The 255,660-nt window shown below is 44.2% G+C and overlaps 5 protein-coding genes and 1 long non-coding RNA gene across 15 annotated transcripts; 3 read left to right on the top strand and 3 right to left on the bottom strand.

Annotated features, from left to right (window-relative positions):
- Positions 1-2,404: 2,404 nt before the first annotated feature.
- LOC124120960 (probable bifunctional dTTP/UTP pyrophosphatase/methyltransferase protein) lies at positions 2,405-16,670 on the bottom strand. 3 transcript variants are annotated; one of them, XM_048384689.1, is made up of 7 exons: positions 16,528-16,670; positions 15,575-15,712; positions 13,468-13,571; positions 12,757-12,821; positions 7,452-7,581; positions 3,835-3,953; positions 2,405-3,464 (listed from the first exon to the last, which is right to left on the bottom strand). In XM_048384689.1, the coding sequence occupies exons 1-7, from the start codon at positions 16,654-16,656 to the stop codon at positions 3,433-3,435; spliced, it is 717 nt and encodes a 238-aa protein (XP_048240646.1). In that variant the 5' UTR covers positions 16,657-16,670; the 3' UTR covers positions 2,405-3,432. The 3 variants fall into 3 exon arrangements, with proteins under 3 accessions (XP_048240646.1, XP_048240645.1, XP_046339846.1); XM_048384688.1 differs by having other exon boundaries at positions 2,405-3,760; XM_046483890.2 differs by having other exon boundaries at positions 2,405-3,953.
- Positions 16,671-16,722: 52 nt separating this feature from the next.
- On the top strand, positions 16,723-47,214 carry LOC124120959 (protein ABHD18-like). The gene is made up of 12 exons (XM_046483889.2): positions 16,723-16,940; positions 18,120-18,280; positions 19,428-19,512; positions 22,228-22,328; positions 25,362-25,443; positions 26,566-26,650; positions 28,292-28,319; positions 29,719-29,857; positions 32,862-32,951; positions 42,508-42,612; positions 44,642-45,249; positions 46,006-47,214. Exons 2-12 carry the CDS (start codon positions 18,195-18,197, stop codon positions 46,055-46,057), a joined length of 1,461 nt encoding a protein of 486 aa, XP_046339845.2. The 5' UTR covers positions 16,723-16,940; positions 18,120-18,194; the 3' UTR covers positions 46,058-47,214.
- A 2,899-nt stretch (positions 47,215-50,113) lies between these two features.
- Positions 50,114-51,873, top strand: LOC124120956. Its single transcript, XR_006858939.2, has 2 exons — positions 50,114-51,441; positions 51,728-51,873. It is a non-coding gene; the product is annotated as an uncharacterized LOC124120956 (long non-coding RNA).
- Positions 51,874-64,188: 12,315 nt separating this feature from the next.
- Positions 64,189-113,701, top strand: LOC124120953 (la-related protein 1-like). Of its 3 annotated transcripts, none has more exons than XM_046483875.2 (20): positions 64,189-65,101; positions 87,452-87,513; positions 88,242-88,283; positions 89,374-89,566; positions 90,291-90,452; positions 91,505-91,654; positions 92,224-92,350; positions 92,901-93,045; positions 94,077-94,242; positions 94,857-95,044; positions 95,682-95,797; positions 96,214-96,421; positions 97,294-97,429; positions 98,254-98,435; positions 98,792-98,916; positions 102,898-103,040; positions 103,759-103,903; positions 105,070-105,179; positions 105,713-105,837; positions 107,314-113,701. In XM_046483875.2, the coding sequence occupies exons 1-20, from the start codon at positions 64,780-64,782 to the stop codon at positions 107,491-107,493; spliced, it is 3,027 nt and encodes a 1,008-aa protein (XP_046339831.1). In that variant the 5' UTR covers positions 64,189-64,779; the 3' UTR covers positions 107,494-113,701. The 3 variants fall into 3 exon arrangements, with proteins under 3 accessions (XP_046339831.1, XP_046339832.1, XP_046339833.1); XM_046483876.2 differs by having other exon boundaries at positions 92,260-92,350; XM_046483877.2 differs by lacking the exon at positions 64,189-65,101 and adding an exon at positions 79,349-80,459.
- Positions 113,702-117,810: 4,109 nt separating this feature from the next.
- Positions 117,811-185,577, bottom strand: LOC124120964 (cyclin-dependent kinase-like 5). 6 transcript variants are annotated; one of them, XM_046483899.2, is made up of 19 exons: positions 185,559-185,577; positions 171,207-171,300; positions 170,889-170,923; positions 162,779-162,824; positions 153,657-153,793; positions 148,925-149,045; positions 142,931-142,990; positions 141,659-141,749; positions 139,952-140,141; positions 139,261-139,341; positions 138,127-138,290; positions 136,611-137,418; positions 129,160-129,282; positions 128,871-128,970; positions 127,541-127,579; positions 125,899-126,034; positions 123,821-123,914; positions 121,956-122,201; positions 117,811-120,713 (listed from the first exon to the last, which is right to left on the bottom strand). In XM_046483899.2, the coding sequence occupies exons 2-19, from the start codon at positions 171,268-171,270 to the stop codon at positions 120,426-120,428; spliced, it is 2,823 nt and encodes a 940-aa protein (XP_046339855.1). In that variant the 5' UTR covers positions 171,271-171,300; positions 185,559-185,577; the 3' UTR covers positions 117,811-120,425. The 6 variants fall into 6 exon arrangements, with proteins under 6 accessions (XP_046339855.1, XP_046339854.1, XP_046339857.1 ...); XM_046483898.2 differs by lacking the exon at positions 185,559-185,577 and adding an exon at positions 184,467-184,536; XM_046483901.2 differs by lacking the exon at positions 185,559-185,577 and adding an exon at positions 184,142-184,530 and having other exon boundaries at positions 136,644-137,418.
- An 11,332-nt stretch (positions 185,578-196,909) lies between these two features.
- On the bottom strand, positions 196,910-198,538 carry LOC125371577. Its single transcript, XM_048384756.1, has 2 exons — positions 198,345-198,538; positions 196,910-197,850 (listed from the first exon to the last, which is right to left on the bottom strand). The coding sequence occupies exons 1-2, from the start codon at positions 198,500-198,502 to the stop codon at positions 197,175-197,177; spliced, it is 834 nt and encodes a 277-aa protein (XP_048240713.1). The 5' UTR covers positions 198,503-198,538; the 3' UTR covers positions 196,910-197,174.
- Between the last annotated feature and the right edge of the window lie 57,122 nt (positions 198,539-255,660).

Raw genomic sequence — 255,660 nt, forward strand, 5'->3', positions numbered from 1 at the left:
TCGCTCATGGTCAATCCACCCAACAGCTTGTCAGTGAGGTGGCCCAGTAGGTAGTGTGGTCAACAGAATGGACACTCAGGCTGAGTCACATCGCTCATGGTCAATCCACCCAACAGCTTGTCAGTGAGGTGGCCCAGCAGGTAGTGTGGTCAACAGAATGGACACTCAGGCTGAGTCACATCGCTCATGGTCAATCCACCCAACAGCTTGTCAGTGAGGTGGCCCAGTAGGTAGTGTGGTCAACAGAATGGACACTCAGGTTGAGTCACATCGCTCATGGTCAATCCACCCAACAGCTTGTCAGTGAGGTGGCCCAGTAGGTAGTGTGGTCAACAGAATGGACACTCAGGCTGAGTCACATCGCTCATGGTCAATCCACCCAACAGCTTGTCAGTGAGGTGGCCCAGCAGGTAGTGTGGTCAACAGAATGGACACTCAGGCTGAGTCACATCGCTCATGGTCAATCCACCCAACAGCTTGTCAGTGAGGTGGCCCAGTAGGTAGTGTGGTCAACAGAATGGACACTCAGGCTGAGTCACATCGCTCATGGTCAATCCACCCAAAACCTTGGCAGTGAGATGGCCCAGTAGGTAGTGTGGTCAACAGAATGGACACTCAGGCAGAGTCACATCGCTCATGGTCAATCCACCCAACAGCTTGGCAGAGAGATGGCCCAGTAGGTAGTGTGGTCAACAGAATGGACACTCAGGTTGAGTCACATCGCTCATGGTCAATCCACCCAAAACCTTGTCAGAGAGGTGGCCCAGTAGTCAGTGTGGTCAACAGAATGGACACTCAGGCTGAGTCACATCGCTCATGGTCAATCCACCCAACAGCTTGTCAGAGAGGTGGCCCAGTAGTCAGTGTGGTCAACAGAATGGACACTCAGGCTGAGTCACATCGCTCATGGTCAATCCACCCAAAACCTTGGCAGTGAGATGGCCCAGTAGGTAGTGTGGTCAACAGAATGGACACTCAGGCAGAGTCACATCGCTCATGGTCAATCCACCCAACAGCTTGTCAGTGAGGTGGCCCAGTAGGTAGTGTGGTCAACAGAATGGACACTCAGGCTGAGTCACATCGCTCATGGTCAATCCACCCAACAGCTTGTCAGAGAGGTGGCCCAGTAGGTAGTGTGGTCAACAGAATGGACACTCAGGCAGAGTCACATCGCTCATGGTCAATCCACCCAACAGCTTGTCAGTGAGGTGGCCCAGTAGGTAGTGTGGTCAACAGAATGGACACTCAGGCAGAGTCACATCGCTCATGGTCAATCCACCCAACAGCTTGTCAGTGAGGTGGCCCAGTAGGTAGTGTGGTCAACAGAATGGACACTCAGGCTGAGTCACATCGCTCATGGTCAATCCACCCAAAACCTTGGCAGTGAGATGGCCCAGTAGGTAGTGTGGTCAACAGAATGGACACTCAGGCAGAGTCACATCGCTCATGGTCAATCCACCCAACAGCTTGTCAGTGAGGTGGCCCAGTAGGTAGTGTGGTCAACAGAATGGACACTCAGGCAGAGTCACATCGCTCATGGTCAATCCACCCAACAGCTTGTCAGTGAGGTGGCCCAGTAGGTAGTGTGGTCAACAGAATGGACACTCAGGCAGAGTCACATCGCTCATGGTCAATCCACCCAACAGCTTGTCAGAGAGGTGGCCCAGTAGTCAGTGTGGTCAACAGAATGGACACTCAGGCTGAGTCAAATCGCTCATGGTCAATCCACCCAACAGCTTGTCAGAGAGGTGGCCCAGTAGGTAGTGTGGTCAACAGAATGGACACTCAGGCTGAGTCACATCGCTCATGGTCAATCCATCATTTCCAGCATCAGACATCCCAGATATACTTACATCTATACACACAATGAACATACAAACAACCTGTGCAGGAAAACACTTTATTTACTGGTACAGTAAGTGATATACCAACATTTAATAAGTAAAGACATGTGTACAGTGTGTAAAATCATACAATCCACTTGAATCTTGCACGCTTGTAAACAGAGCAAAGCACCTCCTCTAAAACTATGTATGGTTCTGACTGATTCAGAGACAAGTGTGTGTGTGTGTGACTCAGAGACAAATGTGTGTGTGTGTGTGTGACTGATTCAGAGATAAGTGTGTGTGTGTGTGTGACTCAGAGACAAATATGTGTGTGTGTGACAAATGTGTGTGTGTGTGTGACTGACTCAGAGACAAATATGTGTGTGTGTGACTCAGAGACAAATATGTGTGTGTGACTCAGAGACAAATGTGGGTGTGTGTGACTCAGAGACAAATATGTGTGTGTGTGACTCAGAGACAAATATGTGTGTGTGTGACTCAGAGACAAGTGTGTGTGTGTGTGTGTGTGTGTGTGTGTGTGTGTGAGTGAGTGAGTGTGTGTGTGTGTGTGTGTGTGTGTGTGTGTGTGTGTGTGTGTGTGTGTGTGTGTGTGTGTGTGTGTGTGTGTGTGTGTGTGTGTGTGTGTGTGTGTGACTGACTCAGAGTAAAATGTGTGTGTGCCTTGGTGTGTGTGCATGTATGCGTTACAAGCAAACCTCGAATGTTTGTTCATTATAAAATGGCACATCCCTATACAATGATACATAGTTTCCACATTCACAAACTGTCTCAGCTTGACTCTCTGATCACATTTGGTAGTAATTTTTTATAAATGATCATTTATCCAAACTTGTGCTTAAAACTTCTTCATTTGGGGGTAATGCATATTCCTCCCATAATGTCCTGGATAAACACTTGTGTCAGTTCAAGATCTGTCACGTCAGTGTCACTTCACCCCTAGTAGTGTACATGAAATGATTGTTAACGCCCATAATCCTCCACAGTCATGTCTGTGAGTGTTGAGACTGGTAGAGACTTGCGAGAGTCCAAGAGAAGCTGTGGTGGGGGAAGCCCATAATCCTCCACTGTCATGTCTGTGAGTGTTGAGACTGGTAGAGACTTGCGAGAGTCCGGGAGAAGCTGTGGAGGGGGAAGCCCAGTGTCATGTCTGTGAGTGTTGAGACTGGTAGAGACTTGCGAGAGTCCGGGAGAAGCTGTGGAGGGGGAAGCCCAGTGTAATGTCTGTGAGTGTTGAGACTGGTAGAGACTTGCGAGAGTCCGGGAGAAGCTGTGGAGGGGGAAGCCCAGTGTCATGTCTGTGAGTGTTGAGACTGGTAGAGACTTGCGAGAGTCCGGGAGAAGCTGTGGAGGGGGAAGTTCAGTGTCATGTCTGTGAGTGTTGAGACTGATAGAGACTTGCGAGAGTCCGGGAGAAGCTGTGGAGGGGGAAGCCCAGTGTCATGTCTGTGAGTGTTGAGACTGGTAGAGACTTGTGAGAGTCCGGGAAAAGCTGTGGAGGGGGAAGCCCAGTGTCATGTCTGTGAGTGTTGAGACTGGTAGAGACTTGTGAGAGTCCGGGAGAAGCTGTGGAGGGGGAAGCCCAGTGTCATGTCTGTGAGTGTTGAGACTGGTAGAGACTTGCGAGAGTCCGGGAGAAGCTGTGGAGGGGGAAGCCCAGTGTCATGTCTGTGAGTGTTGAGACTGATAGAGACTTGCGAGAGTCCGGGAGAAGCTGTGGAGGGGGAAGCCCAGTGTCATGTCTGTGAGTGTTGAGACTGGTAGAGACTTGTGAGAGTCCGGGAAAAGCTGTGGAGGGGGAAGCCCAGTGTCATGTCTGTGAGTGTTGAGACTGGTAGAGACTTGTGAGAGTCCGGGAGAAGCTGTGGAGGGGGAAGCCCAGTGTCATGTCTGTGAGTGTTGAGACTGGTAGAGACTTGTGAGAGTCCGGGAGAAGCTGTGGAGGGGGAAGCCCAGTGTCATGTCTGTGAGTGTTGAGACTGGTAGAGACTTGCGAGAGTCCGGGAGAAGCTGTGGAGGGGGAAGCCCATGACATTGAAGTAGTCTCCCCTGATGCCCTTCACCAATGTTCCTCCAATAGCCTGGATCCCATACCCTCCGGCCTTGTCCCTGAAAATACATATTCCATAGAGGACTGAACAAGGTGTGGTGAGGCCCCTGTCAACCATATTTTAGTGTCATGGCATGTCAGCATAACATGGGTTAAAATGGCAGGTCAAGACAGACTTCCACGATCACAGTTTGATGCCGACAGACCAGGGATAAGAGCTAATCTGGGATTCAAACCCATGATTAGCAGATCCTGGCACTACCAAGGGATGCAACTCAGCAGATGGAACCGCAGCACCATATAAAACCAGGCCTATACTGCCAGATATTTAATCAAATAACATTACAGCCTGGTGTAGTTTATTACATGCAGGCCCTGTACAGAAGATGAGTCATATGTATTAATGGAAAGTCTTGCATGTCTGAGTTAACTCGTCTACTTTCGGATAAATTTAGAATTTTATTTCATCCTGCAGGGGGGCGGTCGGGTAGCCAAGTGGTTAAAGCGTTCGCTCGTCACGCCGGAGACCCGGATTGGATTCCCGACATGGGTACAATGTGTGAAGCCCATTTCTGGTGTCCCCCGCCGTGATATTGCTGGAATATTGCTAAAAGCGGCGTAAAACCTACTCACTCACTCACTCATCCTGCTGGACCTCTGGATAATTCCAACAATAATATTTGAAAAAGCATCATAAGTTATGATTCACATCAACAATGATTGAGACACTATTCCTCACTTATATCTTTATCTTACAGACAAAGAGAGAGATAAAGAGAGAGAGACTGTAAGAAAACATCACAAACGTCAAATTCTGCAAAGCGAAGCAACTAGTACGACGACTAGTAGTACAACCAGAAGTCAAAACACGCTTTTGATACATATTGTGACAGTTTAAAAACAGCATTAAAAACTAAATATGCGGACTTTTGGAAATTATTGAGAGGAAAAACCCTTTGTTTTGATAACATAAAACCATCTGACTTTGTAAATCATTTAAAGATTGTGTTTAACAATAACTTCCCTTGTCTGACACTACTATTGAAGATAATATTGATATAAATAGTGAACTTGATATAGACATAACTCACAGTGAAATAGTTGATGCTATAAACGATATGAAATAAAGTAAATACCCTGGTTATAATGGAATACCGATAGAATTTTTTTTAAATGCCCCTCCCAATGTATTGAAATGTTTCTTTCACTATTTAATCTCATTTTAAATACTGGTGTTTATCCTAAAGCCTGGTTACTAGGTGTAATTATACCTCTATACAAAAAAGGCAGTAGCAACAACTCTTCTGATTATAGACCCATCTCTTTACTTGAGTGTTCAGGGAAAATATTTGCTAAGATAATGTGTAAACATTTAAACGATTGGGCAATCAAGTTAGTTTTTAAGTACTTGAGCAGGCTGGGTTTAGAAAAGGATTTAGAACATCTGATAATGTGTAAGTTATCAATGCTTTGATTGAAAAATACCTATTGTTACATAAAAGTAGATTCTATTGTGCGTTCAAAGATCTTAAGTCAGCGTTCGATTCAGTGTGTAGGACAGGTTTATTTTACAAACTTTGAATAGGTAATGTCAATGCTAAAATATTTAGAATACTTAAAAATATGTATGGAAATGTTAAATCTTCTATATTTGTCAATGGTGGCTACACAGACTTTTCCCCTTGCCAGCCAGGTGTACGACAGGGATGTGAGTTATCTCCCTTTCTGTTTTCATTCTTTGTAAATGATATTGTTGATTTTCTTATTTCAAATGGGCAACGTGATATCCAATTAGGAATGATTTAACTTTTTATTCTAATCTTTGCAGATGATATGGTCTTTGTGGGTTTCAAGAATTGAGGACGTCAAATCATTCTTCAACTTCATCATTTATTCTAATTCTTAGTTTCATATTCTAACAGTTTCTTGTTCTAGTTGAAGGGTGCCGTTGCCACGAAATACTAAGGTAGCGCTGTCGGCTTGATTGACTGCAAAATAATGCAGAAACGTCTATGAATATACTAATATTTAGACGCAAATATGAAAATAAACGGCCACTTTAATAATGTCTTACTTCTCGGTTACTGAAGTTTTGTATTTAATTGCATAATTACCGTTTTATAACCTCCACGGTCCTCCGCTCACAGCACAGTCTCTTGCACATAGCGATACCAACAACAACATAAAAGTTACTTCCCTTTACAACTTAAATGAAGACCGCTTAAATATAAAATTAATCCAAACAATTGATCAGAATCCAACAGTCTTATTCAACAGTACAGTCGTGGGGTTGCAAAGACATCTCGAAAAATGAAGATTTATTGTCATAAATGGAAATTGTCTATTAATATAAGAAAAAGTAAAGTTATTGTCTTTAGACGTAGTGGGCGTCTTCGAAGATATGAAAAGTTTCGGTTTGGCACTGACATTACAGAAATTGTTCCTACTTATAAATATTTAGGTGTTCAGCAACACTTCGCAATAACTAGCGCAGATAGCTCTGTGCTTCAGGTCAATAGTTAACTATCAGTGCTAATTACTGTAAAGTGTTGGCTTCCCTTGTTAAGTTTCCACTATGCTCTCTGCCTCATAGCATCCATTCACCTGATGAAGGAGTAAGCATATACTCCAAAACGTTGTGTTCCTAAAGAAGTTGACATCCATAATCCTCTTCCTTATTTGTTTATGTTGGATAACCAACAATTTGATGAAGAACTACACAGGCATGACGCTTGCCGACAGGACAAAGTCGGCCCTGCCCACTACTGTTATTGATCTATTGACCCTGAAGATTACTGCAATAAATAGGGGCATCAATTTACTTGAAAACTACATTTACCAATTTATTGGTTGAACTAAGGGCTGAAAGAACTGTAACAAATCAGGTGAGGTGTAATGTGGTTTAACGTTGCGTCCAAGATTATTGCACTAAAATAGCGATGTGCATGCACATGTGTGTGGTTGCTTGTACTAGTCCGGACTAATGCTGATTTATAGTGCAAGCCCGCTGAGACACTATGCCGCAGTTTAACATGAATATACCACTCAGACACAGTATACTGACTCCGAGCGAGCCGACCAGTCCTTGTTTTACACCCTTAATGCCAAGCGCCAGACAGAGTAATAACAAGTACCATCTTTTAACATCTTTTGGTATGACACGGCCGGGGATCGAACCCCGGACCTTCTGCTCTCTGGGCAGACGCTCTACCACTAGACCACAGAGGAGTTGTCAACAAATCAAGTTCCACAATAGTAAAGTAATAGTAATAGTTAAGTATTAATATGGCTGACACAGTGTTTAAAATACCAACCTGCCCAACAGTCTGAGATAGGTTATTATGCTGTCGGACTGTAAGTTTTGAAAAGTTGCACACCTAATGGTCAGGAGCTACCAGGTTGACAATCCACCAGTTTATGGTTATTTTCTGAGAACTACCACTAAACAGAACTATTCTTATGTTTACCCTTTTGTTACTTTTGTTGGTTACTCTAGAAAATTCTGGCTTAGCAACATTCTGTTTGTTGTGGTAACACTGGCTGACATGTCAACTCACATTGGTTCTCCGGTGTCGATGTACATCTTGACAACCTCCTCGGTCAGGTCGGTCATCATCACATCGGTGGCTTCATGGAATAGGTTCAGTCGGAACTTGCCATCCTCCGTTACTTCGCCACTTGTAATTACTGGAACAAAACAAACAACTTTCTCGAGCTCTTCATCTGAAGAGGGCTGTACTTAACATCACATCAGCATCAGCTTGACAAATGAACTATCAATGGTCTAAAGAGATTTGTTTGTTTGTTTGTTGCTTAATGCAGCACTCATCAATATTCCAGGTATATGACGGCAATCTGTAAATAAAAGAGTCTGAACCAGACAATCCAGTGATTGACTTCATGAGCATCGATCTACGCAATTGGGATGCATCAACCAAGTCAGCGAGCCTGACCACCCAATCCCGTTAGTCGCCTCTTACAAAAAACATACTCACCATTTACGGCAAACATGGGCTGCTGAAGACCTATTCTTACCCGGATCATCACAGGTTGGTCTAAAAAGAATTTGGATTATGCATCCATGGCAAAAGCACATGCTAGTCCCAGGTCAAATGTTTCGGGGGTCAAGGAATGTGGAATTAAAAAAGCTGCAAACAATGGCTGAATTATGAGTGAGTGAGTGAGTTTGGTTTTACGCCGGGTCTTCGGCGTGACGAGCGAACGCTTTAACCACTAGGCTACCTGACCGCCCCGGCTGAATTATGAAACATTCACAGACTGAATATTCTAAATTCCTTAAGGACAGAGAATAGATTAATTTATTGCAGCCTCACGTTGAAGAACTTTGAACCTTGATTATCACCTTTCATGAGGCAAACATTATGCCGAGTCACCACTGCGCTGGAGAGTGCCTGACGATGTTGGAATATCTAAGGCTAGCTGCAGAACATTATGCCGAGTCACCACTGCGCTGGAGAGTGCCTGACGATGTTGGAATATCTAAGGCTAGCTGCAGAACATTATGCCGAGTCACCACTGCGCTGGAGAGTGCCTGACGATGTTGGAATATCTAAGGCTAGCTGCAGAACATTATGCCAAGTCACCACTGCGCTGGAGAGTGCCTGACAATGTTGGAATATCTAAGGCTAGCTGCAGAACATTATGCCGAGTCACCACTGCGCTGGAGAGTGCCTGACGATGTTGGAATATCTAAGGCTAGCTGCAGAACATTATGCCGAGTCACCACTGCGCTGGAGAGTGCCTGACGATGTTGGAATATCTAAGGCTAGCTGCAGAACATTATGCCGAGTCACCACTGCGCTGGAGAGTGCCTGACGATGTTGGAATATCTAAGGCTAGCTGCAGAACATTATGCCGAGTCACCACTGCGCTGGAGAGTGCCTGACGATGTTGGAATATCTAAGGCTAGCTGCAGAACATTATGCCGAGTCACCACTGCGCTGGAGAGTGCCTGACAATGTTGGAATATCTAAGGCTAGCTGCAGAACATTATGCCGAGTCACCACTGCGCTGGAGAGTGCCTGACGATGTTGGAATATCTGAGGCTAGCTGCAGAACATTATGCCGAGTCACCACTGCGCTGGAGAGTGCCTGACGATGTTGGAATATCTAAGGCTAGCTGCAGAACATTATGCCGAGTCACCACTGCGCTGGAGAGTGCCTGACGATGTTGGAATATCTAAGGCTAGCTGCAGAACATTATGCCGAGTCACCACTGCGCTGGAGAGTGCCTGACGATGTTGGAATATCTAAGGCTAGCTGCAGAACATTATGCCGAGTCACCACTGCGCTGGAGAGTGCCTGACGATGTTGGAATATCTAAGGCTAGCTGCAGAACATTATGCCAAGTCACCACTGCGCTGGAGAGTGCCTGACAATGTTGGAATATCTAAGGCTAGCTGCAGAACATTATGCCGAGTCACCACTGCGCTGGAGAGTGCCTGACGATGTTGGAATATCTAAGGCTAGCTGCAGAACATTATGCCGAGTCACCACTGCGCTGGAGAGTGCCTGACGATGTTGGAATATCTAAGGCTAGCTGCAGAACATTATGCCGAGTCACCACTGCGCTGGAGAGTGCCTGACGATGTTGGAATATCTAAGGCTAGCTGCAGAACATTATGCCGAGTCACCACTGCGCTGGAGAGTGCCTGACGATGTTGGAATATCTAAGGCTAGCTGCAGAACATTATGCCGAGTCACCACTGCGCTGGAGAGTGCCTGACAATGTTGGAATATCTAAGGCTAGCTGCAGAACATTATGCCGAGTCACCACTGCGCTGGAGAGTGCCTGACGATGTTGGAATATCTGAGGCTAGCTGCAGAACATTATGCCGAGTCACCACTGCGCTGGAGAGTGCCTGACGATGTTGGAATATCTAAGGCTAGCTGCAGAACATTATGCCGAGTCACCACTGCGCTGGAGAGTGCCTGACAATGTTGGAATATCTAAGGCTAGCTGCAGAACATTATGCCGAGTCACCACTGCGCTGGAGAGTGCCTGACGATGTTGGAATATCTAAGGCTAGCTGCAGAACATTATGCTGAGTCACCACTGCGCTGGAGAGTGCCTGACGATGTTGGAATATCTAAGGCTAGCTGCAGAACATTTGGACAAGGGGATGCAACTCTGCACAACTAATTGTGTCCCTTCTCTGCTTCAGGTCAATGGGAGACCTGTCCCCTCATTGATACAACACTGATAGAAACACAGCCTGGTAAACTACAGACAACGTAGGTCAAAAAATTAATGATGCTGGTGGCCTAAAAGTTCTCAGCCTAATTACAAAGAATGTATACTGTACAATTCCCAGTGTGCATGCATCAAGTGTAATACTTGCCATGCTTACAGGCTGCACTTGATCCAGCTACAAAACCAGGCATCAAGGTCTTCAGCAACCCATGCTTGCTGTAAGAGGTGACTATGCTTGCTGGAAGAGGTGACTATATGCTTGCTGTAAGAGGTGACTATACTTGCTGGAAGAGGTTACTATGCTTGCTGGAAGAGGTGACTATATGCTTGCTGTAAGAGGTGACTATGCTTGCTGGAAGAGGTGACTATATGCTTGCTGTAAGAGGTGACTATGCTTGCTGGAAGAGGTTACTATGCTTGCTGGAAGAGGTGACTATGCTTGCTGGAAGAGGTGACTATGCTTGCTGTAAGAGGTGACTATGCTTATCGTAAGAGGTGACTATGCTTGCTGGAAGAGGTGACTATGCTTGCTGTAAGAGGTGACTATGCTTTCTGTAAGAGGTGACTATGCTTGCTGTAAGAGGTGACTATGCTTGTCGTAAGAGGTGACTATGCTTGCTGTAAGAGGTGACTATGCTTGCTGTAAGAGGTGACTATGCTTGCTGTAAGAGGTGACTATGCTTGCTGGAAGAGGTGACTATGCTTGCTGTAAGCGGTGACTATGCTTGCTGGAAGAGGTGACTATGCTTGTCGTAAGAGGTGACCAACGGGATCAGGTGGTCAGGCTTGCTGACTTGATTGATGCATGTCCCAATACCATAGATCGATGTTAATTAGGGCTGGGACGAGTCTAAATTTACTACCCGACCCCCGATTACCCGACCCTACCCGGGTACCCACTGTAGGTCTCAAGAGTTGGGAACACGTCTAATTGGGAATAGTTTAACCTTAGCCCTGGCAAAAACTGTTAAGATACATGTATGAAACCAGAGACCATATAATTGATATATGGTCTCTTATGAAACGATCACATCATGCGTACAATGAAATTGACTGAAGCTTTATCTTTACTCAAACATATACAAGTCAAAAGGAATGAGTGCATCGTCAGAAAAAAAGAGAACATTAGCGACTTGTAGTGAAACCACTGAACCATAGTGAGTTTTTGTCATTAAGCAATATATCACGTGACTAACCATGGGTCCAGGTAGTACTGTGGGTACCCGGGTTCTACTCAGGACCCACCCGACCCGAGTACCCGGGTTACCCGTCCCAGCCCTAATGTTAATGATATCAATCACTAGATGTCTGGTCTAGAATTGATTATTTACAGACCACCGTCATCTAGCTGGAATATTGCTGAGTGCAGCATTAAACAAACAAAACAAACCATGCCGACATAATGTCAATGATACTCCTGATAAGATACTGTTAAGAGGTTGGGAGAAAAACTCATGTGGGAAAGCAAGAACCGCAAAGATAATCCAAGATCGGGAAACCCTGCAACTGCCCACAACAAATCCTACTGGTGGAGTGCCTCCTGTAAGGTCAGATCATCAATGACCAATATTATGTTAAACTGCTGAGGCAACTGTGTGAGAATATCAAGGCTAAACATCGTGAAAGACCCACTAGGACAATGTACCTGTGAACAAGTCTGTTATCTCCAATGGCTGCAATGCATGAGTGAGGCTTTGAACTCAGTGAGCATTCTCTGTATGAACCATATTTGGCACCATCATATCTCTGCCTCTTCCCCAACTTGAAGTGAGGTGAAATTGGGTTTAACGTCACGTCCAAGATTATTGCACTTATATAGCGACGTGCATGTACGTGTGTGTGTTTGTTTGGCTGCTTGTACTAGTCCAGACTGATGCTGATTTATAATGCTAGTTCACTGAGATACCATGCCGCAGTTTAACAGGTTAACAAGTACCATCTTTTAACGTTTTTTGGTATGACGCGGCCAGGGATCGAACCCCCGAACTTCCGCTCTCCGTGCGGACGCTCTACCACTAGACCACGGAGGCAGTCTCCCAAACTTGAAGAAAGACCTGTGTGAAATGTGTTATGCAAATGATGACATCATTTCTGCTGTGGACTTTTTACACCCCGAGGACGAATCCTTCTACTCCAGTGGGATCCATGTACTCCAGCATAGATTGGCAGCCATGTGTGGGCCTTGGAGGGGATTATGGTAAATACCAATTTGCAACCAACTCCATCACTGCAGTCCATCATTGTTAGGCTGGAACTGTTCTGCCAACCCTGGTAAACTTAGTCCTACCTCTCCCTGAGTACACAGCAGTACTGATAAGCAGTGTTCGAAATACCTGCCTGCCCGACCATCCGAGACGGGTTGATTTCAACTCGGGCTGCCAGATTTTCAAATCCCCCTGCCCGACGGTCGGGTTATATTTCATATTTGAAAATATTCAAAATATTTCCCGATGATAAGCATTAATTCACATGTAAAGATGAATGATAAAATGTAACCAAAAAGAAACCCCATTAGCTTATCCTAAGAAACATATGATTATAGTGGGCAGGCAGGTTTTGGTCAGGGCTGGCAAGTATTTCAGCTAGCCAGTCCTGTGGTCTGGCTGAAATTTTTGGGAGTTTCATACCCTGTGATAAGTCCACTTTACCTGAAGACTGTAAAGGTGAAACGAGAGCAATTCCAGTGTAGACCGTGTGACTTCGCCCACTGAACCTGACACAAGGAATAACAACACAGACTTTTGTATGGTCAAACACTTTGCAAAGCAATACAAAAACAAGTTATCGAACAGAAAGTTACATTAGGCTTAAAAGAATAAAAGAATTGTTTCTCCGACAATGACTTTTGAAAATAAAATGCGGGCTGGGTGTGTGTTTTTAGGTGGCTTGTACAAACTAGTATGTAAGCAAATAACAAAAAAAGAAGTAATGTACCATCAACCTGAGAAAGAGCCTCCCTACATAAACAAGCATACTAACTCCTATTGCCGCCATGACCATAACACGAGATGTGCAGTAAAGCAGTGAGCATGTAAAGTGAAGTAACTGTGTGCTATATTGGAGTGCATTTTTTTTTTTCAGCATTAGGATTTTTTTCATTTTTTTTTTTAAATGGAAATAAAAATGAAACGTGCGGCAGACTTTATGATGATGCTGGCGGTGCCCGAGAACCAAGACTACTATTTTTTTTAGCCTTAATTGGATTTTTGGATTTATTAATTGGAAGGCTGTAATTGGAAGGCCGCTAAAAAATTACATTTAAGATGCAAACTGATTTTTTTCAATCTGTTTTGCATTTCATTTTCGTTGCTTGTCATCCCAGTCAGACAGATTAAGAAAGTTCACTCTCAACACACTACCCAGTTAACATGTTGATGGCATCATCTCGACTTTTCGGCTTTTCATAGATTGTGTTGTCCATGGCAACAACGGTGTCAGCCCCAATCACCAGGTCTGGAACAATCTGTAGAAAGACACCACAGAAATTAATAACAAACTTTAACGACTATTTGTATTATAAGGCAAACACATCAGGGGTCATGTGGACAAAATGGCTGCAGAGTAGACAGTGTATGGACAGGTGACCACTTCAGGTTGGTTGGTTTGTTGTTTAACGCCGCACTCAGCAATATTCCAGCCATATTACGGCGGTCTGTAAATAATCGAGTCTGGACCAGACAATCCAGTACTATCATGAGCATCGATCCACGCAATTGGGATCGATGACATGCATCAACCAAGTCAGCGTGTCTGACCACCAGATTCCGTTAGTCGCCTCTTACGACCAGCATAGTCGCCTTTTTCGGCAAGCATGGGTTGCTGAAGACCTATTCTATCCCCGATCTTAACAGGTCGCTCTTACAGTGTATTAATACTTCACACACTATGTCTATACATATCTTTCTTTTGGCAGTGGGTGGCGCTATGATCAATTCGTTCAAGACACATGTTATATTTGGGAAAACACTTTCTGAGTAAATTACAGATTCCAATACTTTTGGGGGGTTAAGTCCCATCCGGAATTCGAACACCAGACATCCACAGTAAGGCACCTAATCGCCAGTACACAAGGTCAGCAATCTAACCCACACTGAGGCTTCCACAAAATGAAAGTCCGACAACTGGAAGTCTATACACATGGAAATTAGTTAAGCAACACCCGTATATTCTCAGATTGAGCAACTTTATGGACCTGGTGCATGAAATGTGTAAAAGATTTCCATAGCAAATAAATTATTTAGTGAAAAGAAAGGGTTGAGGAGGAACATAGCCAAGATTACCATGAAATAATTTGGTTTTTTTTGGAGAATTTGGAAAATCACTTAATTTCATCCAAAACATTACGAATGTCACTTTTGTTGCACAGACTTAACTGTCAGTACCATGCACACTTCTGGTTCACGGAATTGAAGACTAATGTCCTGCAAGTCGAAATATTGACTTTCAATCAGTATCTTGTGTAACCTCCCTGAACCCGAACAACTGCTTCAAGACGCCTCCTCATTGGTTGGATCAATCTCTGGATTTGATTCTGAGGAATTCTGTTCCATTTTAGGCCGTCGTGTTCGACAAAGAGACCCACCTGTCCATACACTCAATGAATTGACTGCTGCTTTGCATGAGAAATGGGACAGAATTTCTCAGAGTCAAATCCAGAGATTGATCCAAAGAATGAGGAGGCATCTTGAAGCAGTTGTTCGGGTTAACTAGTTCATTAAAGTTGCCCGGTCTGAGAATATACGGGTGTTGCTTAACTAATTTCCATGTGTATAGATCACATACATTGTGTACCCCTCTGATAAGTGTAAATTGGCACAGCTTCCATGGCCGGGAGCATGGTTTAATGCCACTTTTTAGCAATATTCCAGCAATATCATGGTGGAGGAAACTGGAAATGGACTTCACACATTGTACCCATGTCGGGAAGAGTGAGCAAGCAGTCAAAACCATCAGGTGCTGAGATCATATCTTGCTAGTGACCAGGGCCTCGTTCCTCAAAGCGATCTTAGCGCTACAGTGATCGTAAGTCTATGTTAAAGCTTTGGACTTACGATCACCTTAGCGCTACGATTGCTTTGAGGAATCGGGCCCAGGTTGTAAGAATGATAAATGGAATGCAAACAGGTCAACTGGTCAGGGAACAAATAAAACCGCATGTGAACAGATACTAGTTCCTGGATACCTGTGGTAAATAATGATAATAACCAGACCAACAATAATAACTTTGTACCCATGTGGGATTCATACCTGGGCTTTCAGCTTGATGTGCGAACACTTTAACCAACAAGCTACCCCACCACCTCACATGTATTTGAAGGGATATGTTGAAGGGATTTAAAGATCCTAACTATACATATGTTTAAAAACGTGTGAAATTTCAACAAGATCGTAAGTTGTTCACCAATACCGTTATGATGTACTGCTGTACTTTTTTGTCATATTCAACTGCTTATTCTAAATCTTCACCTGATCACCAGCCAACTTGTTTGCAACCTCCAATGCTTTAAGTCTTGCATTCTCTTTGACATAATCACTTGGGTGTGGAAATAAACTTTTATCCAGATTCTCTTCGAACGTTGAGGGTACAGCTTCAAATTGTAACCCCTGAAAAAGAAATGTAGAAGTTCTATTTATGCAATAGAAATTGTAAAATTCATAGAATATAGATTTCTGCCCCAAGAATATACACCTTAATCAGCCAGTATAGGATATTATTATCTGAGGACCTTTAGAATACAGCAGCACAACTCATGAGGACGATCTCTGCCATAGGTCAGTTGTCACTAAGACAAGCAATCAGTTTCTATGAAAATTTGTCACTGAGAGGAGCTAATACACACTTGATGACCTCAGCAACTCTACTGAAAGGCTGACGTCACAAGGCATTGTTTCACCTGTGTTTTGCAACAAATTTTCACAAATTATGTCATAGGGTATTGTGACATGTTTGTAAACTATATATTGTGGTGCTGATTCTCTCTGAGGTTTGCCATTATCACTATTATCAGCAGCAGGGAGACGTATCAGTCATCTACCATATACAGCTCCATACCAAAGATCTACCATATCAATCATAATAGATTATGATTATAAAGTATTGTTAATAACTATAATGAAGATAAATAGCATAAAACATAGCCACTTTAGAAATCAGTATTAGGCTAGTAAAACTAGCCCCAAAATTACTGTTTACAGCTGCCTATGTTTCGAACGTATATGCTTGTTTGGAAAATAGTTCATTTATGTCAATCATTGTGCTGTTTTCTCCAAATTAGCTTGGCTATGACTTTGTTGTTGTTAAATAGATAGACCGATACAAACAAACTGGAAATAATAGATTCCTCTGAAATCGTGACCAAAAGGACAAATATCTTTCGTCGCTCATGAAAGTACGCTTCATTGACATGACTATATGTTACAATATTCTGTAAGATTTGCATCCTCCGAGGGGATCCTGATGCGAGAATAATTCTTTGAACGTTCAAAACGTGCATAATCGGTTGTAACATCGTGACGCTGCCACTTCTAGCAGCCGACAGGGAGCACATGCAACTTCCGTTAATTTCAGTTCTCGTTTGGTATCATGTGATGTTCACTTCCGGTTAATGATTTTCTAAGTTGTATACCTTGTAGAGTGTTAATGTTACAAGAGTTGATATTTGTACTTCAAATCTGTTTAATATTTCATGTATTCGAGATTGTTAGGGGTCGTTGCATTGACCCAGAACAGTCCACATGAAGTGCCAACTGACGTGAAAAAACGAGACGTCTGCTCTTCTTTACAAAATGGCGGTTGGTCAAGTTCGTTGTAACTTGTGACCTATCACTTGCGGTAACTGTACTGATAAAAATATGGGCATTGTCCCAGCTCATAATGCACATGCACTTACAAAGAACATATATGGTTCAATTCCTATATTTATGAAATGTTTTCCGATGACTTGGATTTTAATGTGTTGTCAGCTGGCTATCACGTCTGACAGACGAACTGTTACAGTGACACATATATCGGTCATGACCTCCCTTACTTAGTATTTCGAAACAGCTTCGTTTATGTTGGTATTTTTTATAATTTTTTTATGTAACACCTGCATTTTGTGAAAGAATTGTTGGCGAAGAATGAACTTTCCCGCCCCCTTTTTTTCATTTTACACTTATTCTCAATTATTGTCCACGATATCCAGGCAGTCAGCCACAAATTAAAAATGAAATTATGTACATTGACGTTTAGAACATTAACATGTAATCCTTATCGTGTGTTGATATACTGGAATATATTTACCCACCTGATCAATGATAACACAAATATGTTACATGTTGTGTTGACTTTTCAACGTAAGCCAAGACATTTGCTAACTCTGTAACTTGTGAGGCAACAATGCAGTTTACCGGGCACAGTCCAAGCTCTACCATCCACTCAATTACCGTGCTATAGTGCCACCGCCGTCTAGCTATACCGTTACCGTGCCTCACACTCCGGTGACTCTTGCTTCACAATCCAACACCCATTTTAGGTCTTAGGGAAACTTACATGTCTTTACCATCCAACACCCGTTTTTGGTCTTAGGGAAACTTACACGTCTTTACCATCCAACACCCTTTTTGGTCCTTAGGGTCAGCTTGCTTTGGACAAGGGTTAGCCATAAATTCTTACCTTTTCAAGTGTAAATCCGGTTAATCCGATTGGTCGGTCATGTTGACATAAACAATGGCGGGTGTGGTTTCAAGAAAAGGTGAATGGGAGAGCGGACCGTGACATCACACGCATGCACAATTCATTGTTTACTGAATTACGCATGCTTGTTAATGGGGTGCTAATGACTCGTTAAACAAGCACTGATTACATGTGTTAGCGCTCTTGGTCCAGTGGTAGAGCATCAGCTTTTTTAATTCATGCATTCATTAGCCAAGCGCGTTCGAGCCCCCCCAGCACTAAGTGGATCTGAAAAAGTGGGCCCAGTAAAGTGCACTACTCCTACTTGTGAAGTATAAGAAAGAATCTGTCTTTCAGGTTTAATTCATCACTTCTGGTGTCAGTCTGAGTAATCGCCTTCACTGACATCAAGAAGAGAAAACAGGAACAATCATGAGCAAGTTTGACTATATGTATCGACGTCTCCTCCTCACCAAGTTCTTCACAAAAGGTTGGGGGAAACCGGAAAATCTCAAAAGGTTTGTTGAAATCAATGTCAGACAATGTACTAAGCCCCTCTTGCCTGTCCAAGGCTCAAGGGTCCCATCGGCCATTTGAGGTTGATTGGCAAGTAATTGGCAATCAATGAGGACGATAAATATTCTATTACTAAACATGCAACAAAATCAGCTTCCTTTGGACCCTGGGTCCAAATTGGCCCAAGCAACCTCTGCTAGCTGTAAGAAGTGACCAAATGGATCAGGTGGTCAGACTCGTACCCCGACGATGTGGATCATTGCTCCCAATATCGATCACTGGATTGTCTTGTCCAGTTTCAATTATTTACAGGCCACTGTGGTATTGCTGGAATAAAGCTGGATGCGACATCGATTGAAGGACAAACGAACCTTTCTCTGGTTTTTGGCATATTTGTGCTGTGATAAGTTAAATTCATGAATAACTGCAGGATTGAATTTCAGTGATGATTTGGTCAGTTTGTCAGATGATTTGTGAGTTTTCATGTTCATGTTTAAGTATGTTTTGGTCAATTGAATTTTTTCAGTGTAACCATACTCTACCATGTTTACAAATAGCAAAGGTAGGAAATTGATGACAGCAGGGTCAACATGATTGGCCATATCAAACCAGTCATGGACAAGTGTTTAAAGTGAAATAGACCCGTAAAGATCCGGGGTAGAATAGATACTCAGTAACCCATGCATGCCTTACAAGGCGACCATGCTTGTCGTAAGAGGCGACTAATGGGATTGGGTGGTCTGGCTCGCTGACTTGGTTGATGCATGTCATCGATCCCAATTGCGATGCTCATGATGTCAATCACTGGATTGTCTGGTCCAGACTCAATTATTTACAGACCGTCGTCATATAGCTAGGATATTGCTGAGTGCGGCGTAAAACAACAAACAAACAAACTAATGTGAAATTACTAAAATGTTGAAGAAAACAATGTCTATCCCTGCTGTCCTTGCTTACAGCTATTTGATATGAAATATGTAAGCAATCAATGGCTAATGAAGTATTGTTGAATATGTTATATTAATATAAACAGTGATAAACATAAATTCCGACATATCAAGTATTTAGTTACGTTAATAAAGTCTGTTCCTTTGACAACAAGAAATGTTCATCTTAAATGTTAGTAAATTGTTTGAATTTATTTTTCAGATTGTTTGAGTTCAGAAAAATCATATCAAATCGGGAAACATGCAAGCACCTTGTGCCAAACGACTACCCAGTTCATATTACTAAGGTTGGTATTGCTGAATTCCAACAGTCTCAGTATTAATGGTAGGGTTCTGTGATTGTAAGGATCTGATCCACAATTGCAGAGGATGTTAATACTTCCTTGCAGAATTAGTTATCCCTTGTGTGCAGAATTACAAGTGGTGGCTGGAAAGTTCTGAGTCTTTAATACTATGATGACTACAAAGGATGTAAGTACACCCTCAACAGTTTGCATGTATTAAGTAGAATACTTTCCATGCTTGCAAACCAAAAACACAACCAGGCAGCAACGTACAGGTCTAGGACTTTCTCTATTGATGAAAATGGGCAAAATTGGCTACCATACAGTCATCAAGTATCCCAACCCATGAAGATCAGGGTTAGAATAGGTCTTCAGCAACCAGTGCTCGTCCTAAGAGGCAACTAACACAATCAGGTGGTCAGACTTGCAGACTTGGTTGTTGCATGTCATCATATCCCAATTGCGTGGATCAATGCTCATGATATCAATGACTCGATTATTTACGGAGTGCTGTCATATAAGTGGAATAGGTGTTAAACAACAAACAAACAACTTCAAGTATCTCCACCTGAAAGGGCTATCTCCCAACAGCCCTCCATGCAAACAGGGTGTCAACTTGAGGGGATGATTCTCCTTCCTTTGCCACTATTTAAGAGGTGTGAAGTGAAGTTCAAGAATGGAAGAGAGAGCCTCAAAGATGATCCAAGATTAGGGAAACCCCTAAAGATAATGCTGATAAATTCATGATATAATCATGCATGATTGACAACTCAACAAAGATCACGTAGCCAATACAGTTGGCATCACTCACAAGAGAGTTGAGACCATTCTAGGAATGAACTGGGTATGACAATGCTTTCAGCTTGGTGGGGTCCAAAGCTTCTTATTCCTGATCAGAAATGTTCATCTTGAGAGAATTTGAAGCAGACCGAGGTGATTTGGTTTTGGTTCCTTCAGTTGACAGGTGATGGCTTCAGTTGACAGGTGATGGCTTCGGTTTTCTGGGTGATGTTCCACCAGGGCTAGGCATCTGTGCACAAGTTTGTTGTTGTCATGGCTTCAAGGCCTGACTGTTGAACCGCTCCCCAAAGTTTGAAAAACCCTGTCTGGAAATTCAATGGAAAGCACTATGATGACAGGATTGCTGCTGTGGAGAAAGTTTTGCACCATAGGAAGCCTTCTGCACCAGTGGGATCCAGACATGCCGGCATCGTTGGCAGAAGTGGTGTGCCTCGGAGGGGATTATGTTGAAAATAGCAGCAACTTACTCCATCAACACAGTCCATCATAGTTAGGCTCAAAACTTTTCAGCAACCTCTCATACAGTAAGATTTTGGCAGAAAATAGAAAGAGTGTTCGCATTGGCCCTCGAGATATTCAGAACACTACTGGCTGACACAACTAAATTACTTTTTAAGAAATAAAGTTCACTGGACCCTGATTTGTTGTGTAATAAAGTATAGTTTGCCCTGAACTGTTATCGTTACTGCATGAGGATGCTTGCGGTTGAGGTATCTGTATCTTGGCTTCAGCACAGCGATTAACTGCAAGATTGGTGATGAGGTGTTAGCCAGTGATCATTACTCACTCATCTTCCCAAGGCAAGGGAGTTAACTGACTATTAAACCCTTTCCACCCTTGCCAAACTAGGCTGGAATTGTGGCATTATGTTTTGGCTGAAAGATATTATACAAATCTTTTCATAATAACCACTGGTGGCGCAACGATCGAGCCCAGAAGTATCCAGCCTAGTTTGGTACAGGGTGGAAACTGGACTTTGACCCAAGCTTCAGATGTGCAAAAAGAAGGGTGCTTAAAAGATGGAAACTGGCAATAGGCCAGTCACTGCTGTATTACGTGGCCAAAATGTTTTTATTAATTCACAGTCAATTTTGTAAATTCTGCATCCAAATTTTGATAATTCTGCACACAATTCTGCAAGCATTTAAGCTTAGCTTTCATAAATTTAGTTGTTTTGCATCTGTTTGACTTGTGGCAGTCATATTTATGATATACTTATCCATGGCCAGAATAGCTTATTGAAGTGAATCTAGAGGTCACTTGTGTAAACATACAGACATGCACTTTCGGTAAGCAATAATATGAAAGTCAGCTTCACTTCAAAATGAAATTAAGATCTGTTTACAAAAGGCCTCTTCTAACTCCATTCAATGACTTATCTCTTTGCCTGTTGAAAACCAGCTTTGGACTCACATGATAAAATCTTCAGTGTCTTTCTCAAATTCTGAGGCAGATAAATGCAAAATTCTGCAAGAGTTCTATACAAGATGTGATTTTCTGCAAAGTAGGTATATTTCTGCATAGAGTGGGCATTTCTGCAAAATATTCTGCAATCACAGAATACCTTGGGGATTGACACATAATGTTACTTCCCCTCTTTAAATGTCCTTACAATAAAAGTGTAGCGCAGACTATTTTTCATAATTGTAAATGGGAATTTAATAATTGTTTTAAAGGCAGGTTGATATTGGTTCAAGCAGGCTAATGGGGAGATACAAAATTTCAAAATGACAAAAAAAAGAAGGATTATTGAATAAATTTGATAACTGTCAAGCAAGTCAGTTTGTGATGAATCAATGATAAGGATTTTTCCATTTAGAGCAGCATGTCCCAACGCTAGTTACATGAACCATAGCCATGTTGTTTTGTCAGTGAACTGCCTTTGAGTAGTGAGAAGGTGTGGCTGTATGTTGGCAGGACGAGGTGCAGAACGACTGCCGCGTGATGGAGGGCTACTTCCAGTCTCCCTTCACCAAGTTCCTGCCAGGGATCATGCCGGTGGAATCGGAGAAAGCCAAGTAGGTACAGTGTACAGGTGGAGCTTATGTTGGCTGGTTCATTTTTTTATGATTGATATGTCATCGATCCTTGTTGAAGTTTACAGTTAGACCATACTCACAAGATGAATGGGGGAGGTTGGGTAGCCTAGTGTTTAAAGCGTTCTCTCATCACGCTGAAGACCCGGGTTCGATTCCCGACATGGGCATAGTGTGTGAAGCCCATTTCTGGTGTCCCCTTCCGTGATATTGCTGCAATATTGCTAAAAATGGCGTAAAACCATACTCACTCACTTACAAGATGAATGATAGACAAATATTTTATTATCCCCCACCATTAAGTGGAAGGGGGATATATGAATGGGTGCTGTCCGTCTGTCCTTCTATCCATCCCTCACGTTTCATTTCCGGGAGTACACAAAAACCATGAGAGATATTTTAACCAAACGTGGCACATAGATAGGTCTCGTGGTGAACTGGTGCCTTTTGATAGTTTTTGGATTTTTTAAAAATGTTCATTTTCAAGTTTCCATGACTTAAAATGAAAATGGCAGTAGTGCTCGTTTCTTGAGCAGATCTTGAACACCGTACACTATTTCTTGCCTGGCACACCACCAGACATGTCATAGTGGTGGGGGATATGAGTATTTCATGCTTGTTTTTTTAGATTAACATTGATTTGTCATCAACTCTTTTTGAAGTTGACAGTAAGACTCACAAGATGAAATGATGCAGGAATGTTTAATTGTTGGTAAGGGAGGTGTTCCTTCTTAAGCCTATCATCTCAATGTTGCAAAGAGATTTGATCCTAACAAGCATTGTGCATCCCAAAGTCTGGTATGGCTGTGTTTCTGTGTCTATTTCAATTACAAAATACCCCCTCAACACACTCCCTGAAGGTGAAGAATCTTCATGTGAATCACCTAACATTGATGTATAAACACATGTAAACATTTGTGTCACGCGCCTACGAGGCAATAGTTTTCGGACGCCTCTCTCAATCCATATTCTAGGTAAAAAATGTTACATAAAGAGTTATCCTTCCATTGTTTTCACACTTCCTGAAAAAGGACTTATCTTCAAGACTTGTACAGGCTTCTGTTGATTAAAGGTCTAAGTACACACACAGCGTTAGAAATTGGCACTAGTCCTGTAGTCCTTGCCAAACAGCCCAATAGTAAAGGTATCATAAGGACTAGTAGAAATATGCCATTTTTAAGGGTTTTGCTATATGCTATCATTATAAGGACTAGTGGACTAAAACTGTTAGTTTCTATCCCTGACACATCTCTTCAAATTCATTATAGTAAATATCCTACATAGCCACGACCATGAGACATACAATACATTGACATTTAACTCATCAAAGAACTGCGTGAGTATTATACAGTGTCAACAGTTTGAACATATGCAGATGTAACAGCAGCGTCACGTGTATGGGGAATGACGATGGATGAATACTTGTTGGGGGCTAATCGGATTTATTCCGTCTGTTAGGGATGGGGATATGGAGATCCCACCACACTATGTCTATGGAGGATAATTCCCCCAAACATACTATAATAAGGTTGAATTAGTAATATACAATTAGAACAATCTATAATTAAACAAACATATTACATTTACTGTTTACCATGAGCATGAATTTAAGTACGTATTTAAGTACAACCATCAGTATATTATTACAACTACAAATACCATCTTTATGATACAATACACATCAAAGTATAACAATATATACATACAACTATTAGCACATAAATACATGTACCAACCTCGTCTCAGGGACGCAGGCTCATCACGTCAATGCCAACAGTATGGCTTTATATGTGCCTCTATGCCTAACTAATAATAAAATGACACAATTAAGTAACATGTATTTAAAATGCGCACAGTCTCTCTCACACTCACACTCACAGTAATAATAATAATAATATATATATATATATGCACTACACCAGTGCATATGTTTCATAGAACTATGTACATAATAATCAACTAACTCATGCAAGACTTAGTGTACTAAAATACTGTACAATATATTATCGACATTTATGGCTGTAAGCTATAAATTATTGCTAGCGATAAATGTCTTGTAGCAGATACAGCTACAAGCTATAAACTATATAAATTACTGAAAGCACCTTATAACAATATGGTCGCTAAACTAAGTACATTATATCCTAATTGGTTATTCTAGCAATCATTTAAGATCACAATACACACTTATGTATCATGACTTTGAAGAATAAGTAATATATTTACAACATTGTGTATCATGAAAATGATAAAAGTGTATTTAACAAGATTAAAACAAGATTTATGTTCACTGATGATATTTGAGCTTGTCATCAGTGGATTGTGTGGCACAGCATTGATGTTTACTGATGACATTTGAGCTTGTCATCAGTGGATTGTGTGGCACAGCATTGATGTTTACTGATGACATTTGAGCTTGTCATCAGTGGATTGTGTGTCACAGCATTGATGTTTACTGATGACATTTGAGCTTGTCATCAGTGGATTGTGTGTCACAGCATTGATGTTTACTGATGACATTTGAGCTTGTCATCAGTGGATTGTGTGGCACAGCATTGATGTTTACTGATGACATTTGAGCTTGTCATCAGTGGATTGTGTGGCACAGCATTGATGTTTACTGATGACATTTGAGCTTGTCATCAGTGGATTGTGTCACAGCATTGATGTTTACTGATGATATTTGAGCTTGTCATCAGTGGATTGTGTGGCACAGCATTGATGTTTACTGATGATATTTGAGCTTGTCATCAGTGGATTGTGTGTCACAGCATTAATGTTTACTGATGACATTTGAGCTTGTCATCAGTGGATTGTGTGGCACAGCATTGATGTTTACTGATGATATTTGAGCATGTCATCAGTGGATTGCTTCAGTCAATGGACAACTGCGATGTTTGGATAATTCAATTCATCTTTCAACCCGAACTTGACAGCTAAGGAAGTTAAAGTATATTACACAGTATGTTACATGAGACTTGGAAAGATGTTGCTTCTATTATTTTTCATTTACAGTTTTCAGATTATTTTGCCAAAGAATTGGAAACATGGCAAGTTAAAACCTGTCTGTCTTCATCTGGCTGGCACCGGAGACCATGTGAGTTTAACCTACAACAATTGGGACAGTATTAATTTGCAAGTGTGTAACAATGTTGCTATGTGTTTGAGGTAATGTAGTACCATACTCTCTCAGGTATCGTGTTGCAATCTCCAGTAGAAGAAGCTCCATGTTTGTCGTAAGAGGCGAGTCAGTGGATCAGGTGGTCTGGCTCAGTGACTTGGTTGATTACATGAAATCGTGTCCATATTGGGTGGATCAAAGGTCATGTCAATTACTGGATTGTCTGGTTCAGTTCTATTGTTTACAGACCACTGTTATACGCATGGTGTATTGTAACATTAATTTTTAAATAGACGAGCTGTGGATCCATTAATTACAATCTAGCCTTGTAATTGATGCAGGATGAGTGACTTCATGGGGATGAAAAGGTACATTTGGAAGAATAAACGTCAAGGTGCAGTTTTGTCCCAATAAAGTACATGCACAAGTCCTATGTGTCTTACTCTTAGAGCACAGCCAAGTACTCACAAACCATGTATAATACAAACATGCAGTACATCCTCAGAACAGGACTGTATGTGAGCCAAAGGACAAACATTTGTTCGTACAGGACTGTGCTCTCAAGCTGGAGACCCGTGAAGATTCCGGGGTAGAATAGGTCTTCAGCAACCCATGCTTGCTGTAAAAGGCGACTATGCTTGTCGTAAAAGGCGACTAACGGGATCAGTTGGTCAGGCTCGCTGACTTGGTTGATGCATGTCATCGATCCCAATTGCGTGGATCGATGCACATGATATTAATCACTGGACTCGATTATTTACAGACTGCCGTCATATAGCTGGAATTTTGCTGAGTGCGGCGTAAAACAACAAACCAACCAGCTTTCAAGCTGGAATATTGTTGACTGCAGCGTAAAACAACACTGGTGTTTCCACTCATGACAAAGTAATAAGCACAACCCCCTTTCTTTCTTAAATCTGGGTGCTAATGGACATTGAATCTCCAGCAAGTAGCCATGAAGTTACACGGGTTGATTGTCAGACAGGTGTCGTAGTTTGATTGCCACACTGATAGAGATGTCCATTACTGTTCTCTGACCACCTTATTGCTGGTCACCTCTGGATGTCAGCTTCCACTTCTCACTGTTCATGTCCACAGTTCTTCTGGCGGAGGAGAACCTTGATGGCGCGGCCGCTCCTGAAGGAAGCCGGCATCGCATCCATACTGCTGGAAAACCCATACTGTATCCTTGTCTGTGTTGCCAGGCAACAGATATTGCCTGATGTTCTGGAGGAAGATATCACTCATGCCCCGTGGGGATTCAGTGTTAGAATAGATCTCCAGCAAACAATTCCTGCATTTATTTTGTTTGAAGCAAATGAAAGTGATATGAGAGGTGGAATCTGATTGGTCAGTAGTGGGGAAATAGAAGGGACATAACCCGTAAGAATCACTGGTGGCGCTACGAACGAGCCAAGAAATTTCAGCATAGTTCAGCATGAGTGGAAACTGAACTTTTATAGTCAGTTAACTCCCTTGCCTCCGGAAGATGGTACTTCTACAGAAATATATTTACTTTTGCTTTTTCCCTTTTCCTGCTCATCTGGGTGATAATGTGACGTCAGCATAAGTGGTATCCCTCATTATGCAGTGTATCATATTTCCATTCCATGATTTCGTACTGAAAATGGTGAAATTAATGCATCACCAATTTCATGCAAGTGTCGACCCCTGGCCTAAAATATATCATGGAATTAATGGAAGTAGCTCTACGTTTGAATTTAGAAACTAACAAGAAAACGATAACATTAAGACTGTAGACTTATGGGGTGATAGCTGTTCGATTAAATAATGTCATCACAAACTTAACTTCAACTGTTTGACGTGATCTAACTTCCATGAAATTTGTCAAAAGCAGGAAATTCCAAATGAGATGGATCAGGTCACTGTGTTAGTGTTTAGACGTGTAAGAGCATTTCTGTGAACGTATATGAGCAGTGTTGTGTGATTTGCTGTACTGGACATTTTCACTGTGTGGGTTTGTAGTGATTGGCTTATAATTTTACGAAGATTTGACAGGTTGCTAAGCACAATGACTTAGTCATACACGGTTAAGACTGTCGTCACAGCTTGATGAACTGGTGTATACAAACTAACCACACTCCACTCTCACTTGATGAGAAGCACTAAATCTTCCACTCGATTCCATCGTTTATTGTGAGCTGTGTTATGTATGTCATTGTTTCTACCCATGTGAACCTGCAGGACAATAAACTCCAATATAGGAAGATAGAACTGTGTCACTCTATTAACATGATTTATGTGAGTGTTGATAAAAGTGGCAAAACTACAAGGCTTTCTGAGGAGTTTTTCGACTTTTATCAACAAGTGTTGATATATTTGATATCAAAAGACATGAGGGTGAGATTTTATTTATCATCCAACATATTTCTTCCAAATTTTTCAGTTTGTAGACAGTAATAAGCAGTGTCTTAAGTGTAAAAAGTACTGCTAACAGTTCATTTAAAATAGTCTTCTGATTTGATTAAATATGTCAATGGCTTGCCCATACAAGGTGGAGAGTTTGAGTGACGATAGATCTATGGTGCACTCACCTTCAGAATCGGCATGTTGAACCATGGTTGTTGATCTCAAGCTCATGAGCCAGAGAACTTTTGTGATAAGAGAAACTTTCGAAACGAGGCAGTGGTGGCGAGAAGGTCCAAGGTGTTCATCATCAACGGAAGGGAGATTTGATACCCTAGTGGTTGGTTACCATCTATAACTATAAGCATTGTCCATATTCACTCCTGACTTATCTCCCTTGAATTGTAGGGTTGTCGTATGGTGAATGTTGCCATGTGTTTTCCTTATGAAGCATCAGATGGGGAGAGGAAACCAAAGTACCAGTTGTAAGTACCCAGTTGGAACACTATGCATGTACTTGATCACAAATAGAGACAGGGTCTCACAGCTAGGTACTTGATCACAAATAGAGACAGGGTCTCACAGGTAATTGATCACAAATAAAGACAGGGTCTCACAGGTACTTGATCACAAATAGAGACAGGGTCTCACAGGTACTTGATCACAAATAGAGACAGGGTCTCACAGGTACTTGATCACAAATAGAGACAGGGTCTCATAGGTACTTGATCACAAATAGAGACAGGGTCTCACAGGTACTTGATCACAAATAGAGACAGGGTCTCACAGGTACTTGATCACAAATAGAGATAGGGTCTCATAGGTACTTGATCACAAATATAGACAGGGTCTCACATGTACTTGATCACAAATAGAGACAGGGTCTCATAGGTACTTGATCACAAATAGAGACAGGGTCTCACAGGTACTTGATCACAAATAGAGACAGGGTCTCACAGATACTTGATCACAAATAGAGACAGGGTCTCACAGATACTTGATCACAAATAGAGACAGGGTCTCACAGGTACTTGATCACAAATAAAGACAGGGTCTCACAGGTACTTGATCACAAATAGAGACAGGGTCTCATAGGTACTTGATCACAAATAAAGACAGGGTCTCACAGGTACTTGATCACAAATAGAGACAGGGTCTCATAGGTACTTGATCACAAATAGAGACAGGGTCTCACATGCACTTGATCACAAATAAAGACAGGGTCTCATAGGTACTTGAGATGTTTCAAATGTGTACCAATTAAGGACAACACTAGCAATCAGTCAAGTGTTATTACAGAGTGACTTTATTCTTGTCACAATATGCTGTATGTGATTTCCAAATTTTACACGCTAATCCTGCACAAGCCAAATGGTGCATCTCGAGTCATGGATTGATGACGTCATATGTGATGCGTTCATGAGCATCGGTTCACACAAGTATATATATATATATATATATATATATATATATATATATATATATATATATATATATACCAGTATGTTCGTTGGCACATCAAACCAATATAATATCTCTTGAATATGAGTATATATATATGATTGTGATCTGTATTAGAACTGAAATCAGACTTATTCATCACCTAAGACATTTACCTGACTTTTTGCTTTGGATCAAGTATCAATTGTGTCCCCCATCCGCAGGCCATTGTTTGAATCTCAGAATGACACTGATGATACTGATCATGCTGATGATGATCCATGCTCAGTCCACGCCATTCCCAGTCTTACTCTGGTCTTTTCTCCAAGAGTAATCTGTCACACTGTTCCCATGTTTATATGACTGATATATCACTGATGTTGTTTACATATCATGTGTGCCTCTTAGCGGGATCAGAATTGAAGGCAGTTTGATTTGTTTCAGACGATCGAGCCTCCATAACGTGAGTGACTTGTTTGTGATGGGAGCTGCCCTGATACTGGAGTCCCAGGTGCTCTTGCACTGGTGTGAAAATCAGGGCTGGGGGCCCCTCGGGATCACCGGCATCTCCATGGGGGGACATGTAAGTACTGACCAAGACTCACACAGGCTGGGATGGGGCAGGCCAGGCTTGGAGATGCCTCAACATCTCCTGGGGAAGGTGGATGTATGTAAATCTCCATGGGAAGGTGGTTGTATGTAAATATCCAGGGGAAGAGGGATGTATGTAAATCTCCAGGGGAAGGTGGATGTATGTAAATCTGCAGGTGAAGGTGATGTATGTATGTAAATCTCCAGGGGAAGGTGGATGTATGTAAATCTGCAGGGGAAGGTGGATGTATGTAAATCTCCAGGGGAAGATGGATGTATGTAAATCTCCAGGGGAAGGGGGATGTATGTAAATCTCCAGGGGAAGGTGGATGTATGTAAATCTGCAGGGGAAGGGAAGGTGGATGTATGTAAATCTCGAGGGGAAGGTAGATGTATGTATGTAAATCTGCAGGGGAAGGTGGATGTATGTAAATCTCCAGGGGAAGGTGGATGTATGTAAATCTCCAGGGGAAGATGGATGTATGTAAATCTCCAGGGGAAGGTGATGTATGTAAATCTCCAGAGGATCTATGAAAATCTGCAGGGGAAGGTGGATGTATGTAAATCTGCAGGGGAAGGGGGATGTATGTAAATCTCCAGGGGAAGGTGGATGTATGTAAATCTGCAGGGGAAGGGAAGGTGGATGTATGTAAATCTCCAGGGAAAGGTAGATGTATGTATGTAAATCTGCAGGGGAAGGTGGATGTATGTAAATCTGCAGGGGAAGGTGGATGTATGTAAATCTCCAGGGGAAGATGGATGTATGTAAATCTCCAGGGGAAGGTGATGTATGTAAATCTCCAGAGGATCTATGAAAATCTGCAGGGGAAGGTGGATGTATGTAAATCTGCAGGGGAAGGTGGATGTATGTAAATCTGCAGAGGAAGGTGGATGTATGTAAATCTCAAGGGGAAGGTGGAATTATGTAAATCTGCAGGGAAAGGTGGATGTATGTAAATCTCCATGGGAAGATGGATGTATGTAAATCTCCATGGGAAGATGGATGTATGTAAATTCCAAGGGGAAGGTGGATGTATTTATATCTCAAGGGGAATGTGGATGTATGTAAATCTCCAGGGGAAGGTGGATGTATGTAAATCTCGAGGGGAAGGTGGATGAATTTATATCTCCAGGGGAAGGTGATGTATGTAAATCTCCAGGGGAAGGTGGATGTATGTAAATCTCCAGGGGAAGGTGGATGTATTTATATCTCCAGGGGAAGGTGGATGTATTTATATCTCCAGGGGAAGGTGGATGTATGTTAATCACCAGGGGCAGGTGGATGTATGTAAATCTGCAGGGGAAGGTGGATGTATGTAAATCTCCAGGGGAAGATGGATGTATGTAAATCTGCAGGGGAAGGTGGATGTATTTATATCTCCAGGGGAAGGTGGATGAATTTATATCTCCAGGGGAAGGTGATGTATGTAAATCTCCAGGGGAAGATGGATGTATGTAAATCTGCAGGGGAAGGTGGATGTATGTAAATCTCCAGGGGAAGGTGGATGTATTTATATCTCCAGGGGAAGGTGGATGTATTTATATCTCCAGGGGAAGGTGGATGTATGTAAATCTCCAGGGGAAGGTGATATATTTAAATCTCCAGGGGAAGGTGGTTGTATGTAAATCTCCAGGGGAAGGTGGATGTATGCAAATCTCCAGGGGAAGGTGATATATGTAAATCTCCAGGGGATCTATGAAAATCTGCAGAGGAAGGTGGATATGTGTAAATCTCCAGGGGAAGGGAAGGTGGATGTATGTAAATCACCAGGGGCAGGTGGATGTATGTAAATCTGCAGAGGAAGGTGGATGTATGTAAATCTCCAGGGGAAGGTGGAATTATGTAAATCTCCAGGGGAAGGTGATGTATGTAAATCTCAAGGGGGAAGGTGGATGTATGTAAATCTGCAGAGGAAGGTGGATGTATGTAAATCTCCAGGGGAAGGTGGATGTATGTAAATCTCAAGGGGGAAGGTGGATGTATGTAAATCTCAAGGGGGAAGGTAGATGTATGTATGTAAATCTCAAGGGGGAAGGTGGATGTATGTAAATCTGCAGAGGAAGGTGGGTGTATGTAAATCTGCAGAGGAAGGTGGAATTATGTAAATCTGCAGGGAAAGGTGGATGTATGTAAATCTCCAGGGGAAGATGGATGTATGTAAATCTCCATGGGAAGGTGGATGTATGTAAATTTCAAGGGGAAGGTGTATGTATTTATATCTCAAGGGGAATTTGGATGTATGTTAATCTCCAGGGGAAGGTGGATGTATGTAAATCTCAAGGGGAAGGTGGATGTATTTATATCTCCAGGGGAAGGTGGATGTATTTATATCTCCAGGGGAAGGTGATGTATGTAAATCTCCAGGGGAAGGTGGATGTATGTAAATCTCCAGGGGAAGGTGATATATTTAAATCTCCAGGGGAAGGTGGTTGTATGTAAATCTCCAGGGGAAGGTGGATGTATGTAAATTCATGGGAAGGTGGATGTATGTTAATCTCCATGGGAAGGTGGATGTATTTATATCTCCAGGGGCAGGTGGATGTATTTAGATATAGAGAATCTCACCCGAGTGTCTTTTGATATCAAATATATCAACACTTGTTGATAAAAGTGGGAAAACTACAAGGCTGATGAGTATTTCCACTTTTATCAATGAGTGTTGTTATATTTTATATTAAAAGACGCGAGGATGAGATTTTATTTATCATCTGACATCATTCTTCTTCCAACTTTTTCAGTTTGTAGAAAGTAAATATGCAATATGTTCAGTGTAAAAAGTACTGCTAACAGCTTCTGTAGCAGAGCCATTAGTGATGTAATTTGATTGTGATGTCATGTTAACCAATGACATCACAATGGTCTGCAAAGCATTGTGATGCAATTTCATTGCAGCGATATCTACAATGTAGATATCGCTTTATCTCATCCAAGCGATATCTCCTGTGGGAGCCAGTTTTGGATGATAAATGTAGACACCCTGTTGATGCTCTCCTAGATGGCCTCCCTGGCAGCCTCCAACTGGTGCAAGCCGCTGACGCTGGTACCATGCCTTTCCTGGAGTACTGCTTCCGTGGTCTTCACACAGGTGAGTTACACTGCTTCCGTGGTCTTCACACAGGTGAGTTACACTGCTTCTGTGGTCTTCACACAGGTGAGTTACACTGCTTCTGTGGTCTTCACACAGGTGAGTTACACTGCTTCTGTGGTCTTCACACAGGTGAGTTACACTGCTTCCGTGGTCTTCACACAGGTGATTCTCTTTCTGATTAAATCCTCCTTGGGGCACTTATTGCATTTTCCTTGCTCAAGAAAATCTATATGACATAGTTGTAACCATTTTCCTTAATAAAAAATGTTACCACACAAAAAACTTCGTTTTTGTATGATATACGACCACCCTTACGGGGCCTCACCCCCAACGGCGCCTCACGCCAGGGGGAGCAACTCTCACCCAAATCACTTTCCTTATGTCATCTGTAAGAGACAGACGTGTTGATTTTTCACACAAGACAAAAATAAGAGAAATCTATCGTTCGACAAGAACCATGGCTGACCAAACTGTATGTATGGTACATTTCTTTCTTTGCAAAGGCGTAATACCTCGCATTGTGAAGTTATAGAGTTGTAATAATACGCCACGTGCACGGTACCTTTGAATTCAAATGGCCGTAATGGCGTCCATATTGTAGTTCCACGGGCTGATACATGTAACACCAAGGCCATTAAGAAACGGCTTGGGGTTTTGTTATATCATACAGCATTGGTCTACAATTTTTTCCTTTACAAAACCCAAGGTGGTGTGTTAATTCATAAACTACACTTACCTTTTTTACGGGTTTTTACACCTTAGCGCGTAACACGCCCCTTTGGTGTTATAATTATACTACACATTGGCTATTAGTATCGCGTTACAAATCGCATTCTACATTACGCCTTTGCTTCTAGTTTCACAATTTATGCACGTTTCTTTCCGATCTTTATATCGCACTGATACACGTTGATACCCTTCCCGCCCACCTCAGAAATTACGGTCTTGTTTACAAGACCTTCAAACTGTGTACGGGTTGTTCTAAGACAGGCACGAACGCTGCCGAATATGTCTGGCGGAGGACATTGCCTTTACCCCCCGGGGCCCCCAAAAGAGACAAGTTGACTTGTTCCACTTTAAAGAGGTCTATTAAAGGCGGGGGTAGATATCAGATCTACTAAGACATCCCCCTCTCCCCATCTAAAAAGGGTAAAAAAGCTGCCGAGATTGTCTCCCCCGCTCCCTCTCCGGGGGCCGGGGGAGAAGGCTCGAGGGTCCCCGTAGTAAGCACTGCACCCTCTCCTGCACTGTCTTTGGCAGACTTTTCTGCGTTACTTAAGTCGCAGATGGCGTCGATGATGGAGGAGGTAAAGTCTCAGCTCCGAGAGGAGATGCGGACCGAGCCTTCCCCGTTGTCGGCGCCGGACGCGGCTTCGAGACCTTGTGATATGCCCGGCGTCGGCCGAGGCAGGCAACTTGGTCTCGGGGACGATCTCAGACCGAGCTCGAGGTCACTCCCCAGCGGAGGGGTGGCGGGCGCCGGCCCGTGCACTACCGACGCACAATTTTTCCCTAGCGGAGCCAGACGCCTCTTCCGAGGCCGAGGCTTTCACTAGTGGATTCGTAGCCCGGAGCCAGGGGGGTTCCCTTGGTCTCGGGGACGATCCGAGACCGAGCTTCGGCTCCGGCTCGAGGTCGCTCCCCAGCGTAGTGGTGGCGGGCACCGGCCAGTGCACTACAGACGCACAATTTTCCCTAGCGGAGCCAGACGCCTCTTCCGAGGCCGAGGCGTCCACTAGTGGATACCTAGCCCGGAGCCAGGTTGGTTCCCTTTGTCTCGGGGACGATCCGAGACCGAGCTTCGGCTCCGGCTCGAGGTCGCTCCCCAGCGTAGTGGTGGCGGGCACCGGCCCGTGCACTACCGACGCACAATTTTCCCTAGCGGAGCCAGACGCCTCTTCCGAGGCCGAGGCGTCCACTAGTGGATACCTAGCCCGGAGCCAGGTTGGTTCCCCTTGTCTCGGGGACGATCCGAGACCGAGCTTCGGCTCCGGCTCGAGGTCGCTCCCCAGCGTAGTGGTGGCGGGCACCGGCCCGTGCACTACCGACGCACAATTTACCCTAGCGGAGCCAGACGCCTCTTCCGAGGCCAAGGCTTTCACTAGTGGATACCTAGCCCAGTGCCAGGTGGGTTCCCTTGAACCTCCGGCACCTCGGCACCGGGACTCGGCCTCGGGCCGGGTGCAGAGACACGTGCGGGACAGGATTGTCCATGTACTGCCTCAGGTTGCTGCGCCCATGCCAGAGTCGGAGACACCCAACTTGACTAAGGTCAAGCAGGGCCGGCGGTTGCCCCCCCTTTCCCGTGTGCGGTGCGGAGTTGAAGGCTGCTTACATATGCTTCGAGGAGCAATATCATAATGCATGCCAACAGCTCCGTGTGTCCGTACACTCCGCGTATCTGTCGGCTGTACAGAGGGAGTTACCGGGAGAGGGGCCGGCCGACTCTTCGGAGTTGGCCGCGCAACTAACATTATCTTGCGCGGGACGCTATTCGTAGCTGTGCATCGCAGATGATGTGCGCTGTTATGTGCATGCGCAGGCGGTGGATGTCGGTATCTAAATACTCGACTTACACACGCCAAGACCTACTTGCTTTGCCGTATAAGAGGGTGCCACCCTCTTCCCTGGGGCTCAGCAGGCGGTCCGAGAGGCTGCTCAATTGTATACTTCCATCAAAGACTCATAAGGCCTTGTTGGAGGTACCAAGCGTTAAAACCGCGTAAGTGGGCCTCTCCAATTGTCCCCTCCTACGCTAACGCACGGGTCAGACGTCCACACCTGCTTGGAAGCCGCCGCTTCCTTCAGGTATAAGGGCGCCGTGAGGAGCAAGAGAGGCACGGGCCGGGGCAAGGCAGCTGGTCGAGGCCAACAGCTTTTTCGCGGGGCTGGGAACGATGGGTTCCCATTAGCGCCCGAAGAGCCCCGGGTGAACCCATAGTCGCAAGTTATCGGGAAAACTCATCCGCTCCTCCACTTTTCCGGGATAAAGCACACACCGGTGCCTGCTACCCGAGAGAAGGCGGAATTCCTCCGTGCCGAGGTCGACGCACTTCTTATGAAAGCTGCGATCGAACCGGGTCCCGAGGGACAGGAAAGCGAGGGCTTCTACTCGACTTGTTTCCTAGTCACCAAACAGTGATCTCAACTGTCGAGACAGGAGAAAGGCGTATTTTAAGTCTATTGACGTTAGCCAATCTCCACATACCAATACATCCAGAGTTCAAGAAATACCTGAGGTTTTCTTTCGACGGGAGGTGTTATCAGTTCAGGGTTCTACCATTCGGGATCTCCACGGCCCCGAGGGTGTTCACCAAGCTGATGTTGATTCCCGCCCAAGTGGCCAGGTCAAAAGGTCGGTTCTGCCATCCGTACCTCGACGACTGGGTTACTAAGAGCTCTATTGCAATCCCTGAGTCAGATAGCTACACAACAAGTGATAGATATTCTGATCACTCTAGGGTGGATGGTCAATCTCAAGAAGTCAGATCTGAGCCCCACTCAGAATCTAGTCTTCCTAGTGGCTAATTTCAACACGGTGAGAGGACGTGTATCTCTGTCACAAGATATCAAGTCCCTTAAGCGCAAGTCACACTGCTCGTACATGGCTCCAGTTACTGGACAACATGGCGGCGACAGTGGATTTGGTCTGGCGGGCGCGCTTGAGAATGAGTCCCATTCAACAAGCACTCCGTCGACTTTGGGCGAACTCGGAAGATCTCGAGACTGTGCTCGAGACTCCGTAGTGGCTCATTACACACCTCCAGTGGTGGACCGAGGTCGGGAATCACTCCCGTTCCGTCTCTCACAGTTCAAACAGACGCGTCACTCTCCGGCTGGGGAGGCGTTCTGAATGATCACACTGCCTCGGGACTATGGTCCCAGCAGGAGATCAAACTGCATATCAATGTGCTAGAACTGAGAGCGGTCAGGTTGGTGTTCCAACGCTTCCCGGATCTGCTTCGTGGCCAAGTGGTTCGTCTAGAGATGGACAACCAAACGGCGATGACTTACATCCGGAAGCAGGGGGGAACGGCGTCTCCGTCGCTTCGACGAAAGACGTGGCAGTTCCTACTATAGTGCGACTCTCACGATATCAGGGTGCTACCTGTTTATCTCCCGGGGGTGGACAACGTCCGTGCGGACGCTCTGTCTTGCCGGATCCTCGCTCCTCACAAGTGGAGGCTCGACCCGGGGATATTCGGGATTTTCTCCCTGTTATACAGGTCGTTACAGGTGGATCTGTTTGCGTCTGGGTTAAATAACCAGACACCAACGTTCTGCTCCCGAGTCCACGACCCGAGGTCGGTGGCACCGGACGCCTTTCAGCTAGATTGGACGGACAGTTCTGTGGGCATTCTCCCCAGTACCTCTGATTTCCAAGGTCCTGTCTCAGCTAGGCACTCAGCCTGCGCGACTAATTGTGCTCCTGGCACCTCTTTAGTCGGCGCAGAGTGGGTTTCCAGTAATACTCAGGTTTCTGGCTCAGCCTCCTGTTATATTACCTTTACGACCGGACCTCCTATCCCAGAACGGGGCCCTCCACCCGAATCTCAGGATTCAATGGGTGGCTTGGCCACTGTCAGGAATCGCCTCCAGAAGAGCGGTATTCCTGCACGAGTTGCAGACACAATACTGGCTTCGCGGAGGGATTCGACAAACGTTCAGTACGATAGATAGGCCTGCTATGCGCCCAGGTGTGTCGATAGAGGGATTGCAGATCTTTTTTCTGCAGATCTCGTATCCGTGCTTGAGTTTCTCCAGTCGCGACTAGATGACGGCCTGGCCGCATCAACAGTCCGAGGGTACTCTACAGCTATCGCAGCTTTTCACGTCCCTGTCGACGGGGCACTTCTGGGTGCACACCCATTAGTGCAGCGCTTTTTAGCAGGTGTGGACAGGATCCGACCGCCAGTCCGGCGGATCAGTCCCCCTTGGGACTTGTCAATCATTCTAGATTGGCTGTCCGGTCCTTCCTTTCGGGATCTGTCGTCTCTCTCTCTTCAGCTGTTGAGCTGGGAGACGGCGTTCCTTGTGGTGGTAACGTCCGGCAGACGGGTAGGCGACATTCGTGTTATGTCAGCCGATCCCAAAATAACTGTCTTCCATGGGGTCGATAAATATCACCGGGACAGTCAGTTTTCGTCTACCGGACTATTACCGTCCTAGGGTCGCACACGATTCCACGTGAACGGCTCCTATTGAGCTACCCGCTCTTTCACAGCCTTCCTCGTCGGGGACCACTGCAAGACATGCTCATGTCTTGGATGTCCGCACGACTCTCAAGGCCTATATCAGCAGAAATATGGGTGTCCGTAAGGATAACCAACTATTTTGCTGTTACTGCGGTAGGAAGGTTGGCTCACCTGCGAGTAAACAATCTATCTCGAGGTGGATAGTTTCAAACATTTGTACAGCGTATACGCATACAGGCAGGGACCCCCCTACCAGGTTGAAGGCTCATTAGGTTAGAGCAGTGGCTGCGTCAAAAGCGTACGCCGCGGCTCTGCCCATTGAGCAGATCTGCTCCGCGGCTATTTGGAGCCAGCCGAGCACGATTCATCAAACCTTACCAACTCGACAAACACTCAAGCGAGCGTACTCGGTTTGGTCAGTCAGTTCTCCGAACTGGGCAAAGTTCTAATCTCTAGCTGATTGAGCATTCGAGATTTTAGACAGTCTTCCGGTTATACTGCTCAGTAATGGTCCGGATTTTATCTTCTGCGGTGGATAAATATCAGTCCTTACTACTCGATAATACTCGTATTTTGCGCACGCACTCCTTCGATCCTCGGGGACCCTCTGGCCTAGCTCAGCGCTGGTTATGGTCTCTCGTGATCTACGCCCTTATATCACTTGTTCAAAAAAGTGTGGGGGGGTGGGAGGTGTTTCGAGTTCTCAACTTATGACAAGCCGCAAAAACAGGCTTTATCATAATATATGGTCGACCACGCCCTGTCTCTAGCCCCCGCCTTTCGACGGTGGTGCCTCACGATAAGGTTGGTTCCATTTATTGAACTCAATATTTTATTCTGTTGAATAATCAAATACGATGTATTTATTTACGCCTGTTGCTGACGGATGCCACTTCCTAGATTATCTTTGGGAGTCTGTCTTGATGCAATAAGTGCCCCAAGGAGGATTTAATCAGAAAGAGAATTTTACAAACCTGTAGAGGTTATGAATTCTCTGATGAAATCCTCCTTGGGGCACGGCCACCCACCTCCCCACATTCCGTCAGCATTTGACATATGGAAAGTGATTTGGGTGAGAGTTGCTCCCCCTGGCGTGAGGCGCCGTTGGGGGTGAGGCCCCGTAAGGGTGGTCGTATATCATACAAAAACGAAGTTTTTTGTGTGGTAACATTTTTTATTAAGGAAAATGGTTACAACTATGTCATATAGATTTTCTTGAGCAAGGAAAATGCAATAAGTGCCCCAAGGAGGATTTCATCAGAGAATTCATAACCTCTACAGGTTTGTAAAAGTTACACTGCTTCTGTGGTCTTCACACAGGGGAGTTACACTGCTTGCGTGAAGATCTGGGGTAGAATAGGTCTTCAGCAACCCATGCTTGCCGTAAAAGGCGACTATGCTTGTCGTAAAAGGCGACTAACGGGATCGGGTGGTCAGGCTCTCTGACTTGGTTGATGCATGTCATCGTTTCCAATTGTGTGGATCGATGCTCATGTTGTCAATCACTGGATTGTCTGGTCAAGACTCGATTATTTACAAACCGCCGTCATATAGCAGGAATATTGCTGAGTGTGGCGTTAAACACCGGTTTATCTGTTCTTGCCCTAATGGCACAAGTCTGTCTGTCTGTCCTGATGTAGCTGTCTCAGCGTCACATGCCGTTCACTATGTTCACTATGTTCACTATGTCACTCAGCTTAATGACAGCTGATGTCCGTGTGTAACATGAAAGCACTTCACAGAACAGAGAACTCTGAATGCTTGCTGGTGATAATGTGCCAGTCACCGATCAGCTGATAGCTGTGTGCAGATGTTGTCTTGGAGATCAGCGAGCGGAGCAGGAGTTCTCGCCACAACACCTGTTACTACTAGTTCCATGATAGGCGTTGTCACGGTCCACTGACCTCTCCTGTTGCTGGGATGCCGAGGATTTAGTTAATCTATGTATGGACTCAGCAATTTAATGCAATTGATATAATTAGAAAAAAAAAAGAAAAAAAATTATTTATGTGTTTTTTCTTTTAATAAAATAAAAAGTTATTTTTATTTTTATTTCCACTCTTTTTTTCTCTCAAAAAAAATATAATTTCTACAATAAGCAACTGTTCACATTTTATATAATATTTGATTAAATTAATTGCATGTTGTCTGTAGCCACTGCTAAAACCTAACTGAGAGAACAAAGCCTTCTCTAATAGAAGTACATATGTCACTGTAATAATACAAATTAGAAAGGCCTTCGAAGTATTGCTCAATTCTTGACTGACTGAATATTCCCTGTCATACTCCTGCTATACACACGGTATACTCGTGCTGTACACTGCTATACTCATGTTGTACCAAAGTTCATGTCTGTTATTGTTAATGACAGTATGATAGATATTATTTTCCTGGGATTCAGAGGCCATCTGTTGAAATCTATTCAGATCCACATGTAGAACTTGTGTAGGGATGTTGTGATATGTTGGTTCAGTGCAATACATATTTAATCAAGTAGTATATCACAGTACAGGCTGCACGTATTCAGTTACAGCTGGGTTTGACAGCTGGTAATAGGATTAACACAGTGAGTAAAGGTGTAATTTCTACTGGTGATGGTGTTTACAACATGTTTGCTTGTTTAGTATTGTGTCCTCTTTAGAGAGTTAACATGGTTTTTTGTGTGTTTGAGCTTGACAATTATTATTTCAACAGGTTGGCTATATTGTGTTAAAACTCCTCTCAGGTCCAAGACATGCCAGTATGCATTATGAATATTGTAATAAGTTCCTGATTCCTATGAAACATATTGAAGGCATTTTCAGTTCATGGGTGAGCAGTGTTTTGCAATTAATCTTATCACATTAACTTAAGAAGAAAGACAAGTTCTATGGATGAACAACTTCTTTATTACAATTAGTGCGACGTTTCGTTTTCGCACTAATTGTAATAAAGAAGTTGTTCATCCATAGAACCTGTCTTTCTTCATCACACCAACTACTAAATGCCACTGAAAGAAGTCACATTAACTAGTTGTGTTAAAAATAAGAATATAAATGGTAATGCTTAGCTATGTACGTACCACTCTGACAGTGATGAGATTGTCAGCGATAGATTGTTGCAGACTGTTTAATGAGAGTCAGACTGTAGCAATATCAATATTGATAAGCTGCATATGACTATTAATAATATTAAACTAGGAAAACAAATACCCTACCAGTTTGCACATTTTTTTGCCTTGATGAAGATTCTAATGATACCGTGACTGGTTAATCGAGTAATAGAGACAGGCCTACCGTACGTCAAATACGAGATCTGCTTCTATCTTTGTGACCACCTCCGTCCAGTGGAAGAGCATCCGCTCCGTGGTCCAGTGGAAGAGCATCCGCTCCGTGGTCCAGTAGTGGAGCGTCCGCTCCGTGGTCCAGTAGTGGAGCATCCGCTCCGTGGTCCAGTGGTGGAGCGTCCGCTCTGTGGTCCAGTAGTGGAGCATCCGCTCCGTGGTCCAGTGGTGGAGCGTCCGCTCTGTGGTCCAGTGTTGGAGCATCTGCTCCATGGTCCCGTGGTGGAGCGTCCACTCCGTGGTCCAGTGGCGGAGCGTCCACTCCGATGTCCAGTGGTAGAGCGTCCACTCCGTGGTCCAGTGGTAGAGCGTCCACCCAGAGAGCCCTGGGTTCAATCCCTGGCCACATCATACCAAAATATGTTAAAAGATGGTACTTGTTGTTACCCTGTCTGACGCTCTGCATTCAGGGGAGAAAACAAGGACTGGTCTGCTCTGAATCAGAATCCTGTGTCTGAGTGGGGTATTCATATTAAACTGCAGCATGGTATCTCTATAGGCTAGCACTATAAATCAGCATCAGTCCAACTAGTACAAGCAGCCACAGACACTCGTGCATGCACGCCGCTATATAAGTGCAATAATCTTTGACGCAACGTTAAACCCCATTCCACCTCACTTTCACTTCAAGCTTGGTCTGTTGGCCCTACAACAGTGCTGGTGGGTTTCACCAAGGTGTTCAGCATCTGTGTTATGTGTCCCCGTGGGCGTGTCTCCCTGAGTACACTGACACGCTGTGATGTACTGGGACACGACTGAACACAATGTGCAGCCAAGAGTCACTCACTACTTAACCTTCCATGTTATCAGGAATTGAATCATTGCAAATAATAACAGAAAGTCATGAAATTACTCGTCCTTCTTAAATGCTTTTGTGTTTCCTGTTCAGAGATGGCCCTCTGTGTGAGAAGGGTAGTACAGGAGTAGGTTTTGCAGGGCGTGATGACAATCTAGCCTCTTTGATTTTAGTGACTTAAGTGCGTTCGTTCGTGCGTGCTTGCATGTGCAGTTTTTTTTACTGTGATGTGTGTTGCAGGGCGTCATGAGCGCAGCTATTCCCTGGCAGGTGCTGGAGTCTCAGTATTTCGAGGACCATGTGTACGAACAGGAGATCAAGAAGCTGATCCACTCACCGGAGGAGGTATATACAAAATCACTACAGGAAAGGGTCCAGTATGTTTACAAACTGTATCCTACCCTTCCACAACCCAGGCATACATGTATTGCCAGTACTTCACTGCATTGTCGACACCCTTGTCCCCCCCTCAGCAACAAATACATCAGCAGACAGTCAACCACAGGTTAGAGATCTTGTCTTGGCACAATGACTGTTGAAAGTGTATGCTGAAGTACGGTAAACTCCAGTTATACCGAACTCAAAGGGACAACAGTGTTCACATGTACCGGTAATTACCAGTTTTTTACCGGTAAATATAGGTTTGGACCAGTAATTCATGTGACTGCCAGTCCCTGTGGACTGGCAAATAAAGTACCTTATAAATCTTTGATGTTGAACAAAACATTGGGGATATTCATATAAGCATATATTTCAAATGAATCTTTCCCCTGGTCTATATTTAGTGCAAGGAAATAACATTTTGCTTTGCATGAGGTGAAATATTCATTTGTAGTGAAATATTTTAAAAAAGGAGAAAATTGTGACTGAACTTTGTGTGAATGACGTGTAGATCTCTCTAAATTACTTCAGAGATGACGTCATTGCATTGAACATGATGTTGAAAGAATTAAAACCAGTTAATTTTCATACATTTGTTTATTTGTTGAAAGTCTGGACTGACAAAAATTAGGGAGGACTGGTAGTTTTTTGAGTTGCCAGACCCCAAGGACTGGTAGTTTTAAAAGCCGGCAGGAACACTGGGACGTCTTATTTTAGTTTGTTTGAACCATACTTTGTTATCAGCAGTTATACAGCATCTATACAGCAAATGGACAGGACCCCCCAAAATGTTTGTTATATCCATCAGTGCGTTATAAATGTAGTTTACTGACGGTGTGCGGTATTACGGGTTCACCGGTATATTGTGGTGCAAATCTTCAGTAATACGAACTGCGATACACTTGTAAATATAGCAATATATTGGGGCAAATATAAATAAGTATATTTATGTGTTCCTAATCGATATGGAGATGGAAAATAGTATCTTTCTGATACAACTTGCCTGACAATCTTTATATTAATTAGCGTGTACACATCACTACTTTCAAGCTCCTCACAGCGATAGCCCATTGGCAGAGCTCTCTATACCGAGATTATGACGAAGGTGCTACGTGCTAGGAAGGAGCTTGCATTACCATGTGACCATATTATCTCCCTTGATTGTGAATAGGTCTTCAGCAACCCATGCTTGCTGTAAAAGGTGACTATGCTTGTCGTAAAAGGCGACTAACCGGATCGGGTGGTCAGGCTCGCTGACTTGGTTGATACATGTCATCGATCCCAATTGCGTGGATCGATGCTCATGATATTAATCACTGGATTGTCTGGTCCAGACTCGATTATTTACAGACCGCCGTCATATAACTGGAATATTGCTGAGTGCAACGTTAAACAACAAACCAACCAAACCAATCCCTTGATCGTTGCTGGGATACAAAATGGCAGATGATTTCGACACCGTCCCAAATAAGCGAGCCAAGGCTGATGTAAATGTAAATTCGCAATATATTGCAATACGTATCGCAATACAGGTTAAAGTATGACAATATATTGCAATACAATATTGCGGTATGTACAAAATCAGGTCTGCACCAGACAATCCATTCCTTGACATAAGTTGACATTGTCAGTCACAGTGATCTGTCAATTGCAAGATCTGTCAGTAACAATGACCTCTGTCAATGTCCTGGGTAGAATAGGTCTTCAGCAACCCATGCTTGCCCTGAAAGGTGACTAACCAGGATCAGATGGTCAGACACGTTGACTTGGTTGATGCATGTCATCGTATCCCAATTGCTTGGATTGATGCTCATGATCTCAATCACTAGATTGTCTGGTCCAGACTCGATTATTTACAGATCGCCATCATATAGCTGGAATATTGCTGTGTACGGCATTAAACAACAAAAAATGAAACAATAATGTCAGTCATAATAATCTCTGTCACTAATGTCACTCACAATGACGTCTGTCAGTCTGTCTCTGTCCACAGGCGCTGCGTGGAGCTTATGGTATGGGGAAGAAGTTTGTGTCTGCCTTCTCATCCCGGCACCCTGACCCAGACGTCAACATGGACAAGAAACCCGGCAACATACGGTCCCCTAGTCCCGGAACTCCCAGTCCCGGAACTCCCAGTCCCGGAACTCCCAGTCCCGGAACTCCCAGTGTTGACATTGGAGCAAGGGGCTTTAGCTCAGCGGTCAGTCTACCACCTGACAGCGCCACGGTCAAGACCAATCAAGCTGCTGGACAGAAAGTTGCTAACTGGAGAACAGAGCCTTTGACATTACAACATGCTAGTGCCAAATCAAAACTATTTCGTGTGCCTTTTAATGGCAAGTCGGAGGCGGTTAGCTACCCTAAGACCTTGAAGAAGGAGGCCCTACAGTTTATGGTAGGAGTGATGGATGAGTGCACGCATCTAGGGAACTTCTCTGTACCCATTGACCCCGAACTTATCATCATCGTCGCAGCCATGCAAGATGCATATATCCCCCGAGACGATGTTCTGAGACTGGACCAGCTATGGCCCGGCTCGGAGGTGCGGTATCTGGACAGAGGTCATGTCACTGCCTTCCTCCTCAATCAGTTTGTCTTCAGGTAGGCACTGTGTTTAGGTTGCAGGGGTTAAACTTGCCTAATATTTTCAAATGGACAACTTAATTTATCACAAATTCATGACAGTTCTTTTTGTTTGTAGCAATTGAATTTGTGATCCTTTTCAGAACATTGATTAGAAAACAAAATGTTACCATGGTTACTCTGTTTAATGATTACATAAGGAATATGATAGAAGCACAGACCTACCAGTAAAATTTAGGGCCAAAAGGTTCTGCAGCTCACCTGAATTTTTAGAACTGTCTAAATAGTGATCAGGTTGTCATAGCATAATGGCCATTGAGTATGAAAATTAATAAGTTGGGTGTTCATCAGGAAATACTGTACACCTTTCAGCTGAAGGGAGATGCAGAGTTGCCTCCCCTTAATGTGCCAGAACCCTATGATAATATTTCTATATTTGTCAGCACCATACCTATGCTCATGTATTTCATGAGAGTGATAAACATCTAAGACCAGCATCACTTTGGGCATTTCCCCCTCATCAGTTTGAAAAGCCATGATATAATTGAAATAATGTTCAAAGCGACATAAAATACAAAAGTCACCCACTCTCAGCTGTGACATCCCCATCCTGACGCTATGAAACCCTTGTTTGTCTGTACTGTAAGACTTGATTACACCACAGCCTGCTACAGGAAGGCAGTAATATCACTTTCTGAAATGCAGACTGCATTCGCTGTTAGTCATTGAATGAGGTAACTTGTTCTGTCATGTCTTTTCTTCTTCTTTTTTCAGGAAAGCAATAATTGATGGATTTAACCGCCAGATAGCCAAATACTACAGTTAACGACGTGTGTGTCTAGCTGACAGTCACCGGACACATGTGTGAGAGTGTATGTGTGTTGATTGTCTACCTCGCAGGATAGTTCCGACAGCTGGGTTTTACTGAACATTTTATGACTTTATTGGTCACAGTCACATAGTAATCAGGAAAACATATACATTGTACATAGAAGCGGGACATTTCATGTCCCTGACATCGTCAGACCTGTGAATTAGGGGTCAATCTAAATATAATCAGATCCCTACTCTGATATAGTACCTCTTCCTGCCTAAAGGTTTGACAAACTTTCATAAGAGTTTGCATCAAGTGAAATTTCTCATCTGCCAATCAGCATCCAGATTGCTAAATTTTCCAAGTGAGCAAGACATTTGGTGCAGCATATCATTTTTCTGTATGTTGTAAATAAACATACAAATATGAGTTCCAAATGGAAAGTAATGAATGTTTTAGAGGCCGTACAGTACAGTATGTGTTGTGGGTATTTTATACACATGGTCAAATCAAGGGAATTAGACTGTCTCACAGTCTCTGAACCATATTATTTCCCTTCCACGGAGCGGTTTCTGTCGTTCAAAAGTCCTAAATGAAGCAAGGCTAGATTTTCCTCAAGTTCTGAAACTTCCATTTCATTGGGCTCCTTTTCAATGTAAATTGAGTTATCTGTCCCTTTTAAAGTCCTATATTTCCAGAGACGAAGCGGTAGTCTAAGAGGGAATATGTGTGTTCTGTATTGATTTTCTTTTGATAGATCCAAAAAATGTATCAAGGTGGTAAGGAAATTTAGCTGAATGGTTTTAGAAAGCTGACATTCAATTAGCTGAAAAACAACACATCCTTCATATTGACAGGCAGTATCGGTAGGTTCATCTGTACAGAAGTAGAAACTAACATTTTTTGTCCACTTGTTCTTATAATAATAAAATTATGGTCCTTAACTATTGGGCAGTTTGGCAAGGACTACTGGACTAGTGCCAGTTTCTAACACTGACTGCAGTGAGGGTATGTCAGCTCTGCACACAGAGGTATCATAGCAGAGTAGAAGGTCTGATAGTTTATGTACCAGTGTATCAGTGGTCAAAATGTGTACTAAACTTGTTCTAAAACATCTTGAAACACAAAATGGCAGTATCAAGTATGTTTTCTGATAGTCTAGGGCAAGGTTGTATTCTGAATTTTCAGCAAAAATACTGAATCTGGTTTATATTGGTCGGTCATGCAACACTGGACACAATAACTTGAAATATCAATACAAATATGTCTGTAAGGTATTGAACCTTGTAAATAATTCGTCTAGGACCAAACTAAACATGGTTGATGCATTGATTGTTCAAGACATTGTAGCTGTACAGTGAACTTCAGTATGTCTCTCAGCTACTTGGTGAAGCCATTGCCACTATAAGCTTCTTTTGTTCAAGTAAAGCTTACAGCTGTCCAAATACATGTTGAGAGTAAATCCCACGTGTAGAGTTTTTGGCACAGACTGCATCTTTACTGAACGACTATAGATATGGTTAAAACAACACTTTTTATATGGTTTTGGTTTAAATATGAGACTGAAGGGAGACAGAAGCCTCTATCTTGAAATAATAATTGATCAAATTCTTAAAATATAGTCTCTGGCCACTGCAAACACCAAGTAGAGAGATCAAAACCTTCTCTGCTTGAAGTAAATTGGTTGACATTTGATCATTAATGATAAACATTTAACTTGTTTTTCTCCCTTGAAACTGACCGACCAAATGCCAAACAAATATTTATACTCATGTTTATGTCAACCTCACAAAGCTAAAATGCTTGCCACAAAAACTTCATGAATTACAAAACAAATGTGGCCTGATTCACAAAATGGTCTTAGCGCTACGACTGTTGTATGTCTCTGTTAAAGTACTGGCGTTACTATGGTTGTAGCTCTACAATCACTTTGTTTGGGGCCCCTGTGCTGTGTGTGTGTTATTTTCAGGGGAGCATGTTTTCAAATGCTAGAGCAACTGACACAGCTCTTGGATAAAGTTCATGTCACATAATGCTAGTCATAATACTGTGTGTGCTTTGTGGGATGGGGCCTTAGTGGCTTGTGTTGATCATGACATCTTTACAGTATTGAACCTGTGTACTTAGTACAATACTGACAAGTATTATCATTGCTGTCTTCTATGTTTATCACATTTATTCTCCTTCAATGGCTGCTTCCTTTGCCAGGACAGCTCAGCGTGATGCATGCTGGGAAGACAAGTTTTGAATCACATGCCGGACCAAACGTATTTTCAGGTGCACATTTTATGATTGTCATTACATTTTCATGAAATCCCAACATGCACAACACGGCATATTTAGCACTGTCTGAATATATTCTTTGTGAAATGTACAGTCGAACCTTGTGAAATATACAGTCAAACCCGGTTGTCTCGAAGTCACCTTCCGCTCCCTTCAAATATCTTCTATATTTAGCATCATTAATACTCTGTTCTGTCCAACTAGATGTGTCAAATTCCCAGTCGTTTCGGACTCAATAGGGAGTCTAATGTATCCAAATGAACCAAAAAAGTTCCCTGATGACTCAAACAGATCAAAATAAAATCATAATGCCCCCTCACCCACACTCGCCAAGCATTCAGCTAACTTCACACATGACTAACTGATCTCGGTACAATTGCCGCAACTACATCAAAGGCAGGATGCTTTCTAAATAACTGAGGACAACATCCAATGGAGCCCAATTAATAAGCACACCTTACATCAACGGGGCAAGCTGATTACTGTGCACACATCAGCACCAAGATACTGAAGTGTTCTTGCATGGGTACCGGTATGTGGTGAGAAAATCGAGAATTGAGTCAAACAAATTAATATTATGTTCATGATTCTATAATTTGGTTGTCCGAACCTCAGATAACTCAAACATTTTTCCAGGTCAACACAAGGTTTGACTGTTGTTGCAGACTTTGTAACTTACTGTCCACCCTTCAATCTGCAATACACTCCATGAGGATGATAACGTTATTCTGAGTGTTATAAGTAGTCTCAGCCCTAAATATGCCACCCCCTACAGCCAGAACCTGTTGGTCATTAGTTCAAGTCAGAAAAACGATTATGACCCTTGATCTGACAATCCCCTATCAGTTGCTGCTCTTTTAGAGCTGCTCACTCCTGATCAGGGTATAACGAATATGTGCTTTTGACAATCAGAGGTTTTTTTGTGCCTTTGTACTTATTAACTTTGCCAAACTTTATCTGCCAATAAGAGAATCAAAGGCATGAATTGCAGTTTTTGTCTTGCATGGAATATTCAGTTTATCATATGGAATTTTAGCGGCATTTGTATATACACGACGGTTGTAGTGCTACATGGTAACTTATTTGTCTGGTCAGTATTGTTTGATGTACATGGCCTGCATGGACCATGTAGTGTGTTAGGAGATGAGCCAGTCCTTGTCTGTGATAATCAGTCTTTTGAAGGTTGTTTTTTAGAGTGTTTGCATGTGTGAACATATACCCATCATGGCTGACACAGAACTGCATACCTCAGCAGTTTTACTGTGTTGGCTTCTGATCATGTTATGTCATTGTGATCTCAGGACAACAAACAGCTGGCACTGTTCGTCATAACATGTTGTAGTCCGAATATCACTTTGTCAGGTTGAAAAGGAAAAATGATTGTTTCTCAGAAAATTTGAAAGAAAATGGGCTAATTATCAGGTGCCTTCTCCACAAAGTGATCTTGGTGCTGAGACATGGACATTTAACATGGACTTACTACAGTCGCACTACAGTCGCTTGTGGAATGAGGTCCAGTTTAGAGAGTCATGTACATGATCCAGCAATGTTTTAATGCCAGGAATAGTGGCACAGAACTACAGTATTCAACGTAATAAGCGCCCAGGGCGCTTTCAAATATTTGAAATGGGGGCTCTTATTTGAATATTTTTTTGGTGAAAAAAAAACAGAGTTGAAAGATTGGAAACTTTGTGGTTTATGCTAACAGCCTGAAATGTTTATACACGACAGATATATCTTTCCAGAATTTAATTGTCCATAATTAGGGGTGCATATAACACATGAGTGCATATTATACACAAATAAATAAGTCTTGTGTACATTGATCAACCGGGAGGGGTGCTAATTGGGATTGTTCACTAGCCAATATATTAGCAAATATCTCTGTGGGCGCTTATTAGAGCAGGGCACTTATTGGATCAAATAAGGTATTTGTTTTCTCCTTTCACCTTTTGGTAGACACAGATAAAAAATCACAGATCTCACAGTTGACCCCTCAGAATATAAATGCGTTGAACAGTCCAGTATTTCATAGGCGTGCTGTTTGAAAATGAATCGGCAGCTCGACGTGTACGCCAGTGATGTTAGTGTCACTGTGTGATGCAACAACCTCGTTCATTTACAGTCTACATGCGCTGTCACATCAACTGACAATATCAGGGCGTGGCGTATTGTCAAATTTGCAACTTCTGCGCTGGTCATTAACTTGTGTGTCAACCAGTAGCTGCATTACCAGTCCGTAACACTCTCCAGACCACATTGTTTTAATAACATTAACATCAGTTAGTTGGGCTATTAAGTAGCTGCAGTACCACTCCGTGACACTTTCAAGACCACATTGTTTTAATAACATTAACATCAGTTAGTTGGGCCATTAAGTTGATAATGTTTGTCGTGAGACAAGTTTTTGCTGCAACAGCTGATATGGCTTCATAATGGATGATTAATCACTCTTAATGACTTTTATGGCTTAGATATGACAGCATGGTAACCTGCTTATGTATTGAGTTTGTTGAAAGCAGGGCACGATAAATCATTGCTATTATTTATGCTAAGACCTACCGTAAAGAGATGGTATACCACAGGTATCAGTAGAGTAAACCACAGGTATTCGTGGAGTAAACCACAGGTATTCATGGAGTACACCCCAGGTATTCGTGGTGTAGTCCGCAGGTATTCGTGGAGTACACCACAGGTACTCGTGGAGTAAACCACAGGTATTTGTGGAGTAAACTACAGGTATTCGTGGAGTAAACTACAGGTATTTGTGGAGTAAACTACAGGTATTCGTGGAGTACACCACAGGTACTCGTGGAGTAAACCACAGGTATTCGTGGAGTAAACTACAGGTATTCGTGGAGTAAACCACAGGTATTTGTGGAGTAAACTACAGGTATTCATGATGTAAACCGCAGGTATTCGTGGAGTAAACCACAGGTATTTGTGGAGTTAACTACAGGTATCAGTGGTGTAGACCGCAGGTATTCGTGGAGTAAACTACAGGTATTCATGATGTAAACCACAGGTATTCGTGGAGTAAACCGCAGGTATTCGTGGAGTAAACCACAGGTATTTGTGGAGTTAACTACAGGTATCAGTGGTGTAGACCGCAGGTATTCGTGGAGTAAACCACAGGTATTCGTGGAGTAAACCACAGGTATTTGTGGAGTAAACCACAGGTATTCGTGGAGTAAACCACAGGTATTCGTGGAGTAAACCACAGGTATTCGTGGAGTAAACCACAGGTATTCGTGGAGTACACCCCAGGTATTCGTGGAGTAAACCACAGGTATTCGTGGAGTAAACCACAGGTATCAGTGGTGTAAACCACAGGTATTCGTGGAGTAAACCACAGGTATTTGTGGAGTTAACTACAGGTATCAGTGGTGTAGACCGCAGGTATTAGTGGTGTACGCTGGCCACCCAGTATGTGTGTGCCTGACGCTGGTTGACTGACTGCAGCGCTGTGTGATGTGTGTCAGTAGTGTGTCATCAGTTTGTCGTGTGGAAGGATTTGTGTGCCAGAATAAACATTTTTAGCAAGATCCATCTGTTTGTTGTTTTTGTGCCATTATGTGCCTGAATTATTCAAGTTGAATGTGCTGTATGTGCTTGCTGTGCATGTTGTCTTGTCAAGTCATGTCCAAGTATTTTAAATTTTTTTATGATTGTCAAGGGGTTCTCCCTTGAGAACTACAGTACATGAGAACTGCAGCTTAAGCTGGCACTAGTTATGGTCCACTACAAGGGGCTGTTGACTGTGTGGGAATGGACTGACTCGTTATCTGCTACATAACATATCAAAGAACTACAACAAATTAGACTATCCTTGGCATTCATCAAAATATATTTTCATGAACTAAGATAGTTATTTGACATTGATATGAATATTAAATATATATAGATCTATTTTCAATTACTTTCATTACATTATTGGACTGGCAGCTAGCTCGTAAGGTCAAATGAGTTTGGCACATTGCAATCGTATCTTCTGGGCTTTACCCTGATTTGCCAAAGTGGGGGTCCAGGCAATATGAGGATCCCTTAAAGTAATGAAATGGTGTCATGTATTGGACACGCTTTTGTGCTTGACGTGAAAGTCCAGTATCCTGGTACTGCATGGTGTTCTCCTGTTGTTGTAGGAGCCCTTTCTTTACCTTCCTTACAGTAGGTTCTATTGCCACCACAGTACCAGAGGCATCCACTCACATTCTTACCTCTCCTGAACCTAGAGTGTGTGTTTGTTAAACTTGTAGTATTATGATGTCATACAACTAAGGAAACTAATCATGAAAGTTCTGCAACACTAGTCCCTTTATCACCAATACTAGTCCCTTTATCACTCATACCAGTCACTTATCACCAATACTAGTCCCTTTATCACTCATACCAGTCACTTATCACCAATACTAGTCCAGTTATCACTCATACCAGTCACTTATCACCAATACTAGTCCCTTTATCACTCATACCAGTCACTTATCACCAATACTAGTCCCTTTATCACCAATACTAGTCCACTTATCACCAATACTAGTCCCTTTATCACCAATACTAGTCCCTTTATCACTCATACCAGTCACTTATCACCAATACTAGTCCACTTATCACCAATACTAGTCCCTTTATCACCAATACTAGTCCCTTTATCATCAATACTAGTCCACTTATCACCAATACTAGTCCACTTATCACCAATACTAGTCCCTTTATCACTCATACCAGTCACTTATCACCAATACTAGTCCACTTATCACCAATACTCGTCCATTTATCACCCTTACTAGTCCCTTTATCACTCATACCAGTCACTTATCACCAATACTAGTCCCTTTATCACTCGTACCAGTCACTTATCACCAATACTAGTCCCTTTATCACTCGTACCAGTCACTTATCACCAATACTAGTCCACTTATAACCAATTCTAGTCCCTTTATAACCTATAGTAGTCCCTTTATCACCAATACTATTCCACTTATCACACATACTAGTCCCTTTATCACTCACACTAGTCCCTTTATCACTCACACTAGTCCCTTTATCACCAACACTAGTCCCTTTACACTCATACCAGTCCACTTATCACTCATACTAGTCCCTTTATCACCTATACTAGTCCACTTATCACCAATACTAGTCCCTTTATCACCAATACTAGTCCATCAATCCCAATTGCATGGATCGATGTTCATGATGTAAATCACTGGATTGTCTGGTCCAGACTCGATTATTTACAGACCGCCGTCATATAGCTGGAATATTGCTGAGTGAGGCGTAAAACAACAAACCAACCAACCAATACTAGTCCCTTTATTACTCATACTAGTCCCTTTATCACCTATACTAGTCCACTTATCACCAATACTAGTCCCTTTATCACTCATACTAGTCCCTTTATCACCTATACTAGTCCACTTATCACCAATACTAGTCCACTTATCACCAATACTAGTCCCTTTATCACTCATACCAGTCACTTATCACCAATACTAGTCCCTTTATCACTCGTACCAGTCACTTATCACCAATACTAGTCCCTTTATCACTCATACCAATCACTTATCACCAATACTAGTCCACTTATCACCAATACTAGTCCACTTATCACCAATACTAGTCCCTTTATCACTCATACCAGTCACTTATCACCAATACTAGTCCCTTTATCACTCATACCAGTCACTTATCACCAATACTAGTCCCTTTATCACTCATACCAGTCACTTATCACCAATACTAGTCCACTTATAACCAATTCTAGTCCCTTTATAACCTATAGTAGTCCCTTTATCACCAATACTATTCCACTTATCACACATACTAGTCCCTTTATCACTCACACTAGTCCCTTTATCACTCACACTAGTCCCTTTATCACTCATACCAGTCCACTTATCACTCATACTAGTCCCTTTATCACCTATACTAGTCCACTTATCACCAATACTAGTCCCTTTATCACCAATACTAGTCCATCAATCCCAATTGCATGGATCGATGTTCATGATGTAAATCACTGGATTGTCTGGTCCAGACTCGATTATTTACAGACCGCCGTCATATAGCTGGAATATTGCTGAGTGAGGCGTAAAACAACAAACCAACCAACCAATACTAGTCCCTTTATCACTCATACTAGTCCCTTTATCACCTATACTAGTCCACTTATCACCAATACTAGTCCCTTTATCACTCATACCAGTCCACTTATCACCCATACTAGTCCATTTATCACCCCTACTAGTCCCTTTATCACTCATACTAGTCCCTTTATCACCTATACTAGTCCACTTATCACCAATACTAGTCCCTTTATCACTCACACTAGTCCCTTTATCACCAATACTATTCCACTTATCACCCATACTAGTCCCTTTATCACCAATACTAGTCCCTTTATCACTCACACTAGTCCCTTTATCACCAATACTATTCCACTTATCACCCATACTAGTCCCTTTATCACTCACACTAGTCCCTTTATCACTCACACTAGTCCCTTTATCACCAATACTAGTCCCTTTATTACTCCTTCCAGTCCACTTATCACCCATACTAGTCCATTTATCACCCTTACTAGTCCCTTTATCACTCATACTAGTCCCTTTATCACCTATACTAGTCCACTTATCACCAATACTAGTCCCTTTATCACCTATACTAGTCCACTTATCACCATACTATTCCCTTTATCACCATACTATTCCCTTTATCACCTATACTAGTCCCTTTATCACTCATACTAGTCCCTTTGTCACCTATACTAGTCCACTAATCACCATACTATTCCCTTTATCACCATACTATTCCCTTTATCACCCTTACTGGTCCCTGTATCACAATACTTGTCCATTTATAACCAATACTAGTCCCTTAATCACTCATGTTAGTCCCTTTATCACTCATACAAGTTCCTTTATCACCCGACCGCCTCCGTAGCCTAGTGGTAGAGCGTCCGCCCAGAGCGGAAGGTCCGGGCTTCGATCCCTGGCCGCGTCATACCAAAAGACGTTAAAAGATGGTACTTGTTGTTACCCTGTCTGGCGCTCGGCATTAAGGGGCTAAAACAAGGACTGGTCGGCACGTCACTATATAAGTGCTATAATCTTGGACGCGACGTTAAACCCCATTTCACATCACCTCCTTTATCACCCATACAAGTCCCTTAATCACTCTTACCAGACGTCTGCAGCAACCCATGCTTGCCGTAAAAGGCGACTATGCTTGTAAGAGGCGACTAACTTGATCGGGTGGTCAAGCTCGCTGACTTGGTTGATGCATGTTATCGATACAAATTGGTGGATAGATGCTCATGATATTAATCACTGGATTATTTACAGACCGCCGTCATATAGTTGGAATATTGCTGAGTGCGGCATTTAACAACAAACCAACCAACCAACCATACTAGCTCCTTTGTTACCAATACTAGTGCCTTTATCACCCACACTCGTCCCTTTATGGCTCATACTAGTCTTTTTATGGCTCATACTAGTCCCTTTATCACTCATACTGGTCCCTTTATCACAATTACTAGTCCCGTAGCAGACCATCCAATATCCATCATGACACATAGCATACCATCCAGTATTCAGCATGACACGTAGCAGACCATCCAGTATCCAGCATGACACGTAGCAGACCATCCAGTATTAAGCATGACACATAGCAGACCATCCAGTATCAAGCATGACACATAGCAGACCATCCAATATCCAGCATGACACGTAGCAGACTATCCAGTATTAAGCATGACACATAGCAGACTATCCAGTATCAAGCATGACATGTTGCAGACTATCCAGTATCAAGCATGACACGTAGCAGACCATCAAGTATCAAGCATGACACGTAGCAGGGTATCCAGTATCAAGCATGACACGTAGCAGACTATCCAGTATCAAGCATGTCACGTAGCAGACCATTCAGTATCAAGCATGACACGTAGCAGACCATCCAGTATCAAGCATGACACGTAGCAGACTATCCAGTATCAAGCATGACACATAGCAGACTATCCAGTTTCAAGCATGACACGTAGCAGACTATCCAGTATCAAGCATGACACGTAGCAGACCATTCAGTTTCAAGCATGACACGTAGCAGACCATTCAGTATCAAGCATGACACGTAGCAGACTATCCAGTATCAAGCATGACACGTAGCAGACCATCCAGTATCAAGCATGACACGTAGCAGACTATCCAGTATCAAGCATGACACGTAGCAGACCATTCAGTTTCAAGCATGACACGTAGCAGACCATTCAGTATCAAGCATGACTAGTAGCAGACCATTCAGTATCAAGCATGACACGTAGCAGACCATTCAGTATCAAGCATGACACGTAGCAGACCATTCAGTATCAAGCATGACACGTAGCAGACTATCCAGTATCAAGCATGACACGTAGCAGACTATCCAGTATCAAGCATGACACGTAGCAGACTATCCAGTATCAAGCATGACACGTAGCAGACCATGCAGTACCAAGCATGACATGACATGACTCCTTTATGTCCAACGTGTAGAATTTCCATTATGATTTTGTCTTTGTAATACAATAGAGAACTTCTGTGTCCTCGAGAATCGATGATGGTATTGAACAGACTTGTCTCGTTGAAGAAGAAATGAGTAAACTACGCTTTAAGATGGTTTGAAGCAATGTATCTGCCGTGAGCGAGAATAGTGTGCTCTGGAAAACGTACCGATCGATCTCGGCTGCTAAACGAAAGCAATTACCACTGGGTAACAAATCAGAAAGCAGCTTTGGGAATATCATAGTTAATAAGTGAGGTGAAATGGGTTTAACGTCGCGTCCAAGATTATTGCACTTATATAGCGACGTGCATGTACGTGTGTTTGTGTGTGTTTGGCTGTCGTACTAGTCCGGACTGATGCCGATTTATAGTGCTAGCTCACTGAGATACCATGCCGCAGTTTAACATGAATGCCCTACTCAGACACAGTATACTGACTCCGAGCCGACCAGTCCTTGTTTTAGCCCCTTAATGCCGAGCGCCAGACAGGGTAACATCAAGTACCATCTTTTAACGTCTTTTGGTATGACGCGGCCGGGGATCGAACCCCGGACCTTCCGCTCTCTTGTATTATATGTCCATACACTGGATAACCGAGGATCCGTAAGGCATACAAGTATGAGTTACGGAGGTCGTACATTACTACGGAGGCCCTACCGCTGGAGAGCACAAGTCAAACTGACATATTTCAACATGTTGCGGAAAGAATTTCATCACATTACACCGGAGAGATGCTTGTGTTTACACATTTGAATTTTCGATTCCATCCCCTTTCTGCGTGCATGCTTTATATTCACATATATTTCCATACATGCATATATGTATCTCTACATCTATACATCTACAATCGGTGCGACTTATCTGACACACAGCTGTGGTATACGTCGCTATCACATCCATGCACGGGAGAGCGTTATGTAAGTCTGGACTGCCAATACATGACAGCCGGCAAATGTCATCGAATACCCCGAGGCATGTTTCAATGATAAAAGTGTTACATGTGTTGACTATTTGTTTACAAGCAGATGTTTTGCCGCATTATCATTATGGGGTGGTGAGGTGAAATGGGGTTTAAAGTCGCGTTCAAGATTGTTACACTTATATAGCGACGTACATGCACGTGTGTGTGCGTGTACGTGTGTACGTGCGTGCGTGCGTGCGTGCGTGCGTGCGGACTAATGCCGATTTACAGAATAAGCTCACTGAAATACCATACCGCAGTTTTAACTTGAATACCCTACTCAGACACAGTATACTGACTCCGAGGCGACCAGTCCTTGTTTTAGCTCCTCAATGCCGAGCGCCAGACAGGGTAACAACAAATACCATCGAATCGAACCGCTTGTCCACGGAGGCGGTCTGACGTCATGATGAAAGTCTGTATATATATATCAGGTACCAGCCCTAATTACAAGTGCTGCATGATCCTGCACAATATGCATACTTTGAGTTGACTTGCAGCGTTTTGTCGATCAGAAGTATACTTATTTCACTGTACGTTTGTAATCAACGCAAACAGTATCATAAAAAAGATGTGTTTTTTTTTAATCTGTATGAACAAAGATGGATGATGAAAAAAAGTGAGTTTTGTTTAACGACACTTAGTTCGGTCCTAGACTTCATGTATGCTTGCAGCATGGTGCAAGAGATGGAGGTCATAGGTCAATGCAGCTATATGGCGGCGGTTGGTAAATAATCATGTCTGACCAGACAATCCAGTGACTGACATTATCAACATCGATCGACGAAATGGGATAAGACAAGACGCAAATCAACCACTCATGCAGTCAGGCCCATCTTCCCGAGGCAAGGGCGGTAACTGACGATAAGAGTTAACTCCCTTGCCCCGTGAAGATGAGCCAGACCACCCAATGAGTTTAGTCACCCATTACGACCACCAAAGGTTGCTGGGTCCTATTCTTACCCAAAATCTCAAGGGTGGAATCAGGTGAGGCATGACCAATATTATAGACCATGTTTTGATGTGAAGCATTAAAATGAATTTTATTGACAATAAAAAATAATCAAATAAAGAGAACACTTCCATTGATATGTTTATTTTCTTTATATAGTGTTCCAGTTTTTATCAGAGGTACCAAACAGGTGTTTAAAAGCCAGTAGCAGTTCGATGTGGCGAGTTGCGTCCCCTAACCGGGCCAGGATCCTATGCTTGTAGGTGTGTGAACAGGTTGTATACATATTAACTCAATACGTTTATTCGGTATTCACCTGATCTGTCTTCGGGTACTAGAATAAAACGTATGTAACACTAGTGGTATTTAGACACAGATGGTCTACCAATAAAGATACGGGGTTAGAATTGGTCTTCAGCAACCCATGCTTGTCTTAAGAGGCGACTATGATTGTCGTAAGAGGCGACTATCGGGGTCGATGCTCATGATGTCAATCACTGTATTGTCTGGACCGTACTCGATTATTTACAGACCGCCGTCATACAGCTGGAATATTGGGCGGCGTTAAACACCAAACACAAACACAGATGTAACAAGCGCTTAGAGCATTTTACGACGGCTTCAACACATCATCGCTCACAACGTGAGTTTTATAGAACCTTCATTTAGAAGGCTCACTTACTTGGTTGGTGCATGTCATCGTATCCCAATTGGGTCGATGCTTATGGTGTCTGGTACAGACTGCCGTCACAATAGGTGGAATATTGCTAAGTGCGGCGTTAAAAAACCCCAAAAAACCAACTTCATTTAGGATATATAATACCCCTTTACAGAGACCATATACCGGTATCGGTATATGGTCTCTGCCCTTTAAGATACATTGATACAGGATTAGAAAAAACTCTAAGCTTCAGTAATTGTACGTGTATGTCGGCGTGGTGAATTGAACCGGGGTCAGCTGTGTGAATAGCGCTTACCGGCAACAAGTATGGATGATTGCAATAAAGGTATGCACCTGTTCCTCACACAGCTGACGGCTGTGCTGACAGGCTCTCTCGCCGACATGGCAATGTGATGACACGGCACATTTGACGTCAGAGCGGGGGAAGTCCCGGTTTCCATAATGAACTTAACAAATACAAAATATCCGAGATATATATGTCGTCCTTCTCCCTGGTGTGTTCTGAATGTATATCGCCCCTCTCCGCGTGATGTTTTGGAACATTGTTTCAAATTTCATTTTATTGTTACATTGTGTTTGTTTCCTTGTGTTACTCGCCTTTTAAGGCAAGCATGGGTTGCCGAAGACCTATTCTACCCCGGATCTTCACGGGTCTTATGAACATGATTAACGACGTGTAATAAATTTTTTTAGAGATAGCTATGCTTGCATGGAGAGTTTTCAAATAACGAGAAGGCTGGAAATGGGATCGCTCTCAATGCTGTAAAGCGCATAATGCATGGCAAACTAACTGGTGATGGGTATAGTCCTGAAAATGACTGGATTGTCTTGATTTCCTCAGTTGTAAATGTCTTTGGTATCAGAAATTGCCTACGTGTTGACCTAAATACGATATACGTAATATAGGTATATGTATATCTATATTTAGGGTACATGGGATTGAGTACAAATTGGATCAAGATTAATCTCGCATATACAAGTATGATGATGATGATGATGGTGGTGGTGGTGGTGGTGGTGGTGGTGTTGATGATGATGGTAGTGGTGGTGATGATGATGATGGTGGTGGTGTTGATGATGATGGTGGTGATGATGATGATGATGATGATTTATGATAATAATGATGGTAACGATTACGATTATGATGATTGTCAGTTTTGCATCCACATGACATGCGCTTGACCTCAATGTTTATGGTTCTGTCATGCACATGAGCCAGGTTCAATATTGTGTACTTTACCTTTTCTCTTCCAAACACAGGGGATGCACAACAGGATGGATATGGCGACATATGGCTAAGTGATATTTCACCTTGAAAGAAATATTTTTTAACATGTTTTAACAATATATCACGGCGGGAGACAAATGAAAATGGCGTCACATATTACACCGAATGGGCCTTCGACATGACGAGCGGGCGCTTTAAACACTACATGCTATACGTAACCCTCCGCCCCCATAAGGTTTACAAGGTCGAGTATAATACGTATGCACTATAGCGACAGATAATCAATTATTTCCTCGTAGCATGTTAGTGTTTTATTAAAGCAGCACGTTATTGTTATGTCAGCATGCACGTGGAAAACGCGATATATTTGGATGGTTTCTGGTGGTACTTTTGGACTAACAGGGTGAAACTGAAAGAGATTGCTGCGGCGATGTTAGGATAAAGGACAAACGGATGGCCCGGTAATTAGTTAGTTTGTTTGTTGTTTAACGCCCCACTCAGCAATATTCCTGCTATGTGACGGCGGTCTGTAAATAATCGTGTCTGGACCAGACAATCCAGTGATTGATGTCATGAGCATCGATTCGATCCACGCAATTGGGATACGATGACAGGCATCAGCGAGTCTGGCCAAGTAGTAGTAGTAGTAGTAGTAGTAGTAGTAGTAAATGCTTTCTTAGATATATCCGTATGTGTTGTATATATCCGTGTGTGCTAGACAATATATGTTATATTACTCAAACATATATTCACTTATACAACAAAGCGTGATCACATATATACGCCATGAAAGAGTAGTCTAACAATGTGATGTAAGGACACATAGCCCCATGACGTGCACGTGGACCCGGCACTAACAGCTGCTGTGTTCAGACTATCGTCAATCTCACACTACACAATACGGACGTTTTTTACATTTCAGAATGACGACATGAATGTACATAATCAAGGGCCCAGAAGGAAATATTTTATAAAATATTAATGTTGCATACATTATTTATTTCCGCGTTAAATAATTACCATACTTTCAATATAGTTTTAAATACATTCCATCACTATTATGGATGATGGCGAGTACGTGCATAATTTGTGAAATGAACTTGAACTTCAGTCGCGTTTTTTTTACAAATATCACTTTATATATGAATTTCCGTTCTTTTGTCTTTTTCGGAGAGACATAATAAAAAAACCCAAAGACCATAGTACGCCCGTAATGCATCAACACTTGTCAGTGTTAGTTGGAAACAATCAGTCACCAACCCAATCTTAATTGTGATGAAAAATTCAACCATCAGCCCCATACGAGGAACAAACGAAGTAATTTACCTTCTACACGCAATGTAAGCCCAATGTAGCTGAATATCTGCCTATCATGTATCTATGAACATTGTCTAGACCTCGTAGAACAACACACCATACTAGACTTGATCACGAGAACCGCGAGCTGGTGAACATTGCCGTTCAGCCAGTGCGATGCATCATTGTGCAAGGCCCGGGGGCGTTGTACGGACCCACCGAGCTGTTCTGTTAATCGGTGATCATACAGCAATTATTCTTTTACGCTTAGAATAACCAATCGGCATTTAGGTCGATACCCTGGTATAATTTGAGAAGTATATATCATGAAGTATTACACAGACGGATATTGCTTTTTAATCAAATGTTTTATGGGTATATATGATCTGTGTTGGTAAATATTATCAGAAAATTCAGCCAACTGTGAGAAACTTGAATTTTGTTGATGGGGCAAAGGCTTATATTCAGAATAGTGTTCGCCCTGATGGAAAGTTACCAGCCTGGAGCTCGCTGGTTAGTCTATTTTCAACACTGTATTCATTACAAATTGTATGTTCGTGAGATTTTCTGAATATTTGTGAAGGTTGCTATCTTGTATATATGCCGAGATACTGCTGACTCTGATTACTCACGTGATATGTCCGTACGAACTTTCTTAACAAATAATTAATGACTGGTAAAGCTCGATAGTAATACATTTTAAAATGTAATACATTTCTTTAAGTAGGACAAATCAAATAAAGGGAGATAACCCTGCTTAGGCGATTTTGTTTGGGGCTATCGAGAACCTGTGAAATATCAGCTTTAACTCTCTTTTTTCTTGTTGCAGACGATTTTAATTTTATTCTATTTATGTTTTGGTACAGGAGTGAAATTATTTTCAAATCTGAGTTTGAAAATAAAAACAGTACTTTCAGGATAATCCTCAATTTATATTAATAAAATAATGTTCAACTTCATGTGGTGTACAATTTAAGAATAGCATCCCCATTACTTTATATAATCTTCATCACCATCAGCAGCAGCAGCAGCAGCAGCATTATCACTACTGATACAATTGGCGCCAATGTAAATTATCAAACAAATATATTTTAAAATTATTAAAGACAGAGGTGGGTTTAGAATATACCAATTAGCCATTACTCTGACCTTTATTTAGAAATATGTGAAAACAGACACATGGAAGGACGTGCAATGAATAAAAAGACGCTGTCCTGTCGTGGTCGCCATGCCCTGTACGTCTCACAAACCAGAAACTATACGTGACATCAGCCTCCTTGGCGGGACACCCTGCCATAGAGAGTTGGGTCAATCGGACGTACACTACTACTACTACTACTACTACTACCGACCGCCGTCATACAGATGGAATATTGTTGAGAGCGGTGTTAAACAACAAACAAACAAAAACTACTACTACTACTACTACTACTACTACTACTACTACTACTACAACGACGACGACTACTTCTATTACTACTACTACTAAGTAGAGTACACCTAAGCATACTACTACTACCACTACTAAGACGACTACTGCTATTACTACTACTACCACTACTATGACGACTACTACTACTGCTGCTATTATTATTATTACTACTACTACTACTACTACTATGCTAATACCTGACGATGATTATGATGACTATTTTTTTGATAAAACTGATGATAGTGGCAGTGCACATGATAACAATATAACTGTTGCTGATAATGTTTTTAAAAAATCTAAATGGAACGGAACTATGCGTCTGCTCAAATGACATTAACATGTAAAGTCCTACTTTTCATATTTTGTTCAACAAATCAACCGACTGCAAGCTATACGCACATTAAGAGACGATGTTGTTCTAAAATAAACACTTCATGTGAAAAAAATCCAGTACATTAGAGATAAAATAATGTAAATAATAAAAACACATTGCATTGCCTCATAACCTGAAATATCTTCCTTTTAAATGCTAATTTGTTTGACCTTATTGCATTTTTTCACATTTGCTTTAGTTTATCATCAACATGTTTAAGTTACTATATATTCTCTGTATCGAGACATGTTAAGTTATCTTGACCTCAGCTTAACTGTACATTGGTGGACGGTGATCTTAAAACCCGTTCGATCTCTTAAACAACACTGTGTCTTGAGAAGATTGTTGAGGTCAGGCACAATAATTCCGTGTTGTCGCGCATGCGCAGTCCTTTCTTGTGCTTATGGCGACATGTGCTCATGGAGGAATTTAGTGTTTCTCTGGCCATGTTAGCCTTGCAGGTTGCACTTTCGAATAGTGCTCAGTAACAATTCGTCGGTTGGGAAATAGTACGTGAACAGACTCACCTAAGGATTTTGAAAACGAAGAGAAATTAAACACTGGAGAGGCGAAATTAAGCCAACGTGTCCCGTCCATACGCTGTTTTTGAAAACAACCCGAAACGTAAGAGAACATTTTTCCGAGGAGTTTGGTGTGTGAAGACAAGCCATTTTATATTGTATTACAGACATTTTGTTATTTGTTGATATTTTATTTCGAAAGGCTATTGTCGTTTTGCCAAGTTGAGTAATAGCTAGGTTGTTTTCTAGAGACTGGCTGTTGTGTTTTGGTGTTGTGAAACTTGAATTTTTCGTCTCAAAATTGAGAATTGTTATCATAAACTGCTAATTGTTGATATTTCCACTTGGTTATACATGAGCCCGACAGTTGTGTCGGTTGTCAGTGACAGCTGAGATTAAGCAAGACTCGAGACCGAGTCTACACTCCTTCCTAACTTGGAAATCAACATCTGGTGGAACAAACATGGCGACGGCCGTGAGCTCGGCTCCGACAAATCAAACAGATTGTTCCACACAGAACAATTCTGGGGCCTCAAAGACGAACATTTCCACCTCGGATGAAACTTCAAAGGAGTCCCCACGTGCTGCAAATGCAGATTCAAACACATTGAGCGAAAATAACGCCTCGGGAGACGCTTCTAGTGTATCGCCAAGTGCACCCAAAGACTCGAAATCTAACACGAAAAAGGGTGACAACAAGAATTATGTGGAAGCCCCACCCCCGAAAACGAATCCGTGGACTAAAGGAAAGGCTAAACCACCGCATGTACCGACACATAAACCAGGTGAGTTCTACTTTGTATGTAAATTAGGGATCAAGTAGTCATTCGCTAATATTTCTGTGGCACAGTGAAGATGTGTCGTGGTCAGTTCTGTGGATTCGTTTTCAATGATTGTAGGGTATTATACTGAATGCTTCTTTTTTCCACTTGACATATCCACACTTTTACTACATTATGTTTTGAAATTGTTAATGTAGGTACTGTCGTATGGAAGGTGATCTTTGGTTGAGGGTTCGTCAGGTATTTGTTATCAGCTGGTGGCTTTGACCTACCTGCTGATAATGCAACTGGGCCACGTGGAGTGATTGTCACATGGGAAAACATATTGACACATTCTCCTTTTACACATTTGGGGTGGGAAAAGACGACTTAACGCAGTTGTTTGAATATTTTAATCTTGTTGACAATGCATTGGATGTATTTTGTAAACACTCAGAATTGATAATGATTGTAAAAATATTTTCAATGTGAACCCCCCAAGTAAATTCCCAATATTTTACTGAATCTTGACAACTTTTTGACAGTATTGTGTGAAAGTGCTGTGTGTTTGCCATGACATGTTGGAGTCAAAGCTATCGATATATGCATGCTTTTACATACAGGTTTTATTCTTAAGCCACTTGTGACCATATGGCCAATAGTTATCCGAGTCTATTACAAATGAAGTGTGACTGGTTTGTGGCTTCAAACACATGATTTAAGCCGAGGTGTCTTCACATTCTGTTCCTGTCAAATATGAACAGGTATTGCACTTGTGTAGTTTTGCCCATCAACACTCAACATATGGTCTTGCATGTGTTTTGTTTTCATGTGGTAAGAATCACTTTGAGAAAATGCAATTCAGTGTACTGGGTTTAATTCTGCATTGAACAACTTTTCAGTTTCTAACAGCATGTCAGTTTGTCATTGGAGGAATGCTGAACGTGTTGCCAGACATTTTACACTTTGTCGAAACTCTTTGGCATGGACTTGAGACACGCCGGGATAATAATCTAAGGGAGACAACTCTATTTCTTCTTTTATTATACTTGTACCTAATGAAGTCTCGTCTACACCATATGAACCAGTGATTAATATTATATGTAATGTCTTGCATAGTTGGGTTGGTTTGTTGTTTAACGCCGCACTCAGCAATATTCCAGCTATATGACGGCGGTCTGTAAATAATCGAGTCTGGGCCAGACAATCCAGTGATTGACATCATGAGCATCGATCCACGTAATTGGTGCATAGTTGGGAGTATCATGGCAATCCATCAAGTCACTGAGAAAGACCAATAGTTGTGGAACGATACATCGATACAGTATTGTATCCCGATACAAGGCCCATGATACAATGCATCAACTTACAACCCCTGTATTGCGATACATACAATATTTGACAGTACAAGGTATGAATCCTATTTAATCAGGTATAGTAGTGTGTATTGTATCGCGACTCCACCATATTGATGCACCTTCACTGACCAAGTGATCAATGTAATCGCCTCGTCACCTCACTCATCACTCACACTCGCTCTCAATATCTCTCTTGATGGACACAAATAACATCATTCTGGAAAGTAATAACTGAACTTACCTGGTTAGCAGAATGTGCACCAAAACCTACATCATACTTATTCTGATAAATATTGATCCAGATTTATATGTAATTAATGTGGTGTACATGTCACTTTGAGAAAACAAATGATAGTTTTCAAGAAAACTATTCATGCACTCACCTGACCTACCCTAATTTGTATTGTCAGAATTACCACTGGCTTTTGAAACTGCCAATCCAGGTGGATCTAAAAAATTCCTGTCCCCTCTAATATTTGCCAGTCCCCTCTAATATTTGCCAGTCCCAACTTTCATCCTAAATAAATGTATGAAAATTACCTGGTTTTAATTATTGCAGCATCATGTTCAATGCAGTGATGTCATCTTTGAAGTAACTTAGATCCACACATCATTTACACAAAGTACCATTTATTTTCTTTCGCTTTATGACTATTTCGAGACGAAGTCACTACAAATATATACTGAACCTCGAAGCAAAGCTTAATGTTATTTCTTTGAACTTAATAGACACAGAAACCCCTATGGTAGTGGACAAGCTGACTTAGTTTGAAAAATGTACTTGTATAAATATAGCCGATGTTTTGTTCAACAAACATTTACGAGGTACTTTATTTGCCGGTCCATATGGTCTGGCAGTCACATGAATTACCGGTGGATTGGAACTGGTTAAACCTAGTTAAAGGCCACCTTTTCTTAGTGTATTGCTGGCCACATATCGTGAAACTTGTATGTATTCAAAATTAAGGGGGTTCTCGAGTAACAAATTTTATATTTGGGATAAGACTTTCCCAGTAAAGTACAGATTCTCATACTTTTTGGGGTTGAGTCCCATCCGGGCACCTAATTGCCAGCACACAAAGTCAGCAATCTAACCCACTCGGCCACAGAGGCTTCCACTAAATGAAAGTATGACAACTGGTAGTCTAGATCACGTACTTTGTGTCACTGTTGATTAGGTACCTCACTCTTGCAGTGTGGGTTCGAATCGCAGATGGGACTCAACCCCAAAAGTATGAGAATCTGTACTTTACTGAGAAAGTGTTATCCCAAATATAACATTTGTTACATTTGACCGCTTTCTAAATGGCATTGTGTGTTCATAGGGGTACTTGAGGTTTGCCCCAAGTGTATTTGAATCAGGAAACCCCCTAACCTTCAACCACTTGGGGTTGTGACACGATCCTCCAAACTTTAATGTTTAATTTATAGGGTTTCCGTATTGTAGGATCTCTCTGGTGTTATTTGTTTTATCAAAGGGGCACTGGTGACCCAGCAACCCAAGGTGTTGTTATTTGCTGTATAGTTGCCTCCCTTGGCACTGAAAGGATCAAGCTCCTCACAGCAATATCCCGTTCACGGAGCTCTCTATACTGTCGCTGCCACCAGTCAAAACTCCCCACTGTGATAGGTGACCACAACCATGCTTGGAGTTATAAACTTGCGACTGATGGACCGTTACGTTTACAAACAAGCGATGACTGCCGTGACGCCTAATACACTTATGCTTACTAAATTATTTTCTGTGTTTGTCAATTTGAATTTCTATTTCATTTCAACTATCGTGTAATTGGTATAGTAAGAATGTAGGGGGGAATTTGGGTGATTTTCCGTTCGTCTGCAATCTCGAACCAATTTGATCAAACAAACAAAAAGTTAAATTCATCTGGGAAATATGGTCAGTCGTAAACATTCACAATGATGGCATAAACAAAAGTATAGACGTTGCTAAATTTTGGGTTAGAGGGCAAATTTCAAGATTCTTGTAATGGCCGCGCCCACACTGGTGGCAGCGATGTTACCGAGAGTGGAACGAAGGTGTCACCCGCTGCGAAGGATCTTGTGAATGGATCCTTTGATCAATCATGTAGCTGAAGCTCAGATATGGTCTCATCATGATCCCAGGTCTGTGAGCACATGTTTCATGGATGTGGTAAATGTTTACGACTTGCGCAATTCTTGGATTTCCCAAACCAACTCGGTTCAACTAAGTGATTTTCAAAATTTCCTTATGAATGTAAATTTGTTTAACATCGGCCACAGCGATAGAAACTAACAGTTTTAGCCCACTAGTTCTTATGATAGCATACAGCAAAACCCTTATAAAGGGCAAATTTCTACTCATCCTTTAGATACCTTAACATTTTGGTAGTGTGGCAAGGACTATAGGACTTGCATGTTTCTAACACTGAGTCAGTAGACAGTGTTATTGAACAGTTAAAGTGTAGTTGCAATAGTTTTGGACTGCATGTTAATTAGGGCTTGCAAAGGATGTAGATCATAGACATGGATAATCGCTAACTAAATATCGATCAGTTATCAATAATTATCGGAGAAGTAACCATGGTAATTTTAAGAAAAACAACTGTTTTTATTACATATCAGATATGGACACAAATCCATGTTACCCGTGAAGATTTCAGGGTAGAATAGGTCTTCAGCTATCCACACTTGCCGTAAAAAGGAACTATGCTTGTCGTAAAAGGCGACTAACGGGATCGAGTGGTCAGGCTCGCTGACTTGGTTGATACATGTCATCGATCCCAATTGCGTGGATTGATGCTCATGATGTCAATCACTGGATTGTCTGGTCCAGACTCGATTATTTTACAGACCTCCGTCATATAGCTGGAATATTGCTGAGTGCGGTGTTAAACAACAAACAAATCCATGTATAAATGTATCACTGCTCACCAGTGGTGTGGAATCTGTTGTTTTCATTTGGGACTTATTGCATATATTTTTTAAGTTACTACTCCGATATTTATCGATAAATTATCAATATTTGGTTAGTGATTATCCATCTCTATATAGATAGCCAGCCCTAGAAACAATGGCCTTTTCATGCTTGTCATGCTCATGGCCCATAGTAATAAGGTTGCCAACTTGAGATGACGGCTTCCACATGAAGTATTGATGTTGCCTATGATTTTACACTTGTATGTGTATGGAAATGTTTGGATATCTGATATATTTTTTCAGTTATGGTGTCTTTAGTTGCTATATTCGGTTAGCAGAAAAATGTTAGGCGGGGCATAAGCGAACCTGGTTTCTTTAAAAATTAAATGTCTTTCCACATCACAAGAAATGATATTAAAACAGAAAACAGTGTCGAATAATGAATTTCTGTACCTGAACATTCATGTGAAAATGTGAGGTGGGTGTTGGCAAATCCAAAATGGCTGTTACTGAGGGTATGTGCGGTCTCATATTAGGTCAGTAACAACTATCTTGGATTTTTACTGACGGTATACAGGCTCATATCAGGTTAGTAGTTCTGCTTTCTGATTGGTCAATCTCACTTTGAGGCATAGTAATGGGGCATATGTGCGTATTGTCTTGTACAGACATACTAGAACAGTGGTAACACTGTCAAGAATATACAGGTGCTGCAATAAGAAACAACAGAAGTGGAATATGCTGATGCAACAAGTATTGACATCAGGGTCTATATGTAAACACTATAAAATGTATTTATAACACTGAGAGTATGTTGTACAACTGACTGCAGTTACACAAACTAAATAATGTTGATGGCTCCATGTTTTGTCTGGTCTTGTTTGTACACTGACGAAACATACCCCAGCTGAAGCGAGCCCTGATCGGACATGACTGCAGCTTCTTGTGACATTTTCTCTCCGTTGGGCGATATCATTAGAGAGCACAGCTGATGCTCTACAAAGAATACATATTGATTGGCCTACTGCTATTGATTTTTTTTATTGAGCTCACTATGTGTGATATGACATCTAGAGGATGTGCTGAGCCCAGTATTTCATGTACACTGTAATGTACTGGTGTTCTTATTGGGTAATTATGGAGAGATGTTGTATCATGGTACAACCAGTACCACACGTTGGTTTGTATGAGGCAAGAGGTCTTATTTCACCTTACATTAAAATACCAGTCTGTTTGGGTAAGGAGTGGGCAATTGTTTCATGTTGCCTGCTCAGAAATCGGCCCTAACTCACCTTAGGTAACTTGTTTATCTTGCATATGTATCGTTGAGCTGAAATGAACTGATGTTTATCCGAATTTATTGGGTGAGGGGAAGTAACTTTGTTCGTTTACGTTGATAGATGTCAAAATGGTTGAATCAAAGCGTTTTACTTGGTGAAACTTGGGACATATATTAAAGGCCTGTGTGGATGTTGGTTAGATAAATTAGGCATTAGGCGAGGGGTACCAAGGCTCACACACAGGGTACTGCACACCATATACCCCGAGGGATTGGTTGACACACACCATATACCCTGAGGGATTGGTTGACACACACCATATACCCTGAGGGATTGGTTGACACACACCATATACCCTGAGGGATTGGTTGACACACACCATATACCCCGAGGGATTGGTGGACAACTTGAAACATACAAGATGCAAGGGGTCAGGTTTTCCTGGTTGAAAATGTTGTACTGTGAGTATAAAATACAACCTGCAAGCCCAGGGATGCTAAAGAATATAGCTGTTTGAATCATCAACATAATTCTATTGAAACATGCAAGTTGGATTGAATGATGTTTCTATTCTGATATGAAATACAGTAAACATCTGAGAGCCCTTGTCAGATTTTCTTCACACAATAACTGTTATAACTAAATTTTTGATTCAAACAAGGAAATCACCTATGATTTTACTAATCAGAAGTCTTCACGAAATATTTCTTGATGGTACAGTTTGTTTTGTTTGTTTGTTGTTTAATGCAGCACTCAACAATATTCCAGCTATATGAGCAATTGGGATACTGTAACATGCATCAACCAAGTCGGCAAGCCTGACCACCCGATCCCGTTAGTCACCTTATGACGAGTATTGTGGTCACGCTTGGACCCCATTGCCATGCCTGGGACAGGTCAGAATGTAGGAGGTGTCTATGGGTCGTGTTGGCCGACCTGGATTGGTTGATGACATATCTTCCGACCCGTGAAGATCCTGGTGAGAATAGGTCTTCAACAACCCATGCTTGCTGTAAAAGATGACTAATGGGATCGGGTGACCAGGCCTGCTGACTTAGTTGATGCATATCATCATATCCCATTTGCGTGGATCAATGCTCATGATGTCAATCTCTGGATTGTCTGGTCCAGACTTATTTACAGACTGCTGTCATATAGCTGGAATATTGCTGTGTGCAGCGTTAAACAACAAACAACAAAAATGCATCATGTATCATCCAGAGGCAGGGCAGTTAACAGACTGAAAGTTAGTGTAAAAGTCCAGTTCCAAACTTGCTGAACTTTGCTGGATTATGTGGATCCATGATAGTGCCACCAGTGGCTGTGACGCTGAAAATAAGCACTTCTAGCCCATTGGGCTATCCAGAAATATATCCTGGTAGCGCAGAGCGTTTGACGGTAGCCCTCCCAATGCACGCGCTGCATGGCCTTCTGAGGGAAATTTAAAAGCATCTAGACTGTGATTGGTGCATTTTTAGAGCATAAATTAAAAATTGTTTTTCAAACATATTTCTTGATGTATTGTATTGATAATGAATTGTCAAGTAATATGCTGTGTTAGAATTTTATTTCAGCAGTTTGAAATCATATACCATTAGTAGTATGGGGAATGACATATTTTATTTCATCAATACAAACTACATTGAGAATGATGATGAATCATAAATATATACAATGGTTCCAAATTATGAGTGCCATCAAGCTGACAGCACACCTAAAACAGTCATAGCACAAGGAAATACCTTAAGCCTGTGTGCTAAGAGGGAACACTTAATCCTTAATTATAATCATTTCTGACATCTAATTGATACAGATACGTATCACAATGAGTAAATTTATATTAATATTGGTGGAAAAGTCACTCTCCTACACCTTAATGAACTGGTTAAAGTGATCCTGTATTTCAGTCATGTTATACTCAGAGACTTGAGGGGCGGTCGGGTAGCCCAGTGGTTCAAATGTTTGCTCGTCACGCCGAAGACCAGGGTTCGATTCCCGACATTGGTACAATGTGTGAAGCCCATTTCTGGTGTCCCCTGCCGTGATATTGCTGGAATATTGCTAAAAGCGGCGTAAAACCATACTCACTCACAGAGACTTGATAAATTTAGTGTCCAGGGCAGGTGACATTGAAGATGGACAGGCATCACTTTTGGGTCACCTGCCCGACTGTCTTGTGGGGTTTTAAAATTATTTCAAACGCTGTGATTGTTTGTTTTTATAGCTTTAGTCAATTGAGTGTGTCAGTCGTAACATACAAACTTGTACCTGATAGGTTCAGCATGTTCCAACTATTCGTCAGTAGTGTTGGGCACTTTGATTTGTTTGTTTGTTGTTTTACGCTGTACTCTGCAATATTCAAGCTATATGACAGCAGTCTGTAAATAATCAAGTCTGGAACAGACAATCCAGTGATTGATATCATGAGCATCGATTCATGCAATTGGGATGCGATGACATGCATTAACCAAGTCAGCAAGTCTGACCACCCAATCCCGTTAGTCGCCTCTTATGACAAGCATGTCACCTTTTACGGCAAGCATGGGTTGCTGAAGACCTGTTCTACCAAGGATCTTCATGGGTCTGGGCACTTTGGTAATGGCATGGGTGATAATGGTATGGTTGCAGTCGAGGTGAAACATTTGTAAGTGTTGAAAGCAGATACAGCTCGGACTTGCTGAACAAATGCTGGTATGTAATATTAAGTCCAATGATTTATCACGATTAGATTCTGTTTCAATGGGATGAATGTAAGACTTTAATAGTATTTTTTTCAACAAGCCTGGAGGGAAGCATGTTTCAGTGTCTTTAAATCCATTGCTTTTACGCCTTACCTAACAGTCATCAATATGAGCATGATGAGATCGTCATGAAGATGATTACCTTAATTTGAACTGAAACCTGCTGTTGTGCTGTGGCATGTTATTGACAGTGTTATGTGAGGAGGTTGAGTGCTAATGTAGATTTGTTGCTGCAGGTGTCATATTTTTGTCCGTGGTGAGTCACTGTCAGTCGATCCTGTTTCCAGAAACGTAATGCCTGTTCGAAGATGAAACAACTTATCTCCTGGTTTGGTGATAGTGACACAGAGGAACAAATATCATTTGGTGATTTACGTTATGTGAAAAACATTCTAAAGGATGTGTCTGATCAGACTGTTTTATCAAATGTGGAGAATTCTTCTTTGTCATTTGGAGAAGTTGACAATGTGATGTGTTGAAACCTTTAGCCTTTAGGAGCTTTTAGACAGGTTACGAGTCACTGATCTTCTGCCTGAGGCAGTTCACCTTATAGTGAAAATATTTTGACTGTTTTAGGGCAGAACTTTGAGTGTCAGAACATGTCGTGGGGTCTATAGGTCCTGGGTTAGAATAGGTCCTGGGTTAGAATAGGTCCCCATTGGCTTGTCAAATAAGACATGTTTGTTTGTTTCATGTTGTTTATAACGCCGCACTCAGCAATATTCCAGCTATATGATGGCAGTAGTTAAATAATCGAGTCTGGACAAGACAATCCAGTGTTTGACATCAGCATTGATCCAAGCAATTTGGATACGATGACATGCATCAAACAAGTTAACGAGGCTGACCACCCGATCTCGTTAGTCGCCTCTTATGACAAGCATGGGTTGCTGAGGACCTATTCTAACCCGGATCTTCACGGGTCCAAATGTGACATGTACAGTGTGTGACATGAGTGGTGAAGGCAGTGATTTAGTTGACCATACATTGTACCCTGATCACATGGATGGGCCTCTTTTTTTCAGTAGGGAGATTTGTAAGAAAGTCATGAGTGCATCACTTATCGATAGTGCATGACATGGAACTGTAAGAGGCGACTAACAGGATCAGGTAGTTGATGCATGTCATCGATCCCAATTGTGTGGACCGATGCACATGATGTCAATCACTGGATTGTCTGATCAAGACTTGATTATTTATAGACCGTCATCATATAGCTGGAATATTGCTGAGTGCGGTGTTAAACAACAAACAAACAAACACGTTTATACCAAATCTTACAAGCAACAGTCATGATAAAAGGACCATGCAGTTTCGTGTGTACCGTTTTAAGCAGGCAATGTTCACGATAAGCTCGACATTGATCCATTCCCAGAAATCATGTTGTATTTATTGTATTTATTAGCATGATTTGAGGCAAGTCAGCCTGATCAGTTTGACTTTATATTGTGTGTATTTCTTCAAATGAAGATTCCGGGTGGACCTTTATAGGATTTGCTGTTGTGAAATTTTAAGAATGATGTTTGATAATTTGATCTTGAGCTGTTTAAGTTCATAGAGAACTGATGATATTCATTAAAGACACAGCAGCTAATAAGTCTCTTTTGGATCTCGTTCAAATCCAAAATTCTACTGACCCGTGAAGATTCCGGGTTAGAATAGGTCTTCAGCAACCCATGCTTGCCGTAAAAGGCGACTAACGGGATCGGGTGGTCAGGCTCGCTGACTTGGTTGATGCATGTCATTGATCTCAATTGCGTGGATCGATGCTCATGATATTAATCACTGGATTGTCTGGTCCAGACTCGATTATTTACAGACCGCTGGAATATTGCTGAGGGCGGTGTTAAACAACAAACTAAACCAAACCAAAAAAATCAAAATTCTACTACCATTCACTATCTCTGTGCATAAAGATCTGAGGACATAGGACAAGGAGGTATGCTAATTTTGGTTGAATCTGGAAATCATCCTGAATATGATTGTTAGTATTTGTAAATACACATGATAATTCTTGTTATGTTCACCGATAATAGGAAATGCCTCCCGCTGACTGCTCTGTTTCCATGCTACATACATAGTGGCAACACATGGGATGCTACAGTGGCCTTGAACCAAACACTGTAAACATGAGATACATTGCCGTATCTAGATATGTATCTTTGTGCTGCAATGTTTTATGTATCGACACAACAATATCTGTTTGAAGACAACATGTTTCCTGTCTAGGTGAAAGCACATCACCTTAGCGATGCAGTCCATTATTAAAAACATGCCCAAAGCAATCTGTCAGGGTCAAAGACACCTTGCTGATGAATGGGTGTTTCAAATTTCACAGTGAGTGAGTGAGTTAAAATTTAATGTCACATCAGCATTATTTCAGCCATATAGCGACTCAAGCTTCACAGGAGTAGACCTTATGACTTATAGTCAGTGTGCTTGTGTGTTTCACCAAAGGGGTAAACGTTGGAAGACCTGCATCACTTCGGGCTTTCCTCCCACTTCAAGCTGACATACTGGGATATAACTGATATACTGTTCGTAGCATTAATCGTTCAAGGGCAAGTAAAGTCAACATTGCAACTTTGCAGATTTTCATACTTTTGGGCATACTTCATCACAAATGCTTAAATCACAAATAAAAAAAATGTGAAAAAGATCACTCTAGATTGTCAACCAAACGAAAAATATCCTACAATTAGGGGATTCCCTTTGACTTGATCCACCAAGGACAACTGATATATGCAACAAAATCAAAATTATTTCTTTCACTTTAGACGGCCTCCATGCTCTAGTGGCAGAACGTGTGCCCAGAGAGCGGAAGGTCGGCGTTCGAATCCCAGCTACGTTATACCAAAAAATGTTAAAAGTGGTACTTGTTGTTACCCTGTCTGGCAGGATGCATTTAGGGGCTAATAGAAGGACTGGTTGACTTGGAGTCAGTATTCTGTGTCTGAGTGGGATATTCATGTTAAACCACAACATGGTATCTCAATGGACTAGCACTAAAAAAATTGGCATCAGTCTGGATTTGTACAAGCAGCCACACACAAACACATGCATTACATCGCTATATAATGCAATAATCTTGGACCCAACGTTAAACCCATTTCACCTCACCTTTGTCACTTTACTTTACATTTAACCCCAGCTCACTCACTTAGTAAGACCTGTGAAGATCCGGTGTAGAATAGATCTTCAGCAACTTTGCTTGTTGTAAGAGGCAACTAACGGGATCGGGTGGTCAGGCTCGCTGACTTGGTTGATGCATGTCATCGTATCCAAATTGTGTAGATTGATGCTCATGATGTCAATCACCGAATCGTCTGGTCCAGACTTGATTATTTACAGACAGTGTTCATATAGTTGGAATATTGCTGAGTGCTGTGTTAAGCAACAAACAAACAAACAAATCACTTAGTCAGTCAGCAGTGCAGTGTGAACTGAGAAAACTAATCAGTTGAGGAAACTACTGCTCCTTCCCAATGCTGTATTCGACGTAATAAGCGCCCAGGGCGCTCTCAAAATTAGAAATAGGGGGCTCTTATTAGAATATTATTTTGGTGAAAAAGACAGAGTTGAAAGATAAATTTCGTGGTTTATGCTGACAGCCTGAAGTGTTTATGTACGACAGATATATTTTTCCAGAATTCAATTGCCCATAATTAAGGGTGCATATAAAACATGAGTGCGTATTAAACGCGAATAAATAAGTCTTGTATACATTGATCAATCGGAAGGGGTGCTCATTGGGGTTGTTCACCAGCCAATATATAAGCAAATGGCGCCCTGGGCGCTTATTAGAGCGGGGCGCTTATTACGTCGAATACGGTACTTGCTTTTCTCTTGACTGACACTTATCATGCTTATGTTTGTGTCTTATCAAAATCATTTTGTGTGTTTGCTCAAAGCCTAACACAATGTCAAAGTGCTATTGAAATCCTGCACTGGTGATCCCTTTCAATGATTGATTGTGTCTGCACATTGTCGATTAATGGAAGTAAAGTATGACCATGTAATACTTCAAATGTTCTACCATCCATCATGCTTTTTGAGATTATGTACGTAATTGAGTTGTCAAGTAGTTGAAGCAGTACTCTGTATGAGGTCTGAATCATGAAATTCACATGCTTCATTTGAAATCCTTGAAGCGTAATAATTTGTATGGCCATTTATATTGTCAACCATGTAACATAGGGCTGACTAAAAAGGTTGATAATCGGATTTATTGGCGATGAGAAGAAATATTAGCGATTAGTGATATGAAAATTGTGTCATTGATATCGTAAGTAAACTATTGATATAAAGTTTTGATTTACCGAATCACTTGTATTTGTCCACTGCTGAGGTCAGAAAGCAACTTGCTTTGTGAAATGTCCACAAAGTAATCCCTGCATGAGTGTCACCACTCACCAGTGATGTGAAATATGTTGTTTTCTCTCTCAGCTTTTTGCATATTTGCTCAAAGTAACTGCCCAAATATTGATTGATAATTGATCGATATATATCCAGCCCTAATGATACCTGCTTGATCAGCCACGTAACCGTGGAACCTAAAGCAATTGCTAAGACAAATGAAGCATATAGGCGACTGTACAGCATATTCTGTTTTTTGCAATGGTGTCAGTATCAACCCAATTTATTGGAAAACCTCGAGACAAATACCAACCAAAAAATCCCGTTTTGTTGCAATCACATGTATGTGGTCAATAGCGCTTTGTTACTAACTGACACTGTAAGTGGCGGTAGGATGGTCTTGTAGGTAAAGCATTTGTATGTCTTGTCGAAGATCCTGGTTTAATTCCCTACATGGGTACAATGTGTGAAGCCTTTTTCTGGTGTCCTCTGCCGTGATATTGCTGGAATATTGCTACAAACAGCATACTCACTCATCAACTGTGAAATTTATCCAGTCAATGGTCATCAAAGTCAACTCATCTCCATCAAGTTACCTGTTTCTATAGCACAAGTACCATTATCATGAATAAGAAGACAGAAAGATATTTGAGTATTAGAAACTTAAGCTTAAGAATAAATTGAATTATCTTGTATATGATAATTGGAGTGCCTCAACAAAGACAAGAAATGTCAAGTTGTAATTTCTAGAATAAGTTCTAGCATGGACAATAATAGTTGAAGATTGATCATTTTGAAGTTGCAGCTCCTGACCAGTGATGTGTGATGAAAGACTAACATTAGAAGCTAAGAGTTTTTCAAAGGAGTTGTTGTCCTTGCTCGACTGTTTTCTCTTGTAAAGAAGCTGCCAGGATAGCATGGTGACAGTGATGTTTCTAGTCATGTTTCTAGAACATCAAGTGATGTTTCTAGTCATGTTTCTAGAACATCAAGTGATGTTTCTAGTCATGTTCATAATTTCTTCAGCTTTTGAAACGACATGCTGTATATTATAGCCTAGTCACATAATGGAAAATACTATTTGGATATTTTGGAATACAAATCCGTGTCCTAGAAAATTAGCTGATCAGAAACCCTAGTTACGAATTCCTCCTATGTTGAAATGCAGCAGCCTAATCAGGCATGTTAGTGTTCTGTTTTTGGCTTTGTTTATGGTGATTGGTATCGTGACTGTTGTGATACCTATCTTATTATGACGGAGTGTGTCAGTGTAGCCATGTATCAGCTTCAGGAGACTAGCTTTTTTGGCAGGGGTGGAGAAAAGCCTGCGTTTATGACTTGCTTGTCACTTTAGCTTGAGGGGCAGGTTGACACACTTGTGTAGGATCATATCTAGCTGTGACCAGTTTCTCCACGTCTGCCCTGAACGAACATATGGTTGCAACAGTTGGATACCTACACCTGTGTTGACATTTGCTCAAGCAAACATTGGATTCACTGGATAGAGTACTAGAGTAGAGGGCAGAGTTAAGATTTCAGTTTCTTGTGAGTTTTGAACCTATCACTGAGAGCGACAGACAGACAGACAGACAGACAGACAGACAGGCAGACAGACAGGCAGGAAAACTTGCAATATTGTATATTGTGCAGCAGCTGTCATGTTTTGTGAAATTTGTGCCATGTCAATTGGACACTGCTTTTCAAGCAATTGTCATGGATAAACCATTTGTCAGTCTGGAGGTCGCCATTATCACTGAAGGCCTACGTACAAGTTTCTGCTTAGTGTCATGATTCAGGGATTAACAGAATTGTTTCATGTGTCGTCGTATTGGCTTGAGCAGTCACATCTGCCCCAACAGTTCATTGAGTGTGTTGTGTGTGGTGGTTGATACAACCGTGGCCACATCAGCAGTCAGTGGAGTGTGTCGGCTGCTGCACCAGCTCTGCCGAGATAGAAGGAAGTGGAATGTTTTGTCTGCAATAAGTTTGGAGTGGCGTCTACAATAGAATTTCTATTCAATTAACTCACTGTGGACAGCGGTCTGCTATTGCAGTTCGATACCATTAGCAAGTAGTGGAGGATCATCTGCTAATACAGTTCTATAGAATCAGCCCTCAGTGGAGTGTCGTCTGCTAATACAGTTCTATAGAATCAGCTCTCAGTGGAGTGTCGTCTGCTATTACAGTTGTATACAATTAATAAGAAGTGCAGTGTTGTCTTTAAAAACTGTTTCAAAAAACATCACTGATACAAGCTGTATCATCAATAGCTTGCTTTTGGCATATACCACTATATACTGTTTGCAGCCTATCCTCTTGGAACTCAGTAGTTTCTTGCAGTGAGTCGACCTGACACTTTCTGCTCAGCTGCTTGAAGTGAATGTCCTGAATATTATCTAATACTATTCCCTATTTGCAGTTAATATAAAAGTTGTCTTATCTGTTTCATCCACAATTCCATTGGGACTATTTCGATTTGGTAATGAGTGCGTCTGCTGTAATGTTCTCCACACACTGATGGCTTGATACAGACCCAAATATAGACAAAAATACATCTCGGCTTGTGCTCTTCATTGTTTTGTGAAAACCACATAGTATCTAAACCAGTAGGAGCTGGATTCAGGTGAAGTGGACTTACCTGAGAATCTCAGGTGATGCATTTTCTCCAAACTGAGGATTTGATACTGCTGTGACAGGACGTGAGGAAAGAATCGCCTTGTTGACAATATGGAGGTTAATTCTGCGAAAGGTAAACACAGATAAATGTACTTTGATTGTGGAACCACAGTAAGACTACAGGTTTCAGTGTTCTTTGTAATTTGTATGATTGAGCGAATGTTGCTTAAAGCTATAGTCTTTGAATAATCAAGTCTGGATCAGACAAAGCAGTCGGATTGACCACCCAAACCAGTTTAGTTGCTTCAGTGTTTAACACAGACCGAACTTGGTCAGTAGTCCACAAGACCAGCAGATCTTTAGATGTATCTACTGGTGTAGTTGGATCTCTTGTCTGTACTCCAAATCCAGAACAGAAAGCGTTCATGGTAATCAGTGTTTCTTCAGGCAAATTCTGGGGCGCAGTATATGATTATTTTTTTTAACCCCATGCAGACTTTTATTCCAATTTTTAAGTCAGAGAAAAATGTTCCAAGAAATTAGAATTATGTCCCTTGAATGTGCACCTACAACATTTGCCGACAAGGCTCTGGGTCAGTATATGGTCGAACCTTATCATGCTTATATTGCTTGTATTGGGGCATTATTACCTTAGGTATGTACCTGCCATCCAGCTCGCCAAAAACTTCAGCCATGCCCATGTATTGAGGGTGAATTCTGTGGATAGGACTCCCAGTGAAACTGAACCTGTGGGGACTGGACCCTATCAGCATATAGGCTAAAACAAATAACAGTCAATAATTCTCAGGCACCGCCCGGATCATCCATAAAGATTGCCGAACATTTCGTTTCTATTTCAATTTTTTTTTTAAAACGTATAACAAAAATTACATGGCATCTTTATCAGATGTGGCATATTGCAGCAACAACATCTTAAGTCATATGTTTTCCTCAATAACTTGTCTGTGAACACTGCCATTAGCATGTCTCTTCATGGTACTCGGGGGGGGCACGGATGGCCCACTCGTCTAAGGCGCTGTGATTCGCTGTGCAGAGTTGCGTCCCTTGGGTACGCCAGAAACCTATGATCGTGGGTTCGAATCCCGGTTCCCCCCAATTATGTTTCTAAGTTTGTCAGCACTTTACCTGTGCTCGTCTGTTTCACTGAAGTGGTAAACGTCTGTGACCTGCATCACTTCGGGCTTTGCTCCCACATTAAGCTGACACTCTGTGATATAACTGTAGTACTGTTAAAAGCGGCGTTAAACCCAACTCGCTCACTTACTCACTCATCATTGCTCAATTGGCTGTCAAATCGGTGCTGAGGTAATTCATAGATTGCTGTAGACTGTAACTGTAGTCTAGACAAGTATTGAGTCAATACAAAGTTTTGTGAAAAACTTCACATAAAATTGTGTCATTCATCTGCTTTTGAACGTCAGTTAGGTATCATGTTACCAGACGATGTTGTCCAATGGAAAAACTGTATATTGTGGTAACTTCACACCTAAAACTTACAGTAAAAAGCCAAAGGTTTGTCTCCTAGCTTTCATTTGAGACTTCCATTTGTGAGAGGAATGGCTCTGTACCAGCATAGTTACGGCCCTGCAGAACACTTCCTCCTGGGGAATGGCTCTGCACCAGCATCGTTACAGCCCTGCAGAACACTTCCTCCTGGGGAATGGCTCTGCACCAGCATTGTTACAGCCCTGCAGAACACTTCCTCCTGGGGAATGGCTCTGCACCAGCATCGTTACAGCCCTGCAGAACACTTCCTCCTGGGGAATGGCTCTGCACCAGCATCGTTACAGCCCTGCAGAACACTTCCTCCTGGGGAATGGCTCTGCACCAGCATCATTACAGCCCTGCAGAACACTTCCTCCTGGGGAATGGCTCTGCACCAGCATTGTTACGGCCCTGCAGAACACTTCCTCCTGGGGAATGGCTCTGCACCAGCATAGTTACAGTCCTGCAGAACACTTCCCCCAGAGGAACGGCGCTGTACCAGCATCGTTACAGCCCTGGAGAACACCTCCTCCTAGGAACAGAGACAAACTGTAGAAGCAGCATTAGAAATTGGCACTAGTCTTGTAGTCCTTGCCAAACTGCCCATTAGTTGAAGTATCATAAGGACTAGTAGAAATTTGCCCTTTAAGGGTTTTGCTATGTTAGCATTATGAGGACTAGTGGACTTCAAGTGTTTGTTTCTGCTAAAACATCATTGATGTGGTAGAAGCATTGTTGCTGCTGAGGCTATTAGCTTCCTCTTTGTATACATGATGCATGCAGGATAGGTAGTTGAATTGTGGGTTAATGGTTCACTGGTGTGTGTTCTGCCATTGAGTCAGCAGAGCACGGTGACACAGGTGGGGTCTGTTTGTGTGGGATGCTGACTGGACTGACCTACTTCTTCCAGAAGGTACCCCATCTGTCATCATGTTTCTTTTCTGGACCGTGGCTCCCGATGAATCTGATGGGTATTGATCTGTGCATGGGAGAAGATAGGTTATGTTCAATACTCAGTCACGTGACGATTGTATGTCAAGGGTCACGTGATCTGGCTATAATTACCCATGATAACTTTAGTAATATTGTTTTTGGGTGATATCTTCACCATATTTGATGTTTGTTTGATGTTCTAGCTATATTATGGCGATCTGTAAATAGTCTGGACCAGACAATCCAGTGATAGACATCATGTGCATCGATCTATTGGGATGCGATGACATGCATCAACCATCCAACAAGCATGGGTTTGTTGAAGATCAGTTTAAACCCAAAATCTTCACAGGGGATGTTTGGAATGAAGTTCACGAAGTAGACACAATTTATGGATAACAACTTCTTTATTTACTGTAAAGACAATGTTTCGGTATGGATCCATGTACTGTTGTCTAGGAAGCAAGTTTCGTCTTGGACTTTCTTTGGCATGAAGGATACAGTGTTCAGCATTAGTCATCAGTCAAGGGGACCTTGCCATGACACTTATGTTAAACATAAAAGATTTAGTGGTCCCTAGAATAGGTTCAGATACCAAGGCAGCCAACCTTAGTGATTGATGTTAATTTAAATAGTGACGATGCACACATGGCCAAGGTTCAGTAGTCTTTAGGTCCGTGTCATTAAGGTCAAAGGTGAACAGCGACAAATACTGATGGATTTCAGTGTTCAAGGTTAAGCATCCTTGAGTTTCTTTGATGTAATATTTCAGATAAAGCTTACTGAAAAATCTTTTTGTTTATTTCAAGGACCACTTGCAGCGATAGAAACTAACAGTTTTAGTGCATTAGTCCTTATAATGATAACATGTAGCAAAACCCTTAAAAATGGCAAATTTCTTCTAGTCCTTATGATACCTTAACTATTGGGCAGTTTGGCAAGGACTATAGGATACGTGTCAATTTCTAACGCTAGCTTGACTTTCATTCCTTAATTTTATATTTGTGGATAGATTGTGTGAATCAGCCATTAACATTGGGTCAAAAACAGCTGTCAAAGGTAGCGGAAGGTTTTATGGCTAGTGACTTCATTTTGTGACTTTATACACACGTCCAAGAGCTTAGACCCTAGTCAAGTAACATATACACACGTCCAAGACCAAAGTCAAGTAACATATACACTCGTCCAAGACCCTAGTCAAGTAACATATACACTCGTCCAAGACCCTAGTCAAGTAACATATACACTCGTCCAAGAACAAAGTCAAGTAACATATACACTCGTCCAAGACCCTAGTCAAGTAACATATACACTCGTTCAAGACCCAAGTCAATTAACATATACACTCGTCCAAGACCCTAGTCAAGTAACATATACACTAGTCCAAGACCCAAGTCAAGTAACCTCATTCATTCACCAACCACTCTAGATCTGGTGGCAGGAGGACTGTGCATGCCTGCGTCATAACTCGCAATAAATCTGCCATTGTCGGTTTCTTCACCTCTGAAACATTTGCTTTCAAAATGTGTCAAAAATTTGGATAAGCCAGTCCCAGAATAAAGTATGTGTTTCTGTGCATTTAACGTTTAGGAAGATTTCTGAATCTGAATATGAGTGGCACACATTATGCAAGATCTGCAACTATTAATCCTGTTCAGTAACGCAGAGTATTCCCTGCTGTGCATCATAAACATGGCAGCTGTATTGACAATTAAACAAAAGTTGCAATCTGTCCAGGCAGCTGCTGAAGCCTATCAACTGAAGCATGCACACATAGACTAGAACAAGTAGAACTGGATAAAATGGAGGTATTGATCTACACCAACCACCAGTAACCATGGCAAACATAGGTGTGATTTACGTGGTTGCACTTCTTACAAGTAATATATATTTTGGTTCATATCTATAATATTTTGATTATTATTATCATTGTTAACTGCGGCATAAAACAACAGTCAAAAGCAATTAACATGATTAATACAAATGTTCCGTTGGACTAGAGTCAGAGTTTTGTGTCGAGGGAAATAATTCCTGGTATGTATAAGTATAGCTAATATGAATAATTTGAAGTAGAAAGACTGGAAATTATTGTAGGTCTTTAAGCATGGTGGTAGCCTGGTGGTAGCCTATCTTACAGACCCCAGGGCATACTTCGTAAAACATTGGCCCTCATTCTAATTACTCCTCATCCCCATCTCAACTGGACCAGCCTATTCTCCACCCACTCTCACCTGAAATTAGGGGTGATTGATACTGTAGGGTTCCCTTGTAGAGTTATGTTTGTTTAGCCCCTTTCTACAATATTTCGAGGACTTAACTGTCTACCAAGGTAGGTAAATCCAATTTTCTGTTACCATGGTGACAGTGAACTTGGTCACATGGTCACTGGCCTCCTTCATGTGACTAGGTCTTTGAAAATTGTTCTAGCCACAGGCAAGCAGGTCAGCATTAATTTCTTTTTATGATGGTTTAACTTCTTTTGTTGTAAAAGACTAATTTCAAGACTTGAAATACTTCTTGTAATTTGAAGGTATATTACAATCGATTCAAAAGAAATTACTTAACACCTGCTTGAATTTATTAGCCTACTCTTATGTCATCAAGCAATACAAAGAGAAAATTAGGACACTGTTGTGTATATGTTTTCAGTGCTGTCATAAAATCTGTTCTGCCCCATCTGTTCTAAGGTTAACTACTATTGATGTATTCACCATTGATTGTGGGTAATGACTGTAAACGATAGCAGTCCACTGCCCTGAGGGCTTGCTGCATTAATGTTGTGAGAGAACAAGGGAGTTGTGGTTGCTGTAAGGGCAGCCCTGCTTCAGGTCATTGTGGACACATTGTGCTCATGGTTTACAATTTGTTGGCAGCATCCTACGGTTCTTTAATGATGCTGTGAAACCCGTAAAGATCCGGGGTAGAATAGGTCTTCAGCAAACCATGCTTGCAGTAAAAGGCAACTATGCTTGTCATAAGAGGCGATTAATAGGATCCGGTGGTCAGGCTCGCTGATTTTGTTGATGCATACCATCAAACCCAATTGCGAAGGTTGATGCATATGATGTAAATCACTGGATTGTCTGGTCCAGGCTTGATTATTTACAGACCGCTGTGATATAGCTGGAATTATTGCTGAGTGCTGCGTTAAACAACAAACAAACAAACTTAATGATTCTTGTCAAGTCATTAATTATCGATAGTAGGTCACTGAGGCAGCATGGATTCAAGTTAAGAACATTTACATGGCCAGAGGGATCTAATTTTTGTGTTCACTCGGGGATGAATCCACAACCGATTGAAACTGAGATTTTGACAAAGTATCTCAACGTGATAAGGGCTATGTTTAGTAGGAATGTTGAGCATGTGATGGTTGATCTCAAAAGAGCTTTCTTAAAATGGAGCCAGTGCTTGCTGTTTACTGACGTGTGTAGTTGACTACAATTGCAATTACTTGCTCTTTTTTCACGAGAGTTGTGCCAAATGTTAATGTCGTTTGTATCAGAGGTGTGATTTTCTGCTTGTATTCATTAGATAAATATAGTTGTGTGTGTTTATACTGAGTGGTGGGGGTTACTTTGACCTGACCTGGTGACATGCTTGTTAGTTTTCTTATAGAGATTGTGAATTTCGTAACTTTGTCAAATAACCAACCAACCTAAGAATTTAAATGTAATATGAAGAACAATATTAACAGATGTTTGTACACAATTTATCATGAACCATAAATGACTGTAGATCATGGACCAGAACCAATATTCTGTAGAAAGGGCTCAGCCTATGTAAAAGTTACTTTCATGAAATTATTTTATTCAGTAATAAATACAATGTATCGCTTCATGTAATCAAACAGGAGATAACAAACTTAGTCAATGAAAATGTGGTGGTGTAGCCTAGTGGTTACAGCGTCCTTTTGTCACGCCGAAGACCCGGGGTTCGATCCCCACATGGGTACAATGTGTAAAGCCCATTTCTGGTGATTTTCTTGGGGTACAAACTGTTTTATTACAGTGTAGATCTTGATTATCTATCAAATCGTCCTGACTGGGGGCTGCCATTTTGTTTGAGAGATCTGAATGATCAATAGATTGGACATAGAAAGGACAACTTGTAATAGCCATGGTGGCACTACAATTGAGCCTGGGAATTCCAGTCTAGTTTGGCAAGGGTGGAAACTGGACTTTTATAGTCAGTTTATTCCCTTGCCTGGGGAGGATGTGAGGAGAGTGTTACAGTGTGTGACCTGGGTATTTGTGTCTCTGTGTGCTCCAAAAACATGGATCGACATTCATGCTGTCAGCCACTGGTTTGTGTGGCTCTGACTTGATAATGGCCCACTTTTGATCTAGATGGAATTGAGCTGACTGGTGTGTGAATAGTCTGAAATATCTCTCGTGAATAATAGACCTGTTATCTGGTTACACATATATCCTTTATCAAGCATGTATACAATTTGTCATGACCTTGTTTTTTTTAGTCAGCAATCTAAATATCAAATTGCATATAAAAAACATGATCAGATCAGCACTGCATGGATGTGATTGTGGCTGTTTGCAGGTGATTTGACATTTTATGACGCTGGGACAGATGGTGTGACATTGTTCGTGTAGCTGTTGACATGGTTGATCAGTATGAAATATTGTCAAAATATTGATTATTGTTTAAATCTTATATTTTTGTTTGCAGAAATCAGTTCAGCAGAATCTAAAGGGTCGCTAAAGTCCGCCCCTGTCAAAACTGAGGCCAAGGTTTGTGAAGAAATGACATCGTGCCGCACTAATGATCTTGGCGATGTTGCCATTTATTTGATAGTATAGGTCATGCTTTCAGTAATAGGCAGCTGTGCTTGCCATAAAAGGCGACTGTGCTTGCCGTAAAGGGCAACTGTGCTTGCCGTAAAAGGCGACTGTGCTTGCCGTAAAAGGCGACTATACTTGTTTGATACATGTCATCGATCCCAATTGCTGGGTCGATGCTCATGATGTCTATCACCGGATTGTCTGGTCCAGACTCCATTATTTACAGACCGCTGTCATATAGCTGGAATATTGCTCAGTGCGGCGTTCAACAACAAACAAACAAACAAATACTGGTATAGGTTGTAGTTGACAAGGATATGGTTCTGGTCCTTTGTAGTCACAGTTGCATGGTGTCCATCATTGCAAATAGCTGGGCAGTGGAGCAGAGCTAGGAGTTTGTTAATTTGGTTCAGTACTTGATAGGCCATTGTGTTGGCCATTTAATAAAGAACTACTGCTGGTATACATGGTTTGTCACATATCAATAAATAAAGCTGCCTATTGATGGCCTATCTGCTGACAAACTAGTTATACTATTAACATATATATTTTCAAAGAGCAATATTTTTGTGTCTTGCAGTATATGTTGAAATGTAAACAACGATTATGAAAAACTGTTAATTGATGAAATGTATGGTGACATGCTGTGTGCCAAAGTAATCAAGGTTTTTTTCCAGGATCCCACTCTCGGTGATGACAACTGGCCGGCACTCTCTGAGGTGAGTTGCTCTCGTGTCCCCGTCAAGATTCGGGGTAGCATAGATCCTCAGCAACCCATGCTTGCCGTAAGAGGCGACTATGCTTGCCGTAAGAGGCGACTATGCTTGCCGTAAGAGGCGACTATGCTTGCCGTAAGAGGCGACTAACGGGATCGGGTGGTCAGGCTCATTGAGTTGGTTGATGCAGGTCATTTTATCACAAGTAAGTGGGTCAATGACTGGATTGTCTGTTCCAGACTTGATAATTGCAGACCGCCGTCATATAGCTGGAATATTGCTGACTGCGGGACCAGACAGAAAACACTCAGTAGGGGAGGGTGTATGACAATGGCCGCCGAGTGTGGTCAGTGGGCTTGACCACCTGGGTGGACCGTCTGCCAGCTGTGACCTGTCTCAGTACCCCGATGGCGCAGATGTCTGATCCACCTGAGGTGTGGGGTCAGTACAGGCTGCTGCATTGGGTTCATATTGCTGTCTGTGGTATAAGCCGCACTCATGTTGTTGCTTCAGCTGTGTACTTGGAATGTGGAGATCCGGGGTAGAATAGGTCATTAGCAACCCATGCTTGCCGTAAAAGGCGACTATGCTTGTCATAAGAGGAGACTAACAGGATCGGGTGGTCAGGCTCGCTGATTTGGTTGATGCATGTCATCGTATTCCAACTGCGTACATCGATGCTCATGATGTCATTCACTGGATTGTCTGGTCCAGACTTAATTATAAACAAACGGCTGTCATATAGCTGGAATATTGCTGAGTGCTGCGTTAAACAAACAAACTTGGAATGTCACAGTTAACCAGTGTACTTGCATCTGAACATGTGATACTATGTACTGTTTATTAATTTAAATTTAGGAAATTACATATGATTTTGAGTAAAAACACATTCTAGTGTAATTGGCTCATCACGCCGAAGACCCGGGTTCGATTCCCACATGGGTACAATGTCTGAAGCCCATTCTGATGTCTCCCCAGCCATGATATTGCTGGAATATTGCTAAAAGGGGTGTAAAACCACACTCACTGACTCACTCACTCGCTTGGTACAAGCTTGTAATGCATGTTCTGACATCATGTGTTCCTCTCACAGCAAACCCAGAATTCAAAGAAGCCTTCCAAACCATCTGGTCCCACTGCCCCTCCCACACCTCCAGCCTCCCAGAATCACAACAGTCAATCCCAGAGTGACTCAGGGGGAGACGACTCTGCCAAAGAAAATAAGGAGAACTCCATAGCTTCTGACGAATCTCAGCGGACGCCGAAAGGCAAGAAAGCAATCAAAGGTATGTTGGTTTGATGTCATGGAAAATCCTCATATAGAGCACAGGAGAGTCGCAGCATGTGACTTAACCGTAGCAGTCCTTGCCAAACTGCCCAATAGTTAAGGTATCATAAGGACTAGTAGAAATTTGCCCTTTTTAAGGGTTTTGCTGTATGTTATCATTATAAGGTCAGTGGACTAAAACTGTCAGTTTCTACCACTGTGTCCTTAGTGAAAATTGAATGTGAGACAGTCGTTTAGCGGCAATTATTGATAAGATCTTTGGGGAAATTTGTATGACTTAACAAATGTTGATATTTTGGATAGAATGTAACAATGAGCAATATTTTGGATGAAGTTTGTTTTTGAATAGTAGCTGCTAATTATTACATATTTTTTAGGACCAAAACATGGCATCATGGACATTTGTGAACTATGCAACCTGCAAATCCAGGAAGACACATGTAGAGCTTCAGTTGTTTAGAATCTGTGTAGTGTTGGACAGAAATTATTCACCTTTTACCAAAGTCTGGCCTTATGCATTAAATCTTTAAATACGTTTAAAGTATTATCGGTTTATTAAATGAAAAGGTTATGAAATTAAGTTTAAGTGTCAAAGATTTTTAAGTTTTAAAATAGGACATGTATACTCACAACTTTCTAAAGCAGACTTTCATTCTTCTTTTTCAACATGTTAAGATAGGGTTTTCGAATATAGAAATGAGTTTTGTTATCTAAATCTGTAGGTTCCAAACAAAAGTGGGTTCCCCTCGAGATTGACCCACCCAAGTCCAGCCGGCGGTCAGGCAGAAGTCGGAGTCAGGGGAGACGACCCAACTCCCCAGCATCCCGGCGAGACCCCCGGAGACCTTCAGACAGACTCGGCAAGTCGGACAAGCGAGCTGATGGTGAGCTAGGCAGGAGACGACTTTATTTGTTGTGCACAGGCTGGCAATGTCTTTACTGAAGGAGAAACTTGCTAGCCTGATAAATGAGGATATAAGTCTGATACTTGTCAACGAGGCAGATGCACTTGCCTAGAAAAGTTTCACTTGGTATTGTAGGTTTCAGAGTTTATAATATAAGGAGTAACAGTCTGCGACTTAGGCCACTACTCCGAAGCCAGTGTCTTGTCAAATTCTGTTTGGTTTGGTATGATCAGCTCATAAATTCCATGTGATGACACTTAAATGTACTGAAAATTATAAGCTTAGAGCCAAGTTGGGCTGGTGGAAGTTTTTGAGTAATATTTGCTGGAAAGATGTCTAGGAGAGTATTAACAGTGTTAGTAAGAAGTACAGGGGGGGAACGGTTGCTTGTCAGGTACTTGTTTCTAGTCCCTTGTTTTCACTGTATTCCCTGTCCGTACTTTTCTGAAGGTGAACATTATGAATGCTTTATAGGCAATGCTTGTGCACAGCTTATCATTGATTTGACACCGCAAACAACAAAACAAAACATACGTCACAATTGGCAATATAAATGTGGATCTCGGTAATGAGGTAGTGTTCCTTATGCCAGTCAGAGCGGCCCTGGTGTTTGCCGTCATGTTAGCCATGGGCCCTGGTGTTTGCCGTCATGTTAGCCATGGGCCCTGGTGTTTGCCGTCATGTTAGCCATGGGCCCTGGTATTTGCCGTCATGTTAGCCATGGGCCCTGGTATTTGCCGTCATGTTAGCCATGGGCCCTGGTGTTTGCCGTCATGTTAGCCATGGGCCCTGGTGTTTGCCGTCATGTTAGCCATGGGCCCTGGTGTTTGCCGTCATGTTAGCCATGGGCCCCCATTGAACAATGCTAGAGTGAACACTGTAGTCTTGTGAATTCTAATAGAAGAAAGCCAAAGGCTACAAGTGATTAGATGTTGTCCTGTTTGTCTTTGGGGAGGGTGTCGCTAATACAGCAGCCTGAATGACAGCTTCTGTCACTGATTCCATTTTGACTTGTTCTGTTTCCTCTGCAGAGTCCAAGAACTGGCGGGAAGACATCACCAACGCTGCAGCAGAGGGACGAGGCCCCTTCGCAAGTTACTCTCGTGGAGGACGGAGGGGGCGTGGCCGAGGAGGTGCTGGGGGCAGAGGACGCGGGCGTGGTAGAGGCTCATCTAGCGATGGTGATTCTTTTTGGATTTAGTAATGTCTTGTTTATTTTTGATAGCGAGTGTGTGATTACATTTTCCTGTTTTATCAAATCCGTATTTGATGTTTTTGTGTCGTCTGGAGGAACATGTGTCATAATACAACTGGGGACTATTGCTTGTGAGTCAACCACCTGTTCACCTTTCCCAGGATTATTTATGGGCTTCCAGCATGTATGCTTTCTGGATTCATCAAAGGAATATTGCTATAGTTATTCTGTCATGGCATTGCAGATTAACTATAGTCATAGGAAAAATTTAGGTATTCTGTATCTTTTTTCAAGTAGTGTATGGACCTATATTCTGTATTTGTATTTTGCAATTCTCAAGGTGAAATATACAGACACATCAAAGTAAAAATATGCTGAGCCCTCTCAAGCTAAGGAAAACTCCTTCCCTCTCGAATACAATAGAATGTGTATTGGCTATTACATGGAATATGTTTTTAGCAAAGGGAGATAACTCGGTTGTCTTACAAATTGCAGACAACTAGAAACATCACTTTTCAACTGTAAACTTGCAACATGTGTGTGTTTCTGTTGCAGATCCTGATTTCCAGTACGATGATTCATATTTTGCAGACGGAAACTTCACTCCCTACGCTGGGACGGTGTACTTTGGTGCCCCCATGGTGGATGATGCTGTGCTGAAAGACTATGTGAAGAAACAGATGTAAGGGAGAATCACTGGTTGTTTATGTATTGTGAGACCCTGCTGGTTTGGGATGATTATAGCGAGGGTTACAATTTGGCCTTATGAGTTAGTTTCTTCATCAGGAATTCAGTTGCCAGAGCCATACACATTTGAAAAAGTTAAATATGTTAATATACTATGGGAATTGTGAACCCTTAATACTGATATCAAACTGTTCATGTGAGTTGTAACCCCAAAGCCACATAATCTATAATCTGAAACGTTTTTCCAGGAACATGTCTAGATTACTAAGATTTCAGTGTCCTCTTTTAATCATCATAGCTCGCAACGTATTTGCACAATAAGACTGGACATGTGATTATAATGATGTGTTTTGCTTGAGTTGTGTCCCTGTGTAAGTACAGACTCCTTGCCTCTTGCAGTGAGTACTACTTTAGTGATGTGTGTTGCTTGAGTTGTGTCCCTGTGTAAGTCCTGACTCCTTGCCTCTTGCAGTGAGTACTACTTTAGTGATGTGTGTTGCTTGAGTTGTGTCCCTGTGTAAGTCCTGACTCCTTGCCTCTTGCAGTGAGTACTACTTTAGTGAGGAGAACCTGCAGCGCGACTTCTTCCTGCGGCGCCGGATGGACAAGGGCGGCTGGATCCCCATCAGCCTCATTGCCAGCTTCCACAGGGTGCAGAACCTCACACAGGACGTCAACCTCATCATCCAGGTACACAGCCACTCCAGCAGCAGCAGCAGCAGCCTTGTGGCAATTGGGCAGAATAAACCCTGCATCTTCTGGTTGTCCACTGTCAAAACCTAGTTCTACCCTTTGCCATTTCAAGCCTTCTTTTTTTGCTCTTGTGTCTTGTGTTCTACACAAGATGTCTCTTGCGATCGCCAATCAAATTGATGTTCTTATTTTGAATGCAGCTAAAAATAGAACTGCATCTCAGTCACTGCGATATGCGATGTGTTCTGTCGTTTGAGTTAAAAAGAACAGTACTTGGGCGAGTTGATTAAAACTTTGAACCACTTCCGAAAGAAATTGTCTTAGCTTAATTATTTTTGTAATAATTTCAGCTCAAATTCAACGGGGTGATGGCTGTGGCCATAGCAACGACCGCATGTTTGGAAAACAGATGTTGATTTTGTAAAACTGTCTATGAACTCTGTGTGCGATAATCCACTCATATTATAGCGCAGAAAAGGCTTGAAATGGCAAGGGAGGAAACTAGACTTTGATATAGGCTAGTGGACACACCTGCCTTGGGAAGATGAAATCAATGGTCCCATGTTAGTTTCAAGAGCTGACTTAATGAGGATTGAATGGACAGTATGGCCTGATTGCGCAGCGCAGGCTGCCATGATAAGCAGTACCAATGCTGACTATGGTTTTAGACCAGTGAAGATCCGGGGTAGAATAGGTGTACAGCAACCCATGCTTGCCGTAACAGGCGACTATGCTCGTCATAAGAGGTGATCAGGTGGTCAGACTCGCTGAGTTGGTTGATGCATGTCATTGTATCCAAATTGCATGGATCGATGCTCATGATGTCAATCACTGGATTGTCTGGTCCAGACTCAATTATTTACAGACCACCAGCATATGGCCGGAGTGTGGCATTAAACAAAGACAAAAAAGACTGGTTCACTCACATTGTTATCATTTAGTATGAAAATGTAGGTGCAACTAAACTTTGGCTTGGTCCGAATATTTACAGAATTTTGACCTATCTATGTGAATTTTCTTTTCCCCAGTCATTGAAAGACAGTGACACAGTGGAACTTTCGGAAGACTTACTCAGGATACGAGGCTTGAACGACCCTGAGAAATGGCCGATTGAAGGGCCAGCTCTAATCACGACTTCCAACCTACATGCTGATGTGCCAGAGTTCGTCCCCGGGCAACCCTTCAAACTACCTGGTTGGTTCCTACAGCTGATTGTCTGCTTCAAATTCTGTTGCTACTCCGACTAACAGACCTACAGGTTTCAACTTACTGTAGGATTACATCTCGCAGAGAATTAAACAAGTCTTTTCTTGTTTCTCTGTGTTATCTTTTGATTCAGAGTAAAAAAGCTAATCAAACATTGAAAAAAAAAAAGAAATCTGGAGAAACATATTCTTCTGGTAGCAGATTCAATAGATACATCTGTCTAAACATATCTCTCATTAGAATATGCATGTCATTAACCTGGGGATATCCAACCTTGTTCATTTCTGAAGACAGCAACCCATGCTTGCCATAAAAGGCAATTATGCTTGACGGGATGGGGTGGTCGGGCTTGCTGGCTTGGTTGATGCATGTCATTGTATTCCAGTTGAGTGGATCGATGCTCACGATGTCAGTCACTGGATTTTCCGGTTAAGACTCGATTATTTACAGACCGCCGTCATGTAGCTGGAATATTGCTGAGTGTGGCGTTAAACAAACAAACATTACTGAAGATAAAGGGTTGTGATTTCACTCAAATATGGGTATGTTCTTTTAATGCATTGTTAAAGAATACATCTTGATATGGAAAGTGACTGTTTCAGATACCGTCACCTACCCTCCTTCAAGCTCCCATAATGAGGAGGAGGAGTCTCTGGAGGACCTGATGAAGGATTGGAAGGACAGTCTGAAGTCAACGTCGGCCTCACACCTGTCCTCCTCTGCCCCTGAGCTGCAGGGGGAGTGGCGAGAAGTTCGGCGGAGGGAACGCAGAGAGAAACAGAAACTCAAGGTAGGATCCACCCATGCCTGTCATGTATATCACTCTTGCTTGAAGGGGCGGTCGGGTAGCCAAGTGGTTAAAGCGTTCGCTCATCACGCTGAAGACCCGTGTTCAATTCCCCACATGGTTACAATGTGTGAAGCCCATTTCTGGTGTCCCCCGCTGTGATATTGCTGAAATATTGCTAAAAGCGGCACAAAACCATACTCACTCACTCACTCACTCACTCTTGCTTGAAAGTGTAAACCTTGTGGTTTATTGTTTATGCTGTCAACCACTAGTTGGGCCCAAGGCCCTGTTCCATGAAGTGATCGTAGTGTTACGACTTTTGTAACTCTGTCAAAGTATGGGCGTTACGACTGTGTTGGCCCTATGTTGTGGAGCGAGACCCAGATGGGCATATTTACAGGCCACCAGCATCCGGGACTTCTTTCATTTAGTCCCTAATCACAGTCTCACTTGTCATTCTCATATGATATTGCTGGCATTCTGGACCACATTTTTCTTGCTCAGGGTTTAGACATTGCTTAAGACTAATCACTCAGCTTACATCGCTCCCTCCCTCCCTCGCTTGCTCACTCACTCACTCACTCACTCACTCACTCACTCACTCACTCACTCACTCACTGTCTGTATTGGGTTTCAGGAGGAACAGTCCCGGCTTGCAGAGGCGAAGGCCCCGGAACAGGAGGAACTAGACTTCATGTTTGACGAGGAGATGGAACAGCTTGAAGTGGGCAGGAAGAACAACTTCACTGACTGGTTGGTACTTCAGACTTGACCTCCCATAGATCAGCAGGGGGTGCATGGAAGTTTGTATTGTATTTCATCCCTGACACAAAAACAGGCAATTATTTTTCGATGAAAAAGATGTCAACGAAGACAGGCAGCAGTAGATCACTTTCAAACGAAGGTGTACCAGTCGTGGATGTTGATTTTGTGAAACGTTCTCTGATTTGACCATCGATATCTGCCATAGTCCAATCATATGTAGCACAGAAAAGTTGGCTTGATGTGGCAAGGGTAGAAACAAGACTTTGATAAAAAGGCTAGTGGACGCTCTTGCCTCGGGAAGATGAGCTATTTGTTGAATAACTAAGTTGGGGGATGAGTAAGAAGAGTTTCCAAACATGAAGCGTGTGAAGTCTTTGAATTTACGGAAGTCTTGTTCTTTTCAGGTCTGACGACTCAGATGATGAATTGGCTGATAGTGATATCAACAAAATTCTTATCGTAACTCAGACTCCCCCAGCCTACCGGAAACATCCGGGGGGTGATCGGACGGGGGATCACATTCCTCGTGCCAAGATGTCTTCAGAACTGATTAAGGTGATCAATGACGGCTTGTATTACTACGAGCAGGATTTGTGGGAAGAGAGTGATCAGGTAGGTGTTGTTGTTCAGCTGAGAAGTTACTGGTGTTTTGTTGATTGATTGATGAATGCAGACGAATACAGCATATTGATGATCTAACTTGGAAGGGACGCAACCCATCCCAACTGTCTCAACTCACTGTGGATGTTGATCTGGGGTAGAATAGGTCTTCAGCAACCCATGCTTGCCTTTACAGGCAACTATGCTTGTTGTAAGAGGCGACAATGAAGATCGGGTGGTCAGGCTCGCTGACTTGGTTGATGCATGTCATCGTATCCCAACTGCATAGATCGATGCTCATGTCAATCACTGGATTGTCTGGTCCAGACACAGCTATTTACAGACCACGTAATATAGCTGGAATATTGCTGAGTGCGGCGTTAAACTCAACTGACTGAGCATGCTTACATATGATGGGATCTGCACACTGTGGGTTCGAATACCTGATTCACACAGATTCTCAGTACACTGGTAACTATGGATGGAAACTAGTATTTGCGAACTTAGCAATATGACTCAAATATAGTTAGGACCCCATGGGGACGTGGGTTACAGTGGTCCTAAGGGCATCTTGCTTGTAAGAGGCGACTAAACTGCATCTTTTGACTGGGTTGATTGGGTGTCATCGTACCTGAAGATGTGGGATGTTGATCATTTTGTTAACCAAGTGTTTGTGTGGCCAAACTGGTGGCTGTTCGCTCGTCACGCCGAAGGCCCGGGTTCGATTCCCTTCATGGGTACAATGTGTGAAGCCCATTTCTGGTGTCCCCCTCCAGGATATTGCTGGAATAACAAAGCAAATAATGAACTTAAATTATTTGCATGTTTAAGAAATACATTGATAGTTTATCATGTTTTAACTGTGTACTGTTTCTTGTGCCTAGTTTGATGCAATTGATCTGCGAGACTTCAAGACGGTGAACCTGATCAGCAAGGAAGAGTTTGACAACCTGACACCAACGTCAACATTTCCGCTACAAGAGGTCCCTCCCCCGCCCCCTCCGCCGGTCATGTCTACAGGTAGGCTGTGAGGGAACAACAACCTCATTCTCCCCACGTGATTAAACAACACAATGTCCCCAGGACCAGTACTTGTTGTCAAACCCAGTCATCCTACCCCATCTGAGTGTATCGTTGCTCATGCTGTCAATCACCGGGATAGACATTAACCAAGAAAGTCTGCTAGCCCGAATGGTGATATCTTGCAACATCCTCAAAGATGTATAAAATAATACTTTCCCTCAGGATAACTGTAACATTAATGAAACTGGTCTGGTCTGGGCTGGCTGGCTGGCTGGCTGTGCTATTTTCTATTGCTGATCCACTTGTCCACGATTATGTACATGTCATGGTATGTAGCTGGAATATTGCTATATGCAATATGGCAGACTACTTTACAACACTAAGGCCCTGATCCTGACTGCCTCCCTGTACCCTGGTTGGAATAGGTTCCCAGCGTTCTCTTGCTTGTTGTTAGAGGCGACTAAATTGGATCTGGTGGTCTAGCTGTGTTACTTGGTTGACTCTGATGACGTATCATGTGTCATTGACCTAGATGACGTGGCACAGGTCATTGACCTTGACATCGCATGTGTCATTGACCTTGACTTTGCATGTGTCATTGACCTTGATAATGTGGCGCAGGTCATTTGACCTTTATGACATTGCTCCTAATGTCAGTGACTTTTTTTGGCCCACATTCAGGGAGGAACAGGCTGCTGTGATACAGCAGTGATACAGCAGTGATACAGAAGTGATACAGAAGTGATACAGAAGTGATATCGCCGACTGTGGCATGAAGCAAAAACCAACAACCATATAAATATTCACTTACTGTTTCCCAGAACCAAAGAAAGTGCCGTCCCCCCAGACCGTGCAGCAGGACATGGCCCGGTCACTTCCAGCCTATGTCCCCGACACGCCGGGCAGACAGGCCCCTCGGACACCACACGCACGGAAAGATTCCAGCAAGGCTCCACGGTTCTACCCTGTGGTGAAAGATTCTTCAAGACCCCCAGACCCACAGGTAAAACATTGTACCAGTGAAACATGCTGGGTGTTTATGGAGGGCAGACAGACACCAAGTTTGTCATATTGTTGTGAGAGGAGATTTCGTTTGGGATCTGGTCGAACTTCAGTTGCACTACGGAGTGAGATTACATAAGAAATAGAAAACCAGCTATAGCCTTGATTTAATGTGAAACATTTTCAACCATTGGGTTCACCTTATTTAACATGGTGCTACATATTTCAAATTCCAAGCAGAGTATGGAAACGATATTGTTCCACTGACTTTCCATTGGGGTGTCGGGAAGTCATTGACTTGCTGTTGTGTGGCTTGGTTTAGCATGTCACTAGTCATTGTGCTGTATGTTGGTTCAGACTCCAAGGAAGAAGAAGACGAGGCACAGCAGCAACCCGCCAGTGGAGGGCCACGTGGGGTGGGTGATGGACTCCAAGGAGCACAAGGCACGCTCCAGAAACAACTCCACTTCCATGAGCATGAGGTGAGTCCTTCACGGTGGTCACAACAAGCTCAGTCACTGTTTAACAGGGAAAGGTGAAGGTGAGGAGGGCGAAGTCCTGTTAGTCCCGAAAGCTTGCGACCCGTGAAGATCCGGTGTAAAATAGGTCTTCAGCAACCCATACTTGCCGTAACAGGCAACTATGCTTGTCGTAAGAGGGATCGGGTGGAAGGCTTGCTGACTTGGCTGATGCATGTCATCGTATCCCAAATGCGCAAATCGATGCTCATGATATCAGCCACTGGATTGTCTGAGTGCGGCGTTAAACATCAAAGTTTAATGGGGATTCTTGAAGGTGAGGAGAGCGAAGTCCCGTTAGTCCCAAAAGCCAGCGCTCCTCACTTAGACTATTCTGAGTTAGGAATGAATGGATATTATCTGTCCTCTATCCTAAAGTATCCAATGTATGAGATCTTCGTTCTGTTTTGATAAATACCCTGGACCCATTTTCCGCCACATTTTTTGTATGGGAAGTGACATCAGCATCAGGGTAAGTTGAAGGCGTGGTCACTGAAGCCAGACTTAAGAGGGCGCTATAGTTGTGGATGGGTCGGTCCCTGGTGTGTATCACTGTACATGGAGATGGTCCCTGGTGTGAATCACTGTACATGGAGATGGTCCCTGGTGTGAATCACTGTACATGGAGATGGTCCCTGGTGTGTATCACTGTACAGGGAGATGGTCCCTGGTGTGTATCACTGTACAGGGAGATGGTCCCTGGTGTGTATCACTGTACATGGAGATGGTCCCTGGTGTGTATCACTGTACATGGAGATGGTCCCTGGTGTGTATCACTGTACAGGGAGATGGTCCCTGGTGTGTATCACTGTACATGGAGATGGTCCCTGGTGTGTATCACTGTACATGGAGATGGTCCCTGGTGTGTATCACTGTACAGGGAGATGGTCCCTGGTGTGTATCACTGTACAGGGAGATGCAAGACTTAAGAGGGCGCTATAGTTGTGGCTGGGTCGGTCCCTGGTGTGTATCACTGTACAGGGAGATGATCCCTGGTGTGTATCACTGTACATGGAGATGGTCCCTGGTGTGTATCACTGTACAGGGAGATGGTCCCTGGTGTGTATCATTGTACATGGAGATGCAAGACTTAAGAGGGCGCTATAGTTGTGGCTGGGTCGGTCCCTGGTGTGTATCACTGTACAGGGAGATGGTCCCTGGTGTGTATCACTGTACATGGAGATGGTCCCTGGTGTGTATCACTGTACAGGGAGATGGTCCCTGGTGTGTATCACTGTACATGGAGATGGTCCCTGGTGTGTATCACTGTACAGGGAGATGGTCCCTGGTGTGTATCACTGTACAGGGAGATGGTCCCTGGTGTGTATCACTGTACATGGAGATGGTCCCTGGTGTGTATCACTGTACAGGGAGATGGTCCCTGGTGTGTATCACTGTACATGGAGATGGTCCCTGGTGTGTATCACTGTACATGGAGATGGTCCCTGGTGTGTATCACTGTACAGGGAGATGCAAGACTTAAGAGGGCGCTATAGTTGTGGCTGGGTCGGTCCCTGGTGTGTATCACTGTACAGGGAGATGGTCCCTGGTGTGTATCACTGTACATGGAGATGGTCCCTGGTGTGTATCACTGTACATGGAGATGGTCCCTGGTGTGTATCATTGTACATGGAGATGCAAGACTTAAGAGGGCGCTATAGTTGTGGCTGGGTCGGTCCCTGGTGTGTATCACTGTACAGGGAGATGGTCCCTGGTGTGTATCACTGTACATGGAGATGGTCCCTGGTGTGTATCACTGTACTTGGAGATGGTCCCTGGTGTGTATCACTGTACAGGGAGATGGTCCCTGGTGTGTATCACTGTACTTGGAGATGGTCCCTGGTGTGTATCACTGTACATGGAGATGGTCCCTGGTGTGTATCACTGTACATGGAGATGGTCCCTGGTGTGTATCACTGTACATGGAGATGGTCCCTGGTGTGTATCACTGTACTTGGAGATGGTCCCTGGTGTGTATCACTGTACATGGAGATGGTCCCTGGTGTGTATCACTGTACATGGAGATGCAACACACTAGGAGTCTAGGATGTACAGACTCACCATTTATTCATCTGTGTAGTTTGTGCAGACAATTAAAATAATTGGAGGTAATTTTAGCTTAGGTTTGACAATATTGTAAAATGAATTTTCTTCCTGGGTATCATATAATATGTATACATTTTACATGTGTTTTTTTATCCCCCGCCGCGCGAAAGCGCGAAGCGGGGGATATAGTATTCACGACCGTCCGTACGTACGTACGTACGTCCCACCTGTTTGTTGCCGCGATATCTCAAGAACTAAATACTGGATTGTCTTCATATTTGGAACTATGGTGTATATACAGACTCCGCAGACACCAGTCGGTTTTGGTGACCTTGATCCCATTTTCAAGGTCACAGCAGACAAATCTGCTTTTAGAGTTGGAAAACGGTGTTGCCGCGATATCTCAAGAACTAAACACTGGATTGTCTTCATATTTGGAACTATGGTGTATATACAGACACCGCAGACACCAGTCGGTTTTGGTGACCTTGACCCCATTGTCAAGGTCACAGCAGGCAAATCTGCTTTTGGAGTTAGAAAACGGTGTTGCCGCGATATCGCAAGAACTAATCGCTGGATTGTCTTCATATTTGGAACTATAGTGTATATACAGACACCGCATACACCTGTCAGATTTGGTGACCTTGACCCCATTTTCAAGGTCACAGCAGGCAAATCTGTTTTTGGAGTTGGAAAACGTTGTTGCCACAATATCTCAAGAACTAATCGCTGGATTGTCTTCATATTTGGTACTATGGCGTACAGGCGGGGGATATTTCGTCACTCTGTGACAAATACTTGTTCAACCTAAGACATCCTTGTAAGAAGTAGTCATCTTTTACATTTTTCCCCAACGGTTTACAACTGGCAACTTCAGAGAATTTAGCCCCACAAAGCGATCATGATTGTGGTAAGACACTTATGTGGGTTGTTCGCTGTGAGACACTTATGTGGGTTGTTTGCTGTGAGACACTTATGTGGGTTGTTCGCTGTGAGACACTTATGTGGGTTGTTCGCTGTGAGACACTTATGTTGGTTGTTTGCTGTGAGACACTTATGTGGGTTGATCACTGTGAGACACTTATGTGGATTGATCACTGTGAGACACTTATGTGGGTTGATCACTGTGAGACACTTATGTGGGTTGATCACTGTGAGACATGTGGATTGATCACTGTGAGACACTTATGTGGGTTGTTTGCTGTGAGACATGTGGGTTGTTCGCTGTGAGACATGTGGGTTGATCACTGTGAGACACTTATGTGGGTTGTTTGCTGTGAGACATGTGGGTTGTTCGCTGTGAGACATGTGGGTTGATCACTATGAGACACTTATGTGGGTTGTTTGCTTTAAGACACTTATGTGAGTTGAACACTGTAAGACACTTATGTGAGTTGAACACTGTAAGACACTTATGTGAGTTGAACACTGTAAGACACTTATGTGGGTTGTTTGCTGTAAGACACTTATGTGGGTTGTTTGCTGTAAGACACTTATGTGGGTTGTTTGCTTTAAGACACTTATGTGAGTTGAACACTGTAAGACACTTATGTGAGTTGAACACTGTAAGACACTTATGTGAGTTGAACACTGTAAGACACTTATGTGGGTTGTTTGCTGTAAGACACTTATGTGGGTTGTTTGCTGTAAGACACTTATGTGGGTTGTTTGCTGTAAGACACTTATGTGAGTTGAACACTGTAAGACATTTATGTGAGTTGAACACTGTAAGACACTTATGTGGGTTGTTTGCTGTAAGACACTTATGTGAGTTGAACACTGTAAGACACTTATGTGAGTTGAACACTGTAAGACACTTATGTGAGTTGAACACTGTAAGACACTGCTGTGGGTTGTTGAGAAAGTGCAGTGTGTGTGAGTGTAATGTGATTGTTGCAGCCCGTCGGACAGCCAGTTGTCTGTCAGCTACGGCAGCACTCCCCTCACATTCCCTCAGTTCGAGCATCCGTCGCACCAGCTGCTGAAGGAGAACGGCTTCGTCTGGACAGTCTACCACAAGTACCACGCCAAATGTCTCAAAGGTGAGCAAGGTTTGGGAACTTGGTAACTGACGTTATAATATTAATGCTGTTGATTCATTGGTCTTTGTATAAACCTTATAGAGGAGGGGAATCAGGTGATTTTATCTATGGTAGCGTAATTAGCTGTGCAGTGTTGCCTGGGTCGATGTGCCAGGATCCAGTGATAGTAAGTTCATCACATGCATTTTGATTATGATCCTCGATGAGTTCATATTTCGTGAAACATCCCTGCATGAAGATCTGAGAACACCTCTGTATAATAGGTTGTCAGCCACCCATGGTTGTCATAAGAGGCGGGATCGGGTGGTCAGGCTCACTGACTTGGTTGATGCATGTCATCGTATCCCCTTTGCGTGGACGATGCTGAAGTGAAACACTTTGTTGTGATGTGAGCACACGTTGACCATCATGGGGATTCAGGGTTAGAATTGATCCCCAACACAACTGCTTGTCATGCAAGGCGACGAGATGGGCTGGGTGGTCTGGTTGTGTGTCACCCCACCCTGATTGAGTGGGACATTCCTCATATCAATCACTGGTTTGTCTGGTCCAGACTCAATTGTTTTCAGTATCCCATCATAATCTGGATTATTGTGGAGTGGCCATAAACAACGACCTTTGAAGCCAGTTTCAATGAAGGAACCCTCTTCTACATTACATTATTTGAACTAAGGAAAATGAACTGGACCTGATTCGTGTATGTTGTTGTTGTCCTCAGAACGGAAGAGGCTTGGCATTGGGCAGTCTCAGGAGATGAACACACTGTTCAGGTTTTGGTCCTTCTTCTTGCGTCAGCATTACAACAAAAAAATGTACCAGGAGTTTCGCAACCTTGCTGTTGAGGATTCCAAGGATGGATACAGGTAACAATACAGGCAGAGTGGTTGCAAGACTTCAGACAAATCACTTCAAAACGTTTAAACTAGATAGAATTATTTTTGTTCTGTATTTACGTCTCCTAGAAGAGGTTGATGATGTTCCACGCCATGGTATTCCTGCAAAATCCTGGGATGAGCATGTAGAAAAAGAATAACATTTGATGAAGTATCAGAATATCACTGTGCCAACCAACTGATTTGAGACATCCAATCAAGTTAAGATATTAAGTACCTACTGTTACGAGTGGATCCATTATGCAGTCTCCATACACAACAAGGAGAGATCACACAAATACAAAAATTAATTCTCGCAGTGTAATCAAACATCACATTATGCACAAAAATCAAGAGCAAGTATCTGAGATCACAATTATAAAGTCTTACTTCATGCTGAAATATTCACTCACCCCAACAAATCCACTGAATTTTGCACATGATCCATTGTACTCCATTGTTTTACAAAGTTCACATATTGCCGACATTGCACATCACTTCACACACAACAAATCCCCGACCTGGGAACTGACCACTTTGTCTTGATCGAGCTTGAAGAGAAATAGCCAAGCTACAATTACATAACATCAGCCTTTACTTGGCTGTGAGCTTACATACAGACAATGGAAAGGTGTGTACTTGGTCAATGTCAATCACTGGCAGTCTCTAAACAAGTTACATGATATAAAATTTTTTATTAATAAACATTTCATGAAAACTAAATATATTTGATATTATTTTCTTCATATATATATGAGGGTTCTCATAACACTAGTGACTCAACAGTGCCTCATGTCCGAGTTCTAGCGCAGCTCCCCGAAGGGATGATGTAAAACTGCCTGGGGTCCATGCAGGTAGTACAGGTACTGTAAGTCCCCATGGACCCTGGCATGGTGATATACCTTCAGCTGCTGGCAGTCTATAGCCCTTTTTTTATGATGTATTGTTACATTACATGAGTAATATATTTTTATGGTTGTATGCTAATTTTTTATATTAATCTGTGATTTTCTAGTTATTTTACGGTGCATCAATTTAATCTAAATATATGTATTCTTAACTTAGAACTTCTCGTCACGATATGGCTGAAATATTGCCGATGTGAGGTTAAATATTAACTCACTCACTCTAGCTCATTATCTGTGTTCCTTCTTCAGGTATGGCTTGGAGTGTCTGTTCCGCTACTACAGCTACGGACTGGAACGCCGCTTCCGGTTGGATGTGTTCAAGGACTTCATGGAGGATACAACCAGAGACTGCGAAAGTGGTGAGTACATCTACATCTACATCTACATCTACTTCTCCTTGGGCCTTTTCTTGGGAAGGATTTAACTGAAAAACTCACATTCAAAACTTTGACCTGTGATGGTCCGGGGTAGAATAGGTCTTCAGCAGCCCATGCTTGCTGTAACAGATGACTATGCTTGTCGTAAGAGGCGACTAACAGGATTGGGTGGTTTGGCTCGCTGATTTGGTTGATGCATGTCATCGTATACCTATTGCCTAGATCGATGCTCATGTCAATCACTTGATTGTCCAGTTCAGACTTGATTATTTACAGACCGCTGTTGTGTAGCTGAAATATTGCTGAGCGAGGCATTAAACAACAAACAAACAAACAAAAATTCAAAATTTCTTTAAACTTGCTTGCTGATGATTTACTTCATAAGCCATTCAGCTCACTTTGGTGAGCTGGTGAAGAACAGTGCCTTGGTGCTACGTTTGAGTTGGTTTTAAGAAGATGCCAATAATTATTATTTTAGGAAGACATCAATTGAATGTTGGTTTGCCGCCTTTCAGGTCAGCTGTACGGACTTGAGAAGTTCTGGGCATTTCTTAAGTATTCTCGGAGGTCAGTGGAAGTTCACCCGATGCTGAAAGAGAAGCTTGCCAAATTCAAGCGACTAGAGGACTTCCGAGTTGATGTGAGTATAAATTTTATTGCAGACCTACTGTAATTCTTGAAATAAGTGCTGGCATGAAATTAATGCGAAAAGGGATTCTCTCTTTTTTATTTTTGACACATTTGAGTACATTGTCGTGTCAGGTTCACTGCACAGGGGTAGATTACAGTGCTGGTCATTTTGTTGTCACAAGTTGATCAAGCAGTTACAACAGTCACAAACTGCATATTACAGCTTCAATTGTCCTTGGTATCTTGGTCATATAATCATAGAATTACAAGCAAAACAATGCTAACCTCCGTTTGCTGATTAGTTTCTATAGTACAGAGGCAGGACTACTGGCATTAATTTCAGGACATATTTTAGTCCAGGAGATACTCGCATTAATTTGGTGATGCATTAATTTCACTGACTGACTTTTGTAACTGCATGATATTATGATTCTATTGTTCGGTATTGTCCCACCTGGGTTGTCCAGTTGTCACAATTCGCTGTGCAGAGTTGCGTCCCTAGGGTCGTGGGTTCGAGTCCGGATTCACCCTAACTGTTTCTAGGTTTGTCATCACTGTACCAATAGTTTCAACGAAGTGGTAAACGTCTCAGACCTGCATCACTTTGGGCTTTCCTCCCACATCAAGCTGTCATGCTTTCATATAACTGATAAACCCAACCCCACTCCACTCCACTCTCTCTCTCTCTCTCTCTCTCTCACTCACTCACAAATGTTCGCGTCACGATATGGCTGAAATATTGCCGATGTGACGTAAAGCTTTAACTCACTAACTCACTCAATCACTCACTCGCTTGCTCGCTCGTCCTGACAGTTGTTAGGATTCCTGCTCAGAACAGTTCCCTTCAACCTAGGCTGGTCATAGGATGCAGTTTGATTGATCTTGTGGTCAGATTCAATGACTTAGTTGATGACCTGTCCTCGTACCCTGATAGCGTGTGTCATTGCTCATTATATCAATCTAGGCTCTCTGACTTGCTTGATGCATGTCATCGATCCCAATTGTGTGGATCAATGCTCATGATATTAATCAATTATTTACAGACCGCCATCATATAGCTGGAATATTGCTGAGTGCGGCGTTAAACAGCAAACCATCCAACCAACATTATATCAATCACTGGATTGTCTGGTCAAGACTTGATTATTAACAGAACACGGAGAGCTGGAATATTGCTGCGTGTGGCAATAAAAAAAACAACCCCTATGCTTTACTGTTGACCAAAATCAGGACCAGATCTGCTAGGTGTGTCACACCCTGACATGGCCCCTTGATGCTATCAAACACTTCGTTTGGTGGTCTAGACTGGATAATTTACAGCCCGCCATGACAAAGCTTAATGTTTGCTGACTATGGCGCAAAACATTTATTCACTTGGTCTACAGTGCAAGGAAACAAATTCAAATTTACCTTTTGTCACAAAACAACAAATTGAAGATTTGCAACTTAATACCATAGCTCCACCATAAAATCTATCCTTTGTTAGTTTGAGGATCAGTCCAGTGGACCAACACCTTCAAAGCAGACATCCCAAGACAGCCAATCGAAAATAGTTGCTCAGAAGTCGGGTCAAGCCAGCCAATCAAAATCCACAACAGAGAAAACTGACAAGCCTGCATCCGGATCAGAAGGTGCTGCTGCCGCTGCCGCCGCTGCCTCCAAATGATGCACTGTACATAGACTGATGGGACGAGGGGGGCATGTATATAGAAGAGGATGCTGTGTGACATCATTCAACCAATATCTGCACTGGGCAAGCTGGAATGCATTCTCTGTACCAAATGTAACTTTAAATATCAGTTTATGTGCAAGAGACAATTTAATGGCAACTTTCATTTTCATATTTACCAGTATTGACAAGATATTGATATCATGAAAAAAAGTGATTGTCAGGTCTAAAACTAAATGGTTTTAAAGTTTCCATAAATTTGTTTATTGCTAGATGAAATTATTTGTAACAATATGAAATCTGATTTTAACTTCAGTACAAGAGTTCTAAATCAAGTAGACGTCTAATATTTGCAGAAATGGTTTTAGGCTGGTTCAGTTCATTTAAAAGCACAGGGTGTCCTCTTGTATGGATTACATTTTGCCAAGTTTCTTGGTTCCTTTTAATATCTGATGAACATCAAGGTTATCTTGGGGGTGGTGGCCCGATGAAATTATTATGGAAGGGAGATAACTCTTGAATACTTGTGGATTTGAATGTAGCCATAATTATAGTTGTGCAGTGTAAGTTGCTTATACTGCTGTGATATGGTTTCTGTGCTGAGTTTCAATATGTAAAATATTGATGGTGGACAGCATGGTGTCTTCCGTCGTCTGCCACTTGTGAATATTTATAATAGTCCTCTGTATTGTCAAGTGAAGGGAGATAATCATGAGGTATATTCAACGGAAAAAAATGTTGCATATTCAATTCCACTTTTGTTTTATGATTTTGATGTTTGTAACAGTTATTACATTGACGGCCGAGAATTTATTTTAGCACGCTGATGTACTCTTGTTTTAGAGTAGATATAGGATTATTTTCATTTTCATTTCATTTAGTTGAACAAGACATATATACATTTATCACCCTAGTGAAGTGCTTTGATTTTCATGTGAAAATGGTACAAAGGAATACTTAATCTTATCAAACAAATATTTTCTTTGACTGCAGCTATGCTTGACCAATCATTTTGTCATAGCCAACAAGGCCTCTGTGTTTCATATAGATGGTAAGGAATCTAGTTTTGATTTGTATATTCTCAGTAAAATATTTCCGAAGATGTAATTCATAAAGGATAAACTTGAAGTAATACTATTTTCAAGGTATCAACAAAGTTTTATTTTCAGTGCTTAGGGAAAGAGAGACAAAATTCCATAAAGACATGGACAAGTTGCAATATCTTTTCAAAGTTGTTTCCGAACTCTAGTGAAGTGTTTCAAGTTGTATTATTTATGGACAAAGTGATCCTTTTGCTGAACTGAAGGTGATGTGGATATTTGAATGACTGTACGTGTGTCTCAGCTGGAGTGGTGGTGCATTGCTTTCTTCATGTTTTCAGTGTTTTATTTTCAGGGAAAGTCTGCCTCTGTTTCCATAACGCCGTTGCTATCATTCATTCGTTCAACCAGTCTGTGTTGCTATGTGTTGTTGATGTCTGTGAAACAAGTTAGGATCTAGTTCAGTGATCTCTACCAGTTACATATTTCATGTTGTAGGTCAATTTCACATTCTGATATTTTCAATGGCTGTGGGATTGTTGGGATGTGGACTGATGGACAGATGGACAGAAGTAAGGGAGAATCTATCATTGCAGATAATTCGTGACACAATGTGGTCATTATCTGGTGTGTCATGATAAGTGTTGAATGAAAGACGTCACGTCTAGACTACCTCCCTTGAGGTTCCATGTTATGGGGGCATTGGTGGCCCACTCATCTAAGCCACCCAATCCGTGGCAGAGTTGCAACCCTTGGCCACTCCAGAAACTTTTGATTGTGGGTTCGAATCCCAGTTCGTTATGTTTCTAGTTTTCTAAACACCATGCTCATGCTTGTTGGTTTCACCAAAGTGGTAAACGTCTGAGACCTGCATCAGTTCGGACTTTGCTCCCACATTAAGCTGATGCGCTGTGATTGAATGGGAATACTGCTAAGAGGGGTGTTAAACCCAACTCACTTACTCCTTCATGTGTCTGTCCATCAGTATCTAAGGAATTCCACGTCTTACATGTATGGAAGTTAACTTTCTACCTTAACACCTTGTTGACTCCGAACTGTTTGTTTACAGTGCTGTTCTGTTGAGAACCTAGATTTGGCTTGACCCACAGACCAGTAGATCACAAGAAATACACTCAACTCCAAAGTGATTATTTTCGTCATGTCTGTTTGTGTTTGTCATTGTATTTAGGGTATTTAACATGTGTCAATATTTTTTTCATGAGATTTGACTGAGGTAGAGTCACGGGACCACAACACAATCAGGACTTGAAATGGCCTCGCATTTATGTGATACACTTTCGTGAACATGGTCATTTTAAATAGAACACAAAGTTGTAATAGTAAACTCAACTTAATGAATGTTAGTTTGAAAATCATTATTTGTGCCTGTCATGATACCAAGTGTTGCTTGTTTGAAGACAAGAACTTATGCAAGAACTTACTCTGACACTGTGTAGAGTGTACTGATGGCAACATGCCGCACACTTCTGTAGAGAAACTCTCAAAGGACTGACAATTAACTGCTGACTGAAATCTGGACAAACCATCAAAAGTAATCCTGTTCTTTGTTTGCTGATAGTGTTGCTTCTTTTATAGTGTTTGAGTATTGGTGACCCTGTCTGATTTATTAGTGCTTACTCTCTTGTTGTACATAAACTGTTTCATATTTGAAACCTATATTGCACCATATTGATCTGTGTGACCTTATACATATAGCTGTAGTACTGTACAGAACCCAGCATCTGTGTGAATGTCTGATAACCTTATATACCAGTGAGTCTGGCAGTGTCTGTATTACCATATTTATCTTATCTTCATCTTCCGTAACCTGGTGATGGTGTACAGTTCATACAGTTTTTCATAGTCAAGTCATGGGCTATCAAGAGCATGTTCTGTCAGCCTCTTGGGTTATCAAGAGCATGTTCTGTCAGCCTCTTGGGTTATCAAGAGCATGTTCTGTCAGCCTCTTGGGTTATCAAGAGCATGTTCTGTCAGCCTCTTGGGCTATCAAGAGCATGTTCTCTCAGCCTCTTGGGTTATCAAGAGCATGTTCTGTCAGCCTCTTGGATTATCAAGAGCATGTTCTGTCAGCCTCTTGGGTTATCAAGAGCATGTTCTGTCAACAGCTTGGGTTATCAAGAGCATTGTTAATCTTTGGAAATTATCATGTGAAAATGTTCCGTTAATTACTTGGGTTATCACATGCATGCCACCTGCATAACTGGCCTCTTATTTTTGCTCTTGATACAGATTCCCCCCCTGCTGAAAGTAGTTTTATGTAAACAGACCATAATTGAACAATGTGCCAAATTGGAGTTGTTAGGATTAGGAGACGCTAACCTGAAGACTTGCTAGAGCAGCTCACTAGTTTGTGTCAGCCCAGCATCTCAGTCAAAGCGTTGTGCTGTACCAAGGTTTTCCTGTCTACACAACTGTGATCGCCGTTGTCCTCCATGTCTTCTGTTGGGCTGTTTCTCTCACTATGCACGTCTGTATGCAATTACTTGACTAGGTTCTCTCGCTGTCCTGTGGTCCAATCTGTTAATGTCGTCATGATACGGTGTCAGGGGACCCTATCTGCTGAACACAAGTAGGAGCACCTCCATAATCCCCTGGCAGAGTCGCTACTGGCTAATGTTGTTGATCTCACTAATGAGCGAACCAGCCCTTCCAAACTCTGAACCACCCGAGCTCTCTGAGTTTTAATTATCGGACTTTGAAGTTTAAATGAGATATTTGTAGAACTGTAGAGTTGAATGAGTCCCGGTCATGGTTTCTGAAATTGTTTGTACTCTGAAAGTGATAGGTTGAAAATAGTAATAAGTATTTCATTTTTTGATGAAATGTCAGAGCTTTAATATTCTGTCTCAAAGTTCACAGTGGCTGGGCGGGGATGTATGGAACAGCACCCACTTGAATAGACTTCCCAACACTAACATTACACCAGGAGGAATTGTCAAAACCACTCTGTAGAATATTTTATTGTTTTTTGGTAGTAATCATTAGTTTGTTAAATTGATAAGTCTTGTGTTCAAGAGAATGTTAGAATGAGTTGTGGCTTGTTAACTATGTGAAAGATGAATGCTCTGTGTAAGTTTAGGATTTTGTTTTTGGAATATGAAATTTGGGTCATACATATTCCGGTTGTCTCGTTAGCAGTTTATGCAAGCTCCCAGACTGCCAGGAAATGATCTTATGTTTTTGGGAGATCAAACTTTCCGAATGAACAGTCAGTTATGCAATAGATGAGGATGTGTGATAGTACTTTAGTGGGATATAAGCTACCGTTGTGAGAACGAAGGGAGAGGTGTAGCCAAAACCTTTTGTTTCTCGCAACGGTTTCTTTTCATCCCAATAAAGTACTGTGACAAGTCCTCTTTCTTAGAGCAGAGCCAAATACTCGAGTTCCATGGATAAGATGGCTGTTCAAATGTCTCTTTCCACTTCCACTCCTGGACCTTGAACCCACAGCTGAGGCATCTCGAAGCACATGCAGCTTGAGCAGCATTCAGCCGAGGAGGCGTCTTGAAGCACGTGCAGCTTGAGCAGCATTCAGCCGAGGCGTCTTGAAGCACGTGCAGCATTCAGCCGAGGAGGCGTCTTGAAGCACGTGCAGCATTCAGCCGAGGAGGCGTCTCGAAGCACGTGCAGCATTCAGCCGAGGAGGCGTCTTGAAGCGCGTGCAGCTTGAGCAGCATTCAGCCGAGGCGTCTCGAAGCACGTGCAGCTTGAGCAGCATTCAGCCGAGGCGTCTCGAAGCACGTACAGCTTGAGCAGCATTGACATGTAAAGTCGGAGTACATTATTGGGGTACAATTGTGACATGACCCAAATGACGAAAGCCCATTGGATCAGAGCTTTACTTGTGCTCTAAGGATTGTTAACGAGATGACAACAAAGGTGTGCCCACACCTTGTTTTCTATCTTGGTCTGGCTGATTTACCAAAGATTGATGAAACTATTGCAATCCGAGTCAGCTGTTGTTAAGTTTGTTAAGTTTATTGAAATTGTAACACTGTTCCTTGCGATCTCTTATAACAAACATCAGGTTAATAATATGGCATTATTGAGCTCTTCGTCACAGAAGCTACTGTTGAATTGTCACAAGTGATGAATATGTTTCATATTTCTGTCAAGTCAAAAATATTCCATGCCATGGAATAAGATTTATTTTGTTTATGGCTCATTTTTGTAAAAACTGTACCTAGAAGTAAATTTGGTAGGATCTCTTCCTAAATAATGGAATAGAAATGATACCATTTGTGTTCTGTTACTGTTAAGTGCCCATTAGCATGAAATTGTGAAGTTTGTGATGCATACAATATGATTTAGAACTAGCACTTTGTGTGTGGTGACAGTGCCTTTATTCAAAGTTTGATTTATGTTAGACTACCAAATAATGTCTCATTCAGTCACTTTCTGGCAATATTAGTTTGTATAGAAAAAGACAACCCTTTTTATGTACATACATTACATTCATCTTAAGGAGAGGCTCTTGTACATACCGCTATCTGGGAGATTGGATTGGTTTTTGTTCATTTGAAATAACCATGTATATTTCTAAAATAATCACAATTATTTATTTTACATCAAATGGTACATTATTTTGATCCCATTTAGGTTTTAGTATAGAAAATGTCATTGAAAATTTTATTTGTTTTTGACCAGCAATAATTTAATGAAAATTATTACATTTCTTAATGACATTCTGAAGTAAAATAAATGATAAACTGTATATATATATATATATATATAAAAGTGTCGTATTCCCAGCTGATTTATTTTATAAAGTGACGGTTTCCGTTTCATGATTTTTCACATGATGTTAAAGTACAGAAGAATGAAATTGAAAAAAAATGTGTACCGGGTACTCCATTTAATCTGTATTATGTGCTCAAGTGATTTGATATATTTATATCTGTAAATGATTCTAGTAATTTGTTTTTCATTATTTCTGGGCGAAAGGGAGAGCTTGGTGCTATTATTCCTGCAAGATAAAGTTCAATTCAAGTCCTTTTTTCCATACAGTGTTGCTTCATCATGGAAATGTTCCTATTCTTTTATTCAGTGTGACAAAACCTTTAACTTTATATTAGACAGAATGATGTAGTTGGTACTAGCTGCACAAAGGACAAAAAAAAGAAGAAAAAAATATCAAAAACATTTTCTATTGTTTGTTGTCTTTGGAGTCAGCAGTGACAGCCCACAACATGGCCAAAAGCAGGTCATCATACCCTCCTTCAGTTTTTTCCCAGGCTGCCATGATATAGCTGGAACATGCTGAGACGGTGTATCCCTACTTTTTGAAGCGGTGCGATACTGGCACATTCAGCATTGACAGGTCCTTGTCAAACCTAATATCAGTATTTCAGTCACACCCCGGCCGCGTCATACCAAAAGACGTTAAAAGATGGTACTTGTTGTTACCCTGTCTGGCGCTCGGCAATAAGGGGCTAAAGCAAGGACAGGTCGGCTCGGAGTCAGTTTACTGCGTCTGAGGGGTATTCATGTTAAACTGCGGCATGGTATCTCACCTCACCTCACCTATTTCAGTCACATCACAGCGGGTCATCCTGGTGCAAGTGATCACAATCAGGACAAACCTGGAGTTCAAACTCGGGCAGCTAAGGGACACAACTCTGTACAGCTTCATGTTACATTTTGGCAGTGAAGCGTGGATAGCCGCACTCGCTGTTCGGCTCATATGGGTCTAGGCAGTGTTACATTGCTATCTTTTGGAATTAAATTGATTAACAATATTCCCAAGGTAAATTTAGATTACGGTCAAGGAAAAAAGATTACAATAAGGTATGCACTCCCACGTGATCTTGTGTCCCATGGGTTCCGGGAAAAGCATTGTCAAGTACTGTTGGAAATGCTAGAAAAATGATTTTCTGGCTATATTTAGATAATATGCGTCATAGGTTATAAAATAGCATATATCAAAATAACCCAAATCGACCTAATCTAGCCTATCCTAGCTGACACTGTGATTAGCTTTAAAATGTACTTTTACAGGTAAAAAGATGATAAACTTAGAAAATATTTGTGTGTTGTCATGCATATGGAACACCTGTACATTCTCATAGGTGCAAATGTCACCTGTGTTGGGGGTGGTCTCAAAATATTGCCGTAATTGTACTTTGAGATATGAGTTGATAGAATCGAGAAGTATTTGATGTTCTGCGTCAGATTGTGGTGACTCAGCTGATGATGTATACGAGCCTGTACTATCGCCCAAAGGTATAATAACTGGTGGAACAAGGCTGATAGCTAGCAAAGACTGGGTTGATCCTCCCTCTGACGTGTGATTTGAATGTTGTGTTATGTCTTGACACGAACCCTGTACAGCTGGCCAAGATCGGCTCAATTGGGTTCAGCTCACAATGTCTGATTGCCGTTCGTATAAGACAATGTGACGGTGTTGTGGCGCAAGGACATGTCTTGTACTTTTCTGGTTTCTTATTCAGAATTGTCTCCATGAGTTGAACTTTAGATTGTCTGATGTGGACATAGCAAGGTGTCGGATATTCCTGCATGGTCGCCTTCAGACTACTCAGGGTTGGCCTGACAGTATCAGGTCCCGGGACGTTAAAACTGGCGTTATCCATGATCCTGTAGGTTGGGCTGTAGCTGATGTTCCAACCAGTCTATGAACACATCACCATTCATTTCTTTATGATAATCACCAGTGTTTGGGTTAGCCTCGAAAACTTTCACATCCATCAATTAGCCCAAGATCACGGTTTCGGCGTGCAAAAGAATGACACGATTACCTTTACCTGATGGTACCATGGGTACTTTTCGTCCATCTGACGGTAGCCACATGTAGTCCGTGGAATGATTCTTGTTCTCCCAGGTTTCATCAAGGTAAATTACCCGGAAGCCCAGACTGCAATAGTTATGAATGGTTCAGGGATAATGTGACCTCAGACAGGATGGAAATTTTCCCCTAAAAACTGCTCGGTTATCGCCACGTGCAGTGTATCGAAATCCCATCTCGCAGAGAGCAATATTTAATGCAGTCCTAATCTATAATTTCCTCCTAAACTTTACAAGTCGTGGGATACTTCTGCTCATAAAGCTTGTATACACTATACACCTAATCACTGTTTCAAAGCTGTGTGAGGTCCTTTCACGTCCCGGTTTTGAGACCACCCCTATACGTTCTGTTTCATTTATCATACTTGTTGCTATGAACTGAAAACCCCATAGCATGGGCAGTTTGGTAATACACCCTATCTAAACTAATATATGGTCTCCATCTATCACTAAAGTGCAAAGAACTTGTATACATTTCCGAGTACAGACTTCATGTGTAATGTAACATGCATCATGGGAGCAGTGCTGATTAAAACGAATGCAGCGTCGTGTTATTTTAGAAGACTCGCATCTAGAATGTTCTCCAAACGATTTTTTTGTGTGTGGATTAGATGTTTTATGAAGACTACATTATTATCATTATAACAGAGTCACGTGCTCATAATTCTAGAGTCCGTTTTAGACTTCCATCACTGGACTTAAAATATATCTGTACTTACTGTTTTGGATCGGATTTTGTTCCTGTAAATTTGTCAATAAGACTCCTAGTGACTGAAATACTTCAAACCACATGATGAGTAGTTACTCGATATTTCAATAGCAATAGCCTGACAAAATCTATCCTTTTATAACGGTCAAGACATTTTTCTAGCATTTCCGACAGTTCTTTAAGAACACCAAACGTTCAAGTTGGCAGTCGTTCATCTCTACAATGAATAGGTTTACCCCTTGAAGTCATTTGGCCAAGAACAAAGATGATGAATGGCACAAATGTTATCATAGTGACGAATAGTCAGAAAGCTAACAGGTTGGTTAAACAGTTTAAAAATGTCCATCTGACAGCATAAGTTTTCCTATCTTCATTGATGGAAGTTGAGAGACGTCAAGACCTTGCGTCATCATTAAGGATTATTCTCCCAGCCTTATACATAACAGTCTAACGTTAGACAGTGGAATGGCTAGGGCACTTATCCCCATACACTTGACCTGTGGTCATGAATTTCTTGGGATGTACTTTTCTCTCAAGTCGAAGATGGATACTTTTCCAATTTGTTTCCATCACGTTCACCTTCAACTGGCTGTTATTAATATACAAATGGCCTCAACAGACTAGCAATGAACTACTCAAACAATGTACTACATTGACTAGATCACTTTGTCTTGGCCATAGTTGAAAGTTAGTCAAGCTTAGAACTTTTTGACCAGGCCTCGGACCTGTGAAGATTCCGGGGAAGTCTTCAGCAACCCATGCTTGCCGTAAAAGGCGACTAACGGGATCGGGTTGTCAGACTCGCTGACTTGGTTGATGAATGTCATCGATCCCAATTGCGTGGATCGATGCTCATGATATTAATCACTGGATTGTCTGGTCCAGACTCGATTATTTACGGACCGCCGTCATATAGCTGGAATATTGCCGAGTGTGGCGTTAAACAACAACAACAAAAAAAACAGGCCTCGTAATACCCCCATCCATCTCTGTATCACAGTTACACCAAATTTTAAAAATTTGTCATATGAGACTTTAAATGCATACACAAGTGTTGACAAGGAAGCATCCCCTCTGTGTGACCAATGCAGTGATACTACGCCAGAAACAGTTCCTCACCTGTTGGAATGTCCTCATTATGACAACATAATCTGAAGTATTGTGCAATACTGGGCCCCAACATGCCTTGTTGCAATCCAAAGGGCAGTATGTGACTAATATTAAAAATATCGTCAGGTGTAAATAAACAATAAAACCAAACGTGTATCGATTTTATATTGTTTTAACATTTCTTTTTCTGCATCATCTTTTTTCTAAACAAACTTGTGTTTGCTCGATGTTCTGATCCAAATCATTAAGAAGAGGATCCTGTCATTTCATCAGAGTAATGTACAGTGTCATACATTTTAAGGTAAATTAATACCTTTGGTGCAGTAAATCTACTTGTATTTATGGTTGTAAAACATCATTTGATGTGTTGGGGCAAATAGACCTTATTTCTGGTCGAAGTCACCCTGAAGCTATACCACCACCACCACCACCACGACATTACAGTTTAGGATCACAGGACGACCTTCCACAATGGTTTCATTTCTCATTCCAAAGTGTGGACAGATCGGATTGTGTGCTTCCAGTTACAAACTTTGCTTTGTACGATTGGGTAGGAATATAACCGACAGTGCAAAATATTGACAAACGTCAACCGTGATTTCTGATACTTGGAACAATAAAAACAGACAGATGTATAATAAAAGTATTTTATATGCCAAATGTTGGCTTTTAGGAAAGCAAACAATACAACTGAAAATTGAAAGTGAAATGAATGGACGGAGAGATGGGAATGATGGCTGGAGGCGACGGTGTGAAGAACACAATTCTGGTGTTGACCTGATGGCGTGAACATGACTGGTGGGGGCATGCTGGGGGCATGCGGGGGACGACTTCAGTTACTGGAGACAATTTATCTATTCTCCAACAAGATTTACTTCTGTTAAATTATTTCTTGATAAAATATTGGATATATTTTGGTTATTTCAAATCAGTTTTATTTGAAATGTTAATTGTATGTAAATGAAGATGTCCATTGATGATTGATAAAGACGCTCGTTCTCTGTTTAAGAAAAGCAATTTTCCAAGTTCCCTGTTTTACAAACTGAGCAAGATAAATTATGATAAAAAAAACAGCTTGAATTTTTCCAGATTCAACATTAAGTATCAGTCACAAAAATATGTATATTTCAAAGGAGTTTGATTTCTACAGAAGGTGGGCAGTACTTTATGATGAATGAGTTTTTGAGTTCCAACATCAAGATCCATGGACTTGATCAGTTTGATAGGAACCTACATCAGAATACAAATACAACACAAGTGGACAAAGGACTTAACTTGATGCACAAACTACCTGCTATGAAACTAGGTACTATTGAATAAATTATTGGAGGTAGATACCGTTAAATGTGAACAGAACTAAATACTGAACTAATGGACAGTGAATGATGTGGCTAATGCGGCATTGTGAGTAGGTTTCACGTAATGCTGGACCCCCGACTACCAGGAGAGGAAGGTGACAGGACGGACAATGTGATGGCAATGGACGGAAGAAATGTGCAGTGATTGTCACATTGTTAAACAGTTGTCGTACAAGCCAACACTTGGAAACACACAGAGGACTCTGTCCAAATAGTATTTACAACACTTCTCAACCAGGGATTTATCCTGAAAGGTCATTGGCTCTTTTCAACCCAGGAGAGCCACTAATACAAGCACACAGCATTCCATGATGTATGAAGATTAGTTTCACTTTCAATTCTAAGAATACTGGAACGATATTTGACTCGTGAAGGTTCAACAGCAGATGTTCCCCAGTATTTGGGAGGGTATATTTGCTTTCTGAAATATTCGGCAAGTCTGGTAGATGAATTAAGCTGGACAAAACAGGTGACTGCTTGAGTATTTAAAGGAAAAAAAGTCACAAAATTGAATCAATTTGAAATTCATGTGAATTGGTCTTTAAAGTTTACACAAGAAGATGTGTTGTTCAGTAACCTCCATACAGCTACGAGAGTGATGAAGCAAATACTGTCGCGCCTGTTAAGAATGCAGATTTCAAAACTGATTATACTACTAACATTTCTCATTTTTTTCGGATTTATATTGCATTGGTGAATTTTGAAAATTCTGCGGAATCTTTGTGACCACTCTTTATGTAGCTAAACCCAGTGAATAATCTGTTATGGGGTATGAAACCTGTGAATATACATTTGATACCAGTACAGAAACGTGTTTAATACTTTAGCAATGTGTATAAACATGTATAATGTTACAACCTTTAGGATAGATGTGACACTGATTCATAGTACAAAAGAACCAGTTAACTTAAAAAACCTGACAAATTCTGTGAAAATATAGACAACAATCAGTTTGAACAACAAATGTTAAGAGACGGTTAGTTCTGTTGATTAGTAACAAAAACAAAACAGTTCTTAAAAATGTGTTCTTTTACATTAAGTAAAATATATAGCTGATGAAATATACAATATTGTGGTTTTCTGTTGTACATTTCATATCACATACAGCAATTCATATGCAAGGACAGTTTGAGTTTACATTGCTTTGTTGAAATAATGAAATGAACTGCATTAACTTAAGATTTCAAAGAATCCCATAAATTCTTCATATTGAACTGATCACATCATCAGAAGATATAAATAAGCTTCATGGTATAATTATGTCTTTCAAAATATTTAACAGCATTTATTGAAACGCACCTTAGGCCATAAACAATTATTAGATTTTCATCCCCGCCCACCACACTAAATATTCCTCTCAAGAACTTCCAGAAGACAATTTGGAAATGTGTGTTCCTTTCTGTTTGACTGAAGATCCTATTGACTCTATTGTACACAAATGTCGTGAATGGTTTAATAAAAGATATTCCTCCCAACCAACATTTTTAAAAAGTTTAGATGAAATCTAATAATTAATATATTGTGGCCTTACGTGTACTTAAAAAACCCAACATACACTGCGACAAATTTACAGTGCAGAGCATCATTTAACACTGCATAATGCCTTAACTCATAAATGAATCCGTAACAGTAAAATAATATCAAATATCATAACCATAATATGAAACTCTTTTAATTCATAACCGCAATTAATAAATCTTTCAGGCCTGTTTGAGATTTGTCTCCCAGTGTGAAACAAACTTGATTCAAATTATCTGAGGCATGGAGTGATGTGTCTGGATGTCAGGTTTACAAAAACTAACACTCCCTACATAGTGATGGCAGCCACTCTGTCTTGTCCGGAGTCCCTGTAGAACAGCAGCTTGACACAACCAGCAGGCCCCGTACTTCTCACATGTATGGGTCCTGGTAACCCCGATAGTCCGACATTTTGATTGATTTGCCGCCTTTGACAGGTCGGAGGTCACTGTTGCGGGGGGAGGCGACCCCGCCCTCTGGTGGTTCGTCTGCCATGACGGAGGATGGCCGTGACTTCGGCCCCGTCCTCAGCTCCGTCCCGGATAATGATGTGAGGGTCCTTGAGTCTTGCTCAGTCTTTGGGTAAGTTTTACTTGGGGGTGAGTTTTCTGGGGAGTTGCCACGATGTAATGATTTTTGTATGGGCTGTAGACGCACACCCTGGTCAAAGAAGATGGTATAGAGTGAGAGCTATGTCACAATGAGGGAGCTATGGATTATGGTTTTACGCCGCTTTTAGCAATATTCCAGGCAGGGGACACCAGAAATGGGCTTCACACATTGTACCAATGTGGGGAATCGAACCTGGGCCTTCGGCGCGACGAGCATACACTTTAACCACTAGGCTAGCCCAGGGCCCCCTGACATTTTGTAGCAAGTGGGAGACCAAGAATAGCTTTACAAATGTACTCCTGTGGTCCTTAAAGTGGCAAGGGAACAGGAGTGAATGTTGTGAATATATTGGCCAGGTCAGCAATGTTCCAGCTTTGTCATGGCAGCCTGTACATTCCTGGGTCTGGGCCAGGCAAACCAGTTACTGATGGTGTTCACTGGTGTCGCCTCACACACCCTGTCTACTGGTGTCCCCTCTACACACCCTGTCTACTGGTGTCCCCTCTACACACCCTGTCTACTGGTGTCCCCTCTACACACCCTGTCTACTGGTGTCACCTCACACACCCTGTCTACTTGTGTCACCTCTACACACCCTGTCTACTGGTGTCACCTCACACACCCTGTCTACTTGTGTCACCTCTACACACCCTGTCTACTGGTGTCACCTCACACACCCTGTCTACTTGTGTCACCTCTACACACCCTGTCTACTGGTGTCACCTCTACAATCTACACACCCTGTCTACTTGTGTCACCTCTACACACCCTGTCTACTGGTGTCACCTCTACAATCTACACACCCTGTCTACTGGCGTCACCACTACACACCCTGTCTACTGGTGTCCCCTCTACACACCCTGTCTACTGGTGTCCCCTCTACACACCCTGTCTACTGGTGTCCCCTCTACACACCCTGTCTACTGGTGTCCCCTCTACACACCCTGTCTACTGGTGTCACCTCTACACACCCTGTCTACTGGTGTCACCTCTACACACCCTGTCTACTGGTGTCACCTCACACACCCTGTCTACTTGTGTCACCTCTACACACCGTCAACTGGTGTCACCTCTACATTCCTTGTCTACTGGTGTCACCTCTACAATCTACACACCCTGTCTACTGGTGCCACCTCTACACACCCTGTCTACTGGTGTCACCTCTACAATCTACACACCCTGTCTACTGGTGCCACCTCAAACACCCTGTCCACTGGTGCCCTGTCTACTGGTGTCACCTCTACAATCTACACACCCTATCTACTGGTGTCACCTCTACAATCTACACACCCTGTCAACTGGTGTCTGGGTGACCTTCCTCAACTGGACGCCCTGCTTGTAGTGCTGCTTTCTGTCCCGGCCCCCTACATCCCGGTATGCACCATCCTTCTGAGAGGGTGGGTCTCTGGGCGTGTACGCCTCACATGCCACTTCCCCGTCTTCCTTCCAGTCCACCTCAGCCCGTGACATACGAGAAGCATTCCTCGTGGGCACCGACGGAGAGAGACGCCCATCTTCCAGGTCAGGATTGATATTCTATGGAAAGAAGGAGTAAGTGAGAGGAGGGAAACCTCCAAGAGCTGAGGTGAAATGGAGTTTAATGGTGCAATAATTGCACTGATATAGCATCAAGCATGTGTGCGCATTTGTGTTAGTCTGGTTGGTTGGTTGCTTTGTTGTTTAACGCCGCACTCAGCAATATTCCAGCTATATGACAGCGGTCTGTAAATAATCGAGTCTGGACCAGATGCAATTGGGATCAATGACATGCATCAACCAAGTCAGTGAGCCTGACCACCTGATCCCGTTAGTCGCCTTTTACGACAAGCAGAGTCACCTTTTACGGCAAGCATGGGTTGCTGAAGACCTATTCTACCCCGGAATCTTCACGGGTCTGTGCTAGTCTTGACTAATGTCGATTTTATAGTGCTCACCCACTGAGATACCATGTTTAACACGAATACCCCACCCAGACACGGTTTACTGACTCCGAGCTGACCTGTTTTAGCCCCGTAATGCTGAGCGCCAGGCAGGGTAACAACAAGTACCATCTTTTAACGTCTTTTGGTTTGACATGGCCAGGGATCGAATACCAGACCTTCCGCTCTCCGGGCTGACCACCAGACCACGGGGGCGGTCGATTGTGTGAGTCAACAACATTTCACTTAAATCATCCCAGCCGTGTCCAGAATTGATTCTGTACGAGACAACTAGGGATTGATAGCATGGTCAGCAATGATCGACACTGGACCAGGCAATTTAGTGATTGATATCATGAGCAATGTCCCATGCTATCAGGACATGATGACACACAATCAGCCAAGTCACCAAGCTTGATCACCTGCCCTGGTACAACAAGCATGGGGTGCTGGGGACCTATTCTCACCCGGAAGTGAAAACCTGAAAGTATTTCTTGTTTGGTAGGCATTACTTAGAAGTTGGCGGATGACAAGATAGACACAATTTTACTGAATGATTCAGTCTTGCTTGACAACGGTATAAGGATCTATACCGAAACGTCGCTTTTTACAGTATTAAAGAAGTTGTTATCCATAAAATTGTGTCTACCTGAAAGTATTTGTTTTCTCTCACAACTAGTGTCAACACCTGTGTAAATAAAACTATACACAAAACATACCAATATGAATATACAATCTAAAAAAAAGAGAAATATTTGACTCCAATACCATATCTCTCTGCATTACTATCTAAGAATACCTACATAGAAGATGGTGCAATCAAGCTTGCTCAAAGGTTTCAGCTTCCCTTTGTATAACCACCTCAAAAGAAACCTACACAGAACACAAATATTCCTTCAAGGACATCAGTATTCCCTTTTTGGTGTAGATTTGACAGCACTCAGAAACTACAGGATACATGACATATCCACAGCACTACAATGGTGCCAAGACGTTCTACTTTCCAAACTTGTCATTATAGCTTATCGTCGAGAAACAGAAATCAGGTAAACTGGTTGAACGCTTCGCTCACTCATGCCAAAAATTTAGAATTCTCCTACAGAGGAGTCTTCAGATCATCATTCAGAGGTGTCTCATGGGAGTAAAAGATCTGATTTGAATAAGATTGTTGACTATATCCAAGTAACAAGTTAATCACATGGTTCTGTGACATCACTAATACACTGAACCAGCTACCTGCAAGAACTTCTGCTTCTTCTTTTTCCTGGCGAGACTCAGCATGGAAGCTCCATTATATCTCTCACTGGCGCCAGGCGTCTCTACCCCGCGCCTGAAATAGCAAGCAGTACTATGCACCACACCTAGACGCTGCCACAGTACAACTATACATCTCATGCTCATTTCTATGTTTTCAATATTTTAACAAAAATAATATAATCTGGACAAGACAATATTAAGAGCAACATCATGTTGATGCAAATCAACCAAGTCATCGAGTCAGACCACACGATCCAATATAGACCACACAATCAACAGTCTCATCAAGCATGAAATACTCATTTCCGCCGCCAACATGACATGTCCGCTTGTGAGTTGTTGCTAAAGAATCTCGAAAAACAAATATTTCAAAATTCCCAAACCATCAAACGGTACCAAATTACCATTAGACCTATATATGTGCCAAGTTTGGTGAAGAAATTTGTACAGTTTTCAAGATCTGCTTCAGAAAGGAGCTCTACCGTCAAATTCATTGCCATGGAAACTCGAAATTTAAAAAATAAATAAATCCCAAACCTATCAAAAGTCACCAGTTCACCACAAGACCTATCTATGTGCCACGTTTGGTTAAGATACTGTAAATCTGGAAATTAATGCGTCTACAAATTAATACGACTGCTGACCTGTAGCCAAAAATGCAACTCAAAGTCAATGCGACAAAACCCCCCAATCCCATCCCAAGTGGAATAATACACATCCTTACCTTAATCCAACCTTACCTTAATCCAACCTTACCTTAATCCAACCTTACCTTAATCCAATCAAACAGCAAATAGCACAGCTTATTAGCACTGAGTAAAGCTTTACCTACTAACAAAAACTGTTTTCGTAAAAACAACACACAGTTTATATGTTTATTCTGTTGACTGGCATTAATGCGAACAAAGACCATTCTCCTTTTTTCATTTAATTCATGCTCGCGTTAATTTCAAGATTTACAGTAACTCTGATGTTTCTTTAGTTCTGCTCCGGAAACAAAACGTGACGGTTGGACAGACGGCATCCATTCCTATATCCCCCCTTCCACTTCAAGCCTAGGTTACTAGAGACCAACTCTATCCTGGTATCTCCACTATGGTATTGAACAAAACTTGTATAAAGCAGAATTTCTGCAAATGTTACAATACAACAAAGTGACAAGGTCCTAGGTTGCACGGTTACCAGTCAATGACAAGAACAGTCTGCGATTTCAGCCACTAGTCCGATGCCAGAGTCTAGTAAAATTCTGTTTGGTCTAGTGAAATCAGCTAATAAATGCAATATGATGACACTAAAATTGTGGGCCCAGAGTTTGGGCTAGTAGACTTGGAAGTTTTTGCCACAAACTGCAAGAATAGATATACAATTACCGTTTCACATAGGTAATATCAAGTAGCAACACCCTGTAAGGTTAGAGTGAGTGAGTATTGTTTTAAGCTGCTTTTAGCAATATTACCCATGTGGGGAATCGAACCCGGGTCTTTGGCATGACAAGCGAACACTTTAACCACTAGGCTACCCCACTGCCCCCATTAAAGTTAAAACTTTGACATCCTACTTTGCATTTTAAATATTTATCATTGTGCATACAGACTGAAATAATTAAAGCACTATGAATCCCGCCTTGGAGGGAAACAACTCTCTCAGCAGGAGAACAAATCCCTTATACCCCGCTTTGAAGCAAAAAGTCGCAGGATTTGTCCGAGTCACGTGACACAAAAGTTAACCTCAGCTCAATCATATTTTAACATGTTGGTAAGCCTTCGGCTTGTGGTATAAAAACTATGCAGGATGCATGAAACCACATCTACCCTTCGTGATACTGCTACTACTTTCCGTGTACCAAGTGAGGACTGACGTGGTATTTCTACACACTCAGATCAGAGTACAGCATTTTTCAACACATGTCTATCAAAACCAACAAAAACCCAACTACAATCTTGTGCCAATAAATCAATATCCAGACTGAGTTGTACAACACACGCTGAATACAGACGACAAACGACAGCAAATATCTCTTTAATTTCTACTGTTGCCCTATGAATGACCTCACCCACCAGGGGGCGTAGTGGTTGTGCGATGGGGACTCCGACCTCAGGTGATATGGCTGGTGACCCGAATACTTTGCATATGACCTTGTCTGGAGACTTAGATGGCGATTGTCACGATTCATGTCTCTAGAGTAGCTGAAATCTGGAAGGAAATGTATCTGTTTAGCGAAAGTTAAAACTCATGGAAGAAATTAAATTTTCATATTATCTGAAGTAAATAGATTGCCTAGAAAGTAAAATTTTAAATCATATCAAAATAAGGCCTTGGATGGGAATTCGTTGCGATCAGTTAATTTATTTATTGATCTAACTAAATTGATATTCAAATGAAAGATTTGTTCTGTAATTTCTTATACTGTCAAATGAAGTCTTGAAAACGGAAAAGAAATCACTGATCAAAAAGAACAACAAACTGGTTAAAATGTAATATTTTGTTTCAGATTTGAGTTGTTGGTCTGCTCTAATCACATCAATCAATGGTTAATGAGCTGTGCGGTTTTCAACATCTGTGCTCTAAAACTCTCAACTAGTTGTTATTCTGTTCATACAAGCTGGTTAGAAACTGAACAGTTTCCCAAAAAAAGCACAATGTACAACAAAGTCATAAAACTATCACTGTAAAAGCAGAACTTGAAGCTCGAGACCGACTCTATTTTCCTTTGAGCAGAGAATATAAAGCAAGTCAGGAGAGAGATTTGGCACTTAAACCAAGCTACACTCTGTCTCCCCACTACCAGCAGAAAGCGAGAGTTATCTATCCTGATGACATTCAAATAGAAGGTCATAATGCTTCTTCAGTCACCATTCTTACGTTTTCCTCAATAGAAACATGACATTATTCCACAAATTTAAAAAACGGGTCTTGAAATGATCAATGCAGTTTGGCATTTTACTGTCAAAAAAAGAAGTTTAAATAAAAAAGGGCAATGTTGCCTACTGTCTCTATATTTCAAATTTCATAATGTTTATAATAAACACATTATGGCCGACTAAGATATTTCATTTGAAACTTTGAGTAACAACTCAAAAATATGAATGTAACTTTAACATAAAAGCCATAATAAACATGATAAACATGATAAACAGGTAACATGTAAATCTCATCCATACAAATGTAATTTTTTGGTGCCCTGTTCGAACAGAAACTGTGCAATGCAAAAAAACAGGGCAATAGCAGCAACGAGACAAAACCATAGCCAGGTGCATCATGGGAAATAAAGTACATAAATATATGTCAATATATGTCAATATATGTCAATATATCACATATAAGAATGCAATGAAAGATACACACATTAATAAAAAATAAGTTGCTCCCAATTGAAAGTAATTAGTGAAATTTGAGACTTTTTGTAAGGAGCAAGAAGTTAAAAAACACCAAAAAACACTTTCTCGCCATAATTTACATATTATACATTTTTTTACTTTGTACATATATGTAACTTAATTTCATCATTCTGTTCAAATTCACTTTTGGGACTTCCAAAACTTTTATTTAACCATTGACATAAAATTGAGACAATGAAAATGTTACAGTTGAAATGTGTGTCGTGTCAGAGTTTATCCCATGATGCACCGGCCATGTTTCCTGATGACAGAGATGGTCCCCTGACGGACCCACAGGATGCTGCTGGAACGTCTACATTACCTGGTGATGTGCTTGCTTCATGTATGTCATAGCCTGAATCTGACAAAACACACACTTGGTTCTCAACATGATCTACACCAAACCCTCACACAGGCCAAGCTACACACTTGTCATGGATGGGAATATTTTCCCCCATATACCCCATGATTTACCGACTGGTGCGTCTCTAATTTTGCAGTCATCACAAAAAATACTGTTGTTTCTTTCAGACCTTTTGCTGACACATGAACTGAACATTGATCGTATTGATTTGTAGCTATCAACCCTGGCAACATTGTTTTTTGCTGAAAACATTTTGTGATTCCTGTCTGCCTTATTCTGGTCATACTTGGTGCCAACATTTCACCGACGCTCATCGAGCTACACAAACATATTGCTAAGCAACCCTTATTTTGACAGCCATATACTCGGAACCACAGCATGATGAACTTATCAAATTCATGAATTCAGTCTCTTTGATTACTTAGTGATACAAGGGGGAAAATATAGTATGTAGAACGTGACATAGTATCAACTGAATTATTTAGAATTGACATCAATATTGTTCACATTTAGGAAGTAAAACATAAACCGCGTGTGCAGATTGTGTAAATCAGTGACTTTGTTCGTAATATTCCAACACAAGCTCCTCTCTCCCCCCCCCATCCCCCCATTCTTTTATCTATCAATCCAGGATGGGTAGTCTGTTAGGGGGCGTGGCCTAATTTCTTTTTGGTTTATGGACAAATACCGTATTGGACTTAATAAGCGCCCCGCTCTAATAAGCGCCCACAGCGATATTTGCTTATATTTTTACAAGTGAACAATCCCAATCAGCACCCCTTCCGATTGATCAATGTACACAAGACTTATCTATTCGCGTATAATACGCACTTGTGTGTTATATGCACCCTTAATAATGGGCAATTAAATTCTGGAATAATATATCTGTCGTATACACACATTTCAGGCTGTCAGCATAAACCACGAAATTTATCTTTCAACTCTGTTTTTTTCCACCCAAATAATATTCTAATAAGAGCCCCCTATTTCTAATTTTGAGAGCGCATTGGGCGCTTATTACGTCGAGTACGGTAAACACAAAAAAGATTGCTTGGTTAGCCAATCTAATGCCACCACTTCACTTACAGAATTTATTTATTAAGCCATAAAATGTCATCACCGAGTAAGCTCGTATCATGTGTGAATCCTAACTAAACTGAACTGAAAATGTGAATCATGGTTTTACACAGGAGCTGAAAGTGAATGTGTCCCTGGTCATGCATATAGTAGGAGGCAGGATGCTGATGGAGCCGGAGGACGCCTGTGATGGAGTGACGGGGCAACTCACCATAATACTGGTTCCGTGTCCGGCGGGGGGCGCCGCCATAGTTGTGAGAGTCCTTGAACTTGGGATTGGTGGCGGCCGCAGGGTCCATCCCTGGTTGCAGCTGTGGGTACAGATGGTACAATGACAAACAGTGAGTGAGTGGCAAATTTAAACTGATATTGTCAATTCATAAAATCATGAAATAAGTACTAAGATCAAGGAACAGTCTTAGCACTAAGATCAAGGAACATGTCACTGTTACATCAACATGATCAGGTAAAGGGAATGCGTTCCACTGTCTGTGACCTACCTTGGCATATGACAGCTTCTCCGCCAAGTTGTGAATGGGGACTCCCCCATCCCTCATCTTCTTCTTGCCAAGTGTATCGTTTTTTATTCTTTGTAGCTCATCTTGCATGGCCTGGTCCAGGAACTAAACATTGACACGCAGAACAGAGTGAGTGAGTGAGTGAGTGAGTGGTTTCATGCCAGTTAGCAATAGTAGAGGAATACAAAATCTGGTTTAGAATAATACAATTTTATGTATTTTAATTACACTATTAGAAAAAAGTCAGAACTCTGGATTCATCTGGCATGACACAGAAGGAGCATGTAAGCTAGCCAAAACTCAGACATACACCAGATTAATCAGTGATCAACATCAACACCAGTCAGTGTTTGCGAAGATAGTCTTAGCGTCTTAGCAGGAATATAAAGATGACACAAACTGTCCCCTTGTTACCTGGGCCACAAACTAACGGTACTCTCCACACTTGGAAACGTGGCCACCAGGTCCTGACTAAGTGTCTGTGCCAGGGTATATAAATAGTACAATATACACGATATACAAGGGTAAATCTTATAGATATTGTTCTGTAAAGGCACTAAAGGGAGGGTTCAACAAGTAGGAAGTTAATCCTCTCTTGGACGGCATAACACTCATGTTAGACTGATAACTGCTTCTTTTTTAACTGAGATGTCCACTAGAGTGAGTGAGTATGGTTTTACGCCCCTTTTAGCAATATTCCAGCAATATACGGCAGGGGACACCAGAAATGGGCTTCACACATTGTACCCATGTCGGGAATCGAACCCAGGTCTTTCGGCGTGACAAGCGAACGCTTTAACCACTAGGCTACCCGACCACCTTGATGTCCACTAGAGAATCTGCTGTGTTATAAAAGCTATGAAAATGGAGAAAAACCAAGAAACTAGCTGTGATTAAGGACATCTCTATCATCAAAGAAAAGTCTGCCTGGGGGTAACTGCCCTCCATAGTCATCAGTTACGAAATGGTTTTTGAATTTAAGCGTGGCAGAAGTAGCACAGAAGATGGCCCTAGGTCTCGTCCTGAAGATGCTACGTCTGAAACTCAAGCGGACGCTGTCCACTGCATGACCCTGCAGACCACTGTTTTACAACACAGCGTGCTGTCCTCCGGGATAGCAAGCAGCATGTAAGGATTATTACCATCCTAAGCGTGCAGCAGCCTGACCTCTGACAGATTGTGGCTTTGATTTTGTTTGTCTGTTTGTAAGTCATATAACGCCGCACTCAGCAATATTCCAGCTATATGACCATAGTCTGTAAATAATTGGGATACAATGACATGCATCAAAAAGGTCAGTGAGCCTGACAAGCATAGCTGCCTCTTACAACAAGCATAGTTGCCTCTTACAACAAGCATAGCTGCCGCTTACAACAAGCATAGTCGCCTCTTACAATAAGCATAGTCGCCTCTTACAACAAGCATAGCTGCCTCTTACAACAAGCATAGTCGCCTCTTACAACAAGCATAGCTGCCTCTTACAGCAAGCATAGTCGCCTCTTACAACAAGCATAGTTGTCTCTTATGGCGAGCATGGGTTGCTGAAGACCTATTTTACCCCCAATCTTCAGGGGTATGGTGGGTTAGAAATACTTTCCCATGCCATTACTCTCCTGACCTAGAACCTTCTGACTATCTCTTCTCTAAACAAAAATCACACCTGCATGCTAGAGTTTTAACCAGTCATGATGAGGTGTTTGCCACTGTCAAGGCCTTTGGGTGACCAAGATGAAGACCTGGGTGCCATTGTACAAAACAATGTTAACGCTACGACTGTCGTAAGTGTATGTTAAGGTATGGGAGTTACGTTCACCTTAGAGCAAATATCTCTTTGTACAACGGCACCCAGAATATCATTGAGAATCACTTGACAAAGTGGATTGATTATATTAAAATCCAAGTGGTGAATAATTTTGATTCTTGAGGCCACAGATTTTTCGATTTACCCTTGTAAACAGATACTACACACATGATCAATACACTATCACTTTGTTCAAAATACCTGTGGTCATGTCAAAATTGGCAGCTATCAAATACAACTTGTGTGTTATAATGAACTCTACAATCAGGTCAGATGTTATGATAGGAAAAGAAATCTTTCACAAAAAATGCTGTGCCAACATTATGAAAATCTGTACTGGTTTTCTGCAATGTTAATCTGAAATCACCAATTAGCTTAGAGAAATAACAGCATTTGTAGAAACTTATGAATCACACAATCATTTTTAGTGACAAATTGTTGTGAGTGCTTTCAAAGCTCAAAACATGCAGTGCTTGTTAGTAGTGATGGGTATTGGCCTTTCATATTACAATTTATTGCAATAATGTTTCATATATTGTCACAAATATCACAATATATTGCATGCATTCTTTCATCTATAATTTCTTATGTACCTAATAAAACTAACCTAACTTGCAATAGACCATATATTGGATTTCCCCACCCATTTTGACAACTTGGAAGTCGTCCACCACGCTGCTATTGTCACAATCTATGGGTAACAGTAAATTTGGTCTTTCCCCCATATTCTCAAAATCTTCATGACGATTATCTGTACCTTTTCTCCTTATACTGATTATCATATCTTTCCCACTTTCGGAAGAGAACGTTCTGCAATTGCGTTTATCTACTTTGTCGATGGCTACATCTATGGGGAACAACTCACAAGACACTTCCCTCTCAAAATAATGTTGTCCTATTTATGTCATCAAGTTGAGAGCGCATGTTCAAATCTCCAGAAATGACATCATGATAACACAATGACACAACGGCTCTTCCTTCTTCATTGTTCTTTGTGATTAATAAACATGGCTATCTTATATAAGAGCCGAAACTACTTTCTTTAACAGACTGACTGGGGCTGGCAGGATTGTGCCTCTCAGTGGCAAGATCTCGGTAATAGTAATACCAGGCTCTACCCCAGCTCATGCCACACTTGAGATATTGTGTAATGAATGAGGTATCACTGTGAGGAGCAAGGGTGCACATAAATAGAGAATCTCAAATGTCTTTTGATATCAAATATATCAACGAGTGTATATTTGATATCAAAAGACACGAGGGTGAGATTCTATTTATCATCCAACATCATTCTTCAAACTTTTTCAGTTTGTAGACAGTAATAAACAGTGTCTTAAGTGTAAAAAGTACTGCTAACAGCTTCAGTAGCAGAGCCATTAGCAATGTCATTTGATTGTGACGTCATGGTTACCAATGACATCATAATGGTCTGCAAAGAATTGTGATGCAATTTCATTGCAGCGATATCTACAGTGTAGATATTGCTTGATCTAACCCAAGCCATGTCTCCTGTGGGAGCCAGTTTTGGATGATAAGAAGACATGTCATCATGGAATTTGCTCACGTGAGGCACTGTCTTCATCAGCTGATGAACGTCAACAAATACAACTTCAATCCTTAAATGCAAATATCCCATAAAACACTTAACTGCAAATCATGACTTGAATACTTCACCAAATTAATGTATGTGCCAACCCCTTTGCCAAAAATGTCATGAAATTTATGCATTTAGGTCAACCGGAAATTTATCATCAACAAATGACAACACCAAGTTCAGTTCAGTAACAGGGTTAATTCTTCTCACAAAGTTAGGTGAGTTTATTGGGAGCATGATTTATGTCATTGTGGGAAGTTTGAGCAGTGAATCTAAGTGACAATCAACTCCAGTATGTCCACATATCGCTAGCAACGGACCCTCACATTTGCAATCAAGCATGATCTAAAACAGGATACGGCAAGACACCGTGGAGACATGCACATATCTAAATCTACAACTACAACAACAACTACTACTACAACTACTGCAACTAAACTACATCTACCCCATCACCAGTGTAACAAGCAGCATACTCCAGCTAACCTCCAACTACCCCCATCACCAGTGTAACAAGTAGCCTACTCCATCACCAGTGTAACAAGCAGCATACTCCAGCTAACCTCCAACTACCCCCATCATCAGTGTAACAAGCAGCCTACTCTAGCTAACCTCCAACTACCCCAATCACCAGTGTAACAAGCAGCCTACTCCAGCTAACCCCAATCACCAGTGTAACAAGCAGCCTACTCCATCACCAGTGTACCAAGCAGCCTACTCCAGCTAACCCCATCACCAGTGTAACAAGCAGCCTACTCCAGCTAACCTCCAACTACCCCAATCACCAGTGTAACAAGCAGCCTACTCTAGCTAACCTCCATCACCAGTGTAACAAGCAGCCTACTCCATCACCAGTGTACCAAGCAGCCTACTCCATCACCAGTGTAACAAGCAGCCTACTCCATCACCAGTGTACCAAGCAGCCTACTCCATCACCAGTGTAACAAGCAGCCTACTCCATCACCAGTGTACCAAGCAGCCTACTCCAGCTAACCTCCAACTACCCCAATCACCAGTGTAACAAGCAGCCTACTCCATCACCAGTGTAACAAGCAGCCTACTCCAGCTAACCTCCAACTACCCCAATCACCAGTGTAACAAGCAGCCTACTCTAGTTAACCTCCAACTACCCCCATCACCAGTGTAACAAGCAGCCTACCCCATCACCAGTGTAACAAGCAGCCTACTCCATCACCAGTGTAACAAGCTGCCTACTCCAGCTAACCTCCAACTACCCCAATCACCAGTGTAACAAGCAGCCTACTCCAGCTAACCTCCAACTACCCCAATCACCAGTGTAACAAGCAGCCTACTCCATCACCAGTGTAACAAGCTGCCTACTCCAGCTAACCTCCAACTACCCCAATCACCAGTGTAACAAGCAGCCTACTCCAGCTAACCTCCAACTACCCCAATCACCAGTGTAACAAGCAGCCTACCCCATCACCAGTGTAACAAGCAGCCTACTCCAGCTAACCTCCAACTACCCCCATCACCAGTGTAACAAGCAGCCTACCCCATCACCAGTGTAACAAGCAGCCTACTCTAGTTAACCTCCAACTACCCCAATCACCAGTGTAACAAGCAGCCTACCCCATCACCAGTGTAACAAGCAGCCTACTCCAGCTAACCTCCAACTACCCCAATCACCAGTGTAACAAGCAGCCTACTCCATCACCAGTGTAACAAGCTGCCTACTCCAGCTAACCTCCAACTACCCCAATCACCAGTGTAACAAGCAGCCTACTCCAGCTAACCTCCAACTACCCCAATCACCAGTGTAACAAGCAGCCTACTCCATCACCAGTGTAACAAGCTGCCTACTCCAGCTAACCTCCAACTACCCCAATCACCAGTGTAACAAGCAGCCTACTCCAGCTAACCTCCAACTACCCCAATCACCAGTGTAACAAGCAGCCTACCCCATCACCAGTGTAACAAGCAGCCTACTCCAGCTAACCTCCAACTACCCCCATCACCAATGTAACAAGCAGCCTACTCCAGCTAACCTCCAACTACCCCAATCACCAGTGTAACAAGCAGCCTACTCCAGCTAATCTCCAACTACCCTCATCACCAGTGTAACAAGCAGCCTACTCTAGCTAACCTCCAACTACCCCCATCACCAGTGTAACAAGCAGCCTACTCCAGCTAACCTCCATCTACCCCATCACCAGTGTAACAAGCTGCCTACTCCAGCTAATCTCCAACTACCCCCATCACCAGTGTAACAAGCAGCCTACTCCAGCTAACCTCCAACTACCCCAATCACCAGTGTAACAAGCAGCCTACTCCATCACCAGTGTAACAAGCAGCCTACTCTAGTTAACCTCTAACTACCCCCATCACCAGTGTAACAAGTAGCATACTCTAGTTAACCTCCAACTACCCCCATCACCAGTGTAACAAGTAGCCTACTCTAGTTAACCTCCAACTACCCCCATCACCAGTGTAACAAGCAGCCTACTCTAGTTAACCTCCAACTACCCCCATCACCAGTGTAACAAGTAGCCTACTCCATCACCAGTGTAACAAGCAGCCTACTCTAGTTAACCTCTAACTACCCCCATCACCAGTGTAACAAGTAGCCTACTCCATCACCAGTGTAACAAGCAGCCTACTCTAGTTAACCTCTAACTACCCCCATCACCAGTGTAACAAGTAGCCTACTCCATCACCAGTGTAACAAGCAGCCTACTCTAGTTAACCTGTAACTACCCCCATCACCAGTGTAACAAGTAGCCTACTCTAGTTAACCTCCAACTACCCCCATCACCAGTGTAACAAGTAGCCTACTCTAGTTAACCTCCAACTACCCCCATCACCAGTGTAACAAGCAGCCTACCCTAGTTAACCTCCAACTACCCCCATCACCAGTGTAACAAGTAGCCTACTCCATCACCAGTGTAACAAGCAGCCTACTCTAGTTAACCTCTAACTACCCCCATCACCAGTGTAACAAGTAGCCTACTCCATCACCAGTGTAACAAGCAGCCTACTCTAGTTAACCTCCAACTACCCCCATCACCAGTGTAACAAGCAGCCTACTCTAGTTAACCTCCAACTACCCCCATCACCAGTGTAACAAGTAGCCTACTCTAGTTAACCTCCAACTACCCCCATCACCAGTGTAACAAGCAGCCTACTCTAGTTAACCTCCAACTACCCCCATCACCAGTGTAACAAGTAGCCTACTCCATCACAAGTGTAACAAGCAGCCTACTCTAGTTAACCTCTAACTACCCCCATCACCAGTGTAACAAGTAGCCTACTCTAGTTAACCTCCAACTACCCCCATCACCAGTGTAACAAGTAGCCTACTCCATCACCAGTGTAACAAGCAGCCTACTCTAGTTAACCTCTAACTACCCCCATCACCAGTGTAACAAGTAGCCTACTCTAGTTAACCTCCAACTACCCCCATCACCAGTGTAACAAGTAGCCTACTCTAGTTAACCTCCAACTACCCCCATCACCAGTGTAACAAGCAGCCTACTCTAGTTAACCTCCAACTACCCCCATCACCAGTGTAACAAGTAGCCTACTCTAGTTAACCTCCAACTACCCCCATCACCAGTGTAACAAGTAGCCTACTCTAGTTAACCTCCAACTACCCCCATCACCAGTGTAACAAGCAGCCTACTCTAGTTAACCTCCAACTACCCCCATCACCAGTGTAACAAGTAGCCTACTCCATCACCAGTGTAACAAGCAGCCTACTCTAGTTAACCTCTAACTACCCCCATCACCAGTGTAACAAGTAGCCTACTCCATCACCAGTGTAACAAGCAGCCTACTCTAGTTAACCTCTAACTACCCCCATCACCAGTGTAACAAGTAGCCTACTCCATCACCAGTGTAACAAGCAGCCTACTCTAGTTAACCTCTAACTACCCCCATCACCAGTGTAACAAGTAGCCTACTCCATCACCAGTGTAACAAGCAGCCTACTCTAGTTAACCTCTAACTACCCCCATCACCAGTGTAACAAGTAGCCTACTCCATCACCAGTGTAACAAGCAACCTGCTGTGATGTACCTGAGTGCTGCTTCGTGATGTGCGTCTTCTCACCTTCTTCCTGTCCATCCTCGGACTGGCAGCATTGTTGCTGCCCTTCCCCCCACCTCCTACACCTCCACCCGTGGGGTAGGCCCCCACACCACCTCCACCGGTGGGATGCCCCTGCCCCGGGGCCTGAAGACTGATGGTGAAGGTATTGCTCTTTCCCCGGGGCGAGGACTCAAACTCCTCTTCTTCCCCACCCCCCGGAGGTTCATGTTGATGCACGTCCATCACACTATCTCTCTTTTTCATGTACCGAGAGTCACTCACTGTCCAGTCCATCTTGTCATCATTCGACGACTGCATAGCACTTGAGTCTGGATGTCCTTGAGTTCGATTTTTAGAAGAGTTTGCATTCGACTCCAAAATATTTCCATTACGAAAATCTTGAAATGTACTTTGATGGCGATTGTCAAACGTGGACTTCTTAGATTCGGGATATTTGTTTCCCTGCCTGGGATCAGCATCCATAATGGTAATCTCTGTTCTGCTTACTGCTCGATTTTGGGGTCTGGCACTGCCCCCCTCCCCAAAGTCTTCCTCATCCTCGTCCTCCCCGTGTTGCTGTCCTTTGACCTGACGTAGCACCACACTGGTTTTGTTGGCCGAGTTGGCAGTGGACTGGTTTCGCACCTGCTTCAGGAACTTCATGTCTCCAGTGGAGGAAGAGGTTCCCTGGATCACATAGCTCTTCTCCTCATCTGTGTCCATCTTCTCCGCTTCAAACACCTGGTTCTCCTGCCCTGCCCCTGTGCCAGGCCGGTCAGTATTCTTCATGTTCTCACTGTACAGACAGATCAGGTCATTGAACAGCAACAATAATTTGATGTAGTTATGCCACAACATGTCTTTGTTTAGAATGCAGAGATTTAGGCCACTTAAATGAATCTAAGTTCTATTGATGTATATGTGTGTATGTGCGTCTTGGTTAAAGCCGAAAATATATGTCACCTCATTAATTTATTATTTATTTGTTGCTTAACGCCGCACTCAGCAATATTCCAGCTATATGACGGCGGACTGTAAATAATCGAGTCTGGAGCAGACAATCAAGTGATTGACATCATGAGCATCAACGTATGCAACTGGGATACGACAACATGCACCAACCATGTCAGCGAGTCTGACCACCTGATTCATTTGATTGCCTCTTGACCTGTTGACCCCAAAATCCCAACAGGGCTCTAAATCTTACTAGCAGTGTTGTGTGACATTAGTGTTTATTCATGCATTATCGTGTCAACCTGTAAGTGAATGACCCTGGACGAGGGGATGACAGCGTGATCGGCACTACTGGGGTACAACTGTACCATCAACCTTCATGAAGCAGAAAACAATGTCAAAGTATTACACAAATCCATCCATTCAATCAATCAGCCAAACACGACACTGTCCTCTCAAACCTGCACTGTGTTTATACAACGCTTTATAGAACCGCACCACATAATTTTCAACTACCCAGAGAACATATAGTATGATACATTAGTTTTACCTAGTGATGTCATCAGTGATGTCAGTTTTCTGCTTCTTGTTTGAGGTATAGTTTTTTATGGAGACGCGGTTGTTGCGATGCAGCAGCTGTTCTGTGACGAATGCATCATGATTGAGGCACTCCTCGATGGGACATCGGTCCAGTGGGTCGAGTTGCAGTGTTCGCTGGAACACGCAAGGAACATTCATGGAAACACAGAATTTTGTGGAATGCTGATCATGAAGAAAATCAACTTTGTGAATCATGCTACATTCAGTAAAGTTTCAGCCATTTGTAAACTTGGTCATTGGTACCAATATGTAAATCAGGCTACACTATTGGAATTTAGGAAAGAATGAAAGGCTAACATATCACACACAGCGGCAGTCTGACAATCTTGCCTCCATCAGACTTGGCCATCTTCCCAAGGCAAGAGAGTTAACAGTTTCCACCCTTGCCGAACTAGGCTGGTATTATGGAGTTACATTTTGGCTATGCATAGTCCAATCAAAAGCGCACACCGAAATCCAAATCCGGTTCGTAAACTGTCGATTGCAGGATTTGCAAAGCATGTGCACCGTCAGCTTGTTGTCGGCAGATATTTTCCAAATCTTTTCATGTTTTTAATCAAGGGGCTCACGTGATCTGATGCATTTCGCGATGTAAGACGCGTTTTATCACAATATAGATCTTGATTATCGATCAGATCGTCCTGACTGGGCGGCACCATTTCGTGTGAAGCAAACAAGTGATACGAGAAGTGGAATCTGATTGGTCCATAGGAGAGGCTTAGAAGGGACAGAACTGGTCATAGCCACTGGTGGCGCTACGATCAAGCCCAGTAATTCCAGCCTAGTTCGGCAAGGGTGGAAACTGGACTTTTAAAGTCAGTTACCTCTCCTGCCTCGGGAAGATGGCTTTGGCAATCATCTTGTCAGTCATACAGACCCTGATACAAACATATCTAATACAGCCCATGCAAGTCTATACTATACTGCAAGTCTAGATTACTTCAGTCTGAAAATGAAAGAGTCTCTGGGCTCCTTTTTATTTTATTTTTATTAAGATAATTTAAGAACTGTTTTTGTCTCTGTAAGATATTTTCATTTCAGAGACTAGATGTTAGTCTAGCAATCATGCTGTGCCGTTACTTACTTGCATGAAGTCTATGAGGACACTATTCAAGATTCCCAGATACCGTTTGGTTATCGTTTGAGGACTTGCCACTGCTGGGAACTACAAACACAAAAAACACTTTTTTGAATACAGACAACAACTTCTGTAATGAAGACACACAACACACATTAGTTTCAGTAACACAAGTTTGTTAATTCGACACTTCAATCAATTCACAGTCTGTACACTTGACCCAAGTTAGTCCCTGTGACATCTGAGGACATCCCATCACGGCCCAGGTCAGAATGACCTTTCATAAGACCAATCACACCGTCGTTTACCAGATCAGGAAAGTGACAGTTGGAATGTGTTTTCTAATCAAGCAAACTCGAAAAGGTTAACATGGGGTATTCCGAATGACAGCCTGTATGACAGATTCATAAAAATCATCGTCCATATCTTGCTTCATTGGGATAAACATTTGAAAGGAAGAGACGTTCCATTGCACGTGTGAAGTACTGCCATACAATCTCGACCTTATCATAGACATTCCAGAATGTCCTGTTTTTTTCAGTTTACATTTAAGTCAACATTATAAATCTCAGTTATTCAATTCATATAATAAGAAAAGCTTGGGGCTTCATCTGTCATAGAAGCTTATGCTGCCCAAGAGATCCTCCTGTGAATGTAAAAATGTCTTCTCACATCTTAGAGACATTCCTGTTCCTACCTTGAGCCCTGAGAATCGGGGGTTCTTGTAGAACATGTTCATCTGGTCTGGGGGCAGTGGCCCTATGACCTTCTGTATGACAAACAGCTGGTCAATCTCACTCTCCCCGGGGAACAGCGGCTGACCGTCACTCAGCTCGCCCAGGATACAGCCGATGGCCCAGATGTCCACCGCCTTGCCGTACGCAGCACTGAAATGTACATAGATGTCTTACATAGAGCATAGATGTCCTGCAAAGAGCATAGAGGTCTTACAGAGAGCATAGATGTCCTACATAAAGAATAGGTCTGCATGGAACATAGATGTCCTGCATAGACCACAGGTGTCAAGCACAGAGCATAGAATTCTAACATAGATAATATATGTCCTGAAATGAGCAGTTGTCCTGCATAGAGCATAGATGTCCTGCAATGAGCATAGATGTCTTACATAGAGCACCTCTGTCTACATAAAGAATAGATCTGCATAGAGCATAGATGTCCTGCAATGAGCATAGATGTCCTGCAATGAGCATAGATGTCTTACATAGAGCACCTCTGTCTACATAAAGAATAGATCTGCATAGAGCATAGATGTCCTGCAATGAGCATAGATGTCCTGCAATGAGCATAGATGTCTTACATAGAGCACCTCTGTCTACATAAAGAATAGATCTGCATAGAGCATAGATGTCCTGCAATGAGCATAGATGTCCTGCAATGAGCATACATGCCCTGCATAGAGAATAGAATTTCTACATAGAGCATATATGTCCTGAAATGAGCATAGATGTCCTGCATGGAGCATAGATGTCCTGCATGAAGCAGATAGTTGAGCTTAGATGTCCTACATAGACCACATATATCCTGCTTAAAAAATAGCTCTGCATGGAACATAAATGTGCTACATGAAGCAGAGATGATCTGCACAGAGCATAGATGTCCTGTAATGAGCATAAATGTCTTGCTTTGAGCACAGAGTACAAATAGACTTCTGCTTACTTGAAGTTAAACGACATTAGAACTTGGCAATTTGAGTCAGACAAACAGCGTTATGAGCAATGCCATACTTGTCATGATCAAACAAGTCACACATTGTAAACACCCTATCACTATATTTAGGGGTTGGGCAGTTACAAATGGAAAATAATAAAGGCTATGCGATATTTGTTGTTAATATTTAATACACTACATCATATGTGAGCTGTATGGCATCTACATCTCAACTATTGAGGAATATTTGTGTTCGGTGTGGGTTTTCCATTGTCAACATGGTTAGGATCAAAATTTCCCAACTGTGGCACTGAAGAAATGAATCACTTTAGAAACCTGACATCTCACTGGCTGAAAAACCAACTCAACTCCTCTAGATTGGGCAGTCATAATTTACACATGGTAACAAATGTTATACTTGCTGATTTTGTGTGCTGACGATTAGGTGCCTCACTCTGGCAGTGTGGCTTCGAATGCCAGATGGGACTCAACCAAAAAGTACTAGAATCTCTACTATACTGAGAAAGTGTTATCCCAAATATAACATTTGTTATATTTGACCACTTTCTAAATGACATTTTGGGTTCTTAATGAGTATGGTTACTGATCTTATACTGTAGATTCATGACCATACAGAAATGATAGACAGATGTGAACAAATAGCAGTTCATTTGCAAGAGAGAGGGTGAGTTAGACTCATTTGATACAAGACATTCTAAATAGATGATTAGCTTACCCCAGCAGCAGTTCCGGAGACCGGTACCACCGTGTAGCCACGTAGTCTGTGTACAAGCCGCTGGTGCCGCCAGAGATAGTCCGGGCAAAGCCTGCAACAGAGACGCTCATCCTGCCACAAGTCACATCAGGGACATGGCCGACTACAGCTCCTTCTCCACATCACAAACAGCTGCTCTTTTCATGGTAATTTCATAATTAGACAACAAACTTAATATCTAAAACATCAAGTTCAGTGGTTCCACTACTGCATGAATAAGGCCGATTAGAGGCAACTTTACAGATCATTTTCTTTCTAAAATAAGCAATTCCTTGACCCAAACTGATTTTAAAGAAAAGTAAGTATTGACATTTGCTGAAAGTTTAATCTTTTGGATGAATGGCTTGCTGAGTAGACCTTTCCTCAAGGAAACTTTAGTCCAAACAATGTAACCCAATGTTTTGGGGGGTCATAAAACAAATTTTATTGTAATTCTTTTGATAAATTTGACATTGATTTTTCAAAGGATTCACAACTTCAACTTCAAAATTGTTCTTTTTAACTACATCTCATTTCCTCTCAATCTGACTTGTAATAATGTTTTCTGGTGTCACTCAATAAACACATGTCAGTAGAGATGATATCTGGTTCTCTTCACATGCAATCTCAGTAAAATCAGATTTTAGTCCTTGTCGCTATCGCTAAACTAAGATCTGAAGACATCCCATTATGGGTCACGTCAGAACGACCTTTCATCAGACCAATCAAAGCGTCGCTTACCAGATCATGAAAAGGACAGTCGGAATGTGTTTTCTAATCATGCAACCTCGAAAACATTAACACAGGGTATTCTGAATGACAGTTACGGCCCATATGACTAATTCCGTCAAAATTATCATCTATCTCTCGTTTTGAAACATTTGAACGGAGGCGTTGCACAGTACGTGGGAAGCATTGCCATACAATCGCAACGATATATAACACATTCCGGAATGTTCGTTTGTTCAGTTTTCAAAATTTTAATCGAGTACTGTTTCAACATATTTTTCAAGCGTGGTCTGAAATGGAAGTCGCCGGGTTGAAACGAGTGAGGTAAAGCTCGAGAAAGCTGCTTTCTAATTGGCTGATGTCGACTTCTTGTTAGTCGTTTCAGTGGGAGGTCAAGGTTCACGAAAGGTCGTTCTGACGTGACCCGTAGTGGGATGTCCTCAGATCTTTGTTTAGCGGCAGCGAGAACTTAGATCTGATGTTAGTGAGATTGCTCCACACGTCTCCTGACTGAGTCCTACTTACCGAAGTCACACAACTTGAGGACATCATTCTTTCCTATCAAGAGATTTTCAGGTTTGATATCTGCAAAGAAATGAGTGAGTAATGTCCGGCGTTGCTTTGGAAGATATCACAGCAACATCACATCAAGAACAACATTCCAAACACAATCCTAATGGAGACTTGAAGTCAGATGTTTGTCATACAAACCAACACCCAACCACCCCACCATATTCAACAAAGACATGAGACTATTGAGAGTTATCAGGGGTCGATTTAGCTATATAAAACATGCACCAGTGCAACCTATTATTAAAAATTGAAGCCTAATATTTATGTCAACATGCACAAAGTGAATGTAAAACAATTCAAAATTTGTACCTGCCTAACCCTTACTTGTCAACACACCATCAATCTTTGAACTCATAAATACTTCTAGGTTATTCTTTACCATATTCTTTACCATATTACTGTTCACTGTGGTTTGGCAATTTGTAATGCTTTTGTGGGCTCGACATCATCAAACTAGGGGTACTTCAAGACTGTGTGCACATGTTTCTGTGACACTGGCAGCAGACCAGCCTATGTTTCAACTTTCATAAATTTATGGGACCAGGTGCAACATGCACCTGATGAAGGATAGATCAAGTTCCTTAAATCGAGCTCTGGTCATAAATACCATGTTCCTGACATCAATGACTGATTAGATGTTACCAAATTACAAAAATGCTATTAATCACTCTGTGATGTCTATTGAATGAATATATAATATATTGTTCGAAGCCCTTTAACCATGCTAACTAGACTTGAGTCAAACAATACCAAATATTTATGGAAGAACTTATGCCAATCATCTAACCTACTGACAACATGAAAGCTACACATCCAGAAAATACAAATCCAACAGAATTTCTAGTAATTCTTCTTACATTATTGTAACTAAATGTTTGAATGCACATCTCACTTGAACATGTCTACTAGCCCCTGGCAACAATGACAGAATTTCCTTGTGGCCACAGCATAGTTAGAGAGCTCTTGGAAACATAGATGTTGGATAAAAGTCTGAGTCCTTTAGCTTGGGGAAACTTGAATGAGTGAGTGAGTATGGTTTTACACCACTTTTAGCAATATTCCAGCAATATCACAGCGGGGGACACCAGAAATGGGCTTCACACATTGTACCCATGTCGGGAATCGAACCCCGGTCTTCGGCGTGACGAGCAAATGCTTTAACCACTAGGCTACCCGACCGCCCCCTGAGGCAACTAGAAGGGGGGTAACCATGGTAACAGGTATACAAAACAAACCATTATCCATAATAACGTAACTGGTTCATAGAGTGCAATTACTTTTTCCACACTGTTTTACTTCAAACCAAGGTATACTTTCTTCAACACAGGAAGGAATTTTACAAGGTAAATATACAATTTGTGCCTTGTAAACATCACCACATAACAGCAACATGTGAATGACATGAGCTATCGATATTGAAAGTACATATTATTTGTTGATTACAACATGAAGTTCTAAACAATCTTGATTCTTTATTCTTTCCTATTCTTGTGTCTCAACTCTCATGTACAAACATTAGATTAACTGTAACAAATAGAAAGGATTTCATTGAGTATATGGCTTTTGAATTTCCTACATTTACACATTAACTTCATAATACAGCAGTAATACTAGGTTGGGCTTGTTTACTTTACAGACATGAACATTTAACAATAAGGTGTACAACACAAACCTGGAAATTGCACTAAGTACATGATAGTCCAATAACAGTACAGAAACAATGCCTCAACTGCATTAAATAAACTGGAAGCTTAATATTTCATATACCTTTCATAACTTTAGGCCATGAGAATATTATGAACAAAGTTGAAGTCTAGGGTGTATTTCCATGAGCCAAGTCTAAACCAGCCACAAACCCTCAATTATGAAGAATTAAGATACTGTGTATGGTAGAAATTAAGAAGATGCATTTATAAACGAATTCCTATTTATGAATTTTCAAATGAGTGACTAAATGTGCCTTACCATTACTTTAGACTTCACTGGCTCCTAGCATGACTTCATCATGCATGCTGCTTAAAGCACATGGTGATATGACCACACCAATCTGTGCTTATCTCCCTTCTTAATAAGGTTGATGTAAAATTGGCACATCATCAAAAAATGAAACATAACATTCAAACCCAGGAAATTAAATAAACATCCTAACCATAACAATTATTTAATATTGTATATTGCTGTTGTTATATGTAATACATAATTTGTGGAAATTCTAGAAACCAGATTTGATACCTCCTTAACCAATTAAGCTATCATAATTGATAGAAAAAAGAATTAAACATTTTGACCATTACATTATTTTCTCAAAGAACAATACCGTGAATTTAAATTCAAATACAAATTCTAAGTCAGTATTGTTCTTAACTTGTACAACTACATATAACATGTATTAGTTCCTCATTTCTTCACACTCCAAAATCAACCAACATCAAAAACACTTTCACTGACACATTACAATCACATATCAACTTAATTCAGCATGACTCAACCCCACAAGATTAATCTGCTCCGCGTCCCAAATACCCAATAAAACACTCTGGCTAACAGGCCACTGGCTTAGCTCTTATATTACAACAAATATCCCTTTAATTGTCCGCCTCGAAAGGCTGCAATTAATCTAGCATGCTGCACTCTAGCTTCAACAACTAACTCCTTGGTCAGACCAGAATCTGCTAACACACTTCTATAACCTAGGCTTGTATTGGGTATTAAGTAATACACATTGCTTGCGGCTACTTGACTCCACGATACACTAACAATGCCACGTATAGCCAAACAACTTGGCCTTGTTTGGTTTCTTTTCAGCCCCACACAAAAACAAGCGACATGATTGATGTGGTATGAACCATATTGAATGGCCCAAGCACACTGAAGGTGACGGTGTTTCACAACTGGTTGGATGTATATAAGATCTGGCTAGGAAACATGTAGAATGCTAGAGGTCCTGTTTGACTTACCAACAGCACCCTTCAATCAGTATGTATTGATTATCTCAACCAAAGATTACTTCCATGTCAGTTCACACACATAAGGAAACCATGAAACCTACATCATTCTACCTGATCATGACTGTGTCTTTTTACCTGTTACATTACTGGTGAGACAGTTCGAAAGGAAAATGTTCTGAATGAAGGAAAGAAATTTCGACAAATAATACAACAAAAAATACTGTGAACATGGTATATACAAAAATAAAGTAAGTTCTAAATCATATTTTTCAAAATAAATTAGCCTAATATAGTTGAAGACAACATAAAATATTTCAAAAATGGTATTTTTTAAAGATTTGACACTGACTTACATAGAGTGAGGCCTAACCTATACGAACGTCGGAGCTTGCGAGGTTGGCCATCACTCTATGACAGTTCATACCCCAATGGAATCACACAAAGTGAAAGTCAATTCTTATAATTGTTTATCACATTTTTTTTAGCTGTATCGCGCAATAAAATAGTTCCTCAAAAAGAGATGTGACATGTGTATATATATGCACAACTTGCTCTTCAGAAACATCTGACACAACACATGTATTCAAATAATATCACCTTTAGATGAGAAAGGTCTGTTTAGAACTACCTCAGTAAGTCAGTCACAATGACAGCGCCTCGTAATACATTCACATCAAGTACAAGACGTCAAAATGGCTGACGCTATAAACGTGCTAGGAGAGATTTTGGAAGTTGTTAGTGAACCTGTGGCGGTTACATGTTTTTATCATATTATGGGTGGGTTTCTCGGCAGGATAAAGCCAACTGATAAAAACAATATCCGTTGGGGTCATATGCTGATAGAGATGCAAATATCAAAGGTAAAGTAGGGGCTACTTTCACTGTTTATAAACAAACATGACATAGCCCTTGTCATTCGGTAATCGAGTCAGAATTAACTACAGGGATAATTGCTATCATTATAAAAAGAATAGTCTAACATACCGAAAATCAGTGTCTAACTGTGACGTAGCTAAGGCATTTTACAAGTTTTGGCAACTTTGGAGATATAATTTGCGAAACAATTTAGTGAGGGCACTTGTCAAGCGGGATCACTTAACATATCTGTTCTTGTAGACCTCTGCGGCTTGGAACCTTTTCAACAAATTAAAATACCGTATTCGGCGTAATAAGCGCCCCGCTCTAATAAGCGCCCACGGCGATATTTGCTAATATACTGGCTAGTGAACAATCCCAATTGGCACCCCTTCCGATTGATCAATGTACACAAGACTTATTTATTCGTGTATAATACGCACTCGTGTGTTATATGCACCCTTAATCATGGGCAATTAAATTCTGGAAAATATATCTGTCGTACATAAACATTTCAGACTGTCAGCATAAACCACGAAATTTATCTTTCAAATCTTTTTTTTTTTCACCAAAATAATATTCTGATAAGAGCCCCCTATTTCCAATTTTGAGAGCGCCCTGGGCGCTTATTACGTCGAATACGGTAGTTGTATTTGGCCGAAATATGTTTGAATTGTTACCTTGTTTCGTTTTGTTGTTAACGTTATTACAGGACAGGCCGACTATCAACAACGTCTGACTGTGGCCGCGACGTTTCATAGACTAGGGTTAGAGTAGCTTCCCTTTGACAAAGGGCAGTTACTCTATCAGACAGACCGATGGATTGCCGCGAAAGGCAAGTAAAAACAATTTGTGTAGGCAATTGTTTTGCATATATTTAGTTAAGAAACAGGTTTCTGTTGGAACTATATTGGCTACTGTCACTGTCCGATTGACACATCACTCGCCCTCTGACGTAATAAATATTAATGCGAAACATTCCAGGGAAATTGCAATGTTTAGGTCATGTTTGTGAGAGATGGAAAGAGATTTTCGGGAACAGAATTGAAGAATGACATTATAGTGAGTGAGTGAGTATGGTTTTACGCCGCTTTTAGCAATATTCCAGCAATATCACGGCGGGGGACACCAGAAATGGGCTTCACACATTGTACCCATGTTGGGAATCGAACCCGGGTCTTCGGCGTGACGAGCGAACGCTTTAACCACTAGGCTACCCGACCGCCCGAATGACATTATATGATAAAGAGGTTATAACCTCTATTAGTCATCATTGATCAATTGGCGGGTCATTATGAGGTGATTAAAGATATGTCAGACAGATACTAAGGTAAATTCATAGATTGCTGTAGACGGTCACAGTCAGCCTAGACACGGAACGAGTTGATACGACGATAGTTTGAATGTGCAAATTCTTTGTTTTGTTCACTAGGATGAGTTGTAGCAAGGATAATCGAGAATGATCAGGCAGTCAAATTCTGACGTTTCTCAATGTATACTAAAACGCCGAGTTCAAGATAAAGTGTCTTAATGATCACAAACAACGCTTCTGTATGTATTCGTGCTAAGGAATTCCCAGGGGTTTCCCCAGGAATGTGGATGTGGGTGGGTGAGTTGGGTTTTACGCCTCTTTTAACAGTATTCCAGTTATATCACGGCATGTCAGCTTAATGTGGGAGGAAAGCCCGAAGTGATGCAGATCTCAGATGTTTACCACTTTGGTGAAACCCACGAGCACGAGTATGGTGCTGACAAACCTAGAAACATAATCGCGGCGAACCAGGATTAAAACCATAATCATAGGTTTCTGGCGTGCCCAAGGGACGCAACTCTGCACAGCAAATTCAGTGCCTTAGACGACTGGGCCACCTGTGCCCCCCAAGGAATGTGGAAGTAGTCTGTTAATGTTTACATCTTCAAGAACACGGACTTATGAAAAATGAATTAACATCAAATAGTGTCATTTGTTCACTTATAAACGTCAATTTCATGGTTACGTGATCAATCTTTCGTTCAATGGAAAAGCTGTATGTGACGTACTTCAAAAAAAATTAAATGATTTTTTTACACACATATTAAGATCTACAATAAAATTCCAGGCTTTGATTATGATGTCAATGTATGTTTCTGTAAGTTCAGCTACCTCTATGTATAATCTCATTGGAGTGGCACCATTGTATGGCGTTGCACAGTTGGTAGATGTAGCTCCGCACTTTCTCCAGCGGCACTCCGTTAGGCATCTCCTCCAGCAGCTCCAGCATGTTCTGCAACACAGAGCACATCGTACAGGACAGTGAGTGAGTGAGTGAGTGAGTGAGTTTTAACGCCGCTTATAACAGTATTCCAGTTTTATCATGACGTGTCGGCTTAATGTGGGAGGAAAGTCTGAAGTGATGCCACTTCGGTGAAACCCACGAGCATGGGTATGGTGCTGACAAACCTAGAAACATAATCAGGTTGAACCGGGATTTGAACCCACATTCACTCTACACGGTGAATTGTGGCGCCTTAGATGACAGGGCCACCCGTGACCCCAACTTTTTAGTGGAGGAAATGTGCCAGTGGGGCTGGGACGGGTAACTCAGGTACTCTACAAGTCACTAATGTTCGCATTTCTTTCTGACTATGCACACATTCCTCCTGACTTATGTTTGAATACAGATAAAGGTTCAGTCAACTTCAGTGGACGCATGACCAGATTGTTTTATATGTGTATCTGAATACATTTTGCCAGGTCTCTGGTAAAAACATTCCCAAGCTGACTCTGCACTCTGTGGCGCGTTATATGACTGGGCCAACCTTGCCCCCAAATAATGTCAGAGACTGATGTGTAGTTCAGAATGTTAAAATAAAAACTCTGAAAAATAGAGCTTTGTAGCTCAATTGAATTGTTCTGGAATAATTTGCTTTATGTCAAAGGTCATAGTGAAAGTGAAAACAAGGAGATATAAAGTTAAGTCACAGAAAATTTGAATGTTCAACACAACATGAATATGTGAAAGTTATGATACTGATACGTGCAGAAATGTCTCAGTAATAGGAAAACATGGAGGCCAAGTTAAACAAGTTAAGAATTTTGTGAACCATAGAAAATCATCCATATAACTGACATCTCCTTTTACCTCGTGGTTTCAAAAATTTAGAAAATGTCAATTTTATTGCTGGTTGAGTAGATGGACAGACAGATGGATGAACAAAGACAACATATCACGGCAAATTAACAAACTAGGCAGTAAACGTCAAGCTATAGTTGTCAGCCTTGCTTGACAATGCTATACAGATCGTGTGTACGCTCACCTAATAATAGTAAGCTTCGAAATTAACATAGTGAGTGAATATGGTTTTACACCCCTCTTAGCAATATTCCAGCAACATCACGACTGGGGACACCAGAAATGGGCTTAACATAGTACCAATGTGGGGAATCGAACCCGGTATTTCGCCATGAAAAGCAAAAGCTCTAACCACTAGGCTACCCCACTGACCTGATATTAACATGTTTGCTTGTCTGAAAATAGTTTAATTCAGGAAGGACTAATTTCCTTGTGGACTACCACTTTTACCATTATGTAGATCTACGGTAGATGGCAACTATGTAATAATTTTGCAGACTAGTGGAAAGAAAAAAAATTCTAACCTCCTGAATAGTCCATAAATAATCACTATAACGTACAGAAACGAGGCAAGTTGGTCAGGAGATTCATTTCACTCAGCTATTACAACATGTGAAAGAAACACGACTTCTACCATTGCATAGTGTACCATGTACAATGCTCACTGAACCATAGGATACCCCTTATCTACATATCTTATTCCTCACTTCCTAGTCCAGACAATGCCACTACATTCCCAATGATTCCCAACAGATCAGGAGTCCATTATACTAGGATCTGGGCCACCCCACCCACAACGCATGTCCTGACAAGCAGAGGACTCGCATACCACACACCTCAGCGACTACTGATTATTATTCAAGCAATGCAAGCCAACTCTCAGCGTGCTCACCAATACCTGATCCCTTCACCCCTATAGCAGTTTGTTTAATGGGAGGTAAATCAAATCGCTAATATTAGCCAGGTATTTCAGGACGGTATGCAATGTATGGGGAGACACAATGTGGGTATTCCTGACATAGATTAATACCTACTCCTACTGTCAGGGTCACTAACCCCACACAAAAGGCGGCCCTGCTACCCACATCTGTGTAAGTCAAGAATCTGTTAGACTTGCACTGGGAGATAGGTTCACTGACATGATATCGGACTCGCTACCTCGTGCCATCTATCATGATCCAAGTTGTTTGTGCTGCTGTTATTTATTTATATATATCCAAGATTGTTGACTTTCTCTGATTCAGCCGTCATGGTTGTACAGCACACATATATCTCTGAGAAACTGGCTAACTATTGACTTTATTGCTTGTCGTGGGCAGGAGCACGTTCTCCAGATCAACACTAATCTTTGACTGGGGAAAAGTTATATGCCAACATAGATAAGGAAAATGAACTGCACATTGTAGTTAATAAACACAGACAAACATGTAATAGAGTTTATTTTTGTGGGTGAGTAGAGTTGGGTTGGGTTCAGGGTTCGAAATAATTTTAAAACCCAACAAGACAGTCAGTCAGGTGACCCATACCTGTTGCATGACCATCTTTACAGTTACCTGCCTGCATCCAGACAATATTGAATCTAAATGTATCCTTGCGTACTGTGTTTTCGAGGCCCTAAGAGTGAGTGAGTGAGTTGGGTTTTACGCCGCTTTTAACAGTATTCCAGTTATATCACGGCATGACAGCTTTATGTGGGAGGAAAGCCCGAAGTGATGCAGGTCTCGGACGTTTATCACTTCGGTGAAACCCACGAGCACGGGTATGGTGCTGACAAACCTAGAAACATAATCGGGGCAACCGGGATTCGAACCCACAATCATAGGTTTCTGGCGTGCCCAAGGGACGCAACTCTGTACAGCGAATCGCGGCGCCTTAGACGACTGCGCCACCCGTGCCCCCTCGAGGCCCTAAGAAGTATTTCTGACCTTGTGTCCTAACATCAATCCCAACACACTAAAACTGACCAGACTGAGCAATGTAAGAGTAGTACCTTCCTTTCATCCACCATTAGTAATGGATCGCCAACGACAGCATGAGAAAATTCACGGAAAATAAGAGACAAATCATGCCTTGATACAGTTGAAATAATGCAAACAATTACTTGAGAATCTACCAGGAATACTGAATGCGTAAGTAGTCTTAAAATTATCTGTCAGACAGTGGGGCAGGTGGAGACAGATTTCATGTAGCCCGCAAAAAAAGTCACTAGCCGCAGGCAGGCAGTCAGGCAGGCAGGCAGTTATTTCGGACACTGGTTGGATTTTAACTATGCTTGGAACAGTATTTCAGTTATAACACAGCATGTCAGCTTGATCATATTGATGTGGGAGGAAAACCTGAAGTGATGCAGGTCTTAGACGTTTACCACTTTGGTGAAGTCCACAAGCACAGGTATGGTGCTGACAAACCAAGAATAATAAGAGTCTGTGCAATAACCTTTGGATTCTACTACCCCAAACTTTTCATCATTTTCAGAAGATATTAGAAGCTGATCTTACTAGACCGTAAGAACATTTAGTAGTGGACTAGTGGATAATGTCGCAGGCTGTTCTAATCACGGTGAAAAGATGGAAATGAAAACTCTATAATTGGATTCAGATTTTCCAAAGGGACGCAACTCTGCACAGCAAATTGTAACATCTGGGCTGTCCATGTCCCAAGTTAAATAATCTACTTTCAGAGATAAATGTTTCCACAACCAAACCAAGCACAACACGGCACGGTTTACAGAGAGATCATAGCACAACGTCTGTCAAAACCATGGTAACTGCCATCACATAATCTATGACAGCCATAGTTCTAAGACTGGCCTAGTAACATCCATGCCTGCAACTGAACCTGTTTTACAACACATACTTAGTGCTGTGACTATCATAGTCAGGTGGTCAAGTACTTCCGCCCCAAAGCTAGCAACATAACAGCTATATCGCAGAAAGCAGTTAGAAATTGGCACTAGTCCTGTAGTCCTTGCCAAACTGCTCAATGGTTAAGGTATCATAAGGGCTTATAGAAATTTGCTCTATTTAAGGGTTTTGCTATGTTATCAAGGACCAGTGGGCTAAAACTGTTAGTTTGTAGTGCTGATAAGTATTCAAATCTTGGCCCGACAATCCAGTGGTTGATGGTAAGAACACTGGTTCATCTAGTAGACATTCAATGTCACACAATCTCTATCAGCCATCATGTCTGATCCTCCTGTTAGATGCCTCTTACAGGCATGGGACTTAGGGGCAGTGTCTGAAACAACCGCCTGTCCGCCTGCCCGCGGCTGGTAACTTTTCTGTCGGTCTGCATCAAATTTCCTCCACCTACCCGACTGTCTGTCAGTTACTCTTTTCTTATTCAGTTTTATCAAACTCCAGAAATTGTTTCCATTTTTTTAACTGAATCAAGATGCAATTTGTCTCTTATTTTCCTTGATTTTTAAATATGTCTGAATGGGGGCAGGTTAGTTTGTAGATGGGCAAGCAACACTTATGGGTCCCCTGCCTGACTGTCTTGTTGAGTTTTAAAATTATTGACACTGCATTGGGGCCTATTCTTACCTGGGCAAGAAGTGATGCTAGGAGCCAACTGTGGGGTAGTGTTTGGCCGACTGCTACCATCATGTAACAACACATCAGACTTACCACTTCCCCAGGTCTTCCTGTGTTGTCTGGGGAAGATTGCAGTGTGAATCAAGCAGTTCACCAAACATGGCCTGGTATAGCATCTTCACTTTTTGTCATGTGTTTAAGCCAATATCTTGATAATGGTACTCACCCGTTCCACATATTCGAAGACTAAGTACAGCTTTCCCTTGCGTCTGAATGCTTCCCTGAGCTCTACAATATTCTCCTGTTTTAATGTGCGGAGCATTTTCAGCTCGCGCAATGTTGTACGTTTCACATCTTCGTTTTCTGGAACACAAGAAAGAGAGACAATCAGATGTGGGGGAAAATGTCAAAAGTATCCTCAGGCCACTACAGTTTCTGAAGACCAAAGTTTGACACTCTTTTGCATGTTTAAACTTAAGATACATCTAAAGGCTTTATGACACTGACAATACCACAGATGCCATAACAGATGAAATTTATTGAAAATTTATTACAAGAGGACATAGTCATTGAATCAAGACGTCCACTAGTAATATTGATTGCATGTCAAATGCAATGGTATCAAAAGGCTCTAGTTTACGACTAGACCTATCTATGTGCCAAGATTGGTAAAGAAATATTGTATGGTTTTCGTGATTTGTTCAGGAATCAAGCACAACTGCCATTTTCAGTCTAAAGTCAAAGTTGTTGCTATGGAAACTTGAGAAATAGTTTTTCCAAAAATCAAAATCTATCAAAAGGCACAAGTTTACCACTAGACCTATCTATGTGCCAAGTTTGGTGAAGAAATATCGTACGGTCTTCAAGATCTGCTCCAGACATCTTGCACTAACAGATGGACTGACGGATAATACAACCTACTGATGTAGCAACAACTTTGAAACAGAACGTTTCATATTGGTACGTCAACCTGCTGTGACCTTGATGTATCAGTGAATTATCCCATGACAAGTTATTTCAATTTTCAACTAGAAAGTGTTTTTACTCGTAAAAACATATGTCTCCCCCCACTCCCCTAACCCCCATTCATTCGTTTACTTCACGTTAAACCCCATCTCTTCATTCCCACCCTCCATTACTAAATAACAGTGACAAAAATAGAACTCCTAGAAATTTCAAACAACCAATGGGCACCACTTCAGGACTTGGTTAATATGTTACAACTTCATGAAATAATATTGAACAGTTTTTGAGTTATGGTCCGGAAACCAAGCTTACCCCCATTCAGAGTCTATGTTCAAGTTATCTCCATGGAAACGAGAAAAAATAAAAATGTCAAAAATCTCTAAATAGCAAAAGGCACCACTTCAGTGCTGGGTTAATGTGTATACAAAGTTACGCGAAAAAATATTAAACGGTTTCTGAGTTATGGTCCGGAAACCAAGCTTACCCCCATTCAGAGTCTATGTTCAAGTTATCTCCATGGAAACGAGAAAAAATAAAAATGTCAAAAATCTCTCAATAGCAAAAGGCACCACTTCAGTGCTGGGTTAATGTGTATACAAAGTTTCGCGAAAAAATATTAAACGGTTTCCGAGTTATGGTCCGGAAACCAAGCTTACCCCCATTCAGAGTCTATGTTCAAGTTATCTCCATGGAAACGAGAAAAAATAAAAATGTCAAAAATCTCTAAATAGCAAAAGGCACCACTTCAGTGCTGGGTTAATGTGTATACAAAGTTTCGCGAAAAAATATTAAACGGTTTCTGAGTTATGGTCCGGAAACCAAGCTTACCCCCATTCAGAGTCTATGTTCAAGTTATCTCCATGGAAACGAGAAAAAATAAAAATGTCAAAAATCTCTAAATAGCAAAAGGCACCACTTCAGTGCTGGGTTAATGTGTATACAAAGTTTCGCGAAAAAATATTAAACGGTTTCTGAGTTATGGTCCGGAAACGGTGGGAACGCCAACGCCGACGCTGACGCTGACGGGAACCGTGCCAAAAACAATATGTCTCCCTCCATTCTGGGGGAGACATAATAACAAATAACCATGATATGTTCATATGCAACATAACAGCTAAACAGTCTGCTAGCCTGTCTCCTCTCCAATGTCTACTTCCCACTGAGTGACCTTGGCCTTCAATGTCATCCAATCACATGCCAGAACATTATTTGTTACAAATAAGAAGTTTCCACACCATACCAAGAATACTTCCTGAATGAAACTATTTATAATTCATTCCATGCTTTAATGGACTTCATAGCGACCTTGACATTTGACTCAATCATGATATATGATGGGTGTTGAATTAGCTGCTTTGAATCTATCTTAAAGGATGGAAAAAACCTTGATTTTTCATGAATTTATCTGAGATTTCAAATTTGAACCATGTTTCATAATTTGACCTCTAGTGACATTGACCTTATATTGTTGTTGAAGTCAGGGCTGGATTTAAGGAACTTGATTTAACTTGCACCAGGAAGCATGTTGACATGAAAATCTGTTTGACCCAGACAAGACCAGGAAGCACCCTGTTCTCATAAATTTATCAGAGTTGAAATATGAGCACATGATCTTGAAGTACTAACTGTTTAGTGACGCCAAGCCGCAAAAATGCATGAAAATAACTTAACTCAGGGATTATTGACGTTGTGTGGTAAGTAAATGTTGGAGGTATTGGAGGTGTTCAAAGATCGATGTTGCAGGTCCAAGTATAGGTTAAACTCAAATTTGAAACATTCTGACATGCACTTGCATTTTTCAATAAAAGTTGCACTGGTGCATGTTTTTATAGCTAAGTCAAACCCTGGAAGTGATTGAGAGATCACGTATAAGTTTCATCAAATTCATAAATACTCAAGTCACGGTGTACACAAGCTTTTTATACAAGGAATCCCCATGGGGTGTCTGTCCCTTCCTAATTTACAATTGTTTTAGTAATGAACCTAAAAGGACACTGGAAACTGTGTTATGTATATCTCCCTGATGCATCTCAGCAAATGGCTCAAAACGTTTTTTGTTTGGCCCTAGGCAGATAAACCAACTTTTATGTGAATCTTTTTATATCCTTTGTATGAAATTCTGCACAATACATTTGACTAATGACATGTCGTGAAATCCACAATCGTACCTGTACATTAACTAATGAATTATTATCACCCAATTAAGGTATTACTTCAAAACATATTTCCTTTTCAGGACCCCCTACCTAGTGACAGCATTGATTACAGCATCTCCCTCACAACGCCAGTCACCTCTGACAGAATCACCTCTCCTAACTTTAGCCAACCCTAAATATCAATAACAAATAACTATTGATACCAGCATCAAACCGACAGGCAAACAGTATCAAAGTAATTGATTTTCACTCAGCTTTCTCAAGCAAACACTGAAGTCTGATCTGACAAAAGCCAATCGGAAACAGTCACATCTGACAGGTAACAGAACACGGCAACTGGATTGCGATGGTCACTGCCTGTGACTATGTTATCGTCAATCGATGGTCTGTCACCCTATTCAGATAGATGTTTAATTGATCGCTAGATGGCCAAACAACTTACACCAGACGTAGACTTGCAAATCGGGGTGACAAGGGGTCGTAATTATCCCCAACATCATATATCACATGGGGACGGGCTACTACTGGAGTCAACCGGCCATCCATCACAATTATTCCACTTCAAACATTTTGTTCCTCAAGTGACTGTTGTTGTTCAGATTAATTTCATGTTGAGACAATCCCGAACAATGCTGTGTTTATTTACCTGGCAACATACGATTACCAATTACGTCCCTATTCAAGCAGGAATCAATACTTTTTATGTCCATCATGAAAACTGGGGGGAAAAAACTCAGTCATGAAAAATTGAACAGTTTATTGACACTTTGAACGTGCATAATTAGCCATTAGGACAAACGGGGTAGTAAGGTACAACAGGTCTCGGGTGTCTAGTTGTCACAGCACACGCAATCACCAAGTTATATATGGAACATAGGACTCAGTTTGTAACACGCCGAAAAATGTGAATACACACGCACAGGGACGATACTGCTACCTTATTTGAATATCTATAGATATTGCCACGCAATAGTTGGACCAGAATACAGACACTTAACATGCTTACAGTTGCAAGATGAGACTTTTAATGGGGCTATGATCCTTCCTATGAGCTTTAGCATGTTCAGATAGGTGATGTAGAATAATCATCCATTCTTGAGCAATACAGATCCAGTAATCCTATAGCCCTTGGATGTAGTTAATCAAAGTAATCTTTGGAACTGTATATGTAGGATTGGTTTGAAACGTAAATGAAAGAGATCTTCCAATCAATGTACTTCAATATTGAATTACAATACGTGAATTTGGAGTAATGTCGTTTCTAACAATCTTTCAGTCATATCACAGTATGTTAGCTTGATGTGGGAGGATATCCTAAAGTAATGCAGGTCCTAGATGTTTACCACTTTGGTGAAACCGATGAGAATAGATATGCTAAAACATTTACAGGGCAAATCTGGGATTTGAACCTATAATCTAATGGTTCTGGTGCACCTAGGTAAAGCAACTCTACGCAGTGCTCAGCGCTGCCATACTCTGATATGAGGTCTTGAATATGTTGTGACAATGAAGTCACCGATTTCTTTCATCGTCCTTTTGGTTTAAGACAAGGACACGTGTTGAGTCAAGTCCTGTTTCCCCTTATCATTGTTTGCTTGTTATTTGATGTGACACTCAGTAAAGTTCCAGCTCAATGACTGTGGTGTGTAAATAATCAAATCTAGAACACAATCCAATGAGCACCAATCCATGCTATTGGGGCACTCTGACAAGCCATCGGTCCATTCACCAAGTCTGACCACCCAACAGTAACTTTGCTTGATACAAAGAGCATCAGCACATTTTCATGTTCGTTTGTTTCAAGTCAAACTCAGCAATATTTCAGCTATATGACAGTTAGTAGTCTGTAAATAATAGAGTCTGGACAAGATAATCCAGTAATTGACATCATGAGCATCAATCTACAAAATTGGGATACGATGACATGCATCAACCAAGTCAGCTGGCCTGACCACCTGATCCCATTAGTCGCCTCATAACGACAAGCATAGTCGCCTCTTAAAACAAGCAAAGGTTGCTGAGGACCAATTCTAACATGGATCTTCATGGGTTACATTTTCATGATTTCAGGAACACTTGACAGGATATTCTTCCATATCATCACCAAATATGGAAAAGATCTTCATGACATGATGATTCATAATCAGTCCCAGAAAGTGTTCTTATCAGAAACCCTGCCCAATCCGTGAGGTCGCTCATAACGACCAGCATAGGTTGCTGTGTACCAATTCGAACCCAGAATCCCAATAGGTTTCCAATGAGGTTGCCTCTTACACCTAGCAAAGGGGTGTTGGGGACACATTCTGTCTTGGGTCACCATGAATTTTCCCTTTTCAATGACATGTCAAATGAGACTTAAAAAAACCCGGAAGTTTGACACAATGATGTTTGACTGTATGTTATCTCCTATAAAGCTTATAACATTAAACTTCAACATTCATTGAAAATACCTCCTTACATTTCACAATACAATTAAACTGCCAAAGAAATATGAATACCCATGTATTTGCTCTGTTTGAGATTCCCCGAAAATGGTCAATATATTGTACACCAATCATAAAATATTGATCACAATCATGCCAATATAAACCCCAAATGTCAAGTCATACCACTGTGCACTTCATTATATCCTATTCTACCTATATCGATAACATATCAAAAGCACACTTTTATTTATATCCAACACACCAGAAAAATCCATATGTACGTCGATAACTCGATATCTGTCAGTGCGACATAATCCATCATGACAGCTGTCAGTCACAAGCATACCAAAGCACGGCCATCAGATACCATCAACAGACACTCTCAGCATAGGATCTGTTTGTTCCCTACTCAGCCACAGCCTATCAAGTAGCAATAGTTTGTCCCCAATCATAAGCAACACAGACATCTAAATCCCCTCATCGGTGTCAACAGGGCTTATATATTGGGATCACCTGCACATCTAATCAGATAGTCAAAAGGAGGGCGAAAACTCAACATTGTGTTGACACATCTGCCCATTGAGGTTTCAAGTAGGAAAAAAGTGTTGATGTTTCTGACACTTTCTATATATATTCTCCCACTTATGTAAAGGTGGATTATGTCGTTTGTCGTTTGTATCATGTCTATGTAAATACACCTGCACAACTTTCACAATCTCGTCCACAAATATGTCAATCAAACCTTTCACTAATCTGCAGTTGAAGTAAATATTGAAGCATCAGTGTCTATTTACTTGTGTAGGGGATCAAGATCAGGGAAATGTCAATGAGGGTTTATGTACATGAAGTATGTTTACAAACAAATCATATTCGGTTCAGAAGTTGAGTTTGGGGCCTGCTGTTTGTGGCATGAGCATGACTAGCTTAAAATATCTATATTACTAGGGCCATGTCACAAACAGCTATATATTATTAGCACTGTGAATGTTATGACTCGCATACCATAAAGACTGGGTTAAACACTTCTACTGTCAAACACTTTATCACACACTTAATCAAACACTTCATCAAAAACTTTATCATACACTTAATCAAACACTTTAGCAGACACTTCATCAAACACTTCATCAAACACTTCATCATACACTTTATCAGACACTTCATCAAACACTTATTCAAACACTTCATCAAACTCTTCATCAAACACTTTATCAGACACTTCATCAAACACTTATTCAAACTCTTCATCATACACTTTATCAGACACTTCATCAAACACTAATTCAAACACTTAATCAAACTCTTCATCAAACACTTTATTATACACTTCATCATACACTTATGATCCATATTGTAGAATGAAGCTCTGTTCATTTTAAGCTTTGAAAGTGAACACATCCACCTGTTTAAAGTACAGCAACTTTCAGCTGAAATGTATGTTAATTACAGACTGCCGTGATAAAGATGGAATAGTGTTGACTGCAGAGATATTTGTTTGATATTCCAGCCAAATGACAGTGATCTGTAAATAATGGAGTCTGGACCAGCAGGAGTTGCTGAAGACTAGTTATAACCTGGATCTTCATGGGTGAAGGCAGAGATAAACAACAAACAAACCACCTCAAGTTTGGAATGTGCCATAATCTTTGTATGTGAAATCTATTTCCTTCAAATGTAGCAAGAGACATCAGGAGATGACATATCCCCCGGTCTTGGCCAATTCAGAAATGGAGTTTTGCTACTCATACCCACTTTTGGTTCATTGCTATTGGATACGTTCAGTTCAGTGAACAAACTTAATGCTGTCCAGTATTTTTCAAAATCCCAAATCATCGAAAGGCAACAGTTCACCACTAGACTGATCTGTACAGTAACTTTCATCTAGAAATATTCAACGCTTTTGGAGCTCTGCTCTGGAAACAAACACTATCCTCATTTTTTCAGTAAAGTCGTCAAATTTGTTGCATGAAAACATAAACAAATATATACAACAAAAATCCCAAATCATCAAAAGGCACCAGTTCCCAACGAGACAGATCTGTATAGCAAGTTTCATCAAGAAATATTTAATGGTTTTGGAGTTCTGCCCTCACAAATTCGAAATAACAAATCATCTACTATTACATCTACTGTTACTGATAACTTAAGTCCAACTTGATGAGATTTCTATCTAAACTGTCTGTCCATATACAAGAGTAGTTATTGAGCTAACAAAACAACACCATGGAATTAGGATTCAGAACTTTGTATTTTTATACTTTTGTGTGTCAAAATCAAACTTGTTGACATGGAAACAGAATTAAATTTTTTAAACACCCTATGTGGCCAAAGGCACCATTTGACAACCTGGTCTTTGTGTGTGCAAAGTGTCATGAAAGAATACCTATTAGCTTTAGAGAAATGGTCCGGAAAAACACACCGCTATCAAAGGAGTCCAAGTCAAACTTGTATAGAATGTTCTTATAAAATTCCTAAATAGCAAAAAGCACTTCAGCCCTTGAATGAAACATGTACCAAATTTTGACGAAAAATGTTGATGATTTTTTTAGTTCTGCTCCGTTTCAGCAAAGTCTAACTTCAGGGAAATGTCAAATGTTGAAAAATTCCTAAATAGCAAAAGGCACCACTTCAGCCCTTGGTTAACACATGTACCAGGTTTGGATTTAAAAGTCCAAATTGTCTCCATGGTAATCGAGAAAAATAAAAATGCCAAAAATCCAATAAATAGCAAAAGGCACCACTTCAGGATCTGTTTGATATATCTGCCAATTTTTGTTGAAAAATATTGAACAGTCTTCAAGTCATCATTCCGGACAGACAGACAAGGTGTCGACTATATCCCCAAGCATTATATGCCGGGGGAGTAATAAGAGCAAAGTCACTTTGATCATTATGATTAATTATTTGTATCACTGAGTTACACTACAGTACTTTAAGACTTGAAACATACTTTCACCACCATGTCCAAATTCAAACACCATATATGACAAATAATTTTAGTTACCAATAAATGCCATTCTTTTTCTTTGTCTTAATAAAAATAACACCTATTTGTCTTAGTTAAAACAAATCATGAAAATATATCTACCAAATCTTTCCAACAGATCCCGCCTTCATGTGAGCAGTGGGCCCTGATGTTATTCACTGCACTGTCATTTTTATTGACAAATTATGGTCTGGTTTCCTTGTAACTGGCAGTTATATGATATAATACATAATTCATTGACTGCAGCTTGTAGCAACAACAGAAGGCGTGCTACTTACTATGTGATCCATCAAGTGCTGCTGCCAAACCCTGCCGCCGATCATAATGTGTGGCTGTGATAGGATTGAGACGGAACGTTGCACTGCTTCCCTGTCACATTAAATGTGCTACCACTGCAATGTGTTACAGATCACCTGTCACTCACCGGTGTTATATACATCAGCGTGCACACCCCTCGCTCAGTACGAACGAATACATTAGGCCTGTTAGGCAACAGATTGAATAATTGCTTTTAAAACTCCTATATCTTTGCATGTTGGTTGGTTGGTTGGTGGTGTTTTTATCGGTGTGATTACTGTCTTTTGGGAAGTGTAGTTTTTATTTAGTTGGTTTAATGTAATGTCACACAACAAGGGTCAGTACGGATAACTGTCCATTTATTGAAAGTGCAACTGTATTATTTGTTTTTGTGAGGTGAGGTAGGGTTCTTGGCATGTTGGCCTTACAACTGAAATAAATGGGTTTTGAATTTACTATAGCCACAGTCGATTTGTTCCACAAACAATCACATCTTGAAAAGCAGTGTCACACATACCTTCACTGTCTTTGAATTTCTTAATGGCAACCATTTCCCCATTTTCCTGTGAACAAAAACAACAGCATGATGATGATGGTTAACAAAAACAACATATAGAAGAAGAGTGAGTGAGTGAGTGAGTGAGTTGGGTTTAACACCCCTTTAAACAGTATTCCATTTACATCATGGCATGTCAGCTTGATGTGGGAGGAAAGCCCGAAGTGAAGAAGAAGAAGAAGAAGAAGAAGAAGAAGACAGAAGAAGAAGAAATTTTTTATTCAAATGTCACACATTGTACAGCATTTAAAGTCTTGGGTGGATATGTACAATGCCCGGCCAATATCAGGGGTTGAAAAATACCATTGCCCGATGCCCGTGACAAGTAAGGTTTAGATGTCGGGCATATATACATTTTCTAGCATGCCTGTGGACAAGTGGAGCCCCACAAAGTGAACTGGGTCAAGTTACATGTGAATGTAATCATGTGATCATGTTACGATATTTCATTGGCTAATATTTTGCTGATGTCCCTGACTGGCAATCTAATTTGCATACAGTTACACCAGTCAACCAATGGGATTAAAACACATCGATGTCAGGCAGGTCAACAATGAGAACCAGGCTTGTTTCATTGATAAATTATAGTAACACTTTCATATATGGCACATGCTTCTTGGAAACTGAATGATGGACAGTTGACTACATTTCTTGGAATTTGTAATGCGAGGTAGGTCTAGTGCTGACTTGTGAAGCTTCGTTAGGCCTACCGCATATCGCCGTCTATAAAGCGACCCCCCTGTACATGTTGTACAAGCCTTTAAAATCGATGCTAATTTATATACCCCGTCTATAAAGCGAATCGGAATGAAGCACGTCACCAACGCATACACGATCGCTACATTTGCAATAAAAATGTGTTTGTCTTACGCAGAATATTTCTTACATCGTTTCCCTTCAGCGAATTCAGGGAAATGATCAGATCATAGCAATTAAACTTGGTCAATACAAATTTAAAATTCGAGGTAAAAGATCACTAGACATGATCATTTACCGATTACATTGTATTTCCTGTTCTGATAGGCATTGGTTTATATTGCAGAGATTAAGATTACCGTGTGTATTTTCTCGTAAACAAAGCCGGAAGTAGCAATCAGCTGTACACACATTTCTCGGAATCTATCGATGAATTGGTCGAAAGAAGAATAATTGTCAAACTACAACAAATATGACTTTCAGCGAGTCAAAGTATGGCATTTATGATAGATATATTTATTCTCTATCCACTAAAGTTCGTTTCAAGGCGTCAATAGCAGTAATCTGATCATGGTTGCTGTAAATAACGGTGAGTTGTGCGATCTACCGATCATTTCACACATGATTTCGCCTAAATGAATGTGAACAAATATTGAATGAAATTTTGAATGAAATTTTGAATAAAACATATAAAATATATTACAAATATAAGTCAAGATATACAATGAACACGTTTTTATAACCAGATACATGTAATATAATATTAGGATTAAATTGCGTGCTTCATTTCAGATTTGTTAAATGGTATTTCCGGTGTTATGTGCTCGCGGTAATCAGCTGATAAAATTTTTTTGATGAGGGAAAAACATCGTGTCAGTGTAAAACTTGAGTTTATTAAATATGTAAGTAAATTTTGGGAGCCATACGATACCACGCACTATAACCAAGTTAGCGCTATATTGAGGGGCACAATAGCGAGGGTAAACTGTATCTCTGATTCTTAGTACTGTAGATGTAGCATTTTTACTGAATTTATTAGCTTTAAAGTACATTTTAATATTGGGCAAGTAAGAATGTTGGTCATACCTGCCCTTGGTCAAGTAAAATTTTTCATAAATTTTCAACCCGTGAATATGCTCTGTGAGACACTAAAGCCTTTAAGAAGTATAACACATGAATAGATAAAAAAGAAACACTTAAAATAAATATATAAACAACAGATTGAGGTGTGTCGGTTGGATAATAGCATCTGCTGTTTGTTTTACTGCTCTGATTGTTGTTGGGGAACAACAGCAGGGAGACTGAACAGGCGGGCCTATTGTGCTGACAACAATCTGTACAGATGGAGGAAGGTTAACCATGAAATATTGATACCGCTGCGTCTAAGTCAGAGAGCACTGTGATAGGGTTCAATGAGCAGACAGTACGGTATCACTGCATGGGCGTGACATTTATCTAGCAACGGGGATGAAAATGACAGAAGAATGTGACGCTAATCAACATGGTAAACAATCCCCTGAAGTCTATACAGCTTCTCTACACACCCATTGTCATTCTAGAAGGGTCAGTTAACAGTTGTAGGTAGATATGATTGACTGGTGATAACAGCAAACATGGGGACCTACATGGGCCGTGGCCTGACAATGGCAGTGTGCCGTTGGATAAACTCTGTTAAACTAAGACATGCTCATACCTGAGTTGAATATACTTATGTTTGTTTGTTTGTTTGTTTGTTTGTTTATGCAGCACTCAGTAATATTCCAGCTATATGATGGCGGTCTGTAAATAAACGAGTCTGGGCCAGATGATCCAGTGAATGACATGAGCATCAATCCACGCAATTAGGATACAATGACATGAAGCAACTAAGTCAGCGAGCCTGACCACCTGAACCCATTAGTCGCCTGTTACGACTAGCATAGTCGCCTGTTACGGCAAGCATGGTTTGTTGAAGTCCTATTCTACCCCGGATCTTCATGGGTCTGGATATAGTGAGATAAACTAATATCAGCATGGGGTATACATATTTTAGAGTATGATATACTCATATCTCCATGGGATATACTTATGTCAGAGTGAGTTATACTTATTTCAGAATGAGGTATACTTATGTCAGTTTGAGATATACTTATGTCAGGATGGGATATACTTATGTATACTTATTTCAGAGTGAGATATATTTATGTCAGTTTAAAATCAGAAGCACACCTCACTGTTACAACAGCAACCATGGTCAGATTACCGCTATTGACGCCTTGAAACGAACTTTAGTTGACAGAGAATGGATACATATATCATAAATGCCATACTTTGACTTGTTAAAAGTCATATTTGTTGTAGTTTGACGATTCTATGTCAACATGTAGTTCTCGCTATCATGTGTGCAGGAGCCTCGATGGTGACTGGTCAAATTGATCCATGTAAAAAAAATAACTGGCAATAGCGATCAGCTGCACCAAAGTGCTACGCTTAGGGTTATTATTATTTTACATATAATTCGTTAAAGCTTCAGCTAAAATAACAAAATATTGGAATATATTATTCCTGATAAAAAAATAGTTTCAGATACAATTTTTCCCGATCCTTGCATCAAAATCCTTTAACATTATATCATTGGGTAAGTTTTAACCGAATCACCAGTAGAATCCAAGAAAACGTGTGTACAGCTGATTGCTGTTTCCGGCTTTGTTTACGAGAAAATACACAAGGTAATCTTAATCCATGGATTTAAAACAATGCCTAGTGGGACAAAAAATACACTGTAAATGCTAAATCAACATGTCTGGTGATTTTTTTATCTAAAAATTTCAAATTTGTACTGACTTAGTATTCGCTGAACATGCTGAAGGGGTACGGTGTAATTTTTTTCTGCACATAACATTCCAAAAGGTTTTTCTCCAAAATACGATTTCCGCTAGAGTGGTTTTGCGCATTATACTTGGATGTGCACTATACTTAAGAAAATATGGTACTTGAATCTGTACTTTACTAAGAAAGTGTTATCTCAAATGTAATATTTGTTACATTTGACCACTTTCTAAATGGCTTTGTAAGTTCATGTCAGAGATATACTTATGTCAGAAAGGGATATATTCTTTATAGTTGGATATACTCATGTCCAAATTTGGATATGATAAGTGTATGTTCAAAATTGACAATTTTGGTCTGTTTTAGTTGGTTGGTTGAGGGTACACACACCTATCTATACATCTTTACCTAAACAGTCGTGTCTCCCATGTCTAACAGATGTGCTATGCCACTCAAATATTTTTGGACAGATTCAGAGCATATTTTCCAGCTGACAGCTAGTCAAGAAATGCAAAAAACCTCTTGCATAAATATTTTCAAACAAATAAATGTCAAGACAGCAACATCATGCACGTCGAGATGGTGTTGTGACTGTTGCTGCGTCTACAGCACAATCCGGGCAGGTAAAACATTGATGCTATTGTACAGAACGCGCCACTGGCTCACACTGTGAGACACTTAGACAAAGTGTGGCCCCAGTAATGTCAAGCAGATCCATAACATGTACAATGTCTAGGTGACTAGGCATGCTGGCATGTATTGTTTACAGTCAATCCAATATAGCACTCGACTTGTATAGCTGCAGATTGTCGTCAAGAGGGGCAGGTTACACACTGCTGTGTGTTTTCCGTGCTAGTCACTCATCTTGTCATCCAAGACATTAAACTTCGAAGCTGACTTATAAAACAATGTTGTGAAGAAATAATGAAATCAATCTAGACATGTTACAGCTAAAACTAGTGTACTCTCCATACCCAGGAACCTTTACGCCCATCCAGTCCTCATTTTAACTGAATATCATGGTAAGAACATGGCATGGGGTTCTATACTGACCTAGACATCCCTCAGACGTTTAAAGGATTCTATAACTTCAGGACAGATACACATATAGGCTTACCCAGTCATTGCTGTCATTAGATTTAAGGAGATCATTAACGCCTCCATTTCCCTATCCCTCACTGAATATACATACCAGTAGAAGTAAGACATTTCTACTTGCTCAAAGGCTAACTATACATGGCATAACTGGAGACATATAGGTCTATGCAAGTGCCTATCATTTACTCTGCCAACCCTGGTCCTAAAGGATGAGGAATGATGAGACCTTTCAGGCCCACTGAAATATCACATTTAAAAGTTCCATACAAATTTGAAATACATTCTGTATATACCGCTGTCTATAAAGCGAACCCCCTGTACAAGCCTTCAAATTCTGTCACCTGTCACCAGCACATACAAAATCCTGACATTTGTAGTAAAAACGTGTTTGTCTTCTGCAGAAAAAAATTACATCGTATCCCTTCAGCAAATTCAGTAAAACGAACAGATCATAACAATTAAACTTGGTCAATACAAATTTTGAAATTTGAGATAAAATATCACTAGACATGATGATTTACAGATTCAATTGTATTTCCTGTTCTGACTGGCATTGTCTTAAATGCCGAGATTAAGACATGAAAACTCTTCAACCCTGTGTATAAGACGACAAAAACCTTGAAAACCCTTAATTCTAGGCACGAAAAACTCGCCTATACACAGCGATATACAGTATATTAAAGTTATCAGACATGTTCAAATTGCTAACAGCTGGCCTTATTTCTTAGTCTTGGACTTCTGACATGATCCAGTACATTAGTAAAGCTAGACTGACAAGACGTACGTATTAGGGCTGGGACGATACACCAACTGTGCAATCCGATATGCATCACGATACCTTTTTCACGACCTGATACATATCACCATACTTGTAAGTGCTCTTATCTGTGGTGTGTAAGCAATCTTTTCATAGACAGGATAGTCAAATACCTGGTACACTGATAATTAACAGTTGGCAGTGTCAAGTATGACCCAACAGATTAAAATATTTACTTTTTCGCAACTCATTTTCACTACTAACTAGTGTTTGATGTTGCAGCCATTGAAGTAAACATTTAAGGTATGAATTGATATTTTGTACTTAGTGTGATAGAGGTTGATAGATGTATTGGGAAGTAAAATATCGCGATTCACCGATGCATCAGTTTATCGTCCCACCACTAATACATATGGCTCAACTGACATGATCCCGTACATAAATAACAGCTAAACTGATCCCGTACATAAATAACAGCTAAACTGATCCAGTACATAAATAACAGCTAAACTGATCCAGTACATAAATAACAGCTAAACTTATCCAGTACATAAATAACAGCTAAACTGATCCCGTACATAAATAACAGCTAAACTGATCCCGTACATAAATAACAGCTAAACTGATCCCGTACATAAATAACAGCTAAACTGATCCAGTACATAAATAACAGCTAAACTGATCCAGTACATAAATAACAGCTAAACTGATCCCGTACATAAATAACAGCTAAACTGATCCCGTACATAAATAACAGCTAAACTGATCCCGTACATAAATAACAGCTAAACTGATCCAGTACATAAATAACAGCTAAACTGATCCAGTACATAAGTATGGCTAAACTGAGTTAAAAAACAAAACAAAGAGGAAATCAAACTGAGCAACTCCCGTTCCCAAGATGCTTTTTTCATGTTGCTACTGTCTTTGTCAACATCCCTTTGGGTCAATGACATGGTAATATTAAAATATTTGGAATATATTTCTTGAAAACCTTAAAACCTTTTTGGGCACATCATTACATTTAGCATTAGTTTAAATTAAAAAAAATATAAGTGTTGAAATGAATTAAGACAAATTCTCATGTATGATACCACAATATTGATTTCTGATTTTGCTCATTCTCAAACTGCCTGGGTTCTGACACCTTGTCCTTAATGATCCAACTGCCTGATCCATCATCATATTATCGTTAATGCAAACCGTCGTGACACAACATAACCCTCTTTCAACGTAATGTCATCCAGCGACTGTCATCCCACCAAGCTGAAGCCTACAGTTTCCCATCTCAAAATACCAAGGTACAGGAATTTCAAAGGTGACTACATTTTACCAATGTGAACAGTATTACTCTCTCCCAGGGACCCACCATGACAAGGTTACTTCATGAACTCTCCTGATTTGCTCATAACTGAGTAAGAACCAAACAATAACCAACACAGCGATGCCACAGCGATGCCACAGCTATCAACAGCGAAGAAAACTCCTGGGTACCTAACATTCTTAATAGATATGAATCAACAACTCAAACAAAATATTTTACTTGCTATCGACACAACATCTCAACCTTTCCCGTGTTTAATAATGCAGGTTAATGTTGATCTTTTGATCCCAGTTTTCTGTCAATTTTTAAGCCCCAGGATTACACAAGCCGTGAAGCAGGCCTTACGTCAGCTACACCTTGACTTGCACCTCTGCACTATGTATTTATTTGCTGCATTATTAAGCAGCTCAAGTATACGCAGGCCGCAGAATCTACTGATGTTTCCACAACAATGGGGCACCAACACAGACCACTAAGTGATGCCCTCCCAACAGATTAATTGCCTCTAGATTGGAGATTGATTTCTACACTAACTAGAGGTGGAACAAACTCCCTCCACACCACCAGTGACGTCATACCAACATGCTACTGCTGGTTTGACATGGGGAGAAACTGGGAGTTGAGGCTTCCACAAAGCAATCGTAGCGCTACGACTGTCGTAAGTCTATGTTACAGTATGGTAGTTACGATCACCTTAGCGCTAGGATTGCTTTGTGCAACAAGCACATCAGGGATATATGCTGTACTCTACCTCCACAGATGAAATAACCTTAGGAACATTCAAATCACACAAATTCACCCCATCCACAAAAAATCTGTCTTCAGAATCGGGGGATAAGTGAAAAAGAGAAGCAGAAAGAATTTGAAAAATTGGGACTTGTAGGGTGTCAGGGTTGGGGACCAGAGAGGGTTCAGTGGGCAATGGCAAACAGGGAGGGTGTCAGGAATGGGGACAGTGGATGGTGTCAAGGATGGGGACCAGAGAAGTCTGTGCAATGGCAAACAGGGAGGGTGTCAGGAATGGGGACCGTGGAGGGAGTCAAGGATAGGGACCAGGGAAGTCTGTGCATTGGCAAACAGGGAGGGTGTCAGGAATGGGGACCGTGGAGGGTGTCAAGGATGGGGACCAGAGAAGTCTGTGCAATGGCAAACAGGGAGGGTGTCAGGAATGGGGACAGTGGATGGTGTCAAGGATGGGGACCAGAGAAGTCTGTGCAATGGCAAACAGGGAGGGTGTCAGGAATGGGGACCGTGGAGGGAGTCAAGGATAGGGACCAGGGAAGTCTGTGCATTGGCAAACAGGGAGGGTGTCAGGAATGGGGACCGTGGAGGGTGTCAAGGATGGGGACCAGGGAAGGATGAGAAGAAAACAGACAAAATATACATACCTTATGTCGGCATTTCAAGACCACACCGTAGGCACCTGAAAGTATACAAGAAAGAAATTATGTTCCAATACCATTCTGAAAGAAGTACTGATAAAAAAACAAGGTCCAAAACCACAGTTCAAAATTTCTTCTTTGACTGACTTCTAATATTAAGTGTAGACCAACAAAACCATTATTCCATATGTCATGACAAAAGGATAGTCTGAAATATTGGGAAACTAGAATAAAATGTGAATTGTCTCCATTATACTTATCGACAGTTCACGAAGTCTGTGATATTTAGAAGAATGTTCTGATCAATGGCAGCAGCTAACTCACCTTCACCTACAACCCCCAATATTTCGTATTTGTTCATCACATAGCAGTGTTTTTCAGTTGGCATCCATACACAAGATAGACCTCCTTAGATGTTCTGCAATAAATAAAGAAGACATGTATAAGAGCAAGCCTGTCACGATAGCCAAAGCCACAACATGATCTATGAATCACCTTTTTAAAAATATAACAATGAAACATTGTTAACAATAACAATAGTATATGAATTGCGCAGTACAACACCATAGAGATATATTACACTGATCCGGCCAAGATTCCTAACAGAGTGTCAGGGTAGGCAAATTGGGACAAACGGGTTATTTTCTTCAAAATTGGGATTTTGTTTTTTTCAATGTTTTACATTCAGTTTTTATTGTTTTTAAATTCAAAGTTACTTTTACATTTCATTTTAACATTGCTTTCAATGCAGTAATAAGGAAGAGAATATATGGATGCCAACTTCTTTATTATGAAGAAACACAATGTTTCGGAGTATATGCTTACTCCTTCAGGTAATGGGTGCTTATAGGCAGAGAGTATATATATGTACATGTAAGGACAACAAAAGTAATAAGATAACAAAATGTGGAAACTTGTCTTTTGCTGATCACCCATCAGCGGCAATTATCTGTCGGCCCCCCTTGTTAGTTTCCACCTGTGGTTATCTTATTACTTTTGTTGTCCTTACATGTACGTACATATACTCTGAGTGTCTGCCTATAAGCATTCGTTCATCTGATGAAGGAGTAAGCATATACTCTGAAACATTGTGTTTCCTCATAATATAGAAGTTGACATCCATATATTCTCTTCCTTTATGTGTATCACTTCTACATGCCTTTCAAAGACACATTGCAGTAATATTAAACTTAGCATCACATCCTTTTCCTCTTTGTGTGTAATGGTCCTCTTCTCAGAGAAATACCGGTACACTATTTTACAGACCATCTATCATGTCTATCACCATATAAACATTTCCAAAACATGTTCATTTTCAGCATGCATCTCATTTGTACGTGTGGCATGTTAAGGAAAATAGAATCCATATTTAACAATTCTTCCCACAGAAGTACAAGGTGTACACAAAGTACCTCTACATGAGGTACACACTATGTCTAGATTGCCATAGGTTCATGCTACAGATGTTGGTTCCTGGACACACTGTAGACAATGTGTTAGCTGTTTGGCCATGTTGAATACAAAGTCTCACTTCCAAAGGGTGCTTGTTCCAAGTTAGGAAGTATGTACAAATAATAATTTCATTGCCGTTATTTTACCAATATCACTTCAATATGTCAAGTAAATAATAACATAAGGTTTATACTAAATCATGGGAGAAACAACCATCATACCATTAGATTGCTTTATGGCCAAGCATTTGTTTTAAGAAAGTCAATGAAATGATCCAAAATCATATATTTATATCTTAATTCATTTTTGTGGTGGCAGGTTGACACATTGGACATACATGAGGCATGTGAGCATGAAACATTTAAGAATTGACCTTCACTTTGTGTGAGTTCATTGGAGTATGAACCTTCATAGAGTGAGGGCCAAACTGTATGACATACAATGTTTTGCCCTCACTAAATGATCAGAAAGAACGTATGTATGTTTTCGTGGTAGGAAATTCCCAGGGGTTTCCCCAGGAATGTGGAAGTAGTCCGTCCGTGTTTACATCAGTTCAAGAACATGGTCTCGTGAAAAATGTATGAACGTCAAATTGTGTCGTTCATACACTTATGAATGTCAATTTCGCGGTCATGTGACCGACCTATCGTCCAATGGAAAAGCCGTATATCGTGTAAACTTCAAATTAAAAAATTATTTGAAATATGATGCCTTCCCTTAAACGTAACACAGGCGACACAATGAGTGGGCGTGAGTCTTTACAGATGGGAACAGTATGTACCGGTAAGTTATGTCATGGTGTCAGTCTGAGGTGGGAGGAAAGGTAGACAGCATGCATGTCCCAGACACTTACAACTCTGGCCAAACCCACCATTAGTGTGCGGTGTTTACAAACCTAGAAACATAATCAGGCCGAATTTGTGATCTGAACCCACAATCATAGGTTTTTCTGTCTCGGGGAAATTGCAACCCTTGAATAGACGACAGGGCCACCATTGGCTCCAGCTATTGACAACAGCACTGACAACACTGAGAATATCGGGGAAGAAAAGGGAATAGTACATGGGAAATCTGGTTAAATCCAAAACTACTTCATGTGCTTTTTTCTTCAAAATTAACACAAACTTCATGAACATTACCGGCACTTACCAACTTGGGGGAAACTATAAATCAGGTCCTTACTTCACCATTTTCACTATATTCAAATCATTTCTCCCAAACACTCAAAATTTTAATTAATTTTTAATTCAAAAACCACCAAAATTGTGTGGGTCAAAAATGTCCTTCAATCTTCACTAAATCTTTCCCACTATCAGCTCATTGAAATATGAATGACCCATGAAGATCTGGGGTAGAATAGATCTTCAGCAACCCATGCTTGCTGTAAAAGGCGTCTATGCTTGTCGTAAGAGGCGACTAACGGCATCGGGTGGTCAGGCTCGCTGACTTGGTTGATTCATGTCATCCATTCCAAATGCGTGGATCGATGCTCATGATATTAATCACTGGATTGTCTGGTCCAGACTCGATTATTTACAGACCGCCATCATATAGCTGGAATATTGCTGAGTGCGGCTTTAAACAGCAAACCAACCAACCATTACAAGTATGACTGTTGAAATGACTCTGAGCAGGTCTTTTGAGTCTCAGTGCTTGCTGGAGATAGGCTTGGGTTACTTATGGAGCTATGGTTTACATTCAGAATGACCTGCTTGAATCAAATGCTGAATCAATTTTGGTACTGAAGTTATTGGTAACTAGTCTCATTGACATTTGAGAACTCAACAGAGTGGATTTTAGCAGCTGACTGCATGTTTCATGCATGTCATCCCATCCCAATTGTGTAGATTGATGCTCATGGTATCAATCACTGGATTGTCCGTTCCACCCTCAATTATTTACAGATCGCCGTCATAATACAAACAAATCTTTTCAACCTGCCAGGTCCGCGTTGCACTCTGCGGCCAACAATCCTGGACTCTGATCCCTGTATCAACATCACAGTATATTACCCATGAAGGGGAAATCCGCCAGAGGCCAGACCATGGAGGTAATACCCGTGACAAGCTTATCCGGCACAAAGGTGGCACACAAGCAAGTGAGGCTAAGTACAATATGAAGTCAACACCCCTCTCTGCCCTGCCCTGCCCCGACCTGACCATGAGCACTGACAACTGCAGGGCATCTATAATGTATACCAGATCTGCCCTTGTTACCGTACAGGTCAACACGATCAACAAACACAGGAGCCTGTGGCTGAACCCATGTTGGCTACCTGTCTGGATGTGCACCCATTCCAAGATCAGCAATATCATGTATTATTCACAGACAAAAGGAAAACTGAAAACAAGTTGCCAGACATTCTAATATAATGCTATTGCAACCATGGTTACCAGTGTTGGATTAGCAGATGCTCACAATCAAACCTGGTATTAACATGATTAATATTTATCCTCTTAAAAGTCAGATTACAGCACTGCAGTGTTCTAAACTGGTTCAGAGCAACAGAGCTCCAGATAACTTTTTAAGCAATTGAGTTTTTACTCTAGGGTTTCTATTTTAATTGGGTTATTACATTTTCATTGGGTAACTAATATTTTTTCACTGATCTATTTATCACTCTATTGGGTATTTCCCCAAAAGTGTGACAATTTTAAGATTTCAAAAAAAAATTAAATAATGTTTTTGATGTACACAATCATGATAACTGTTGTAAATAGATAGGCTTGCCTTGGAAAGTATATAAGCTAGTAATCGTGTTTCGTAAATGAGCTCTGTTGTACGCATGCTGAAAAACCTTTTTGTTTTTTTTACATGAGCTGTATTTATACATATGAGTATTTCATTTAATGCATGCGTTTCTGTACGCAAGTTAATTGAAAGTAATTGGGATTTAAATATTTGTGGGGGATATTTTACACATTTACGATGCTTATCTGTTATTCTGGAGCAAGTTGTCCACAGGTAAAGTTCCAGTGATTTGTCAAGAATCATGTCCGTGTCTTACCACATGTTCAGCTGATCACTGGCAAAAAGGTACTCTCCCTTTTCAGTACCAAAGAAACAAGAAAAATAATAAAACAAAAAATATTTTTTTCTTTCCAATTGCCCCCTTCAGTTTCAACACGGTCAACAGTAAATTATCATGAATATTGCTAGTTGAATAAATTGATCATGGGAAATCACATATTAATACATAAAGATTGTCATTATCATGATTATTTCTTCACTGCCAATACTATTATTACTAAATCAGGGATTTATCTAGACTTGCTTTGAGGCTCATATTCAGCAATGTGTGCAACAAGTATCAGTAAAAATTCGCAAATTGGAATAAAACATATCCCATTTCATGATGTTAGAGGTATACTAATGTTTTGACTTTGTAGTGATGACTACATGTATCAACAATCGAAAAGCCAATGTGCAAACTGTATGAATCCGCGTAGCGGATTCTTACAAAAGTTTGCACATTGGTTTTTCGATTCATACCTCAATGAACCGAAAAAAATACACGGTCAATGCTTATAATTAAATTCGACAACATAAAACATGTTTTATCTACAATAGTTTAACCAAAAACAGTTGTATATATCAACACGATAAAAATGACGAGATTGATAAACATTCCAGGTGTAGGAATACATACTGTGGCGTGACATGAATCAGGTGATTTTTTAATTTATGCATATAAATTGACACGCCTACACTGTCAGTAGCCAATCAACGGAGAGCAGGATCAAAACAATGTTCATTGGACCTGTCAGTTAAGACAAGAGGCGAAAATAACTGCAACAGTCAGACTGTAACGAACTGGAAGAAATATGTCCGGGAGAAGGCAGCTGTTTCAAATTTAATGGTCAGTTACTGCCAGATTCAAACATTACTTCCCTGATTACGGTAAAACACAGTTGGAAAAATGCTAGTTACTAAGTTAGAAAGGAAACCCGAATACATGAAAGTTGAACCGAGGCGAGCAGAAAAAAAACAGGCGAGCGAACCTGCACGTTTGCTGTTTCATTCATTCTCGGCCTTCGGTTTCAAAGGTTTGTTTGGACAATGAATATGCATGAAAGTCACTAAATGTCCTGTGCATGACGATACATGTGAGCAGAAAGGGAATTCCCTCGACTGTAATATTGGGATTCCCCGACATTCCGAAGTAATAAAAGTTGTGCGCCTCGGTGGGCGTGGCTTAATTTTTTACTTTCATTGGGAAATGAATGCAATAACACGTGACCAATTCAGCTAATCAGAATACAGAAATTTCAATGAACACAACGAAAATTTAATTAGAGAAATATCATGATTATTGCTTAGTCATTCCTAATGTATCAAACAACATGGGCTGAGTATTGCCTGGAATTGTATGTTGTGACACCCAAGTCATATTGTGATACATACTTCAAAAGATTGCCCTTATCATACATGTTTTATTCCACTTTCGAACTGCCCCTCATTTCTAAAGACCAAAGAGTACCATATCTTGGCTTTTCCCAATATGATGCGAACAACTGCAGTCAAAAGTCAAGACCACCATTTGTAAGGCATAATCAAGGGAGATAACAGCGTCACAAATAGCAGTAGCAGACTAGAATTATGATTCATCTGAGGGTACGAGTGAGTGAGTGAGTGAATATGGTTTTACGCCGCTTTTAGCAATATTCCAGCAATATCCAGTGATATCACGACGGTGGACACCAGAAATGGGCTTCAAACAATGTACCCATGTCGGGAATCAAACCCGACTCTTCGACGTGATGAGTGAAAGCTTTAACCACTAAGCTACCCGACTGCACTCTGAGGAAGATGATAATTTATTTCATTATTGATAAAACCCAAAGAAATAAACTTTGAACATTTACTCAGTCTCAAAATACCAACCCATTTGAAGGTATGCCACGGTAATAATAGTGTGCAGTCTTACAGACAACACTAAATAATATTCTTATTTGGAAAATCAAGTACTTTGTCAGTTTATACAAAAGTTGTGACCCATTTTCTTGTCAATTTTTGCAAGTTAATCATAGCTTAGTTTAACATCTAACATAGCAGCATAGCGTACTGAAAAGGAAGGGTCCAAATAAACAAAGGAAGGCAAGTGTGCTCCTATGAGTAACTAGGTAATAATATAAAACTAAATGTCATCTATTAACTTAGTTCTTCAGCTGCCATCATAGAGCTGGTTTATTGCTGAGTGTGGCAACAAACAAACAAACAATTAATTAAAACTTCAGTAAATATGCCTACAATTATACAATTGACTTCACTGTCAGGAACTCTTCTTTATTCCACAGAACAATCAACCCGTGACCTCAAACATGACCATGGGTCAGTGAATCCCCCATCCATCCCAGCTGCCGTAGCCCCACCGGTCAGCCCCATACATCATGTACACTGCCCATCGTCCCAGCTGCCGTAGCCCCACCGGTCAGCCCCATACACCATGTACACTGCCCATCGTCCCAGCTGCCGTAGCCCCACCGGTCAGCTCCATACACCATGTACACTGCCCATTGTCCCAGCTGCCGTAGCCCCACCGGTCAGCTCCATACACCATGTACACTGCCCATCGAAGCACAGGGCAACAATCACAAGTCAATATACAGGTCTTCAATTATTCAGCAGTATTGTGGATCCTACCTGGGCTAGATATGGAGGCAAGTAGTGGAGCAGTCTGGTGAATTATCTATAGAGTGTGAGCTAAGACAGGGCGATATATTGGTGTTATGTCATTGTTTACTGGGCTCGACAAGGGCCCGGTGACATCTGGAGAATGTTACTCTGTCTGTTTGTTTGTTTGTTTGTTTGACGCTGCACTCAGCAATATTCCAGCTATATCATATCTGACGCACTCTGTAAATAATCAAGTCCGGACAAGACAATCCAGTGATTGACATGATGACATGCATCAACCAAGTCAGGGAGCCTGACCCTCCGATCCTGTTAGTCACCTCTTACGACAAGCATAATCGTCTCTTAAGATAAGCATGGGTTGCTGAAGGCCCATTCCAGCCCGGATCTTCCCAGGTAGAAAGTTACTGTCACTACGCTTCTTATAGCAACATGTTGTAAGTTGAATACCATTGTGCTGAGGACACCTGAGGAAAAGATTGACTCCAAATGTCTGAAAATTGATTCTCCACATCATTCACATCAAATAAATTATATCTTTGCATATTACACACTGTTACCATGGTTACAGTAGACATCAATTTTCACACATAAAAGTCATGTAGACTGAGTCAGGTACAATTCAAGAAGAAAGAGTGACATTTCCTTGTGGACTGATTTTACTGTTAGGTAGATGGCAATACTGGAAGCAGGTAGTTTTTGCAGACTAGTGAAAATGTAATTTTATTTCTAATTTCGTAAGCCTGGTAACAGTATTAGATCAGCTGATCATAACAAGCAATACAGACCTTAAATAGATGAATCAAAACATCAACTTAGCTGTTGAATTAGATTGTAATTCATATATGGGTCAACTCGGTCGGTAAAATCGGACGTGCTGTCAGGCACGGCATGAAAGCAACATGACTATACTGACTGATCAGGACATATTGTTATTTACAGCTGTTATTATGGACAACAATACAAGTTGGAGACAACACATCAATCTGTTCTCTGATCCTTGCCTTTTCCTAATATTTGCCTTACTTTGTCAAACATACTCCATGCTCATTGAACACTATCCCAGAAACATAGTGCTAAATGGTGGGTTGGTTTGTTGTTTAACGCCGCACTCAGCAATATTCCAGCTATATGACAGAGGTCTGTAAATAATCGAGTCTGGACCAGACAATCCAGTGATTGATATCATGAGCATCGATCCATGCAATTGGGATCGATGACATGCATCAACCAAGTCAGTGACCCTGTCCATCCGATCCTGTTCGTCAAATTTTACGACAAGCATAGGCGCCTTTTACAGCAAGCATGGGTTGCTGAAGACGTATTGGGGATCTTCATGGGTCTGCTAAGTAAATGGTCTAACGAAGGTTTCAAGTTGGTAAAGTTGATTACCCACATTGCACCATGTGCACATTATACAAAATAGTGAAAGAATAGTGACAATTCCTTGAGATCATTTTTGATGAAGATGGGTGAAAACAAAAGTTAATTTCATAGAATGCTTACAAAGACAAGATTGTGTGCACTGACACTGAAATGCCCAAACTAAGGTAGTGTTTGGCAATAAGCATGAAAATCAATAAACCAAAATGTTAAAAGTTATTATATTGCTATAAGGCCATCAGCAATACATATATTGCAATACAGCTCCACGAATGTGTATCAATATTTTACAATACATTGACCGAAGAATTAACATATAAATATATTGAATATATCTACTATCTTGAGACATTTGAATGGACTTGTTCCTATCAAAACAGTGCTGCTTACTTTACTATTCCAGATTGATGACGTAGTCTCGTTTATCCGTACTGTCAAAACCCATCTCTCATCCTGGTGCCTGGCTTACTGAATGAAGCAGTACCATTTAAAGAGTACAAATATATAAAAGTTGGTACCCAATACTTATTGCAATACAGCTCTCTATATTGCGATATATTGCAATAAATGTAAGTGCCAGTACGTCAGCATAACTACAATGTGTTACAATGATGGAAACAAGTTGGTGGGGAAAACAATATACATGTAGAATGTAGAACCAGTCAGTTATAACAGTTAAAAACTGAACACATAAACATCTTAGGTCCCTGCTAACAATGGCTAAGGCTAGAGGTTATATTGTATGTTGCATCTACCAATATTACACATCAAAGACATGTGATATTACAATCTTTTCACAGTTTTCATAGACACATAACACTGACATAAATTCTATTGAACAGTTACAATCAAGCCGGTATTATGTGTTTCTCAGCCCCCTGGGGTCTCTCAGCCTGTCTGCCAGGGCAGGGCACCACTTTAAAGTTCATCTATTTGCCCGGTGCAAACACATCTAGCTTATCAATTGGTTATGGGGCTTGATCCTGCCTCCCATAAGAAGAATTGAACCAAAGTATTTCACAGATTGTTATGAAGGATTGTGTACTATGAGGTAGACCATGTGGTCGTGTACACTATAAATGTATATTGTGTGTATTTAGAAAATACTTAGACTAACATGTAGTCCCAAAATATAATTATGTAAAAGATTAAATAAAAGTATTTCTAAAACGGAACCATACAGAATTAACATGATTAAAGAAAACTAAAGTCTCCTAGCTGAAAAGGGGATGAGTGTGGGCTGCTGGAGCTAATAAGGGTATGTGTCTTGGCTGCTGGAGATGTACACTGACATTTTGTCACGGAAATAAAGTTATCTTATTTAAAAATAAATATCTACAAAATAACAAAATAAAAATAAAAATGGAACAATCCTTAATTTCCTACAGCTGAGGCTACCTACACTTGCCAAATCATTCTAGACTTGAGTTGGACTCCTTTTATATTATTGGCTCTAGGATCTGGGAGACAAACTACTGGTGATGAGAAGGGGCTCAGAATGGAATGAGTTGATGAGAGCTGTTAAACATGTTAAATATATGCTCTGTAGTCTGTACTATGAGAAACTAGAAAATATCTTTCTGTTTATTGTTGCACCTGCATGTGGGACCATGTGATCTCTCATCACACTCATTAACTCACCGTAAAAGGCGACAAACGGGATCGGGTGGTCAGGCTCGCTGACATGGTTGATGCATGTCATTGTATCCCAATTGCATGGATCGATGCTCATGATCCCAATCACTGGACTGTCTGGTCCACACTCGATTATTTACAGACTGCCGCCACACAGCGGCTTATCTAAGATTCCAAAGTACCCTTGTCCAGAAGTAATTTAACACTGACTTCAAGATTAAAACCCCTTCCTCTATATTGGTCCTGTTATCAGTGCACTAGACATGCTAGAACTCACTTCTGCATATCAAAATCATTAGTTATAATTTTATAAACATGAACTGGGATTTTATTAATCAATTTTTTTAATTTTAACTGTGTTAATTGACATGCGCTGCCAATTTCGGGCTGAATATCGACTTCTAGATAAATCCCAGTCAAATGTAATATCCAATATGCATATCCCCAGTGACAATATGTTTGAGTGTTTGTTAACTAACTCTGACAAAGGAATGGTCATACAATGTATTACAAAAGGTATATTGTTCTGCTGCACATAAATGGACGTTTTCATTGTTTGGGTACAGGTAAATCGAGTTGTACAAACAACTACAGGTTTGATATTATGACACACATTGCAAAAAATGATAATTGCTGAACATACTGTTATTTCACAGGGGTGGAATTGGTGAACCAGTGCATCACTAATTTTCATGTGATAATACAATTTGTAATACCGTTTTTTGTATCGATACAACTCGTATTACAAGACGATACACTTGCTGAAATATTTCTTACTACACGTTTCATTACCCCAAGCGTCAAATATCGCAAAATGTCTTGCAATTAGTTCACTACAAAAGCTAGCTGCTACAAATAGCGTCTACAGCTTGCGTTTCCTTTTTAAAGTGCTCTGAAATATTGCAAGACATTTCCAGGGACATGATGTAAATATGTGTATTGCGACCCATATATCGCGACGTTGCTGTATTGTTTCACTGCCATGTACTTCATTCCAAATATATTTTACAAGTGAGTTTTTAAAATATAAAAGAAGTACTTTCCAAATAAGCTACTAGCAATGAAAAGGAACATTGGAATGCATATACCATGTATACAGGACTAGAAAGTACATTTTTTTAGCTCTGATGAATATTTGTCTTTAATCATTTTCAAATCAAAGCACACTTGGCTTTGACAAGAGTGAAACCTTGACATGGAACAATAATAAATACACATCCCCTCTCAGCTCTGGCAGCTCATACTTATCAACATGGAACAATAATAAATACACATCCCCTCTCAGCTCTGGCAGCTCATACTTATCAACATGGAACAATAATAAATAAGACATAACATGACAACTATTGCAGATACATTGAACAATGACTATACTGATATAGTTCAAAGCCTGAGTTAGATTTCTCTTGGGCAAGCCAACTTAGCAAAAGGTTTTACAATTGTGATTATAATGATCATGATCATATGTTCCAAGTAATGTCTCTATAGCTGGAATATTGCTGAGTGTGGAGTAAAACAACAAACCATCCAACTCCTGTTATGCTGGTGAACATGTTCAGACAAGTAACCATGGTAACCAGGGATGCAGAAGATAAATGTCATTATGAGAAAGTATCCAGCACTACAATCTTAAACTGATATCTTTTTAAGCAGCGGTCATGGTGCAAACATTTACATTAATTGTTTGACAATATTCATTAATATTCAGATCCCTAGTTCTCATTATCTGAACTGTGTAGTACTCAGAAAGGAATACCAAAACGGTGAAATTTCCTGCATTTACTGCAACATTGTTTAAAATGTTAAAAAGTGTTCTTCAAATGTACTATCTTGACAGTGTCACACTTGCATGATTGGTGAAGAAACTAATGACAAAGATGGCTTCATGTCTTTATATTTAATACCATAGGCCATAAAAATCCCAAGTTCCTTGTATATGCCTAAACATTATTTGATCCTTTTAGTATTAGGTTAAGTGAAATAAATCAAAACTGGTTTTCAAAGTTGAGTAAAGTTGATGAATATCATCCTTTTGTCAGTTTATCATCATGCCATGTTGATGGAAAAAGGTAATGATGGTTCAACTTGATCATGGTTAAGAGTATTATATAAACATGTTTTGTTTCATGAAAACTATGTGAACATATGTTCTTTATCATGTTCATACTAATTACTAACACTAGTTAAAAGGTAACTATATCATGTCCAGAGCATTTTTCTATTAACTTGTTACAATCATATTGGAGATCTCTACCATATCCATATCTGTGGTCAAACTAGTCAAAACAAATCAATAATATGTTTTTTTGGTGTACAAACATCTTAACTGGATCATGAAGAATAAAATAAGATCCAGGTAACTTGTTATCCTGAGTGCAAAAGCAAAACGCTAGATAAACATGAAAAAGACCACACAAAAAATGGAATGTAGGACACAGAAATATAATCCTGAATTTAGAATCACTAAAGGAATCATTTGTGAACAAGGTACAAGCATATTTAATGTAAGAAATATCCTGGTTGTTGTGTGCTTTGAAATGCTATCTGTAATAATGGTACAAGATCACCATATTGCTTCTATATATCTTATAATTAATGATGTGTTCATACCGAAATTTCAACTAATGATAACTCTACAGCTCTTTCAATTACACTAATTAGCATATTCTCATGAACAGGGGTGATAATGCTTTACAAGTAAACGAAACATGACTAATTTAAGGAACTACTGGCATATTGCTATTATCAAGTATATCCCTGGATTTAGAAGTGTCATAAGAATGGAAAATGTCTAAGGAATGACCATAAAAAGTGATTAAGTGGTTGAAAAACACACTTTCACTTAAAAAACAATATGTTTGATCATAGGGCAGGTGATATAGTCCTAATGTTAGAGGTGTAAAAAAACTTGATCCTATGGTCTAATATAAGTATTGCAAAACATGTTTGAAATATACAGATATATATTTTATGAATTGGTAATATTGCGGGTTGATTAACAGAACATGTATTAAGCAACGCACGAAATGGCAATGTATAAAAACGTCTTCTAAATTTCTCAACGACCATGATTTTCCTATTAAACGTAATGACCAACTATGACTGACTCTAGGGGTACTGTACTATCAGAGTAGAAATCTATGAGCTGTACTTACCCGATTTAGTTTGCTGAAAATGCACATTTGAAATCAAAATTCCAGTAATGCCGAGTCCACGATGACTGTCAAGAACAGTTATCCAAAATCATTCATACAACAACCCACATGGTTAAAAAAACAATGAGGTGCCCTATCGCCACAGCGCCAGCGGTATCAATGGAATGTTAGCATTTGACGTAGTTGATGACTGCATTTCACGGCATAATCCATCAAAATACAGAAAATATCACTCTAAAACACTAAGAATACACAGTCCAGGACATGCAAATGTTCAGAATGGATATACAACGCTGAATAATTCAAATTGATCTAATATTCTCACAGAAACATGACACTTCAGCGTGCACAGCCGCCATAATATTTTCCTTGCCAACCTGCCCACAATCCACCGCGTCCATAGCAAACTTCCGGTGGGTGATCACAAAAGCGTGACGGACTGAAAGTTGTAAAGACACTTATTTTAGTGATCTATGGTTTGAACCATATACTGATTATACTCGTTCTTTCTATGTGTAATATTTCTCAGCTGAAATGTTTCTCGTTAGCTTGCAATTGAAATATTCATGCATTCATTCATTTCCTTATTTTCCGAAGTTTGCCAAACCGATATTCTATATAGATCTACAAGATATGATCTGCACATATGTTGTATATTTAACTGAACAAATTGTATATTCAGTCGAGTGAAATAACACTTTATGTCGCGACTACTTTCATTCTGCCTCCATGACACAATGGCCATGAAGATCAGCGAGACTATACTTATAAACAGAACACTCATCTTCTCGTATAAAACAACTGCCTTTTCTCTTCTGGTGGTCTGAAAAAGTGAACATTTTGCACTTTTCTTGGAAATATGAAGCTTTTCAGGTGAATATGTTGTGGTATTTAACCAACAAAAGCCAAATATATTATCTCTACATAATTTTATAAAAAATACACCTAATCCCATGATTTTAATGATTTTAATCATATTTTTTCACAAGAAGTGAACGGGATTGGGGGACAAGTTCTTCAAACTTAGATTGCCCTCTCCCTGGTATTTACAAAATTTTACAATTTCAAATTCAATACAAATGAGAGAGAGAGAGAGAGAGAGAGAGAGAGAGAGAGAGAGAGAGAGAGAGAGAGAGAGAGAGAGAGAGAGAGTGAACAGTTCTTTACACAAATCGTTTAGTTGTACATATATACTTACTTACTTACTTTGGAGATTTAACGTGCGCTTTCCGACTGATGCGTATTTCGCACACGGAGTGTACATATATAATGTTGTACTGCCTTAAATATAGCTTCTATGGACCAATCAGATTCCACCTCACAGATTCACATGCATTTGCTTCAAACAAAATGGTGGCGCCGTCAAATACGATCTGATAGACCATCAAGATCTATATTGTGATAAAAAGGTTCTTACTTCGCGAAGTCACGTGAGCACCTTGATTAAAACATGAACAGATTTGGAAAATATCTGTTGACAACGAGTTGGTGGTGCAGATGCTATTCAAATCCTGCAATCGACCGAACTCATGTCATGACTGCATGACAGTTTACGAACCGGATTTCGATTTCGGTGCGCGATTTTGATTGGACTATGCATTGACTCGTTAGTCCAGCCAAAATGTAACTCCATAATACCAGCCTCGTTCAGCAACAGACTCGATTATTTAGAGACCGTCGTCATAGAACGGGACTATTTCGGACATCGGCTCCGAGCAATAAACAAACAATCCAAATACTCGAAACATTACATATATCATTAACATCATGACATGGTACTTAAAAATGATACATGGTTTTAACATACTTTCTACACCAAGCCGACATGATTCATGAAAGTAATGCTGGAAAGATTCACAAACATGCTAGGGGGTGCTCAGACTGAACGCACAAGGCCCCACCCCCTGCAAGTACGAGGGACGCTTCACGATAACTTATGACAGCTCTTCTTGGCTTCTTGTTAGGCCATAGACCGTCCTAAGTAGGCTCGGGATTCACATCATGACAAATACAGAATTTATAGCGTAGCGCCGAACAAACACTGGTGACGTCGAGTGAAGGAACGGGGCTGTACGGGGCAGGCCTGTACAGAGGTAAGTACATTCATGGGTTGTATATTAATTGTTCAAAGTAGTTGGTGTCCTTGGGGATCTTCTACTTACATACATATATTTACTGTAGCTCTGACAATGCAGGTTTAGTTTTATTTAGATAAATATGCAATAAAATACAAATGAAAGTGAGAAGTGCCAGTTCCTGATATCTGTGCATCCCATTCACTTGTTTGGAAACCCTCTTTTTTGTGTGTTACTACACAAGTGCAGCTGACTGTGTAAGAGGAAACAAAACGTTTTGGTAACAAAACTGACATATTTTGTCTGGTCAACATCTTTGTTTGTTTGTTTGTTGTTTAACGCCGCACTCAGCAATATTCCAGCTTTACGTCGACGGTCTGTAAATAACCGAGTCTGGACCAGACAATCCAGTGGTTGACATCATGAGCATCGATCCATACAATTGGAATACGATGACATGCATTAACCAGGTCAGCGAGTCTGACCACCCGATCCCGTTAGTCGCCTCTAACGTCAAGCTTGCATAGGTTGGTGAAGCCCCGGATCTTCACGGGTCTGATGTACGTCAACAGAGGACAATAAGTTTGTTATAAGAAGTGATTAGGCTGCATAATTTACATGTTCAGTTTCACGGATGAAGTTTACATACATCACGCAGACACGTGGGTCTGAATCGACAAGTGCCCTACTCTTGAAATGACACGTGATAGGGCGGCGTTAAGCGCGTACCAGCCTACCAGGGTCTCATTTCATTTCACGATAAAACTGATGTTTACTGCAATGACGTATAACACTTTACAGGGCCACGCGGTCTACTAAACTGGCCCGTATCGTGTATTTCACGTCATCTCGAATAACGGTAAAACCATTTCCATGTTCACATGATAAACCCCTTCAGTGAATACAAACAAATATTCCAATATTTGTTAATAAACAATATGTGTGTGTGTGTGTGTGTGTGTGTGTGTGTGTGTGTGTGTGTGTGTGATCGGTTAATTTGACTAAATTTGAAGTGGTTAGTGAGCGATATCACTAAATACGTGCGCAAGGAAAAGAGTCCGTTAGACAAGAAACAAACCGCATTTTAGTCATCATAGAATGGAAATAAATTTAACGTTGACGTGGTTCATAATCAACCACAAACCACCTCAAAATTTAAAACAGAATAAGGGTATCTCCTAATTAAAAGAAATCAATTATCGAGAAGTTTACTTTCCTCAGGTTGCAATACCGATTGTTAAGTTCGTTTTTTATACATTGGTAGCCGTGATCTGACTGAAAACATGTTCAATGCGACATTACCGTTTCCCACACAATCTTGACTATAGTGCCCTTGGTCACATAACTTACCGTTAGTATTCAGAAATACTTGCACCATGGTGAGGGCGTGCAGGTGAATCCAAACAACCCGTCCTATTAAACACCGGGGCATGCAGTCGCATGTAGGTGATTAACAGGTGTTGGAAGCGTTACACCACAGGTGTTTTTTCGACGAAGCAGCGGCCATTCTACAACCCGAACCGCCATTATATACACTATTAAAGGGTGGAGGTAAAGAATGACTTTTCATTCAGAGTGATTATAAATGAATAATTCTTCAACCCCCGCCGCGAATGTTTTCTGAAGATAAATTATTTTGTAATATTATTTCGTAATCGGAAAAAGTCAGGCGTGAAATTGCTATACACTGTGTCGTGTGAACGATAATCACTGTCTCTAGAATGAAACATTTGCTATATTACTATCAGTTGGAGACAACAATATTGCTTTCTTTTCGGGTGATTGTGAATTAATTTCCTGTGAAAGTTGCTATTGCAAACAATCACGTTTGCTAATGCTACACTGTACGCTCGGTGTGAAAATATGGATTATTCTATTGCGTTACATGACATGGACAGTCAATAAAACGAAACTGATATTAATGACCGGGTTTTACAAATTGGACGCAAGAGGTGAATTGTTTTATTATATTCTATTGATTATTGATTTGAAAGATGCAGCATCAAATTATTATTTGATTAAGTCCTGAAGAAATATCTCACATTGTACTGCACGTGATGGACGTCTGCAATGACGTGATGTACTCCGCAATGTTGCAGCTCCACCGCGACGTCCTGTGATGAATCAAGTCAGGGCCAGGCGAATAAAACCAGTGGTCGATATCACGAGCAACGATATACGTCGTCGGATTCCATCACACACAATTAGCCAGGTCACACACAATAAGCCAGGTCACACACTGAACCACCGTATTCTCAAAGTATGTTTATAGTTGACTGGTATATGCAATACCAGTCGGGGACCTCTTGTAATCGGACTAAGGCGTGTCTTCACCATGCAATTTCATCGATCATGGTTGACGATGTTTTCACACGTGTATATATTATGTTCAATAAGTACTGTGTTCTACAATAATGTGTAGCACTTAAACCTCAACTGAACCTTGACCCATAGGGGGCGTGGCCAGTTGTAGGCAATTACGACCAAGGAAGATAATTAAGTCAATCGGACAACGCACGGTACGGGATATTAACTTTCCGTCACATGCTGATTATTGAACCCTTCCGGTCAGCCGTCCATGTTTGACCACCGGCGCGTGATAACCAATGCTACATTACCTATTAACGGCTGACCACACCAGCTCCAAATATACTATATATTTGTACATGACAGAAGGATTCCTGTCTGTGTAATTTCTTCCTTCATCTGGATTGTTGTTTAATGCAGAACTATAGATTTCACTTAATGGATATATATATTTTTTGTTTGGTTGTTTGTTGTTTAACGCCGCATTCAGCAATATCCCAGCTATTTGACGGCGATTTGTAAATAATCGAATCAGGACCAGACAACCCAGTGATTGATATCATTGAAAATTGGGATACGATGACATGCATCAACCAAGTCAGCGAGGCTGACCCCCCTATCCCGTTAGTCGCCTCTTACGACAAGCATGGGTTGCTGCATAGATCCTGTACGGATATATCTGTACAATGGAACCCCGTTAACCCAGAGTGAGTTAGTGAGTGTGTTGTGTTTAACGCCGCTTTTAATAGTATTCCAGTTATATCACGGCGTGTCAGCTTAAAGTGGGAGGAAAGCCCGAAGTGATGCAGGTCTCAGACGTTTACCACTTCGGTGACACCCACGAGCACGGGTATGGTGCGTTCATCCAGAACCCGTCAATACAGAGACATCGGCCTCGGGACTATTACAGGGAACGTCCATATATAATGAGAATTGACGATGTCATGTAAACTCACCAAGATTTGTTAAATCGGACGATTTCACTTCGAACGGTTGCGGATGGATTAACGGGGTTTAAGTGTACATCTATGTTGTCATGACAACCTGAGGAGTCCTGTGCAGAAGAGGTCATCAGCATCGAAAGCTTCATCCTCGATTATCCAGTGTATTATATTCTTCCTGTATTATGATAGATAACCTGAACCCGCTCGCCATCAAAGCTTCGTTTCTGAATTTCTTTTATCACTCCAGCTGCACATAATTTCTCTCGCTCGTGAGTGTAATTTGATTGGACGGCTATTTTTTGCGTCATGTAATTTGAATCGGGCTCAGATAGAAGATATTGTAGCAAATGTGTGCATGTTATTTATATAATAAAATGGATATATACTCACCGCCAAAAGAAAGGCGAATACCCTACATGTTGGCTAATGTATGAAGAGTTACTCATAATCAAGTGGTATTAGATTGGCTTGATGCACAAACGAACATGCTGTTAGCGTGAACCGACGCTCATGAACGCTATAGATCCTGTGATAGATCCTGACTCGAGATGCACCATTTGTCTCGTGCAGGATTAGCATGTAAAGTTTGGAAATCACGGGCAGCATATCATGATAATAATAAAGTCACTCTGTGGTAACACTTGACTGACTGTTAGTTTTGTCATTAAATGGTACACATTGGAAGATCTTTCTTTTGGCTGTGAGTATATATACGAGATAACCCAGGATGCCCATGCTTGTTGTAAGAGTCGACTAAAGTAGGGATCGGTTGGTCATCCATGGTGTATCAATGTCGTGGAGTAGATTGTTGCCTTCTGTCACTGGTTGGCCTGGCCCAGGTTATGTACAGGCCCCCGTGATCTTGTTTGAATATTGCTGACTGGAATTAAACAGCGTTCACTCACGCATTCATTAAACCTCGTCAGGCTATACAGATTCACTGGGACATCGTGCAGGAATAGCTCTTTGTAAGATGAAGGACAATATCGGCATGAATGTTCCGAAACATTTATTACACAACAATAAAACGAAAAATACACGATGAGAGGACTAGCTGTCTAGACATACACAACCCATAAAGATCCGGGGTAGAATAGGTCTTCAGAAACCCATTGCCGTAACAGGCGACTATGCTTGTCGTAAAAGGCGATTAACGGGATGGGGTGGTCAGGCTCGCTGACTTGGTTGATACATGTCATCATATCCCAATTGCGTACATCGATGCTCATGATATCAATCACTGTGTTGTCTGGTGCTAAAGAACCGATTCTAGTTGACACGTACCTTAATTATGTTATACAATACAAACATATCAACGCAGGGTATAAAAGTGTATAGTGTCACACTGGCAGCTGAGATAGTTACCCACGTCAACATCCAGACTGCCATTTGCGACACCGATCAACGATCTTTATCGCGATAATTACCACACAGTCTGATACATATCACGATACTTGTCACATTGTAGTAGATTTTAATTAGCGATCTCACGTATCTAATGCTGTACAATCAATCTGCAACGCAAGATACTTGAACAGTTGAGCAATCAAAATCAAAATGAGTTAAAGTCTGGCTTAAAAATAAAACTTGTTTTGAGTAATGGTGTATTAATCTAACATAAATTCATCTACGTATCTTCATTTAGATGCGGGGAGGTTAGGTAGTGGTTAAAGCGTTCTTTCGTCACGCCGAGGGTTTTGGATGGGTACACTATGTGAAGCCCATTTCTGGTGACCCCCGGGTGCAGTAATTGTGCTGAAAGCGGCGTAAAACCCCACTCACTCACTCACTCACAAGATGCATGGCGACGATAGCCCCAATTGTCAAAGGCTCCCCTATTGGCTGTGCAGAGTAGTGTACATAACCTAATACCGCGTGATCGTGGGTTCGAATTCGTACTGATTATGTTTCTATGTTTGCCAGCACCATACTCGTGCTTGTGGGTTTCACCAAAGTGGTAAACGTTTAATACTTTCCGCACTTCGGGCTTTCCTCCCACATTAAACAGGCACACCGTTATACAACTAAAATACTACTGAAAGCGGCGTTAAACCAAACGCACTCACCTGGATACATTAAATCACTCACTACATTTAATTACATATCACATCGAGACCAGCCATCGCCCTGTATTGCTGAATTGGTTTTTATATTGATATTGCCAGATCTATTTTATATAAACTGCCAGGCAAAATTTGATTTGAACACATATTACGTTCTCAAAACGTTAAGCACTAGTATGAAAACAGTCGCCGAAACACTGCAAACTTAATGACACAGCTATGATACCCGTACCAAATATATAACCATCAAATAACCGTTTCCTGTTTGTTTAATCTTAAACCATCATCAAACACGGGGGTATACTTACTTTTGCCCGGCAGTTTATCCCCAACTCGTGATTAGTTAATGATGTATTTTGGGCTTTTAATATTAACAAATAATTCAAATAAAGCCTTCTTCTCCAAATGTTTGTCATCCCACAGATGACATCCTTACCTCGTCAGCTTGCTGACGGTCATGTGGACATGGCGTCCGACCTCGGATCAGAAGGTCCGTGGTTCGAATCCCATAGGGGTCAAGAAGTGTTAAGGCCGCTACACTTGTGGTAGTATAGAAGCGGAATAGAACATCGAGTAGGGTGTTCACTGTGTGTGGTGTGGCTGTGTGGCATCGTAAGCATAGTAACATGACAGAATCGGGTGGTCACTCAGCTCTTATAGAAGTATATATGCTGCTGGCCAAAGAACTATATTTTATGTTTGCTTCAGTTGCAAACTACGATCGCAAAATGTGATGACATTTATAGCAAAGGTGATGTGTGTGGTAAAGATGGTGATGTGAAAGGGCACTTCTTCAATAAAATAATATACAGACGGTACAATTTACAAACTTACAACGTGCCCCAGCATCACAACCCCGCTGGATCGACGGCAACAGAGATAACCCCTGGAATCATTATTGTCAGATAAACAAAAGCAACACAAAACCCTTCATTACTGGAATCGGAAAATGTGCTGTACGTCTATACACTTTGACATACTTTGGAATTTGAAACAAAATTAATTTGTGCAATCAAATACAATTAGTTTCTAAACACGTTTTCCGTTTTTAATGAATAAAACTAAACGACGCTGAAGTTATGTTAATTTTCATCATTTTCATTGTCAACGAAAAAAAGATGTGACTTGAGGTGAAATGGGGTTAAACGTCGCGTTCGAGATTATTGCACTTATATGCATGCACGTGTGTGTGGCTGCTTGTACTAGTCCGGACTGATGCCGATTTATAGTGCTAGCTCACTGAGATACCATGCTGCAGTTTAACATGAATATCCCACTCAGACACAGTATAATGCCGAGCGTCTTTTGGTATGACGCGGCCGGGGATCGAACCCACGATCTTCCGCTCTCCGGGCGGACGCTCTTACCCTAGACCACAGAGGCGATCACGATAAAAAAAAGAAGAAAAAAAGAAGAAAATATTAAGATAAGATCGTAGTGCGCATAAAGAAATTCTCGTACAATTCGTTTTTTTCATCTATTACAAAGTGTAGAAAAGGTTACCAATTTGCCAAAGAAACGTCGATTCAATGTAAGAAAAAATCAAGATACATTTGAAAAAGTGAGTGAGTGAGTTTGATTTTACGCCGTTTCAGCAATATCACGGCGGAGGACACCACAAAGGGGCTTCACACAATGTACACATGTCGGGAATCGAACCTGGATCTTCGGCGTGACGGGCGAACGCTTTAACCCCTAGCCTACCCGACCTCCCCCATTTGAAAAAGAATACAGAGACCCCTTCATAAAAATATTAATAACACAAAATTAAAGTATAATTATGGATATTGACTTGATGCCTATCCAGATGGACTACACAACAGAAGTGACTTTCAGGCAGATGAGCTAAAGACGTATTGAATAATAAAAAAAACGGACGGAAGGACAAAAACATGGACTAAGGACAACACTCCACAACCCAAGTGACTTTCAGTCCGATGAGGTCAAGACATGAGGTCAAGACATGAGGTCAAGGTCGAATTGACAAGACATATAATCACCATTCACATAATCCTTGCAATAAAAACATCATTGGGAATAACAACTTAATTAGAAAATCATTCAGAAAGTGTATACTAACATATCACGCAAATATATATCTTTTAATGATCATATGTTCTTGTAAAGATAACGTTCAATGTATCATGCATATGACTTCGTGTAATTTGTGGGATATCAGGCAAATAATCTGTTATCAAGATCAAAGTTTGTAGTTTAATATTAATGAAGGTTTTGCCTTCTTTCATTTCATCATTCTTTTTCTGTTTCAATCGACCAGCTTCGGATATTACTCATTCTTATCTCACTGTATGCATGACCATATGTTTAACGTGCTCCCAATAGTGCTGTATTGCGGCCATTGCAGGTACAGAAATAGGTTACCTCCCTTGTTCATTCCTCTTCATTACTTCTGCTGTCTCAATGAGCCGGGGCGGACGGGTAGCCGAGTGTTTCAAGCGTTTTAATCTTCAAAATTGTCCAACACATCATTGTCCTACAGATTATCCTACACAAGTGCTCTTGGCCTTGTAGTATCAGAGGAAAATCCAAACACAGTAAAATCCCCAGAAGCTCACCTTATTCTGGGGGCGGTCGGGTAGCCTTGTGGTTAAAGCGTTCGCTCGTCACGCCGATAACCCGTGTTCGATTACCGACATGGGTACAATGTGTGAAGCCCATTTCTGGTCTCCCCCGCCGTGATATTGCTGGAATATTGCTTCACTCACTCACACACTCCTCAGTGAGCGATCTGGTCATCTGACGGTCATCATTAGGATTTTCTTCCATTTCTCACTGTTCTGAAAGCAAACAACAGTCTCTACCATTGATACCTATTTCCGAGGACGTTGATCAAGCAACGCCAAATTCCCCGAAATTATGAAATTTGCATTTCAAGAGAGCTTTTCAATAACAAAGTTAAATGCACTTCCGGTCAAATGAAATTGACCTTGAATCTCAGCCAAGCGCTACCAGAAATATTTTACAAGCACAAGTGGAGCTACAAATATTTAGTCCGTGTTGCATTTTAAAAGTGAAATTTGACCTTAACATAGGTTTCTTGGGACAAGCTCGTTTTATTCTATGGAAACCGGCAACTTTAAATATAAATACGGTTCTGTGAAAACACATATCTTGGTAGAGTGTCCACTAAATATACAATGATCCTTAATAAAGTCCTACTGTTATAAACTTAACCAAATGAACTAACGTATTCTAAACAAAACTTAACACGCCTTCACATTAACAGTTTACACTACAACTACAAGTTGAACAAGTTGAATCACAAGCCGCTAGGATCGTCATACATACGTGCCTCAATGTACCCTCCAGCGTCCAGGAAGTGAACATCTATCTCAAGTATGGACAAAATATTTCACCACTGATCAAGGTAATACAAAAGGACTTCCTCCACAGTATTACATATCAACTATTCTGCATATATTAAAGAAGAAATGAAAACAACCCACTTACAATGGCAATTTACATTTGACCTTGACCTTGACCTTGACCTAGTTCTTAATCGCAAACAGTTACCAAGTGTCAGGATTGTTCAGATAAAGTGCAACAGACACCGGAAATGAACGATACAACACCGTTTCCACTAACCTCGATGATGACCTTTGCCTTTGACAGATATGCCAACCAATGCTTACCTCGACTTTTGATATACGTTTCCAGAGCAGGATAACTTCGAAAGATACATACTAAGTTTTAAGATAAATGCATTAACTTTTTGAGAATGTGTAAGATTGTTTAAGTGAGATTGTCTATCACATGACCTTGACCTCTGACCTTCTGATTGCATGTGTCAAAAGAAATCCCAAGGTCCATGACAATAAGTCAGTTGTAGAATATCATCTAATGCTAAAAATATTTGCGCCATATTCAAGAGAAAGAATACCATAAAGTTCTACATTTCACAATTACCCCAAAGGTGACCTCGACCTTTGACATGTGATGTTGTAGAATTTGTTAAGAAACGTGTAAACATAATGCTCCATGCATGGAGAGGTAAACCTGCCTCAGAACCTGACATGGCTATACGTATGTTATAACCATGTTTATGAAAACTTGAACGCTGATCTTGACCTTTGACCATCTTAAAGAAGAAGGACATCGTAAAACAAACTCATTGAAAATGTCCAACTATCTTTCTGTAAACGGTATCTTCGTCTCTCTAACAACACACGCAATAATATGAGTGAGTAAGTTAAAATTTATAGTCACATCGGCAGTATTTCAGCCATATCGTGACTACCAAAAGTTATACATAATATATATCTAATAATATGATGCCTGAAGTCTGTCTATACGACAATTTGTTTGTTTGTTTGTTGTTCAAGGTCGCACTCAGCAATATTCCAGCGATATGACGACGGTCTGTAAATAATCGAGTCTGGACCAAAAAATCCAGTGATTGACACCATGAGTATCGATCCACGCAATTGGGATACGATGACATGCATCAACCAAGTCAGCGAGCCTGACCACCCGATCCCGTTAGTCGCCTCTTACGACAAGCATAGTCGCCTGTTACGGCAAGCTCGGGTTGCTGAAGACCTGTTCTACCCCGGATCTTCACGGGTCGTCTATATGACAAGAACAGGGAAATACTGGAGACTTCTTTATCTTAATTCTCCCAGATTACCTCGCGATCGTCAAACCTTCTAAATGTTAAAATCACCTGATGATGTGGACCGAGCGATATGGGCTACATCAGATAAAATCCGTTGTTCCGTTTGGGTTTCTGATTGGTCTCGATACAACAAGAAATCGGCGATATCACAATATTCCTGAATGATTCAGCATTGATTATCAGTGGAATATTTTGGAAATGTAATTACTATTTTCAGTTCAAATCGAAACGCAGAACATTATTTAATAGGTAACATTTTAAATTACATTAAGATATATATATATATATATCTCAAGGTCTAGATCTAATAATTCCTTTAAATGTGGAGCTTGAAAGACACAATTATATTCCTCGTCATGAACAATTCTGCGATTTCTGTTTCGCCAAACAATCGTAAATAGTCAGTGAGTGAGTATGGGTTTACGCCGCTTTTAGCAATATTCCAGCAATATCACGGCGGGGGACACAAGAAATGGGCTTCACACATTGTACCCATGTCGGAAATCGAACCCGGGTTTTCGGCGTGACGAGCGAACGTTTTAACCACTAGGCTACCGCCCCACAAATGTAAATATATTGACGAGGAATACCATTATTTCTTTGGCTAAATATAAAAATTCATCGATAGATGACGTCAGGCTTGAAATGAAGTGTGACATCAACTATTATTTAAAGTCCATGAATGTTTCGCGATGTGATCCATCGTCTTTACTTCAAAATAATATGTTTCAATACATGCATTTGCATCGTCACTACCTCAAACTATTCTTTTTCTGTTTTCTGTTTGCCTTTACGAAATATGACAAAAAAATAGGCTACAAATGTTCAGAGATATATTTCACAAGTATTCTTGATGGACTATAAATATATATTATAAAACAAAATGTCATATTTACAAAACAAATCATACATAACTAGTGTCACGCATGATTTGCAATGGGGAAACGCATGAGCACTGCGTTGCATACGTTACGAAGCCATCTTGACAACGTGAACAGACGTTTTGTTCTAGGGTAGTTTCTCAGACTCGACCTTCACGTGCTGCTCCTGCCACGTGATGCTTTTGCACGTGCCAGAAACTCGGATGACCATACTCCGTCCGCCATCTTCGAATGTAACCATCTTGCACTTCTCCGGCAGACGACCCCGGAATGGCGCCTCGAGGTTTAAAATGCTCCCAACAGAGAGAATGTTATCATCCTTATCTTTGATAACGTATGGCAGACGCCGTTCGTTGGTCTCCTTGTTCTCGTTGTAACTCATTTTGTTGACGACGGTAAAGTCCGAAAGAGTTTTCTTTTCCACAATCTTCATCTCGGCCTTGGTTTTCTGCCCGATGTTGACACTGATGTCGGAATTGATACTCCACTGGAGTCGAGTTTCGAACGTTTTGCTGTTGCTTTTCTCCATTGTGACCTCTTCGTGGACGCCAGCGCCGATTTTCAAATAATCCGGGATCCCAATTTCAATGCTTGCTTCTTTTCCCATAGTGTAGCTCTCCATGAACTCAAAGGTAGCAGACGACACAGTTTCCCGCTCGGCGCCGAAGCTGAACTTCTGTTCTTCGCCTGTGTTGTTCTCGTAATGAGCGAAGTGCATGCAGACTGGCTCCTCGGGCTCCTTGTCGATGTCCTGAGCTCGGTCGTGCCACTCCGTGGAGCTGGTCTTCTGAAGGTATTCCCATCTGAAACACAGAGGCCCTTTTCTGTCAAGAATAAGCCGAACAAGATACAATACAATACAGTGCACCTATACGACCCTGTGTCTATACCATGTCAATTGTGTTCACATATCACACAAAAAAATAGTTAGATTTTAAATATGGAGACAACAAGCGTGATCCAACACATCTTGTTAATTGGATTTGTATTCCCCACATGAGTACAGTATGTGAATCGTATTGTTGACCTCCACCTCGATATGCCTATAACACAATTCTCGCATTGTTCTGTGCCATCATATAAACACAGATAAAATGAAGTTGGACAAAGCTGTGATGACTCGCAAGGGTCCATTTACACATGCCAAGGATGTCACAATACTCACGTCGATAAAACGTTTCTAAAAAGTGTAGAATGAAATGGCAAATGATCATATTATTCATACGATCAGCCAATTTCGGTAATAATGGTGTGGCATCCATTCTCCACCAGACGCTGGTGAGTTCGTGTCCTGTACCTGATTTCCACCTTGCACTTGTTCCTCCGTGTCATCATGGCCTTGAGTTTCCCCACATCCTCCGGGTACAGCTTGTGCCAGATATAGTCCGAGAACACCTGAGTCAGGTCCAGACGGGTCAGGTCCAGGGTCCGCTTCTTTGTACAACAGGCACCCATCTTACAGTGGACAACGGTCACGGGGGACACTGGAACACAAGGGTGGAAACAATTAAAACATGGACCTGTAAATTCACCCTGAAGAGTTAGTGGATGAAGTTGAATGTCCTTGTAGACATATGTCAGCGAACAGATCTGTAAGTCGAAACCTAGAGCAGGTAAACCATCAGTGAATAATGCGAGCCTCTATTCGAACCACGGGAGTCGACTGACAACTAAACCAGCTTAAAGAACATAAATACTTAGAAATTGATCGTTAACTCGTGCCAGCTATTATTTCCATCCTGTGTTCATGTCTAAGAGAAAAAAAATGATACGATGAAACTACTTACCCTAGAAACCTGAATTAACCAAAAGTGGATTAAGAGTTCCAGTAATCTGGCAGAATGTTGAATAAACCTCAACGGTCAGTAAGATTAGAGTATACTGAACCCCATCGAACGTTTAGTGTTTAAATACAGTCTCTGGTCCTCTATCTCACTGAAAACACAGCTACGTATCACGATTTACACCAGCTTGAAGTCCTATGAACTGTTTGGAGTATATCGGATATAAATAAACTGCACGTGGTCAAACACGATTTCTCATTGGTCAAGAGCTTTAATCTGTGAGGCGGAGCCTACAGGCTACTGAGGCCCGAGCAGTTGATCGGGGCTGCGAGCTTTGATCTTCAGAAGCAACTGATGCTATTTCTGTTTGTCACTTTTAAGCAGTTGGGATGAAGATGTTGAGAGTATAATCCACTAAACAAACACTGCGCCGAATGGAAACAATCACTGGACTTCTCAGAAGCTGATTGCAACAGCTGCCTTTAAAACATAAATCCTGAAAATGAGATTATAAACTTTTGCAACAGCTGCCTTTAAAACATAAATCCTGAAAATGAGATTATAAACTTTGTATTGATCGAATAAACAAACTGAGGGTCGGGGAATGTATACCAAGTTTTTTATGTAATTAAAAAAATGAAGGTTCATTCCTGCAACATTCTGTCTAAAGTAATCAGTGGCTGGGTAATTTTGTTTAAAGATAAATCGGTTCAATGAAGACTGGGGTAAGAAATGAATTTGCTACCACATGACCCCTAACATGTTTGAAATGTAAATTTGTGCCGAAAAAAAACCCAAATAAATTTACTGGGTTTCAAAGGTATATGTCTAAGATACTATCAGCAGTTGTGTATTTTGCGAAATTTGTTTTCTTAATTTTGTAATCGAATTAGATTTTGAAGTACGTGTATGGAAATGTATAGATATATATTTTCAAAAAGCAGAGCTGTACCGAAGTAGCTATGAAACATTTTGTCTGTCCTTACTTATAATGAGAATTGTTTGTATATTTTGGTTTTCAAAGATCTGATCAAATGGATCATGATTATTTAGTATAATAATAAGAAAGACTAAATGTCGTGAATTAACCCGAATTCACCTCCCTCAAGTGAACTTTGATTTCCAATAATCGATCGCTTGTTTATTCCTGTTAATGTCACGCGTACAAGAAAAAGTCTAAACCGCATCTAACAATGACTAAACTGAACGCTTTGCACGTTACCTAACATTTGTAATGAGGCGAACAAGGCGAAGGTACATTGCCGGTATGGACGTCGAACAAAAATGATCCCGAAAACATTGCTATATAAGTATACGGTGAAAATGAGCAGCTTAAAAAATAAAAAGACAACGTGGGCATATTTTGATATATTTTGTAAACAAGAAAAGATGCATCACATATAAATAATTTTCCTAATTAAGCATGTTACAAACACTTACCTACAAACGCTTATTTTTTTAAAGAAAATACCCGCAATTCGGAACACTTGTTCAGAGCATAAGAAGAGAGTATATGTTTCTAACCCAATATCACGTTTACTTATATATGGTCAACTTTTGACACGCACGCATTGACAGGTAAATATTAATGATATATGTACTCAAAATTGAATAGACTTCATAACCCGAATGCAAACAATCATTGTCGGGGGATTTGTGGGGATTAGCGCGGATTATGATAATCAAGCCCGTCTTCTCAGTAATACTAACACATTGTGTCACCTGCTTTCTATTGTGTTAAGCAATACTTCCTACAGCTCGTGGCACTTCCTCGTGAGTTGTTAGGTAACTGGTGGTCTGTTTCAACATGTCAATCATATGTACATTTCGGTTGTCGACATGATGGCGGTTAACAGCCAACTTCTCATACACGTTGTATCTTTAACTAACACATGAAAGTTCTCAAAGCGCTTTGTCGGAATCCTATGTTATACTTATATTCGCGGACTAATGTGGACGAATGTGTTTTTAATCATTCCGTGTATATGTGTTTAGTTACACCGTGTATATTTGTTGAACTACACCGTGTATATTTGTTGAATTACACCGTGTATATTTGTTGAATTACACTGTGTATATTTGTTGAATTACACCGTGTATATTTGTTGAATTACACCGTGTGTATTTGTTGAATTACACTGTGTATATTTGTTGAATTACACTGTGTATATTTGTTGAATTACACTGTGTATATTTGTTGAATTACACTGTGTATATTTGTTGAATTACACCGTGTATATTTGTTGAATTACACCGTGTGTATTTCTTGAATTACACCGTGTGTATTTGTTGAATTACACTGTGTATATTTGTTGAATTACACCGTGTATATTTGTTGAATTACACCGTGTATATTTGTTGAATTACACTGTGTATATTTGTTGAATTACACCGTGTATATTTGTTGAATTACACTGTGTATATTTGTTGAATTACACCGTGTATATGTGTTTAGTTACACCGTGTATATTTGTTGAATTACACCGTGTGTATTTCTTGAATTACACCGTGTGTATTTGTTGAATTACACTGTGTATATTTGTTGAATTACACCGTGTATATTTGTTGAATTACACCGTGTGTATTTCTTGAATTACACCGTGTATATTTGTTGAATTACACTGTGTATATTTGTTGAATTACACTGTGTATATTTGTGTATATTTGTTGAATTACACTGTGTATATTTGTTGAATTACACCGTGTATATTTGTTGAATTACACCGTGTGTATTTCTTGAATTACACCGTGTATATTTGTTGAATCACACCATGTAAACACTGTCTCCTACCTGTATATATACTTATCATCCATACTCTGTACATCACTTGCTTTATAACGGTGTTAGAACCTACACCGAAGCGTCGTTCCCAATCGGGATAAGCAGTTGTTCATCTTTATATCTTATCCATCCTTAGAACCCCAACTTCTAAATGCCCTTCAAAGAAGTTTCCGTGTATATCTGTTTGGAGAATATCGTGTATATTTGTTTGATCGTACCGTGTATATTTGCTTCATCGTACAGTGTACATAAATTATATGTGGAGTCGTGTATATTTTCTTCATCGTATCGTATACTATGTATAGTTAATTAATAATACAATGTATATTTGTTTGGTCATACCGTGTATATTGTTTTAAATGATACCATATATATGTTTCTAATAATACCGTGTATATTTGTTGAAATACACCGTGCACAATTGTGGTATATTTCCCTGATCAATGATCACGGAGTCAAGAGAGGATTTTGTTGTAAAAGGAAATATAGTTCTTTATCATAATGTCCATTGTCAAGAAAATAGTGGCGAACTCTCGTAATACAGTACATATTATTCTGTATAACACTGGACATTGCACACATATATGTACAAATGATGAAAAGTGCTTAATCTTTCACCGCAAAAGCATATATCCTGTACACAATTGAATGGAATATTTCCTTTGTGAATAAAACAGACAACTTACCGACCACTGACCGTTGATATTCTTTGCCCAAACGAATTTTCTTAAATGGTTATGTTTTGCATCTCCATGGCAACAAGTTGGACTCAAATGTTGACAGAGTTCCATTCCGGGGTATAACATTTTTTAAATAAAACTTTGTATGCCCATTAGGTATCCCGGTCTTGGGATCTACCCCTTTGTGGGTCGGAGTTGGCAAGCAGCCAAAGGCGCCATTAGTATCATATATCTGGACCCGTGAAGATCCGGGGTTCAGCAACCCATGCTTGCCGTAAAGGCGACTATGCTTGTCGTAAGAGGCGACTAACAGGATCGGGTGGTCAGGCTCGTTGACTTGGTTGATACATGTCATCGTATCCAAATGGCGTGGATCGATGCTCATGATGTCAAACACTGGATTGTCTGGTCCAGACTCCATTATTTGCAGACCGCCGTCATATAGCTTGAATATTGCTGAGTGCGGCGTTAAACAACAAACAAACAAACAAACAAACCTCCCTATCAATGTTTTGAAATGAGTTTGTTTTAACGCCGCTGTAGAAAACCCCACTTTATTACTGCAGTGAGGGTGATGTGCGAGGAAAGCCTAAAGTGACACAGACTGTACACATCCACAACACTGATGGGACCCGGGAGAACATGTAAGGTGCCGGCATCACACCTGTACACATCCACAACACTGATGGGACACGGGAGAACATGTAAGGTGCCGGCATCACACCTGTACACATCCACAACACTGATGGGACACGGGAGAACATGTAAGGTGCCGGCATCACACCTGTACACATCCACAACACTGATGGGACCCGGGAGAACATGTAAGGTGCCGGCATCACACCTGTACACATCCACAACACTGATGGGACCCGGGAGCGGGAGAACATGTAAGGTGCCGGCATCACACCTGTACACATCCACAACACTGATGGGACCCGGGAGAACATGTAAGGTGCCGGCATCACACCTGTACACATCTACAACACTGATGGGACCCGGGAGAACATGTAAGGTGCCGGCATCACACCTGTACACATCTACAACACTGATGGGGCACGGGAGAACATGTAAGGTGCCGGCATCACACCTGTACACATCTACAACACTGATGGGGCACGGGAGAACATGTAAGGTGCCGGCATCACACCTGTACACATCCACAACACTGATGGGACACGGGAGAACATGTAAGGTGCCGGCATCACACCTGTACACATCCACAACACTGATGGGACCCGGGAGAACATGTAAGGTGCCGGCATCACACCTGTACACATCCACAACACTGATGGGGCACGGGAGAACATGTAAGGTGCCGGCATCACACCTGTACACATCCACAACACTGATGGGACCCGGGAGAACATGTAAGGTGCCGGCATCACACCTGTACACATCCACAACACTGATGGGGCCCGGGAGAACATGTAAGGTGCCAGCATCACACCTGTACACATCCACAACACTGATGGGGCACGGGAGAACATGTAAGGTGCCGGCATCACACCTGTACACATCCACAACACTGATGGGACCCGGGAGAACATGTAAGGTGCCGGCATCACACCTGTACACATCCACAACACTGATGGGGCCCGGGAGAACATGTAAGGTGCCAGCATCACACCTGTACACATCCACAACACTGATGGGACCCGGGAGAACATGTAAGGTGCCGGCATCACACCTGTACACATCCACAACACTGATGGGGCACGGGAGAACATGTAAGGTGCCGGCATCACACCTGTACACATCCACAACACTGATGGGGCCCGGGAGAACATGTAAGGTGCCGGCATCACACCTGTACACATCCACAACACTGATGGGACCCGGGAGAACATGTAAGGTGCCGGCATCACACCTGTACACATCCACAACACTGATGGGGCCCGGGCCCGGGAGAACATGTAAGGTGCCGGCATCACACCTGTACACATCCACAACACTGATGGGACCCGGGAGCGGGAGAACATGTAAGGTGCCGGCATCACACCTGTACACATCCACAACACTGATGGGACCCGGGAGAACATGTAAGGTGCCGGCATCACACCTGTACACATCCACAACACTGATGGGACCCGGGAGAACATGTAAGGTGCCGGCATCACACCTGTACACATCCACAACACTGATGGGACCCGGGAGAACATGTAAGGTGCCGGCATCACACCTGTACACATCCACAACACTGATGGGACACGGGAGAACATGTAAGGTGCCGGCATCACACCTGTACACATCCACAACACTGATGGGACCCGGGAGGACATGTAAGGTGCCGGCATCACACCTGTACACATCCACAACACTGATGGGACCCGGGAGAACATGTAAGGTGCCGGCATCACACCTGTACACATCCACAACACTGATGGGACCCGGGAGAACATGTAAGGTGCCGGCATCACACCTGTACACATCCACAACACTGATGGGACCCGGGAGAACATGTAAGGTGCCGGCATCACACCTGTACACATCCACAACACTGATGGGACCCGGGAGAACATGTAAGGTGCCGGCATCACACCTGTACACATCCACAACACTGATGGGACACGGGAGAACATGTAAGGTGCCGGCATCACACCTGTACACATCCACAACACTGATGGGACACGGGAGAACATGTAAGGTGCCGGCATCACACCTGTACACATCCACAACACTGATGGGGCCCGGGAGAACATGTAAGGTGCCGGCATCACACCTGTACACATCCACAACACTGATGGGGCCCGGGAGAACATGTAAGGTGCCGGCATCACACCTGTACACATCCACAACACTGATGGGACCCGGGAGAACATGTAAGGTGCCGGCATCACACCTGTACACATCCACAACACTGATGGGACCCGGGAGCGGGAGAACATGTAAGGTGCCGGCATCACACCTGTACACATCCACAACACTGATGGGGCCCGGGAGAACATGTAAGGTGCCGGCATCACACCTGTACACATCCACAACACTGATGGGACCCGGGAGAACATGTAAGGTGCCGGCATCACACCTGTACACATCCACAACACTGATGGGGCCCGGGAGAACATGTAAGGTGCCGGCATCACACCTGTACACATCCACAACACTGATGGGACCCGGGAGAACATGTAAGGTGCCGGCATCACACCTGTACACATCCACAACACTGATGGGACCCGGGAGCGGGAGAACATGTTAGGTGCCGGCATCACACCTGTACACATCCACAACACTGATGGGGCCCGGGAGCGGGAGAACATGTAAGGTGCCGGCATCACACCTGTACACATCCACAACACTGATGGGGCCCGGGAGAACATGTAAGGTGCCGGCATCACACCTGTACACATCCACAACACTGATGGGACACGGGAGAACATGTAAGGTGCCGGCATCACACCTGTACACATCCACAACACTGATGGGACCCGGGAGCGGGAGAACAAGTAAGGTGCCGGCATCACACCTGTACACATCCACAACACTGATGGGGCCCGGGAGAATATGTAAGGTGCCGGCATCACACCTGTACACATCCACAACACTGATGGGGCCCGGGAGAACATGTAAGGTGCCGGCATCACACCTGTACACATCCACAACACTGATGGGACCCGGGAGAACATGTAAGGTGCCGGCATCACACCTGTACACATCCACAACACTGATGGGACCCGGGAGAACATGTAAGGTGCCGGCATCACACCTGTACACATCCACAACACTGATGGGGCCCGGGAGAACATGTAAGGTGCCGGCATCACACCTGTACACATCCACAACACTGATGGGGCCCGGGAGAACATGTAAGGTGCCGGCATCACACCTGTACACATCCACAACACTGATGGGACCCGGGAGAACATGTAAGGTGCCGGCATCACACCTGTACACATCCACAACACTGATGGGGCCCGGGAGCGGGAGAACATGTAAGGTGCCGGCATCACACCTGTACACATCCACAACACTGATGGGACACGGGAGAACATGTAAGGTGCCGGCATCACACCTGTACACATCCACAACACTGATGGGACCCGGGAGCGGGAGAACATGTAAGGTGCCGGCATCACACCTGTACACATCCACAACACTGATGGGGCCCGGGAGAACATGTAAGGTGCCGGCATCACACCTGTACACATCCACAACACTGATGGGGCCCGGGAGAACATGTAAGGTGCCGGCATCACACCTGTACACATCCACAACACTGATGGGACACGGGAGAACATGTAAGGTGCCGGCATCACACCTGTACACATCCACAACACTGATGGGACCCGGGAGCGGGAGAACATGTAAGGTGCCGGCATCACACCTGTACACATCCACAACACTGATGGGGCCCGGGAGAACATGTAAGGTGCCGGCATCACACCTGTACACATCTACAACACTGATGGGGCCCGGGAGAACATGTAAGGTGCCGGCATCACACCTGTACACATCCACAACACTGATGGGACCCGGGAGAACATGTAAGGTGCCGGCATCACACCTGTACACATCCACAACACTGATGGGACACGGGAGAACATGTAAGGTGCCGGCATCACACCTGTACACATCCACAACACTGATGGGACACGGGAGAACATGTAAGGTGCCGGCATCACACCTGTACACATCCACAACACTGATGGGGCCCGGGAGAACATGTAAGGTGCCGGCATCACACCTGTACACATCCACAACACTGATGGGACACGGGAGAACATGTAAGGTGCCGGCATCACACCTGTACACATCCACAACACTGATGGGGCCCGGGAGAACATGTAAGGTGCCGGCATCACACCTGTACACATCCACAACACTGATGGGGCCCGGGAGAACATGTAAGGTGCCGGCATCACACCTGTACACATCCACAACACTGATGGGACCCGGGAGCGGGAGAACATGTAAGGTGCCGGCATCACACCTGTACACATCCACAACACTGATGGGACACGGGAGAACATGTAAGGTGCCGGCATCACACCTGTACACATCCACAACACTGATGGGACCCGGGAGAACATGTAAGGTGCCGGCATCACACCTGTACACATCCACAACACTGATGGGGCCCGGGAGAACATGTAAGGTGCCGGCATCACACCTGTACACATCTACAACACTGATGGGACCCGGGAGCGGGAGAACATGTAAGGTGCCGGCATCACACCTGTACACATCCACAACACTGATGGGGCCCGGGAGAACATGTAAGGTGCCGGCATCACACCTGTACACATCCACAACACTGATGGGACCCGGGAGAACATGTAAGGTGCCGGCATCACACCTGTACACATCCACAACACTGATGGGACCCGGGAGCGGGAGAACATGTTAGGTGCCGGCATCACACCTGTACACATCCACAACACTGATGGGGCCCGGGAGCGGGAGAACATGTAAGGTGCCGGCATCACACCTGTACACATCCACAACACTGATGGGGCCCGGGAGAACATGTAAGGTGCCGGCATCACACCTGTACACATCCACAACACTGATGGGACACGGGAGAACATGTAAGGTGCCGGCATCACACCTGTACACATCCACAACACTGATGGGACCCGGGAGCGGGAGAACAAGTAAGGTGCCGGCATCACACCTGTACACATCCACAACACTGATGGGGCCCGGGAGAACATGTAAGGTGCCGGCATCACACCTGTACACATCCACAACACTGATGGGGCCCGGGAGAACATGTAAGGTGCCGGCATCACACCTGTACACATCCACAACACTGATGGGACCCGGGAGAACATGTAAGGTGCCGGCATCACACCTGTACACATCCACAACACTGATGGGACCCGGGAGAACATGTAAGGTGCCGGCATCACACCTGTACACATCCACAACACTGATGGGACCCGGGAGAACATGTAAGGTGCCGGCATCACACCTGTACACATCCACAACACTGATGGGGCCCGGGAGAACATGTAAGGTGCCGGCATCACACCTGTACACATCCACAACACTGATGGGACCCGGGAGAACATGTAAGGTGCCGGCATCACACCTGTACACATCCACAACACTGATGGGGCCCGGGAGCGGGAGAACATGTAAGGTGCCGGCATCACACCTGTACACATCCACAACACTGATGGGACCCGGGAGAACATGTAAGGTGCCGGCATCACACCTGTACACATCCACAACACTGATGGGGCCCGGGAGCGGGAGAACATGTAAGGTGCCGGCATCACACCTGTTCACATCCACAACACTGATGGGGCCCGGGAGAACATGTAAGGTGCCGGCATCACACCTGTACACATCCACAACACTGATGGGGCCCGGGAGAACATGTAAGGTGCCGGCATCACACCTGTACACATCCACAACACTGATGGGACACGGGAGAACATGTAAGGTGCCGGCATCACACCTGTACACATCCACAACACTGATGGGACCCGGGAGCGGGAGAACATGTAAGGTGCCGGCATCACACCTGTACACATCCACAACACTGATGGGGCCCGGGAGAACATGTAAGGTGCCGGCATCACACCTGTACACATCTACAACACTGATGGGGCCCGCGAGAACATGTAAGGTGCCGGCATCACACCTGTACACATCCACAACACTGATGGGACCCGGGAGAACATGTAAGGTGCCGGCATCACACCTGTACACATCCACAACACTGATGGGACACGGGAGAACATGTAAGGTGCCGGCATCACACCTGTACGCATCCACAACACTGATGGGACACGGGAGAACATGTAAGGTGCCGGCATCACACCTGTACACATCCACAACACTGATGGGGCCCGGGAGAACATGTAAGGTGCCGGCATCACACCTGTACACATCCACAACACTGATGGGACACGGGAGAACATGTAAGGTGCCGGCATCACACCTGTACACATCCACAACACTGATGGGGCCCGGGAGAACATGTAAGGTGCCGGCATCACACCTGTACACATCCACAACACTGATGGGGCCCGGGAGAACATGTAAGGTGCCAGCATCACACCTGTACACATCCACAACACTGATGGGACCCGGGAGCGGGAGAACATGTAAGGTGCCGGCATCACACCTGTACACATCCACAACACTGATGGGGCCCGGGAGAACATGTAAGGTGCCGGCATCACACCTGTACACATCCACAACACTGATGGGACCCGGGAGAACATGTAAGGTGCCGGCATCACACCTGTACACATCCACAACACTGATGGGGCCCGGGAGAACATGTAAGGTGCCGGCATCACACCTGTACACATCTACAACACTGATGGGACACGGGAGAACATGTAAGGTGCCGGCATCACACCTGTACACATCCACAACACTGATGGGACCCGGGAGAACATGTAAGGTGCCGGCATCACACCTGTACACATCCACAACACTGATGGGGCCCGGGAGCGGGAGAACATGTAAGGTGCCGGCATCACACCTGTACACATCCACAACACTGATGGGACACGGGAGAACATGTAAGGTGCCGGCATCACACCTGTACACATCCACAACACTGATGGGGCCCGGGAGCGGGAGAACATGTAAGGTGCCGGCATCACACCTGTACACATCCACAACACTGATGGGGCCCGGGAGAACATGTAAGGTGCCGGCATCACACCTGTACACATCCACAACACTGATGGGACCCGGGAGAACATGTAAGGTGCCGGCATCACACCTGTACACATCCACAACACTGATGGGGCCCGGGCCCGGGAGAACATGTAAGGTGCCGGCATCACACCTGTACACATCCACAACACTGATGGGACCCGGGAGCGGGAGAACATGTAAGGTGCCGGCATCACACCTGTACACATCCACAACACTGATGGGACCCGGGAGAACATGTAAGGTGCCGGCATCACACCTGTACACATCCACAACACTGATGGGACCCGGGAGAACATGTAAGGTGCCGGCATCACACCTGTACACATCCACAACACTGATGGGACCCGGGAGAACATGTAAGGTGCCGGCATCACACCTGTACACATCCACAACACTGATGGGACACGGGAGAACATGTAAGGTGCCGGCATCACACCTGTACACATCCACAACACTGATGGGACCCGGGAGAACATGTAAGGTGCCGGCATCACACCTGTACACATCCACAACACTGATGGGACCCGGGAGAACATGTAAGGTGCCGGCATCACACCTGTACACATCCACAACACTGATGGGACCCGGGAGAACATGTAAGGTGCCGGCATCACACCTGTACACATCCACAACACTGATGGGACCCGGGAGAACATGTAAGGTGCCGGCATCACACCTGTACACATCCACAACACTGATGGGACACGGGAGAACATGTAAGGTGCCGGCATCACACCTGTACACATCCACAACACTGATGAGACCCGGGAGAACATGTAAGGTGCCGGCATCACACCTGTACACATCCACAACACTGATGGGACCCGGGAGCGGGAGAACATGTAAGGTGCCGGCATCACACCTGTACACATCCACAACACTGATGGGGCCCGGGAGAACATGTAAGGTGCCGGCATCACACCTGTACACATCCACAACACTGATGGGACCCGGGAGAACATGTAAGGTGCCGGCATCACACCTGTACACATCCACAACACTGATGGGACCCGGGAGCGGGAGAACATGTTAGGTGCCGGCATCACACCTGTACACATCCACAACACTGATGGGGCCCGGGAGCGGGAGAACATGTAAGGTGCCGGCATCACACCTGTACACATCCACAACACTGATGGGGCCCGGGAGAACATGTAAGGTGCCGGCATCACACCTGTACACATCCACAACAATGATGGGACACGGGAGAACATGTAAGGTGCCGGCATCACACCTGTACACATCCACAACACTGATGGGACCCGGGAGCGGGAGAACAAGTAAGGTGCCGGCATCACACCTGTACACATCCACAACACTGATGGGGCCCGGGAGAACATGTAAGGTGCCGGCATCACACCTGTACACATCCACAACACTGATGGGGCCCGGGAGAACATGTAAGGTGCCGGCATCACACCTGTACACATCCACAACACTGATGGGACCCGGGAGAACATGTAAGGTGCCGGCATCACACCTGTACACATCCACAACACTGATGGGACCCGGGAGAACATGTAAGGTGCCGGCATCACACCTGTACACATCCACAACACTGATGGGGCCCGGGAGAACATGTAAGGTGCCGGCATCACACCTGTACACATCCACAACACTGATGGGGCCCGGGAGAACATGTAAGGTGCCGGCATCACACCTGTACACATCCACAACACTGATGGGACCCGGGAGAACATGTAAGGTGCCGGCATCACACCTGTACACATCCACAACACTGATGGGGCCAGGGAGCGGGAGAACATGTAAGGTGCCGGCATCACACCTGTACACATCCACAACACTGATGGGACACGGGAGAACATGTAAGGTGCCGGCATCACACCTGTACACATCCACAACACTGATGGGACCCGGGAGCGGGAGAACATGTAAGGTGCCGGCATCACACCTGTACACATCCACAACACTGATGGGGCCCGGGAGAACATGTAAGGTGCCGGCATCACACCTGTACACATCCACAACACTGATGGGGCCCGGGAGAACATGTAAGGTGCCGGCATCACACCTGTACACATCCACAACACTGATGGGACACGGGAGAACATGTAAGGTGCCGGCATCACACCTGTACACATCCACAACACTGATGGGACCCGGGAGCGGGAGAACATGTAAGGTGCCGGCATCACACCTGTACACATCCACAACACTGATGGGGCCCGGGAGAACATGTAAGGTGCCGGCATCACACCTGTACACATCTACAACACTGATGGGTCCCGGGGGACATGTAAGGTGCCGGCATCACACCTGTACACATCCACAACACTGATGGGACCCGGGAGAACATGTAAGGTGCCCGCATCACACCTGTACACATCCACAACACTGATGGGACCCGGGAGAACATGTAAGGTGCCGGCATCACACCTGTACACATCCACAACACTGATGGGACCCGGGAGAACATGTAAGGTGCCGGCATCACACCTGTACACATCCACAACACTGATGGGGCCCGGGAGAACATGTAAGGTGCCGGCATCACACCTGTACACATCCACAACACTGATGGGACACGGGAGAACATGTAAGGTGCCGGCATCACACCTGTACACATCCACAACACTGATGGGGCCCGGGAGAACATGTAAGGTGCCGGCATCACACCTGTACACATCCACAACACTGATGGGACCCGGGAGAACATGTAAGGTGCCGGCATCACACCTGTACACATCCACAACACTGATGGGGCCCGGGAGAACATGTAAGGTGCCGGCATCACACCTGTACACATCCACAACACTGATGGGACCCGGGAGAACATGTAAGGTGCCGGCATCACACCTGTACACATCCACAACACTGATGGGGCCCGGGAGAACATGTAAGGTGCCGGCATCACACCTGTACACATCTACAACACTGATGGGACACGGGAGAACATGTAAGGTGCCGGCATCACACCTGTACACATCCACAACACTGATGGGACCCGGGAGAACATGTAAGGTGCCGGCATCACACCTGTACACATCCACAACACTGATGGGGCCCGGGAGCGGGAGAACATGTAAGGTGCCGGCATCACACCTGTACACATCCACAACACTGATGGGACACGGGAGAACATGTAAGGTGCCGGCATCACACCTGTACACATCCACAACACTGATGGGGCCCGGGAGCGGGAGAACATGTAAGGTGCCGGCATCACACCTGTACACATCCACAACACTGATGGGGCCCGGGAGAACATGTAAGGTGCCGGCATCACACCTGTACACATCCACAACACTGATGGGGCCCGGGAGAACATGTAAGGTGCCGGCATCACACCTGTACACATCCACAACACTGATGGGACACGGGAGAACATGTAAGGTGCCGGCATCACACCTGTACACATCCACAACACTGATGGGACCCGGGAGCGGGAGAACATGTAAGGTGCCGGCATCACACCTGTACACATCCACAACACTGATGGGGCCCGGGAGAACATGTAAGGTGCCGGCATCACACCTGTACACATCTACAACACTGATGGGTCCCGGGGGACATGTAAGGTGCCGGCATCACACCTGTACACATCCACAACACTGATGGGACACGGGAGAACATGTAAGGTGCCGGCATCACACCTGTACACATCCACAACACTGATGGGACCCGGGAGCGGGAGAACATGTAAGGTGCCGGCATCACACCTGTACACATCCACAACACTGATGGGGCCCGGGAGAACATGTAAGGTGCCGGCATCACACCTGTACACATCTACAACACTGATGGGTCCCGGGGGACATGTAAGGTGCCGGCATCACACCTGTACACATCCACAACACTGATGGGACACGGGAGAACATGTAAGGTGCCGGCACCACACCTGTACACATCCACAACACTGATGGGACCCGGGAGAACATGTAAGGTGCCCGCATCACACCTGTACACATCCACAACACTGATGGGACCCGGGAGAACATGTAAGGTGCCGGCATCACACCTGTACACATCCACAACACTGATGGGACCCGGGAGAACATGTAAGGTGCCGGCATCACACCTGTACACATCCACAACACTGATGGGGCCCGGGAGAACATGTAAGGTGCCGGCATCACACCTGTACACATCCACAACACTGATGGGACACGGGAGAACATGTAAGGTGCCGGCATCACACCTGTACACATCCACAACACTGATGGGGCCCGGAAGAACATGTAAGGTGCCGGCATCACACCTGTACACATCCACAACACTGATGGGGCCCGGGAGAACATGTAAGGTGCCGGCATCACACCTGTACACATCCACAACACTGATGGGGCCCGGGAGAACATGTAAGGTGCCGGCATCACACCTGTACACATCCACAACACTGATGGGACCCGGGAGAACATGTAAGGTGCCGGCATCACACCTGTACACATCCACAACACTGATGGGGCCCGGGAGAACATGTAAGGTGCCGGCATCACACCTGTACACATCTACAACACTGATGGGACACGGGAGAACATGTAAGGTGCCGGCATCACACCTGTACACATCCACAACACTGATGGGGCCCGGGAGAACATGTAAGGTGCCGGCATCACACCTGTACACATCCACAACACTGATGGGGCCCGGGAGCGGGAGAACATGTAAGGTGCCGGCATCACACCTGTACACATCCACAACACTGATGGGACCCGGGAGCGGGAGAACATGTAAGGTGCCGGCATCACACCTGTACACATCCACAACACTGATGGGACCCGGGAGCGGGAGAACATGTAAGGTGCCGGCATCACACCTGTACACATCCACAACACTGATGGGGCCCGGGAGAACATGTAAGGTGCCGGCATCACACCTGTACACATCTACAACACTGATGGGTCCCGGGGGACATGTAAGGTGCCGGCATCACACCTGTACACATCCACAACACTGATGGGACACGGGAGAACATGTAAGGTGCCGGCATCACACCTGTACACATCCACAACACTGATGGGACCCGGGAGCGGGAGAACATGTAAGGTGCCGGCATCACACCTGTACACATCCACAACACTGATGGGGCCCGGGAGAACATGTAAGGTGCCGGCATCACACCTGTACACATCTACAACACTGATGGGTCCCGGGGGACATGTAAGGTGCCGGCATCACACCTGTACACATCCACAACACTGATGGGACACGGGAGAACATGTAAGGTGCCGGCACCACACCTGTACACATCCACAACACTGATGGGACCCGGGAGAACATGTAAGGTGCCCGCATCACACCTGTACACATCCACAACACTGATGGGACCCGGGAGAACATGTAAGGTGCCGGCATCACACCTGTACACATCCACAACACTGATGGGACCCGGGAGAACATGTAAGGTGCCGGCATCACACCTGTACACATCCACAACACTGATGGGGCCCGGGAGAACATGTAAGGTGCCGGCATCACACCTGTACACATCCACAACACTGATGGGACACGGGAGAACATGTAAGGTGCCGGCATCACACCTGTACACATCCACAACACTGATGGGGCCCGGGAGAACATGTAAGGTGCCGGCATCACACCTGTACACATCCACAACACTGATGGGGCCCGGGAGAACATGTAAGGTGCCGGCATCACACCTGTACACATCCACAACACTGATGGGGCCCGGGAGAACATGTAAGGTGCCGGCATCACACCTGTACACATCCACAACACTGATGGGACCCGGGAGAACATGTAAGGTGCCGGCATCACACCTGTACACATCCACAACACTGATGGGGCCCGGGAGAACATGTAAGGTGCCGGCATCACACCTGTACACATCTACAACACTGATGGGACACGGGAGAACATGTAAGGTGCCGGCATCACACCTGTACACATCCACAACACTGATGGGACCCGGGAGAACATGTAAGGTGCCGGCATCACACCTGTACACATCCACAACACTGATGGGGCCCGGGAGCGGGAGAACATGTAAGGTGCCGGCATCACACCTGTACACATCCACAACACTGATGGGACACGGGAGAACATGTAAGGTGCCGGCATCACACCTGTACACATCCACAACACTGATGGGGCCCGGGAGCGGGAGAACATGTAAGGTGCCGGCATCACACCTGTACACATCCACAACACTGATGGGGCCCGGGAGAACATGTAAGGTGCCGGCATCACACCTGTACACATCCACAACACTGATGGGACCCGGGAGAACATGTAAGGTGCCGGCATCACACCTGTACACATCCACAACACTGATGGGGCCCGGGAGAACATGTAAGGTGCCGGCATCACACCTGTACACATCCACAACACTGATGGGGCCCGGGAGAACATGTAAGGTGCCGGCATCACACCTGTACACATCCACAACACTGATGGGGCCCGGGAGCGGGAGAACATGTAAGGTGCCGGCATCACACCTGTACACATCCACAACACTGATGGGACCCGGGAGCGGGAGAACATGTAAGGTGCCGGCATCACACCTGTACACATCCACAACACTGATGGGACACGGGAGAACATGTAAGGTGCCGGCATCACACCTGTACACATCCACAACACTGATGGGGCCCGGGAGAACATGTAAGGTGCCGGCATCACACCTGTACACATCCACAACACTGATGGGACCCGGGAGCGGGAGAACATGTAAGGTGCCGGCATCACACCTGTACACATCCACAACACTGATGGGACACGGGAGAACATGTAAGGTGCCGGCATCACACCTGTACACATCCACAACACTGATGGGGCCCGGGAGCGGGAGAACATGTAAGATGCCGGCATCACACCTGTACACATCCACAACACTGATGGGACCCGGGAGAACATGTAAGGTGCCGGCATCACACCTGTACACATCCACAACACTGATGGGGCCCGGGAGAACATGTAAGGTGCCGGCATCACACCTGTACACATCCACAACACTGATGGGACCCGGGAGAACATGTAAGGTGCCGGCATCACACCTGTACACATCCACAACACTGATGGGGCCCGGGAGCGGGAGAACATGTAAGGTGCCGGCATCACACCTGTACACATCCACAACACTGATGGGGCCCGGGAGAACATGTAAGGTGCCGGCATCACACCTGTACACATCCACAACACTGATGGGACCCGGGAGAACATGTAAGGTGCCGGCATCACACCTGTACACATCCACAACACTGATGGGGCCCGGGAGCGGGAGAACATGTAAGGTGCCGGCATCACACCTGTACACATCAACAACACTGTTGGGACCCGGGAGAACATGTAAGGTGCCGGCATCACACCTGTACACATCTACAACACTGATGGGGCCCGGGAGAACATGTAAGGTGCCGGCATCACACCTGTACACATCCACAACACTGATGGGACCCGGGAGAACATGTAAGGTGCCGGCATCACACCTGTACACATCCACAACACTGATGGGACACGGGAGAACATGTAAGGTGCCGGCATCACACCTGTACACATCCACAACACTGATGGGACACGGGAGAACATGTAAGGTGCCGGCATCACACCTGTACACATCCACAACACTGATGGGACCCGGGAGAACATGTAAGGTGCCGGCATCACACCTGTACACATCCACAACACTGATGGGACACGGGAGAACATGTAAGGTGCCGGCATCACACCTGTACACATCCACAACACTGATGGGACACGGGAGAACATGTAAGGTGCCGGCATCACACCTGTACACATCCACAACACTGATGGGACCCGGGAGAACATGTAAGGTGCCGGCATCACACCTGTACACATCTACAACACTGATGGGGCCCGGGAGAACATGTAAGGTGCCGGCATCACACCTGTACACATCCACAACACTGATGGGGCCCGGGAGAACATGTAAGGTGCCGGCATCACACCTGTACACATCCACAACACTGATGGGACCCGGGAGAACATGTAAGGTGCCGGCATCACACCTGTACACATCCACAACACTGATGGGACCCGGGAGCGGGAGAACATGTAAGGTGCCGGCATCACACCTGTACACATCCACAACACTGATGGGGCCCGGGAGAACATGTAAGGTGCCGGCATCACACCTGTACACATCCACAACACTGATGGGGCCCGGGAGCGGGAGAACATGTAAGGTGCCGGCATCACACCTGTACACATCCACAACACTGATGGGACCCGGGAGAACATGTAAGGTGCCGGCATCACACCTGTACACATCCACAACACTGATAGGACCCGGGAGAACATGTAAGGTGCCGGCATCACACCTGTACACATCCACAACACTGATGGGGCCCGGGAGAACATGTAAGGTGCCGGCATCACACCTGTACACATCCACAACACTGATGGGGCCCGGGAGCGGGAGAACATGTAAGGTGCCGGCATCACACCTGTACACATCCACAACACTGATGGGGCCCGGGAGAACATGTAAGGTGCCGGCATCACACCTGTACACATCCACAACACTGATGGGACCCGGGAGAACATGTAAGGTGCCGGCATTACACCTGTACACATCCACAACACTGATGGGACCCGGGAGCGGGAGAACATGTAAGGTGCCGGCATCACACCTGTACACATCCACAACACTGATGGGGCCCGGGAGAACATGTAAGGTGCCGGCATCACACCTGTACACATCCACAACACTGATGGGACCCGGGAGCGGGAGAACATGTAAGGTGCCGGCATCACACCTGTACACATCCACAACACTGATGGGGTCCGGGAGAACATGTTAGGTGCCGGCATCACACCTGTACACATCCACAACACTGATGGGACACGGGAGAACATGTAAGGTGCCGGCATCACACCTGTACACATCCACAACACTGATGGGACACGGGAGAACATGTAAGGTGCCGGCATCACACCTGTACACATCCACAACACTGATGGGACCCGGGAGAACATGTAAGGTGCCGGCATCACACCTGTACACATCTACAACACTGATGGGGCCCGGGAGAACATGTAAGGTGCCGGCATCACACCTGTACACATCCACAACACTGATGGGGCCCGGGAGAACATGTAAGGTGCCGGCATCACACCTGTACACATCCACAACACTGATGGGACACGGGAGAACATGTAAGGTGCCGGCATCACACCTGTACACATCCACAACACTGATGGGACCCGGGAGCGGGAGAACATGTAAGGTGCCGGCATCACACCTGTACACATCCACAACACTGATGGGGCCCGGGAGAACATGTAAGGTGCCGGCATCACACCTGTACACATCCACAACACTGATGGGACCCGGGAGAACATGTAAGGTGCCGGCATCACACCTGTACACATCCACAACACTGATGGGACACGGGAGAACATGTAAGGTGCCGGCATCACACCTGTACACATCCACAACACTGATGGGACCCGGGAGAACATGTAAGGTGCCGGCATCACACCTGTACACATCCACAACACTGATGGGACCCGGGAGAACATGTAAGGTGCCGGCATCACACCTGTACACATCCACAACACTGATGGGACCCGGGAGAACATGTAAGGTGCCGGCATCACACCTGTACACATCCACAACACTGATGGGACCCGGGAGAACATGTAAGGTGCCGGCATCACACCTGTACACATCCACAACACTGATGGGACCCGGGAGAACATGTAAGGTGCCGGCATCACACCTGTACACATCCACAACACTGATGGGACACGGGAGAACATGTAAGGTGCCGGCATCACACCTGTACACATCCACAACACTGATGGGACCCGGGAGAACATGTAAGGTGCCGGCATCACACCTGTACACATCCACAACACTGATGGGGCCCGGGAGAACATGTAAGGTGCCGGCATCACACCTGTACACATCCACAACACTGATGGGGCCCGGGAGAACATGTAAGGTGCCGGCATCACACCTGTACACATCCACAACACTGATGGGACACGGGAGAACATGTAAGGTGCCGGCATCACACCTGTACACATCCACAACACTGATGGGACCCGGGAGCGGGAGAACATGTAAGGTGCCGGCATCACACCTGTACACATCCACAACACTGATGGGACCCGGGAGAACATGTAAGGTGCCGGCATCACACCTGTACACATCCACAACACTGATGGGACCCGGGAGAACATGTAAGGTGCCGGCATCACACCTGTACACATCCACAACACTGATGGGGCCCGGGAGAACATGTAAGGTGCCGGCATCACACCTGTACACATCCACAACACTGATGGGACCCGGGAGAACATGTAAGGTGCCGGCATCACACCTGTACACATCCACAACACTGATGGGACCCGGGAGAACATGTAAGGTGCCGGCATCACACCTGTACACATCCACAACACTGATGGGACCCGGGAGCGGGAGAACATGTTAGGTGCCGGCATCACACCTGTACACATCCACAACACTGATGGGGCCCGGGAGCGGGAGAACATGTAAGGTGCCGGCATCACACCTGTACACATCCACAACACTGATGGGGCCCGGGAGAACATGTAAGGTGCCGGCATCACACCTGTACACATCCACAACACTGATGGGACACGGGAGAACATGTAAGGTGCCGGCATCACACCTGTACACATCCACAACACTGATGGGACCCTGGAGCGGGAGAACAAGTAAGGTGCCGGCATCACACCTGTACACATCCACAACACTGATGGGGCCCGGGAGAACATGTAAGGTGCCGGCATCACACCTGTACACATCCACAACACTGATGGGGCCCGGGAGAACATGTAAGGTGCCGGCATCACACCTGTACACATCCACAACACTGATGGGGCCCGGGAGAACATGTAAGGTGCCGGCATCACACCTGTACACATCCACAACACTGATGGGGCCCGGGAGAACATGTAAGGTGCCGGCATCACACCTGTACACATCCACAACACTGATGGGGCCCGGGAGAACATGTAAGGTGCCGGCATCACACCTGTACACATCCACAACACTGATGGGGCCCGGGAGAACATGTAAGGTGCCGGCATCACACCTGTACACATCCACAACACTGATGGGACCCGGGAGAACATGTAAGGTGCCGGCATCACACCTGTACACATCCACAACACTGATGGGACCCGGGAGAACATGTAAGGTGCCGGCATCACACCTGTACACATCCACAACACTGATGGGACCCGGGAGAACATGTAAGGTGCCGGCATCACACCTGTACACATCCACAACACTGATGGGACCCGGGAGCGGGAGAACATGTTAGGTGCCGGCATCACACCTGTACACATCCACAACACTGATGGGGCCCGGGAGCGGGAGAACATGTAAGGTGCCGGCATCACACCTGTACACATCCACAACACTGATGGGGCCCGGGAGAACATGTAAGGTGCCGGCATCACACCTGTACACATCCACAACACTGATGGGACCCGGGAGAACATGTAAGGTGCCGGCATCACACCTGTACACATCCACAACACTGATGGGACCCGGGAGCGGGAGAACAAGTAAGGTGCCGGCATCACACCTGTACACATCCACAACACTGATGGGGCCCAGGAGAACATGTAAGGTGCCGGCATCACACCTGTACACATCCACAACACTGATGGGGCCCGGGAGAACATGTAAGGTGCCGGCATCACACCTGTACACATCCACAACACTGATGGGACCCGGGAGAACATGTAAGGTGCCGGCATCACACCTGTACACATCCACAACACTGATGGGACCCGGGAGCGGGAGAACATGTAAGGTGCCGGCATCACACCTGTACACATCCACAACACTGATGGGGCCCGGGAGAACATGTAAGGTGCCGGCATCACACCTGTACACATCCACAACACTGATGGGGCCCGGGAGAACATGTAAGGTGCCGGCATCACACCTGTACACATCCACAACACTGATGGGACCCGGGAGAACATGTAAGGTGCCGGCATCACACCTGTACACATCCACAACACTGATGGGGCCCGGGAGCGGGAGAACATGTAAGGTGCCGGCATCACACCTGTACACATCCACAACACTGATGGGACACGGGAGAACATGTAAGGTGCCGGCATCACACCTGTACACATCCACAACACTGATGGGACCCGGGAGCGGGAGAACATGTAAGGTGCCGGCATCACACCTGTACACATCCACAACACTGATGGGGCCCGGGAGAACATGTAAGGTGCCGGCATCACACCTGTACACATCCACAACACTGATGGGGCCCGGGAGAACATGTAAGGTGCCGGCATCACACCTGTACACATCCACAACACTGATGGGACCCGGGAGCGGGAGAACATGTAAGGTGCCGGCATCACACCTGTACACATCCACAACACTGATGGGGCCCGGGAGAACATGTAAGGTGCCGGCATCACACCTGTACACATCTACAACACTGATGGGGCCCGGGAGAACATGTAAGGTGCCGGCATCACACCTGTACACATCCACAACACTGATGGGACCCGGGAGAACATGTAAGGTGCCGGCATCACACCTGTACACATCCACAACACTGATGGGACACGGGAGAACATGTAAGGTGCCGGCATCACACCTGTACACATCCACAACACTGATGGGACACGGGAGAACATGTAAGGTGCCGGCATCACACCTGTACACATCCACAACACTGATGGGGCCCGGGAGAACATGTAAGGTGCCGGCATCACACCTGTACACATCCACAACACTGATGGGGCCCGGGAGAACATGTAAGGTGCCGGCATCACACCTGTACACATCCACAACACTGATGGGACCCGGGAGCGGGAGAACATGTAAGGTGCCGGCATCACACCTGTACACATCCACAACACTGATGGGGCCCGGGAGAACATGTAAGGTGCCGGCATCACACCTGTACACATCCACAACACTGATGGGACCCGGGAGAACATGTAAGGTGCCGGCATCACACCTGTACACATCCACAACACTGACGGGGCCCGGGAGAACATGTAAGGTGCCGGCATCACACCTGTACACATCTACAACACTGATGGGACACGGGAGAACATGTAAGGTGCCGGCATCACACCTGTACACATCCACAACACTGATGGGACCCGGGAGAACATGTAAGGTGCCGGCATCACACCTGTACACATCCACAACACTGATGGGGCCCGGGAGCGGGAGAACATGTAAGGTGCCGGCATCACACCTGTACACATCCACAACACTGATGGGACACGGGAGAACATGTAAGGTGCCGGCATCACACCTGTACACATCCACAACACTGATGGGGCCCGGGAGCGGGAGAACATGTAAGGTGCCGGCATCACACCTGTACACATCCACAACACTGATGGGGCCCGGGAGAACATGTAAGGTGCCGGCATCACACCTGTACACATCCACAACACTGATGGGACCCGGGAGAACATGTAAGGTGCCGGCATCACACCTGTACACATCCACAACACTGATGGGGCCCGGGAGAACATGTAAGGTGCCGGCATCACACCTGTACACATCCACAACACTGATGGGGCCCGGGAGAACATGTAAGGTGCCGGCATCACACCTGTACACATCCACAACACTGATGGGGCCCGGGAGCGGGAGAACATGTAAGGTGCCGGCATCACACCTGTACACATCCACAACACTGATGGGACCCGGGAGCGGGAGAACATGTAAGGTGCCGGCATCACACCTGTACACATCCACAACACTGATGGGACACGGGAGAACATGTAAGGTGCCGGCATCACACCTGTACACATCCACAACACTGATGGGGCCCGGGAGAACATGTAAGGTGCCGGCATCACACCTGTACACATCCACAACACTGATGGGACCCGGGAGCGGGAGAACATGTAAGGTGCCGGCATCACACCTGTACACATCCACAACACTGATGGGACACGGGAGAACATGTAAGGTGCCGGCATCACACCTGTACACATCCACAACACTGATGGGACCCGGGAGAACATGTAAGGTGCCGGCATCACACCTGTACACATCCACAACACTGATGGGGCCCCGGAGCGGGAGAACATGTAAGGTGCCGGCATCACACCTGTACACATCTACAACACTGTTGGGACCCGGGAGAACATGTAAGGTGCCGGCATCACACCTGTACACATCTACAACACTGATGGGGCCCGGGAGAACATGTAAGGTGCCGGCATCACACCTGTACACATCCACAACACTGATGGGACCCGGGAGAACATGTAAGGTGCCGGCATCACACCTGTACACATCCACAACACTGATGGGACACGGGAGAACATGTAAGGTGCCGGCATCACACCTGTACACATCCACAACACTGATGGGACACGGGAGAACATGTAAGGTGCCGGCATCACACCTGTACACATCCACAACACTGATGGGACCCGGGAGAACATGTAAGGTGCCGGCATCACACCTGTACACATCCACAACACTGATGGGACACGGGAGAACATGTAAGGTGCCGGCATCACACCTGTACACATCCACAACACTGATGGGACCCGGGAGAACATGTAAGGTGCCGGCATCACACCTGTACACATCTACAACACTGATGGGGCCCGGGAGAACATGTAAGGTGCCGGCATCACACCTGTACACATCCACAACACTGATGGGACCCGGGAGCGGGAGAACATGTAAGGTGCCGGCATCACACCTGTACACATCCACAACACTGATGGGACCCGGGAGAACATGTAAGGTGCCGGCATCACACCTGTACACATCCACAACACTGATGGGACCCGGGAGCGGGAGAACATGTAAGGTGCCGGCATCACACCTGTACACATCCACAACACTGATGGGGCCCGGGAGAACATGTAAGGTGCCGGCATCACACCTGTACACATCCACAACACTGATGGGGCCCGGGAGCGGGAGAACATGTAAGGTGCCGGCATCACACCTGTACACATCCACAACACTGATGGGACCCGGGAGAACATGTAAGGTGCCGGCATCACACCTGTACACATCCACAACACTGATGGGACCCGGGAGAACATGTAAGGTGCCGGCATCACACCTGTACACATCCACAACACTGATGGGACCCGGGAGCGGGAGAACATGTAAGGTGCCGGCATCACACCTGTACACATCCACAACACTGATGGGGCCCGGGAGAACATGTAAGGTGCCGGCATCACACCTGTACACATCCACAACACTGATGGGACCCGGGAGAACATGTAAGGTGCCGGCATCACACCTGTACACATCCACAACACTGATGGGACCCGGGAGCGGGAGAACATGTAAGGTGCCGGCATCACACCTGTACACATCCACAACACTGATGGGGCCCGGGAGAACATGTAAGGTGCCGGCATCACACCTGTACACATCCACAACACTGATGGGACCCGGGAGCGGGAGAACATGTAAGGTGCCGGCATCACACCTGTACACATCCACAACACTGATGGGGTCCGGGAGAACATGTAAGGTGCCGGCATCACACCTGTACACATCCACAACACTGATGGGACCCGGGAGAACATGTAAGGTGCCGGCATCACACCTGTACACATCCACAACACTGATGGGACACGGGAGAACATGTAAGGTGCCGGCATCACACCTGTACACATCCACAACACTGATGTGAGCCGGGAGAACATGTAAGGTGCCGGCATCACACCTGTACACATCTACAACACTGATGGGGCCCGGGAGAACATGTAAGGTGCCGGCATCACACCTGTACACATCCACAACACTGATTTGGCCCGGGAGAACATGTAAGGTGCCGGCATCACACCTGTACACATCCACAACACTGATGGGACCCGGGAGAACATGTAAGGTGCCGGCATCACACCTGTACACATCCACAACACTGATGGGACCCGGGAGCGGGAGAACATGTAAGGTGCCGGCATCACACCTGTACACATCCACAACACTGATGGGGCCCGGGAGAACATGTAAGGTGCCGGCATCACACCTGTACACATCCACAACACTGATGGGACCCGGGAGCGGGAGAACATGTAAGGTGCCGGCATCACACCTGTACACATCCACAACACTGATGGGGTCCGGGAGAACATGTAAGGTGCCGGCATCACACCTGTACACATCCACAACACTGACGGGACCCGGGAGAACATGTAAGGTGCCGGCATCACACCTGTACACATCCACAACACTGATGGGACCCGGGAGCGGGAGAACATGTAAGGTGCCGGCATCACACCTGTACACATCCACATCACTGATGGGACACGGGAGAACATGTAAGGTGCCGGCATCACACCTGTACACATCCACAACACTGATGGGGCCCGGGAGAACATGTAAGGTGCCGGCATCACACCTGTACACATCCACAACACTGATGGGACCCGGGAGCGGGAGAACATGTAAGGTGCCGGCATCACACCTGTACACATCCACAACACTGATGGGACCCGGGAGCGGGAGAACATGTAAGGTGCCGGCATCACACCTGTACACATCCACAACACTGATGGGGCCCGGGAGCGGGAGAACATGTAAGGTGCCGGCATCACACCTGTACACATCCACAACACTGATGGGACCCGGGAGAACATGTAAGGTGCCGGCATCACACCTGTACACATCCACAACACTGATGGGGCCCGGGAGCGGGAGAACATGTAAGGTGCCGGCATCACACCTGTACACATCCACAACACTGATGGGACCCGGGAGAACATGTAAGGTGCCGGCATCACACCTGTACACATCCACAACACTGATGGGGCCCGGGAGCGGGAGAACATGTAAGGTGCCGGCATCACACCTGTACACATCCACAACACTGATGGGGCCCGGGAGAACATGTAAGGTGCCGGCATCACACCTGTACACATCCACAACACTGATGGGGCCCGGGAGAACATGTAAGGTGCCGGCATCACACCTGTACACATCCACAACACTGATGGGGCCCGGGAGAACATGTAAGGTGCCGGCATCACACCTGTACACATCCACAACACTGATGGGACCCGGGAGAACATGTAAGGTGCCGGCATCACACCTGTACACATCCACAACACTGATGGGACCCGGGAGCGGGAGAACATGTAAGGTGCCGGCATCACACCTGTACACATCCACAACACTGGTGGGACCCGGGAGAACATGTAAGGTGCCGGCATCACACCTGTACACATCTACAACACTGATGGGACCCGGGAGAACATGTAAGGTGCCGGCATCACACCTGTACACATCTACAACACTGATGGGGCACGGGAGAACATGTAAGGTGCCGGCATCACACCTGTACATATCCACAACACTGATGGGACCCGGGAGAACATGTAAGGTGCCGGCATCACACCTGTACACATCCACAACACTGATGGGACCCGGGAGAACATGTAAGGTGCCGGCATCACACCTGTACACATCTACAACACTGATGGGACCCGGGAGAACATGTAAGGTGCCGGCATCACACCTGTACACATCTACAACACTGATGGGGCACGGGAGAACATGTAAGGTGCCGGCATCACACCTGTACACATCCACAACACTGATGGGACCCGGGAGAACATGTAAGGTGCCGGCATCACACCTGTACACATCCACAACACTGATGGGGCCCGGGAGAACATGTAAGGTGCCGGCATCACACCTGTACACATCCACAACACTGATGGGACACGGGAGAACATGTAAGGTGCCGGCATCACACCTGTACACATCCACAACACTGATGGGGCACGGGAGAACATGTAAGGTGCCGGCATCACACCTGTACACATCCACAACACTGATGGGGCCCGGGAGAACATGTAAGGTGCCGGCATCACACCTGTACACATCCACAACACTGATGGGACCCGGGAGAACATGTAAGGTGCCGGCATCACACCTGTACACATCCACAACACTGATGGGGCCCGGGAGAACATGTAAGGTGCCGGCATCACACCTGTACACATCCACAACACTGATGGGACCCGGGAGAACATGTAAGGTGCCGGCATCACACCGGTACACATCCACAACACTGATGGGGCCCGGGAGCGGGAGAACATGTAAGGTGCCGGCATCACACCTGTACACATCCACAACACTGATGGGACCCGGGAGCGGGAGAACATGTAAGGTGCCGGCATCACACCTGTACACATCCACAACACTGATGGGACCCGGGAGAACATGTAAGGTGCCGGCATCACACCTGTACACATCCACAACACTGATGGGACCCGGGAGAACATGTAAGGTGCCGGCATCACACCTGTACACATCCACAACACTGATGGGACCCGGGAGAACATGTAAGGTGCCGGCATCACACCTGTACACATCCACAACACTGATGGGGCCCGGGAGAACATGTAAGGTGCCGGCATCACACCTGTACACATCCACAACACTGATGGGACCCGGGAGAACATGTAAGGTGCCGGCATCACACCTGTACACATCCACAACACTGATGGGGCCCGGGAGAACATGTAAGGTGCCGGCATCACACCTGTACACATCCACAACACTGATGGGGCCCGGGAGAACATGTAAGGTGCCGGCATCACACCTGTACACATCCACAACACTGATGGGACCCGGGAGAACATGTAAGGTGCCGGCATCACACCTGTACACATCCACAACACTGATGGGGCCCGGGCCCGGGAGAACATGTAAGGTGCCGGCATCACACCTGTACACATCCACAACACTGATGGGACCCGGGAGAACATGTAAGGTGCCGGCATCACACCTGTACACATCCACAACACTGATGGGACCCGGGAGAACATGTAAGGTGCCGGCATCACACCTGTACACATCCACAACACTGATGGGACCCGGGAGAACATGTAAGGTGCCGGCATCACACCTGTACACATCCACAACACTGATGGGGCCCGGGAGAACATGTAAGGTGCCGGCATCACACCTGTACACATCCACAACACTGATGGGACACGGGAGAACATGTAAGGTGCCGGCATCACACCTGTACACATCCACAACACTGATGGGACACGGGAGCGGGAGAACATGTAAGGTGCCGGCACCACACCTGTACACATCCACAACACTGATGGGGCCCGGGAGAACATGTAAGGTGCCGGCATCACACCTGTACACATCCACAACACTGATGGGGCCCGGGAGCGGGAGAACATGTAAGGTGCCGGCATCACACCTGTACACATCCACAACACTGATGGGACCCGGGAGCGGGAGAACATGTAAGGTGCCGGCATCACACCTGTACACATCCACAACACTGATGGGGCCCGGGAGAACATGTAAGGTGCCGGCATCACACCTGTACACATCCACAACACTGATGGGACCCGGGAGCGGGAGAACATGTAAGGTGCCGGCATCACACCTGTACACATCCACAACACTGATGGGGCCCAGGAGAACATGTAAGGTGCCGGCATCACACCTGTACACATCCACAACACTGATGGGACACGGGAGAACATGTAAGGTGCCGGCATCACACCTGTACACATCCACAACACTGATGGGACCCGGGAGCGGGAGAACATGTTAGGTGCCGGCATCACACCTGTACACATCCACAACACTGATGGGGCCCGGGAGCGGGAGAACATGTAAGGTGCCGGCATCACACCTGTACACATCCACAACACTGATGGGGCCCGGGAGAACATGTAAGGTGCCGGCATCACACCTGTACACATCCACAACACTGATGGGGCCCGGGAGAACATGTAAGGTGCCGGCATCACACCTGTACACATCCACAACACTGATGGGACCCGGGAGCGGGAGAACATGTAAGGTGCCGGCATCACACCTGTACACATCCACAACACTGATGGGGCCCGGGAGAACATGTAAGGTGCCGGCATCACACCTGTACACATCCACAACACTGATGGGGCACGGGAGAACATGTAAGGTGCCGGCATCACACCTGTACACATCCACAACACTGATGGGACCCGGGAGAACATGTAAGGTGCCGGCATCACACCTGTACACATCCACAACACTGATGGGGCCCGGGAGAACATGTAAGGTGCCGGCATCACACCTGTACACATCCACAACACTGATGGGGCCCGGGAGAACATGTAAGGTGCCGGCATCACACCTGTACACATCCACAACACTGATGGGGCCCGGGAGAACATGTAAGGTGCCGGCATCACACCTGTACACATCCACAACACTGATGGGACCCGGGAGAACATGTAAGGTGCCGGCATCACACCTGTACACATCCACAACACTGATGGGGCCCGGGAGCGGGAGAACATGTAAGGTGCCGGCATCACACCTGTACACATCCACAACACTGATGGGACACGGGAGAACATGTAAGGTGCCGGCATCACACCTGTACACATCCACAACACTGATGGGACCCGGGAGCGGGAGAACATGTAAGGTGCCGGCATCACACCTGTACACATCCACAACACTGATGGGGCCCGGGAGAACATGTAAGGTGCCGGCATCACACCTGTACACATCCACAACACTGATGGGGCCCGGGAGAACATGTAAGGTGCCGGCATCACACCTGTACACATCCACAACACTGATGGGACACGGGAGAACATGTAAGGTGCCGGCATCACACCTGTACACATCCACAATACTGATGGGACCCGGGAGCGGGAGAACATGTAAGGTGCCGGCATCACACCTGTACACATCCACAACACTGATGGGGCCCGGGAGAACATGTAAGGTGCCGGCATCACACCTGTACACATCTACAACACTGATGGGGCCCGGGAGAACATGTAAGGTGCCGGCATCACACCTGTACACATCCACAACACTGATGGGACCCGGGAGAACATGTAAGGTGCCGGCATCACACCTGTACACATCCACAACACTGATGGGACACGGGAGAACATGTAAGGTGCCGGCATCACACCTGTACACATCCACAACACTGATGGGACCCGGGAGAACATGTAAGGTGCCGGCATCACACCTGTACACATCTACAACACTGATGGGGCCCGGGAGAACATGTAAGGTGCCGGCATCACACCTGTACACATCCACAACACTGATGGGGCCCGGGAGAACATGTAAGGTGCCGGCATCACACCTGTACACATCCACAACACTGATGGGACCCGGGAGCGGGAGAACATGTAAGGTGCCGGCATCACACCTGTACACATCCACAACACTGATGGGGCCCGGGAGAACATGTAAGGTGCCGGCATCACACCTGTACACATCCACAACACTGATGGGACCCGGGAGCGGGAGAACATGTAAGGTGCCGGCATCACACCTGTACACATCCACAACACTGATGGGGTCCGGGAGAACATGTAAGGTGCCGGCATCACACCTGTACACATCCACAACACTGATGGGACCCGGGAGAACATGTAAGGTGCCGGCATCACACCTGTACACATCCACAACACTGATGGGACCCGGGAGCGGGAGAACATGTAAGGTGCCGGCATCACACCTGTACACATCTACAACACTGATGGGACCCGGGAGAACATGTAAGGTGCCGGCATCACACCTGTACACATCTACAACACTGATGGGGCACGGGAGAACATGTAAGGTGCCGGCATCACACCTGTACACATCCACAACACTGATGGGACCCGGGAGCGGGAGAACATGTAAGGTGCCGGCATCACACCTGTACACATCCACAACACTGATGGGACCCGGGAGAACATGTAAGGTGCCGGCATCACACCTGTACACATCCACAACACTGATGGGACCCGGGAGAACATGTAAGGTGCCGGCATCACACCTGTACACATCCACAACACTGATGGGACCCGGGAGAACATGTAAGGTGCCGGCATCACACCTGTACACATCCACAACACTGATGGGACCCGGGAGAACATGTAAGGTGCCGGCATCACACCTGTACACATCCACAACACTGATGGGACCCGGGAGAACATGTAAGGTGCCGGCATCACACCTGTACACATCCACAACACTGATGGGGCCCGGGCCCGGGAGAACATGTAAGGTGCCGGCATCACACCTGTACACATCCACAACACTGATGGGACCCGGGAGAACATGTAAGGTGCCGGCATCACACCTGCACACATCCACAACACTGATGGGACCCGGGAGAACATGTAAGGTGCCGGCATCACACCTGTACACATCCACAACACTGATGGGACCCGGGAGAACATGTAAGGTGCCGGCATCACACCTGTACACATCCACAACACTGATGGGGCCCGGGAGAACATGTAAGGTGCCGGCATCACACCTGTACACATCCACAACACTGATGGGGCCCGGGAGAACATGTAAGGTGCCGGCATCACACCTGTACACATCCACAACACTGATGGGACACGGGAGAACATGTAAGGTGCCGGCATCACACCTGTACACATCCACAACACTGATGGGACACGGGAGCGGGAGAACATGTAAGGTGCCGGCACCACACCTGTACACATCCACAACACTGATGGGGCCCGGGAGAACATGTAAGGTGCCGGCATCACACCTGTACACATCCACAACACTGATGGGGCCCGGGAGCGGGAGAACATGTAAGGTGCCGGCATCACACCTGTACACATCCACAACACTGATGGGACCCGGGAGCGGGAGAACATGTAAGGTGCCGGCATCACACCTGTACACATCCACAACACTGATGGGGCCCGGGAGAACATGTAAGGTGCCGGCATCACACCTGTACACATCCACAACACTGATGGGACCCGGGAGCGGGAGAACATGTAAGGTGCCGGCATCACACCTGTACACATCCACAACACTGATGGGGCCCAGGAGAACATGTAAGGTGCCGGCATCACACCTGTACACATCCACAACACTGATGGGACACGGGAGAACATGTAAGGTGCCGGCATCACACCTGTACACATCCACAACACTGATGGGACCCGGGAGCGGGAGAACATGTTAGGTGCCGGCATCACACCTGTACACATCCACAACACTGATGGGGCCCGGGAGCGGGAGAACATGTAAGGTGCCGGCATCACACCTGTACACATCCACAACACTGATGGGGCCCGGGAGAACATGTAAGGTGCCGGCATCACACCTGTACACATCCACAACACTGATGGGACACGGGAGAACATGTAAGGTGCCGGCATCACACCTGTACACATCCACAACACTGATGGGACCCGGGAGCGGGAGAACATGTAAGGTGCCGGCATCACACCTGTACACATCCACAACACTGATGGGGCCCGGGAGAACATGTAAGGTGCCGGCATCACACCTGTACACATCCACAACACTGATGGGGCACGGGAGAACATGTAAGGTGCCGGCATCACACCTGTACACATCCACAACACTGATGGGACCCGGGAGAACATGTAAGGTGCCGGCATCACACCTGTACACATCCACAACACTGATGGGGCCCGGGAGAACATGTAAGGTGCCGGCATCACACCTGTACACATCCACAACACTGATGGGGCCCGGGAGAACATGTAAGGTGCCGGCATCACACCTGTACACATCCACAACACTGATGGGGCCCGGGAGAACATGTAAGGTGCCGGCATCACACCTGTACACATCCACAACACTGATGGGACCCGGGAGAACATGTAAGGTGCCGGCATCACACCTGTACACATCCACAACACTGATGGGGCCCGGGAGCGGGAGAACATGTAAGGTGCCGGCATCACACCTGTACACATCCACAACACTGATGGGACACGGGAGAACATGTAAGGTGCCGGCATCACACCTGTACACATCCACAACACTGATGGGACCCGGGAGCGGGAGAACATGTAAGGTGCCGGCATCACACCTGTACACATCAACAACACTGATGGGGCCCGGGAGAACATGTAAGGTGCCGGCATCACACCTGTACACATCCACAACACTGATGGGGCCCGGGAGAACATGTAAGGTGCCGGCATCACACCTGTACACATCCACAACACTGATGGGACACGGGAGAACATGTAAGGTGCCGGCATCACACCTGTACACATCCACAATACTGATGGGGCCCGGGAGAACATGTAAGGTGCCGGCATCACACCTGTACACATCCACAACACTGATGGGGCCCGGGAGAACATGTAAGGTGCCGGCATCACACCTGTACACATCCACAACACTGATGGGACACGGGAGAACATGTAAGGTGCCGGCATCACACCTGTACACATCCACAACACTGATGGGACACGGGAGCGGGAGAACATGTAAGGTGCCGGCACCACACCTGTACACATCCACAACACTGATGGGGCCCGGGAGAACATGTAAGGTGCCGGCATCACACCTGTACACATCCACAACACTGATGGGGCCCGGGAGCGGGAGAACATGTAAGGTGCCGGCATCACACCTGTACACATCCACAACACTGATGGGACCCGGGAGCGGGAGAACATGTAAGGTGCCGGCATCACACCTGTACACATCCACAACACTGATGGGGCCCGGGAGAACATGTAAGGTGCCGGCATCACACCTGTACACATCCACAACACTGATGGGACCCGGGAGCGGGAGAACATGTAAGGTGCCGGCATCACACCTGTACACATCCACAACACTGATGGGGCCCAGGAGAACATGTAAGGTGCCGGCATCACACCTGTACACATCCACAACACTGATGGGACACGGGAGAACATGTAAGGTGCCGGCATCACACCTGTACACATCCACAACACTGATGGGACCCGGGAGCGGGAGAACATGTTAGGTGCCGGCATCACACCTGTACACATCCACAACACTGATGGGGCCCGGGAGCGGGAGAACATGTAAGGTGCCGGCATCACACCTGTACACATCCACAACACTGATGGGGCCCGGGAGAACATGTAAGGTGCCGGCATCACACCTGTACACATCCACAACACTGATGGGACACGGGAGAACATGTAAGGTGCCGGCATCACACCTGTACACATCCACAACACTGATGGGACCCGGGAGCGGGAGAACATGTAAGGTGCCGGCATCACACCTGTACACATCCACAACACTGATGGGGCCCGGGAGAACATGTAAGGTGCCGGCATCACACCTGTACACATCCACAACACTGATGGGGCCCGGGAGAACATGTAAGGTGCCGGCATCACACCTGTACACATCCACAACACTGATGGGACCCGGGAGAACATGTAAGGTGCCGGCATCACACCTGTACACATCCACAACACTGATGGGGCCCGGGAGAACATGTAAGGTGCCGGCATCACACCTGTACACATCCACAACACTGATGGGGCCCGGGAGAACATGTAAGGTGCCGGCATCACACCTGTACACATCCACAACACTGATGGGGCCCGGGAGAACATGTAAGGTGCCGGCATCACACCTGTACACATCCACAACACTGATGGGACCCGGGAGAACATGTAAGGTGCCGGCATCACACCTGTACACATCCACAACACTGATGGGGCCCGGGAGCGGGAGAACATGTAAGGTGCCGGCATCACACCTGTACACATCCACAACACTGATGGGACACGGGAGAACATGTAAGGTGCCGGCATCACACCTGTACACATCCACAACACTGATGGGACCCGGGAGCGGGAGAACATGTAAGGTGCCGGCATCACACCTGTACACATCCACAACACTGATGGGGCCCGGGAGAACATGTAAGGTGCCGGCATCACACCTGTACACATCCACAACACTGATGGGACCCGGGAGAACATGTAAGGTGCCGGCATCACACCTGTACACATCCACAACACTGATGGGGCCCGGGAGAACATGTAAGGTGCCGGCATCACACCTGTACACATCCACAACACTGATGGGGCCCGGGAGAACATGTAAGGTGCCGGCATCACACCTGTACACATCCACAACACTGATGGGGCCCGGGAGAACATGTAAGGTGCCGGCATCACACCTGTACACATCCACAACACTGATGGGACCCGGGAGAACATGTAAGGTGCCGGCATCACACCTGTACACATCCACAACACTGATGGGGCCCGGGAGCGGGAGAACATGTAAGGTGCCGGCATCACACCTGTACACATCCACAACACTGATGGGACACGGGAGAACATGTAAGGTGCCGGCATCACACCTGTACACATCCACAACACTGATGGGACCCGGGAGCGGGAGAACATGTAAGGTGCCGGCATCACACCTGTACACATCAACAACACTGATGGGGCCCGGGAGAACATGTAAGGTGCCGGCATCACACCTGTACACATCCACAACACTGATGGGGCCCGGGAGAACATGTAAGGTGCCGGCATCACACCTGTACACATCCACAACACTGATGGGACACGGGAGAACATGTAAGGTGCCGGCATCACACCTGTACACATCCACAATACTGATGGGACCCGGGAGCGGGAGAACATGTAAGGTGCCGGCATCACACCTGTACACATCCACAACACTGATGGGGCCCGGGAGAACATGTAAGGTGCCGGCATCACACCTGTACACATCTACAACACTGATGGGGCCCGGGAGAACATGTAAGGTGCCGGCATCACACCTGTACACATCCACAACACTGATGGGACCCGGGAGAACATGTAAGGTGCCGGCATCACACCTGTACACATCCACAACACTGATGGGACACGGGAGAACATGTAAGGTGCCGGCATCACACCTGTACACATCCACAACACTGATGGGACCCGGGAGAACATGTAAGGTGCCGGCATCACACCTGTACACATCTACAACACTGATGGGGCCCGGGAGAACATGTAAGGTGCCGGCATCACACCTGTACACATCCACAACACTGATGGGGCCCGGGAGAACATGTAAGGTGCCGGCATCACACCTGTACACATCCACAACACTGATGGGACCCGGGAGCGGGAGAACATGTAAGGTGCCGGCATCACACCTGTACACATCCACAACACTGATGGGGCCCGGGAGAACATGTAAGGTGCCGGCATCACACCTGTACACATCCACAACACTGATGGGACCCGGGAGCGGGAGAACATGTAAGGTGCCGGCATCACACCTGTACACATCCACAACACTGATGGGGTCCGGGACAACATGTAAGGTGCCGGCATCACACCTGTACACATCCACAACACTGATGGGACCCGGGAGAACATGTAAGGTGCCGGCATCACACCTGTACACATCCACAACACTGATGGGACCCGGGAGCGGGAGAACATGTAAGGTGCCGGCATCACACCTGTACACATCCACAACACTGATGGGACACGGGAGAACATGTAAGGTGCCGGCATCACACCTGTACACATCCACAACACTGATGGGGCCCGGGAGAACATGTAAGGTGCCGGCATCACACCTGTACACATCCACAACACTGATGGGACCCGGGAGCGGGAGAACATGTAAGGTGCCGGCATCACACCTGTACACATCCACAACACTGATGGGACCCGGGAGCGGGAGAACATGTAAGGTGCCGGCATCACACCTGTACACATCCACAACACTGATGGGGCCCGGGAGCGGGAGAACATGTAAGGTGCCGGCATCACACCTGTACACATCCACAACACTGATGGGACCCGGGAGAACATGTAAGGTGCCGGCATCACACCTGTACACATCCACAACACTGATGGGGCCCGGGAGCGGGAGAACATGTAAGGTGCCAAAATCACACCTGTACACATCCACAACACTGATGGGACCCGGGAGAACATGTAAGGTGCCGGCATCACACCTGTACACATCCACAACACTGATGGGGCCCGGGAGAACATGTAAGGTGCCGGCATCACACCTGTACACATCCACAACACTGATGGGGCCCGGGAGAACATGTAAGGTGCCGGCATCACACCTGTACACATCCACAACACTGATGGGGCCCGGGAGAACATGTAAGGTGCCGGCATCACACCTGTACACATCCACAACACTGATGGGACCCGGGAGAACATGTAAGGTGCCGGCATCACACCTGTACACATCCACAACACTGATGGGGCCCGGGAGCGGGAGAACATGTAAGGTGGCGGCATCACACCTGTACACATCCACAACACTGATGGGACACGGGAGAACATGTAAGGTGCCGGCATCACACCTGTACACATCCACAACACTGATGGGACCCGGGAGCGGGAGAACATGTAAGGTGCCGGCATCCCACCTGTACACATCCACAACACTGATGGGGCCCGGGAGAACATGTAAGGTGCCGGCATCACACCTGTACACATCCACAACACTGATGGGGCCCGGGAGAACATGTAAGGTGCCGGCATCACACCTGTACACATCCACAACACTGATGGGACACGGGAGAACATGTAAGGTGCCGGCATCACACCTGTACACATCCACAATACTGATGGGACCCGGGAGCGGGAGAACATGTAAGGTGCCGGCATCACACCTGTACACATCCACAACACTGATGGGGCCCGGGAGAACATGTAAGGTGCCGGCATCACACCTGTACACATCTACAACACTGATGGGGCCCGGGAGAACATGTAAGGTGCCGGCATCACACCTGTACACATCCACAACACTGATGGGACCCGGGAGAACATGTAAGGTGCCGGCATCACACCTGTACACATCCACAACACTGATGGGACACGGGAGAACATGTAAGGTGCCGGCATCACACCTGTACACATCCACAACACTGATGGGACCCGGGAGAACATGTAAGGTGCCGGCATCACACCTGTACACATCTACAACACTGATGGGGCCCGGGAGAACATGTAAGGTGCCGGCATCACACCTGTACACATCCACAACACTGATGGGGCCCGGGAGAACATGTAAGGTGCCGGCATCACACCTGTACACATCCACAACACTGATGGGACCCGGGAGCGGGAGAACATGTAAGGTGCCGGCATCACACCTGTACACATCCACAACACTGATGGGGCCCGGGAGAACATGTAAGGTGCCGGCATCACACCTGTACACATCCACAACACTGATGGGACCCGGGAGCGGGAGAACATGTAAGGTGCCGGCATCACACCTGTACACATCCACAACACTGATGGGGTCCGGGAGAACATGTAAGGTGCCGGCATCACACCTGTACACATCCACAACACTGATGGGACCCGGGAGAACATGTAAGGTGCCGGCATCACACCTGTACACATCCACAACACTGATGGGACCCGGGAGCGGGAGAACATGTAAGGTGCCGGCATCACACCTGTACACATCCACAACACTGATGGGACACGGGAGAACATGTAAGGTGCCGGCATCACACCTGTACACATCCACAACACTGATGGGGCCCGGGAGAACATGTAAGGTGCCGGCATCACACCTGTACACATCCACAACACTGATGGGACCCGGGAGCGGGAGAACATGTAAGGTGCCGGCATCACACCTGTACACATCCACAACACTGATGGGACCCGGGAGCGGGAGAACATGTAAGGTGCCGGCATCACACCTGTACACATCCACAACACTGATGGGGCCCGGGAGCGGGAGAACATGTAAGGTGCCGGCATCACACCTGTACACATCCACAACACTGATGGGACCCGGGAGAACATGTAAGGTGCCGGCATCACACCTGTACACATCCACAACACTGATGGGGCCCGGGAGCGGGAGAACATGTAAGGTGCCGGCATCACACCTGTACACATCCACAACACTGATGGGGCACGGGAGAACATGTAAGGTGCCGGCATCACACCTGTACACATCCACAACACTGATGGGACACGGGAGAACATGTAAGGTGCCGGCATCACACCTGTACACATCCACAACACTGATGGGGCCCGGGAGAACATGTAAGGTGCCGGCATCACACCTGTACACATCCACAACACTGATGGGACACGGGAGAACATGTAAGGTGCCGGCATCACACCTGTACACATCCACAACACTGATGGGACCCGGGAGAACATGTAAGGTGCCGGCATCACACCTGTACACATCCACAACACTGATGGGACCCGGGAGAACATGTATGGTGCCGGCATCACACCTGTACACATCCACAACACTGATGGGACCCGGGAGAACATGTAAGGTGCCGGCATCACACCTGTACACATCCACAACACTGATGGGACCCGGGAGAACATGTAAGGTGCCGGCATCACACCTGTACACATCCACAACACTGATGGGACCCGGGAGAACATGTAAGGTGCCGGCATCACACCTGTACACATCCACAACACTGATGGGGCCCGGGAGCGGGAGAACATGTAAGGTGCCGGCATCACACCTGTACACATCCACAACACTGATGGGACCCGGGAGAACATGTAAGGTGCCGGCATCACACCTGTACACATCCACAACACTGATGGGACCCGGGAGAACATGTAAGGTGCCGGCATCACACCTGTACACATCCACAACACTGATGGGGCCCGGGAGCGGGAGAACATGTAAGGTGCCGGCATCACACCTGTACACATCCACAACACTGATGGGACCCGGGAGAACATGTAAGGTGCCGGCATCACACCTGTACACATCCACAACACTGATGGGACCCGGGAGAACATGTAAGGTGCCGGCATCACACCTGTACACATCCACAACACTGATGGGGCCCGGGAGCGGGAGAACATGTAAGGTGCCGGCATCACACCTGTACACATCAACAACACTGATGGGGCCCGGGAGAACATGTAAGGTGCCGGCATCACACCTGTACACATCCACAACACTGATGGGGCCCGGGAGAACATGTAAGGTGCCGGCATCACACCTGTACACATCCACAACACTGATGGGACACGGGAGAACATGTAAGGTGCCGGCATCACACCTGTACACATCCACAACACTGATGGGGCCCGGGAGAACATGTAAGGTGCCGGCATCACACCTGTACACATCCACAACACTGATGGGACACGGGAGAACATGTAAGGTGCCGGCATCACACCTGTACACATCCACAACACTGATGGGACCCGGGAGAACATGTAAGGTGCCGGCATCACACCTGTACACATCCACAACACTGATGGGACCCGGGAGAACATGTATGGTGCCGGCATCACACCTGTACACATCCACAACACTGATGGGACCCGGGAGAACATGTAAGGTGCCGGCATCACACCTGTACACATCCACAACACTGATGGGACCCGGGAGAACATGTAAGGTGCCGGCATCACACCTGTACACATCCACAACACTGATGGGACCCGGGAGAACATGTAAGGTGCCGGCATCACACCTGTACACATCCACAACACTGATGGGGCCCGGGAGCGGGAGAACATGTAAGGTGCCGGCATCACACCTGTACACATCCACAACACTGATGGGACCCGGGAGAACATGTAAGGTGCCGGCATCACACCTGTACACATCCACAACACTGATGGGACCCGGGAGAACATGTAAGGTGCCGGCATCACACCTGTACACATCCACAACACTGATGGGGCCCGGGAGCGGGAGAACATGTAAGGTGCCGGCATCACACCTGTACACATCCACAACACTGATGGGACCCGGGAGAACATGTAAGGTGCCGGCATCACACCTGTACACATCCACAACACTGATGGGACCCGGGAGAACATGTAAGGTGCCGGCATCACACCTGTACACATCCACAACACTGATGGGGCCCGGGAGCGGGAGAACATGTAAGGTGCCGGCATCACACCTGTACACATCAACAACACTGATGGGGCCCGGGAGAACATGTAAGGTGCCGGCATCACACCTGTACACATCCACAACACTGATGGGGCCCGGGAGAACATGTAAGGTGCCGGCATCACACCTGTACACATCCACAACACTGATGGGACACGGGAGAACATGTAAGGTGCCGGCATCACACCTGTACACATCCACAACACTGATGGGACCCGGGAGAACATGTAAGGTGCCGGCATCACACCTGTACACATCCACAACACTGATGGGGCCCGGGAGAACATGTAAGGTGCCGGCATCACACCTGTACACATCCACAACACTGATGGGACACGGGAGAACATGTAAGGTGCCGGCATCACACCTGTACACATCCATAACACTGATGGGACACGGGAGAACATGTAAGGTGCCGGCATCACACCTGTACACATCCACAACACTGATGGGGCCCGGGAGAACATGTAAGGTGCCGGCATCACACCTGTACACATCCACAACACTGATGGGACCCGGGAGAACATGTAAGGTGCCGGCATCACACCTGTACACATCCACAACACTGATGGGACCCGGGAGAACATGTAAGGTGCCGGCATCACACCTGTACACATCCACAACACTGATGGGGCCCGGGAGAACATGTAAGGTGCCGGCATCACACCTGTACACATCCACAACACTGTTGGGACACGGGAGAACATGTAAGGTGCCGGCATCACACCTGTACACATCCACAATACTGATGGGACCCGGGAGCGGGAGAACATGTAAGGTGCCGGCATCACACCTGTACACATCCACAACACTGATGGGGCCCAGGAGAACATGTAAGGTGGCGGCATCACACCTGTACACATCTACAACACTGATGGGGCCCGGGAGAACATGTAAGGTGCCGGCATCACACCTGTACACATCCACAACACTGATGGGACCCGGGAGAACATGTAAGGTGCCGGCATCACACCTGTACACATCCACAACACTGATGGGACACGGGAGAACATGTAAGGTGCCGGCATCACACCTGTACACATCCACAACACTGATGGGACACGGGAGAACATGTAAGGTGCCGGCATCACACCTGTACACATCTACAACACTGATGGGGCCCGGGAGAACATGTAAGGTGCCGGCATCACACCTGTACACATCCACAACACTGATGGGGCCCGGGAGAACATGTAAGGTGCCGGCATCACACCTGTACACATCCACAACACTGATGGGACCCGGGAGCGGGAGAACATGTAAGGTGCCGGCATCACACCTGTACACATCCACAACACTGATGGGACCCGGGAGAACATGTAAGGTGCCGGCATCACACCTGTACACATCCACAACACTGATGGGACCCGGGAGCGGGAGAACATGTAAGGTGCCGGCATCACACCTGTACACATCCACAACACTGATGGGGTCCGGGAGAACATGTAAGGTGCCGGCATCACACCTGTACACATCCACAACACTGATTGGACCCGGGAGAACATGTAAGGTGCCGGCATCACACCTGTACACATCTACAACACTGATGGGACCCGGGAGCGGGAGAACATGTAAGGTGCCGGCATCACACCTGTACACATCCACAACACTGATGGGACCCGGGAGAACATGTAAGGTGCCGGCATCACACCTGTACACATCCACAACACTGATGGGGCCCGGGAGAACATGTAAGGTGCCGGCATCACACCTGTACACATCCACAACACTGATGGGACCCGGGAGCGGGAGAACATGTAAGGTGCCGGCATCACACCTGTACACATCCACAACACTGATGGGACCCGGGAGCGGGAGAACATGTAAGGTGCCGGCATCACACCTGTACACATCCACAACACTGATGGGGCCCGGGAGCGGGAGAACATGTAAGGTGCCGGCATCACACCTGTACACATCCACAACACTGATGGGACCCGGGAGAACATGTAAGGTGCCGGCATCACACCTGTACACATCCACAACACTGATGGGGCCCGGGAGCGGGAGAACATGTAAGGTGCCGGCATCACACCTGTACACATCCACAACACTGATGGGACCCGGGAGAACATGTATGGTGCCGGCATCACACCTGTACACATCCACAACACTGATGGGACCCGGGAGAACATGTAAGGTGCCGGCATCACACCTGTACACATCCACAACACTGATGGGACCCGGGAGAACATGTAAGGTGCCGGCATCACACCTGTACACATCCACAACACTGATTGGACCCGGGAGAACATGTAAGGTGCCGGCATCACACCTGTACACATCCACAACACTGATGGGGCCCGGGAGCGGGAGAACATGTAAGGTGCCGGCATCACACCTGTACACATCCACAACACTGATGGGACCCGGGAGAACATGTAAGGTGCCGGCATCACACCTGTACACATCCACAACACTGATGGGACCCGGGAGAACATGTAAGGTGCCGGCATCACACCTGTACACATCCACAACACTGATGGGGCCCGGGAGCGGGAGAACATGTAAGGTGCCGGCATCACACCTGTACACATCCACAACACTGATGGGACCCGGGAGAACATGTAAGGTGCCGGCATCACACCTGTACACATCCACAACACTGATGGGACCCGGGAGAACATGTAAGGTGCCGGCATCACACCTGTACACATCCACAACACTGATGGGGCCCGGGAGCGGGAGAACATGTAAGGTGCCGGCATCACACCTGTACACATCCACAACACTGATGGGGCCCGGGAGAACATGTAAGGTGCCGGCATCACACCTGTACACATCCACAACACTGATGGGGCCCGGGAGAACATGTAAGGTGCCGGCATCACACCTGTACACATCCACAACACTGATGGGACCCGGGAGAACATGTAAGGTGCCGGCATCACACCTGTACACATCCACAACACTGATGGGACACGGGAGAACATGTAAGGTGCCGGCATCACACCTGTACACATCCACAACACTGATGGGACCCGGGAGAACATGTAAGGTGCCGGCATCACACCTGTACACATCCACAACACTGATGGGGCCCGGGAGAACATGTAAGGTGCCGGCATCACACCTGTACACATCCACAACACTGATGGGACACGGGAGAACATGTAAGGTGCCGGCATCACACCTGTACACATCCACAACACTGATGGGACACGGGAGAACATGTAAGGTGCCGGCATCACACCTGTACACATCCACAACACTGATGGGGCCCGGGAGAACATGTAAGGTGCCGGCATCACACCTGTACACATCCACAACACTGATGGGACCCGGGAGCACATGTAAGGTGCCGGCATCACACCTGTACACATCCACAACACTGATGGGACCCGGGAGAACATGTAAGGTGCCGGCATCACACCTGTACACATCCACAACACTGATGGGGCCCGGGAGAACATGTAAGGTGCCGGCATCACACCTGTACACATCCACAACACTGTTGGGGCACGGGAGAACATGTAAGGTGCCGGCATCACACCTGTACACATCCACAATACTGATGGGACCCGGGAGCGGGAGAACATGTAAGGTGCCGGCATCACACCTGTACACATCCACAACACTGATGGGGCCCAGGAGAACATGTAAGGTGCCGGCATCACACCTGTACACATCTACAACACTGATGGGGCCCGGGAGAACATGTAAGGTGCCGGCATCACACCTGTACACATCCACAACACTGATGGGACCCGGGAGAACATGTAAGGTGCCGGCATCACACCTGTACACATCCACAACACTGATGGGACACGGGAGAACATGTAAGGTGCCGGCATCACACCTGTACACATCCACAACACTGATGGGACACGGGAGAACATGTAAGGTGCCGGCATCACACCTGTACACATCTACAACACTGATGGGGCCCGGGAGAACATGTAAGGTGCCGGCATCACACCTGTACACATCCACAACACTGATGGGGCCCGGGAGAACATGTAAGGTGCCGGCATCACACCTGTACACATCCACAACACTGATGGGACCCGGGAGCGGGAGAACATGTAAGGTGCCGGCATCACACCTGTACACATCCACAACACTGATGGGGCCCGGGAGAACATGTAAGGTGCCGGCATCACACCTGTACACATCCACAACACTGATGGGACCCGGGAGCGGGAGAACATGTAAGGTGCCGGCATCACACCTGTACACATCCACAACACTGATGGGGTCCGGGAGAACATGTAAGGTGCCGGCATCACACCTGTACACATCCACAACACTGATGGGACCCGGGAGAACATGTAAGGTGCCGGCATCACACCTGTACACATCCACAACACTGATGGGACCCGGGAGCGGGAGAACATGTAAGGTGCCGGCATCACACCTGTACACATCCACAACACTGATGGGACCCGGGAGAACATGTAAGGTGCCGGCATCACACCTGTACACATCCACAACACTGATGGGGCCCGGGAGAACATGTAAGGTGCCGGCATCACACCTGTACACATCCACAACACTGATGGGACCCGGGAGCGGGAGAACATGTAAGGTGCCGGCATCACACCTGTACACATCCACAACACTGATGGGACCCGGGAGAACATGTAAGGTGCCGGCATCACACCTGTACACATCCACAACACTGATGGGGCCCGGGAGAACATGTAAGGTGCCGGCATCACACCTGTACACATCCACAACACTGATGGGGCCCGGGAGAACATGTAAGGTGCCGGCATCACACCTGTACACATCCACAACACTGATGGGGCCCGGGAGAACATGTAAGGTGCCGGCATCACACCTGTACACATCCACAACACTGATGGGACCCGGGAGAACATGTAAGGTGCCGGCATCACACCTGTACACATCCACAACACTGATGGGGCCCGGGAGCGGGAGAACATGTAAGGTGCCGGCATCACACCTGTACACATCCACAACACTGATGGGACACGGGAGAACATGTAAGGTGCCGGCATCACACCTGTACACATCCACAACACTGATGGGACCCGGGAGCGGGAGAACATGTAAGGTGCCGGCATCACACCTGTACACATCCACAACACTGATGGGGCCCGGGAGAACATGTAAGGTGCCGGCATCACACCTGTACACATCCACAACACTGATGGGGCCCGGGAGAACATGTAAGGTGCCGGCATCACACCTGTACACATCCACAACACTGATGGGACACGGGAGAACATGTAAGGTGCCGGCATCACACCTGTACACATCCACAATACTGATGGGACCCGGGAGCGGGAGAACATGTAAGGTGCCGGCATCACACCTGTACACATCCACAACACTGATGGGGCCCGGGAGAACATGTAAGGTGCCGGCATCACACCTGTACACATCTACAACACTGATGGGGCCCGGGAGAACATGTAAGGTGCCGGCATCACACCTGTACACATCCACAACACTGATGGGACCCGGGAGAACATGTAAGGTGCCGGCATCACACCTGTACACATCCACAACACTGATGGGACACGGGAGAACATGTAAGGTGCCGGCATCACACCTGTACACATCCACAACACTGATGGGACCCGGGAGAACATGTAAGGTGCCGGCATCACACCTGTACACATCAACAACACTGATGGGGCCCGGGAGAACATGTAAGGTGCCGGCATCACACCTGTACACATCCACAACACTGATGGGGCCCGGGAGAACATGTAAGGTGCCGGCATCACACCTGTACACATCCACAACACTGATGGGACCCGGGAGCGGGAGAACATGTAAGGTGCCGGCATCACACCTGTACACATCCACAACACTGATGGGGCCCGGGAGAACATGTAAGGTGCCGGCATCACACCTGTACACATCCACAACACTGATGGGACCCGGGATCGGGAGAACATGTAAGGTGCCGGCATCACACCTGTACACATCCACAACACTGATGGGGTCCGGGAGAACATGTAAGGTGCCGGCATCACACCTGTACACATCCACAACACTGATGGGACCCGGGAGAACATGTAAGGTGCCGGCATCACACCTGTACACATCCACAACACTGATGGGACCCGGGAGCGGGAGAACATGTAAGGTGCCGGCATCACACCTGTACACATCCACAACACTGATGGGACACGGGAGAACATGTAAGGTGCCGGCATCACACCTGTACACATCCACAACACTGATGGGGCCCGGGAGAACATGTAAGGTGCCGGCATCACACCTGTACACATCCACAACACTGATGGGACCCGGGAGCGGGAGAACATGTAAGGTGCCGGCATCACACCTGTACACATCCACAACACTGATGGGACCCGGGAGCGGGAGAACATGTAAGGTGCCGGCATCACACCTGTACACATCCACAACACTGATGGGGCCCGGGAGCGGGAGAACATGTAAGGTGCCGGCATCACACCTGTACACATCCACAACACTGATGGGACCCGGGAGAACATGTAAGGTGCCGGCATCACACCTGTACACATCCACAACACTGATGGGGCCCGGGAGCGGGAGAACATGTAAGGTGCCGGCATCACACCTGTACACATCCACAACACTGATGGGGCACGGGAGAACATGTAAGGTGCCGGCATCACACCTGTACACATCCACAACACTGATGGGACACGGGAGAACATGTAAGGTGCCGGCATCACACCTGTACACATCCACAACACTGATGGGGCCCGGGAGAACATGTAAGGTGCCGGCATCACACCTGTACACATCCACAACACTGATGGGACACGGGAGAACATGTAAGGTGCCGGCATCACACCTGTACACATCCACAACACTGATGGGACCCGGGAGAACATGTAAGGTGCCGGCATCACACCTGTACACATCCACAACACTGATGGGACCCGGGAGAACATGTATGGTGCCGGCATCACACCTGTACACATCCACAACACTGATGGGACCCGGGAGAACATGTAAGGTGCCGGCATCACACCTGTACACATCCACAACACTGATGGGACCCGGGAGAACATGTAAGGTGCCGGCATCACACCTGTACACATCCACAACACTGATGGGACCCGGGAGAACATGTAAGGTGCCGGCATCACACCTGTACACATCCACAACACTGATGGGGCCCGGGAGCGGGAGAACATGTAAGGTGCCGGCATCACACCTGTACACATCCACAACACTGATGGGACCCGGGAGAACATGTAAGGTGCCGGCATCACACCTGTACACATCCACAACACTGATGGGACCCGGGAGAACATGTAAGGTGCCGGCATCACACCTGTACACATCCACAACACTGATGGGGCCCGGGAGCGGGAGAACATGTAAGGTGCCGGCATCACACCTGTACACATCCACAACACTGATGGGACACGGGAGAACATGTAAGGTGCCGGCATCACACCTGTACACATCCACAACACTGATGGGACCCGGGAGAACATGTAAGGTGCCGGCATCACACCTGTACACATCCACAACACTGATGGGGCCCGGGAGCGGGAGAACATGTAAGGTGCCGGCATCACACCTGTACACATCAACAACACTGATGGGGCCCGGGAGAACATGTAAGGTGCCGGCATCACACCTGTACACATCCACAACACTGATGGGGCCCGGGAGAACATGTAAGGTGCCGGCATCACACCTGTACACATCCACAACACTGATGGGACCCGGGAGAACATGTAAGGTGCCGGCATCACACCTGTACACATCCACAACACTGATGGGACACGGGAGAACATGTAAGGTGCCGGCATCACACCTGTACACATCCACAACACTGATGGGACCCGGGAGAACATGTAAGGTGCCGGCATCACACCTGTACACATCCACAACACTGATGGGGCCCGGGAGAACATGTAAGGTGCCGGCATCACACCTGTACACATCCACAACACTGATGGGACACGGGAGAACATGTAAGGTGCCGGCATCACACCTGTACACATCCACAACACTGATGGGACACGGGAGAACATGTAAGGTGCCGGCATCACACCTGTACACATCCACAACACTGATGGGGCCCGGGAGAACATGTAAGGTGCCGGCATCACACCTGTACACATCCACAACACTGATGGGACCCGGGAGAACATGTAAGGTGCCGGCATCACACCTGTACACATCCACAACACTGATGGGACCCGGGAGAACATGTAAGGTGCCGGCATCACACCTGTACACATCCACAACACTGATGGGGCCCGGGAGAACATGTAAGGTGCCGGCATCACACCTGTACACATCCACAACACTGTTGGGACACGGGAGAACATGTAAGGTGCCGGCATCACACCTGTACACATCCACAATACTGATGGGACCCGGGATCGGGAGAACATGTAAGGTGCCGGCATCACACCTGTACACATCCACAACACTGATGGGGCCCAGGAGAACATGTAAGGTGCCGGCATCACACCTGTACACATCTACAACACTGATGGGGCCCGGGAGAACATGTAAGGTGCCGGCATCACACCTGTACACATCCACAACACTGATGGGACCCGGGAGAACATGTAAGGTGCCGGCATCACACCTGTACACATCCACAACACTGATGGGACACGGGAGAACATGTAAGGTGCCGGCATCACACCTGTACACATCCACAACACTGATGGGACACGGGAGAACATGTAAGGTGCCGGCATCACACCTGTACACATCTACAACACTGATGGGGCCCGGGAGAACATGTAAGGTGCCGGCATCACACCTGTACACATCCACAACACTGATGGGACCCGGGAGAACATGTAAGGTGCCGGCATCACACCTGTACACATCCACAACACTGATGGGGCCCGGGAGCGGGAGAACATGTAAGGTGCCGGCATCACACCTGTACACATCCACAACACTGATGGGACCCGGGAGAACATGTAAGGTGCCGGCATCACACCTGTACACATCCACAACACTGATGGGACCCGGGAGCGGGAGAACATGTAAGGTGCCGGCATCACACCTGTACACATCCACAACACTGATGGGGTCCGGGAGAACATGTAAGGTGCCGGCATCACACCTGTACACATCCACAACACTGATTGGACCCGGGAGAACATGTAAGGTGCCGGCATCACACCTGTACACATCCACAACACTGATGGGACCCGGGAGCGGGAGAACATGTAAGGTGCCGGCATCACACCTGTACACATCCACAACACTGATGGGACCCGGGAGAACATGTAAGGTGCCGGCATCACACCTGTACACATCCACAACACTGATGGGGCCCGGGAGAACATGTAAGGTGCCGGCATCACACCTGTACACATCCACAACACTGATGGGACCCGGGAGCGGGAGAACATGTAAGGTGCCGGCATCACACCTGTACACATCCACAACACTGATGGGACCCGGGAGCGGGAGAACATGTAAGGTGCCGGCATCACACCTGTACACATCCACAACACTGATGGGGCCCGGGAGCGGGAGAACATGTAAGGTGCCGGCATCACACCTGTACACATCCACAACACTGATGGGACCCGGGAGAACATGTAAGGTGCCGGCATCACACCTGTACACATCCACAACACTGATGGGGCCCGGGAGCGGGAGAACATGTAAGGTGCCGGCATCACACCTGTACACATCCACAACACTGATGGGACCCGGGAGAACATGTATGGTGCCGGCATCACACCTGTACACATCCACAACACTGATGGGACCCGGGAGAACATGTAAGGTGCCGGCATCACACCTGTACACATCCACAACACTGATGGGACCCGGGAGAACATGTAAGGTGCCGGCATCACACCTGTACACATCCACAACACTGATTGGACCCGGGAGAACATGTAAGGTGCCGGCATCACACCTGTACACATCCACAACACTGATGGGGCCCGGGAGCGGGAGAACATGTAAGGTGCCGGCATCACACCTGTACACATCCACAACACTGATGGGACCCGGGAGAACATGTAAGGTGCCGGCATCACACCTGTACACATCCACAACACTGATGGGACCCGGGAGAACATGTAAGGTGCCGGCATCACACCTGTACACATCCACAACACTGATGGGGCCCGGGAGCGGGAGAACATGTAAGGTGCCGGCATCACACCTGTACACATCCACAACACTGATGGGACCCGGGAGAACATGTAAGGTGCCGGCATCACACCTGTACACATCCACAACACTGATGGGACCCGGGAGAACATGTAAGGTGCCGGCATCACACCTGTACACATCCACAACACTGATGGGGCCCCGGGAGCGGGAGAACATGTAAGGTGCCGGCATCACACCTGTACACATCAACAACACTGATGGGGCCCGGGAGAACATGTAAGGTGCCGGCATCACACCTGTACACATCCACAACACTGATGGGGCCCGGGAGAACATGTAAGGTGCCGGCATCACACCTGTACACATCCACAACACTGATGGGACCCGGGAGAACATGTAAGGTGCCGGCATCACACCTGTACACATCCACAACACTGATGGGACACGGGGAGAACATGTAAGGTGCCGGCATCACACCTGTACACATCCACAACACTGATGGGACCCGGGAGAACATGTAAGGTGCCGGCATCACACCTGTACACATCCACAACACTGATGGGGCCCGGGAGAACATGTAAGGTGCCGGCATCACACCTGTACACATCCACAACACTGATGGGACACGGGAGAACATGTAAGGTGCCGGCATCACACCTGTACACATCCACAACACTGATGGGACACGGGAGAACATGTAAGGTGCCGGCATCACACCTGTACACATCCACAACACTGATGGGGCCCGGGAGAACATGTAAGGTGCCGGCATCACACCTGTACACATCCACAACACTGATGGGACCCGGGAGAACATGTAAGGTGCCGGCATCACACCTGTACACATCCACAACACTGATGGGACCCGGGAGAACATGTAAGGTGCCGGCATCACACCTGTACACATCCACAACACTGATGGGGCCCGGGAGAACATGTAAGGTGCCGGCATCACACCTGTACACATCCACAACACTGTTGGGGCACGGGAGAACATGTAAGGTGCCGGCATCACACCTGTACACATCCACAATACTGATGGGACCCGGGAGCGGGAGAACATGTAAGGTGCCGGCATCACACCTGTACACATCCACAACACTGATGGGGCCCAGGAGAACATGTAAGGTGCCGGCATCACACCTGTACACATCTACAACACTGATGGGGCCCGGGAGAACATGTAAGGTGCCGGCATCACACCTGTACACATCCACAACACTGATGGGACCCGGGAGAACATGTAAGGTGCCGGCATCACACCTGTACACATCCACAACACTGATGGGACACGGGAAAACATGTAAGGTGCCGGCATCACACCTGTACACATCCACAACACTGATGGGACACGGGAGAACATGTAAGGTGTCGGCATCACACCTGTACACATCTACAACACTGATGGGGCCCGGGAGAACATGTAAGGTGCCGGCATCACACCTGTACACATCCACAACACTGATGGGGCCCGGGAGAACATGTAAGGTGCCGGCATCACACCTGTACACATCCACAACACTGATGGGACCCGGGAGCGGGAGAACATGTAAGGTGCCGGCATCACACCTGTACACATCCACAACACTGATGGGGCCCGGGAGAACATGTAAGGTGCCGGCATCACACCTGTACACATCCACAACACTGATGGGACCCGGGAGCGGGAGAACATGTAAGGTGCCGGCATCACACCTGTACACATCCACAACACTGATGGGGTCCGGGAGAACATGTAAGGTGCCGGCATCACACCTGTACACATCCACAACACTGATGGGACCCGGGAGAACATGTAAGGTGCCGGCATCACACCTGTACACATCCACAACACTGATGGGACCCGGGAGCGGGAGAACATGTAAGGTGCCGGCATCACACCTGTACACATCCACAACACTGATGGGACCCGGGAGAACATGTAAGGTGCCGGCATCACACCTGTACACATCCACAACACTGATGGGGCCCGGGAGAACATGTAAGGTGCCGGCATCACACCTGTACACATCCACAACACTGATGGGACCCGGGAGCGGGAGAACATGTAAGGTGCCGGCATCACACCTGTACACATCCACAACACTGATGGGACCCTGGAGCGGGAGAACATGTAAGGTGCCGGCATCACACCTGTACACATCCACAACACTGATGGGGCCCGGGAGCGGGAGAACATGTAAGGTGCCGGCATCACACCTGTACACATCCACAACACTGATGGGACCCGGGAGAACATGTAAGGTGCCGGCATCACACCTGTACACATCCACAACACTGATGGGGCCCGGGAGCGGGAGAACATGTAAGGTGCCGGCATCACACCTGTACACATCCACAACACTGATGGGGCACGGGAGAACATGTAAGGTGCCGGCATCACACCTGTACACATCCACAACACTGATGGGACACGGGAGAACATGTAAGGTGCCGGCATCACACCTGTACACATCCACAACACTGATGGGGCCCGGGAGAACATGTAAGGTGCCGGCATCACACCTGTACACATCCACAACACTGATGGGACACGGGAGAACATGTAAGGTGCCGGCATCACACCTGTACACATCCACAACACTGATGGGACCCGGGAGAACATGTAAGGTGCCGGCATCACACCTGTACACATCCACAACACTGATGGGACCCGGGAGAACATGTAAGGTGCCGGCATCACACCTGTACACATCCACAACACTGATGGGACCCGGGAGAACATGTAAGGTGCCGGCATCACACCTGTACACATCCACAACACTGATGGGACCCGGGAGAACATGTAAGGTGCCGGCATCACACCTGTACACATCCACAACACTGATGGGACCCGGGAGAACATGTAAGGTGCCGGCATCACACCTGTACACATCCACAACACTGATGGGGCCCGGGAGCGGGAGAACATGTAAGGTGCCGGCATCACACCTGTACACATCCACAACACTGATGGGACCCGGGAGAACATGTAAGGTGCCGGCATCACACCTGTACACATCCACAACACTGATGGGGACCCGGGAGAACATGTAAGGTGCCGGCATCACACCTGTACACATCCACAACACTGATGGGGACCCGGGAGAACATGTAAGGTGCCGGCATCACACCTGTACACATCCACAACACTGATGGGGACCCGGGAGAACATGTAAGGTGCCGGCATCACACCTGTACACATCCACAACACTGATGGGGCCCGGGAGAACATGTAAGGTGCCGGCATCACACCTGTACACATCCACAACACTGATGGGACACGGGAGAACATGTAAGGTGCCGGCATCACACCTGTACACATCCACAACACTGATGGGACACGGGAGAACATGTAAGGTGCCGGCATCACACCTGTACACATCCACAACACTGATGGGGACCCGGGAGAACATGTAAGGTGCCGGCATCACACCTGTACACATCCACAACACTGATGGGGCCCCGGGAGAACATGTAAGGTGCCGGCATCACACCTGTACACATCCACAACACTGATGGGGCACGGGAGAACATGTAAGGTGCCGGCATCACACCTGTACACATCCACAACACTGATGGGGCCCGGGAGAACATGTAAGGTGCCGGCATCACACCTGTACACATCCACAACACTGATGGGGCCCGGGAGAACATGTAAGGTGCCGGCATCACACCTGTACACATCCACAACACTGATGGGGCCCGGGAGAACATGTAAGGTGCCGGCATCACACCTGTACACATCCACAACACTGATGGGGCCCGGGAGAACATGTAAGGTGCCGGCATCACACCTGTACACATCCACAACACTGATGGGGCCCGGGAGAACATGTAAGGTGCCGGCATCACACCTGTACACATCCACAACACTGATGGGGCCCGGGAGAACATGTAAGGTGCCGGCATCACACCTGTACACATCCACAACACTGATGGGGCCCGGGAGAACATGTAAGGTGCCGGCATCACACCTGTACACATCCACAACACTGATGGGACCCGGGAGGGGAACATGTAAGGTGCCGGCATCACACCTGTACACATCCACAACACTGATGGGAGCCCCGGGAGAACATGTAAGGTGCCGGGCATCACACCTGTACACATCCACAACACTGATGGCGGGAGCCCCCGGG

This window comes from Haliotis rufescens, unplaced genomic scaffold (genome assembly GCF_023055435.1).
Source record: "Haliotis rufescens isolate VD_foot unplaced genomic scaffold, xgHalRufe1.0.p SCAF_50, whole genome shotgun sequence".
NCBI classification, from domain to species: domain Eukaryota; kingdom Metazoa; phylum Mollusca; class Gastropoda; order Lepetellida; family Haliotidae; genus Haliotis; species Haliotis rufescens.

What these genes read in the sequence shown, in the direction of transcription:
- LOC124120953 (XM_046483875.2), top strand. Translation starts at nt 64,780, where the DNA reads ATGGCGACGGCCGTGAGCTCGGCTCCGACAAATCAAACAGATTGTTCC. An exon ending in GAGAGAAACAGAAACTCAAG is followed by an intron (nt 95,045 to 95,681) that starts GTAGGATCCACC and finishes ATTGGGTTTCAG; the next exon opens with GAGGAACAGTCCCGGCTTGC. An exon ending in GATTCCAAGGATGGATACAG is followed by an intron (nt 103,904 to 105,069) that starts GTAACAATACAG and finishes TTCCTTCTTCAG; the next exon opens with GTATGGCTTGGAGTGTCTGT.
- LOC124120964 (XM_046483899.2), bottom strand. Translation starts at nt 171,270, where the DNA reads ATGCCAACTGAAAAACACTGCTATGTGATGAACAAATACGAAATATTG. An exon ending in GAAATTCAAAGACAGTGAAG is followed by an intron (nt 153,794 to 162,778) that starts GTATGTGTGACA and finishes CTTGTGTTCCAG; the next exon opens with AAAACGAAGATGTGAAACGT. An exon ending in CCCAGACACCAGTTGACAGG is followed by an intron (nt 120,714 to 121,955) that starts GTGTGTAGATTG and finishes TTCTTTGACCAG; the next exon opens with GGTGTGCGTCTACAGCCCAT.
- LOC124120959 (XM_046483889.2), top strand. Translation starts at nt 18,195, where the DNA reads ATGAGCAAGTTTGACTATATGTATCGACGTCTCCTCCTCACCAAGTTC. An exon ending in GTGGAATCGGAGAAAGCCAA is followed by an intron (nt 22,329 to 25,361) that starts GTAGGTACAGTG and finishes TTTCATTTACAG; the next exon opens with TTTTCAGATTATTTTGCCAA. An exon ending in ACTGCTGGAAAACCCATACT is followed by an intron (nt 26,651 to 28,291) that starts GTATCCTTGTCT and finishes ATGAAGCATCAG; the next exon opens with ATGGGGAGAGGAAACCAAAG.
- LOC124120960 (XM_048384689.1), bottom strand. Translation starts at nt 16,656, where the DNA reads ATGTGCTCCCTGTCGGCTGCTAGAAGTGGCAGCGTCACGATGTTACAA. An exon ending in TGCAAATCTTACAGAATATT is followed by an intron (nt 15,713 to 16,527) that starts GTAACATATAGT and finishes TTTCTTTTTCAG; the next exon opens with GGGTTACAATTTGAAGCTGT. An exon ending in GCCATCAACATGTTAACTGG is followed by an intron (nt 12,822 to 13,467) that starts GTAGTGTGTTGA and finishes TCCTTGTGTCAG; the next exon opens with GTTCAGTGGGCGAAGTCACA.
- LOC125371577 (XM_048384756.1), bottom strand. Translation starts at nt 198,502, where the DNA reads ATGGGTGCCTGTTGTACAAAGAAGCGGACCCTGGACCTGACCCGTCTG. An exon ending in AAGTGCAAGGTGGAAATCAG is followed by an intron (nt 197,851 to 198,344) that starts GTACAGGACACG and finishes TCTGTGTTTCAG; the next exon opens with ATGGGAATACCTTCAGAAGA.